We start from the raw sequence: 288,358 nt of genomic DNA, 5'->3' as shown, positions 1-288,358 counted from the left end.
TTTGTTTGCATTACACGTACAGAAAGCAAGTAGATTTACAAAAGTGAATTGTGATTTTAAGAGCAAGTGCTTTCTTAAAAAGTAATACACATGAGGTAGTTTAAATTAAGCTATAAATCCCATGTCCTAAAGCCTATTTAGACAATTTTTCTAAGACAACCATGCTGTTCCCAAATCTCAGTTAAACTGAAGCACATAGCCTCAGAGACAGAATAGGCAGTCCTGGCAGACATAATGCGAGTACTCTCCTATGTCACTCTCTTCCCAAAACAAGGTTCCTTGCATTTTGGTGACCCTTACACTTGCTGTGATAATTCTATGAGCTGACTATCTACAGCAGGACACTCTAACTTAATACATGAAAGAAGCATCCAGCACACAGCTAGCCCAGAGTCAGGCAAGTGCCAAAGGTTTCTTAAAGACACCTCTGCTCCCAGTCATCCTTTTGCTCTACACACTTAAACCATATCTGAGAATTGGGTCCTTTATAATCCAAGCCAAATGCAGGAGTCTGTATTTCTTTAACAATACAACACTATATTTGCAAAATACATATTTATGAAGGGAGATAACACAAGGTATTTTTATCCAAGCAAGTATTCTACATAAAAAATATATGCTTAGTGCTCCCATTTTTCAACTATATCATCTCAAACAGCAGCTCTTGATAATATGAGATGATTTGACACACCATAAGGGTCCATATGATTTCTATGTGATTTTAATATCCCAAAGGGATCAGCTTAAAGAGCCAAGGGAAAAAGTTTCTCCCTCAGCTGGGTAGTGATTTTTTTTCATTTTCTTCAAAACATTTTAAACCCCAATTCTAAATTCTTTACATGCAATAGTATTTATGAAATTGTACATTTTTGCAAGACCTTTCTATAAGCTAGACTGTAATATACAGAAATTTGTTTACATATACAATTTATAAAAGGGCTCCATTTTAATAATTTAATTAAAAGTAAGATTACAGTAGATCATTAAACAGTGTGGCATAGTGATGTCTGCAGAATATACTGCTTTCCTTAAATACACCATCACACTTAAATGAACATTAGGGTCAGATTAACAGAGGACATTCTCTCTATGTATTTGCCTCTGCCTTTCTTTGAAGTAATAAATATTTAAATGAAATGTTTAAAATGTAGAATAGAGTATTTCTTAAAAGCCCATATAGTTTTGCCCCCAAATAATTCCAAAGGGGATGCTCAGTTTAGAGTAGAAAATTATTTCTAAAAGGAAAATGTTATTGAATAATGCTGAGCTTTGGGTTTAAATCATCTTCCATTATAATGTTGCTGGGCCATGCTTAAGTTTTGCCAGCGACCAGATGCATTATAAAGATGTCCCAGAGACTTCTACTGAAGTGAGGCTGAGGGGTGCAGCAGGAGTTTTTATGGTGGCTCTAAACATGAGGATTTTCTACTCTAAACTTTCAAGTAGGAATAAGGGATCTTCCGGAAAAGGGCTTATTTTCTGCAAGATCCCGTTTAGACTGGCGCTTTTCTCCGGCAAAACCCCGAGCCGGAAAAAAGCGGCAGCCATGTTCATGCAAATGCCGCGGGGGATATTTAAATCCCCCACGGCATTTGCAATTCCGAAGTGTCTCATTAGCATCCATTTTCCGGAAAGGGGTGCCAATGTAGACACAGCCCATGTGTGCAACAATGGAAGCAACATTGGGGTGGCTGAAGATTTGGGCCTGCCCTATGATGAAAAGTTACAGAAGTTTGGTATGTGAAATACTGACACCCCTAACCAACAGAGCTATGCTGACAAAAGCCCTACTGTAGACTTATCTGAGAGTTCTTTTGCTAGTGGAGTGTGTTTCATAAGGGAAATTAAATAACATCAGCAAAAGAACTTGATTGTTGATATCCTTATACTGGTGAGCTCTTTTTAGTGTAAAACTGGCTTTCCAGTATAGACTATCTTCTGAGAGAAGAAATCACTGCAGAATAGTTTTAAAAAAATATGTTAAAAACATTATTTTTATAGAAATTAAATGCAGGTTTATTTTAAAAAGCTAAACCTCTTTAAAATTAAATTGAAAAAGCCTGTGCTAAGGCCTAAAACTATTATAATCTACAAATGATTTAAATAAAGTGCAAAAAATGTTTAGTACATATTTTCTCCCAAGGTCTAAACAGAATCAGACCACTGAACTGGAAGTCACTGGCTGAGAACCTGGAACTAGAGACTGTTGAAGTGCTAAGCCACTTTTTTTAAGCAGTAGACTTCTGCAGATGCCAAGAATATAGGTTTTTCACTGCAGCTTATTCAACTTGCTCAGTTCAATGACCAATTCAGAGTTTAAGAAAGCTTGTCTTCTTCTAGCCCAGTAGTCACTAACGTTTTAAACCACAAGATCACTTTTTCAATTTAAGGGCAATGTTAAGATCTACCTCAATCCCAAATATCCTTCTTTGAGGCCCCGACCCCTGCTCCACCCCCTCTCTAAAAACTCACCCTTCTCACTCCAGCCCCATTCCTCCCACATCCTCACTCACTTTCACCATGCTGGGGTAAAGGATGGGGGTGCCAGCTCTGGTGTTGGGCCAGGGGTTGGGAGTGTGTGAGGGCCTCCGGGCTTAGCCTAGGGCAGGGGACTGGAGTCCAGGGCTATGTCTACACTGGCGGGTTCTTGTGCAAGAACTCTTGCACAAGAACATGTCCACACGGCCATGTGCTTTTGAGCAAGAGCATCCATGACAGTGTGGACGCTCTCTTGTGCAAGAAAGCTCTGATGGCCATTTTAGCCATAAGGCTTTCTTGAGCAAGAAGCCTCTGATGCACGTCCACACTGCCCGCTTGTGCAAGAGCTCATGCACAAGAGGGCTTACAGTTGTTAGAAAAGAGCATAGCTCTTACGCACGAAGCCCTGTCTTCTGACACCATACTGTAAATCTTCTTGCGCAAGAGCGAGCGGGCAGTGTGGACATAGCCCAGGAGGGGGTTATGGGTGCAAGCCCTGGGAAGGAGTTTGGGTGCAGGGGGATCCATATCTGGGGCAGGAGGAGGTTCAAAGCTAGGATAAGGGTTCAGGAAGCAGGCTCTGACTGGGCACCATTTAACTGAGACAGCATCTGGGTGGTGGAGCAGTGTGCTTAAGGCAGGCTTACTCCTGCCCTGGCCTGCACCACTCCTGAAAGCACCTGGCATGTACAGCAATGGCACCATATGCTGCCTCTTAACCACAGGTACTGATCCCAGAGCTTCTACTGGCCGCAGTTCCCCATTACTGATCAATGGGAGCTGCAGGAGTGGTGTCTGCAGGTAAGGACACCATGTGGAGACAGCCTGCTCTGCCTCTCTCAGGAGCATGCCTGTTACATCCAGGAGCAGCAATTACCATAGGTATAATGACTTCAGCCACGCCAGGTTAGACATTTTAAAACTCACTACTCAAAGAATTAATTTAAATGTAAGAGAAATGAAAATTATGAAAAGCACAGACCAGTCAAACCCTCAAAACACCCCACTTTGCAGGCAGTAAAAGTAGTAACAACGACCCCTCACATGTGTGTTGGGTCAGGAGACGAGAGTACAGGACAGTGCGTGTTTGTGAAAAAGAGACACACAGTGTGAGTACCAGATTTGCATTGCCAAACTCCTTCCATCCCCTTCTCTCAGTGTGGAGATAGGGTACAGGAGTGGGGGGAGGAGGGACACTAACATCCGCACCCCCTTCTCCCTCCAGCACCCTGCACAGCAAGCAGAAGGGTCCTGGGGGGGGGGGGGGCAGCTCCAAGGCAGAGGGCAGGAGCAGCAGCAGCAGGGCAGTGGGTGGAAGAGCAACTAAAGTGCCAGCCTTGATAGCTTCCTGGCCAAAAATGTCAGGATCACCTGTCAGAGGCTCCAAGTAGATCCCAATCTACTGGATGGGGACCACTCTTCTAGACTATGAATAGAAGTTAGGTGCACAAGGATGAAATCTACTAGTTCTAAAATCTTGAAGCACATGGTGATTAAATAGTATCAGTCCAATTCACTACAGACAACTTTCGTTTTTAAAACTGATTTTTTTTCAAAAGCAAAAATTTGACAGATCTAGAATTTAAGAATTTTAAATCTGTTTAAAATGTTGTGTATTTAACTGAATTTGAATATTCTACCAAATGCAACTTGTCATATATTGCAAGTAAATAAAAGTAATCCCCAGTAAACATGTAAGCTATTTAATTACTTAAACATATACAGATACAGTGCATTTTTCTTATTAGCAAGAAACACCAACTTTAGCATAAAGGCTAAAGTAGCAGGAAATCAAATGTTTTAATTGTTGCCAACCTGTGAGAGTTGCACTCTCTCTAAGAAAATAAATGAAGGACAAGTACAAAACAATTAAAATTGATTATTCAAATCAATGTTTCCTGCCTGCTGAGTTAGATCTTTCCCAGGATGAGTTGGGCTCTACTTATTTGTGATATGTTCAACTGCATATGCAAATTTGAAAATGCCACCAATACAGTGTACATTAAGGAAGAGTGACAAAAACGAACACAGTCTCAGAGGGTAGCCAAGTTTGTCTATAACAGCATTCCTTAAACTTTTTAAGACTGAGGAACACCAAACCATTTTTTTAAGAACACCACCAAGGATTTTTTGTTGAGGGAGGAAAGAAAAAAAAAGGTTGGAGGAAAAGGGTCAGGGAGAAGTTTGAGAAAAAAAAAAAAGAGTAGAACACAGTTTAAGAAACACTGGTCTATAACATTAAAAACAAGCAGCCCTGTGGCACCTTAGAGACTAACAAACATTATCTCATGAACTTTTGTGGCTAAAAAACACTTAGAATCATAGAATACTAGGACTGGAAGGGACCTCGAGAGGTCATCAAGTCCAGTCCCCTGCCCTCATAGCAGGACCAAATACTGTCTAGACCATCCCTGATAGACATTTATCTAACCTACTCTTAAATATCTCCACAGATGGAGATTCCACAACCTCCCTGGGCAATTTATTCCAGTGTTTGACTACCCTGACAGTTAGGAACTTTTTCCTAATGTCTAATTTAAACCTCCCTTGCTGCAGTTTAAGCCCATTGCTTCTTGATCTATCCTCAGAGGCCAGGATGAACAAGTTTTCTCCCTCCTCCTTATGACACCCTTTTACATACCTGAAAACAGCTATTATGTCTCCCCTCAATCGTCTCTTTTCTAAACTAAAGAAACCCAAACAAACCTAAACTAAAATTCATCAGATTAGTCAGAGTGTAATTTACAGAATCCAGGATATATACAAAAGATTGTAGGATCAGTGTTAATGAAGTTAATTGAGTCAGGCTGGATGTGTCCAATTCATAACTTGTGATGTGTACTTGTGAATATCGACTGGGGGGGGAGAGAGAAGAGGAGGCAGTAGGGAGAAGAGAAAGATTGTCTTTGTAGTGTGTGAAGCACTTAATATCTTTATTCAATTCCAAGTTAATAGTATGGAACTTATAATAGAATTTTAGTTCAGCAATTTCCCTCTGTAATTGGGTGATAAAAATCCTTTGCAGAGATTAGTCTTCCAAAAGTGAGGGAACACAGAGATGGATTATGGTTTCTTGTTTTCAACCTAGACCTTTGAATTTACCTTAAGCTTACCAGATCCCAACCATGGGAAAAGAAAGCATTCATGAATGCCAATTCAACCTAGTGTTTATTTGATTTTTGCCTCAAATCACAGCCAAACCCTTCACTGTTAATAAAAAAAAACTGTAGACCCCCTCCAGCTGAGAAATTATGGCATCTGGGTTTGAAGAAAGCCTAGTGAATTGCTTCTTGGCCTTTTGGCTAAGACCAAATATCTTTAACTAAGGCTTCCCCTGCACTTCAAAGTAGCATCATTTTAGTAGTCAGTTAGTTGTCAGCACTGTTTATCTGATTTCAGAGACAAGGAAAACTTATGGTTGACGCTGAACAGATATTATCCACATTTACAAATAGCTTAAGGCATCAGTTTGACTAACAGGCAGTTGAGTGTTAGTTGCTGAAGCAGTGCTACTTTTCTGAATACAGACAGTGGTTAAGCCGCTCCCATCTTTGAAAGACCAGCCCCATTTTACAGGCGGGTAAACAGCGGAGCAAGGTGACGACTTGCCCAAGGTCACCAGTGCCAGGAGCAGCCGGCGGGAGCCCTGACCCGACCCCTGCCAGGCGCGGCGCACAAGCCCCTCGGGAACGACACCCCCCCCGACCCAGACTAGATGGGCTCGGACGCCACGTGAGACCCGCTCGCAGAAACGCCGCTCCGGAGCCTCTGTCCCAGGCCTGAGCCGCCAGCCGCGGCAGGGACTCCGGCCGCCCAGGAAGGCACCGCTCCTGTCAGCGGGCGCGTGGCAACCATCCCACAGGCTCGCGGAGACCTGCTCGCGGAGGCACCGAGCGGAATGTCCCGCTCCGAGCCCCGGAGGAAGCGGCCAGGGAAGGGCAGGGAAGGTCACGGACTCTGGCCGGCCACGCGCTCACCTGCGGGACGTAGGCAGCGGACGCCACCGCCCCAACCAGCTTCTGGCTAAAGCCGCTGAATTTGTAATACATGGTGCCGGGCTCTGCGCACACGCCGCGCTACCTCCCCCCCAGGCGCCCGGCTGGCCGCGCCACACTCCTGGAAAAGACCCTCCCCTTTCCGGGGCTTCCTCAGCCGCCAGGGCCCCGGGCTAGGGAAACCAGTTTTGTAGCGGGCCGCGCCGGGTGCCTGTAGAACAAACTCGGAAACCTGCCACAAGCGGTGCCTGGAAGACTTGAGTAATAAAGGCGAGTCCTTCGTGCATGGCGGGAGCGCTAACCGCCCTCGTGTTCTGTAGCGAACGCTTAGGGTGGGCGGCAGTACCCAGTCAGGCAGCAGCTGGGCAGCTTGGAGCCTCATACGCCTGCGCATTGGAACTCCGCACGCGGGCTTGAGACCCTCCTCGCTCGGCTTCTGGGGAAAGGCCCAAGAGCCAACCAATAAGCGACGGAGGGCGGTTGAAACCCCGCCTCCTGCATAACAACTGTTGCTAGCCGGGGGACGCTTTCTATGCCGGCGTCTGCAGCCTGCGGGCCAGAGAAGCAGCGGGCCGGGTCTCGAGGGAGCTGAGCTCGTGGGGGGGCTGCCGTTGGGTAGGGGCGGGGCGGCAGAGAAGATGCCCGGGGAGGGGACGTGCGGTCTGGTGCGCTGCTTCCGAACCTAGCGGGGGGGCAGGCGAAGGGAGTCTCCTCCCCCGTGAGGGCTGAGCGCCCTTCATTCCCCTGCGCGTCGGTTTTAACTGTGGCTCCAGGTGACTGACTTGTGGGTGTGTCTCTGCACGTGCCTATGCAAATGGGGACTCGGGTGGCCCTGCTCTGTCGTTACGATTGTCGGTACTTTTCATTGTTACTGCGCTGCCACCATTCTTCCCTCCCACACCGCTGCCCTGTGAAACCGGAATCCAGACTGATGTGCGCTGGTAACAAATGCTGTGGTAATGGTGAGTATTGGACATGCTAGTATTGTACTCCCTTTATAATCACACAGAATTTAAAAAAAATTATTTCCTGTCAAAAGCTTGGAAATAACTTGGAAATACAGTTTCATTTCCTGAAGTTTAACATGTGTTTGCGGATCTATTTGCCAAACAATTCCTGTCTCCCCTCCGCTATTATCTTTTTAGTGGAAATGAAATCTACACTGCAGTTTGTTTTGTGAAGATTTCCTTTCTTGCAAAGGTGATCATGATGAGGCTTCTTTCATTTGAGTGAATTTAATCCTCGAAGTTGTGGCAGCTCTGGAAAATTAAGTCCTCTCTGTATTCACAGAATGGAGACAGCTTAGTTAACAACTGTTGAAGCTTCCCCATATTAATCAACATTAGTAACGCTAATCAACAATCAACTGTCTCACCTCAGGCTGACCAATTAAAATCAATAGGAATCTTTCTTCTAGCATGGATGGGTTCCAAATCATGCACTCAGATCCAGAATCAGTAGCAATGAAACACCTAAATATCTTTGTGGGTTGGGGCCTTAGTCCTTGTCCTCTCTGAGATTATCAACAAGGATGCCAAATATGACTGCTTTTTGTTAACCTGCATGCTTGCACAGTGGGAAGTAAATTCACCTCCCCCCTTCTCCCTAAATTCTTATCATACGCTCGCAGATCACTGATAACTTTTAGTCATTACTGACCTGGATCAGATTCACTATGATTTCCTACAAGTGAAAGACTCTCTATCCAATTATCAGTCCTGGGTGCCATCCAGTCACCCATAAAAGATATGATCACAATGTGTTGCCTAGCAATCATAAAAAAAGAAGGCTGGGAAAAAATAATTCCATAGGAGATGCAATAGGAGACAAAGTGACCCATTTACCAGAAGAGACACAAATGAAAAGATTCCTCCGCCCGCCCGTCTGTTGATCACTATGTACTTGTTTGGGGTGGCTTTTTTTTTTAATTTAATTTTTTTTTGGCTCCGTAATTTTGGGTCTACTAACAGGAATGGCCTCCTGTTCACAGCACGCCTCCCACAACCTACAGGGATTTACTCTGCAAGATAACACTGATTCTGTTAGCATAAAAAGCCCCTGTGTACACTGAACTCACCTTCACCTTTGGAAAGAGGGTTTTGAGCTTGATACTAACATGACTCCATGAAACGATTGTTCTTGCTTATACATGTTGTGAGGTGGCTGGGGGCGGGGAGGGTATGGTTCCCAGAGACTAACTAGTCTTTGTCCTTCTTCTGTTCTGTTCAAAGATTTTAGCCTCAGGGAAACTGAAACAATTTGGATTGTTTACTTTGGAAAGGAGAAAATAAGAGGCAACATGAGAAGAGTATATGACATAATGAATTATACAAGTGAGATAAGAATCTTCTCTATCAGTTACAAAAAGAACAAGGGAACATTAAATAAAACTGAACAGTGGAAAGTTCAAACCTGATAAAAGGAATATTTTTTTCATTGAGCTTGTAATTCGAGTGTGGAACTCAGGGTACGTCTAGACTACAGGCAGTCCCCGGGTTACGTACAAGATAGGGACTGTAGGTTTGTTCTTAAGTTGAATCTGTATGTAAGTCGGAACTGGCGTCCAGATTCAGCCGCTGCTGAAACTGATCAGTTTCAACAGCGGCTGAATCTGGATGCCAGTTCTGACTTACATACAGATTCAACTTAAGAACCCCAGGCATCCCCAAGTCAGCTGCTGCTGAAACTGATCAGCAGCTGATTCCAGGAAGCCCGGGGCAGGGGCTTCCTGTAGTCAGCCACTGGTCAGTTTCAGCAGCGGCTGACTTGGGGATGCCTGGGGCAGAGCAGCTGGGGTGCTGCTGGGTTGGTCCAGTAGCGCCGCCGCTCCTCGGCGCTACTGGACCAACCCAGCAGCACCCAAGCTGCTCTGCCCCAGGGTCCTGATTCAGCCGCTGCTGAAACTGACCAGCAGTGGCTGAATCAGGACGCCTGGGGCAGAGCAGCTGGGGTGCTGCCGGGTTGGTCCAGTAGCGCCCAGAACGGTGCTACAGGACCAACCGGCAGCGCCCCAGCTGCTGTACCACAGGCGTCTGGAGCAAAGACGCGGAGCACGGGGGCAGCGGGACAGCCCAGACGCGCCGTGGCTATCCTGCTGCCCTCGGGCTCCGCGGCTTTGCTCTGCTTTGCTCCCCATCCTCCTGGTCTGCAGACCAGAAGGACGGGGAGCAAAGCGGCGGAACACGCGGGCAGTGGACAGCCCAGACACGCGTCTGGGCTGTCCGCTGCCCGCGTGTTCAGCCGCTTTGCTCTGCTTTGCTCCCCGTCCTTCTGGTCTGCAGACCAGGGGGACGGGGAGCAAAGCAGAGCAAGGCGGCGGAGCACGCGGACAGCCCAGACGCGTCTGGGCTGTCCGCTGCCCGCGTGCTCTGCCGCTTTGCTTCCTCTCCCTGGTCTGCTGGAGACCAGGGAGAGGGCCCTGTTCGTAACTGCAGATCCAACATGAGTCGGATCCGCGTAACTCGGGGACTGCCTGTACAGGGTTTTGTCAACAGAAGTTTAAGCTTCTGTCGACAAAGAGCATCTAGACTACATTCAGTTCTGTCGACAAAGCAAGCTGCTTTGTCGACAAAACCCTGTAGTCTAGACACAACCCTACATGCAATAACACCTTCTGTCGACAGAACTCTGTCGACAGAAGGCGTTATGCCTCGTAAAATGAGGTTTGCCAGCGTCGACAAAACTGCTGAGTTCTGTCAACGTTATGTTGACAGAACTCAGTAGTAGTGTAGACGCGGGTATAGTTTTGTCGACAAAAATCCACTTTTTTCGACAAAACTCTGTAGTCTAGACACACCCTCAGTGTCACAAGATTTCATTAAGACCACAAATGTAACAAGTTTCAATGGGTGATAAAATGTTTATGTGGACAACAAAAATATTTACAGTTAGAGTAATTAATGCAAAAAAAAATGCACAGAGGACAAAAGTCTCAGACCTTAAACCTGTCTCTGTTAGGGATTAGGACAATATATTTGTGGGGACAGATTATCCCATATTTGCCCGCTCTTTGGTTCCTGCTCCTTCCTCAGAAGCCTCTGGCACTGGCCATTGTTGGAGACAGCATGCAAGACAAGATGGACCATAAGCCTGATCTAAGATGGTCACTCCTCTGTTCCTGTGTTTGGATTCATTTGGTTTCATATAAAAAGAACATTAGGATAGTATTTTTTAAGATGGACCATCTTTTTCACTCATCTACATAAGGCTACTCCTTGAGGTTGTGTCACATGTTTGTATAGTGCTCTATCTGTTTTGATGTTTTAAAGGGAAAATAAAAACAATTTAAAAAAATCTTTTTTCTGTTGAACAAATTACTTAATGAACCAAACCTTAACATGCTGAACATTATTTCAGCACAGATGTCTGTAACTCAAACCTTATGAATCTGCCCATGCAGCTCGATTCTTGAATCGCAGAGAACAAGTGAGTGGGTGGATTTAGAACATGAAATTGCTGTGTGCACTCATGTTTTGTTTATGCAGCAATCATTTCTAAAAGGTTGAAATGGCAACTTTTTTAAATGTTTGCCTTTGTATGTATGTGTGTGAGAGAGATGAACCACACACCCACACAATATCAACCAAACTAAAAGATATTCTTTAAGAATATGCTATATAAATGTAAAACTGCCACATTAAGATATTCTACCAACACATTTATGGATTGTCAAAAACAATTTAGCCTTATGTGCAGAACAGTCAACCAATAGACTAGCTGTTTTATAAAAAGTGCCCCTGAATTTACTAATGCTTTACTGCTATTATATGCTGAACACAAGCACAGATGATGCAGTAAGAAATATGTTCTTCAGTCTGTAATTGTCAGTGAGCAGGTTTCTGTACAACAGACTTAGCACCATTAAAAATGATGAAAAAACAGATATCTTGTCTTTAATCTTGAGCTAGTTCAAGTCATACAATTGATATAATTCTCATATTACTGGATTATATAAATTTGGCCAAAATGTTTGATCCTGCCCCAAAAGTTTGGAGGTGGCATTTTGGAGGGAGCAGTACAGAGCTGGGAAGGGAAGAATAGCCATTTGTGTCCCTTTATATACATTAAATGCATTCAGAATTATTTTTCTTTTATTGTCTGTAATTTCTTTTCCTTCAAACTCCCATAGTGCTTGGGCAGAATAGACATCACAGTGTTTTTCAAGGGCTATTTCTCTGTAATATTGCTTAACAGAAGAATTAAAATCTATGGCTGTGTCTAGACTGGTCAGTTTTTCCGGAAAATCAGCTGCTTTTCTGGAAAAACTTGCCAGCTGTCTACACTGGCTGCTTGAATTACCGCAAAAGCACTGACTTCCTACTGTAAGAAATCAGTGCTTTTTGTGGAAATACTGTGCTACTCCCATTCGGGCAAAAGTCCCTTTTGCACAAAACTTTTGCGCAAAAGGGCCAGTGTAGACAGCTGAGATTTGTTTTACACAAAAAAGTCCCGATCACGAAAATGGTGATCGGGGCTTTTTCACGCAAAAGTGCGTCTAGATTGGCCACGGACGCTTTTCCGCAAAAAGTGCTTTTGCGGAAAAGCGTCCGTGCCAATCTAGATGCTCTTTTCCAAAAACACTTTTAACTGAAAACTTTTCCGTTAAAAGCATTTCCGGAAAATCATGCCAGTCTAGACGTAGCCAATAGGTAAATTACAATTAGCAGTAAAATGTCACTTACTATTATAGCTCCTGGTACCAACAGCACTACAGGAACTTTTAATACATGGCACATTTACTATTTTGGGTCTTCTGTCATTGCTCTGTGTTCTCTACATATTTCTAAACTACAAAAGCAACGTTGGATTTTCTTTTAATTTTATTTTTCCAATAAGCAAACGTTGGAGTAAAGATAATGAATTGATTGCCACATAGTTACCATTAAGAATTTCACCAGAAGACAAACATAATCCTGAAATAATTGAACACAATTTCATTTTAAAATATGCTTGTCTTTCAAATAGCCACTTTGAAAATAGGGCAGCAGACAGCTTAATCTTTCTGCCTTTGAAGTCAATAGGAGCTGTGCCCTTGCCTTTAAGGCCCAAAGGTTTTACACATTTCTGCATATCAGCTGTGTGGGGTTTTGCCCTCCACATCCATATTGGGAAGCCTGAGATGAAGATGCCATGCTCCTCATGGTCTTTTCCCTATATAATTCCAGTGGCAATGGGGAGTGAAAGACAACTATCGGAAACAAAATGTGTTTATGAAACAAACATTGCAGAGAGCATTGTTTTTTTAGTAGAGAACCATGACATTCAACTGATGGGGCTATTTTCTTGCCCAGGTTGAGTGACGCACAAATAATCCATAGCAGCACACATGATGACAAGTAAATTAATTACACAAGTTGTTTGAAATGGGGGTAAATTTGATTTTTAAATGTCAGAAGCTAAATGTAAACTAAATAGAGAGTTAACTAAGGCCACTTTTACACTAAGGCTATGTCTATAATAGGAAACTATTAAAAATCACTAAATTCAATTTAACTTCTGATTTTACAAAATCGAGCTAGCGTGTCCCCACTACAGGGAAGCCTCAAAATTAGGCTGAGGCAGGCTCCATTAATGTGGACACGCTATCTCAACTTTAGAGCCCCAGGAAGTACTGGGGAATAATTCAAATTAATCCGGAGAGTAGTTATTTCGAACAACACCAGAGTGTCCACACTAATGCGATTTCAAAATAATTATTTTTAAATTAGCGTTATTCCCCCAAGAAAAGCAAGAGTCCAGATTTTTAAACAGGCAGCCCCTTATTTCAAAATAATGGGCTAGGTAGTGTGGACGCTCTGCTTTCAAATTAGACCTAAGAGGGGTTATTTTGAAATAAAGCCCTAGTGTACACCAAGGCTAAGGAGTTACAGCACTGGACCTTTGTTGCCATAATCCCACAGGGCTGATGCAGCCAACAGCAACAGAAAGGGTTTTTCTGTCACTGAAGGAACACCACATCCCTCAGCAACAGTAGCTAGACAACAGCCACATTCTTCCACCAACCTCGATGCATCTAGGGATTAGGTTGGGATAGGTGCTAGGGTGTGGATTTTTTCCTATGTTGATCTAAATGTTAACTATAGATCAAACCTAATTTTTCCTGCATGTGGGAGGTAGTATGGCCATTTAGATTTTGAGTCTCAATCATGGATGGAGCTGTAAGTCCACACAGTTGGTTATTCGGCTCTTTTGGCCCACTTCTGCGATTGTGGCTGTGGGTGGGTTTTATGCAGTGCAACATATTCGTTAGCGATTTGGGAAAAGGAGTATAGAGTGAGGTGGCAAAGTTCGCAGACCATACATATTTACTCAGTTAAGTCCAAAGCAGACTAAAAAGAGTTATAAGGGAATCTAAAAAAACTGGGTGACAAAATGGCATATGAAATTCAGTGCTGATGAATGCAAACTAGTGCTCAATGGCACTGTTTCTTGTGAGCTGAGAGCTTGGGTAGCTGCCCAGGAGAGATTCAGATGCCACTCAGCTGATTAGCAGAGTGCTGGGCGGCATGCGTGCGTGCATGCATGCCAGCAGCATGCATTTCTATTGGTGTTGCACATCTGTACGTGTCTCAATACACATAAAATTTATTCTGAACATGGATGGAAAAAATTAGAGGGAACATTGCTCACTGGCAAATAATCCCTATGACATAGAACAGTCTGGCCCACGAAAGCTCATCACCTGTTAAACCATCTTGTTAGTCTTTAAAGTGCTATACTGTCCTGTTTTTTGTTTCAGTTGCACCAGACTAACACGGCTACATTTCTACCACTATTCTATATTAGCTGTTAACACTCAAAAAAGAGATCTCAGAGTCATTGTGGATAGTTCTCTGAATATATCTGCCCACTGTGCAGTAGCAGTCAAAGAAACTCACAGATATTAGGAGATACTAGGAAAGGGATAGATAATAAGACTGAAAATATCAAAATGCCTCTGTTTAAATTCATGGTGCACACACACTTTGAATACTGTGTGCAGTTCTGGTAGCCACACATCAACTGAGCTATATCAGCATTGGAAAAGACAGAGAGAAGGACAACAAAAATGATTAGGAGTATGGCACAGATTCCATATAAAAAGAGAATAAAAAACTGGGGCTATTCATCTTAGAAAATAGGTTTATAAAATCATGAATGATGTGGAGAAAGTGAATAAGGAAAAGTTATTTTCCTCTTCAGGGAATCATAGATTAGGATTAGAAAAGACCTCAGAAGGTCATCTACTCCAACTTTCTGCTCAAAGCAGGACCAATCCCAACTAAATCATCCCAGATATGGCTTTGTCAAAGGGTGCGTCTACACTGCACCCTGGGCTCGAAATAAGATATGCAAATTTGCGCTGTGCAAATTGCATATCTTATTTTAATTCTATTTTGAAATAGTTTATTTCAAAATTTGGCATGTCTACACAGCACCAAATTTCGAAATAACACACTATTTCAAGACATCCCGTATCCCTCATGGAACAAGGTTTGCAGGGATGCCGAAATACTGGGTCCGCTATATGTTGCAATAGTAGATGCATTCAAAAGATGTGAAGTAGCTATTTTGGGATACCTGTGGTATCTCAAAATAGCCTTGCAATATAAACTTACCCAAGCCAGGACTTAAAAGTCTCCAGAGAAGAATATTAAACCACCTCCCTAGATAGCCCATTCCATGCTTCATCACCCTAGTAATGAAATAGATTTTTTTCCAAATATTCAACCTAGACCTCCATCACTGGAACTTAAGCCCATTGCTCCTCATTTTGTCATCTGTCACTGAGAAGAACAGGTTTTTGAGGAGCTACCCGTATTTTTGGAACTAATTATGCTGATTACTTATTTAGGATAGTAAATGAGGGCATGTCTACACTGGGGGTTTATTTTTAAATAACTCCTCTTATTTTGAAATAACAAGGCAAGCGTGCACATTACTAAGCCTGTTATTTCAAAATAATGGACTGGTTATTTCAAAATAACTCCTGCTTGTGAAGAGGAATAAGCTTATTTCAAAATAGTTATTTCAAGAGTTATTATTTCTAAATAACTTATTTTGAAATAACCTGGTAGTGCAGACAGCCTGAGGGGAGAAAAAATTAGGCATTTGTGCTTTGCTGATCATACTGACTCTTCATTGCAAGAAGAGTGGCTAAAATTGCTAAAAGAGAAACAGAGTGGAAGTGGAGTAGTTAGGTCTAAGGATATCACCTGACTCTACAAAGACAATTGCTCAAAAAGGGAAAGCTATTCCTTCTCAAATCTGAACAGGAACTGGAGTGCATTGAGCACTTGAAATATCTGAGTAGAATGCCTCAACAGCACTTAGGGTACATCTAGATTACGTTCTTTTTTCGAAAGGAGATATGCAAATGTGGTGCTAATTTGCATATCTTCTTCTGATTGCTTTTTCAAAAGCCACTTGGGTTTTTTTGGAAAAGAAAGCAGTATAGACATGGTTCTTTTGAAAAAAAACAACAACAAAAAACCCTTTTTCAAAAGTACCCTTCTTCCTCAAAAAATGAGGGGTTTTTTTTCGAAAGAACCGCGTCTAAACTGCTTTCTTTTTCAGAAAAAGCGATTGGAAGAAGATATGCAAATTAATGCCAAATTTGCATGTCTTTTTTCGAAAAAAGAACACAGTCTAGATTTACCCTTAGACTCTAAACATCACTTAGACGTCTTCCATAGAATTGTACTGCTCTAGTGCCATTTTGGAGAAGCAAAGAGATTACAGTTGAAAAGTGACACTGCTGCAGTCTCACCTTCCTGGATGCTAAGGAAACAGGACATTAAGGGTAACATCTACACAGCAATATTATTTCAAAATAACTAGCGTTATTTTGAAATAATGTTGAAATACTTTCAAGTTGGCCAACTTCTTACTCCGACTCCCGTAACCCTCATTTTATGAGAAGTAAGGGAAGTCAGAGGAAAAGTGTTCTATTTTGAAATAAGTGTTGTGTAGATGCTCCCAATTTTGAAACAAGCTATTTTGAAATAAGCTACGCAATTGATGTAGCTCAGTTTGGGTAGCTTATTTCAATATAAGCCCTGCTGAATAGACACACCCTAAAAGGCTTTTTGCCTTTAAATTAAAATGTTACAAGTAATTGCAGCCCTTTGTTTGTGTGCAAGGTATAGCTAATGAAGAAGCAAGTGTCCAAATTCACAGTCTAATTGGAGTGATTCCTAATATCAACAAGACAATCGGCTGTAGAAAACCTGAGCTTGTTGGGTAGATAAATAGAGGAAGATTTTTGTGGAGACCAGTGCTAAGGGCAGAGAGTATGCAGTTCATGAGATGAGACACGGAATAGCATGCTTCTCAGCGCTGTGCGAAGACAACCAAATGTTGGAGAAAATTGTTGGCCAATGACTCTCCAGTGTTTTCTTTTCCATTATGTAAGTTTATTTTTATTTATTCTTAAAGTGCAAAGCACCATAATATACCAAGATCACAAACACTGAAGATTAATAACCAAAAAGATTGTTTAGGTAATTCTGGGACTGATTCTGAGGTTGCACTTTTTGATTTGTGAATTTTTAATGAATCTGTTTAGTATCTGACTAAGGTTCCTACAACATGAAGCATTATAAAAATACTTTCTGAGACTAAATGGACTATTTTTTTAGAGTATTAAGCACGCATAACTCCAGTTTAATGGGAGTTGCAGGTTATCAGTACCTCAAATAAGGTATTTCAATAGGGTGCTCAAAATTAATTCTCATTTCTTTTCCTCTTCTCCAGGTATCTTAGAAGCTCTCAATTGAGTCATTTACAATATACACTGATATTACTACCTAGAAGTCTTTTGGTTTTTGTTCATTGATTAATCTGTCCTTTTAAACTGACAAATACAATAACAAACGATTATTTTCTAATCTGCGTTTTTAATTTGTGTCATAATTGAATTGCTCTGTCACCAAAAAATCAAAATTGATCTGATCTGCTGTCCGAATAATTAATTTTTAAATTCTTTTTTTTTTTAAAGAAATCTGAAGAATGTTATCTATGATTATTTTTGGAACAATAGTTGAGATGGCTTCAGTTAAAGAATTGCCACAGTGTCTTGCATCCTTTTACCTTTCTCTAATAGTAATTAATACAATAATATCAATCATTTCCACAGTAAATGTTATACTAGATAATATTTCAGTTGTCTGAAACTTTGGAACAATTCAGAGCTAAGTAGTAGGTTTTTTTTTAAGTGAACACATTTCAATGAATTCAGTGGAGTTAAATCAGGCTTCCATCTGTTTTCTGGGTTATGATTTAATCAGAATTAGTCTAAAGGTTTACATATTTCAATTACATGGTGCTTTACTTACTATTCTGATTACTCTGTCCCCTGTGGTTGTGAAATATATCTAGTTCTTACTATGAAAAGTGAGTCTGTAAAAACAGTGCCGTGGGATTCATTATTTCTTGTGCCTCAGTGACTTTCAGATTAAATGTATGCAAAATAACTCATCTTAACTTTCAGAACTAAAAACACAGCCTGGACTCTGAAATTATTCTGCCTTGGCTCTAGTAATAAAAGATTCTACAGGCCAATTTCTGTTCATAATTACACCAGTCACCCATCACTACCACTACTGTCTCTACTGTCTTTACCGAGAAGGACCTGAGGATAGAATTGGGTCTTGTAAAATTATGTTGATGCTTTGCTAGATTCAAATTCAGCTCATTCTCTCACAACTTTATTGACTCTGAAGTTCTAATGGGAGTTGAAAAGTAAGGCCATGTCTACCTACTGAGTTTACAATGGACAGCTGTATTGACGCAGATGCTGTAAGATTGCTTGTGTAGTCACTTATGCCAGTGGGACTCAGCTCTCCCATAGACATAATAAAACCACCTCCAGAAGCAGCAGTAGCTTCTCCCACCAATATAGTGCTATCCATACAAGAAGTTCTCTTGGTATAACTGATGGTAAAAAAAAAAATTGCAATATCTTAAAATAAAATAGAATAATGTAAGACTTCTATTTAAAAAGTCTGATAAATTTTATTTTGTGTTGTATCTTATGCCTCACACAGGAAAATACATTGGAGAATCCAGGAGATTTATGTGGAGATGACATGTACATAATACTGTATTCAGATAGTTAAGGAAGCAAAAATTTATTAACTTGTCAAATGTTATACAGAATGGTTTTTTACACTTATGCAAACCATATAAAATCAATATTCTATAAAAATTATTCATTACTAAATTTGCAAATAACAAAGGATTCTAAAAAGCATCAGTCAACATTGTCACTTTAATAATTTGATCAAAGTTTATATTTAATCTCTGACCCTTAGAATTTAGATTGAGAGATGAACAATTTCACTGAATGTATATATCAATCTCACAACATATTCCTCTTGAGTTTTTACTCATGATGCCATTCACAAAGGTTTTTTTATTCCACATTTTATTCAATAAACCATACATACGTTAGTTAATTTTCAGTGTTTAATTATATGAATTGCAATTTATTGTCTACTACATTACCTACTGAAACAGATCTTTAGCTGGTATAAACTATGATAGGTTCAATGGAGCTAGGAATCTACCACACTCATTAATATAAACAGGAGCTATTTTTATGCAGCAGGGGGAGAAGAGAATCAGTAAAACAAAGACAAACATCAGTAAGAAAATGATCCATTTCAAAATGTGAAAATTAAAAAAACAAAGTATGTTTTGTTTCTTTGAACCAGATTCATGAAAAGTCATGAAAACAAAATCTCTTTCTCAATCAACATGATCAATCATTATACACAGCCCTGGGCTATGATCTGGCAGCTGCCTCCTTGTGAAAGGACCCCTGCACCTAGATAGACAAAACTGCAACATCTGGGCCTTTGTATACTGCAAATACAAATTAAAAATAGCCAGAGCTTGACTGATAAATTTACCATGGATAGCTTGTGAGAAGAAATTGGCATAATGTAAATGTTGGGGCTTTATGTCCTCTCCTGGGCTGAAGTTCAGATCTGTTACGGTATTTGTGATTAAGTTAGTTGAAGAGAGATAGGCCTCTGGTTTTGGAGCCACAAAGCCATCAGTAGGATTTGGCTGAAGGCTGTACTACAGCCACAGATTGTTTGCACAATGGAAATTGCATCCACCATCCCTCCCTTACATAAATGTTAGTCAGGTCATGAATCTCATAAAAGGATTTTCATATTCACTGGGCTCTCTGCAATGTTCACAAGGCTCAAAATATGCCCCTCTAACAGAGGATATTTTAAACCTCAAAATTTAAATTCATGCCCTAGACAACCTGCACCCATCTAGACAACATTTTTGAAAATAGTCAATGTGGAGTCTAGTCTCACCTGGGAATGGCCACTGTGACTGCAATCACTTGTCTCTGTGGTGTTTTGTTTGTCTTAATCTGATTTTTAGGATAAAAGGTCAAAGATTATATTCCTCTTCTTATATGTACCTTTAGAAGCATCGAGTATCCCTGCTGGAGCAACCTGATATCCAAAGACAGTAACTAATATTCCACAACTGAAGATTTAGGGGTGGTATCTTGTTGTGCAGGAGAGTAAGAAAAAAAAACAGACTCTGGGCCTAATCCTGCAAGTTGCTGGGTGCCCTCCACTCCTACTGATTTCAGCAGAAGAGCACTCTCCAATACTTAGCACCCCTTGTGGGTTTGAGCCCAAAATCTAATTGATAATTAGCCTTTGGTGTCAAGTGGTAAAATTTCCAGAGGTTGGTATTAATTTACACTGGCTGAATTTTGAAGCCTTTGTGTACTATTGTGACAACTTATTATTTCTTTAAGATTTGTTGCATTCATATTTTCTTCATATTTTTATTTAAATTGTCAGGATACACATAAAAAATTGTCTTTTATGTTCTTTGGTAACTTGTCCCTAGAGATGTTACTGAGCACTTTACATATAGGAACACAATTTTGTTCTGGTGTGGAGGTGAGGAAAGTGGTTGAGAATTAGTCAATTATCCTCTTTTAGTTTTTGAAATGCTGTATTAGGTGGAGAGAACTCTACACCAAAATGTTTATATAAAACTGAAAAGAAAGCCGAGCGGCATTTTGATGAAGTAACTTATTAACCATTTTAAATAAATGCTTATCGTTATGCACATATATAATTCAATATATATAGGATATTTATAGAAAGTTTCACTAGGAAAACTAATCTATTGAAAATAAGACAATAAGCATCACTATAAATAAAAATATCCTAACCCCTTCACTATAAGGCTCTCTGTTTTAAGGCTACCTCTGATATAAGGCTACTTCAACTTGGCTTGTAAGGCCTGGTCTACACTAAGTTGAAAGGTCAAAATAAGATACATAACTCCAGAAAAGTATATTACATCGCGTTTCCATGCCATTCACACAGAGGGAGACCGATGGGAGCAAACGCTCCTGTCAGCTTCCCTTACTCCTCATGAGAAGCAGTAGTACTGGCGCAGATGGGGCGTCCTTTGAGTTTGATCTAGTGGGTCTATACTACACCCACTACATCAAACCCATCAATCGTGGCAGCATTGACCTTCCACGTAGTGTAGATGTACCCTGTAAGAATAAGGGAGACCTCTTGTCAATATATTAATAGCCATGCTACACTAAAATAAAGAAAAGAGCAAATGTCTCTCTGTTACTAGCTTATATTTAGGGTAAGTTTATATGGACTACACTCTTACTTAATATTTATTCAGCTATTCAAAATTATTCTACTGCAATGCAAATTTAAAATACATTAGGTATTTTTGTTTACCTTCTGCAATAAAAATTGATCTACAGCAATCTAAAAGTTGTATTTAAGATGATCTTCTCTTTTCATAAACATATATTCCTTTACATAAGCATTTTAAGTAGGTGACTATATTCTTTGTAGTCTATAAGAATTTACCCATTGGAAACTCTTTATAAAATAGTACATTTTCTGCACACCTACGTCAGACATATTCTAGACATTTGTTTGTCTTTGGAATATCTAATATTCAATTGCCTGTACAGTACAAATCAGTACTTGAAAGTCATAGTGTACATGAATTTATAACTGACTTTGCTTTATTTCACATGAAGCATATTTCATATCTGTATACATTTAAAACTATGAGATAGACACAAATTGCTAAAATTGTATATTGTATTTTGCATCCCAAGCAGAGGGCATTAATCTGTTTAAATATAATCTGTAGATTGAAGGCACTGTAGTCTGGAAAAAGTTACATGGAAAACAAATTCACCCAAGAGTTTCTAATAATTGGAAAATAGAATATGAAGAATGTGTAGTGCTAGCTTTTAAACACTAGTGGAAGAACATAATAGAAATTCAGTATTATATGGATGGAAATTTTTCATTTTGTCAAAGCCAATTTTTTGTAGAGGTTTTTTTTTCTTCAAAAAAACGTTGGGCTTCTATCAAAACATTAACTTTGGCTGAAGTATCTTCAGTCTTCAATGGGTGAAAAGGCTAACTTTCATTTTTTAGGGGAATTTTTTTGTTTAATTAAGAGTATTATTTATGGTAAGGCCCAGAACCTCAGCTGGTGATACCAGGGACAGATTCTCTAGAGTCATGGGAAATGGCCAGCCTATACCAGCTGAGGCTCTTGCTCCAAAAGTGACCCCCTTTTCTGCCCTCTCCCTTCTCCTCATCTTGCAAGGATTATTCACCTCTGAGCAAAATACAGAGATGTCAAAGCTGTAGCAGCAGCTCTACACAACAATAGATTCTCTAGAACCGTGTTTCTCAAAGTGGGCCACGGAACCACTTTGGGAAAACCACTAGTGGGTCTGCGCCACTTTGAATACTTAGAAGGTCCATAGCCACATAGCCTTGTAGCTCCCATTGGCTCTGGTTCACTGGGCCACGCTGCTTCCCACGGCTCCACTTGGCTGGAAATGGCAAACCAGAGCCAATAGGAACTGCAAGGCTCTGTGGCTACAAACCCTTTAGATAAACTAAGTGATGCACACCTGCTAGTGGATTTCCCAAAGTGGGCTCATGGCCACTTTGAGGAATGCTGCTTTAGAAACTATTACAGAAAAAAGAAACTAAGCAAACTAGTATTGGGAAGTGTAAACTTATGGGTATTGCAATCAAGCATATAGTCAACTTTTCATTCAGGTTACTTTACAGCTCCTGGCAGTACAATAATTTCCATTCTCTCCATGACTGGCTTTATCAGTACATATCCCCTTCCCCTAAAAGTGACAGCTTGCCAATTAACATGATTCATAACTTTTCAGGTCTTCAGCAGCAAAAATGGCAACATATTTCTTTTTTCAGCATATGGCCTTTAAGTAATAGCTAAGCACCCTTCCTAATATTTTTTAGTTTTAGTTATAAATACTAAAGACTTCTGTAACTAGGTGCCAGTCACTCTATTTCTAAAGCTGACAAATGTACACAAAACATCCAAAGGTGATTCTACAATGCAAACACAGTAAACAGTTTACAGCGACTTTCAGGCAAGCACACCAAATTCAAATAGACTGGTGATTCTGAGTAATAAAAACATTTCAGCTACATCTAGACTACATTCCTTTTTCGGAAAAGGGATGTAAATTAGACGTATTGCAATTGCTAATGAAGCGGGGATTTAAATCTCCCGTGCTTCATTAGCATAAAAATGGCTGCCGCTTTTTTTGGCACGGAGATTTGTCGGAGAAAAGTGCCAGTCTAGACGTTGATCTTTTGAAAAATAAAGCCTTTTCCGAAAGATCCCTTATCTCTCTTGAAATAAGGGATAAGGGATCTTTCGGAAAAGGCTTTATTTTTCAAAAGATCAGCATCTAGACTGGCGCTTTTCTCCGACAACGCTCCATGCCAAAAAAAGCGGCAGCCATTTTTATGCTAATGAAGTGCGGGAGATTTAAATCCCCGCTTCATTAGCAATTGCAATACGTCTAATTTACATCCCTTTTCCGAAAAAGGGATGTAGTCTAGACGTAGCCTTCCTGTTAATGGTGGGTGGTAAATAGTATTGGTTTAGCTGTGCCTAAATTTGTTTTAATATTTAACAGCACAGTTCTACATGGTAACTTTCCAAAGTCATATTTAATAATGTTATAAAGCAGTACTACATAAGAAATGTATTATATGAAACGTGAAAACCTAACTTCATCTTAATTCCATACTTACAGGGGAAAATATATTTTTTGTTAAGCACTGCTTCTACCCAGCTAAAATGCTACTTTTTAATATCACCTGGGCTGCTTTACAGTTGTTAAAATTTAAATTAATTGCATCAATTCACAATAGGTCTTTCAATAAGAATAATCATACAATTTGAAAATGGAAACAGACACTGCAGACCTCTTTTCTAGTGCTTTGTGCAGGAAATTTTAGAACATCTCAAATGACAGACTCACATCATGTTCCTTGGAATACTATTTCTCTATAAGGTGATATTTGTGGTTAATAAAAAGGGATGGTGGAAAATCAAAGCTTATACTTAGTAGATTGTGTACGTTTCAAATTTGTGTACAACCCTAATCTCTATCCCATTGAACTACCAGTTGAAATATTGATCACATCATCAACAACTCGATTTTACTCTGATCTTTATAAAATATGACCTTAGTTGCTACTGTATATCTTACTTTCAGAGACATGGCAGTTGTGGTTAAGCATATGACACAAAATAGAAAGGGAAGTACACTCATCTTGGTTATTCCAGTAAAAATCTGGAGTAACTCCACTGACTTCACTGTCACTGTGGCTTTACGTGACATCAGAACTGGGCTGGGAGACTCTCTTTGCTTTGTGTATTCAAATTCTTTTCCTCTTCCTTCAACTGCAGAATCAGATTATTCCAACTGCTGCATGACTTGGAGGAACTAAAAGTAGCAGGAATTCTTCTCCAATGCCAACCCTTCTAAAGCAGGTTTTATGTCAACAAGGTATCTACTCCTCCAAGGAAACTCTAGATTTAAAAACGTTAGAATGATATCTGCTATAGCTTCCTTGGAAGGCTATGGGATATCAGTATGAAGAAGGGTGGGTACCTGCAATTCCCACTGAGCCGCAGGCCATCCTCTTTCTTGGTACCAAGCCCATGCTTTGTGTGTGTAGTTGTCTGGACGGGCAGAGAGAAGTTCAGACCCCATGAGGTCTTGAGAACTTTCCAGGCTCACTGTTATTTTGGAAGATACGATTTTCTTCCTTTCAGATCTCAACATCAGATTCAAATAAACTGGTGATCACACTTCTTACCATGAGACCCAAAGCAAATAGTTATCCTTCAGATGAGCATGGTGACTGATGTATTTCTGAGGCTGATGACTATGCAATTCCTTAGATCATCCAGCAAAATGGGTGTGCACAAGCAGTGTCCATCTTCTCTTCCACCAAGGCTAAGCAAAGCACTATTACAAAAAGCAGGCACACTCATTGATTTAAGAATTCAGCAGAAAGGCTTCTGCTGTACCTCGCAGATCGGAACTTGAGCTCATGATAACATTGCACAAAGCTATGATAGATGAAAGTAATAGGCAATGCTAATAAAACAATTCCACTAACCACACAAATTCCACCAAGAATCCTTCCAGGTATAGTGATGGGGCACATGTCACCATAACCAACCGTGGTCATGGAGATTATTACCCACCAACAAGCAGCAGGGATGCTGGCAAAATCCTTATTCTTTGTTCCCAAGTCCAGCCCATTTTCAAGGAGTTGTGAAAGTGCACTAAAAATTGCCATAGCAACACAGATAAAGACAAGAAGCATTACCATCTCTCTGTAACAACGCTTCAGAGTCAGACCAAGTGTTTGAAGACCAATGAAGTGACGGGCAAGTTTAATCACCCAAAAAATCCTCATCATCCTAAGGACCCTCAAGGTGACTCCAGCCCTCTGGAGCTGAGAATTTTCCCCTGTGAAAACTGTCATTAGCACAGAGATGTAGTAAGGAGTGATTGCCAGCAAATCAATGATGTTCAGGGGTCTCTTGACAAACTCACACTTGTTTTTGGAGACGATGAACCTCACAATGCACTCGGCAGTGAACCAGCCTATGCAGATAGCTTCAATGATCCTGTCAAAAGAAACAAAGTGGTGCATTGTAATTCTATATGAAATTTGCATTAATGATTCTTTGTGAATATTACTAAATTGATATTAATTCAGGCCCTCAGTGGAGGGTGTATCAAATTGCGAGCCACGTTATCTTATTTTGAGCTTGTTTGTGTAAATGCAATACAAGGCTGCAGTCATTAACAATATAGCAATGTGTACTTCTGAGTGCAACTTAAAACTGATTACTGATAAGGATTTGAATATATCTGCAATTTATTTTCTACATGCTTTGTTGGAATTACAAATTGTTAACATTACCAGCATCATTATATATGGATACTTCACTTCTGCAAAGTCAGGAACACTAAGGAACACGTATTCACAATTTAGGATAATGTCTAAAATAAAGTAGACACCTATCCATCTTACTAAATATTTTAGAAATGTACACCTGTCTGTCTGTCCGTCTGTGACTCCGTTTGTTCAAGAACCCCTTCTAAATAGTAAGAACTAGGACCATCAAATTTGGCATGCAGCATCCTGTTAACATAACTTAAAGCAAGGTAAGGCTTTGGTTGTGCCAGGACAGTGGAATATGCCTGGAATTCAATTTTTTCTTATAAAATGGAAAAGGCAGAGTCTGGCAGGATGTGCATTTATACTGCAGAATGACCACAGTGGGAAGTGGGGGGGCAAGGGCCCAGAGACAGGGACCAGAACCGCTACAACCACATTAGACCAGCAGGGGACAAGGGTGGAGGAAGGGCCAGCTATCTAGTATATACTTCAGAGAGTTTGTCTGTTCGTGGGTCTGTTTGTCTGTTAGCCCCTCCCTGGATGTGCAGCAGTCATAGACAGACACTTCTCCCCTGGCCCCTAGCTGCTGGGTTAAGAGGGCTGGGGTTATCCTCTCTCCCTAGAGCAGCCTGCATACTGAACCTCTCATCCCTAGTCCCGCCCTGAAACAATGATTTAAATGAAGAAAAACAAAATGTATTTGAGTTAAGGGCTGAGCAATGCTGGATAAATCTTCCTATATATTTGAGAGAGTTTGTCTGACTGTCTGTTTGTTCAAGAACTCCTCCTAAACTGTTAAGAGCTAGGACTACCAAATTCAGTATACAGCTTCCTCTTTTCATAATTAAAAGCAACATAAGAGTTTGGTTATGCCAGGGAAATGGGATGTGCCCGGAATAGTGTTGCATAACCATACAGAAAAGAGATAAAATCACCAAGCAAGTGAAAGGGGCTGGCTGAGGAAGTTCCCCCTCCCCTATCCAGGACTGCCCTAGTTCTGAGCCTCACATCCCCCTTCCCAGGTGCTCTTTAAGGAGGGGGGAGGGAGGGCTGAAGCTCCTCCCCCCAGAATCATATGGGGATATTGGTGGCTGTCCCTCTTCATCAGGGAGTGAGAGGTAAGTGCACAGTTTGCAGAATTCCTCATTTTGGCTGCGGAATGCAGGGGGCATATAAGATGTGCACTAGGGATGTGAACAACTAGTCGACTATCTGATAAGCAAATGCTTATCGGATAGTCAACAGGCTAGTCAACCATTTGCTTCCCCCCGTCCTTGCTGCCTCTATCAGAAAGAGGCAGCAAGCGGTGGGGAGGGGAAATGAGGGGTGCTTCAAAGTGGCAGCACCACGTGGAATCCAGGGTCAGTGGGGGAGTCTCCAGCTTACCCTGGACTCCACACGGCGTTTCAAAGCGGCAGAGCTGCATGGAGCCCAGGGTCAGCTGAAGACTCAGAGTCCCCAGCTGAGCCTACGCTCCATGTGGCGCTGCCACTCTGAAATGCCGCTGGGAGCACAAGGCCAGCTGAGGACTGCTTGAGTCCCCCTCTGGCCCCATGCTCCCCACAGTGCTTTTGCCTTTGAAGTTTAGCTATAGCCCCAGGGCTGTGGCTACTCTTCAAAGGCAGAAGCACCCTTATTGACTATATGATTAGCCAAATAATCAAAATTGTACGTTCCTATTGTGCACTTTGCTCTCGTTCCCTGACAGAGACAGGAAGGGGAAGAGCAAGCAGCCCTGGTACAAACCTGGGGGTCCCATCCTCCCCAACACACAGTTCCCTGCCCAGAGGCCATCCTGACCCCCCAACCCTGACTCCTGCACCCACTCTACTCCCCACATCCTGAGCCCCTTCTTAAGGACACAAGCAACATCAGGTAAATATGCTAGTAATATGTAAATCTAAAACTCTAGATCCCTGTGTAGCTTAAGATCTCCATAACTTTGCAAGTTCTAAATCTAATAAAGGCTACGGAGTGGCAGCACATTAGCAGAGCAACATATATACGAAGAAAGATGTGTCAGCTGACATGGGCCACAAAAATTAAACCACACAGTGAGCACTGGGAAGCTGAAAATCCACATTTAGGGAAAACAGCTCATAAAAGTTTGTTCTCGGCCTCCCACTTCTCCAGCATGTATACTGCACTGGAGTCTGTCTGTCAATGACATTCCTCTAAACCCAGTTGCTACATATTGAATTAGCCAAGGCAGTGTCACTAAGCTGTAGTTATTAATTGATTCAAATTATTACCTATGCCTTACCTGAACTTTATAGGTAAACCCAATAATGGTGACCAGTGTAATGTGCTATCTGTGTGTTGTACAAGTAGAGCCACCCACTTTCTGCTGAAATTTCTAAAGCATTTAAAAATGTAAAATGCATTGCGATAACCTGATTTCATAGTAACCAAGTCCATGACAAGAACTACATCTGAAAGAGAAGAGCACCACTTTCTCACCAAGTACATACGTCCTGGATGGAGGAAAGTATCCTGTCCTGGAAGGGTGCTTAAACAAGGACTTAGCTTTAAGGCCCAATGAAGTCTGTGAGATTTAATAACATGTTTTCCAGAATTGGGGCCAGCAAAAGGCACAAATAGCAACTACTGTTTCTGCGTATCTAATAGCTGCTGGGGGTCCAGGATAATATCCTGCAAGCAGAAACATGCCCTCTTACTTAACTCATCTTGAGCATATCTTGTAAATTAAGGGGGCTACTATAGTATATGACATTTCTCTCATTGCTTTCCCCATCTCACAAGCACCTTCACCTTTGAATGCAGAAGCTCAAAATCCAACATGACCAGTGTCATCTCAGTATCATCACAGGGCTAAAACTCAGCTGACTAGGGTCAAAAAGTTTTGAAACCTCTAGATTTCCTGGAGCTGTTTCACTACCATTGGAGATCCAGAAAGGAGCAATATTTGGAAAGATGGTCAATGCCATGAGATTACTTGTTAAGCAAGAATCCATCTATGGCTTCAAGAAAATATATGCCTCATGGAAGCACTAAAAATCAGCTCTAACAAAGAAACAACATGCCTGCATTGGTTTTCACCAGCCAGGAGGGTCAAATTGTAACTCAAAGATAACAGTCGTCTATGTGCCCAAACATTTTCAATGCTCTTATGAGCATTATAGGCTGAAATGAAACCAGAGAATATTCTGTCTGTTTTGTAATAAAAACAAGTTCTATTGAGAGACACAGCACAGAATCTAGCCCATATGCTGATGTCCTCTGAACCATGAAGATAGCGGTCTGTTAGACAGATCATATTCTTTATAGCTTCCTGAAGCTCATCACTTCCATTAGCCACTATGGGTTGGCTTTTAAGGCAGGTCCTTTTTCTTAACAAGAGAGAGAGACACCTCAGTCTCAAAAATGGAGGGAGTAGTAATGGTCAGGCAAAAGCAAAAACATAATTTCTATCCTCTAAACCAGGGGTCTCCAAACTGCGGCCCGCGAGGCCCTCTCATCCGGCCCGTGGAGACTGTGACGGGGAAGAAACTCCCCGCACGAACAGCCCCTCCCCTGGAGAAGCGCCGAGCGGCGCAGCGCCGCGGAGCTGGGGCGGGGAAGAAACTCCCCACACTGACAGCCCCTCCCCCGGAGAAGCGCCGAGCGGCGCAGCGGAGCCCAGGGGAAAGCCCACGGGGAGGGGAGCGAGGGCGCACAGCCGCAGGCGCGGCAGGCGAGGAAGGCGGCAGGACCCAGGAGGAGAAGGGGCAGGGACGCCAGGGTGAGCGGCACGCCCCGTGCGTGCCGGCTCAAAAGGGGGAGGGGCCGGAAGGACAGGGGCGGCCGGCACTCACTTTCTTTTGGGCAGGCAGCCAGGAGAGGGAAGCCGGAGGAGCCAGCGGGACGGAGGAGGGACTCTGGACCCGCGCAGCCCTTGCCCTGGGCAGCGAGACTCCCCGGCCGGGGGTGCGGGGGATCGGAGCCGCCAACGGACGGCCACACGCCCTGCGGACCGACGGCCGAGCCCGGGCTCTGCGCGTCCCTCACAGCAAGAGGGGTTGGGACTTGGCGTGGACAATTGCTCCCTATTGGCCAGTGCGTTCTTATCCTATTGGCTAGCTCTCTCATGAGGTCACTAGTGGGCTGGGCTCTATTTTGGCATCCAGGAAACAATTTCACCATTCACACTAATACAGGTGTTCATGTGTAGTGTATCAATGTGTTATTAAATAATAACTGAATAAAATAATATTAAATAAATAATTAAAAACAACATCCATGTTTTGATTGTTTTTTATTTGGACCTCAAGTGTGTAGTCGGCCCCCGAACTGCTGTTTGATAGTTAATGCGGCCCTCGGGCAGAAAAGTTTGGAGACCCCTGCTCTAAACTAACTGCAGCCATCATGAAGAGGTAAGCACCCATTCAGTCAGAAGCAGCCACTATTTGGAGATAAAGCCAGGGAGTCCCATTAAGCATCTATGAGATAGGGGCCTTTCTCTCAAATAAGGCCTCTACAAATACATTAACTTAATTTACCCTAAAAATGTTTAATGGATAGAGCCACATAAACTAAAATGTTTCCTCTAAAGAATTACAGTGAAATACAGTAAAAGGACCTGTTCTCTAAATGATCTGAAGATTTGGAAATCTTAGGGTATGTCTAGACTACATGGCTCCGTTGACGGAGCCATGTAGATAAGTTTACTAGATATAGGAAAATGAAGCAGCAATTTAAATAGTCGCCACTTCATTTACATCAAAATGGCCACCGTGCTGTGCCGATCAGATGTTTGGTGGCACAGCGGGGCAGTCTGGATGCACTGCGGTTGACAAGGGAAGCCTTTGTCGACCGCTCCGGTATGCCTCGTGAAATGAGGTTTACTGGAGCGGTCGACAAAGGCTTCCCTTGTCGACCGCAGCACATCCAGACTGCCCTGCTGTGCCGCCAAACAGCTCATCAGCACAGCGCAGCGGCCATTTTGACGTAAATGAGGCAGCGATTATTTAAATATTCCTATGTCCAGTAAATATTTCCTATTTCTAGTAAACTCAACTAAATGGCTCCGTCGACGGAGCCATGTAGTCTAGACATACCCTTAGTGTTTATTATAATAGAGACAATGAATACCTTAAACATAAGTTATAAGGATGCCCTTCAGATATACAAAATCTCCACTTTTAAAAACTTAGATTTACAGCATCTGACAGTTCAGTTCAGACCTAAATGTTATTTCAAAACACAACACCCAGAAATGTACAGATTATATGTTGCAATGAAGACATTATTGAACTTAGTAAACAGATTATTTGTTGCTCATATTTTTTTTGTTAAGATAGCTGGCAGAGGAATGTGGTTCCCTTAAGAATATTACATCATTTTATATCTCTCCCATGCTCTACAAAAAAATTAAAAACTATGTCTCTGGAATTTTCTTGACTGTTTCCTCTGTCCCTCTACTGAATAGCAAATGCAAACTAATACAAATTATCCTAATATAGACACTGATAGGGTCTGCACATTTTTATAGGTTGTGAACTGGCTGGGATCTTAATAATAATAATTAAATCCTAGATGTGGGTACAGAATTTATGTACAATATTAAGTGTGCCCCCAAAATATTCTATACTAGAAGATTTACCCGGCATTGCTTGGGTCCTTGATTCAAGTAAGTTTTGATTTTTTTCATTTAAATCATTGTTCTGGGCTGGGGATGAGGGTCTTAGTATACAGACTGCCCCACGGAGAGAGGACAACCTCACTCCTCTCTCCCCAGAGTTGCTTCTGGCTATGTGAGAAGCACCTGTCCATGGTCGCTGCAACAGGCACAGCCTGGGGAGAGGTGCATGTCTCCTGGCTGGGGGACAGACAGACACACAGACAAACTCTGTGAACTATATAGTAGATAGCTGTCCCTTTCTCCACACCTGTCCCCTGCTGGTCCAATGGGTTTATAGCTGTTCCAGTCCCCATGTCTGGCCCCTTGCTGCCCCCCTCTGGTCATTCTGCAGTATAACTGTCCTTCCTGCCAGACCCCTTTCCCAATCAAACTGCAGACACATCTCATTGTTGTGGTGTAATCAAATCCTTACCTTGCTTTAAGTTATGGTAACAGGAAGCTGCATACCAAATTTGGTGGACCTAACTCTTACCATTTAGGATAAGTTCTCGAACAAACAGATTCAAAGACAGATGGACATACAGAAGCACATTTCTAAAATATATAGTAAAGAAGATTTAAGGGGACTTCATTCCATTCCAATTCATTTTCTAGGATTTATTTTCCAGGATTTATGTTGTGACTCTGACCCTTGGCAGTGAACATTTAAGTGAAACAGAAGGGAGGGGTAGTTGCATATTCAAAAAAGTTCCACTTGATAGTTCCTCCTGAAGCCTCAAGCACACATTGATCCCTTCATGTATACAAGCTAGGCATGGGGTTCCTAGGCATCTGATTTTCAACCAGAACCTCAGGTCAAATAGGAACCCTGACAACACTACTGACAAGGCTGTTAAAAGTCTGGTTGGGTGTAAAGATATAAAAAAGCAGTCGAATAGTTGACTACCCAATAAACCTAGCCCAGTGTTTCTCAAAGTGGTCCATGGATCCACTCTGGGAAACTTGCTCACGGCTCCCATTGGTGCTAGCTCATCATTTGCAGCCGGGTTTTCCGTGGCTCCCCTTGGTTGCAAACGGTGAACCAGAGCCAATGCGAGTCATGAGGCTCTGTGGCTGCCAAACCAGTAAATAAACAAACCGGAGTGGCCAGTAAGTAAGTTTCTCAGAGTGGATCCGAGGACCAGTTTAAGAAACACTGACCTAGGCTTATTGGTAGTCGAGTCGACTACTTACATTGACACAGCCCACTTTACTGCTTCTACATCAGAGGCAGCAAGGAGAGGGGAAAGCAGGCTGGGGGGAGCAGGTTTAAACGCCAGTTCTCCTCAACACCATCTCTGCTGGGGGAGGAGAAGGGAGACTGAGGTACAGCGGTCAGGGACCTGGTGCGAGCTGGGACTGCGGAGTCCCAGCTCGTGCCAGATCGCAGGCCTAACCCCAGACGGAGCCGGGCTACATTTAAACTGCAGAGCCGCAGAGGGGCCCCTTATCGAAAAATTGTATTGAGTACATGATTAGTCAATTACCTGCTTAACATCCTTAGTTGGAAGCCCACAGCAGGACAGACCTGATGCCAGCATTTCACTCTGGCTCCTAGGCATAGGGGTAGCCACGGGGCTGTGTGTCCTGCCCGAGACCTACGCTCTGGCTCCATAGATCCTTTTGGCCGGGAACAATGGCCAATGGGATTTGTGAAGGCAGTGTCTGTGGGTGGAGGTGGCATGCAGATCCAACTGGTCACACTTCTGCCTTAGAGCAAGAGGAAGATGTCACCACTTCCAGGAGCTGCCTGAGGTAAGCTTCATCTGGAGACAGCACCTCTTACATCTTCCCATGCTCCCATATCTTACTCCAGATCTGAGCCCCCTCCCATACCCAAACTCCCTCTCTTATCTCACACCCTCTTCTGCACCCAAATCTCTTACCTCAGACCTGAGCCCCCTCCTGCACCCTTGGACTCTAGGCCCCCACCTGAAGGCCCCACATCTCACATCTCAACCCTCTGCCCCAGGCCTGAGCCCCCTTCTACCATCCAAACCCTTAGGCCCGAGACCTGAGCCCCCTCCTGCACACCAAATCCCTTATCCCTGACCACACCTCAGAGCCAGCACCCCTACCGGAAGCCTCACTCCCTGCACCCCTCATCAGCCTGCACCCTCTCACCAGAGTCCCAGCCTGGAGCTCCCTCCTACACTCTTCTTCCCTCATATCTAGCCTCACCCTAGAGCCTGCACTCCCAGCCAGAGCCCTCACCCCCTCTCACATCTCAGCCCCTTGCCCCAGCCTCATGAAAATCAATGAGTGAGCAAGGTTAGGCAAAAGACAGCACTGGACGAAGGGGGGATAGAGGGAGTGGAGATGGGACCTCAGAGAAGGGGCAGGACAGGGGTGTGTCCTCAGGGCGGGGATGGGCAAGGCTATTAGATATTCTGCAAATAGAAAGTCAGCAACCCAAATGAGGCAGGGTCTAGCTGGGTCAATACTTGGATGTGGAACATATAAGGAACAGCAGACTCTAGTCTTGGTGACTTGGGGTATGTCTACACTACCACCCTAGTTCGAACTAGGGTGGTAATGTAGGCAACCGGAGTTGCAAATGAAGCCCGGGATTTGAATTTCCCGGCCTTCATTTGCATCTCGCCGGGCGCCGCCATTTTTAAATGTCCGCTAGTGCGGACTCCGTGCTGCGCGGCTACACATGGCACGTACTAGGTAGTTTGGACTAGGCTTCCTATTCCGAACTACCATTACTCCTCGTTTCTTATCTGCTCTTCTCCCCTTCCTATTCCATATATCAAAGGTGGGGATCATAAGGCCTGGGGGTTGGATGTGGCCCCTGGCTTGCCTAAATCTGGCCCCAAAGCTTAGGGCTCCCCACCAGCATTGGGTAACCCACATTGACACTCCTGCCCACCGCGACTGATTTTTTTTGTGGTTCAGCAGCCCCCGACCCAAAAAAGTTCTCCATCCCTGTCATATATCCACACATATTTCCTGGCTATTGAAAAGAACGTTCTTCTTTTTATTCCTCTTCCCTTTCCCCATTTCCTGGTTATTGATAGGAAGGATGAGGTTCCTCTCTGTGACCATTCTCTCTTTCCCTTCATAGATAAATTCCATAAGCTTTGTTCCATCATGTCCTGTCCTGTCCCACATGTGTCACGGCGGATGGGTAGTTGGTGCTACTGAGACCAGGAAGAGCAAGAATAATGTGATGATCAGACTTATGGCCTATAAGAGGACTCATCAGAGCTACATGTTAGCTCTGCAACTTCAGACTGAGTAGCTCTTCCTGAAATGATTCATTGTTTGTTACTTGTATGCTCATTAATAGATAAATAGCATCAGTTAAGAAAACTGAGATTTAGGAGCTAGCCCTTAATATGGCCTAATTATCTTTGATATTTCATATGAAATTCAAACCAAGATGCATTCACTTGGAAATGTGAGGACACAGCATGTTCTGTATTCACTTTTCTTAAAATAAACTGAATAATTACTTACATCAATACCTGGCTTATTCTTCAATGAAGGAGGAGACAGTATGGAAAAGGATAAATAAAGCATGTACATTTGAAAACTATCTCACTATATGTTTACCTGAGAGACTATATGTTATAGTCCATTGTTAAATAATATGTAAGTTTAAAAAGTTTAAATACATATTTACAACAGACTTTATGTTGATTAGGCAAAGCAACATTTACTCCATATATCTGCAAGCAAGGTTTTTAGCAGGTTTTTCCCCTTCTTCATTTCAGTTTAAAAACAACTTGCCAGTTGTTACCTACAAATTGAGAACATATTTTTTAAACAAACATAAAATAATGCTCCCTCAGAAATTCACAAAATCTGAGATTTCAGAGAAAATGCTGGAACCGCATTTTTATTCAATGGCTAGATATTCCAGCACAGATGATACGTAAAATCTTCTATTGCGTCAGTGACCCCCTACTTGTACCTAGGCATGATGCAAATTTAGTTCTCGTAAAAAATGCTAAATCCTTAGGTATTTATCAGTTTTCAAATAAGAACCTCAGCATTTTTTAATGTGGTTCTCTTTTTGCCTGAGAAACGAAAATCAGTCCTCTGTAGCTTTTTCTAAACCAATCACTTTCTTTAATTTTCTGTTCTGACTGATAACTCCCTAACAGAATAACCTATTTTACATATAGACTGGTTTAGACTGCTTCAGAAATGATTTTTTAAAGTCACTAACAAGACTAGTGTTGTATTCAAAGTAATCATATTCTGAATTATCACAAAGCATCCTTCAGTTGTGAATTATTTTTAACTGATCATTTTCTTTTCTTTCTAATATTCGCCAAGAAATTAGCTGAAATCTCAAAAAAAGAGAATTCCCTGGAATAGCTTTATCCTCTATTAAACTTCTAAATAAAACATACATAATCAACAGGACACAAGAAGAAAACAGACAAGACAATAAGAGATTAAAGTCCATCAACCTCCATTTATGCATAAATTGTTCCTAAAACCTTATTTCCACATAAAAGCAGCATTAAACTAGAAAAATGTCAAACCACTGGTCCCAATGGTCAAGTCTTTGCTCCTGCAAACTCCCAATGACTTCCACACATACCTTCCAAATTAATGTGAGTATTACCTGAACAAATACTGCAGAATCAGAGCCAGAATATGTAAGGTGAATAGGAATTCTCAACAGATATTTTCTCAAAACTTCCCTGTCAACATCTTTACATTCTACATTTTGCCAGTGATAGTATATTTTAATGGGCTAGATTGTGTCATATATGACTGCAGCCCCAAATCAGGGCAGCCACAAGGTGCCTTTTTCCAATAGACACCGTGGGAGGTTCTGCCCTGGAGAAACGTGAGGTTACTATGCCTAAAGAAACTACAGTGTGCACTTGCTTTTCAGTTGTCTGCTGGGAGTGGGAAAATTCTAGCTGTGCCTCATAATTATCTCCTCCTATCCATTTTGCAGAAGTTTGCAGCACCTAGCCCTGAGCAATCCTTGCACATGCCCATTACAGCCAGGCCACGTGAGGAAGTAAGGGAAGATGTCAGCTCCTGACACCCTCTCTTTCTCTGATACACCCACACAGAGGGCTAGTTACAATGTGTCCCTGACTAAATGTACCTTTGTATGAATGTCTTATGAGAAAACTCAGTTATAACAGAGGCATTCACTTCACTATATTTAAAATGATGTAGTTCTATTATGTATCACAGCTCTCTATATAAAGGATTTTGATTTAGCTATAAAATGGTGTTTGGAGCTAAAACATGACAAACTGGATCTGAGAGTGGGAAGAAGGTCTTGGTTTTCATTAAATGTTGGAAATGAATGTATTTGATGTTTTGAAGTTTTGTGAAGATAGACTAAACACAAGTGGTTTCAAATGTATTTTCTGGACTCCTGAGATTTCAAACACAGATTAAGTTTTTTAATTAAAGTTTTGCAGATATCTAGTCTATAATGTGATCAAATGCCCTCTGATAATTGGTAATGAGAGGTGTTTGGAAAAGCAGGTATTTTTTATTTACTTTACTTAGGAAAGCAGCAGTTATACATGCTTGCTAACTGAGGGTTTAATTCAACACAAAGTCACCCATGCTTTCAGTATGTGGAGGCCCTGGGGGTAGGTCTCTCCCTGATGCTAATAAATTATTCTATGGAAAAATAGTTTTTAGAATGAGCATGCACCACAGTCTATTGGCACAATAGGTTGTAATGGCTTTTTTCTGTCAAATGGCTCTGTGATAAGGTGAATTTTGCACACTGGTAGAGGCAGGATTAAGGAGAGGCAGAAAGCCTGAATACTGCATTCTGTGGCACCTTAATTAAACCCAGCTACAGAACCAGATTGGGTAATTTCTCTAAAGGAGGGACTGTTGGGCAGTTGGAAGTAGGGTTGACAGATACTTTCACAAAAAATCTCAACCATGGCGGGAAAAAAATGGGTTGAGCAAAAAAAACCCGGGGGGAACAAAGTTGTTGAGCAAAAAAAGAAAAAAAAAAGGTCACTGCACCTTTAAATCCCACCGATCCCTGCTCCCCCACCAGACCTAGCAGGGGACAAATGTCCCCACCGGCCTTCCATCAGAGAAAAACAGAAAATACTGGACATTTTACATGCCCGGTATTTTCTGGGTTTTTTTTTACCGGATGGGGCCAAAAACGGACACTTGGTAACCCTAGTTGGAAGAGGAGACGTGGGTGAGAAGAATTTGTGTGTTTCTAAGGGGGAAAAGCTTATACTTTGAACTATCCCTGAATGGAGAGAGGAAGGTAGTTCCTAAAGCAAGCCTGGAGAAGAAAAGCTCCAGAGAATATACTTCCATGGGACAGAACTTTAAGAGTAAAGTGGTCCTCTAGGGTGAGAGTCCTGGGAGAAAGGAAAGTGAGAAAGAGATGTTCAGAGTTTAGGAGAGGAAGAAGAATCAGTGGAGGACTCAGTTTGGTACTTAAAACAAAAACCCCATTCCCTGCAAATCTCTGGGATTTGCAGGATTTGGAATTCTCATAATCTCTATATCTCTCCCTAAAAGGATCATTACATGACTTTTCCTGAGTTCCTAAGTATCTGTCTCTTCCCAGGAGTAATATGATAAGGTATGGCTTTAATGAAAGGGGATCTTACTCCAAGGCAGAGGTGGGCAATATTTTTGTATTGGGGGCCACTCCCCGATTTTGGCAAGTGGTCAAGGGCCACACTTCTATGGAGGGTGTGTGGGGTCTGGGATGGAAGGTGGGTGCAGAAGAAAGTTTGGGGTAGGGGACTGGAGTGCAGGAGGGTGTGTGGGGTCTGAGAGGGAGTTTGGGTGAAGGAGGGGACTGTAATGAGGGGCTTGTGGAAATGGTCCAGGACAGAGTAAGGGTGCAGGAGAAGATTCTGGCCTGGGGGAGGGCTCTAAGAGGGGATGCATGGTCTGGAAGGGAATTGTGAAGGAGGTGCAGAGGGTTTGGGTGATGAACTGGAGCAAGGGAATGGGGTGCAGGATCAGGGAGTGGGTATGGGTGCAGGAGAGGATCCTGGACTGTGGGAGGAGTGCAGGTAGGGGTGCAGCATCTGGGAGGGAGTTGTAACCTGGAAAAGGGGTACAGAGGGTTTGGGTTGTGGCCTGGGGCAGGTAGTCAGAGGGGGTGGGGTGCCAGAGGCAGGCTCTGGTTGGGAAATGCTTACTTAGGCAGCACCCAGCCAGCAGCCCTGCAGAAAGATAAGGCAGACTTGTCTGCTGCAGTCCAAGGTTGCTCCATGTAGCTCCGCTCTGGGCATGAGAGGAAGGGAGGGAGGCTTCCCACATTGTCCCTGCTGAGCAAAATTTCTCAGCTCCTATTGGCCAGAAACTGGCATTTTGGAGCTAAGAGATTTTGCTGGCGAGGGGGCAGCATGTGAAGACTCCCTCCTGCCTCTTCAGCCATCCAGGGTGGAGAGCAGCTAGCTATTTACAGCAGTGGTGTGTAACCTTTTTTCATTCATGACCCCTGAATTGCCAAAAATGATGGACCCAGTTGTTGAGAAAAAAAATAACTGTTGGGCCACCAAAATGCAGTCATGGCCCCTTTAATTACCAGGCCACTCCCTCGCCACACGTCTGTCGGGCGCAGAGTCAGGAAAGGCAGAAAATACTGGCCAGCCAGATCACAGTGCTGCGACCCCTTACGAAGACCCCCAGGTTGTGCCCCGCTGATTTACACCATGAGCTGTTCTCATGCCCGTTCTCAGCAAAGCGGCTGCAGGCTGGATCTAGAGGCTTGGAGGACTGGATCTAGCCTGCTGGCAGCCTCTTGCCCGCTCCTGTGCCAGGGGAACGATAAAAATACAGACTTTTGCTATTAGGTCACCAGTTCATATCATGACTTAAATGGTCATGACCAAAACTCATAATCTCCTGATGGCCATTTAGAAGATGTGAAAGGTTTGTTGATCTCAGTCCATTTTCTACACATGTGCAGGAAGCTGGTATCAACTGGCATTATCATACACCATTCTTGCTAGCAGTCTCCATAAAACAGAGAATTGACTAGACTGTGGGCTGAACTACTCTATCACTTAGTAGTAATGTCTAGAGAAGAGGGTCAAGGCTAATTGGTAGGGCTATTTATAGAAAGTTTGCCCTGCTTTTGTCTATACTGTTCATCAGTTATTTTGTGGAGGGTGACAAGTCTGGTGCCTTTTCCAAGACAAATTAATTTTTTTATTGAAAAATAACCTGGGAAAAAACACAACAAAACGTTGTGGTTTCCAGTCAAAACTGGTGCAACAGAGTGCATCTCTTTATGTTGTATTATAGAATTATTTTATGAAGGCTAAGTGTAACTGTCATAGCTTATTCTACACTAGTGAGTGAGAGTGGATCTCTAACTTAGAAAATATTGATTCTAAACTGATTTTTATAAAGTTTACAGATGCCTGTATCAGGCTGGCACATTTTAAAATGAGGCATGATAAATATATATAAGGAGTGCACAGGTAAAGAATTGAGAGGGGAATAGCAAGGTTCTGACAGTGGCATTAAATTTAATTTCAGTTCTTGCATGTGTCATCTTTTTTTTAAAAAAAGCAGTAAACACTCTGGTATTTTACTATTTTATTCATCTTCTCTTTGAAAGCGCCCCCAGAATATACTGAAATATCCCAGGAGATTAATCAGGGAAGGAAGTAGTCTATCTGGATAGCTAACCACTGGGAGACCTGATCCAAACCTGCTGCAAGCCAATGGGAATCTTTGCATTTACTTCATTTGGCTTTTTGGTTAGTCCTTAACAGAGTATAGGTATAGAGACTACAGGAATTAAGAGTGTGTGTATGTCAATTTATTCATATGCACCTTAGTTTACTTATTGTTGGGTTGAGACGCAGCAATCAAGCTATCTCCAAGCCCAGAGATCGTAATAACTGGGCTGGATGGAATCTACTAAATTTCTAAGGCCACTTACCAGAGGATTGATGGTCTGGTGCTTGATCTTCTGCAGTTCAATTTAGAGGGTCTAGTAAAGACATTCTAAATCTAATGCTGAGGGCTCCCCCATCAGTACTGTTACTCCTTGCTGTAGCGAGGAGTAAGGGAAATCAGATCTACTGTGGAGACAGTGCCAAGCTCAGCTTAAGGTATGTCAACTTCAGCTACATTATTTACTTTCCCCTGCAGTATAAACCTGGCCTAAGAAAAGAACAGGTGTAGGTAAGGGGAAATGTGCATATAGACCTCTACTGCTTTTCCCTTTTGCTCTTGTGCTATGTTCCTTTTGGATGGATGAATGATTTGTTAAGAAATATGTTTAATCAGCTCAGTGGTCGCAAATCCCTAGAAGAAAAGGATCTATTGACACCCCTACCCCCAAGCACAGTTGAGTCTGTTGTTAAATGTTGTAAAACAGTGGGCTGCAACCCAAAGATCCAATCTAACAGAAGTTGCTATTTCTTTGTCCTCTTGCAAAGAAACTAGTGGTAGTTTGTTCCACTGTGATTTTTTTGTTTTGTTTTTTCTTATGAGGAAGATCATTGCGTTAATAAAAGGACTATTTTTTTTATTAATGGAAATAGTAAAGACTAAAAACAGAGCAGATACTTACATTTAAAAAGATAGTGGATGTCATGGGAAAACTTTAGTGTGAAGTTCTTTTTGAAAATCTGGCCCTAAATATAATTTTTGACTATACCAGTCAAAGCAAGGGAATTTATATGTAAGCAAGCAGTGAGGCAGTAAACGCACCTGATAGTTTGCTGTGGCCTGATCTTAAAAATATGTGAGTAACTTAAATACTCATATGTTTGCAGGATTGGACTCTCAGGCTATGTCTACACTACCAGTTTGAAATAATAATTCCTGAAATAACTATTTAAAAATAAGCTTATTCCTCTTCACAAGCAGGAGTTATTATTTTGAAATCACAAGTCCATTATTTCAAAATAACAGGCTTCGTAGTGTGGACACTCGCCTCATTATTTCAAAATAAGGGGAATTATTTTGAAATAACTCCCCAGTGTAAACATGCCCACAGGCTGAGCTTTTCAACAGATGTAAACTAACTTCAGTAAGCTAATGACAATGTGCCTATGACAGTTTTTACACTGCTTACAATTCTGCTTTAGACTCATGTGCTTCCAGTTCTTGAGGATTTTCAATATGGATATGCGTAGCTATAATATCCACTCTAGGTAAGAATTATGCCACTGCTACTAATGTGTCCTGCAAATATGGTGGCAAACACAGGAAGAACACACTCCTATTTGCAATCTGTTCAGTGTCAGACTATGCACATCTGTTCAGCAATAATGCATGAATGAAGCCATATTTCAAATGAACCAAGTTACATCATTGGTCAGATAGTAAAAATTTCTGCAAGAGCTGCATAGGGATTGTTGATGCATAACAGCGATTCCCCATGTTGTAGGCCAGTCATTTGCAATTTCCCTTGCTATCACTAATAGCTCTCAACTACCCTTGTTACAGAGTTTTTTCAGATCACTGTTCAATTCCTTTCTTTCTCTTCCCACCCCAGTGAGGTACTCTCCACACTGTATGTTGGTGCCTAGGGCCAATTCATGCAACTACTGTACTTATAACATTACTCATTAAGATAACCTTATTGACATGTTTTTGTTTTTGGTGGAAGGGATACTGCGTACTAAGCTCTGTATAAAACTCAGAACATGTACTGCCCAGCTTTAAATAAAAATTCATTTGGATATGTGTAACAACTTTACTGTTGGCGTGCATGCCATGAAGAATTATTGTGAATAAAGTCAATAGTGCCTAAGTGTCACAGCACATGGTGTTCTGTTAGCTGATCTAATTGAGTTTTTGTTGTATAAAAATCATCCAACCCATCTATTCTTTGGAGATAGCTGAAATAACTATGCAGCCTGGGGACAACTTAAAGCTGAAGTTCTTAAACCACAAGAAACTTTCACATATTAAGCTTAAATACAGATTATTTTTACTTGGGGTAGTTGTATCTAAACAGGAGCCAACTCCCTCACTCCATCTCCACCTCCACTTGATCCTGCAGTGAAATCTTTGGCCCAGTTACAGTGAACTTGGAACTACTGTATACACATATATCTAAGTAAATGGAAATCATGAACATACTTCCAAGGAATGAATTTGACTACCAGTGCATAATATATATCAATTACTTCTATGTCAACAGACTGATCTCATAATGATGGGATGACTTTACCATAGGGAAAAGCAGGAGAGCTTGAACTGTGGAGGATAAAAACTTCTGCTGATAAGCATCCCCAATCAGCAAAGATGAACAGAAAAAATGGAAGGGGTGGGAGTTTTTGTGGGGAAAGGGGAGTGGTACAAATGTCAATCTTCCTCAGATGAGCAACCTTACTTAGGAGAGAGACTGTATTAAAGTCTGTGAGTTTGTTCTCCCACTGGCTTAAATTAGGACATCAGTGGTTTTACAAACTGGTGCGAGAGTAGAATCAGGTCCAATAAGGATTGCTCATAAAGCCATAACATACATTTTCACAACTTTAAAGTTTTTAAATATGTTTTGGTTAAGATGAAATATAATGTATGGAATCAATTTAAATATGTTGCAACACTACATAATATACTTGTAAGGGGACAGTCTAACAGACTGCTTAGACTCTGCTCCAGTCAAGGACTGTAAGTGTAAAATTACTCACTTACTTTGTGTACATTGTATTTTTAGAATATATACTGTGTTTAATTTTTAGAGCACAATTTAAAATGGGCAAAAGACACCTACTTAAAGTCTGGGAGTTTAGTTCTTTTTTCCCTCACTTAGCAGGGCCAATCCCACATTCTTTCCTCTCTTGTATAGTCTATGAAGAGATTCATAGACTTCAAAAGAATTATCCCTATGAGTTATAATTATTGGAGGACAGAAAGGCTGCAGGATGTCCCAGAGAGGAATATGCTTATAAAGAGCATGGGCTAGATTCTGAGCTCAGCTACTCCGATATGAAGTTGCTCCGTTTTTGCTCCATGGTAACTGAGATTAGAATCCGTCCTCCTTTTTCTAAGAATAGCTACAAGGCTCCTGTGTTACTTAGGAGGTTTCTACTATAATAAATAATTGGAGCCGTCTAATGTACAGAGGAGGGAATCGTTGAGTGTGAGCTCACGGGGAGGGGGCGAGGGGCCTGGCATTAGGGAGTTAGCACCGTGCCGGGCACAAGGAGGTTCCGATGCAGACACTGCCAGGGCAGCGTGTTCCTGGCCGGGGAGTTTCGGGTTGGCTCTGGCCGGGCTGTGAGTCCGCAGGGGAGGGTGCAGTATCCTACTCTGTGCTTCCCTAAGCGCTCAGTAAGAGTCAGTAACCGTCACGACGAGCAGCAGGACACACTGGACGGGACACACTGGACCGGACAGGGGGAAAATAAGTGACGCATCCTACCCGGAGGGCTCCCTCACTGAGTCTGCTGTGTACCTGCTCTGCTCCTCCACGCTGCGGTTCTCCGCCGCCCGCCACTCGGGCAGGGTGCTGGCGCACAGCACCACCATGGACACGATGACGAAGAGGATGGAGACCGTGGCCAGGATCTGGGCGGCCACGGACGAGGTGGGCTCCTCGAAAGTCAGCCTCATCCTCTCCAGCCACTTCCTGCCCTCGGCCGCGGGCGGCGGCTCTGCAGGGGGCCGCGAGTCCTGGCCGGCCGGCGGGGCGGCGGCCTCGGGCTCGTCGGCCGAGTAGCAGGTGTAGGTGTCGGACATGCGGTCGTCCAGGCGGCGCTGGCAGCAGTAGTCGAGGTGCGCGCACTCCAGCCCCCAGTAGACCATCTCGTTGTAGAAGGAGAGCTCGCACATGTGCGGCGCGAAGCGCAGGTGGCCGTGCCGCACGTACAGCAGGATGAAGCCGAAGGCCTCCGAGTGGCGGTCGAAGAAGAACTCGTTGCGCTCCCGGTCGTAGTCGTCGCACACCTCGAGCACGTCCTGCTCCGAGAGGCAGCCGTGCAGCCGGCTCACCCGCCGCAGCGGGAAGTCCTTCAGCACCTCGCGGGAGAAGGAGTAGCGGGTGCCCCCCACGTTCAACACCACCGAGCGGCCCCGGCCAAAGTTCATGGCTTGCGCGGGCGGCGGGGGCGCACGGGGCGGCGGCTGGCCCCGGGGCCCCCTGCTGATGCCTCCCCTGCGGGCGGCCGCGGCGTCAGGGCGGGACGCCCCCTCGCAGCTAGCGGGGCGCAGGCGAGCCGGGAGCCGCCGCCTCAGTGGGGCGCGGAGCGAGGGTCCCGCAGGAGCGTGCTGGGCGCGGCGCCCGGGGCTCCCGGTGCGCGGGTGCTGGTGCCGCCGGCCGGGGCAGGCGGAGGCGGCGCAGAGCCCATGGTGCCGCCGCGGGGCCAGGCAGGAAGGGGGAAGCTCCGCCAAGTTGGAGCGCCCCGCTCCGCTGCCTCCTCCGCTCGCCCCGCTGCCGCCGCCCGCTGTCTGCTCGGAGGCGAGCTGGAGACAGAGCGGCTCCGCGGAGCCAGGGAAGAGGCGGCGGGGAGGGGACACGCCTCCTCCTGCCTCCCCGGCACGGCGAGGGAGGGGAGCTGCCTCCCACCTTGACTCTGCCTCTATCCAGGCAGAGCCGCCAGGGGTGGTGGTGGTGGCGGCTCCGGGGGACTTCACCCAGCGGCTGCTTTCTCCTCCGCCCCCGCCCCGCCTGCTTGGCTCGCCCGGAACGCTGCCGCCCGGGGAGCGCGGGTCATTTCTTCTCCAGCGGGCCCCTGGGACTCTCCCGGGTTTGGCCTGCGAAAGGGTTGGGCTAAAAGCTCCATTTCACGAGCGCATTAATATTTCACAAGAGCAGAACTTGCAGGCGGCCCTAAAAGCTTTAATACCGAGCTCGCCTTCTTCCCTAGGCAGCCGGCAGGGCGCAAGGCAAACGCAGGGTGGATTTAGGGGGAGCAAGCCGTGACTTTTGCAAAGGTGAGGGCTTTGGCTCCAGCAGAACTGCGGAGAGAGGGAGGTTGGTTTCTGGCAGCTTTCTGCATACAAAGACTTTGGAGAAGTCAGCAAAGAACTGTCAACAAAGTGACTAAAAGTCCCTGGAGCAGAAGCAATTTGATCACGCTTGTTTAACCCAGTTGGGACCCAGCAGTGTTTGCTTTCACCGTATCTTTACATTCATATTCGAGGTGATGTGATGTGCCCGCTGTTTAAAGCTCGCTGGGTTAGGAACTGGGTGGGCAGAGCGCGCTCCCTCCCACACAGGATTGAGAAAATGGGGTGGGGAAACAACACTCGTTAGGGTTCATTTTTTCCCCTGTATTCTGATGTGTTTGTTCTTAAGATGCCCGATGCATGTCAGGGTTAGATTACATTCCTCCCGTTTGCTTCTTATCTTTTGGCTGTCCTTTTACAGACCAACATATAATTTAGAAAACAGCGCAAAAGCATCAGTTCTTTCTGGCTGTCTTATTTATAGCCACTTCAGTATCGTTTTTATAAACTGGTTTTATTTATCTTCATTTTTCTGTTATACCAGCACAGAATGTTTGTTTTACTAAGACTAGATATGCCTTTCTTAATTGCCTAGCCTTATGCAGGAGTTTGTCCTTTTGAACATAATTTTAAAATAGTGTTCCAATACAATGAGCCTGTCCCATATTTCTTGGTTTGGAATTTAGTACAAGGGAATTTTATATTTTTACTTTCCCTTGATTTTTTTCTAAGCAATGCACATATTCATAGCATTGGGAGCACCTTGGAATCATCCACGGGAGAACTCCATCCATCTTGTTCAGTTTACACCAGGAATTACTGGCTTTGGCTCCTTGTCTCCAAGGGGAAGAGCAAGTAAGTATCTCTCTTCAAAACTGATGCCAAACCTGGGCAGAATCTAGTAGTTCTAAAGAGATTAAGCACTGACAAAATAAACTTTGTTTTACTATTGTATCTTTCTGCTGCTCTTTATATATGTGTTTGTTTTTTGGGCTATTGTGTTCTGTTACTAGCCATTTACCTTGACAGCTGATGTTTATAGGACACCTATAAAGCTTTTAAAAGGAGTGAATAGTCCTGCCATTTAGTCAGAAATGATTTCAAAGACAATGAGATCATGAAATAAATGCTATTGATATTAATCAGTTTATATCATCTTCCTACAATATGTTAGGAAGATTAGATGAAATTTCCACATTGTTACTGGGAGGAATCTTGTATTTATCTATGACACTGATTAGTTTCCCAGACTGAAAAAGAACTCTGTAGGAGCTCAAAAGCTTGTCTTTAACCAAAATAAGTTGCACACCAATAAACGATATAACCGCACCCACCATGTCTCTGTATAAGAGCAGTCATTTTTATGCTTGATTGCATTATGTCCACTAGAGGTCATAGTAAGAGCCATTTTTCTCTGGTAATTTACAGAGAGGGGAAAGAAAGTAGTCAAGCCTACAAATCAATGTTCCACTAGGGATGTAACAGTGTAACCTATTACACGATTAACCGATAAGCAGGTGCTTATCCGTTTACGTTATCAACTACACGCAACACTTCCCCTCTCCCCTACAAGTAATTTTTTTAGCAGGCTGGTTGACAGGCTGTCTCAGTCCCAGCTTGTGTTGGGACCCAGCATCAACCCCTGAGCGGGCTCTTAGTGCTTATAGTGCAGAGCCACAGGAAGGGTTGATGCCAGGTCGCCATCCTGCTCACACACAGGCTGTTAGTGCCGGGATCCGGCATCAACCCTTGCTATGGCTCTGCAATATAAGTGTGCATAGTGCAGAGCTGCAGTGGGGGTAGCTGCTGGACCCAGCAGGAGCCAGGATTGAGTGGTAGCAATGCTACCCCTCATCGATTAATCATGTAGTCAGCACATTTTTGTCGATCACACAAATAACAAATTACACGCTTCTTAACATCCCTATGTCCCACAATACATTATTTTCTAGTTTTCTGTATGGATAACAAACTCTAGTTTCTATTTTCATGTAGTTGGAAAGGTTTCTATCATCAAATGCTGACTTTAATTCAAAGTTCCTTGCTTGCATTTTTATTTGATAAGTAATCACTGTACTAACCTTCACCTTTTCTTTAAATTTCATGTCTCTGTATTTCACACTTTCAGGAGCTATTGCTCAAGATCCAGTTAAAATATTTTAAAAAGCTGCAAATAATAGCAATTACCACATTGATGTTGATAATGACTCACCTAGCCATTCCTAACTTGGCAATTTCAAATGCTTTAATCCATCATTCAGCCCTTTTAGCACCTTATCAGCTAGTCCTTAGAGCAATATATAAATAATATGACTTTAAGACATGAGTACAAAGCAATGGCTAGGAACAGTACATCTAGAAACTATATCACATTCTTTATAACACGTTATATACAAGATGTATGGCAGGAGCAGAAGGATGATTAGAGAATAGGAATACAAGAATCAAACTTCACTTTTCCCAGTGGATCTCTTGATGACATGAGATGACATTTTAAAATAAATTAGTGATTTTAACATGACACCTAATACAGAGTTCTCCATAACAACAATATTGCTGAATATTAGGAAGCAAACTAATCTGAAAACGACAATTTCTTTAATCTACAAAAGAGCCCAAAATTTTGTTAATGACATTCAACATTCCTGTGGTGGGAAGAACATCTCAGCAGTCAAGCACCCGGGCATTTAATTTCAAAAAGGGGAATTACACAAAAATGAGGAGGCTAGTTAAACAGAAATTAAAAGGCACAGTGACTAGAGCCAAATCCCTGAAAGCTGCATGGAAACTTTTTAAAGACACCATAATAGAGGCCCAACTTAAATGTATACCCCAAATTAAAAAACATAGCAAGAGACCTAAAAAAGAGTCACCGTGGCTTAACCACCATGTAAAAGAAGCAGTGAGGGACAAAAAGGTATCTTTTAAGAAGTGGAAGTCCAATCCTAATGAGATAAATAGAAAAGAACATAAACACTGTCAAATCAAGTGTAAAAATGTAATAAGAAAAGCAAAAAAAGATTTTGAGGAACAGCTAGCCAAAAACTCAAAAAGAAATAAAATGTTTTTTGAGTACATTAGAAGCAGGAAGCCTGCTAAAAAACCTGTGGGTCCCCTAGATGATCGAGCTATAAAAGGAGCAATCAAGGACGATAAAGCCATTGCGGAAAAACGAAATGCTTTCTTTGCTTCAGTCTTCACGGCTGAGGACGTTGGGGAGATTACTGAATCTACACCGTCCTTTGTGGGTGATGAATCTGAGGAACTGTCCCGGATTGAAGTGTCATTAGAGGAGGTTTTGGAACAAATAGAAAAACTTAATGTTAACAAATCTCCGGGACCGGATGGCATTCATCCAAGGGTTCTAAAAGAACTCAAATGGGAAATTGCTGAACTATTATCTGTGGTTTGTAACCTATCCTTTAAATCGGCTTCCGTACCTAATGACTGGAAGGTAGCCAACGTGACACCAATATTTTAAAAGGGCTCTAGAGGCGATCCTGGCAATTACAGACCGGTAAGTCTAACTTCAGTACCGGGCCAATTAGTCGAAACAATAGTAAAGAATAAAATTGGGAAGCATGTAGAAGAACATAATTTGTTGGACAAAAGTCAACATGGTTTCTGTAAAGGGAAATCCTGTCTTACTAATCTATTAGAGTTCTTTGAAGGGGTTAACAAACATGTGGACAAGGGGGATCCAGTAGATATAGTATACTTGGATTTTCAGAAAGCCAAAGGCTCTTGTGTAAATTACCTCACCAAAGGCTCTTGTGTAAATTACATGGCCATGGGATAAGAGGGAAGGTCCTTTCTTGGATTGAGAACTGGTTAAAAGACAGGAAACAAAGGGTAGGAATAAATGGTAAATTTTCAGATTGGAGAGGGGTAACTAGTGGTGTACCCCAAGGGTCAGGCCTGGGACCAATCCTTTTCAACTTATTCATAAATGATCTGGAGAAAGGGGTAAGCAGTGAGGTAGTAAAGTTTGCAGATGATACAAAACTGTTTAGGATAGTCAAGACAGAAGCAGACTGTGAGGGATTCCAAAAAGATCTCACCAAACTGAGTGATTGGGCAACAAAATGGCAAATGAAATTTAATGTGGATAAGTGTAAAGTAATGCACATCGGGAAAAATAACCCCAACTATACGTACAGTATGATGGGGGCTAATTTGGCTACGACAAATCAGGAAAGAGATCTTGGAGTTATCGTGGACAGTTCTCTGAGAACTTCCACACAGTGTGCAGCGGCGGTCAAAAAGGCAAATAGGATGCTAGGAATCATTAGGAAAGGGATAGAAAATAAGACCCAGAATATCTTACTGCCCCTGTATAAAACTATGGTACACCCACATCTTGAATACTGTGTACAGATGTGGTCTCACCTCAAAAAAGATATTTTGGCCTTGGAAAGGGTTCAGAAAAGGGCAACTAAAATGATTAGGGGTTTGGAACGGGTCCCATATGAGGAGAGGTTAAAGCGACTGGGACTTTTCAGTTTAGAAAAGAGGAGACTGAGGGGGGATATGATAGAGGTATATAAAATCATGAGTGGTGTGGAGAGGGCCGATAAAGAAAAGTTATTTATTAGTTCCCATAATAGAAGAACTAGAGGACACCAAATGAAATTAATGGGGGGCAGGTTTAAAACTAATACAAGAAAGTTCTTCACACAGCGTGTAGTCAACCTGTGGAACTCCTTGCCAGAGGAGGCTGTGAAGGCTAGGACTATAATAGAGTTTAAAGAGAAGCTAGATAATTTCATGGAGGTTAGGTCCATAAAAGGCTATTAGCCAGGGGATAAAATGGTGTCCTTGGCCTCTGTCTGTCAGAGGCTGGAGAGGGATGGCAGGAGACAAATCGCTTGATCATTGTCTTCGGTCCACCCTCTCTGGGGCACCTGGTGCTGGCCACTGTTGGTAGACAGGATACTGGGCTAGATGGACCTTTGGTCTGACCCAGTACGGCCGTTCTTATGTTCTTATGTTCTTATGTTATGTAATTTTTCACTTTCCAGACTTGAAAGGACAGACATTATTGTAAATACTTTAGTTCTTTTTGACAGAATGTATATTTGATTCTGCAAGCTAGTGTCAAACAAATGTACAGTTGTAAATTAAGTGGCTGTCTTAACTGGAACCACAGATAATTCAATCATTCAACCATTCAGTCATTCAACTCTGTAACCAAATATATAGAAGCTGTAACTGTCGAGTAAGTGATCTGATTTTTGGAAGTTTGGAATCAGATAAATTTCCAGTAATATCATTGATTTCATTGTAGTAAATACACATACAGGTTGAACCTCTCCAATCCAGCACTTTTGGGACCTGACTGGTTCAGAACGAGAGAATTTTCCAGACCAGGTGAGGTCAATATTGTCTAGCAGCATTACTGACACTTCCACTACTTACTGGGCTCTTAGAGGACAGTCGGGATAAATTAGAGCTAAATAACAGCACAGGACACTGAGTGCCTGGACTGGTGGCTGTCAACAAACTTTATGGGACCATGGGGAACTCGGCCACACCCATGAAAAGTGGACATCTGGCCAACAAAAATTATTCCAGACAATGGATGTTTCCAGACGAGAGGCTTCTGAACTAGAGAGGTTCAACCTGTAGTGTGACTGATGTCAGCACAGTTACTCTGGATTTACCATAAATTAGAATCTGGTCCTGGAAGTTAATGGCAAAACTTCATAGACTCATAGACTTTAAGGTCAGAAGGTACCATTATGATCATCTAGTCTGACCCCCTGCACAGTGCAGACCACAGAATCTCACCCACCCCTCCCAGAATAATCCTCTCACCTATATCTCAGATATTGAAGCCTTCAAATACTTTGAAGACCCCAAGATGCAGAGAATCCTCTAGCTGTGTTCTGTACCCCATACTACAGAGGAAGGCGAAAAACCTCCAGGGCCTCTGCCAACTTCAAGTGATTTCAAGTGAGATCAGCCCCTCATGAGTGACAATCTTTGGAGATTTGAAAAGATAAAAGATCAGAATTTGGAAGATATAAGAAATTCATCAGTTTCAGGAAAGTTTGCCAAGTCAAAGAACTGTGAGGTTACAAGTGAAATATCCAGCAAAATTAGAGGAGCAAGATATAAAAAAACCCTAAGTCCTACAGAGAACTGTGCATTGTTTAGTTCCAGCATAGTTTGAAAGATGGTACTAATTCAAGTAAACAAACAAGCCACCGCATACAATGTATGGGGGTCAGCACTAAAATTGGTACAGATCCTATTCCTGGTACTGTAAATGGTACAGATCCTATTCCTCACAGATACAGGATAGATTTAAAATGAATTTATAGTACTACTGACCAAGGCTATTGGTCTAAAAGAGAACAAAAAAGATTGTTTAATCAAGCAGTTGAGTTTCTTGCTTGTTCAGCAAATCATATGAGGTTCTGGAAGTATTCAGCATGGTGTTAAATCATGGAATTACCTGAATTTCCTGAGATTATGCATTACCATCATTCCCTGACCAGGGACTTTGAATAGGCATTTTGTAAGGTGGTTTTCTTTACAACAAAGCACCTCCTTTCACAGTTCTCTTTGTACTAATACAGGGGTGGGCAAGATCTGGCCTGCAGGCTGTATCCGGCCTCCCAAGGCATTTGATCCAGCCTATGGCCTGCCCTGCTGAGACCCCAAAGCTGTTCAAAATGGCTGTTGGTTCCCTCCCTCTGCCAGGCGTGTGCGGCGTCTAGAGGGAACTGTTTTGAACCCCCGACTGGCCTGGTGCCAGGAGAGTGTACAAAGTCTCCTTCTCTCGTCCCCCGCCTTCCCCGCGCCAGGAGTGCACAGCATGTAGGGGGAGCTGACAGCTGTTCAAAATGGCTGACAGTTCCCTCTAGGAGCTGCATGACCCTGGCTAGGGACAAAAGAGTTTGCATGCTCCTCCTCCTCCAGGCTCTGCTCCCTGCTGCTATGATTGGCCTGGGGGCAGGAGATCATGTAGCCTTGAGCAAAACAGACGGTATGTCTAGACTACATGGCTCCGTTGAATCGCCGCTTCATTTAAATCAAAATGGCCGCCGCACTGTGCTGATCAGCTGTTTGTCGGCACAGCGTGGCAGTCTAGACGGGGATCTGTCGACCCCAGAACCCTTTGTCAGCAGATCCTTAATGCCTCACAAAGTGCTGATTGGCACAGCGCGGCAGCCATTTTGATTTAAATGAGGCAACTATTTAAATCGCTGCTTCATTTCCCTTTGTTGTCCTGCCTCATCTACATGGCTCCGTCAATGGAGCCATGTAGTCTAGACACACCCATAGAGAGAACCTCCTTGAGCAGCCTGGGGCTGCTACAGGATGGAGCCTGCTTCGGGGACTCTGCTGGGCTGCTGGCCAGAAGTCTCCTAAGGAAGTAAGTCCCCACTAGCCTGCCTCAGGCACCCCAGCCTCTCCCCATTTCCCAACTCCTTGCTCAGATCCCCATCCCTTTCTGCCCTTGGTCACCACCCAAATCCTCTGCACACACATCCCACCCAGGTCACAATTCCCTCCAGACCCTGCACCTCTCTGCTACAGCCTCCCCTAAGTCAGAATTCTGCACCCTTACTCCCTCCTGGACCCTACACTTCTGCCCCAGGTCACAACCCTTTACTTTACCCAAACTCCCTTTCAGACCTCACACCCTCCTGCACCCTAATTCCCTACCACACCCAACCTCCATCCCAAACCCCACACCCCCTCTATATAAAAATGCAGCCCTTGACCACTTTCCAAAATTTTGGAATGCCCCTCCATCAAACATTATTACCCATTAATACATCATAAAGATATTTAATATATTTGAAATCTTTTCTACAACTCTCAAAATCATATTTCTTTGTTTTGGTGCCACCATTCTGTATTGATTATAATTTGTTTATTTTCTAAAAGGATTTCTGATTAATTTGTGTGATCACATGGCTCTAGTTACAAAGGCTGCCACTAAAAAGCCCCCTAACATAATTTTAGATTCCATCCTCCACCTGTTGAAGTCAAGGTGAGTATCACTATTGATATAAAGGAGAGTGCAGGATTAGTTTAACGTGAGGTGCCTTCTGCCAATTCTGGTTATTTATATTACTGCAGGAGTAGGTGCCGTAGTCATGGATCGAACCCAAATGTGCTACTGCTGTATGAACCAGGAACACAAAAACAGTCCCTGTGCCAGAGAGCTTGCAATGATTAAGGTGTCGGGTTGGAAAAGAACTCAGTTCCTTACTTTCTGGTATTAAGTTATTACATATATTGCTTGGCCATGTTTATCTCAATTATGCCAAGAAGCAGTAAATAAAGAATAGATTGAATACATCACACCTCTTGTGTTCTTGAGATTCAGCTTGCCCTGGGCAGCCACTAATGAACTAAAATATACTTCTGCCACTTGGTTTTCCCCAAAACTGCTGGTGGATTTTGCAATGTGTTACCAGGGCTGCTAAGAACTGTTAAACTACACCAAATGAGCACACTAAGGGTATGTCTAGATGACATGGCTCTGTCGACAGAGCCATGTAGATTAGGTTTCTAGACATAGGGAATTGAAGTGGCGATTTAAATAATCGCTGCTTCATTTGCATCCAAATGACTGCCACGCTGTGCTGATCAGCTGTTTGGCGGCACAGCACGGTAGTCTGGACGCTCCGTGGTCGACAAGGGAAGCCTCGTGGAATGCAGTTTATCAGGACGGTTGACAAGGACTTCTCTTATCAACCACGAAGCGACCACACTACTGCGCTGTGCCACCCAACAGCTGATCGGCACAGCTCAGCATCCATTTTTATGTAAATGAAGCGGTGATTATTTAAATTGCCACTTCATTTCCCTTTTTTGAGTACACTAATCTAATGGCTCCGTTGACGGAGCCATGTAGTTTAGACGTACCCTAAATGGAGTGCTAGAATTGCCATTGTGGCCACCACAGGTGTTTCCTCATCTGTCATTGTGCATGCAGGGGAAAATGCCAATGAACAAATCAACAGCTAAGCTTCCCATAATTTCCCTTGTTCCTCATAATAAATGGTGTGGTCAAACTGCTGAGAACCGTGTGACTTAGCCAATAACCTCACCATTAGCCTGGAAACAAAACCCAGCCAGGATTCAGCAGACTGAACACCAGAATTCCACCTCTCCCTAATCTTGCTGATAAAGAAGTCCTTCCAGGAAATAGGGACTTAGGAACAGACTCTCAATGGAGAGAGATGTCAAATTACAGCAGATAAGGATATGGCTCTAAATATATATATAGTTTAAATTCCATCATTTAAATAGCTGGGTCTTTCAATTGCATCAGTCAGAACACAATAGGTGTGATGAAACATACAGACCAAGAAGGGATTAGTGAGAGCCTGTGGGCCTAATACAGACTGGGCACTTCACACAGGTGTAACGGTGAATCTGAAGGAAGAGTTAAAAGGGGAAGAGCACAGTTTACTTGTGGCTAATGGGAGAGGACTTCTTGACCTACTCCTGGGAAGGAGGGGCTGGCTGGAGTCAGAGTTCCCTGGAGCAGGTAAGCCTGGTATGGGGCCTTTTGTTCCCCATAATTAATGTTTCTATTTTGGGGGGCTACGTGTATTCTGCGCTGTTTTGCACAAGAAATATGCAAATAAGGAGAAAGGTGGAATATCGGCATGCCTCATTTGCATAATAAATGAGTGGTCACTTTTTGTGCAAAAACCGCTCTTGAGCAAGAGCCATTCTTCTGCTTTCTTTCAGGAAGAAAAGCTCTTGAGCAGAGGGGGGGTTTGCACCAAAAAAAGCCTCTTGTGCAAAAAGCAACCACTCATTAATTATTCAAAGGAGGCAAGATATTCCATGCTTTGCCCCATTTGCATATTTTTTGTGCAAAACAGCGCAGTATAGACATAGGCGGGATGTGTAGAAGAATCGGGCTTGGAAGAGATGGTGAAATAAGCCTAGCTGCAGACCATGGTAGGAAGAAGCTCAGGGATATAGCAGAGTCTGCACACACATATGTTTTCTGTGCCACACAGAGTCCCCCAGATGGAACATAGGGTAGAGGGCAAGTCAGGGTTCATCTATTGTCTTTCACGGAGTGGTGATATGAAGACCAAAGAGCCAAGAGCCAGAAAGCCCCCGATCCTGAAGTTGGGGTGAAGTTCTGGCATGATACTGTCAAGCTATGGTCTGTTGGACTTGGTTTTCACTGGAAGAGGCAGGACTAAAAGTAACCTGGCTAGAGGCTGAGTCATAGGAAGAGGTGGGCCTTTCCAAGGCCAGACTGGCTGTCAGTAGGGTGTGCTAACACAGAAGGGGCTGCTATAGTCTGTCCACTCACTGTGGTGTGTGCCTATAATGAATAGACTTACACAGAAGGTCACTAATTTCAAGATCCAAATCAAAGTTTCCTCTGACCCATATAAGTTAGATGTTGTCTCCTTGATTATCTGGGCAAATTGTTGACACCTCCAGTGTTGAAGCTGAGGTTAAAGGAAACTCTGTGTGTGTCATTTCAAGCTCTCTACCCAAATTTCAGGCTCAGCCAACTCTTAAAATTTAGTCTCAGAGGGGTAGCCGTGTTAGTCTGTAACTTTAAAAAACTAGTAGTCCTGTGGCATCTTAGGGTATGTCTACACAGCAAAGTTATTTCAAAATAACAGCCATTATTTCAAAATAACTTTCCTAGCATCTACACAAGCCAACTGCTATTTCGAAATTAATTTCATAGAAGCATAGAATCATAGAACTGGAAGAGACCTCAGAAGGTCATCAAGTCCAGCCCCCTGCTCTAGGCAGGACCAATTCCAACTAAATCAACCCTATTTGAAATAGCGGAGGGCTTATTTCAAAATTGGTAAACCTCATTCCATGAGGAATAGCGCCAATTTCAAAATTGCTATTTCAAAATAAGTTCTGTGTAGACACTTATTTCGAAATAGGGGGCCTCCAGCCCTTCCCAGGGTGCCCTGCTGGCCACCCTGACCACAAGGTAAATTCTGACCTGATGCCCTGCCGGAACCAGTTCTGGCTGGCCTTAAATGCGATTCAGCGTCCAATCAGTGTAGACACACTATTTTGAAATAGCGAAAAGCTATTTCAAAATGCATTTTGTGTGTAGATGCGTTATTTAGAAATAAGATATTTCGAAATAACTATTTTGAAATTAGATATTTTGAAATAATGCTGTAGCGTAGACATACCCTTAAAGACTAACAAAATATATAATATCATGAGCAAGGCTTGACAAACGGCGGTGAAACCTACTCGCCAGCCCTGCACTGTGCATGCACAAGACCCGCATTGCGCATGTGCACGCCACTTGTGAACAGGGCGACTGGCTGAAATCTACTTGCCACGGGTGAGTAGATTCAGTGATTTGTCGAGCCCTCATCATGAGCTATCTGGGCAGCTCATCTGATGAAGTGGGTTTTATTTATGAACGGTCATGATACTATATATTTTTGTTAGTCTCTAAGGTGCCACAGGACTGCTCTTAAAATTTAGGTTAACATGCCTATGGAGCTCAGGGGATATGAAAAATCTACATCTCTGAATGCTGTAGCTGTGCAAACCTAAAAGCAGTGCAACTGCAGGTAGGTGGTTGGAATAATGCTTCTGTTGATCTGCTACCATCACTTGGCATTTGTACAGTGCTGAAAACCCCCTTCTGCTGCTGCAGTTTTCAAACTACGGGTTGTGACCCAGCATTGGGTCACACAGTGTCAGGCACTTGCTGTAGGATGACCTAGTGACTAGTGCGGGTGCTAAGGCAGGCTTCCTGCCTGTCCTGGCACTGTGGACTATGCTACATCCTAGAAACGGTCAGCAGCAGGCCTGGCTCCTAGGTAGGGGCGCCAAAGGGCTATGTGAACTGCTCTTACCCTGAGCACTGGCTCCACACTCCCATTGGCCAATTCCTGTGCCTGCATGTAAGAGCAGTATGCAAAGCTGCTTGTGTACCTCCACCTAGGAGCCAGACCGCCTGCTGGCCGCTTCTGGGGCACAGCATGGTCTATGGTGTCAGGAGAGGTAGGAAGCCTGTCTTAGCACCACCACTGCAATGCTGACTAGGAGCTGCTGGAGGCAAGTCCATACCCAACCTTAAGCATCAACCCTCTACCCCAGCCCTGAGTCCTGCACCCCAACCGGGAATACCCTCCCGCACCCCAGACTGCTCATTCCTGGCTCTTCCCTCCCTCCCCAAGTCTGCACTGTAGTCAAAAGATATAATTATGTTGGGTCGCAGTCATCAACAATTTTCTTCAACAGGGTCAAGAGGAAAAAAGTTTGAAAACCAGTGATCTATGCTACCAGGTTACAATGGCTTAGCTAAAACACCATGGATAACATATGCCACAGTAGCACAAGCAGCCTAGATGTGGTTTCTGTTACGGTTGCTCTTGCACCTCAACACATCCAATGTTACTTTTTCTAGTGACACAAGGTTGGAACTACAGTAATAGCATAGAAGGTTTGCTTTCAAAGGAGATTTTTCCCCCCTTAGTGGAACGTGTCTGTGCTTTTCTATATTCCACTAATATGCTTGAGAAGTTAATAATCCTATTTTTTAAATGCCGTAGGTTTTTTTTAAATACCTTAGGGTATGTCTATTTTTAAAGGTCCGCTAGTGCGGACTCCGTGCCGCGTGTAGCTGCGCGGCACGGAGTCCGCACTAGCGGACATTTAAAAATGGCGGCGCCCGGCTTTATGCAAATGAAGCCCGGGAAATTCAAATCCCGGGCTTCATTTGCAACTCCGGTTGCCTACATTACCACCCTAGTTCGAACTAGGGTGGTAGTGTAGACATACCCTTACTGACCTAACTTTTTGAAGAGTAATAGTATCAGATGATCGGTGCAATTTTCCCCTCAATAGATTGTGTATATGACTTTTTAAAGCAATTTAATCTTGAGACACTGGAACTGCTGGGTAGACTTCAACAAAATGGAGAAGAGTCACCTTATCTTTTCAGTGCCCTGTCTTCTTGTTAACATCCATATCTTTAATTCATTAAAGTTCATTTAGCTAAGGCTTTCTTCGCCATTTTGTCTAACATTTTCGAATAATTAAACTGGATTCTTTTCCAGAAGAAAAAAAAATAATCTGAGATCCTAACAGTTAATAACAGTGAGGAAGCTTATTAGGTCTGTTTAACAACTGCCTGTTTGATGGATGAAACAATAGAACAATTAAAACAAATGTCAGTGTAAACTTTTAACATAAAGAAAAAAAATCTTAATCAGTTTTTCACATATAGACTCCCTGAAGAATATCTATTATGGGCAGAACAAGCTGCTGGAAAGTGGCCTGGGTAATATATTTCGATGAGTCCACAAATGAATATTATTTCCTTCTAGCCAGAATTCCTCTTAACACTTCAGTTCCAGCATTTACCCTAGCTCTTTCTTCAAGTCACACAACCAGACCTCTCCACTGTTTCTTTTTCCTCTCAGGAAGGCTTTGTAGTGAGGACTGTCTCTGTTCCAGCTCACAAAATTCTATTGCAATTCCCCCTAGTTTTCAATTGTATACAATGAGCAATATTCCTCCTATCGTGCGTGCTTTCATTGACCCTATTGATGTGGGTCTGAATGCTTCACAACGTCACTGCGAGATATGGCAGTGCTATTATTCCCATCCTACAGATACGGTTGCCAGGCATCCAGTATTGCCACCTGTATAGTAAAAAAATTCAGAAAATACCGGACACCTAAAATGTCTGTTATTTTCTTTTTTTTCCCAGCCAGGAGGCAAAAATCCTGGGTGCTTACCTGGTTCCACAGGAGAGCTGTCTGGCCCGGAGCAGGGAGACAAGATGGCAGACGGCCACCAGCAGCTTGTTAGGGCCAAAAGCCTCAAAAGCATTTTTTAAAGGGGCTACACTGTTTAACTTTTTGTTTGTTTGTTTGTTTTTGCTTAACAACTCTCGGGGGTCCCCTCCCCTTTTTTTTTGCTCAACAAATTTGGTGTCCCCCTTTCTTTTTCTCAACAGAATTTTTTCCACAGTGTTTTTTTTTGGGGGGGGTAGGGTTGGCGATGGGGGTGTTGGGTATTTTTGGTTAAACCATCTGGCAGCCCTACCTACAGAAAGAGAACTGAGACAAGAAGATACTAAGTGACATGCCTAAAGGCCCAGACTGAAACTGGGAATGGAATAGGGGAAGTGAATTAGAGAGCCCAAACATTTCATTTTGGAAATTGAAATATGGTGTTCTTGAAACAAAATACATGAAATGGACTTTCTTGTCCCTTTCATGGCTGCTATTCACTAAAGCAATTTGGTTTGTGGAGTAATCACTTTAGCTGTATGTTTCTGCCAAAGTGCTCAGCAGTGAAGTAATAGAAAGTGCTGACATTTTACTCATCAGCTTTAGGTCTCAGAGTTAACCCTACAGTAAAATGAATGAGGCTGTTCATACCTCTCAGAATCACTGCTTTGTCATCTTGTATTTGTAGACAGCACATTACTGTTTCATTAACATTATATAAAGTATACAAAATTATTTATAGATATATCCATTGTAAAGAATGGATCATCTCCCTTTTACAAAAGAAAAATCTGAGTACTGATGAGTGGTGTTCCCAAGGTCACACACAATTTACACTTTGTTCCTGTTTTCATGGTTATTGTCACAAACATAAAAGCTAAAACCATTTTTTAAAATGAAAACTTGGATTCTATAGTACAAATCTGCAGCAAAGTTAGAATTCCAGTTTGAGCACAATAATTTGGTCCTAAATAGCTAATGTGATAAAATATGAGTGTATGTAATCTAAGAGTGGAATTTAGGATACCACTTGAGACTGTCAACATAACTGCTAGTAGTTTTACATTACTGAATGACATAATTTGATGACTGTATCAGAAGGATCAAAAGAAGTGAAGAAAGAAATAGATGTAACCTCTTACCAGATTGTTACTATAATAATAATAATAATGCAAAAATAAAATTCAACTCTATTGTCAAGTAAAGAATAATGACAATGTTATAATACGCAGCTCAGAATATACAATCTCAATACATAGGATGTCTGAAATCCAATAATTTACTTTTGAGAGTGAATTTTCATCTGATAAGGGTGATTGTGTGCCTGGTGGGGTTTTTTCCCCTCTTCATATATCTCATGTAGTAAAATCTTGTGTTATAAAACAAGTGTGTATTACTATTATTCACCTGTGCAATAAATTGCCTTTAATTCCCATTTCACAAATCAAACAGTCAAATATGAATTCCATTATGCTTCCAAGTATTGGAAAAGGTTCATTCTAAGCCATCTTTTATGTGTCTGTAAGCACAGTCTTTAAATAATAGATAGTTTCTGGATTAACACCAAACAGATGACCTAAGTGGTAAAGATGCAGAGCTAGACTAATTCTGCACAAAGAGCTGCAATTTGAGCTCCTTTTTGAATCAGTGAGATTGAAAGCATTTTTTCAGGAAGAACAGCTCTTGCACAAAAACCTCTTGCGCAAAAACGGCTCCTAATTAATTATGCAAATGAAGCACAGCAATCTGTTAATCCGCACTTCATTTGCATAGGTTTTTGCGGAAGAGGGAAGCTGTGTAGACGTAACCAAAGAATGGTAACTCCAAGCATTCTCCACCCAGCACAATGTTGTCTGTGGTAATTTTGTATAAGCACATTATAAACTTATTGTTGCAAAACTTGGAGACAGTAGACTTTTTTTGAATTATGCTTCCATAAACAAAGAACAACCAAAATCCCCCCAACCCCAAAACACACCACAATTTATATATATATATATATATACACATAATTATATATATAATTTTCTGTTTGTATGAATGTAAATATATATATATATATTTATAACATACAGTATATATATATGAAAATGCTCTTAAATTCATGAAACATCCTAGGACAAACTTCGGCCCAGCATGAACTTCTACTGTCAAGTTATAAAATGTTGTAATAGAGGCTGATAATGGAAATAGCGATGAAGAAAACTTCAGGAGTAATGAACGGTGACATAATGGGACCTCTGTGCCCAGAAATTCTGCACACAATAGGCTGGCAGAATTGGCATCTATAAAATATAGCACTTTCTTCCCCCCTCTCTCCCCACATTCAAAACAGGGCCTCTGGCACAAAGGTAATACTTGGACTTACTATTCCATTTTATAAAGAACATGAATAATTGTAAAAAAGCTTCAGAGGGGTAGCCGAGTTAGTCTGTAACAGGAAAAACTTAAAAAACAATAAATAGTCTAGTAATAGCACCTTAAAGACTAACAAAACATGTAGATGGTATCATGAGCTTTCGTGCTAGACTATTTCTTGTTTTTTAAGTTTTTCATGGATAATTGTAGTTTTTCCTCTGTCTTGTTTGCTGATAAAAACAATTTTGAATGGAATATAAGGAGCCTTCTTAATTAGCCAGGCTATAGAGAGTAGCTATTTTCCAGGATCACTGATATTGCTGAACCATGCAGTACCTTCAGAAGAACCAGGAACGCATTGAAAACTCAGTAGCAAATATTTCATCCAATCATTAGTATACTTTTTATCCTCTGAAATTCAAGATTAAAGAAGAACTGGGTCAATAGGGCAATTTCTCTCAAAAAAGAAGCCAAACTCTTAGCTATAAAGATGCAACTGTGTTAGTCTGGTCTAGCTGAAACAAAAGACAGGACTATGTAGCACTTTAAAGACTAACAAGATGATTTATTAGGTGATGAGCTTTCCTGGGCCATACCCACTTCCTCAGATCAATTTGTGGAAGAAAATTGGCACGACCATGTATACCAAAGTGATACAATAAAAAAAAGTGAACACATATACAATTGACAAATCAGATTTTAGAACAGAAGGGGGCTTAGGGGGGAAGGTTAGGCTCATCACCTAATAAACCATCTTGTTAGTCTTTAAAGTGCTGCAAACTCCTAGCTAATTATTGTTAATTTCCACTTTTACCTGTAAAGTAATATGTATAGGTGGGGAGGGAATACAGGCATCAAAGATCTCTACAGATGACTGGCCACTTGTGAATCATCTGTGTTTGACATTCTATACTTTTGGAGGAGCATCCTGGAACCCCCATATTCCTCATTTTTATATAATTGTGATCTTACCTTCCAAGGAATGTTTTATACGTATCAAAGGAAAATGATTTATCTATCTATATGTATATCATTACATTAGTGCACATGGACCTATGGTAATTGCACCGTATGGTAATCTTTAAAACATACTGTAAAATGGGCAATCAAACAGATTAGTTCCCCAGAGGTAACAGCAAGGAAAATAACCAATGCCTGGGTGGGGTGTCAAACAAGCCATCAACAACCATTACCCAGCAAGGGAGCTACAATTCAATAAGTCACCAGCATGAGGCCACACCAGAAGAATTGCTTAAGTTTGTGTGGAGACTCAGCAAGGCCCTCCCATACATGCCTGGACTTGTGCTCCCCAAGCACACAGAACTGAGGGCATAAAACTGAACACAGTGGCCACATGCTAGGCCTTTCTCCTGCCCTCACCTATGCCTATATGCTGCAAACAACAAGGACACAAAGAAGAGCACTGAAGACTACAACAGAGTAGGCTCTCCCTTAAATTTGGGACAAATCTGTATATTAAGGCGTCAGAGGGGTAGCTGAGTTAGTCTGTAACTGAAAAAACGTAGAAAACAATGAACAGTCTTGCAGCACCTTAAAGACTAACAAAACATGTAGGCTATGTCTACACTGCAGCGTTTTTGTGCAAAAACGGCCATTTTTGTGCAAAAACTTATGGAGCGTCCACACTACCAGCCTGTTATTGTGCAAGAAAACGTACAATAGATCGTCAGAAGACAGGGCTTTTTGCACAAGAGTTATTCCTCTTTCTACGAGGAATAAGCCTATTTGCACAAGAGCTCGTGTGCAAAAAGGTGTGTGTGGATGGACAACAGGGGTTTCTTGCACAAAAAAACCCTATCAGAAAAAGCACAGGTGTTCTGATGGCCATTCTGTGAATGGCAATCAGAGCTTTCTTGTGCAAGAACGTCCATGGCAGTGTGGGCACTCTCTTGCACAAAAGCAGATAGCAGTGTGGATGTGCACTTGTGCAAGAACTTTTTGCGGATGATCTCTTCTGCAAAAAGTTCTTGCGCAAGAAGCCTGCAGCGTAGATGTAGCCGTAGATGGTATCAAGAGCTTTCATGGGCATAAGCCTAGGTTCTTAAGGGTTACACACAGGCTCTTACCCCACTCCTGGGAAATCAGCTGTCACCCTGTGCTGCTGGCTCTGCTACCCAATTACTCGCTTTTTAACATCCTTAGTTTAGACTGCATGTTTATATATTATTTATTTATTTATTTATTTATTTATTTATTGTAACTACTCTGACTTCTTGTCTATCACTTAAAATCTATCTTGTGTGGTCAAACCTGTTTTACTGTTTATCTTTATCTGTAAATGTGCTTGAAGTGTTTGGCAAACTTGCTCAGGGATTTTACAAAGGCTGATATATATGATCCACTTTCCATGGATGAAATGGTGAACCAATTAGTATACCATCTTGAGCAATGCAAGACGATATATTCCTGTGGAACAGAGCTGGGAGGAATATGGCTGGTGCCTGTTTCTGTGTGATTCATGAGTGGGTCTGGGAGCATTCATACAGCCTAGTTGGGTGCAGGCTTCTGGGGCTCTACATGCTGTTGTGTTGAGTTATAACAGGGCCCTGAGAGGTTTGCTGCTTGTCATTAGCAAAGCATTTTGAGAGCCAGCCCAGGCTGGAAAGTTAAAAGAGGCATAATAGTCCCACAGTCCAAGGCTGCACCCTAGCGATCCCATCACAGTGTCATCAAGTCACAATGGACAATAACTTACACCAAGATACCTGAGCTAAAGGAGACTCTTTTCCAGTAATTAGCAATATAGAGTCTATGGCACCCAGCTGAACAACCTAGCTAAGTCCATCAAATGGAGGCTAACAGTATATATAAAATTTCCAGCTCATTATAGTATGATCAGCTTAGCTCTTATTATGTTTTCTAAACAGAAAAGTTGGAGACCAACGTTGACTATTGCTATCTAAAAATATTCTGTTCTGGAAGTAAATCGATCACCACGACCACCATAAAATGTAGGGCATTACAACACTGAATGCCTCAAATATCAACTTTTGATATTTTCCAACCAGCTCTCCTACTGAGTGTTGGTTAACATTTTTATATCTCTCATAGCTTAATACTTCTGTCATGTCTTGTGGAATTGCATGGTGTTAATGTAAACAGAGAAAGATTTGATCCTTAATTTGTGCATATGGGACCCAATTCTGCCAGGTGCAAAGAATCTTCGATTTTAAACCATGTACAACTCCCTTGACTTCAGATGACTGTCAATGGCATTCAGCACCTGGCAGAATTGGACCCTAAGTGATGGTGCTGGCTGGCTAAGCACTACTGTTTGAGGGATGTCTCGGTGTGTAAAAAGAGAGCAATGGCCCCTCATTAGGAATGGTGCTGGGTTCTGGAAGAAATTCTGAGAAAAGGTCATGGGTGTCTTTGTCTTCCTTGCTCAGAGCATTTATGAGTCAGCCACACAAACAGGTGAACTATATTTCTGTTCTCACCAAGCTGCCATCTGCCAAGTTAAATGCAGTTCATCCCCTATACTGGATGCCAGTTCATTTCCAGGTGAAATTGAACATGTTAATTACAGTCTATATAGCCCCGAGTGGCTAAAAATCCAATTCTCTCAGCTTGTTTATGCTCATTTTTTGTACCACTGTAACTATACCAGTTTTTAAACACAAAAAAGCAGTAGATGCTCCTGGTGTGGATGCAGTCATACCAATGTAAACATTTATGTCAGTACAGCTCATTCCTATATACTTATAAGCAAAGATAATAAAAAACTATAAAAAAAAGCCCAAAGACAATTTCTTTCTCTAGACCTTACATCTGGTTTTTCAGGAACATTTAAGGTAAAGCAGAGCATAGGAATGAGGAACAAGGTGTTTTTAGGAGTAAACTGCTGATCCACTGGACCAGAAAATCCACCTGATCCCAAAGACAATGCTGTAGAAGGCAACTCTTGTTCATATTCTTTAGTAACAGTAAGCATGGGGATTTCCCTTACCAGTTCTCCTAACTGAAATACCTTGGGGGATGCCTGCTAGCCTAAATTATATGGGGGAACCTAATTATCACTGTGATGCTTCTCAGAGATCTCTGGGATATAAGGGTACGTCTACACTGTGGGACTATTTTGGGATACCAGAAATATCCTGAAATAGCAACCCTGCATCTTTTGAATGCACCCACTATTTCAAGATAGGTCTTGAAATTGCAGACGTGTTATTTTGGCATCCCTGTAATCCTTGTTCCGTGAGAGTTAAGGGATATCTTGAAAGAGTGCATTATTTCGAAATCTGGTGCTGCGTAGATCTGCCAAATTTTGAAATACGCTATTTTGAAATTCAATAGAAATAAGATATGCAATCTTATTTAGAGTTTAAGGTGCTGTGTAGATGCACCCTAACTTATTATCCCACCACCATCCTCTGGCACAAGAAAGTCTTGCCTGTACTAGCTGAGTGCCGGTTCCCTAACATAACAAGTCTGTCAGATTTCACCACTCTCGTCTGCAATATGTCAGCCCTATCTTGGCATTTCAGATATGTGCTTCCCAGCCTTTGAGTCTATTCAAGATGTCTTCCTGGGATAGCTAGCTCCTGATTATTGGATACCCATGGAAATCCCAGAATCTCTCATCCCAAAACCACAGGTCCTGTGTACCCCAGTTTAATCGTAGGCCATCGCTCCTGTGTTATGCATAACAGTTTAGTTCAATTCAATGACAGAATGAACCTTATTGAAGACTAGGGACTGAAACCAAAATGATATGAGAGATGGGCACAGCCTATTTTTAAAGGAACATTAAAGGTCACTTTTGGAAACCCTGGCATCCTTTGCCTAGGAGGTAAACTGACAGTGGGTTTACTTTGTGAAAATGGGATCTCAGGCATGCTTGCTAAAAATGCTGTGAAGAACTTGGGCTAAACTTCATTAGACAGAAGCCTGATTTGTTAGTTAAGTTTAGGCTTGAGAATGCATGTTATGATTTTGTTTTATATGTAACCATTTGTTTTCCTCACCCCTAGCTCTTTTCCTTCTGAAATCTCCACCAGCAATTCATTAGTATTTGTCTAAGATGCCAATAGACATACACTACACAGCAGTCCATCATGAAGATAAGTGTCTCCCACCCTTGCTGGAGGAGTTTGTCTCAAGACACACTGCTTTTAACTACAGACCTAGAAACATAGTTGTCGGTAGATATACATAGCTCCTTACATTTTCTGTATTTATATCTCACAATGACCAGACTGACATTAACTTTTGGCTGAGACTTTACGTGACCCATTTTGGTGAGCACATGGGGTCCTACACATCTGTGAGACCTCTGCCAGACGGCATCAAGAGGTCCTTGTATTACAGCCACAGTGATGGGTGCCTTTATAAATATGTTTAATACCATGGGACTAAGGCCTTTGTTTATTTTATTTGTACAATGTGTAGCACATGGGGACCTGGTCCTTTTGATCTCTAGGTACTACAGCAAATAGGACATGGCAAACAGGAGCAACTCCTATCATGTGTAACACCACAACATACTCTATGTCCTGATAGATGACAATATTTTAAGAGCAGGGATTCTTAACCTTTTTCTTCCAGAGGCCCCCCAGCAGCATGCTATAAAAACTCTATGGCCCTGCTGTGCCATAACAACTGTTTTGAGCATCAAGAGGGTAAGTTGCTCAGATTTTAGCTTGAGCTTGAGTGCTGGGACTCAGGATCCTGGACTGCAGTCCTGGAGGGACTATGGCTTCCTGCTCTGGGCCCCAGTGAGTCTACTACAAGCCGTGTTTGGCAGATCCCGAGGGGGCCCTGTGTGCCTGTTTGAAAACCACTATTCCTGAGTTGTCTAGGCTGTTCCCCACTCAGGCATGCCGAGTACAGAAGGTGGAACATGAAGGCCACTGTTTCCAATTCAAAAGCCCACATTATGTTTCCATTGGTTTCCCTGGCTTCATACCAACTCAATTCCTGCTTCCCTAGTATTCCTGGAGACTCTCGAGGACCCATTGGCTATAGCAGTGTTTCCCAAATGGTGTTCCGTAGAACCCCAGGATTCCAGAAGTAAAAATAAGGGTTCCGCAAGAAAATTCCATTATAGTAACATTTTATGATTAAATAATAATAATAATAATTAATATTTAAGCATTTATGAGTTTGATTGAAAACAATTTTAATTTGTGTTTGCCACCATAAGTGTCCCTGTGTAATGCCAGCTTAGCTAGAGAGGGGGGATGATGATGTCACTACTCAGTCAGTGGTGTGATTGCCTGTTATATACCCCCTTAAATCCCTGTACTCACTCTCAGGGGTGACTGAACACGAATATACTAGCACCATGTCGGACAAAGTCGAAGCTTCAGCTGTCAAACCAGTTGTTTGTATCGGAGTGCGCAGGAAGAGCTCTTGCGAATACTTTACTTCAGTGTAGTCGTATGATTTCTAGACTGTTGATCTCACAACCTTGTTTAGCATTTGTTTATTATTATCCTTACTTATTTGTGGTCTACTTTTTCAGCTCCATATATAAGACTGTTACTAGGGGTTCTGCAACAGTCTTTTGAGTTTAAAAAGGTTCCGTGGCCAAATAAAATTGGGCAACACCGGTCTATAGTTTTAACCCTTGCAGCAAGACAGTTAGTGTTAAGTCTCAAGAGTTAACCACTGTGAAAAGACTTTACTTAACTGAATGTCTGGAATGTTTAGAAAAGGGTATTACCACCCTTCCTGCATTCATCACAAGAGTATATTTGGGATTCATTAACCTTAACTATCAATTTCCTTGCCTTTGCGGATGATAATTATTGTTGCATCTTTGGCCCAAGAATTTAGGAAGATAAATTTGATGATCAGAATCAAATATATTTTTTGATGCAATTCTACTTCCAGAATGTACATAAAGTCCTCTTTCCCTGAACATAGTTGAAGGAAACAGTAGTCAGGACAATAAGGAGTCCTGTGGCACCTTAAGGACTAACAGATTTATTTAAGCATTAATGCATCTGATGAAGTGGGACTTTGCCCACCAAAGCTTATGCCCATATAAATGTGTTAGTCTTTCAAGCGCCATAGGACTCCTTGTTGCTTTTGTGGATACAGACTTACATAGCTGCCCTTCAGAGAGTAGTCATTTCTTTGCTCATTTTCCAAGTCTGTACTTCCATTCACTTCTGTGACGTAGGGAGTTCTGTTCCCTCACAGGGCCATGGTCAGAACTGATTCTCTGCTGGTTTTCCTCTCGGTTTTATTTGTCTCTAATTCACATACAGTTTGTGAAACAATCTTCTAGTCCAGGGGTGGCCAACTCGCAGCTCACGAGCCACAATTGGCTCTTAAAAAAATAAAATAATTGCAGCTCCTGCACCCACAGCTCATGGCTCTGAAAGGGGCAGCGTGTTTCTGACTGCATGGGATGCTGGTGCAGACTTCAAAATGGCCAACTTCACAATGGTCACCTTAACAGGGCAATGCCTGCTCTGGTTTTAAAAGGGTGGCGGCCGGGTTGTAGTTGTTGTTTTTTTTTTTTCTCTACAACTTTTTTCCCTCAGCTCTTTGCACTGTATCCACCACTATTTTGGGTCTTCATCTGTAATGGGTTGGCCACCCCTGTTCCAGACCTTGCTTTTGTAATTGTGGAACCCTCAGTCGATATGGTTTCACTTTTCCTCGGATCTTGTCATGTCCTATTGCTTTGGGGGATGGTTTCTATTGTCTCCAGCTATTTTACTTCATGAAGGAACTTACTTGCTCCTTCCATTTAATCTGAAAGAAGGGTGCCTAGCATGCTAATTGGTTTTAAACCAGCCTGTGATTGTCTATAGACAGACCTGGTTGATAGCAGACGTTGACTGCTTCCAGCATGGCATCCATATTTTCTCTTTGTGAGTTCCACCCCCTCCATCCCTTTGCACATTGGCTGTAAAAGTCAATCATCTGGCCAGAAAGATGTAGCCCTTCCGAATGGTAACTGCAAACACTAGTGGCAAAATTGGCCCTGCAGTTCACCAAACCATTTGAGAGACAAGTTCTCTTATAGCCACAGAATAACGTGCTATTGTAATGTCACCAGACTGGCATATAAAAATAACTAGCTACATAGTACATAACTTTAATTAGGGTTTTAATTTTAAAAACCTGGGTTAGGACCAAAGGGCACTCAGTGGAAACAAGAAGTGCTGCGTGTAGGCGACAAGTGAAGAGCTGTATGCTCCCATTTAAGTGATACAACAACGTACTGAGATATTGACTATATATTTGATCAACAAATTATACTTCAATGTTCCCTTCCTGCAATCATTCAATCTGCAGAAAAAATTAAATGAACAGATGCTAAATCCTTGAGTTAAATTAATTCTGTTCATTGAATGTACTGTACTTAAATATGTATCATTAAGCACCTTTAACAGCTTTTTAGCAGATGTCGAGTAGGAAAATAGATCAGCTAGGGGGGCAAGACAAAAGTAAAATCTATGTGATGTGCTTGATCTATATAAAGTATAATTATATTTAAGCAAAAATGGCTTCTTTTAACGTTGTTGTAGCTCGTCTCTGCCCCATGACTGTGATTCTCCCTGATTCTCAGCCTCACCTCAGAGATAACAAAGAGGGTATAGAAATCTAATCCTGCTCCCACTGAAGTCTATAGAAAAACTCCCATTGACTTCAGTGGAAGCAGTATCTGGCCCCACATTTTCAATTCACCAGTAAATGAAAAGGCCTGCAAGACTGCACCCTAAAACCTCAGGCTGTTACTGTTGTGAGCTGAAATTCTCATAGGACAGGGCTTGAAAATGTCTTGGCTGAGGTAATCAAAGTTTTAGAGGACCATACTGATAAAAGGAAACATACAAATACTGTAAACTTTACAGCATAAAACTTATACCTAATGAAGAGCTCTTCATTAAGATCTAAAGATCTGGCGTCCAACCAGTTCTGAAGCAGTTAGCTATAGAGAACTAGCCACACTCAGCTGGCCAAATAGCCACATTGTTCAAACCAACTAGCCACACTCAGCCAGCCGAATAGCTAGTGGCTAGTGTGTTGGACACCACGGATCTAAAGTGTATGGTCCAAGAAAAGCTATTACCTCATCCATTTTGCCTAATATCTTGGGAACAACACGTCTACAACAACACTGCATATAGCATAATCCTGACTTTCACAATGGGATTACATGTCTGAATAAGGATAATTCACATGAGAAAAAAGCAGCTGACTTGCATACTGAAAATTGAAAATTTAGATAACTAACAATTTCCCCTCCCCGCCTGCACCTAAGAAAGGTGAATGGATGCTCTTTATACTGTGGTTTTCATTAATGGTGTTAATCAGTGAAAGACAACAAGGGATATATATAGTGCAAGGGGTAGAGATGTAAAATCCCATTTAATCAGTTAATCCTGCTCCCATTACGTTTAACCAGTTAAATAGTCCCCTGCCTGCAGTGCGGCATGGTGGGTTGCCAGTTAACCGGGAACCATCACCCAGTAAGGCTGATGCTTACTGGTTAACCAGGGACATCCCTAGCAATGGGTACATAGCTCAATGCTAACAACCAGCCTGTGGGGCCAAATCCTGCTTGTTTTACACAGATACTCCCACTGACTTCAATGCAAGCACCTGTGTGAGTAAGGTGAACAAGGTTTGGCCTCCCTTCAAAGGAGTGGCCTGTATAGAACACACTTGGTATCTATTTATGTACATACACAATATCCTACATAGATAACTGTTCAGTGATAATTACCAATTTTCTATAGTTACAGAAACTGTCAATTCATAAAGATCAGCCTGTGTTGTTATCGACATAAGCACCAGTTTTCTATAAAATACAGACATATGGTACCATTTTTATAGCATTCAACTTAAATGTGAAAATCTAAATATGGGTTAGTAATTCAATCATTATCGCTGAACCATTGTTTTCATAGTTTTAATAAAATACCAATATTATATTTAGCCATGAGTTCTTTGAGATATCTGACCCACAGATATATAAAAAACATGCATCACTGGTGATTATCAAGTCAACAAAAGATGCATTTCTTCCAGGGACATTCCTTTGCCAATTTCTTAAGAGGCCAGCAATAAAGTTAATTGCTTCTCAATAGATTCAACTTGGAGAAAACAAAAGATCTGATTTATGGCTTCAGTTAAAGTGGCAAGTGGCTCATCTTAATTTTGTACTCAACCCTAAGTTCTCCCAGTTTGTCTTCACTGGAAAATTAGTACATGACTTTGAAGAGCCATATTGATTAACATGTTGAATACAACTTTAAAGCTAGTGTAGAAAGGATCGAATTGTGTTTTAATATTAAGTCATCTGGGATAATTGTCCACATAAATCTTACTTGTGGCTACATCTCATTGAACAATTTCAGATTTTTCAAAGAAAGATATAGTTCTCATTAAAACATTCACAAATATGAAATTTTCTAATTATCTAAAAATCCAGCTACCAGTTTTCAAAAATTAGATGTATTTTTGGGACAAAAATCTTAGCAAAACATGTTTGATTTTTAAATCAACTCTACTCATGACTAATTGATACACTGTTAAACACAATGGCTGTGTCTACATTGGCACCCCTTTCCGGAAAAGGGATGATAATGTAGACTTCGGAATTGCAAATTCCACGGGGGATTTAAATATCCCCCGCGGCATTTGCATTTACATGGCTGCCGCTTTTTTCCGGCTTGGGGATAAGCCGGAGAAAAGCGCCAGTCTAGACGTGATTCTCCGGAAAATAAGCCCTTTTCTGGAGGATCTCTTATTCCTACTTTCAAAGAGATCCTCCAAAAAAGGGCTTATTTTCCGGAGAATCACGTCTAGACTGGCGCTTTTCTCCGGCTTATCCCCAAGCCGGAAAAAAGCGGCAGCCATGTAAATGCAAATGCCGCGGGGGATATTTAAATCCCCCGTGGAATTTGCAATTCCGAAGTCTACATTAGCATCCCTTTTCCGGAAAGGGGTGCCAATGTAGACACAGCCAATGGTTCTTATCTATCAGGAGGACCATTACATCTTTTTTTACATCATGTTAGCTAACATGCCTTCTCAAGCTTGTGTTCCAAAAGAACCTTATGTTGCATAAAAGCCTCCACCTGAGCTATTACTTGATTTTACACATGGATTTTCTGGAAATACATTAAACTGTAAGGTCCTGCCACACATGGATTAGAGACTGACAAAAACCTTCTGCTGACTGCATTGCTGGAGGGGCGGGTATTTTCTTCTAAAACACTTCATTACTAATTACTTGTAAATATTCTCTGAAGCTTTGTAATTGTTTCAGCTGCACTGCCTTTTAAACTCTGCAACTGGTAATCTTTGTTAAACCTTGTAACTTTGTAACTCTCAGCAACTTTGCTTTATAAGTTCAGAAACTTACTGTAAGCTTGTTGATTGTTGAGCTTTGCAACAACAGATTGTTGTAACTTTTTGTAACTTTCATCCACTCTACTTGTAACTTGCTCTAAACTACATTCTCCCCTGAGATATGAATGTGTGCGTGTGAGTGAAGACTATTGTGTGTTTGGGATTAGAAACTGCAAGGCTGAGCACATGGAGCCAGGTGATGATTCATCAGACCAATCAAGGAGACACTGCTGCCCTGACACCTGGATCAAGGGAAGTCTGGGTATGCTCCCTGGTGATGAAGGTAGAAGAGTCACAGGAGTTGTACAGAGGCAATAAAAGGAGAGAGCACGCGGCAGAAACCCCTTTTCTGAGAAGCTACTCTTTCTGCAGCCAGAAGCTCTCTTTCTTTTCTGATCAGCTCCTCATCCATGATCAGGACTCTCCTTCTGCAACCCATATGCCTATGTAGGTGTGTGAGTGCCTGAGGGCAGGAATGAATGTGTGTGAATGAGCAAATGAATGAAGGTGTGTGTGTGTAAGTGAAAGAGAGAGAGGGAGAGAGAGATAGTTCTCCCTTTAGTGGCAGCTCTATCCTCTTTAGTTTAACCATAGGCTACGTCTACATTGGCAAGATTTTGCACAAATACTTTTAACGAAAGAGTTTTTGCGTTAAAGTATTTGCGCAAGAGAACGTATGTGCCTTTGCACAAGAGATGTGCTTTTGCGCAAAAGCATCCGTGCCAGTGTAGACGCTCTCTTGCACAAGAAAGCTCTGATGGCCATTTTAGCCATCGGGCTTTCTTGAGCAAGAAATTAACGTTGCCTGTCTACACTGGCCTCTTGCACAAGAACAGTTGCGCAAGAGGGCTTATCCCTGAGCGGATGCATCAGAATATTTGTGCAAGAAACACTGATTTTATACATTCGAACATCAGTGTTCTTGTGCAAGTACTCGCAGCCAGTGTAGACAGGTGGCAAGATTTTGCACAAAAGCAGCCACTTTTGTGCAAAATCTTGCCAATGTAGACACAGCCATATAGTGCATATAATGAAATGTTAATTTGTCAATGCAATAAATCCATTCTAGTGTAACCCTGGGTGGTCTCCAGTGGGAATATTTTTGGTAACACCTTATTTTCTAGGACAAGCAAGTTGCACAGAAAATCTTCACTCTTTTCTTCACCCTTTTCTTCCACTTACTAATTTACGGTTCCAATCTCACAAGAAGTAGCTCAGCATTAAGGGGCAGAAACCTCTCCTTTCTGAAACCTCATACCCCAGAACCTTATACCCCTCGTCACTGTTGTGATAGTTGGGACTACAAATTTATCCTAATTGTGGGCTCAACTGTAAAAAGTATGTGAAAGTTCATAGGTGCTGACTTTTAATTTTCTCTGGGAGAGCTCCATCCTCAGGTCCTGCCTTCATCCTACCTCCTTGCCAACACCCTACCTAGCACCACCTTCCTTCCCCACTCTACTGCCTCCCCAGGACCCCATCCTCTCTCCATCCCCTTCCTAAGACTGCTGCTCACTGTTCTTCATCCTTCCTCAGCCCCTTCTCAACTGACAAACAGATGATTGGCAGCACCCTCAATCAGCTGTGCCTGGTTGATGCTGAGCACCTATTATTTTATTCCATAAGTGCTCCAGCCACAGTGACCCAAAACTGTTGTGTTGGAAACTAGTCCTAACTGATGATGGATGAAACAACAAGAGGATAGGTTCTTCTGCCCACCATTCCCTTTATGAATCCTTAAAGAAAGGGTCTTAGATCATCATGGCTGCTATGATCTAGATGATGCTTGGACCTGCCGTGAGGGCAGGGGACAGGCCTTGATGACCTCTCAATGTCCCTTCTAGTACTAGTATTCTATGATCCCCAGTATTTCCTGGGACCCCGGACCTTTTTTGTCCTCATCCTGAAAACTGTCCTATCTAAATCAGGCCAGCAAGGGGGACCCAGATAACATTGCTACTTCTACCAGCTCCAGTTGAATCCCAAATGCCACGAGGGATGAAAGAGGATCAAACTTTAACAACTGCAGCCCATCTCAACTATTTTTTTCTTTTCCCAAAAGCAGTTATTACATTTGAACCTCTGTATTCTGGGGGTCTCTAATACAGGAACACCTGTTGTGTGGACCCTGGCAGGGACATGAGGGAGCGGCTATGCATGTTGCTGCTCCCCCTCTGCTTCAGTGGGAATGGCAGTGCAGCAAAGTGCATCACCAGAGACTTTTCTCCACCACTCCCATAGTAGCAGAAGGTGGTGCCTGGGAGCAGCAAGGAACATGGAGTCATGTGTGACCCTGGGAGCAGGGTACCAGGTATATGCCCCACCCACATACCCGCCCATAATGCACCCTCCCTCTCAGACCCCATCCCAGCATCTTCCATGGTCTGAAAAACTTCCTAAACCCAGCATACTCTGTTTCCCAGGGTTCTTATGTTAAAGAAGTTCAAGTGTACCATCTAAGGGCACATCTCCTCTTGCCATGCCAGAGATCAATCTTCTGGTGTTCTATTTAATAGATCTAGTAAAGACCCACTAAGCTGAATGCTGAGGGTACTCCATGTTGGTGCCGGTACTCCTCACAGTTGTGAGGAGTAAGGGAAGCCGACAAGAGCGTTTGCTCCAGTCAGCCTCCCACTGTGAAGACGGTATCAATCTTGGCTTATGTTATGTCAACTCCAGCTATGTACTGGAATTTCTGGAGTTGAGAACCTTAAGTCAACCATCCAGGTTCAGCTGGTACAGTATAGACCTGGCCTAAGAGACTTTCAGCAAGAGGAATTTTTGCTTCTAAAAACTATTCTTGCTAAAGGGAAAGAGAACAATGTATGTTGTTCAAATTAGGGTCTTTATACTTTAGATGTCAACTGCTTTAACTATTTTCCTTTATCATCATAAAATATTTAAATGACTTCTAATGATGATCTTCCATAGTATTATTTAAGCTAAGGTCTCTATATCAAACACTGGAATTGGTTCAACAGTATGCAGTGACTGGGTTATATTGATAGAAATGTAACCGTGTTAGTCTGGGGTAGCTGAAGCAAAATGCAGGACAATGTGTTTAAAAAAATGAACACATATGAAAAGGGCAAATCACATTTCAGAACAGGAGGGGGATAATCAAGATAGCTTCCCCAATTATCACCTCTAATACCATTAACTCACAAACATCCCACTCTCCCCACCTCTAATATCATAAATTCACAGACACTTACCTTCCTTCCTCCCCCCCCCCCCCCCCGCATCCTCCTCCTGTTCTGAAATGTGATTTGCCCTTTTCATATGTGTTCATTTTTTTAATTGTATCCTTTGGTATATATGGTTGTGACTATTTTCTTCCACTATTTGATCTGAGGAAGTGGGTCTGGCCCACGAAAGCTCCTCATCTAATAAACCATCTTGTTAGTCTTTAAAGTGCTACATTGTCCTGAGTTATATTAACACTTGTTAATGTTAACACTCTCATTCATTCCACCTAAATTAATATAGCACAACTTCTCTGTCACAATCCATCAAGTGGGCACTGTGGCATCAGCCAAAGTGGCAATATGTTTTCTACTTTCAAATGAACCATGAAGTGTCAGCCACAGAGACATCTTTGGCCTGCTTGCCTCCTTCAAGGGCACTCCACAAGAAAGTTAATCACTTCATGGAACAGGCCACTTAAATAGCCCAAGAGAAACTTCTTCAATATTAGGGGAAAGACTGCCCTGCAACCTCATACCCATACTTGAAACCTTCCTCTCCCCTCCCCACCCTGGATGCCCTGTGGTATATCACAACCCATACTCAATGGAGATTGCACCCAAAAGAGATCTTTCCTGAACCTCTTATTGTGGCATTCAAATGACCCTACAGTATATCTGAAGAAGTATGCTTCCAACAGGCCAGGACACAACAGACCTTGCCACTTTTAGTGTAATAATGTAGGCTCCTGCTGCATCTCCACTTTCACTGCATCATTGGTGAGGTCCCTGGCAGGGTATGATTCTGTGAACAACCAAGTGCCTCTTGGAATGTATCTTTGTTCCTTACCAGTGAATTCCAACTCATATAAAACTCTGTGGCTACGTCTATACTGCAGGCTTCTTGTGCAAGTAAATTTACAGTACAGCGTCGGAAAACCGGGTCTCTGCTGGAAGAGTTATTCCTCTCCCCATGAGAAATAAGCCCTCTTGCACAAGAGCTCTTCCACAAGAATGCAGTGTAGACAGGCAACATGATTTTCTTGCGCAAGAAACCCTTATGGCTAAAATGGCCATCAGAGTTTTCTTGAGCAAGAAAGCGTCCACATTGCCATGGACGCTCTTTTGCAAAAGCACAACTCTTGCACAAAAACACATGGCAGTGTGGACATGCTCTTGTGGAAGACCTTTTGCACAAGAACTCTTGCGCAAAACAGTTCTTGCGCAAGAAGTCTGCAGTGTAGACGTAGCCTGTGACAGGGGCTGTTCCCTGAAGTGCTGATTACAGAGGTGTAGCAAGGGGGGGCAGTTGCCCCCAGGCAGCACACTAGGGGGGTGCCAGGCTGGGCTGGGATGGGACTGGAGTGCACGCTGCACAGGCCCATGTGAAGCATAGAGCAGTGAGACATGAGCTGGGCCATGTGCTGCCTCCCTGTACACACTGTGAGCTGAGGCAGCTGGGCTGGGTAGCAGGAGCAGTCATGTTAAAGGCAGGATTACCTTACCTGTCCCGTACCTCTGGTGTCTGGGTCTGGGGAAGGGGGATTTGGTTGGGGAGGTGTTGGGCATGCCTGGGTCTTGGGGAGGGGTGGGAGCATTGGAGTGGGGGCACTAGGGTACCTGGCTCTGGGGGAGAGGTGGGAACATTGGGACAGGGGGCGCTGGGGGTGCCTGGCTCTGGAGGAAGGGTGATTGCATTGGGATCGGGGGGAAGATGGAGGAGTCCATTGCAGGAGGAGTAACAGTTAATATGAACTAAGGACTTAGTTCGGATTAACTTCTGACTGCCACGTGTAGCCGCGGGCAGTCAGTTCGAACTAAGGGGATTTAAAAATAGTGCCTGCCTGGTAACATGCAAATGAAGCCTGGGATATTCAAATCCCGGGCTTCATTTGCAAGTTCGAATGCCTACATTAGCCACTCTAGTTCGAACTAGGGGGCTAGTGTAGACATACCCCCACATCTCCCAGTCATAGCAGAGACATGGGATTAACATGGCTTTCTCAACTAAAAGTCTTATACATGTTCAGGTGTTGTGATTGTGAACATGTGGTGAGGCAGTCTGCTCAAGGCAAGGCTGGCCTTGAATCTTGATGTCTATGGCTTCAGTTGAATGGCTTGTGTGAAATTTGGAAGAGCAGCTCAGAGAGACCTCTCTCCTTTACTGAAGGATAGAATCTCACAGCAGTCTGAAGGAATAAGTCCTTGTGGTAGACAGAAAGCCACACTTGTAGCGTATCTTCAGCCTTAGCCAAACACTTCTCAGGAGGTAGCCAGCACCTTGCAGAGTTGTGGGCTCAAAACTTCCAATGTCTTCAATAAGAATAGTCTGAATATAAGAAGTTGCAAGGCCTTCAAGATTATAAATTCACTCACATGGAGGACTTCTTTTTTTTTCTGTAATTAAAAACTGTCCTAAACTACATGGGATATGGCAAAATGAACTACAGGCAGTCCCCGGGTTACATGGATCCAACTTACATCGGATCCCTACTTACAAACGGGGTGAGGCAACCCCGCACTAGCTGCTTCCCCCCAGCAGACCAGGGAGAAGCGAAGCTAGCGCCCCCCCGCAGCAGACCAGGGAGATGCGGAGTGGCTTTTCTCAGCAGACACCTCAGCTTGAGAATAAAGGACTGAGGGAAGTGAGGTGTGGGAGAATAAAACTGAGCTCTGGAGAAATGTTTGGCTAGAGTTTCCCCTACAATATGTACCAGTTCCGACTTACATACAAATTCAACTTAAGAACAAACCTACAGTCCCTATCTTGTACATAACCCGGGGACTGCCTGTACTTTTGAACATCCACCTGAGAATATTGATAAACAAGACATCTAAACAGTATTTGTAAGACAGCAGACTAGGAGTCTGATCCTGCAAATCCTTACTCAAGTACATAAACCAACAGGATCACTTTCAGGATCAAAACCTTATTACTGATGACAGGTGGTGGAGAGATCCCTGGGGACTGATGCTCTTCGTTTAGACCACAATGGAATACAGGAGGACAGCTGAAGTGAAAATTCCCTTCCTTTCCCATGATAAAAATTAATGCCTGATTACTTTTAAGGGTGAAAGGATAGTTCAAGCCGTTTGAAACCTTAACCTCCCTTCTGAGATGACAAAAAGGGTGATAGTGGTGGCTGATTGTAATATGAATACTTTTGGGAACGGGCCTGAATTCACCAAACTCGTTATATAGACTACTGAACAGCCAATGGCTGGGAACAATATTTGGCCATTGCTAACCTGGGTTGGGCTTTAAGGCTGACACCTAGGGATAAAAGGCTCTATAGCACCGTATCAATTCCCTGATCCATCCAATCCCCTGTGCAAAAAGAGAATTTTGAAAACTTTCTATTGAGAAATTCTAAAAGTGACACTTTTCCCCTGGTAGAATGTTATGGCTTAGTGGGCTACATATCACTACTGATATTTTTTAAAGACAGTATTATGCTGCCCTGGATAGCTTACAAGATACTTATTCCCATTATATAATTTGAAGCAGTAGTGTCAGAAGTATTACAGTGAATGAGGCAATCAGATGAGGCCTGAATGAATCAACAGTCCCTTAGTGAATTTGCTCTTCTAGCAGAAATGACCTCTTTTCTCACAATTGTCAACAATAAAATGAAAGCTCCATGTGTGCCATCCATAAAATATACAGCGCTCTTTAAATTTAACAAGTGCGAGTGAATGTTATGATATGATTATTTTCACAAAAAGTAGAATAGAAGGTGTCATGGCCCCTCATACTTTATGAAAATTGGCTTATGAATATGCATCACTCAAAGATGCTTTATGCAAAATGGCAATGTAACATTCCATTTTAAAAGTTGTAATCCTCTGGATCTGTACAACCTATTTTGGTGCACGTATCTTTTTTGTTTATGAAGTTAGAAGTATTAAGTGGAAACCTGCTTTATAGTCCATGTATTTTAGCCATTAGTGATACTTTAGGTTCTTGATGGCTTGAGTAATCAAGTCAATGACTCATGAATAGTTTTGTTTTTCCTGTAATTCCAAACTGCGGTTGGTCCTACAAAGACAAGTGACCAGGCCACTTGATGCTGGAATCCATTTTGGATCTGGTGCTTTTCCATTGAAGATGAGAAAAATTTGAATGAACACAAAGAATTCCTACCTTGGGGAAAAGGAATGTAAAAAAAAAGGGGGGGAGGGAATTAATAATGGAAGGAATGGCAAGATACCAAAAGACCCCAAATTACCACCTAAAATACCTGCTGGAAACATCTAACACTGAATAGGGGAAAGGATTGGGCCCAAGCTAGGATGCTGCTTAGCTTATGAAAGAGATCATTGGAACAACTGTTAGAGTAAGAATTTGCTTATAATGAACTTCTTAATGCAGGCCTGTATGCAGGAATTTTTGTAGGGGGTGCTTTTTTGTAAATGTGGACCGCAAGGGTGTGAATGCTCCTCCCATGGTCCCTCAAGGAGGCGGGCAAATCAGCCCCAGCTTTTTCCCTGCTGGCCAGAGTATGTGGGAGGGAGGCTTGGGTAGCGCGCCACTCCTGCCTTTCCCATGCTTCCCTGGGGGGACCATTGGAGGGGTACTCTGGCACCCTTTGAATCCCTTCTGTGTATGGCCCTGTAATGTATTAGGCTTAGCTGGCATATTTTATTTTGGCTGAGTAGCTTACTTTGATTTGTCTGTTTTCATTTGCAATCACTTAAAACCTTATTTTTATACTTAATAAAAACACTTTGTTATCAAGCACAGTGCAGATAAGTGTTACTGGGTGAGGGGAGCAACCACTGTATATATCTCTTTCATTGAGTAAGTGGGTGCATTTATGAGCTTTCTTAATGTAAAACTTTTATACAGAGTAAGATGAATTTGTTTGGGGTTTTGGTCCCTTTTGTCAATGGTCCTATAGTGGAGCCCTCCCAGAGCTGAACTGATTCAGTGTCTGTGTTGTCTTGCTAGGGGGACAGTAACCTCCAACTCTGTGCCGTGGCTGGGGGACACCAGAGCTTCAGGCCCAGCAGGATAAAGGGTGGGGAGTCCCAGAGAGCAAGAAAGTAGGCTCAGTGGCTTGATCAGCCCACTGGGTGACAGCCGCAGGGGAATGATGTGATCTAACACATCACAGAAGGTATGACATTTTAGGGTTCATCTCACACTAATTAGGGTTGTGTCACCACAAGTGTTTTGCTGTCTTGGCTCACAACCATAACACCCAACAGCCAGATTAAAAACATACTTGGTCACACCCTGACTTCCACCAACCAATCATTATATGCAGGGTGACTCCAACACATCCTCATTTCCAAATGTACCTAAAAATTTCTGCCCAGCAATGCTCAGTCCTCTCCCTGAACACTTAGGGCACAACTACACTACGAGATAAGGTCGAATCCAATATGTTTGATTTCTTACCACTTCGTTTTGAGAAGTTGAAGGTCCATGTCCTCTCTGCAGGGAAGAATTGAATGTAGTCCCAAGCAGGGCATCCCCACCAGGGACCCTACCATTGACTCAGAGAGCACTATGCTCATGGTGCCTGATGGGTCCAAAACTCTCCAGTAGATGGCTAGAAGGACTCATGTCACCAGCATCCCATAAGGCACTCCTCTAGTCCCTCCCCCCTTGCATGTGATAAAGGGGAGGCAGTGTGCTCATGCTTTGTGGTGCCCTGGTTGCCTGTGCAGATGTCATAGCAGCGCAAGCATGGAGCCTGCTTTGCAGCAACCCGTTATGATGATGACATGTGTCATGGCATGGCTAATGGTGCTCTGCTTGGAGAATTTATGCATATTGCTTCTCTAGGAAGAGGATGAAGCTCAGTGTGGAGTGGAAGCCCTGCTCATGCAAGGTCTGGTGCTGATGCTAGCCAGTCAATCCTCTGGACACAGTGGAACACTGGTTCTGGCACCTTGAGGCAAGCTCAGAGTGGTATGACTGCATTGTGATGCAGAGATCAGCAGTGGCTGCAGAACTTCCGCGTGCGTATGGCCACATTCCTGGAACTTTGCGAATGACTTGTCCCTGCCCTGAGGCATCAGGATACCCGAAAGAGACCTGCTCTGACTCTGGAGAAGCACGTGGCAATTGCCCAATGGCAGCTTACAATGCCTGACAGCTACCGATCTGTGGGGAATCAGTTTGGAGTGGAGAAATCCACAGTGAGGGCTATCATTATACAAGTAGCCACGATGATCAATAACATTCATCTATGCAGGGTTGTGACTCTGGAAAACGTGGACACCATAGTGGATGGCTTTGCCATGATGGACTTACCTAACTGATGGGGCCATAGACAGAACGCACATCCTCTTTTTGGCCCCAGACCACTTTGCCTCAGAATACATTAACATCAAGGTTAATCATCCTCTCCATTGTATTGCACACGCTGGTGGATCACAAAGGCAGTTTCACCGACATCAATGTGGGGTGGTCAGGAAAGGTGCATGACGCCCGCATCTTTAGGAATTCCTGCCTCTTCCAAAAGATGCAGAGTGGCATCCTTTTCCCTAGACAGAAAAGTCAGAGTCAGAGAGGTGGAAATGCCAATAGTGATCCTTGGCAACCAAGCCCAGCCCTTGCTCCCATGGCTCATGAAGCTACCCACAGGCAACCTGGACCCCAGCAAGGAGGAGTTCAGCAACAGGCTGAGCAGATGCAGAATGGTGGTTGAATGTGCATTTGGACATTTAAAGGGCAGGTTTAGGAGTCACCTGACTTGACTGGACCTTAGCAAAAACAGCATTCCCTTTGTAGTAGCAATGTGTTGAGAAAACTCAAAGGACAGCTTTATGCAAGGCTTGTTTTGAGACTGCTATGTGGCTCTCTGCAAGTTGTCTCTGCATTCCCTGTGTTTCGCTTTAACCCCCCACCCTATATCTGCAGTTCAACCAATAAAGAGACTGTTGTTCAAAGAACAGGAGTTTTTATTTGGGGAAGACAGCAGGGAAAGAAACCAAGTAGGAACTGGAAGAGCGAAGAGGGTGGACTCAGGAAAGGTAGTGGGACTACTTTCTGCCTCCCAAGTGCCTAGAGGGTCCATGTCCCCGTGAGTTCCCTCCTCTCTGCCCATGTTCTGGAGCCCCAGTGGTCCCTGGGGGTGGAAGCAAGGGGATTGTGGAAGAAGTGACTGGGGATGTCATTTGGACAGACAAGGTTCTGGGAGGAGGTCCTCTCCAGACATGATGCCATTGCAGCAGTCGGGGAGGTCAATGTGGTCTTGTGCTGTCTTGCCTGCTGCTCCCTGGGGGCTCTTCTTTCCTGAAGTTTCATGATTCGGTCCATGCCCTGCCTCATGTTTTTTTGCTTGCAATTCAGAGTAAGGTGGGCAGATGCTGTAGGAGGGGGAGATTGCACCAAGCTGGCTGCCGACCCAGCTAAAAAGAAAAGTTACAAGTGTAGTCTTTACAGCAGATACATTGTGTTAATCTTAATCATTATTTGTTAGCCTACACTAAAGGTCTCTGTAAGACAAAGGAGGTGTTTTCCATGCAAGGCCAAATGTTTGCTTTAAAGTGGGCACTTTACAGCAGGTGCTCAGAGTTCTCAGGGGAGCATTGGGATGAACCTAGTCTGGAGGCAGGCAGGCATGGTAAGGAGCTAGCCAGGGCAGAAACCTGCAGATGGGGGAGGACAGCTTCCTGCTGTGTCTGGTAAATGCCAGTTCCGGCACACGTGGCTTCCCAGGGACACTGCTTCTTTTCCTGTCCATGGGGTGGATGTGGGTTTTATGTCCGGCATGGACAGCTACCCAGGGTGATTGGCAGCGGATGCTGACTGAAGGTGACCAGAAACTTGGGCCTTATGCTACAGTGCTTTGTGGTTCAATGATGCAAGACCACTTTTTGGTAGCTTGGCATGGGAAGGTGTCCTACTGCACAGGACAGCATAAGGCTGGCCTCACCAAAAAACTTGTGAAAAGGATTAAAGAGTTCCTATGGGAGAGCTTCATGGAGCTGTGCAGACAAGACTCCTACGTCATCTGCAGAAATGTTAACAAGCTGTTCCAGGCCCCCTGTGATGTGTAGGCACAGGACATGCCACACATTACATCCCACTGCCTTAATTTGGTTGTAGTTCGAAAAAGTCTGTGATCTCACCACAAGTGTCTTCCCTGGGGTTGCTGCTGGACTGGGAGTTTTCCAGGGAGGAGAAGACCAGCACTAGCATTGTAACTAGCTCCTAGCTCTCAGGGATCACTGGCTGGCTACTCATCTCCTCTTCCTGTCCCTCTGTCACCATGCTGTCTTTCATTCTGATGCCAGGAATGTCTTGGACAAACTCAACCACCAGACCCCCTCCAAAATGGCATATGTTTGTAGTAGCGGCATGTGTGAGGTGCTGCACCAGATCATCCTCTCAACTCCTTCACCTTATGGTAGGACTGCCTCAGCTCCTTGATTTTCACTCTGCACTGATGTGCGTCCCTGGAATAGCCTTTAGCCCCAGGCAGCTTGTGATCTTGCTTAAGTGTTGGTGTTCCTCTTGCTGGTTTGGACATTGAAGAGGATGGCTTCATTTCACCATGCCTCAATGAGGTCCAAGACCTCATGGACACTCCACACTGGTGCTATTTTGTGCCCCTGTGAACTGGAGCCCATGGAAGCAGAAGTACTCAAAGTTGTCGCAGCATTTGTAGGATTGCTCATAGTCATGTCCACGTGAGCCGTGATGTGCTGCTCACTTAGAATATGCTCACAATGCTGGCCACATGGGAAAGGCCAAACAATGTTTCCCATACCTTTTTGTGATCACCACAGAGAGCATAAGAAGTGCACGTTCTGGCCAGAGCAGTTAGGGTAGGGAACGGTGGGAGGCCTCTGACTTTCTGGCAATGCTGCTGTCAGGGCTGTTCCCCACTCTGGCATTCCAAATGCAGAAGGCAGGGGCCTGCAAGAGACCTTAAAATATCTTTCCTCTATAGGCTTCTGCTTACAAAGATTCCCCAAGGTCACAGTTTCTCTGGTCCTGAGTGATCGGCTGCCACCATCAAGTGTAAAAACTCCTTCTGAAACTCAGGAAGAACCACTTGAACTTCTTCCAGAGGAAACAAAAAACAGGACTATGCAGCACTTTAAAGACTAACAAGATGGTTTATTAAGTGATGAGCTTTCGTGGGCCAGACCCACTTCCTCAGATCAAGTGGTCTGGCCCACGAAAGCTCATCACCTAATAAACCATCTTGTTAGTCTTTAAGGGTGTGTCTAGACTACATGCCTCCTTCGACGGAGGCATGTAGATTAGCCAGATCGGAAGAGGGAAATGAAGCCGCGATTAAAATAATCGCGGCTTCATTTAAATTTAAATGGCTGCCCCGATCTGCCGATCAGCTGTTTGTCGGCAGATCGGGGGAGTCTGGACGCGATGCCCCGACAAAGAAGCCTTTCTTCATCGACACAGGTAAGCCTGGTTTCACGAGGCTTACCTGTGTCGATGAAGAAAGGCTTCTTTGTCGGGGCATCGCGTCCAGACTCCCCCGATCTGCCGACAAACAGCTGATCGGCAGATCGGGGCAGCCATTTAAATTTAAATGAAGCCGCGATTATTTTAATCGCGGCTTCATTTCCCTCTTCCGATCTGGCTAATCTACATGCCTCCGTCGAAGGAGGCATGTAGTCTAGACACACCCTAAAGTGCTACATAGTCCTGTCTTTTGTTTCAGCTACACCAGACTAACACGGCTACATTTCTATCACTATTCTTCCAGAGGAGTACCTCAAGCTCTTTTACCACAAGAGAACTTGAGAGAGAGAGAAAGAAAGAAAGAAAGAAAGAAAGAAAGAAAGAAAGAAAGAAAGAAAGAAAGAAAGAAAGAAAGAAACAAACAAACAAACAAACAAACAAACAAACAAACAAACAAACTGCAATCTTTGATAGCTGACCTCTTAGTCTAGGCACATATACACAGACCTCCTGCTACTTTCCAGGGCCGTGTCCAGACTCAGGGGTTTTTTCGGGAAAAGTAGCCTTTTACTGAAAAAACTTCCCCTGCGTCCAGACTCAAGCCGCGTTCTTTCGAAATTATTTCGAAAGAACGCGGCTTTTCTTTCGATGGCGGTAAACCTCATTTCACGAGGAAGAACGCCTTCTTTCGAAAGCTCCTCTTTCGAAAGAAGGCGTTCTTCAATGTAAAGAGGCCGTCTTCGAAAGAGAGCATCCAGACTCGCTGGGTGCTCTCTTTCGAAAAAGTGGATTGCTCTTTCGAAAGATCCGCCTGCAGTCTAGACGCGATCATTCGAAAGAGGCTCTTTCGAAAGAAGCCTGCAGTCTAGACATAGCCCAGGAGATAACAATCAAATCACTGCCTTCAAAAAAGGTGATTTTATTAACAAAACAAAAAGATATACTAATAAAGCATATTTGGTTGCTAGAGCAACTATGAAAAACAAATTAAAACACAGAGAAACATAGTCGCTCTGGGCTGCAGCTTAGATACAATGAATGGGGAAAAGGGGTGCACATGGATTAGCACAAAGAAATTAACCAAACAACAAAATATAGAAAATAACCTGATTGTGACTAAATATACATTTTTCCCTATTACTCACAATTTACTTCAAGGTCCAGTTCATTTCCATGCCCAGTACTCCTTGGAGGCATGGTATTTCTACCTGGATTTAAAACATCCTGCTTCCCCAGCTTCTGGCTTAAATTTACACAAAGGAAATACAGCAGGCAGGTTGTCATGGGGTGTCAGACTACCGGCGGCGGAGCCCTCCAAACCCCGCATGGCCAGGACAGGAGCAGAGGTGCTCTGCGGCCGAACCATGGCTCCCTTGCGGCGCTGCGGGGGCTGATCGTGCGCCACTGCCAGTGCAAGCGCAGACGCACCCGGCACTAGCTGGCCGGAGAGCAAGGCGCCTGTTTTAAAAAGCTGACACCTGCAGCAAGCTGGGGAGAGAGATGCCTAGCAGGGCAGGAGAGGCTCGCTCACGGTCAACGAGGCGAGGGATGCCTGGCAGGGCTGGAGGAGGTCACTCATGACTGGGTAGTGAGAGATGTCTGGCACGGTGGAGAAGGTCGCCCATGACCAAGGAGTGTCGTTGTTGTCGCCTGAGTGAGATGGTCGGCGGCGGAGGTCAGCAGGTTGGACTTGCTGCAAGGAACTGACCGGAGGGTAGGAAGAGACCCAGAATGGGGTAAAGTGGAACCCGCGGGTTGGTGAGCTGCAGGCTACGTCCCTACCAACCGAGCAGACAATTGGTGTCTCTGCTCTTAGGGTCCTGGGCCGAGACCTGGAGTGAGGGAGGGCCCTGGTCTCCCTACCTTCTGCTGTTGGTGGTGATAAGCCTCAGGTGCAATTGACTGAGGGTAGTACTGTATGGATTGGGGGTGCTGGGATAGAACCAGGCATAGTATAGGTAAGGTCACGGGGTGGAGGGCCCAGCAGAAGGGCTGCCGGACTAGCATTCGCACTCTCACGATGATGAAGATCTGGGGAATCCGAGTGAGCTTGGGAGTAGAGACACAGCCCTCCCCCCATAGACTGGGACACAGGCAGGGTTTGACAAACCCTGGCGAGAGCCACTTGCCAGCCTCGCACTGCGCATGCACCAGACCAGCACTGCACATGCGCGAAGTGCCAGTGAATGGGGTGCATGGAGCGATCGGCTGAAATCTACTCGCCATAGGTGAGTAGATTCAGCGGTTTGTCAAGCCCTGGACCCAGGTATATCTTTACAATTCAAATTTCAGCATTGTATCTCATTGGTTCTTCTGGCTTCCTGCCAACAGCCCCTAGCTTCCTGAGTTTAACCCTTCAGTCATCATATGCTGGCCAATACTCCTCGTATCCATCACAGCTATGTCTATGCTATCATACATTCGACCATGCAAGGTCAGGAATAGCGTTACTCCTTGTGAAAAACAGGTGAACTTAAATTGACTTCCATGGACCTTAAGATTGACATGACAAGCTTGGTAGCGTGAATGCATCACTTAGAAAATCAACCATAGAAGGCTAAAGTTGATGTAAAGTTCTAGTGTAGACCAGGCCTTAGAGAAGTTATTCATTTTGTTTCTCCTTTAAAGAGACAGTACACTGCAGCTCATTACTTTACTATGAAGTATGACAAACTTTATTTATGACAAACACTGTTATTTCAACAACAGTACTGAATTGGTTTATAGTAAAACAAGTTTACTTAATGAAAGGGATAGGATTAAGTGGTGCCAAATATAAAAAATTAAGATAGAAAGTGTTACGAGCAAACAAAAGGAAAATATGCTTCTAGGATTAAAAATTAATTTCAGCAAGTTACAATCTTTGCCTATGCAGGTTTCTTAGATAAACTCAGTTTGTAGGGACTGCAACACTCTCATTTTAGGAGCCAATGTTTGGTGATTTCAAGCCCTCTGGGCCCTTGAAATCCTCAAGTGATGGCTACCAAAATGGCTTTCTGTTTTTTCATATATCTCACAAAGATCATTAACTCCATTATAAGAGGCAGGAAGGCTTCCTGCTGTTCTTCTCTTCTGGTTGACTTCCCATCCTTCTCCTGATTTGTATGTAAATAGGGCTCCCATTGTTTTGATTCCACAATGCTCCATTTCCATTGGAGACAGGTAGATAGCTGCCTTCCTTCCTGTCTAGAAGAAAACCTGTTTCTCCCCATGCTGGGTCACAGACTTTAATCATAACATCAGTGAGTATCTATATTGCCTCCTATAATGTTAATGTACATATTTAACAATAATGTTAATTACTAGGGTGTCAGAGGCTTTCAGAAAAGATCTTACTAGATACCTATATACTTTCATTTCATTTTCATTAACAGAGCCTCTCCCCCTCCCCGCCCTTGTTATAGCCCATCAAACCTTTGAAATGTATTCTCAGATGAAACTCCTTTTTTCCTGCTGGGGTGTAGATGCCATGCTGTCTTCTTCTTTCTTTGAATAGTAATAGAGAGGTAGCTGTGTAAGTCTGATCTTGCAAAAACAAAAGGAAAAACTATGTAACACTTTAAAGACTAACAAGGCCTGGACCAGGAAAGCTCATCACCTATTAAACCATCTTGTTAGTCTTTAAAGTGTTACATAGTTTTTCCTTTTGTTCTTCTTTCTTTGTTAGCTTTGTTTATCTCATATGTAAATGAACCTTCATCATCTCTGCATGATGACAAGGCTGGTCATACAAGCAAATACACATGTATGTGGTGTACATCAGTATTATGTAGTGAATGTATCTATTAAACTTATTTCTTTATTTAAGGCAGCATGTATTTACGCATTGCTTGCTAAACACAGTTGAAGAATGTAATTTTAGCACATATTTCTGACTTTTGTACATACTCTGTATATACGTCATGCAAAAATATTGATGGTGCGTTATTAGTTCTCTAAGGATATACTACATGCCACATTTTGGCTATATATCATGACAAAGGGGTGGTATTCAAGTGAGCTAGCCAATAGGAGTGCAAATGGTGACAATTACCCAGGGACCCAAGCTATTTAGAAGGGCCCAGGGGCCTCCAGCTGCCTCTGCTGATGGCAAGCTCCCTGCCTGTCCTCATTCTATTCCACTCCTGGAAGTGGTAGGCATTTCTCTGTGGCCCTGGGTGGGGGAGTGTCTCCATGCACTGGCTCTTCTCGTACTGACTTTGCAGCTCATATTGACACGGAACGCGACCAATGGGAGTGTCAGGGATGGTGCCTGCAGGCACGTGGAGACTCCCTGGTCTCTCCTGTCTAAGAGCTGTTGCCAGACAGTTGTACTGGTCACTTTTGGGAGCTACCCACAGGAAGCACTGACCTCCTTCTGCACTCCAACCCTGCCCCGCCCAGAGCCAGCACTCCACACCCGCTCCTGCATCCTGACCTCACACCCAAATTCAAACCTGAACCTCACATTCCCTCCTGTATCCTGATCCCTGCCCCAGCCCACGGCCAGCACACAGACTCCCTCCCAGAGCCTGCACAGAGGCTATTCTTAGTACCTTGGCCCCAGCACTGGAGCAGCTGCACCACTGCCCAGTTCCAGTCCTGGCACACAGGGGAGCTGAGGGGGAGGATGAGCCTCGGTGCACAAACTTCTGTCCAGGGGAACAAATGACTGTTCTGGAATGCCGTGACTTGCCAGCATCCTCCAGTCCCCTTCAGGGCAGGTGGATTCACAGGGCCTAGGGATACATTCCCCCCTCAGAACCAGCTCCAGGGAGCAACCTGTAGCTCCCTGGTGCGGGATGCTGGAAATGCGGCTGAAAGACCGAGGCTGCTATGACTGAGCTTCGAATTCTAGTGAGGGATTGGGGAGGGAGGGAGGCAAGGCAGAGACCAGAAGGATAGGAAGGACAGACTGGGAGAAGGGAAGAGAAGGCAGATCTGTGGGGAGAGGCAAAGAGACAGGAAGCAGGTGGGAGACAAGGGAAGATGGGGAAGAGGGTGGCCCCAGCAGAGATGGAGAGGTGGCCCCGGCGCACAGTGCAGGACTGAAACTTGAGTCTCCCAGGGAAGAAAGAAATGTGGCCCGGTCGCTAGCTGAAGGCCAAACCCAGTTATCTGCATGCCACTGCCTCTTCCCGTGGGGCTGAGGACTGAAGCAGTGGCCACCCATCTCCGCTCCTCGGGGTGCGTGGGGCAGCACGCCCCTTATGCTGGGACCTGGAACAGCTGTTTTAAAAATGCCAGCAGTCGCCCACCACGTGGCAGCTGCCAGAGCTACAGACAGCCGCTGTGCGGTGGCTGAGGAGTCTAGGGTGTACCTCACGGCTCGCCACCGGGCCCCCCTCTTCACTGTGGGTCCCACCACTGGCCTAGAACAGCTGTTTTTAAAATGTTGGCAGCTGCTGGATCTACAGACAGCCGCTGTGCAGTGGCTCAGGGGACCGCGTGTACCGAAGTCCCATTTCCAGCCCACCATGCAGTCCTGGTCTTTTTCCCCCACAAGCCCAGCAGCAGCTTACCTTTAAGGTGTAAAGAAGGTGAGAGCTGTTGAGGAGGTGGGCAGAAGTACAATTCTTTGTGCCTTGCTCCCCGGAGCACAACCAGTCAATGAGCCATAGTTAGATGGTTCAAGAGCCATAGGTTGCTGACCCTTGTAGTATTCCATGATCAGCCACTGCAGGTGCAACACTGCTTAAATGTTTACAGTGAGATCACATCTGCGCTGGTGTGGCTTGTGCCTGTGTGGGGGCCCACTGACTGTTCTGCTCTAGAGCCTGGAATTGCTGTTAGGATTTGAAGCCTCACAAAAGTTGCTGACACAGAATCATTAACTACCAATGGGCCTCTGTGTCACAGATGGGCAGGACCACGTATCTTCTGTTTCCTTTCCCCTTCATTGCTCTTTTCCATTTTAATTACAGCAACTGGTCTAACTTGTTTTTCAATGTGTCTTCATAGCATTTACAAGGAGTTACAGTCTCCATTCAACACTCAGATTTTGTACATGATTGATTTTTAATTTTTTTCAGCAAAGCCTGGTTTTTTTTCAGTCAACTGAAATAAGTTTATAATTTATAGTGGAATAAAATTCATTATAGGATTAAGGCAGAGCATTTTCATGAGGCTTAATCACAGAAAAAGGAAGAATACAGAAAGAAAATTAAGTTATATAAAGCATCTGAGCTGCACTGTTGTATTTTGGTACAGAACCCAATGGAAAGTTCCCAGAGCTCATTTAAGTTTTTCACTAGTAGGTCTCACGGAAAAAGAAAACTGTATCCATGCATTTGCAGCCACTTCACAGAGCTGAAATGTGTATGGAAACTCCTGCCTCTTAAATCACATTCAGGCTGTGAAAACAAATATGCCGCCTTCTCCTATTATGCCTCAGCTGTCTCAGAGTTACTTGAAAGCAAGATTTGCAACTGCCTTACACCTTGTTTAATTACTCTGGGTAGGTCTACACTTGCAGCCTATTTCGGAATAGGGCTGCAAATGTAGGCATTCAGAATTGAAAATCAAGCCCAGGATTTAAATATCCCGTGCTTGATTTGCATCTTTCCGGCTGGGCGCCATTTTTTGAAATTTACAAGCCTGGAATAACTACCCACATCTGCACGCTGCAGTAAAACGGGCGTTCGAAATAAAGTGCTATTTCGAACTACCTGTTATTCCTCCTGCAATGAGGTTTAACAGGTAGTTCGAAATAGGGCTTTATTTCGAACGCCTGTTTCACTGCCGCGTGTAGATGCGGGCAGTTATTCCGGGCTTGTAAATTTCAAAAAAAAAAAAAAAAAAAAAAAAAATGGCGCCCAGCCGGGAAGATGCAAATCAAGCACAGGATATTTAAATCCCAGGCTTGATTTGCAATTCCGAATGCCTACATTTGCAGCCCTATTCCAAAATAGGCTGCAAGTGTAGTCATACCCTCACATCTGTGTAAATTGATGGTATGGTTACATTTACCATTCGTTTAAGTTAGGGGTGGGGAACCGAAGGCCCGAGGGGGTCAGATGCAGCCCTTGGCTTAAGCTCCAGAGGTTCAGGATTCCCCCCAAGCATTGGGGAGTCGGTGCTGGCACTTCAGCCTCTCTGCCGTCCCACTGTGGGTCTGGAGCATATAAAATCTATGAGGTGGGCCTCCCTAGGGTCAGATGTGCGAAGAGAATGTGGGGAGAGTCTTTTCTTTCTCAGTCAGGGGCCACACCAGTGAGGCTACATATACATTGCAGGGTTTTTGCGCAAGAAGTCTTTCGCAGAAGAGTTCTGGCCCAAAAACATCTTGTACAAAAGTGTATCCATACCTCAAAGCACATCGCTTTTGCGATGCACTTTCGTCCTCACTGCATGGATGCTCTTGTGCAAGAAAGCTCTGATGGCCATTCACAGAATGGCCATCAGAGCACCTGTGCTTTTTCAGATAGGCTCTATTTGCGCAAGAAACCCTTGTGGAGTGTCCATACTTGCCTTTTTGCGCAACAGCTGTAGTGTAAAAAGGAGTTATTCCTCATAGAAGGAGACTTACCGACACCAGAAAAAGCCCTCTGTTCTGGCATTTTACTATCAATTTACTTGCGCAAAAGCACGCTTGAGGTGAGGATGCTCTGCGGGTTTTTGTGCAAAAACTGCCATTATTGTGCAAAAGCCTTGGGCCTGCATGATTTTCCGCAAATGCTTTTAACGGAAAAGTTTTCCGTTAAAAGCATTTGCGGAAAAGAGCATCTAGATTGGCACGGACACTTTTCCGCAAAAGCACTTTTTGTGGAAAAGCGTCCGTGCCAATCTAGGCGCGGTTTTGCGCAAGAAAGCCCTGATTGCCATTTTCGCGATCGGGGCTTTTTTGCGCAAAACAATTCGCGTTGTCTACACTGGCCCTCTTGCACAAAAGCATTTGTGCAAGAGGGCTTTTGCCTGAACGGGAGCAGCATAGCATTTCCGCAAGAAGCACTGATTTCAGACAGTAGAAAGTCAGTGTTCCTGTGGAAATTCAAGCGGCCAGTGTAGACAGCTGGCAAGTTTTTCCGCAAAAGCAACTGCTTTTGCGGAAAAACTTGCCAGTCTAGATGCATCCTTGTAGTATAGATGTAGCCTAAGAGTTTGTTTGGGTTTTTTTGCTTCTCACATGTGTGCAGCCCCTGACTGATTTTTCTGTGGGACAGTAGCTCCCAACCCACTTGATTTAGGACAAAAGTAAGTGACTACAGGCATGAGGTAGTCCGGGTTCTTATGCTTAATACTGAAGTACATACATTTTATTCATCAAGCTTGCTCTGCATGCTTTGACACCCAGGAATTTCTGAAGTCTATCCCAGTATCCACTAGTGATGGTAATGGCTACCCGGGTAACCAGTTAGTTGCAACCATGCCTGACTCCCCTAACCCTCCCCTGGGCTCTTCATTTAAAACTGAGACCATCAGGTTGGCTCAGTCCCAGCCTGCAGCTCTGAGTTTTAAATAAAGTGCATGTACGACAGCTGCTTGTCACCCCATGCTGCTGCCTCTCATGCAGAGGCAGCAGGGTGGCAGGCAGGAGCCAGTCTGTGGTGAAGTAGCTCCATCCATGTGGGACCCAGCAGCATAGTGCAGCAGCAGCTCCTGTCCGCAGGGGCCCTGAGTTCTCTGCAGAGAGAGGTTGCGCCCATGTCCCACAGAGATGCAGGAGCAGACTTTGTTCATGGGGAGCTTGGCCGTCTCTCTCCCCTGCCCCGCCCACGGACGGGGCTGCTACTGCCTCTGATACAAAGGCAACAAAACAAAGTGTCAGATGGACCGGTTCCCGTGTGCTGCCTCCGTATCAGAGGCAGCAGTACAGGATGGCAGGCGGCTCCTCTGCATGCTCTTCATTTAAAATTCAGATTGGCGGGCTGGGACTGAGCCAGCCTGCCAGTCTGAGTTTTAAACACGGAGCACGGGGAAGGGGAAGTTGTTGTGTTTAACTGGGACCATTATGGAGGCAACAGCTTAGGGTAGCAGGGGGTTTCTCGGGAGTGGGACTGGGAGCACACTGGCTGCTGGCCCTGCCCAGAGGGGAGGCATGAGTAACCATTATGAAATTTAGTGTTTACACAGTTATTAAAATAACCAATTTCTAACATCCCTATTATCCGCTGACTATAAAACTAGGGATGGATTTTCTATGCCCTGGTAACCATTCTTTTTTTGGTTTTCCTTGTCCTTCCCTGGGTCATTGGGACCATATATAGGTTGAACCTCTCTCTCTAATCCGGCACCCTTGGGATCTCACCAGTGCCGAACCAGAGAATTTGCTGAACAACAGAAGGTCAATATTGTGTAGCAGCATTACCTACTCTTCCACTGCTTACTGGGTTCTGAGAAGATATTTAGGGGTAGAGCTAAATAACAGCACAGAACACTGAGAGCCAGGACTGGTGGTTTTAGAAAAACTTTATAGAAGTGCAGGAAACTTGGCCACATCCACGATAAGCAGACATAACTAAAATCATGCCAGACCATGGATGTTGCCAGACTAAAGAGTGCAGGACTACAGAGGGTCAACCTGTAACTTTCAGGTGCTTGAAGGAAAAATGTATATTCTTCAATCAATACCTTCCTTTTGCCCATATAGATGTAAAATCTTCAGCTCATATTTCCTGCCCATGGAAGGAAAGTGCAGAGATTGCCTCCTGTCAGATCTGAGTACAATGAGGAAACAAGGTGGGTGAGGTAATATCTTTTATTGGACCAAGTTTCTGTTGGTGAGAAACAAGCTTTGGAGCTTTTGTGTGTGGGAAACTTATCTAGTGCTGCAGTGCAGATCTGGACTGAGCATAAAAGCCCAAAGGCATTGTTAAAGAGTGAAAATGACTGCATAGAACAGGCTAATCAACCCTGTGAATTAAGTGTGTCCTTGCTTGCAAAACTGCACTTCTTTGCCTTTTCCATTTTATTTAAGCTTTGGTATCATTCACTACTTGAGGAAGTATTAAGAAGCAGGATTCTTTTTGAAATTCCAGATGAGATGTCAGACCCTTCAGAGAAATGTGTGCTGAAGTACAGCTTCTGCTCTCTGAATACAGAGTTCCTAGGGGCATCTAGCAGATTTTCCTTCCAGTGATAGGGAATTCAGACTTTCCTTTCAAAAATGACAATTTTTTTTCAAAGTGGGGGAGAGATGAGTGCATGAAATGGAGAAACCTGAGCCACCTATCATGTAATGTGTTGCAGCAACAGTACCACTGAGTTTTTCCACTGGAACCCCTAAGTCAGGAAATAAAAAGCGTAGTGTTCAACAACATACCAGAAATCTTAACCTAATAGTCACAGGCTCATTTAATAAAAAATGATGTTGGAATACGATTTACTTAAATATGCACTGAAGACAAGGAAACTCATATTTATTATGGCTAATGATTCTTCTCCTCTAGCCCCCCAACAGCTTGATTTCTATGCTACATTTCCCTTTAGATCAGGGAAGAAATGAGATGCCAGCTTGAAAATGCTCAAGCTACACAAGCAGAAATTCTGGGACATGCAATGAATGACCCATCATCCTCTCTGTAAGAAAAAACAACAACAAAAGAGAAGCCTTTTCTTTAAAAGGGAACAGGCCAAACTAGAACCCAGCTGTTAAATGGTTGTTTTTCATGTAATAAATTTCAAATAAACAAGGGAGTATATTTGTTACATAAATATTGATGTTTTGGGAACACTGTTGAATCAGTTTTATTTGTAAACAGTTCTTCAGCATTTATTGATTCCAAGATAAGTTGCTAGAAGTCTTTGTTTTCTAGGCTATATTGTAGACTTTTCTGAGTGCTTTTCACCAATGAGCAATATTGTCAAAAACAGCATAAGAAGTTTCATATGCCACCAAATATTGATTCAAGGAGAGTATCAGAACTGAAGAATGGATAGTGTTTTATTGCTAAACAAACACACAAATGCTCCAACATCAGGGAAAAGCAAATGAAAATCTAACATATTTCAGTGAATAAAAAGGCAAGCGACTTCTTTTTAATGATAGTTACCAAATGGGAGAATCTATTTGATAAGCACAGTGGTCATTACAGTCATTCTCTCTATACTACAGGCAGGGTTGCAGATATTCACAGCTCATTTTTGTGGATACAGATGCCGATACAAATTTTGTATCCAGAATGCTGCAAGTTTGTAGATATCCACTTCATATATACGGGTATCAATGCAGATACCCATGCTCATTTTTTGTGGATGTGGATACAAATTTTATATCCATGCATAGCTCTAGAGTTGCAGCATGGAACAAAGACCACAAACTAAAGAATAAGTGCAAAAACCATACAAAACATAGCACAGAATGGCTCAGATAAAGCAATTAATTAAATCATATTAAGTAGAAACTATGATCCAATGGGACAAAGAATGGGGAAGCTCTACCTAAATCCTATCTTTGCTGCTGACTGACCGTTGCCAAATCACTTATAGAAAGCCTATGATGCAAATGATATAGCAATAATTGGCCTACAAGTTATAAAAAAGGCAGCAACAAACAAGAGGTCTGTGATGGTTGGGGAATCACCATATGAAAGTTGCACTGGACAAGAACTTTAGGATAAACAGCATTATTGACTAGATCAGTTTTGTGATTCAACATTTTGATGGAAATAAAGTAGGAACAATCAACTTACAATGATAATACTTTCCAATGAATCAGAAAGCGAAGGACAATTGAAGTGTAACAATAACTCTCTCAAAGGAAATGCCCGGTTTTACAGGGGCAGGAAACCTACTCTGTGTACACAAACGCACATATTGTACAGACAGGCACAACCTCAGACACACCCAGCTATGCAGGCTCACCTAGACCCATGCAGGAGCACACAAAAGAACGTGCGCTCAGTCACATACACCGAGATAGGTTGGTGCACCCACGCACAGACACACATTCCAGTGCTTGGGCGGACAGGTGCACACTGGCCACTACACGAGCAGACAACAAAGCCCTTCCATGTACAGCCCCTCACCTGTGCTGCTCGGGGTCACACTCACATACTGAATCCCAGCTAGCCAAGGCCGCTCCATGCTTACGCCCACGCCTCGTGCAGGGGCGCATTCACACACACACACACAGGAACCCACCCAGCGCCCTAGCCTCTTGCTCCGCTGTGCCTATGCTAAGCCACTCACACAATGCACTTCCTGCCCCCACGTACCAATGCACCACCCGCCTCCAAGCCCCAGTGCGCTCCTGCCCCCCGAGCAAACCGACCGCGTCCCCGCTGGTCCTGCTGGGGCCAGAACCACGAGGGAAACTTTTAACCCCTCCTCCCCCATTGCGCAGCGGGACACGGCGCTGGTGCAGCGTCCGCCCGGGCAGGGCCATCCGTGCGCTGGCGCCGCTCGCGTCCCCACACGGGCGAGCCAGGAGGGCTCCGGGCCCGGCAGCTCTTTAACCCTTGCCCTGCCGCGCCCCGCCCCAAGCAGCTCCGGGGAGGGCGGCGGCGGCGGCGGCGGCGGCGCCCGGGGCGGGCAGGGGGGCAGAGCGAGCCGCTCCCTCCCGGCCCAGCCCAGGCGGCAGCAGGAGCAGGGCGCGGAGCGCAGACATGGCGGCCAACATGTACCGAGTGGGAGGTATGTGGGGCCCGGGCTCTGCTCCCCGCGCCGCGCCGGGCCGGGCCCGGGGGCTCCAGGCGTGCGCTGTGTGTAGCGCGCTGGGGAGGAGGGAGCCTGGCGCCCAGCTCAGCCCCTGCGCCCAGCCCAAGGAGCCAGCGCCCCACGCCCAAGGGGGCCCCAGCCCGGCTCCCCGCGGGGCGTGGGGAGGTGAAGGAGCCGCCTCTCCGCCAGGAAAGGAGGGGGCCCAGCCCTCTGCCCGCAGGGGGGAGTGGGCTCTGCCTCCCCAGGGGGCAGCCCCCCAGTAGGGGAAGGTGGGGAGCATCCTCTGCCCCCACAGGGGGAACGGGAAAGAGGAGCAGCAGGCCTTTTCGGAGGGGGAGGAAAAGGGCAGCACAAGTGCCCCCAAAGCACTAGGGGAGGGGGCTCAGCAGCTGCCCAGGAGGCGGTCACATGCTGCCTGCGCCCAGCCACCACTAGGGGATGCGACAGGGGCAGGATGTCCCAGGAAAGCTGGGAAGAATGGGTCTCCCACGAGGAGAGGAAATGATGCCACTTCTGCCCCACAATGTGGCAGTAGCAGTCCTCCAGGTGACTAGTCTCTCCTGCCACCAGGAAGGAGGAAAGGGCCTGGCTCAAACCCACATTGCTTTGGCCTGATGGGAGTGGGCAACCTGTATCCGCCCAGCAACTTCTGCAGCACAGCAACGACTCTCGTTTATTATTCCCTAATGTCATTGGCTACCTGCAAGGCAAAATCCTCCCTCTGCACTCTCTCCCTGCCCTTAAGTAATAAGTCAGGTTGGCTAGTTGTGATTGTGATCTTTCCACCAATCAGCATAGTTCTGTGGGCAGGCACCACAGTGTTGGCTTCATTGGGCCAGGGGGAATGGAGGCCAGTTAGGGTGTGTCTGCACAGCGGGGCTTAACTCGAAATAAGCTATGCAAATCAAGCTATGTCAGTTGAGCAGCTTATTTCGAAATAGCTTTTTGGAATTGGGAGCATCTACACGGCACTTATTTCAAAATAGAGCCCTCTTTGACTTCTCTTACTCCTCGTACAACAAGGGTTACAGGCGTTGAAGTAAGACGTCCTTCAGCTTGAGAGTATATGGATCAGGGATGTTAAATTTAGATTAATTAACTAATCAAATAGTTAATAGACTATTTGATTAGTCTATAAGGGCGCCTCCTGCTGGGCTCTTGCTACATTTCAAAGATAGAAGCCTCCCAGGAAGTGCGGGGGTAGTGGGGTCTAATGGGGCTCTTGTACATTTCAAAAGGAAGCCCTGAGTGACCAGTGGGGACTCCTGCCTGGCCAGGGTCTCTGCAGCACCCGAGCCTTTGAAATGTACAAGAGCCCCAGCAGGTTCATTTCAAAAGCAGAATCACCGCAGAACCAGCACAAGCGGAGACTGCTTCAGTCCTCGCACGCACCATTTCCGCTGTGCCTTTACCTCCCCTGCCCCCCATGGAGGCAGTGCTGGAGGGAACTGACTTTTAAGCTGTCTCCCCCCAGTACTGACTCCTACTCCTCTCTCTGATAGCGGCAGCAAGGAGGTGGAAGTGACTAGTTGCATCACTAGTTGACAGTCTGATAATCTTGTTTATTGGATAGTCGACTAGTTGCCACGTCTCTTACGTCCCAAATTTCGACATTATTTCAAAATAACTGCCTCCTGTGTAGATGTGGTCTAAGTTATTTAGAAAATAATGTTGCTATGTAGATGTACCCTTATAAACTAAAGGTGGCTGTGGGTAAAGACAAGCCATAACAATTTCCCTCTCCTTCACAATAAAATGCCCAGTCAGTGGTTACAGTCATGTGATTAGTGCTGCAGGAAAAGCTGAAGTTAGCTTTTCCAACCATACCTTCTCAGTGTTTAATAGCATTCTTCAATCTTCTCCTAATCACACCCCAAACCAGCATCCTACAGTGCATATTGGGGAAAATATAAAGGACAAACTGGACAAGGCCAGTGGGTGTCCTGTTTTTGTGAAATCACTTCCTAATGAAGCCTGAATTACAGATAGTAAAAGTGATGAAGGTGAGATCAATTCCATCCTGTCTGTCCCTCCCAAGGGGTCTATTACAAAAATACAGAGTGGGAAATGACTGCTTAGGAAGGACTATGACAGAAAAGGATCTAGGTGTAACAGTGAATAACAAACTAGATCTGAGACAACAATGTGGTAGGTACAATTACAAAAAAAAAAGCAAACATTATTATAGGACGTTTTAGCAGGAGTGTTATACATCAGAGAAAAGAAGTAATTCTTCCTCTCTACTGAGCACTGATGTAGGGTGACTATATTTTCCCAAAGGGAAATGGGACATCCTACATTGGCACAAGGTACACTCCTGTCCCTTTTTTTTTTTTTTGGCAAAACTATGTATTTTTCCAGTTTGCTCTTGCTAACGGACGAACAGTTGGTAAGAGCAAATAGGATAATTGCCTAGGTTTGTCAAAAATTGGAATAGTCATGACGGTCTAAAAATGGGACTGTATCGGCCAAAATGAAACACATGATCACTTTTTCGATAAGGCCTCCGCAGGAATACTATGTCCAGTTATGGGCACCATATTATGGGAAAGATGTGGATAAATTGCAGAAATACCACAGGAGAGCAATAAAAGTGATGCGAGGTCTAGAAATTATGAGCTATCAGGAAAGATTGAAAAAATGATGGTTTTTAGTCTGGAGAAGAGAAGAAGGGCGAGGTATATGTAAGAAGTTGTCAGGAGGAGGAGGAGAAGTTTTTCTCCTTATACACTGAGAACAAGTCAAGAAGTAATGGGCTTAAAATATTTAATTTAAAGGAGATTTAGAAATTTCAGGAGCCTGTAGAATTTCAGTCATTTGAGGTTTTGAAGAACTGGGTTAGTCAAACATCTGTCAGCGATTGGTTAAATAATATTTAGTCCTACCTTAGTGCAGACGAGTGGATTGGATTACCTTTTTAGCTCTCTTCCAATTCTACATTTCTGTGATTCTGTAATGCAGTTATAGCAACAAGCCTTCTTTCTCCAAGAGGGAATTTAGGTCCTGAGCCTGTACACCCTTCCTAACATGTAATCCTTGCTAGTGAAGTCTGGGCAAGGATTCACACAGTCTGGCCTCTGCTGCTTACATTTTAGATTCTCAACCTGGAATTTCTTAAGCGATTATGAAAAGTGTCAGGCGTTAGCAAGTACCCTCTCATTATAAGTAAATGAGAAGGCATCCTGGAATGTTTTCCTGTTGTCACATGGCATCACAGTATAAGCAAGTTTGAGAACTACTAGCTTAGACCTGCTAACCTACCCCCTGACACATGATTACATACAGGGCTTGCTGAACCGCGGCGAGCCCCGCTCTTCCAGGTTGCAATCTACTCGCCATGAGGCGAGTAGATTGTATTATTTGTCGAGCCCTGATTTCATATATATTTGTGATGAATTAACTGTACATGACTTTTCAAACTCCTATCTCCCCCCTTTTTTTCTTTAATGAAAGAAATGTAAGATAAGAAATGGAGATGTAAGGTTTTCTGCTAGGTTAACCACTTGTCCATGCATTAATTCCACTATGTTTCCATAGTGGTGAAGTCAGACATTAGTAGGGATGTTAAATATTAGTTAATTAAATAGTCAAAGTAACGTCATGAATTCTTATTGGTTAGTCAACTATTCTATAGTCCCCGGGAGAGGGGCTGGCATCAGTGCGCTCCGGCCTCACTCCAGAGGAGCCCCTGCCACTCCGTTCTGCTGCCTCTATATCAGATGTAGCAGCTTGGGGTGCCAGGAGGGAGCTGGTCCATGAGGGGAGCCACTTTAAAAACCAGCTCCCCTAGCAGTCCAGCTGCCTGTCGCCCTGTGCTGCTGCCTTTGATACTCCTGGACTGAAGTCCTGGACCCAGTGCAAGCTGGAACTGAAGCAGGCTGCCTGCCCACTTTGCTCCTAATACACTTTAAATGCAGAGCTGCAGCAGGCGTAGGTCCAGGACTCGTCACACGCCAGGACTGAGCCGGATACTGGCCAGCCTCCTAAAACATTTATTGGTGCGGGGGGAGGGAAATGCGTGTAGTCTATAGTATTAACCTGTTAGTTTTTGTTTATTGATTAATCAGTTAATCAACTACACTATTACATCCCTAGACATTAGAGCAAGTTGCAAATAAGATATATTCTAATATAAATGCAAAGTATTGTTTGAGTTATGTGGAGAATGTTCTGTGACGCGCCAAGAAAAAATAATTTTTTGAGTCTGGACTCAGGGAAACATTATTTTTATTTCATCATTATGAATGATATAAAAATGTGTCTGAGAAGCTGAAGGGTCTTCCTTTCCCTTTTGAAAATATTGTTGTAGCCATGAAACAAGCCATCATATTCAAGTACAGAAGAATCTCACTAATGGACGTTATTGACTTGGTAGATTTATTGCCAAATAGTGTTTTGCAAATTATTTACTTAACAGCAAGGTTAGCAAAAATAAGTGTGATGCATCACAAAAGTTCTTCGTTTGTTTATCTAGCCTACTGTACTTAATGCTTCCAAATTTACTAGTAAATGTACAGTAACACATTTTATAAAAATAATGATGTCTCAGTATTGCAGAGCCTCTCTGTACATCACACTGTTGCTGAGAAATTAGGAGAGACTGCCAGTTTTTAAAGCGGATTTATAAAGTACAAGGATTACTGAAGTGCACTGTAGGCTTTGATCCTACAAAGATTTGTGCACATACTTAACTTTACATTCATTGGTAATATTCATAGTGTGTAAAGTTAAACACATGTATAATTGCAGAATCAGAATCTTAATGAGTTTCTGTTTAGTTAATCCCAAGAGTTATGAGACAATTGGTTCATAACTCAACAAATATTCAAAATGTTATAAAACAAATTACATTAGTCTTGAGCATAGAAATAACCGAGATACATATCTGGCATTGAATATGACTGAAACACCTGCTTTTTACAAGCCGCTAGAGCAGTGGTCACCAACCAGTAGATCGGGATCTACTGGTAGATCTTGAAGCCTTTGACAGGTGATGCTGACAGGTTTGACCAGGAGGCTATCAAGTGCCAGCAGTTCATTTGCCTCTCTCAGCACTAGTGTGCTACTCCTGCCCTTTGCCTTGGAGCTGCCTCCCACCCCCTGGGAGACTCCTGCTTGCTGTGCAAAGCATGGGAAAAAGAGGAGGGGGTGCTGATATCTGGGTGCCCTTCTCTCCCACCCCCATTCCCCATCTCCATAGAGCATAGGGGGGACAAGGATGAAGGGAGTTTGCTGACTGCTTTTGGGAGTGGTTCAGGGTTAGGGTGGGGTGAGCCTGCCTTAGCACCATCCAGAAGCCACCTGTGGTAAGCGGTGCCCAACAGGAGCCCGCATTCTAAACCCCTACCCTGGTCCTGAACCCCTCCTGCACCCCAAACTCCTGCCCTAGTCCTGAGTCCTCCCTGCACCCAAACTTCCTCCCAGAGCCTGCACCCTGAACCCCTTCGTGCATCTCAACTCCCTACCCCAAGATCAGCTCAGAGTCCCTCCCACACTCCAAATCCTTTAGCCCAGGATCAGAGCCTGCATCCTCCTCCCCCGTACTCCAGTCCACTGCTAGCTGCCTAATAAAAGTGAATGAGGATAGCGGAGGGAGGGAGGGAGCATGGCGTGAGCAGGATCGGAGTCTTGGAGAAGGGGTAGAAGAAAACAGGGCAAGAGTGTTTGAGTCTGAGGTAGATCCTGGATTGCACTTAAATTCAAAAAGTGAACTTGTGCTTAAAAAGGTTGGAGTCCCCTGCTCTAGAGTTACAGGAATTGTGCACTGACAAAAACAACATTCTATAACAATAATTAAATATCTTCTGCCTTTTGTTACAGATTATGTTTTTTTTGAAAACTCCTCAAGTAATCCATATCTGATCAGGCGAATAGAAGAACTTAACAAGGTATGTGAATGTGTAAAATTCATATACACTACTTGATAAGATCTGTAACTCCCTGACTAGAACAAAACCCACATAATATTTTCTCAGTTGTTGTATGATTTCTGTAAACATGATTTCTGAATGCTCTGATATTTTGTAGATTTGTGTGTACTTCATACACAAATATCACTTGTTGAAATGCTGCTGTGTGGTCTCTTATAAGTCTGCACTATGTGGAAAAACAACCAGTACATTGTGATCAGGAAGATTCTGCTTTTTTAAAAATCCCAAACCTATCCTTTCACAAAGATGTGAGCTTGAATGCGCAGGAGATTGGTAATGGCATGCATTATTTCACCTATCTGATGAGCTAGTTCAGGATGTTAGTGACCATAAGTTTAATATCTGCTCAGTGGCATATGAGAAATGATTTGGGATTTTCAGATGGTTCTAAATGCACAGATAATAAAATAGATAAAATAAAATAGACAATACAAACTGAAACTCTACTGAAATTATTTGCACCCTTTGTTGGCAGTCTTTGAATAGTCACCAGGAATTTGAATGGCCATAGAGACTCAACTCTCTACCTTCTTCTTAGGGAAAGTTTTCTTGTGGCAGGATTGAGGCTATTTGAGGTGGGAGTATGGGGAAGCATGAAAAAGCCTATTGTGAAGTTTTATTTAAAGATACTATATTACTTTATAAAGTATTTTGCAGTTGAACTGCTAGTATGCTATAAAGGGCTATTATCAACACTTATACATACATTTCTCACATCAAAATAAATGATGAAAGTATATTTTTCGTATAAAAATCTTAAATTTTTAAGAACATGTTTTTAAAAACTTACTTGTAATTCACAAAATTTGGCAACCTACAAGAGGCCTTCCTATTATTGCCATTCAGATAATATGTACATATCACAAATACCATAATGATTAGTGTGGACTTCAACTGGAATACAGTATGTTGTCTTTCCTGTAATTGAAGTGATTCCAATAATGTTCTAATTGGAATGTTTATTACTTTTAAACTGGAATGCCATAATGCTATCTTGCTGGTGGGGATGTAGGACACAGTCATTTATTGATTTTTAGAACAGAGTGGTTCTAGAATGTAGTCCAGATTCCTAATGGGGGAAATATAGTAATGAGGGAAATAAAGTCACAAGTATGTATGTTTCCTGCATTAAGGGCATCAAAATAGAAAGAAAAAAAATACTGACAAAACATATTTTCTATTTTATTTAACATTAAAGACATTTAATAAAACAATTAAAACATAGTAAAATTCTCAATTGTTACATTAATATATTTTTTAAAAAAGTATGTAAACAATTTGGAACATGCTGCTAATTTTTAATGAATTGCATAATGAATTGCTGGATTTTGTCTCTTACTCCTGTAGCATGAAATCATGGGGTATCAAGTATGGGCTCATGGTTTTTAATAGTGGAAGTTATTCATGGGTGATGGTAGTCACACACAAATTATTGGTGTGACTTTTACAAGATTATTACTCCATGTGAGCATTTTTGACCGTGAACGAGGCTGCTGCCTGTACGATCCCGTCTTCGTTCACTGCAGATATTGTGAATGAGACAGGAGGATTGGACAGTGAATAGTGTATAGTGAATGATCCTGAAGGAGGAGAGAGACAGTAAAAATTCTTTAAGTGTTAACAGAATGTCTCATGCCAAAGAGCTAAGCCCCAATAATGGGAATCCTGCATGATGGTAAATAATTTTTCCATCTAGTTAGCTGAAGTAAATAGATTTGCCAAATAAACTTGAGTGAGTTATGGTGGACATAATTTAAATGAAATTGACATAGTAATTTGAAATGCATATTTGCTTACAAAAACAGAATGAAAAAGAAATGTTAAATCAAGTTTTAATATTTATAGTTTCTCCAAAGGAGTCTTATGTTAAGATAAAATTGTCATTGGTCCTAGTAACAAAGTAATTTTTTTGCATTCAGTATAAATGCTCTGATCAAATGTACTGTAGTTGAAATGGGCTCATTCCTGGAAACCCTTACTTATGTGAGTAATCAAATTGATTTAATCATGGCTGCATGTGTGATTTAGGACTATTCATGTGAGTAAAGGCTGGGGGATTGGATACATATCATTCTAAGAGTTCAGCAGATTGAGGATAGATCCTGACTTGGCTTACTTGTTTTCTAGACTGCTAATGGCAACGTGGAAGCAAAAGTTGTGTGTTTTTACAGACGGCGAGACATTTCCAACAGCCTTATAATGCTTGCAGATAAACATGCTAGTAAGTGGACTGTATGTTGTTTTTTATTTTTAACATTAATTGCACATATTGATCAATTATAAAATTGCAGTTATTATATTGGCCATAGAAATATATATTTTCATTTTAGATGAGAATTAACGTGATATTTTTCAGACACCAGTGCTGCAGGAAGCTCCATCTAGGCAGACCCCTGAACCTATACAAAGTAACTTGCAGGATAAAGGACTTTGCAGAATACTTAATTTGTTAGTTGACTAGTGGTGATGTAGGAAGTCAAAATAGAAACATTGTACCTGGTCAAGCATCTGCATTATGTATTTGAATTTGCGTGGTGGTGGTATGAGTTTCACTGCACTAAGGAAAATTATCTTAAACTGATTTAAAATGTTCATTCAAACTGTGCTTTTCTTTTTGGTTCAGAAAATATATTCATATTTTTACATCAAAAATAAAGATTAGGAGTTAGATTTATCCCAGATATAACTCCACTGAAACTAAGAAACTTTCTGAAAAGATTAATTGGACCCATTGACTCTTGTGCCATATTATTATTGTGGATAAGGCACAAACATAAATGTATAGCTAGCATAACTACTTAGTGGCTTGTTGTCTGGAGTAAGTGTATTGCAGAAGACTGTAAAATTGTGCATGGACATGAAACATTTTTTCATCTATAGAATGTCATTTACACGTGCAATTGGGATAAGTGTAGGTCTCTAGCTAATAAAATATTAATAAGTGTTCATCTTGTGCTTTCAAAGAAGAACAAAATAATGGTGGAAATGAGAGCTGTTTTTTTGAATGCACACCTGCTATTCCTAGTAGCTTCTATTCTCATTTGTGTTTCAGTGTCATCTCTTGCTCTAATTTCTTACAACAAAAGTGTAATGTTCAAGAAAGAGAAAAATCTGAATGAAAGTTCCATATTGCGGAACTGTCTGAGAAATTGTTTACTTGTAAAACATTACATTGCCTGGTGTAATTACACTATTGGTGCAATTTTCAAAATTACCCAAAGGTATGTCTACACAGCAAAGTTATTTTGAAATAACAGCTGTTATTTCGAAATAACTTTACCAGTATCTACACAGTCAAACCGCTATTTCAAAATTGGTAAACCTCATTTCATGAGGAATAGCACCAATTTTGAAATTGCTATTTCGAAATAATAGTTGTGTAGACGCTTATTTCGAAATAGGGAGGCTCCAGCCCTTTCTGGGGTGCTCTCGTGGCCACTCTGGGCACAACCAAGAAAACTCCTCTCCCTCATCCTCTCCCCAGAACCCTTAAAGGGGTAGACTCTGACCACAGTGCCTGTGCCAGCTCCAAGCCTGCCAACCCAGAGCCAGCAGTCGCTGCACCTGAACCAGTGGCTCCAGCATGAGCCAGGCAGCCAGTGCCAGCCAGCCCTGCACTGCTCCCCAGGAGCAGTTTGCCAGCTCCCAGGAGCCTGCTAGGGGCCGGAAAAGGCGGGCTCCTGCCTGATCCAGTGTGGAAATCAGGGACCTAATTCAGGTTTGGAGGGGATGCCTTTAATGTCCATGATCTCCGCACTAAATGGAGGATCACAACCGTCTACAGGTGGATGGCTGCCAGCCTGGCCACCAAAGGCCACATGCGAACCCAGGAGCAGGTTCACATGAAAATCAAGGAGCTGCGGCAAGCATATGCCAGAGCCACAGGGGGCAGCCCCCAGGTGGTCATAGACCCTGGGGCAGAGCTTGCTGCCTCCTGCTGCTCCAGACCCTGCTGCCTTCCCAGCTACTGCTCCTTCTCCCTCTCCTGCTTCTTTTTTGCTGATACAATCCTGTAAACATAAGAGCTGGGTGAAATGTTTCAAATGATATTTTTTCTCTATGGATAAATTTTTCACTAAAAAGTGTGTGTGGGAGTGTAAACAACTAACATTTTTGGGGTTTTGTGACTTTTTAAAAGCTTTTTATCAACAATTTTTATGACAATTTCTAACATTTTTCTATTGAAAAATAGTTTTTGGTAAAATAGAAAACTCTAAACAAAACATTTAACATTTTGAAAAAATGTCAATTTTTAATACTATAAAATGGAAATAATTTCATTTTTTTGTGAAATTAAAAACACAATCAAATCTAAGATGCTTTGGGGAATGTAATCTTTAACTTTTTAAAAACAATAATTCTTTAAAGAAAATGTCAGGGGACATACTATTTTTAAAATGTTTTATTTGATAATGGACATGTTTGCAGTTAAAGAAAAATCAAGTTGACTCTCTCTTAAGTCTGAAAGACCTAATTGAATTTCCTGTGTTTATTTGCATTTCTGTTGGAAATGAATTAACATGGCATTTTTATGTGTCCACAGCATCATGGATGATGTCAGTTTAGTTTTGGGAATAGTTTTATTAGCTAACTACAGCCGTTGAGCTAGAGGGGAAAAATCTTAATGCTATTACATGGATTACTAAAGAAATTAGTTTTTTCCTTTAATTTCTGGTGTTTAAAGAAACCCACATAGAATCTGATATGAGATGCTCCATTCTGCCAGAATATACAGTAGCATTTTAAGGTCTTGTTTACACAAACATTTCATTTACAGTAGGGTGACCATGTTTCCCTATATTGAACACAGGACACCTAGTAAAATTACTCCTATTCAAGCAAGTTGAATGGCAATCAATCAGAAGTGTGCAGTACAAACATTCAAATTAACGTCAAGTTAACTAGTAATGCCACATACTTGGAGTCTTTTTATTTACCTTCTTACACCCATTCCCATATAGCGTTCTCCAGGGCTGGCTTTGGGGAAGATGACACCCTGAGTGAACTTGTGTTTTGATGCCCCTGTGGCCATAGCACCACTCATTTCCCCTGGCACCTATGAGCTTCCCAACCCCTGCACCCCCATCCTGTGCTCTATTTACTGCTAACTCCTGCATTGTGCCCACTTTGCCCCTAACTTCTGTACAGTGCCCCCTTCATCCTAACCCCTGCACCTCTGCCCCCAACCCCAGCCCTGCAATTCCAGCATGTCCTGCCTCTCTGCCCCTCTGTACAGTACCCTCTACCCCCTTTGCCCAGCAACACCCATGCCCAGTTGCCCCTCATCCTCTTGGTACGGTGCTCTGGGCATGGGCCTAATTTGCCCAGCCCTAAGACCAGCCCCGGTGCTTTCACATGATGGACTGATTGGCCTGACTCAGCCTACCCTACCCAGTGCTCTCCACCCTCCATGCTTGACTGGGCCCCCGGAACAGACCAGCTTCTCCTGGTATCTGGCACTGCATCTTCTCGAGGCAGGATCTTCTCCAGGCACGCAGGGTTACAAGCCGTCCTCTTGAGATTTCTGTCAGGAATCATACCAGAATGTGGCAAGCGGCAGACTCTCAGCGCTGTGTGGGAGCTGCTTCCAGACAGCATGCTAGTGGTGGGGCTGATTGCTGTGAGCCCTTTCAACTGCGCTTATTTAAAGGGCTCGCGCCGTCCCTGCGGTTCCTAAGGCCTGAGCCCTCTAAGTAGAAACAATTGAAAGGTCTTGCAGCTCCCAGCCCCATCGTGTTGCTGGGGAGCTGCACGGGAGGCGCTTATTTCTATTTAAAAGCCTCGCCCCTTCCCTCCAAGGTCCTGCCCCTTCCAGGGCAACCTGCGGCCACTTCGAAAATTTTTGAATTGGCCCTCCTTAAAAAATTATTGGCCACCCCGATGCAGAGGCTTCAGCAAACCCAGCCAGAGAGGTGGCTCAGGAGGGGAGGGTGCCTAGGGGACAGAACAGATCTGCACTCTCTGGGCTACAGGACCTTGGGTGGGATGGCAGTGTATGAAGAGGGTGCTAAGTGTCCCTGCCTGGGGACCTGCTGGGTTGGGACAGAAACAGGTTGGAAATGGCTTCTTCCCCACCACTGCAGAGCTTAGCCAAGGGAGTGGAGATGCTTGCCATGCCAGCGCAGAGTAGAGCTTTGGCACACGCAGGGCCAGCGTTCTGTTAGCGGTTAATTCTGTTGCCTATTTGGCACATGCTGGGCCTAACATTCTGTTGGCTTTTTTGACAGCTGCTGCACAGTGAGTGGATGTTTTCAGCAGGGATGTAAGCGAGTAGTCGACTACCCGATAAGCCTAGACTTTTTGGGTAGTCAAGTTGACTCCTCTCATTCCCCATCCCCCTTGCTGCCTGTGTATCCGAGGCAGCAAGGCGGAGGAAAGAGCAGGAGCTGGTGCTGGGGGGAGCTGTCTTAAAAGCCAGTTCCCCCCAGCACGTTCTCTTTAAGAGGCAGCAGCGCAGTGGGGAGGGGAGGCTGCTGCAAAACAACCTCAGTCTGCGTGGGCCCAGGCTTGCCACGGGCAGAGACTGCACTGCACCCTGTGGAGCAGCCCCTGTCCGCAGGGGGTACCAGCGGGGACCTGGGAACCCCTGTGGACAGGAGCTGCTATCAGAGCAGCCTCTGTTCACTGCCAGACTGGGCTGCTGCTTGACAGAGGCTGCTTCATGGTAGCAACCCTGTCTGCATGAGATCTCGGTTCAGTCCTGGCTTGAGCTGGGTCTGGGAGCTACCGCTGCTGCAGCTCTGCAGTTTAAATTTAGTAAGATAGCTGCAGCGGCACAGGAGCCAAGCAAACAGAGCTGTAAACAGGGGAGTTTGAGTGGGAGTTCTGTCGGAGGAGAAGATTTTGGTGAGAAAGTAGATAAAACACAGAGGCAGTAGTGGCCATGGCCCAAATAGTAGAGAACACAAGGAGGATGATTGGATGTGGTAGCTGCGGTATGTACATGATTCTGGAGGGGGTACCTGAAAGGAGTTTTGTTTGCATGAAGTGCCGCCTGATAGAGCTGATGGAAGAAAAGATCCGAGGACTGGAGATGCAGGTGGAAACTCTGGTCGAGTTTAGAAGGGGGTTTGAGCAGATGATGGGGCAAAGGCATGACATGGCTGAAGGGGAAAGCTTAGATATGCAGATAGAAGCAGGATCAAGGGCCTCAGAGGGGGGACTGCTGGGCAAAGAAAATTGACAGTGGAAGCATGTGACTCAGAGAACCAGGCAGAGGAAGAGATGGGTCAGTGAAGGAAAAATAGAGCTCAAGAACAGGTATGTGGAGCTGGAGAATGAAGAAGGGGTACAGCAGGTAGATAATGAAGATGGAAGGGTAAGGAAGAAGAGAAGAGTGGCTAGTCCCATAGATAAAGGGGAAGACTTAATGACACCAATAATGAGCATTAGGAGGATACAGGATGGGTTAAAGAGGATTACAAGGGAAAATAGGAATGGCAAGGACTTGCAGCCAGAGGAAGCTAGAGATAGACCAGAGAATTTCACTGTCACTAGGAAAAGGCAGGCCTATGTGATTGGGGACTCCTTATTGAGAAGAATAGATAGGCCTGTAACCAGAGCTGATCCAGAGAATAGAAGGGTGTGTTGTCTGCCAGGTGCTAAGATACGAGATGTGGAACTGAGGTTGAAGAGGATTATTAAGGGAGGAGGAAGGAATCTATTGATCATCCTTCATGTAGGAACAAATGATACGGCTAGATTCTCGCTGGAACGAATTAAGGGAGACTATGCTAGGCTGGGGAGGACGCTCAAGGAAATTGAGGCTCAGGTGATCTTTAGTGGCATTCTGCCTGTTCCTAGAGAAGGGCAACTAAGATGTGACAGGATTATGATGATCAATAGATGGCTTAGGCAGTGGTGCTATAAGGAGGGCTTTGGGATGTATGGTCACTGGGAGGCATTTATGGACAGAGGACTGTTCTCTAGGGATGGACTTCACCTAAGTAGGGAGGGAAATAGACTTCTAGGATGGAGGCTGGCTCAACTGATTAAGAGAGCTTTAAACTAGGAATTTGGGGGAGACGGTTGGGAGATGCCCAGGTAATCTCTACGCCAGATTTTAACACTGAAAACGAAGTAAGAAAGGATATAGCTGGGGGTAGGAGAATGAACATGAGGAAGGGTAGGAGGGATACTAGTCTAATAGGTCATATTGGAGGTATAACGTCCATGCCAAATTGGGTAAAGAATGTGAATGAGGCCAAACAGCAAAAATTAAGATGTTTGTACACCCATGCGAGGAGCCTAGGTAACAAAAAAGAGGAACTAGAGCTATTGGTCCAGGAAGTCAAACCAGATATTATAGGAATAACAGAAACATGGTGGAATACTAGGCATGACTGGAGTACAGGTATTGAAGGGTATGTGCTGTTTAGAAAAGACAGAAATAAGGGTAAAGGTGGTGGAGTCGCATTGTATATCAAAGATGAGGTAGATTGTAAAGAAATAAAAAGTGATGGAATGGAGAAGACAGAGTCTGTTTGGGCAAAAATCACATTGGGAAAGAAAACTATCAGATCCTCTCCTGGGATAGTGCTTGGGGTGTGTTATAGACCACCAGGATCCAATTTGGATATGGATAAAGACCTCTTTAATGTTTTTAATGAAGTAAATACTCATGGAAACTGCGTAATCATGGGAGATTTCAACTTTCCAGCTATAGACTGGAGAACAAGTGCTAGTAATAATAATAGGGCTCAGATTTTCCTAGATGTGATAGCTAATGAATTCCTTCATCAAGTAGTTGCTGAACCAACAAGGGGGGATGCTATTTTAGATTTGGTTTTGGTGAGTAGCGAGGACCTCATAGATGAAATGGTTATAGGGAACAACCTTGGCTCGAGTGATCATGAGCTAATTCAGTTCAAATTAAATGGAAGGATAAACAAAAATAAATCTGAGACTAGGGTTTTTGATTTCAAAAGGGCTAACTTTAATAAATTAAGGAAATTAGTTAGGGAAGTTGATTGGACTAAAGAAATTATGGATCTTAAAGTGGAGGAGGCCTGGAATTATTTTAAGTTAAAGTTGCAGAAGCTGTCAGAAGCCTGTATCTCAAGAAAAGGGAAAAAATTTATAGGCAGGTGTGTTAGACCAAGCTGGATGAGCAAGCATCTCAGAGAGGTGATTAAGAAAAAGCAGAAAGCATATAAGGAGTGGAAAATGGGAGGGATCAGTAAAGAAAGCTACCTTATTGAGGTTAGAACATGTAGGGACAAAGTGAGAAAGGCTAAAAGTCAGGTAGAGTTGGACCTTGCAAAGGGAATTAAAACCAATAGTAAAAGGTTTTATAGCCATATAAATAGGAAAAAAACAAAAAAAGAAGTAGGACCGCTAATTACTAAGGATGGAGTGGAGGTTAAGGATAATCTAGGAATGGCCCAATATTTGAACAAATACTTTGCTTCAGTCTTTAATGAGGCTAATGAAGAGCTTAGGGATAATGGTAAGTTAACAAATGGGACTAAAGATATGGAGGTAGATATTACCATATCCGAGGTAAAAGCCAAACTTGAACAGCTTAATGGGAATAAATCAGGGGGCCCAGATAATCTTCATCCAAGAATATTAAAGGAACTGGCACACGAACTTGCAAGTCCATTAGCAAATTTTTTAAATATATCTCTAAACTCAGGGGTTGTACCATTTGATTGGAGAATTGCTAATATAGTTCCTATTTTTAAGAAAGGGAAAAAAAGTGACCTGGGTAACTATAGGCCTGTTAGTTTGACATCTGTGGTATGTAAAATCCTGGAAAAAATTTTGAAGGAGAAAGTAGTTAGAGACATTGAGGCTAATGGCAATTGGGACAAATTACAACATGGTTTTACCAAAGGTAGATTGTGCCAAACCAACCTGATCTCCTTTTTTGAGAAAGTAACAGATTTTTTAGATAAAGGAAATGCAGTGGATCTAATCTACCTCGACTTTAGTAAGGCCTTTGATACAGTACCACATGGGGAATTATTGGTTAAATTGGAAAAGATAGGGATTAATATGAAAGTTGAGAGGTGGATAAGCAACTGGTTAAAGGGGAGACTACAGCGGGTCATATTGAAAGGTGAACTGTCAGGTTGGAGGAAGGTTACTAGCGGAGTTCTTCAGGGATCAGTTTTGGGGCCAATTGTATTTAATCTTTTTATCGCTGATCTTGGCACCAAAAGTGGAAGTGTCCTAATAAAATTTGCAGATGACACAAAGTTGGGAGCTATTGCCAATTCAGAAAAGGATCGGGATATCATACAGGAAGATCTGGATGATCTTGTAAATTGGAGTGATAGCAATAGGATGAAATTTAATAGTGAGAAGTGTAAGGTTATGCATGTAGGGTATGTCTACACTACCCTGCTAGTTCGAACTAGGAGGATAATGTAGGCATACCGCACTTGCAAATGAAGCCCGGGATTTGAATTTCCCGGGCTTCATTTGCATAAGCGGGGAGCCGCCATTTTTAAATCCCCGCTGCTTCGAACCCCGTGTAGCGCGGCTACACGGGGCTCGAACTAGGTAGTTCGGACTAGGGTTCCTATTCCGAACTACCGGTACACCTCATTCCACCTAGTTCGAGCCCCGTGTAGCCGTGCTACACGGGGTTCGAAGCAGCGGGGATTTAAAAATGGCGGCTCCCCGCTTATGCAAATGAAGCCCGGGAAATTCAGATCCCGGGCTTCATTTGCAAGTGCGGTATGCCTACATTACCCTCCTAGTTCGAACTAGGAGGGTAGTGTAGACATACCCTTAGGGATTAATAACAAGAATTTTAGTTATAAGCTGGGGACACATCAGTTGGAAGTAACGGAGGAGGAGAAGGACCTCGGAGTCTTGGTTGATTATAGAATGACTATGAGCCGCCAAAAAGGCTAATATGATCTTGGGATGTATTAGGCGAGGTATTTCCAGTAGGGATAAGGAGGTGTTAGTGCCATTATACAAGGCATTGGTGAGACCCCATTTGGAATACTGTGTGCAGTTCTGGTCTCCCATGTTTAAGAAGGATGAATTCAAACTGGAACAGGTACAAAGAAGGGCCACTAGGATGATCCGAGGAATGGAAAACCTGTCTTATGAAAGGAGACTCAAGGAGCTTGGCTTGTTTACCTTAACCAAAAGAAGGCTGAGGAGGGACATGATTGCACTCTTTAAATATATTAGAGGGATAAATACCAGGGAGGGAGAGGAATTATTTAAGCTTAATACCAATGTGGACGCAAGAACAAATGGATATAAGCTGGCTAGTAGGAAGTTTAGACTTGAGATTAGACAAAGGTTTCTAACCATTAAAGGAGTGAGGTTCTGGAACGGCCTTCCAAGGGAAGTAGTGGGGGCAAAAGATCTATCTGGTTTCAAGATTAAACTAGATGGGTTTATGAAGGGGATGGTTTGATGAGATAACGTGATCTTGGTAACTAATTGACCATTCATTATCAGTGGGAAATAGGTCAATGGAGGGATGATAGGAGTTACTATAGAGAACTTTCTGGGTGTCTGGCTGATGAGTCTTGCCCACATGCTCAGGGTTTAGCTGATCGCCATATTTGGGGTCGGGAAGGAATTTTCCTCCAAGGTAGATTGGCAAGAGGCCCTGGAGGTTTTTCGCCTTCCTCTGTATCATGGGGTACAGACCACAGCTAGAGGATTCTCTGCATCTTGGGGTCTTCAAAGTATTTGAAGGCTTCAATATCTGAGATGTAGGTGAGAGGATTTTCTAGGAGGGGTGGGTGAGATTCTGTGGCCTGCACTGTGCAGGGGGTCAGACTAGATGATCATAATGGTCCCTTCTGATCTTAAAGTCTATGAGTCTATGAGCCTCAGCAGGAGTAGCGCCTGGACCCAGTGCATGCCGAGACTGAGTACTTTCCCTTATCAACTAGTCGTGTATTTGATATTGTTTGTATCAACTACATGATTAGCCAATTACCTGCCTCGTAATATCCTTAGTTTTCAAAAAATATCCACAATGATTTAAAGATCTCTGAGTGCTAATTTAATCCCCTAAATTTGCATGTATAGTTGGGATTTTTTTTCAAATATGCATTACTTTGCATTTATTTACATTGAAATTCATTTGCCATTTCGTTGTCCAATCACCTAGTTTTGTGAGATCCTTGTGAAGCAGTTTAGTACCATCTGCAAATTTTGCCACCTTGTTTACTCCCTTGTCCAGATTATTTATTAATGTGTTCAATAGGATTGGTCCCAGTGCAGACCCCTGCCGGACACACCTACTCACCTCTCCCCATTCTGAAAATTGACCGTTTATTCCTACCCCTTTTTTCTATCTTTTAACCAGTTATCACTTGCAGGAGAGCTTAAATATTGGACTGTCCTTTTAAAAATGGGACATCTGGTCCCCCTAGTTTGCAGCAAATTGGGATGTAAATCTTCCACAGGAGCGTGCTATGTAGTAACTGTCTGTCTGGGCCCTGTGTTTGAAGTGGAGTAGATCAAAGCTTACTAAGGAAGTGTTAGTGCATGTCAGCAGGGTCCATGGGAGAGTTAATGTGTAGCAGGCCAGTGCTGGGTAAATTCACATTCCAGTTTGCTGCAAACGAAATGCTTGAGTAGATAGTCCCTAAGAGCGTGTCACTTTTGTCTGAACTGCTTTATAATTACCTTGTAAAGTTGTACTGTCAAAGTTAACTTAAGAATTTAATTGATGTTAAAAATACTTCATTTTTGTGTCCTAAACTATCAGCAATTTAGAACAAGGGTTGCAGCGCAGATAAAATCCAAGCTGGGCAACCTTCCAACAAAGAACCTTGTGTGCTTGTGGTTTTTTTGCAGAAGCATTCTTATCACACTATATTGTCTTTCTGTTGGACTGTTAGAGTTGTGAGGAGGCAGGGTAGAGAGAGCAAGATTCTTATTTCTAAATAACAATTGTTCAGAGAGAACGATTCACATAAATTTTGATATTTCATTATAAGAAAGGCACAAGCACTGTCCATTAGCAATGCCTGTTTGGCATTTTAATAATACAAAAGACACATGTTTCTATGTATCTTAACAAAGTGTCTAGGTCAAGACGAAAGTCTAAAAAAAATGGATGTCCAAACTTTGGTGTCCAGTATTTAGGCCATTCAGACCATATGTAGGCCCCTAAGTAAAGTGGCCTTATTTTAAAAAAATAGTAAACATCCAGTCCCTCCTAATGAGTACATGAAACAGTGAAATTATCTTGGGTTTCATAAATTTCACTGTGCTCAGTTCTGGTCTTCTCAATTTTTAGTGGAGTTAAAGCATGGTCCTGTTAAGAACATGGTGCGAGAGAGAGAAAAATAAAACAAACAAAAAGAGAAAACAGAAGTGGCTGAGCAACAAAAAGGAAGGGATGCGGCCAAAATGTGTACACAGCTCACTAGAGAGAGAGCAGCAGACAAAATGAAGGATAAATGACAAAGAGAGGGGGAAAAGCATGTCCCGCTATTCGCAGCTTGGTGCTAAGGGCTGAAATAAATTGCTATGAAACAGGTGCTTAAAAGTGAGCAGACCTGTAAGACCAAGTCAAAAATAATATGAATATTGTGGGCTGAAGCCTTAATACCAAGGAGTGGGAATACACTGGGCTTATGTCAGGGTTATGCCTTTGGAGGCAAGAGAAAGGGTTCATTTTTGTAGATGGTCTGAATAGGTTTAATGCAGTGATTCTCAAAGTGTGGACCCTGATCATCTTGCAGGTGGGCCACGGGCTCAGGGCTCATCCCTCTCCTCCTACCCCCCCCCCCCACAGTGGTGAGCCCACACTGGTTTTCCAGTCCCGTGCTCCCCCCGTGAGAGTGCCACTGCCAGCTTCACGCTTCAAGTGGAGAGGTAGCTCTGATCCTTATGGGCTGGATCTGGCTTGTGGGGGACAAAAGAGGGAGAAGGAGGAAGCAGCTCCATGCACTGCCACTACTCCTCCCCGTTGCTGGGGGAATGGCAGCACAGGAAACATCTCACCTGGAGGCTTTCCCTGCTGCTCCTGTTCGCCAGAATCCTGATCAACGAGAGCATCAGGGGGCAGTGCCTGGGTAAGGCAGGGGGTGTGGAGTCAGTGCCCCTTCATCTCCCTCATGCCCAAATCCCTACTTCCATCCCCCACACACATCCCTCCTACTGAGACCTTGCACCCCCACCCTTCTCCTGTACCCTCCCTCCCACCAAGACCTCACATCCTCACCCCTCTTCTGCACCCACCCTCCCACTCAGACTCCTTGAAATAACCCTAGCGTTATTTCAAAATAACCTAAGTCCCTGTCTACGGTGCAGGCAGTTATTTTGAAATAATGTTGAAATACTATCAAGTTGGAAACTTACTCTGACACCGGTAACCCTCATTGTATGAGGAGTAAGGGAAGTCGGAGGAAGAGTGCTCTATTTCGAAATAAGTGCTGTGTAAACTTTCCCAATTTCAAAATAAGCTATGCAATTGACGTAGTTCAATTTTTGTAGCTTATTTCGAGTTAAGCCCTACTGTGTAGACGTACCCTGAATGTCCAAAATTGCTCTGAAACATAAGTGTGTTTTTTATGCCGTGATGGGTCAAATACTACATTTACTCTTTGTTAACACTTTAGTTTTGAAGACTTCACTTTGTTTTTTCCTAGTATCTGCTTATTTAATTTTGATATTTGTTTTATTATGCCTTAAATTTGTGCTCACTTCCTTTGAAAATTAATCCAAGGAATAATAGTTTTGGTAAATGGAGAGATCATCAGTGGGACAGAAATGGGTTTATAAAAGGCAAAAGCTTTAGTCTGTCTCAGCTTTCTTTTACTGCCGTGCACGCTTTTTTGAGTTGGCCTGTTTGCCTGTTATTTATACTCTTCCAATTTTTACCTGCTTTTTACAACTTCTTTCAAATGATGCACTGCAACAGACTTCAGCTTTCAACAGCTCTTAATTATTCAAGTTTCATGTGCTGTGTTAGTGGATGATGATATAAAACATTGAGGCTATGTCTACACTGTGCACGTTTTGCGCAAGAAATATGCAAAGTAGATGAAGTGTGGAATATCGCTATAGCTCATTTGCATAATTAATGAGGCTCCATTTTTGTGCAAGAGGCTTTTGCGCAAGAGCTGTTCTTCTTCCTGAAAAAAAATGTGGAATAGCTCTTGCGCAAGAGGGGCTTTTTGTGCAAAAATGGAGCCGAATTTAATTATGCAAATGAAGCATGGTGATATTCTACGTTTAGCTTTATTTGCATATTTCTTGTACAAAATGGGCGCAGTATAGACATAGCTTGCGTGTCTTCTGCAATATTGAGAAGAGGGAAATGTGGGAACAAAAAGGAGAATTTACTGTGTAGTCTAGTGTTTAGAGTTGTTCTCTATTCATTTCTGGCAGACTGATGGTGTGACCATGGGAAAGTCATTTATTCTCTCTGGGTATGTCTACACTAGCCCCCTAGTTTGAACTAGGGAGGCTGATGTAGGCATTTGAAGTTGCAAATGAAGCTGGACTAACTGCCCATGTCTTCCTTGCAGGGGAATAAAAGGTAGTTCGAACTAGGACTTTAATCGAACAACCGGGTTCCTGCCGCGTGTAGACACGGGCAGTTAGTCCGGACTTGTAAATTTCAAAAAATGGCGACTGGCTGGGAAGATGCAAATCAAGCGCGGGATATTTAAATCCCGGGCTTCATTTGCAATTTGAATGCCAACATTAGTCTCCCTAGTTCAAACTAGGGAACTAATGTAGACATGCTTACATTTCTCTATTTGTAGAGTATTAACTATACTTACTAAACTTAATTGGGGGTTGTGGAGAATAATTATAATTTGTAAAGTGCTTTAAGACCCTTTAATGAGTGGAGTATATACTAGATGTGTGAAGATGCTAGAGTTATTAATTTGTCTGGCAATATCCAGAATGCTCTAATAGCCCTGCTTTTGGATTTTGGGAGCAAACTAATAGCTATGTGGTATACTAGAATCCATCTTATCTGCTTTATACTGCTCTTTCACCTCTTTTAGCATCTCTTACTTTTAACCATGATTGTTGTGTTGTTGTTTTTTGAGAAATACTGAGGTTACATTTAATATTATCTTTGTAGATTAGATACATAATGTTTCCCAGATGTTGTTGGTAGATCTAGCAGCTGCTAAAGGTAAACTATTTCCAAGGTATATTATATTGGATCAGCAGAAGCTGATGGTATTGAAGCTCACCAGTAAAGGGGTTAATTGGATAATTTTAAAAAAATGATTAATCGTTAATACAAATTATGCGTAGCTACTCTTTGTAGCTACACAAGGCTGAAGAAGGGTTTCTTTCATACTTTTCTCTAAACTTTTGAGTAGCTCATTAGTACTACTGAAGTTTCTTAGTACGCATATATTGAAGGAAAAAGAGAGACGATTTTCTACTATATCTCAAAACTTCAAAGTCCATGATTTGGAAAATTGAGTGTTTAATTTTCCAAGAGTATATGAAAGAAAACAGAATCAGAGACAGAGGCAGGTTTATCTCTTCAGATTGTATTTGAAAAAAATACCCATCCCCCACTACGCTCTCAACCAGAAAAACCCTCCTCCTCTTCAGTCTACGAAGGAAAAAAAAGATGCAGAACACATCACATACAGGACTTGAACCTAGCCCCTAATTAAATACCTAATTGTTTTCTTTGTTTCTGATTCAATATTTTTCTCCCCCTCTGGTATAGTTTGACTCAGCATAATTCAAAATGTGAACAGGGAAAGGAAATAGATTTTTTTATTTCGATCCACTGGTCAGATAATAGAGCCAAAGATTTGATTGACGGTCCTCTAAATTTATTTGCAAGTCTAAAATAGAGAGGCATCAAAAGGGGTCATAATTAACGTCTTTGTCTCTTTAATTAAAATCCTAATTTTGGGGATTTTCTTTTTAGAAAAAAATACTGAGTCAAAGAACTTTTTACTGCTTCATTTAAAGCACGTGATAATATCTTTGAACTAAGGATGTAAATGACTAGTCCAGAAGGAACTCGACTAGTTTCTGCCTCTTCACCCCCCCTTACTGCCTCTACAACCTGCAGCTCTTGTACATTTCAATGGAAGAGGTACAGAAGGGAACCCGTGCCAGTGGGGACTGCTTTGGTCCCCACTGGCACGGATTCCCACTGCCTTTCTCCCTTTGAAATGTACAAGAGCCATGGGTGGCTCTTGTACATTTCAAAGGGAGAGGCGCAGTGGGGTAATGAGTGCCCCCCCTTATTAAATAATTGAAATTTAACATCCCTACTTTGAACCAGCAGTTTTTTATAAAGCCTAAAAGTTGATTCTTTTGTCCAATTAGCTTTCCTGAGGGGACCCTCTATTGTCTCAATATCAAATAGTTTAGTTACTGAGGCCTTTCTGAGTAACTGAAAACATAAAAGGGAAATATCCATCCTAGCATGACCCATGATCCATTTTAGACATTTTGTTCCTCTTGGATATCAAACCAGAAGGTAGGAATGAAGAAAATAATTCAGAAGTTGAATTTTTTAAAACCTGGAGAACACTTGTATTGTTGCATCCTCAATGCAATCTGCAGGGGTTTATCAGGGATAATGTATGACAGTTAATGCCATTTTATTCACAGCAGAAGTAGAAAATGATACATTATCTTGTAAGAAATGATGACTGAAGACATTTCACACTTTCAGTTCAGCTATTCTTTCATAGGAAATAAAGCCTAGTAGGGTTGCCCGTTAAACAGACTATTCTTTGAGCAAAACATTATAATAGTTCAAAACCCAAATCCTTTAAAATCTTATTCAGATTCTAATGGACTAAAAACCTAATAACATAGAAGTAGGATAATGCAGCCAATTTACCCCTTTAATAGTGACATCAAAGTATCTTATCTTATTGGTCATCAGAGTGTCTTCCATCAATGTGCAGAGAGGTTTAGTTCTGTAATACTTGAGTAACGTCTCTTTATAGTTAGTAAGTAGGGAAAAGTATGGTAGTGCTTTTTTTTGGAGCTGAGAAATACAGCTGTATTTTGCTTTCTTCCAAGAGTGGCTTCAGCTATAATTTGTGGGAAAGGAAAGCATTAACGTCTCATTTCCCAAACCTACTGGAAAAGAAGACCTTGCTCAAAATTCTTGCTCTATATGAGGAAGTGGGAATTTTTTGTAGTAATTTTATGAATCCTGTTTGTGCTTCAGTTTGTTTCTTTGTGTGCTGCATTGTTACCCACTGGGTAGAAGGGGACTGCTTTTAGGGCAGGCCTGGACAAAGCCCTCTAGCTTGATATCAGTGGAGTATCTGAGAAGTATCCATTCATCAGGACATTGACACTTAGCATTTCAAGACATAGAGCAGGGCTACTCAACTTTGGAAGCCCTGAGGGCCACAATGATACTCACAGCACATGCTGAGGACCTCAACTTAAATGTGGTTGCATATACTGTACATGCAAATATATGCAAATAGCTCCCTTCACACCGACGGACATGAATACAAAGATTAAGGCAAGACTACACAATACATGGGCCCCATTTAAGTCAGTTCTGTTGATATTATTAAAATGCAATATTTACCCAAGGTTCGCCCATATGACCGCACTTTTAATGATCAATGATAGTCCAGGAATTTAACTACTAAAATGCATATCAACAGAAGACCATTATATTGACGACTATTTTGTTTTGGCTTCCACCCGCGGGGCGCAAACAAACAGACTGCGGGCCGCATGCTCTAGTTTTCTGACAACTCTGAGTGAGTTTCACTGCAATTGCTGGGTGTGTTAATTCTCAAAAATTAGTCTGGCTGAGTTGGACTCAGTCACTGAACAGAGCTCATGGTACGAAGCAGGAGTGCAAAAGGCCCCGAGGTTCATGCGATGCTGTATGGAATCTGGGAGACACTTGAGGATATTACCAATATCACTATTGTAAAATTTCTCTGATTTGTGCCAGATTTACCATGAAAGATATCTGCAAAATTGTTATAATCATCTTATTTAGAAGTTAAAAATTACTTAGAAAAGTTAGCTGTCTTCAAGTCACCAGGGCCTGATAAAATGCATCCTAGAATACTCAAGGATGTGACAGAGGAGGTATATGAGCCATTAGCTATCATCTTTGAAAAGTCATGAAAGTTGGAAGAGCTACCAGAAGACTTGGAAAAGGGCAAACATAGTGCCCATCTATGAAAAGGGAACTAAGAACAACCCAGGAAACTACAGACCAGTCAGTTTAACTTCTATGCCATGGAAGATAATGGAGCAAATAATTAAGGAATTCATATGCAAATATTTGGAAGAAAATAAGGTGATAGGTAACAGCCAGTAAGGATATGTAAAGAACAAATCATGTCAAACCAATCTGATAGCTTTCTTTGATAGGATATCAAACCTTGTGGATAAGGGAGAAGTGGTGAATGTGGTATACCTAGACTTTAGTAAAGCATTTGGTACGATCTTACATGACCTTCTTATCAGCACACTAGGAAAATACAACCTAGTATACTAGGCTGTAAGCTTCTATAAGGTGGGTGCATAACTGGCCATTCTCAGAGAGTAGTTATTAATGGTTTACAGTCATGCTGAAAGGGCCTAACAAGTGGGGTTCTACAGGGGTTTGTTTTGGGACCGGTTCTGTTCAATATCTTCATCAACAGTTTAGATGATGGCATAGACAGTACTCTTATTAAGTTTGCAGATGATACCAAGCTGGGAGGGGTTGCAAATGCTTTGGAGGATAGGGTCATAATTCAAAATGATCTGGACAAACTAGAGAAATGGTCTGAGGTAAATAGGATGAAGTTTAATAAGGACTAATGTCAAGTACTCCACTTAAGAAGAAACAATCAGTTTCACACATACAAAATGGGAAGCGACTGTCTAAGAAGGAGTACTGCAAAAAGGGATCTAGGGGTCATAGCGGACAACAAGCTAAACATGAGTCAATAATGTGACACTGTTGCAAAAAAAGCAAACATGATTCTGGGATTCATTAACAGGAGTGTTGTGAACAAGACACAAGAAGTCATTTTTTCACACTACTCTGCACTGATTAGACCTCAGTTGGAGTACTGTGTCCAGTTTTGGGCATCACCTTTCAAGAAGGATGTGGAGAAATTAGAAAGGGTCCAGAGAAGAACAACAAAAATGATTAAATGTCTAGAAAACATGACCTGTGAGGGAAGACTGAAAGAATTGGGCTTGTTTAGTTTAGAAAAGAGAAGGCTGATAGGGGACATGCTAGCAGTTTTGAAGTATCTAAGGGTATGTATACACTACCAACCTAGTTCGAAGTAGGGTGGTTAATGTAGATATTCGAAGTTGCAAATGAAGCCCGGGATTTAAATATCCCGGGCTTCATTTGCATCTTGCCGGGCGCCGCCATTTTAAAATCCGCGTTGGTGCGGACTCTGTGCCAGCGGTTACACGCGGCACGGAGTAAGTAGTTCGCATTAGGCTTTCTAATTACTAATTACTTTCTAATTACTCCTCGTTTAAATCCAGGGCTTCATTTGCAACTTCGAATACCTACATTAACCACCCTAGTTCGAACTAGGGTGGTAGTGTAGACATACCCTAAAAGAGTGTTACAAGGAACAGGAAAACAAATTGTTCTTCTTGTCCTGTGATGATAGGAAAAGAAGCAATGGGCTTAAATTGCAGCAAGGGAGGTTTAGGTTGGACATTAGGAAGAACTTCGTAAGCGTCAGGGTGGTTAAACAGTAGAATAAATTGCTTAGGGAGGTTGTGGAATCTCCATCACTGGAGATATTTAAGAGCAGGTTGGATACACACCTGTCAGGGATGATTTAGATAGTGCTTGGTCCTGCTGTGAGGGCAGGGGACAGGACTTGATGATCTCCTGAGGTTCCTTTCAGTTCTAAGGTTCTATGATTCTATGTTTGTATCACCTTTGTATTATGTTTTATGGATATGTATGTATGTCTGTATTTCAAACTTGTGTTATGCTTTTTGGTGACATATCCCACAGTTTGGCATCAGCACTGCCTCCATCTGTTTGATGGCCCATTAAAGACCATATGCTGTACAGTTGACCCCTTGAGAGAAGGCCAGGGATACACCTTAATGATGCAGTAGGGCATGCAATTAGTTTGAATTAGTCAAAATAGCACATCCACACTGAACTTAGAGCCCCCAGAAGCACTCTAGGGAGGGCACCAGGAGGGCAGATACTTCCTTTTACTGCTTAGTCCAGCAAGCTGCGACATGTGCTCTCAGGGGCTCCTCTCTATGGCCGCGTCTCACAACCCATTCCTCCATTGCCTCCCCCCTCTCAGGACAGAAAAGGGATGCAGATGGCACGTGCCTTCTTGTGCTCTGGTTTCCCATGTGGACACCACTGCACTGACACCATGGAGCCAAAGCTGTGCAAGGCAGTGCCAGGCTCATGGGCATCATGCTGCGCCTCATGGCTTCATGATGAGGATAAGGAGGACGGACCTCAGCGTGGTCTGCATGTCCTGTTCACCCAGGTCCTGTCCATGCCTCCAGTATTTCTGCTGGAGGGAGATGAGCTCGGACTGGTGGGACTGCATTGTCCTGCGTGGATGGGACAATCAGCAGTGGCTGTAGAACTTTCACATGCGGAAAGCCAACTTCCTGGAGCTCTGCGAGTGGCTTGCCGCTGCCCTCAGGTGACAGGACACTTGCACGAGATCCGCAATCCCTGTGTAGAAGCACGTGGCCATCATCCTGTGAAAGCTCGCCACACCAGACAAGCTACTGCTCAGTCTGGAACCAGTTTGGCATGGGGGAAATCCATAGTCGGGGCCATGCTCATACAGGTAACCAAGGCCATCAAGTAGGTATTGTACAGAGAGCCATCACTCTGGGCAATGTGGCCACCATAATTGACAGCTTTGCTGCCATGGGCTTCCCTAACTGTAGTGAGGTCATAGATGTCATGCATGCCTGCATCTTCTGGAACGCCTGCCTCTTCTGAAAGTTGCACACTGTCACTTTTTTTCTCTCACCTCACCATCACAGTCAGAGAGGTGGACATGCCCATTGTGATCCTGGGCAACGCAGCCTACCTCTTGTTCCCCTAGCTCATGAAGCCCTACATGGGCAACCTGGATCCCAGCAAGAAAGAGTTCAACACCAGGCTCAGTAGGAGCGGAATCATCGTGGAATGTGCATGTAGGTGTTTAAAGGGGGAGGTTTAGGAGTCTGCTCACCCATCTGGACCTCAGTGAGTGCAACATCCCCTTTGTGGTGGTGGCCTGTTGTATACTCCACAATTTTTGCAAAAGCAAGGGGGAGACTTTTCTGTGTTTGAAAAAACAAGAGTCTTTATTCGGGGGGAGGAGAGGGGGACATATAACTCTTTATTCGGTGAGGGAATGGGAAAAAAACCTGGACTGGGGGAGAAGGGCTCAGGGCCAGGGCTGGAAGTGGTGCTTGCCTCTGGGTGGCCTGGAGTCTCCGGCAGCCCTAGAGATTCCACTGCCCCATGTTCTGGGGCTCTGGCAGCCCCTGGAAAGCTTTGGAGAGAAGCCATGGGGCAGGTGAGAGGTGGCTGGTGGCCCGCTCCATGCTTGATGCCGTGCGCTCCATCACCATGGTGAGGCTGGAGAACATGCTGTGCCGTGCCAGGTGCAGGGTCTGCTGGCTGGGTGCTGGCAGGCTTGCACCTGGCACGGGCACCGTAGCCAGCCCGTGCCCCTTTAAGGGCTCCGGGGCCGGGAGGGAGGGGCAGAAGAGTTTCCCTGGTTGTGCCCAGAGTGGCCACCAGGGAAAGCTGGGGAGGGCTAGCCTCCCACTAGTTCGAATTAAGTGGCCACACAGCCCTTAATTCGAACTACTTAATTCAAACTAGGCGTTATTCCTCGTAGAATGAGGTTTACCTAGTTCGAATTAAGCGCTCCGCTAGTTCAAATTAAGTTCGAACTAGCGGTTTGTATTTGTAGCGCCTATGAAAGTTAATTCGAACTAACGTCTGTTAGTTCGAATTAACTTTGTAGTGTAGACATACCCTTTCTGACTATAGCTTAGAGAATCTCTATCTATGGATTCTCCTCTAAGAGAAGTCTCCCTCCGGTTTACGTGCATCTCCGCACCAATTGGCTTTCCCCCATCTCTTAGTTTAAAAACTGCTCTACGGCCTTTTTAATGTTTGGTGCCAGCAGTCTGGTTCCACCCTGGTTTAGGTGGTGCTCCAAAGCTGCATCTGTAGTCCCCAATCCTGTGGATCTGTGACATCTTCTAGCAAAGGGGAAACTTATGCCAAGGCTCCCAGTTAGCCTGTTTAAAAATGCTTTGGGGGAATTATAGAAATGGCGTGTTTCACTCAATTTGTTTTTATGCAGGAATAATGTACCACTGTATTTCCTCTGGGAGTGGAGCAGTAAAGAAACAGTAATAAGGAGCTTCTGCTCTTGACATAATATCAGAGTTTTTCCTTTTCTGAATGACATTGTATAATTACTAGTTCACTGTAGTGTGTGTCATTAACCAGATTACTGTCAGCTCTAAGTACTTTCAGGAATTATTACCTGCCATCGACATACCATACATTTATTTGGTGGAGAATTTCTTATTTATATGTTATTGCAAATGTTAATGATCTTCTTTTAAATGGAATAGGTGAGTTCTAATTTACAGGTCATATCTTCTAAGGGACATGAGCTCTGTTTCCGAATTTGCATGTATAAAATTATGTGCCTGTGCTTTGGTGGACTCACTTTAAGGTGCCTAGGATTTCGCACATGCAAAAATATTGGCTTTATTCATTGCATGTGTACAATTTTGTTTGTATATCTCTATGTGAATGTTTGTGCTTGCAGACTTCTAGATGCTCGGTATTGAACACACACAAAGTGTGTAGTTTTAAGTGCACACATTTGGCTATTGCAAATATTACAATATTAAATACAAGTACAAAATGGATATTTTTTTAAATGCCTTTTTAAAAACAAACATCTTGATTGGCTTCCTGACTTGTCAGGCTGATTGTTTCCAGCTGGATGTGTTAAACAAAGGTTGCAGAAAATGAATTTCTTTCATTCACTTTTGTGATATCTGTGGTCTGCGAAGTTAGTATAAAGTTTACTAAAGTTCAGCAGTTTCCTTTAATAACTTAAATTCCCAGTAAAGCAAGCAGGGCTCAAATGGGGAAAGGGAAACTAAAATGGGGTGGTACTCTTCTGAGATCTGCTCATGTGAGTCTTCAGACTGAGATGCCACTCATAGTAGATTGTGTAGATATATAAAATACTAACCCAAGGTAGATCTATGAGTTCCGGCTTGCTGGGATTTGAATATACCATGGGCTCAGGTAGGCTTTGTTGGTTTGACTCCTTCTGGATTAGGAAGGATAAGTGGGGGTATCTCCCCAATGCTCTCCTGTTCCCATATCCTCAGAATCAGACACCACTTGCATTAAATTGTGCACATGTTAGGGATGTAAAATCCCATTTAATTGGCTAACTGGTTAAACCATATGGTATAACCGGTTAACCGATTAAAGGGGCAGTAAGTGGGGTGGGGGGTGAATCCAGTAGCAGTGAAGACTATGCAGTGTGAGATTTGGGATGGACTTACTAGTAGTATGTGTACTTAGAGTCCAGTCTGGGATTTGGATTTGTAGACCTTGTTTTTGCATTAGTTACTCTTGGTTCTCATTTTTGAGGTCTACTGCAAACATAACATCTGGAGACAGACTTACAGTTGAATTTTTGGAGAATAAAATAACAGTTTCAGAAATGTGCTGGTAGTCCAGATCACTGCACAGCAGCTGAGTCCGAACCCTGCTGGCAAGCGATTTTGCATGGGGGATTCCTGCCCCATTCAGAGCCATTTGCCAGATTGTAGCCTAAATCATTATATCATATGCATACAGATACATGCTTTTACCACCTATAGGTGTGGGGAAGCATTTATCAAGAAACGGAAAAACTAAATTGAGGCTTCATCTATTGTGACATAGTCAATTGGTGATTTGCATTTCCTGCTGTTAGAACTTATCTGTGTGAAAGATTTTTGTGCCAGGATGGCAACACTGAAATAGTAGCTGCACCCAATGCAGCCTCCTCAGATAGTTGTGATTGTGAGGATGTTGCAGGACATCTGAGCCTTCTATACCAGCAGATTGAGGTATTCCTCTCATTCTGTAATGCTGTGTTTAGCTACAAACCTCTGGCATGTACTGCATGTACAGAGATACCCACAGACAAAACACACCCAACCAAGTTCATGAATGGCTGGGGAAAGCATTCATTTAACAAACAATAGTCTCCAGTCAGTCTCTCTCCCCCCCCCCCCCCCCCGCCGTCTTACACCCTCTGAACTGTATTATTTTGCACTGGTGAGAAGCCTAGATAGATTTAAAGTGATTATAAGTAGCAGGTGTTAAGGATGTTAAATTGCGTTTAATCGGCTAATTAAGTAGTTGACGGAATTTCCATTGACTACTTGATTAATTGATAAGGGGGGCAAACTGTAGCGCCACAGTGGGGTTAGCTTGCGCCTTGGGAGCTTACACTGCTACAGCTCTGCCTTTTAAATGTAGTAAGAGCTAGTTCAAGTCTTTGTCTTCCCAATGTTCTTGTTTCTTCTGGGGAAGGTGGGGGAGGAGAAAGGCCAAGTAATGATGCCACTTCCCCTTTTTTATAATATCTTCCATGATGCTGGAAAGATCTATGCTTGTGACATGGGGATCTACCCATATTGGTCAAGCAGCCCGACTACATGCCATCTTTGAGAAGTTTTCTGTGAGGGTCATTGGGAATGTGGGAGTTCACAACTTTCACAACATATTTCAGTAACACACAGAGAGAAGAGCTTCATATACAAGGATAGCACATAGAATCCGGGAAGATATTACTGTTCAGTGGCTCAAAACTTTTAAAAATGATATCTCAAAAACCTATTTTGTACAAAACATATTACAGTTATATGACATGGATGAATATGGGGTACTACTTTGAAGTACAGTGTCAAGGTGATACACTGATGTAAAAGATGGCTTACACTTTTGAACAGGTAAAGAAATTCCTAAAAATGACAGAAAGCCCTTTTTTTTTACAAAATACTATACTAGAATAAGAAATGTGATGTAAGAGTGGCTGTAGATTTATTTTGTGTATAATAAATTCCAGGTCAATATACCAATGAAACTATTCCTTCTCTCTTTTTAACACCTGGTATCTGTAAAATCTCTATTTAACATATACAGGCAGTCCCCAGGTTACATGGATCCAACTTACATCAGATCCCTACTTACAAACGGAGTGAGGCAACCCCGCACTAGCTGCTTTTCCCCCTAGCAGACCAGGGAGACACGAAGCTAGTGCCCCACCCAGCAGACCAGGGAGACGTGGAGCGGCTTTTCTCAGCAGACACCTCAGCTTGAGAATAAAGGACTGAGGGAAGTGAGGTGTGGGAGAATAAAACTGAGCTCTGGAGAAATGTTTGGCTGGAGTTTCCCCTACAATATGTACCAGTTCCGACTTACATACAAATTCAACTTAAGAACAAACCTACAGTCCCTATCTTGTACGTAACCCGGGGACTGCCTGTATACTGAATTTATTTCACTTCAGTGGTGTAGGTGTTTTGATGTGCTGATTATAATTGAATTTGAAACTGAATACTGCTGACTTTTTTACTTGTTTTCTTTACATTGGGGAAGAAGTCAAAGAGAATCTCTCTTGAATGAACTATTAATGGTTGTCTAATAATTGGGTGATCGCAGGCCATAACCAAAACTTTTTTGCGTCTGATCTGACATGCTCACTTCTGGTGTTGTTTATTATAAATATAATTTACCGTAAAACTTTGTTACAGTACAATTGTTGCATAAAAAGTTACATTTATCATTTTAAATTCACTATAATTTATGTCAGGATAGTGTCTGTGGACATTTTCCTGTCTGTTCCCCCATGTTGAATTCCAGGATACATCTACGATCCTCTGAATAAAAAAACATAAGTCAAAGATCAGAAAGGAAATGGTTTAACATGACTGTTTTCTTTTGTAGGAGAGTCTGCATCAGCATTCTAAACAAACAAAATCCCTATTCATTCAACTGAATAAAGGGCGAAAACTTTTTTTTACAAACAATATACTAGTAAATGGCATTTGTAGACAAGGGTCATAGAGAGTGAACTGTTGCACAATGAACTTCCAGCAAACTTACAAAAAAAAAAAAAAAAACCCAAACCAAACAGCCTGGCCAAAATGTTATACCAAATAAAAGCAAGCAGGATCTTTTGAGGGGGGATAAGGCAAAAAGCCACATTTATTGTAAAGATAATAATAAAAAAATAAAGAAAAGATAGACGCAAACAACGTTGTTTAACTACTTAACCCTTATACATATAAACATTCATTTATCCATTTATTCAGGTTCTGTGTATTGTTATAGTTACCAGCCTGGAAGTTGCTTGTGATAGAATACTGGCCAGGTATTCTGTACACAAGTGATGGTAGTGGGGAGCGAAGTCCTGATCAGATGCGCATCTGAAGCTCCTGGTGGGCTGGCAGCAGAACCTTGGACTCTGATTTCATAGTTTTTTAGTTTAGTTCTTATAGGAATTTTTTCCTATGCCAGTCTATGGAAATTGCTGTATCATGCTGATGTCTCCAGGGTGGCTGCCAGGTGCTCATCAGTGATCTCATCGGGTGGACCTCCAGTTTCTCCACTTGACACCTTTTGGTTGCACTGGCACCTGACGCCTTCTTCAGCCCTTTGTTGCTGTATTCTCAGGCTGGCACCTCTTAGAACCATTCACTCATCATCCAAGCACTCTCTCTCTCTTACATACATTCCTTAATGTTTCCCATACAATGTTTTTGTATAATAATAACTTTACATATATCAGAGTTGTAGTTACAAAAAGTTTCTGGGTGGTATTGCTTAAAACATTCTCTGAGTGCTGAGTAAAGTTACAATGTTTTAAAGAAAACAGGCGTCAATTAAGTAACAATGCCCTTAGTCAATTACAGGGCTTGGCTCCCATAGCAGAGTTAGTGGTTTGACAATGCATTGTTACAATGTATCTTTGCAATGTCAATTTCAAGCAGCCCCTTGCACAAACTTGAGCATGCCCTGCAGCGGGGGGTGGGTGGGGGGGGGGGGGGCTGTTTCTGGTTACATAGGATTATATTTTTAACAGTTCTAAGTTACATGACCTAATACATTATATTCTAAAGGGGCAATAATAATAATAAATCTAAACATTTAACAATCTTAACTAATAATAATAATAAGAAGAATTAATAATAAATCTAAATACTTTAAGTTGTGGGGAACAAATTATGGGGAGTCACTTCCATTTGGGGGAATCACCACTTCCATTTGGGGGAATCACATTTTCAATACATTATTTCAATACATTAATATGTTATCCCTACAAAAATAGGATACACTTTAGTGGACTTATTTATGCTTTTTATTTAAATAGAAACAGTCATCTTGAGTAGGGTTGAAACAGGGATGTAAAATCCTGTTTAACTGGTTAACCAGAGAAATGGGATGTTTAACAGGTTAACTAATTTAAAGGGGAGGCAGGCAGCGGGGTGGTGATGATGCTTACTGGTTAACTGGTTAACCTTTCACATCCCTAATTTTGAAAATCTTTGTTAAATAAAGGAATTCAGAAAGTTTAAGTGGTTTCAGTTACAATACATACTTTTTAATACTCCTGCCAAGATTTGTAATTCTAAAATAATATTTGTACATTTCAAAATATACTTTCCTCTCCCCATTTGCAAGTGAATTTAAAGCTATTTTTAAGAGGATCTAAATATGAAGTGTTCATTGGCATGGGGAATTTCTCCACGAAGAATGGAAAGTAGAGTACTCAGATAAATTTTACAAAGTGACATTTTTTTTAATGATAACTTCCACAGAGAATTAGACTGCATGCTCTTTGGGAGTTTGCCATTTATGAGAAAGCTTCTAAAATTTTACTGCTTTTAATTTGGTATGTTTTCGTGATAAATAGCCTGTTTTTTTAAGATTGTATTTTAAAGAAGCTCATATCAAAGAAATGTGTGTGTTACTAGAAAATATTAGGTGCAAAACAAAATCATAAGTTCATTAGACTTCTGATGTACTTACTTATTGATTGATTACTTACTGATTGATTTCTTTTCTACATTGTTTCACATTTTGATTTAAAAATAAACCTTACAATAAGCCAGGGTAGAAGTATAAAGGTCCTATTACAGTAGCTAGTACAATGAGAATGTGATGTTTTGTACTGAAAGCTGAATTAATAGTTTTAAAGGGTTTAATGATTTTTAGCAATTTACACTGATAGGACTCTATTATTTACAGAGTGCACATACGCATAGTTAACTCTCACTAATGCTAATTACATGTCTTTTAAATCCTACATGGCCACAATAATAATATGAAATAATAATATGAAAATTGTCCCTGAAAATACATGGAGACATGAAAGAAAACTATTTTGACTGGATTTTTTTTGCTGGAACTTCAGTTGTACAAATGCACTTTAATGTAGTCAGAAAATTGATTGATGGCCAACTACTAAGGTCTCCAGTTGTGAAATAAAATAACTATAGAGTCATAATAGGCACATTCAAATACTACATAATTTACTGGAGAATCCTTACAATAGTCTTCTACCTTCTTCTGGATGAAGAGACATAGTAGCTACTTTGCTTTCCTTATCAGTGGAACAGTTAAAAACTTCAGTAAAGTTTTAGGTTATGTAAAGAACCCTGATCAGTTTTCTGATATGTTTTTTCGTATCCAAGGCACCTGTGGCATGTCTTATCTCAAATTTCCTGTTTGTGCATGTTTTACATAAGAGAAGAGTTTTGTGGTGAACATTGTTTAGTTGGTTCATGATTTTCTCAAAACATATATGAAGCAATTAGTGTTGCCGACTTTCTAATTGCAGAAAACTGAACACCCTTGCCCTGTCCCTGCCCTGCCACTTCTTTGAGACCCCATTCTTCCGACCTCTGTTGCTCGCTGTCCCCCATCCTCATTCAGGGTGTCTACACTGCATCCTTAGCTCGAAATAAGCTACGCAGTTTCAGCTATGCAAATTGCATAGTTTATTTTGAGTTAACTTAGAAATAGAGCACTATTCTGAAATGTCCCTTAATCCTTGTGGAACGAGGTTTATAGGAACATCAGAATAGCGTGCCTATTATTTTGAACGCTATTTCAAAATAAGGGGCGCACTGTCAAAATGTGGAAAACGTTATTTTGGGATACCGGAAGTATCCCGAAATAGCGCTGCTGTCTAGATGCACCCTCATTCACTCACTCATTTTCATTGGGCTGGGGGTGAGGGCTCTCAGTTGAAGCCAGGGATGCGGGATTTGGAGTACTGGAGAGGGTGGGGCTGAGAAGTTTGTAGTGAAAGGGAGCTCCTTGCAGACGCCGCCCCTGCAGCTCCCATTGGCCACAATTCTCAACCAATGGGAGCTGCCAAGCCAGTGCTTGGGAAGTGCCTGCGGATGCAGGCAATGCATGGAGCCTTCATGGTCACCCTTCTGCAAAGTAGCTCAACATGATGGCTGCCTCCTGGGAATTTTGTGAAACTGGGCAGAGAGCTTGCCGGGTCTGCTGGGCTGTGAACTGGTCTTTTAATGTCCTAGTCAGTGCTGCTGACCAGAACTGGCAGGGTTTCTTTTCGACTTGGCTTTCTAGGAAAAAAAACAGACACCTGGCAACCCTCTCAAGCAATATTAATCTAAATCCATGGATTAGAGAACTCTTATATCTTGCCTTCCTTTCCTTCTGGTTTCCAGTTGATAAAAGAAAAACTTCTTTAGGAATTTGTGAACAAGTATAAAGTCATTTGAATTATGTGGTTGCCATTTTCAAAGCAGACATTGTGCTTTGCCGAGTTGTATTTGAGCTTGTTCAAGAACCAATAACCAACTCCCCAAAACCTTCATCTAAGTTTTGCATTTTGATGTGCTGAACAGACACATCTTCCCATCTCCTGACACCACCCAAGAAAATATCTATTTGAAGTGACTGGAGCTTTGTTGACACTAGAGAGGATAAATCACTCATATTCAGGAAGTCATATGCCATTCTGAGAGGAAATTTTTGTGTGTGCAATCTGTTCGTTTCTCTTTTTGCCAATGGAAAGATTTTGAAAGGCTATTTCCTTTCCATGGGAGTGGTTAGAAAAGAAGCTTAGGTTTGCTTAAGTTTCTCTGTTGTAATTGTTATCATAATGAATGGACCATGTTAGTAGACGACTGTATCATACTGAAAATTTGACTTTTAGGAGCTCTCCGTTCTTAAAAGTGCATACTTACATTTTTACATGTAAATTTGTCAAGAATTTGGAACTATGAAACCTGTCTCTAAGTTATACAGGGATTTTAAAAGTATTACATTTTCTCTGCTCTAGAATGGCCTTATATTTATATACCTGACACAATGGCTGTGTCTACACTGGGCCACTTATTCCGGAAAATCAGCCGCTTTTCCGGAATAAGCTGCGAGCTGTCTACACTGGCCCTTGAATTTCCGGAAAAGCAACGATGCTCTACTGTACAAAATCAGCCACTATTCCGGAAAAACTATTCTGCTCCCGCTCGGGCATAAGTCCTTATTCTGGAACACTGTTCCGGAAAAGGGCCAGCGTAGACAGCCCAGTAGTCTTTTCTGGAAAAAAGCCCCGATCGCGAAAATGGCGATCGGGGCTCTTTTCTGGAAAAGCGCGTCTACATTGGCCACAGACGCTTTTCCGGAAAAAGGGATTTTCTGGAAAAGCAGCCTGCCAGTGTAGACGCTCCTTTTCTGGAAAAACTGAAAACGGAATAGTATTCCGTTTTAAGCATTTCCGGAAATTCATGCCAGTGTAGACACAGCCAATAGGAAGGACTGTTCTGTAACTAGACTTTATGTCGAGGTAGAGCTGGGTAGAAAATGTTGTTTGTTGCATGCTCGTTTTTTGCTACTTTTAGTCTCTAGTGTTTTTCAGAGTGCTTTTTTGTTTTGTTTAGTTTATTTACTGTTTTTAGCAGGACAAAAACTAGTTTTTTCCTACTAGAAATAGCATTTCCTGACTACAGATAACTCTCACAGGAAATGGAAAAATATGCAAGACCTCAGTTCAAAAAGAAAGTTGGTGATACCTCTTGGAAAAGTTTCTTATGTGTGTGTATTTCCTTTGGGTAAAAATCTCTTGTAGTTAAATCTCTGATAGGATAAACTTTTTTTTTAATTTTATTTTTTTTAAAGAATTTATATTATTATCTGTGGTTTACCCAACAAATGGGTCCTGGCTCAGTTCTTCAGTAATACAAATAAGTTCTGATCTTGTAAATACTTGTCCACTTTATGCCGATGATTAGTCCCCTGGAAGTCAAGTTCATACATGTAAAGTTAAGCACATACATATATATTTGTAGGATCTAGGCCTTGTTAAGTATTAAATTATATGTAGCTGGATACTAATAGAGTAGCTGTGTTGTCTAGTGATTAGAAGGTGGAGTTGGAAGCCATCTGCATATTGCCCTGTGAGATCAAAACCAATCCTCTGATTGATGATTTAACACCTTAAGGTATGAGTTAGAGGTAAAGTTTCATTCACAATATTATTCTCATCTGTTTTCCACCTGTAGATAGGATACACAACTCCCCTAATCTCTTTTCCTAAATTGGTCACAGATATTATACTCCAGATACATGCTGTAGATCAACTTTTTCTGTATTTTTCTGGAACATACTGGTTATAGACCCACCTGCAACTATGGGAGTCTCTGGTGTAGCAAGAAGTAGGGTGCAGGTCACTCTGCAACAATATATTGTATTTCTGTACTTTGAATAATCAACAAAGCATTTAATTTGTGTGTGGCAGCAGGCGGTATTCTCTCATCTAAAAGGAGGGGATAAGTGGGCATTTTTTTTAGTGTTTTCGGGACCTTAACTATGTAATCTAAACAGTCTAACAACTAGATTTTTAAAATGATGATGCTCTAATTGCCTGATTAACAAATATCTGATTTATTGTTAAATCAGAGTTCTTAACTTTCAGGATTTAAAATAACTGTCATACACAGTTGGAGTAGGATTTTTTTTACATTAAAATATTTACTTACAACCTGACCCAAATACGCTAGGCACTTTGCGGATACATAACAGGACATCTTCCTTCCAAAATGTTTACAATTTAAATAGATAATACGCAGACAAAAGGAGAAGAAATAGATATATCTGATCAAAAGTTGCAGTACATGAATTTGTCTCCTTGTTCCCCACTTTTGACCCACTAATGTGTGCTCAACATTGTTTTCACATTTCCCTTAGTCCTTTATTTACTCAATCAACAGACTTTGTACTGCCATAAAAATAGTTTCCAATCATGAAAAATGGAAAAATCTAGAGTATGTACCATTGTATCTGTAACTAGTTTATAGGACTACTCAGAATATATTATTTTTCCTCTAGAGGAAATAAATGTATTACAGTGACATTTTTTTCAGAAGTAGTAGTCATTTTTATATGATACTTCTTCTCATCTTAGTTTTCAAAACTGAGAAACAGTCCATTATAATTGAAATTGTAATATCATTTAGTAGCCCAAAAGCACTTGCAGATAATTAAAACTGTCCAAATATTACTTGTAAATCAGTATGGTTTGTTAGTTTGTAATGGTTATTAAAGGTTCCTGAAACATAGGTCTTTTAAAAAATAGTCAGAGAAACTAAGATATGGGGGAGTAAATTCTCATTTAAACAAAAATTAACTGTAATGTAACAACAGTGATGAAAATTTGTGAAAGGCATATCAAGACTGCAACATCTAAAACAGTTTCACAGTATAAATTAACTTTACTTTAGGTTTTCAGTACTACTGGATAGTAGTATGTATGTGACCCACACAATGACTAATTGTGTTAGAACATTTTTGGTGAGTCTGAACAAACTGTATGATTCATGTGTCCTAAACTGGTATAAGCAGATAGGGCTAGGTTACGGAGCCCTTATTCATGTGGGTAAATGTTCTCCAAAGTGAGTTGTCTCATTCATCTAGTCCAGAATAATCTAGTCCAGAGTTGGGTTAAGCAGCTTAACTATACTGCAAAGGGTTAAATATAACAACTAATTCAGTTCAGTACAGAACGTGGCAATAATCCTCATATACTCTAGGCAAATTGACCAGCTGTCCACCTGAGAGAGGTTCTTATCTGTAATATGAACAAAATTACTCATATATTTATATTTAAAATTTCCTTCCTTGTATTTGTTTTGACAGTATACAAAAACTTAAAAAAGCCGCACAGTGTAGTTATTTTTAGCATCCTAGCTGTAAACACAAATTTGGTGTCACTGGTGCCGCCCTTGCTAAACTGAAACGAAATCCATGCCTAGTTGTCTTTTCTTTGATCTTTGTAGTTAAGTTATTACTTAATGACAGTATTTTTGTATTCTTTTATCTCTAGGTTCTATGTCAGGTTGGCCGCACACATGAAGCATGCTGTTTTTAAATATTAAGGCTTAGTTTAGTATAAAGGGGTACATGAGAGACGAGATGGTTCAGTAACAGTTATGGAACGTAAAGTTTATTCCTTTGATTGGAACAAAACCAATTTAGTTACACTGATGCAGCTTTGTGTGTAGATACTGTTGTATTGGTTTTAAACCTTGCTTTCTAAAACCAATTTAAGCCAGATGCAAGCTAAACTGATAAGCCAGATTTAAACCAATATGTGTTCACTTAGGAATTTTTGCCGGTTTAACAAAATTGGGTTTTAAACCATTTCAAGTTAAATGAGTGCAATGTCTGTATAGAGACAAACTGTCAGCCTGTTCTTTTATTAATGCTAAAAGTAAGCAGTTTTCTGTAGTGGCAGTATAAAGTCATAGTGCTAGTTAAGCATCAGAATTAAAAGAGAATTGCTCAAAACATAGAATAGGGAATAATATAAGTAACACAGACTATAATTACATCATATAGTGCTCTCCACCTTATTAAAAGAGGCCACCGTATTCTGCCAATATGAGTCTCATAATGGATATAGAAGAGGAAAACTATCAAAGAATCAATTAGATTTTTTTGAATTTGGTCTTTTCGTTTTCTCTTTGCAGGAGGTTTGGGTAAAAAATCCTCCCATTTACTGTAGCTTATTGTTTTGATACAGATGGCTGTTATCATGAGCCTTTTACCTCAGAGTAAAAGGGATGAGTCTTTCCCCATAACTGTTGCAGCAAAAGAACCATTAGATCTCAGTAGTGCTCAAAATTCAAGATGCAAAGTAGCTATTTGCAATTTGCTTATTAGAAAGTGCAAACATAACATATAAAGTTAGAAAATAGAATTAGAACTATAAAAGCACATTTTGCTTGCTGGTTCTGGTCTCCAGATTTTGTCCTCTTTTTTTCCATCTTAAAAGCTGAAAACTTACACGTCTGGGGCACAAAAACACTTTCATCTCTAAGGGTGTGTCTAGACTGCATCCCTTTTTCGGTAAAGGGATATAAATTAGGCACGTTGACATTGCAAATGAAGCTGGGATTTAAATATTCCATGCTTCATTTGCATAATGGCGGCTGCTGCCTTTTTTTAAAAACGGGGCTTTTTCGGGGGGAAAAAAAGACAGTGTAGAGGGGGATTTTTCAAAAATAAAACCCTTTTTCAAAAGATCCTGTACTCAAAAAATGAGGTTTACAGGATCTTTTGAAAACGGGTTTTATTTTCGAAAGATCCCTGCCTAGACTGCCTTTTTTTCTGAAAAAGCCCCGTTTCGAAGAAAGGTGGAGTCCACCATTATGCAAATGAAGCACGGGATATTTAATCCCGGCTTCATTTGCAATATCAACATGCCTAATTTACATCCCTTTACTGAAAAAGGGATGTAGTCTAGACACATCTTAAGAGTATGTCTATACTATGGGATAAGGTCGAATTAAGATATGCAACTTCAGGTACGTTAATTGTGTAGCTGAAGTCGAAGTATCTTAATTCGACTTTTGACACTGTCCATGCTGCTGGAAGTCGAAGGGAGAACTCTCACCCTTCGACTTCCCTTATTCCCCGTAGAAACAGAGCTACCATCATCGACCAGAGTGCCTCTCTCAGTTCAAGTTAGCTGTTTTCATTACGCCCACTAATTCGAACCCTGGAAGATTGACAGCGGCAGTTTCAATCTTCTCTGTAGTGTAGACACATGCAAATGTAGCTAACAATCCAAAGGGTTACTTCAAATTCCTCATCCCAGCTTGCCCTGTAATATGGTACTCTGGATTTTTTTTGTGTGCTGCACCCACATTGGTGTTCTGGTGTTAGAAAGGGAAATAGCTTTCTATTGCCTTCTTCCTGTGTCCAGCATTTGGAGTGTGTGTTTTTTTCAATTTCCTGGAGATTGCCACTCCACTCGCAAGGATAGTTTTGTTATTTCAATGATAAACTACTTCTTGTAAACCTGACAGGCAACATTCTGTGAGAGGAAGTGATGATCTCCTAAAGCAAGAGGAAGTTTGTCACTGTGCGCTTTTTTTTTTTGATAGATAAAAGATGCTGATGTTTTGTGTAGAAAGCTGACTTTCAAATACAGGTGTATTCAAACATGGCTAATTTTGTGTTGTGGCTCCCATAAGCAGATTGGACAAATATTCTACTTTTTTTTTCCCGCCAGTTGTTCATACTGGCACTTACTTCTGCCACCCATTCCGAGATCATCCAGCTCTCAATATAACTCACTCAAGTTATTGCTTGTTCTGGATATATATTACTTGCTCTTAGCGCACAGATTTTGATGTTAGAAGTCCCCAAAGTGTAAATATTTAGCATATAATAAGGAAAATCCCCAAGCTTCTGTATTGCAGAAGAAATAGTGATGCTCAGATAATGTGGTAATTCTAACCAACTGAAAGAACTTTGCCACCCAGAGACTGATATAACACCAGTGACTGGCAGTTAGGGAATCAAATATTGTATGTGCTGGGAATCTTTAGGTATGCTAATAATTCAGAGGGAAGGTGTAAGAGGTGGTATCTTTTATTGGGCCCACCTCTGTTGGTGACAGACAGACAAGCTTTTGAGCTTACATAGAGCTGAAGAGGAGCTGTGTAGGCTCGAAAGCTTTTATCTTTCACCAACAGAAGTTGGTGCAACAAAAGATTACCTCACCCATCTTCTCTCTTAGTATCTAGGGTTGCTAATTGTTTACTCTCATAAACCCACCTTGTTCCCCAAGACCTTCCTATATGCCTTCTGTAAGGCCCCACCCCACTCACTCCAACCCCCCTTTCACTCTGTCACCCTCACCCTCACTTACTTTCATTGGGTAGGGACAGGGGTTTGGAATGGGGGAAAGGCGTTTGGAGTATGGGATAAGGATGTTAAAATGGGATTAATTGACTAGTCAACTAGTTGATGGAATGCGTTGGGGCTCTTGTACATTTCAAAGGAGGAATGTGGAACTCTGCGTACAGCCTGGGGCCAGCAGGAAGTCCTGCTGACTCTGGGCTGTAAGTAGGTGCCTTCTTTGAAATACACAAGAGTCCCCAGCGGGGGCTCTTGTGCATTTCAAAGCCATGGAGCCCGGGATCAGCGGGGGACTCTGATCCTGGGTTCCATGATACTGCTGCATGCCGCTAGGAGCCCGGGGTCATGGCATTTCTCCGGAACCCAGCTGATCCCGGGTTCTGGAGGAATGCGGTGGGAGCTCAGGATCAACTGGGAAGTCCCCAGCTGACCCTGGGCTCCCCGCAGCTGCTCCTCTGAATTGCGCGGATGTGTGGTTTAAAGGAACAGTCGCCTAACAGCTGATCCGCAGATCCCGGGCTCCATGGCTGAAATGCACAATATTTACTGCCACTGGAGAGGAGAGTAAAAGGCATTTACTCCTGCTTATACAGTTTATCTGAGGAATGTTTAGGATCCATGCTCTAAAAATACAAGTGAAACAGACCTCTTAACCAGACGTTTTCCTTGTTTAAAACATTTATCTTGTGTGTGTCACCAGCTCAAAGAGTAGAAGCCTCAGAGCAAATTAACAAATGGGTTCAGGGTTTGTCGACAGATCCATGTTTCCAAAGTGCTTGCAAATAAGGTTTCATCCTACAAAACAGCTAGCATCACACCTAGTACTTGTTACTTCTGACTCACAAGAGCTAGAAATCTACCAGATAGCAAAGATCTGGCCTTAATGCAATACAACTTCTCATGTATTAATTAGTAACACAGGTGTTAAAAAAATCATTAAGACCACAGTTTGATATCTGCAGCACTCCAAAACACTTCTGTAAAAGAATCTTTTTCTTTCTTACCATAAGCCATTAACACGTATGTAAACTTTTTTTGAAATGTAATCATGCAAGTGTCCTGGCACCTCTCTCCCCATGTAGTTTGCTCCCATCTCCCTCCAGGTCTTTTGAAAGTGAACTCCAAGAAGTACCCCTCCTGTAACTCACTAAGATAACAGCTACAGAACAAATTTACCAGGGGCTCCATCCTCCATTGTTCCCAAGGCAACACATAACTTCACAATCACCCTCCTCTTTTATCCAAAGCCTTGTCCTACCATGCATTTCATCTCTCACAAGGTTTCCTCACAAGATGCTTTCCCTTCCCCCAAAAATCCTTACCGTCTTGATTCAACCAAATACCCCCCGACCATTTGCAATCTCTGCATATGTAGCCTGTGGCTGTCCTGTTTCCGGCAGCTAAGAAGGGAAGCTTTCCAAGCATGGAACTTACCAGAGAGAGAGAAAAAAAAAGAGGTGGTGGTGGGACGGAACACCTAAAGTGATTCGAGAGATGGCTGAAACTGGGAGTGTTTTCCCATTTCCAGTGTCAGCACAGGGCGAAGTTTGGCTTTGCTCTCACTGGAGGAGATACTGACCTGATTCTAAACGGGATGAGGGTAGGAAACACAGGGGAGGGGGGAAGAGAGAGGTACTGTCTTCTTATCATGGAGTGGGGAAGGTAGGGGGGATGGTGCAAATTGGAAAGAACAGGGCAAAGTAGCAGGGAGAGAAGTGAACAGGCAACTGAATGTGCAGCGGGGATCTCTGCCCAGCCAATTCCCCAATGGGAGGGCTAGGGGAGAAGCAGGGAGGGAGGGGTGATGCTGCCGCTCTGTTAGCGGTTTACAAGGTAGAGCAGGGTTTGGGAGCAAAGTAGAAAAGATGTCCCAATCTGACAGCACCTGTAACTTACCCAGCTTGTTCCACATGGTTGCTGGCAGGCAATGAAGCACCGATCTGCTCCTTGGAAGGGGGGATCCTCATCTCCCCTTCAGCAAACAGTTCCAGCTCCACCGTGATCTGGGTCACATGATCCTCCAAGTACTTCCTACCCCCCTGATTGGAGAACTTGCTCACCCCCAGGGAGTACAGACCCTCCATGGGGGTGGGGAGGGGAATGGGGAGGACTGGAATAGAGGCTGGAGCCAGCTTCTCCATTTGTAGCAGGCAATAGCAGCAGCTGCTGCTGCTTCTGCTCCTCTGTGAGAGGGCAAATGCCCCCGTTCCCCTTCCACAGCTGGTCAGCTGAGCTCCCTGGGAGAGAGCTCTGAACTTTTGAGTGGAGCTGAGCACACAGTTTACAGCAGTGTTTCTTAAACTGTGTTCCGTGGCACACCAGTGTGCTGCAAGGCAGTTGGAGGTGTGCCGCGGAGAACAACAGCGTTCAAAATGGGCACCCCTTTTTGCTCAATAACTTTCCCTCCCCCCCCCCCCCACCCTATTTTTCTTTTCTTTTTTCTTTTTTTCTCAACAAAACATCCTTGGTGTTCCTCATAAAAAAATTATTATTTGGTGTTCCTCCATCTTAAAAAGTGTAAGAAACACTGGTTTACAGGGAACCTTGGTCTCAGGGCTGGGGCAGGAGTTTGGGTTCAGAAGGGAGTGAGGGGCATGGGCTATGGCTGGGTATTGCTTACCTCAGGTGGCTCCCGATTAGTAGCACAACAGGACTATCACAGGCACCTTAGGCCCTTCCCAGAAGTGGCTGGCAGGCCCCTATTGCCCCTGAGGGTGGGGGGACCACATGGTTCTGCATGCTGCTCCTGCCTGCAAGCACTACCTCTGCAGCTCCCATTGGCCACAATTTCTGGGCAATTGAAACTGTGGAGTCAGCACTTGGGACAGGGATCATGCATGGACCCTTGCCATCCCACACCTGAGGAGCCACAGGGATGTGGCTGCCGTTTCTGTGAGCCTGCCTTAGCCATGCTGTGCCACTGACCTGCACTGCTGGTCTTTTAGAAGCCTAAAATCTCCTGGTTTGGTTTCACTAGCCTCCAGAAGGTAGAGCTCAGTTCCAGGAGACTCCTGGAAAAATGGGAGGGTTGGCAACCTCACTGTCTTTGGACTGAGATGGCTACAACACCACATCATACAGTAATTAAGAGGGCAAGAAACTGAAGTGCAGCTCTTATGCATGCCTAACTGTATCGTTCTTTAAGGCCTTAAATCAGCTGCACAGCAGGGACTTCAAAGTTCAGCATGTAATTAAAATGTTGCCTTGAACTGAGACCCAAGTTAAAAAGTTTCTCCCCCCTCATTATCAAGAGATTGATTGGGATATATTATTGCCTCTCCAAATTCTAGATCTTAGAAATGTCAGCATGGAAAGGATCGAGGTGAGTTGCCAGTGGCAGGGATGTTACATAGCGATTAAGTGAATAGCTGTGTAACCACATAAAATATTATCGGTTACATGACTATTCAATAGTCCCCAGTTATGGAGTCGGCAGGCAGTGCGCTCCTGGCCCCACTCCTGGGAACCTCCCTGCCACTCCACGTTGCCGCCTCTGATACAGAGGGAGCAGTACAGTGCAGCACCAGCCCTTGGCTTATCGATTAATCGTATTGACATCCCTAGCCTGTGGTGCTTTGGAGAAAGAATTTTTGCTGTTTTATTTTACCTTTTTCTTATAAGACAAGGTCACAGATTTTGTTTTTACAGCTAAAACAACATCAACAATAAACTCCTAAGCAGCAAAATCTCAGCTCTAGTTTTGATTCAGAACATGCGAAACCCTGTATAATGCTTAAGTATATCCTGGACAAGAACAAATCTGAGCTCCGTGACTTCAGCAAGACTGTCAAATACTCATGCATAGTGTAAATATCTATCTATATATTGTGTTTCACACTTAGGGTGCGTCTGCACTGCAAGGCTTAACTCGAAATAAGCTACCGGTATGTAAACTGAGCTACATCAGTTGTGTAACTTCTTTCGAAATAGCTTATGAGTGTGTCTTCACAGCACTTATTTCAAAATAGAGCACCCTTCCTCCGCCTTCTCTTATTCCTCGTACAATGAGGGTTACAGGAGTCTGAGTAAGAAGTCCTCCAGCTTGACAGTATATTGACACTATTTCAAAATAATTGCCTGCTGTGCAGACACAAACTAAGTTATTTTGGAATAGTGTTGCAGTGTAGATGTACCTTTAGGTTTGATTAATGCAGTTTTGTATTGATCCATGAGTTTTATTTTTATTTTACAATTGTTTATGAAGTAAAAATAAATACTTCACTGCAGATTCCAAACCTAGATTATTTTTTTATTTCTGTGTGTCTGGTCTGGTGGTTATAGCACAGGACTTTAATTTGTTTAGGTGAAAAAATCTATCTAGTGAAGGAGCGCTCCACACACAATCATCTGGTTAATCTAGAATTAAAGTAAAAGTGATATTAAGTAGGTGTTTTGAAGTTCATGTACATCTGTGGATCTTTTTCTTTCTTTCTTTTGCTATCTACTTTTTTTTAAGACATATGCAAATATATTGATGGCAGGAAGGAGCAGTTTTGAGGGTCTCTGACAGATGTGTGTTAACTAAAGAAAATGATTAAAGCTAGACTATCAGTCTGGATGTCATATGTACATAGAGAATATGCTACGTGAAGATGAAAAACAACAAGAAGCACTATACCTTGTGCAGAAATAGATCACAGCAAATATAGGTGTCTGAGTAATATGGGACAAGTTCTTCAGGCCTTGCTACCATTTAATACCTGGTCTTTTAGGTTAGTGAAACAATGAATTAACAAAATTGGTGTCTCATCATTTATGAAAGGTAAAATAATCAGGAAGCTGAGGATCCAGGAAAAAGGGAATTGTGGGATATACTTGAGAAGCCAGTTAAGGGTTTAGGAAAATCTTTTAGAACTTCTGGGTTTAACCCAAGGGAGGTTATGTTGATGATTTTTTCATACCAGACTTTTGAAATAAAAGGATAAAGTGTAGGCATTCTGGTTAGGATTCATACATCAAAGGATCCAGCCTTTCTGGTTGGTACACCAGGGAAGCCTCAGAAGCCTTCTCCTTCAGTGTAAACTGCTGAGGCAGCTGGGTACAATCTACAATGCAAAATTAAAGGGTAACTTTAAAGCTAAATTGAAAACTGAATTACTCAAATAGAAAGCCTCACGCATCTTTATGGACAAACAACTCAGTCTAGACTTGACCAGTATGCTCACACCTACAGTTGGATTTATTTTTGTGTAGTTGAGGTTTTACATTTGAATGTGATTTAGAAGAGCTGTGTAGTGTGCTTTTGTAGTTAATTATATATTTGAAGTGCAAGGAAGATACGGAAAGGAGGAGACTGGGCATGTCTACTCACACAAGTTATACTGGTTTATCTTAAATGAGTGTAGTTAAACTGGTGCAACTCATTGCATTTAAAACAAGGGTTGCCAGATGTCTGGTTTTGAACCGGACAGTCCAGTATTTGACCTTTCTGTTCAGGAAACAAATTGAGAAAATATAAATGAGAAAATATAACTGTCCGGTATTTTCTAAATACGATGTAATGTAGATTGTGATGTAATGTCAAGTGTGTCCGGTATTTTTGTTGAAACCATCTGGCAACCCTATTTAAAACTGGTTTTATCAGTTTACCTTGCGCATGCAAATTCACTAGTGCAAGTAAGTCAAACTTAAACTGATTATAAGCATGTCCATATGCAAACTGTTCCTCCAGGGCTTGGCTAGAGTAGGTTCTAGAACTGTGGTGGACAAAGAGGCTGCCAAGGGCTGGCCCACGGATGCCCTGGTGCTCCCCTACCCTCAGGCCAATCAGGGCTTGCGGGCGGGAGGAGCACTCAAAGTGTCTTGCTTCCTGCTCCTGCCATGCAAGGGATGTAATCAGCACTTTCCTCGCACCCCTTGCAGGCCAGAGAGTGAAAGACTTTGTACGTTCCTCTTGCCCCCAGGCCCTGATTGGCGTGGGAGTAGGGAGAGTGTGTGAAGTCTCCTTCTACCCTACATGGGATGTACAGCACTTTCATTCTGCATGCCCCTTGCAGGGTGGGGAGCAGGCAGTGAAAGTTCCCTTTTTCCTCCTGCCCCCAGGCCTTGATTGACCTGGGGTGAGGGGCGTGTGCAAAGTCTCCTCCTACCGCAAGGGGGGTAGGTGTCTAGAGGAAGCCACCAGCTGTTCTGAACAGCTGGCGGTTCTCTGTGGGTGGGGAGAGAGCGGGGCAAAGACTTGACATGCTCTCCTACCCCCAGGCCAATCAGGGTCTGTGGGCAGGGGAGCATGGAAGTGTTCTGGCCTTGCCCCCTCCGCCCGAGGCCCCGCCCCTTCCAGGATGGCCTGGGGCCACTTCAAAAATTAGTAAAGTGCCCCCCCATTTAAAATTATTGTCCACCCCTGTTCTAAAAGGTGGAGGTGGCCAATATACCCAAAGAATGCCAAGAGCTTGGATTTGTAAACACTCTAAATAAATAAAAAATATGTAAATAAATAAAACTGCTGACATTTTTGTATTTGAAGAGGAAAAGACTGATGTTTTGAACTTCATTATATATTTTGCTGCTAGGATTTGGTACTGTAGCTGAAACAGATATAGCTTCTAACTGTGATTCACCTTCACTGTAGTTGTCAAACCCATTATGTTAACCTTTCACATTTTCCCCATTGTTGCTTTTCATCTTTAATTACTAACTTCATAAAGAAGAGGCATAATAGTTTTTTTATCTGAAGTGGCCAAAGTTTCCCCAGAGAAGATGTAGTATTATGATGAGCACAAGATTGCCATGTAAGAAATTTAATAGTGTGTAACACAAATTAACACTGTTATAACCATTTAAAAATAGCATTTGAATAGAGAGTTGTGTGCAGTGTTTCCTGTATAAAAGGTAAACTTTTGCTTTTTTTCCCTCTTGATCGACATATTTTTCTTTTAACAACCTTCTTTCCCTTTCCTATTGATTTGTGTTTCAGTAGTGTACAGATCTCTACAAATGTAAACTGTTAAGCTGACTTTGTCTCTGGTACATGGTCTGAACAGTAAGATATTACACAGACTAAATGAAGGAAGTAATTACCGTAGTAATACTGTGGCAACAGTTCTACCTACTGTTGTCAAGGCACCCCAGGTGTGTTCAGTTGCAGCTTGGCTCTGTTATGTTAATTAGACCTCTGGAAAGGGTTGTAGTCTCAACAGTGTGTGGCATTGTGTGTGTTGGAGTACCAGTGTTAGAACTGAGACACCTGTGGGTTCAGATTCTGTGGGAGACATTTATTTTTAATTACTTTTTTTTATATGTAAGTAAGGGTGGGTGATTTACCTCTGATACCTCACCAGAAAGGGTACATGTGGGGCTGGTGGCAGTAGGGAGTAAACTGTTCCTCTCCTCTCCCTTGCATATGCAGCCTACCTAGTAGGGCAGACAGTTGGATAGGTGGGAGAACTGGGCTTCCACATAGCTAGAGTTGCTTCAGGGAGTATTCTCCCCTGCTGCTATGAAAAGATCCACTAGGGAGCCAGAGGGCAATGAGGAACAGATGGATTAGGATAACAATCTTGAATTTGGAGAGAATCCTCATTCTATCATGACAGAACACACAGGCGTAAGTGTTTAGCAGCATCAGCGCTACATTGGGTTGTTGTAAAATATCCATGTTGCGTAGAAGAATAGTTAAGGGGACTGTCACTGTAGTATTTCCTTTAACTCTAGGACACACATAGGAAACACTACCAATACAGAAGCAATGTTGTTGAGGTGTCTCAGTCAGCTTTCATAGCAGTGCCTCAGGATTATTTGAAGCTATTTTAATCCCACTACAATCCTGCCCAGCAGTATCTACTCCTGTTGGCCCCAGTGGGATTTATCACGTGCCAACCTGGTTCCAACGTATCTTAGATTTGTATAGGTTCAAATATGGAGCAAAGTGACAAAATATTCCATACATGGCTCTGCTTTTAAAAGATTAAAATATTGCAAACTTTAATACGATGTGTGCCATTCTAGTTACTGTGTTATATCAAGTACTTATTGTTTTGATAAAAATTATTCTGATACTTAAAATTTTCCTTCTGTGCTGCTAGTGAGAGACTGTAAAGCTTTAATGGCAATGTCTGGTAGAGTTGTTCATTTCAAAGACTCCTAAGCACAAACAGAGGAAGAGAAAATATCATTTTTAAAGGAATTTAATAACACATATGGTGTTTAAATGATTTTACAAGACTGCATAAAATAGCAACCTGTTTGACAACAATTGATATACAGGTTGGACCTCCCTGAATGAGGGAGTTTGTTGGGCCAAGGGAGGTCAATTCCACCCTTCTGCTGACCGACTCAGGGCTCTCCTTGGGTTCATCAGCAGAGAGCTCTCCCAGGCTCTGCTGCCCTCACGGCGTCTGGGGTTCCATTTTTGCTGGGGCCATTGGTGCTGTCACTACCCCTTCAGCTCTGGGGCTGTCGGGGCTCCGCAGCACCAGGGCCACTGGGTCGGTGGGGCTCTGCAGCCCTGGAGGCTTCCCAGGCCTTTGTGCTCCTGGCACCATTCTGGCTGCTGGGATCCTAGGGCTCTCTGGTCCAGGATACAACTGTATTACATAGCAGAGCTAATTTCATACTGTCTTCCACCCTTGTGCAGAAGAAGTTGAAGAAGAGTCCGAAACTACAAATGAGGTTGATTTGACTGATAAACAGAAGCATCAGTTGAAGCACAGAGAGCTCTTTCTTTCTCGCCAGTATGAGTCCCTTCCTGCAACACATATCAGGTAAAAAAAGTTTTAAGAGTATCTAATTTTTGGCGGTTGCAATGAGTTGTCCACTCTGCCCACGAGCATGGCCCGACAGTTTGGGGATTGAGCTGGAGACTTGTATAGCTGGGATTGCAATCCTGAGCTGTTTGTGACAGGATACAAAGATTTAAAAGGAAATTTGATCCAACCCATTTGTTGATAACCCTAAAAGATATAATGCCTGAATTTGGCTAAATGTTACAAGAGCATTTCTGCTATCATATCCTTAGAGATCTTTTATATTTAAACAACATTAAAATTTATAGTTTGGGGGTATAGATTTGACATCCTTCTACCCATATCTTCCTTCATTTTTCAATAATCTGACAATTCGAAATAACTAATTCGAAATAACGCATCTATACACAAAAACTATTTTGAAATAGCGTTTTGTTATTCTGAAATAGTGCGGCCACACTGAGTGGACCCAGAACTGAAGTTAAGGCTGGCCAGAACCAGTGCCATCAGGGCATCAAGTTGGGACTTAATGTGTGGGGCTGCTGCCTGAGGCTAACTGAGCTCCATACTTAAAGGGACCCTACCCTCACCCTGGACAGACAGTTCTCAGGGTTCCCCGCTTGCTTGTTTACCTCGATGAGGGACAGCAAAGCAGTCCTGTCTTGGAGTGCCCTGAGTGCCCGCACTCGGGACACCACAGCACTAAGCCACATGGAGCCAGAGCTACCCCTGGGCATGACGGTGCATCTCGTGGGGTCATTGCCATCAGACCGGCTGCACTTGCTGCAGGCTGCCATCCGGGGGTCCACTGGGGGGCTGTCAGGATCCAGGAGGCCCCGAGGGAGAGAGCGTCCACCCCGAGGAGCCCTCAGAGCCTCCCTGGTCCTCCCCACTGGGGGCTCGTGCCTCATTCCTCCCTCACATCCTTCCACTGACCCGTCCCTAGCCCCCCTTCCTGATGTCAGAAATAGAAACTGGATTTATTGAACCAAACTGGGGGGGATGGACCTCTGGGGAGACTGGGAAAAGGAGGTGGGCAAGGGTGTCAGCCGACAGTCAGGGCTCCCTATATCTGTCCCTTAAGACCGGCTGAAGTTCTTTTAAATTGTGCTTGGTTCTGTTACAGCAACTGACGGAGTCAGGTTAAAACTTAAACAGTTACAGGTTTATTAAAGAAGCTTATAAATCATATGGTTACAATGGCTATTGCTCTATTTCTTAACTACTAGCAAAATATAGATACTGCTAGCAAAATATAGATCTTAAAAATGGTTACAAAGAAGATAAAGATAGAAAAATAGAAATAATGGTACCAAGTAACAGCTTACTCTTTCTATGTGTACACTTAAGACAGAGGACCACATCCAGGTACAGTTTTTACCCCCTTCTGTGCCTCTCGACTCCAGCATGTCAGGCCAGGGCCAGTCCCTCAATTCCTAGGAAAGACGAAAATACGAGGTGGGCGTCCCCATATAACCTCGGGAGGTCAAACACCTAACCCGACCAGCAGGTAGAGGGTAGAATGACACTCAAAGTGAGTGTGTGTTGGGCCCATCTTTTATACTCATGGGGTCACGTATTTCTCTTTCTTATCTGTAATGCCAATTGGTGCTGGTCTGTCTGCTGTGAGACCAGTTCTTACAAGGGAGTTGTGAACTTAATTTACACTTGTAAGAGAGATAACTAAATTGGAATTACTGGGGATTCTTTTCTCAGTGGGAAATTCCTCTTCCAGGGACTGTGTGTGTGTTCGAATCAACATAGGTGCCAGCCGGTGGCAGTTCTCGCAGCCTCAAGGCCAGCTTATTGCCTTAATCACTCTCTTCTCATATCTATGTTTCAGCTTCTCAGGATCAGATGAGCCAGCATAGACTATGCTGATTTTATTGCTCCTTCTCTGTCCTGTATGCTTCAAGGAGGCAAATAAGATGGATGTGATGGAGGCGGGCTGTCTGGCCACATTGGGGAAGAGAGAGAGTGGGAGAGGGGAGGGGGAAACCAGGGAGGAGGGAACTGGAAGGGAGAAGCAAGGGGAAGAAGGGGGAAGGGAAGCTCATGGCTCAGGGTTGGGGGTCTCACCAGACCAACATGACTTTCATGCAAACCTGCTCCTGGGTTCGCATGTGGCCTTTGGTGGCCAGGCTGGCAGCTATCCTACTATAGACGGCCATGTTCCTCCAACTAGGGCTGAGATCATGGAAGTTGGGGGCATCCCCCCCCAACCTTAATAAGGTCCATGATCTCCACCCTGGACCAGGAAGGCACCCGCCTTCTCCAGTCCCTGTCAGGCTCCTGTGAGCTGGCAGACTGCCCTTGGGGAGTGGTGGAGGGCTGGCTGCCAGTGGCTTGCTGGCTCATGTTTTGGGGCCACTGGGTCGGGGGCTCCGGTGTCCACTGCTGGCTCTGGGCTGGCAGGCTTGGAGCTGGCCCCTTTAATGTCTCCGGGGCTGAGGGAGAGGAGAATAAGCTTTCCTGGTTGTGCCCAGAGTGGCCACCAGGGCTCTCTGGGAAGGGCTGTAGGCCCCCTATTTCTAATTAAGTGTCTACACAGCACTTAATTCGAAATAGCTGTTTCGAATTTGGCATTACTCCTTGTAGAATGAGGTTTACCAAATTCGAAATAAGGGCTCCACTATTTCGAATTTATTTCAAAATAGTGGTTTGCCTGTGTAAATGCTATTAAAGTTAATTCAAAATAACTACTGTTATTTTGAATTAACTTTGTAGTGTAGACACATCCTAATGAGACTAAAAGGGATGCTGCGATAAAAGAAACAAGGAACAAAGGTAAATGGAAGAGAAGGGTACAATTATAGGCTGGTAATGCAAGGCAATTTTGGGTCTCCCAGTACATCCAGTCTAGTCTGTTACTTGAGAAGTCATCAGTATTTCGAAGCTTGTCCACTTTGGCCAAAGGAAGTACAGTAAAACTCAAATAGTCCAGCATCCAGTTGTCCGGCACTCCTGATAGTCCGGCATCAACTGGAACTGATCAGGTCAGCCTCTCTCACGGCTGGGCCACTATGAGCCGCATGCGCGTTCACGGCCCGCACTGTTCCGCTCACGGTCCCCAGCGCACACAGCGTTCAGCCTGCCCGTGCTAACAGCAGGCCGCTGAGCACAGGCAGCTGCTTTGGGACCCGGACATAAGGTTGGGGGAGAAGGGAGATTGAGTGACAGCAGGGAGGGGAGGTGTTTGGCCCTGGGGAAGAGAAGAAGAGGGGAGGGGGATTGGATTGCGCACAGCATCCTGGTCAGCTCATTGAAAAGCTGGCCTCTCAGCGCACATTCCCCAGCGCCTGGAGGGAGACGTATGGCTGTACCAGCGGCTCTGGGACCCAAGCATAAGGTGGGAGGTGGGGGGAGGAGAGGGGTTGGGTTTGGAGTATGCCCCCTTATAGTACCTCCTGGTACTCCGCCATATACGATAATCCGGCACCACCTAGGTCCCAAAGATGCTGGATTATCGGAAGTCCACTGTACTTTGCATTGCACAGGAGAGGGCATTTGTGGTCTTAGAGGATACAACCGAGGACTAGCAGTTGAATAGAACAAAAATATTTCCCAGCTCTGTCACAGTCTCACTGTATGACTCAGTTTTTGTATCTTTGGGGGGTTTTTTTCACAGGCAATTGCAGGACAGTAATCTACCTTTGTGCATTTTAACTTGATTTTGTCCTAAGATAAACCACCAAGGGTACTTTTAGTGCATGATAAGAGTGTCCACACAAGGAGTTCCTGCAGAATAGGTAGTGTGCTATAAATTGACGCATAACTCGTTGCAGTTATTTCCCTGTAGACAAGCCCTACGAAATGGAGATAATACTGCTCACTCAACATTTCATCTAACTGAAATCTGTACATGAAAATCACTCTTATGTATTATTATTTATTACAAGAGAACTCCTGCTCTAATAGAACAAATTGCCTTTGTTCACCTTCCAGTGCAAAGATAGCTATAATATTAGGAGCAAGTAGAGTAGAACATCACTAGCTCACACTTCGCTACTCTTCCCTTAAAATGCTACTGTATATTGTAGATATGTGGAGGTGTAACCATGTATAGAGGCAACAGCAGGGTGGGCCAGGGAGAAGGGGGCAGCTGGTACGCAGAGGAATGTGAAAGTATAACCATGTACAGAGGCAGCAACAAAGGAGGGCTGTCGGTATGCAGATGGATGTGAAAGTGTAACTCTGTACAGAGGCAGCATTTCAGGATAGGCTAGGGAGGCAGGCAAGAGCCAGTATGCACAGGGCTTAAAAGTTTCAGTGGTTACATGGTTACTTAATTACACACATTTTAACATCCCTAGTATGCTGTAGTAATTACACAGTGTAGCGCACACATAAAAAATGGTGTTTTCTTCTACTTCTGAGCAAAAAATAGTAATTTTGTAGTGTGAGTTACCAAGACCTGAATTACTTTTTACCTTCCTGAACAAGTGCATGTACTGTAATGAATTTCTAAAATGAAACTACGTTTATCAAAATACATGGACACAATATTGCATTTTCCTTGCTTTGAATGATGTTTATTAATTTACACAGTTCAAATTCCCAGTACTTCTCTCAGTTTTTAATATGAATTAGTGAAAAAAGAGGAAAAAATTGGTGGGGAAATAGAAGGGCCCTCTTCTTTTTTCCCCCTCTCTCACCTCAGTAGTACTCACTCAAAGAACCAGAGTGTCAGGGAATAAAAATTGTCCTAGCTCCAAAATGGAGCTATGTGGATTTAAATCACCAGAGGTTTTAGCCCTTCAAATGGAAAAGACATGTAGTACAGATGGCAGAGGAGAAGGTCATTCAAATAAAGGTGATGAACACAGAAGTTGACAGGGGTACCAAAATGAATTAAGTTAGAGGTGAGTAACTTAATTTTGTTGCAAAAGCAGCGAGGAGTCCTGTGGCACCTTATAGACTAACTGAAGTGTTGGAGCATAAGCTTTTGTGGGCAAAGACCCACTTCGTCAGATGCATGTAGTGGAAATTTCTTTTGAATATTCAGACTAACACGGCTACCTCTCTGATACTTAATTTTATTGGTGGACTTGCCTTTCTCATTTGCTTTAGGCTCCCAGTTCTAATGCAGAGCTTAAAAATTGTCCAACATCTTCTCCCATGATGGAAACTACCTGTGTTGCTGTTCTTGTAATTTAAAGGAATAAAAAAATGTTTTACTCAGCTGAGCACATAATATATTTAATTGATTTACATCAACAAACAACTTTCTAGTTAAAAAGTTTTTAATAATGTAACTGAGTACACTTCCCTTAGTTTTGCAACTCCTTTTTGCCCATGCTTTGTTCTGTTCCTTCATGGTCTAACTTGTTTATTCTTAAATTACTGAAATGTGCTTTCTGAATTAGCTCTACTTTAACATTTTTTCTCTTGGAATATAAATTATGTTTAATTTTCCTTTTTGGGAATGTACTTTGAAAGATTAGAGACTTGAAGCTTCTTTCTCCTATACACTGAGGACCCTTTACACCATGGTGTAACCTTCAAGTGGGTGTATCTTGAAGCCTTTTGTCAGTTTGAAGTTAATGAGTCACAGCAGTATAAAGCCATTGTAAGTGAAAGGAGAATCAGGCCTTCAGAGTTCAAAACTTGGATTTTTTAAATTATTTCTAAATTTGTCTGATTATAAATTAATTCAGATAACTTTTTTCTGAAGCAAAATCAAATAAATGATAGCTGACCCCCCATTTTTTAAATATTGTGAATAGTTAAGCTAGATAAATTTGCTAGACCCAAAGAGCCATGTTTTACAAAAGCCTAGATGTTTGGTAGGGTATGCCTGCACTACAATTAGATTTCCATGGCTGGCCCATGCCAGCTGGCTCAGGCTAAAGAGCTGTTTAATTGTGGTTAGGTGTTCGGGCTTGGGTGGCAGCCTAACTCTGGGACACTCCCACCTCACAGTTCTAGAGCCCAGGTTTCAGCGTGAGCACAAATGTCTGTACTCCAGGTAAACAGCATCTCAGCCTGAGCCTGCATGGACCAGCCACAGGTGTCTAATTGCAGTGTAGAAATGTCTTTAATTCCATTAAATAAGACATGCCTTGGACTAATTTGGCTCTCCCTTTCTCACTGTAATTCTAAAATCTATTTGGTTTTGGTACTTAAATGAATGCAAGTTGTTGAAGGGGAGTGGTAAATTATGCCTAACTACATGTTGGTTAATTTGACCAGCTAACAATAACCAGTAATTTGTCAACGAGTAAGTATAAACTGTAAAAATAAGGTCTAAATATCTAACACTTTTGTAACAGGTTTGTTTTTAAGATGCCAACTTTTGGCTGTATGATTAATATGTCCTTTTCCTATGTGAAATGTTTTAGCTCCAATTAAGTTAACAGGAAACTGAAAAGAGAATGTATTCTATTTAGAACTAGTATGTATCTGAAAGTTTAATACAGTAAACTATAGTTATTATATGACATTAGGGTTTTTTTATTAACTTATAGGAAGCTTAATAACACAGCATCCAGGGTTTATTTGTTTTGCATCATAATTTGGCCTGTTCAACCATGGCATTTAAATTGGTCTTTCTGTTGTAATTGCTACCTAAGCACACATGCTAGAAAATAATGAGTGTGTGCAGTGATTTGAGTAGAATATGATGGATACAATGTTTACTGAATAAACAGTTTTGTTTTGTTCCTTCATGTTGTGCTTCTAACTTTGATTGCTTTATTTTTTGTGATGTTTCTGCATTTCAACATAACTTGTAAGGTTCAAACAGTTGAATATGTGTAGAGAATATGTATAGATTTATTAACTGTTCTGTATCATTGATGCACAGAATTTGTATTTTTTCCTTTTTATGGTCCCAAGAGTTAGGTGGGAATTGGGGAAGCTAGTTTTATGCTTAAGCTGTCTGAGATTTGAATTAATCTCTGAAGCCATTTGTAATTGCTCTCCGAACCCAACATACTTAAAAATAAAATATTCCTTCACAACCATATGAAGGAACATTGTTACTACTATTAACTTACTCAACACTATGTGTAGTACCTTTTTCATGGTCTTTGATTTGTACCTATTAATAAATGTTCTGGTTCAGTTGTAATTTCTTGCTGTAATGTTTATTTGGCTTTCTCCTCAGAAATCTGGGTTAAAATAACATTAGCATCTCTCAGACTGTTTTGTTGAACAGTTAAAAAACTTATAAAGTGTAATGCAGTAGGAGTTGTGTGGGGCTAAACAGTCTGCGTTGGTTTGGGAATAGAAAAGTGTTTTAAAACCAATGAGTGTTTGTGAAAACAAGATTTCAAACAAGCAGGCTTGCTGATCTAAATGTAATTAATGTTAAATATCTTTATTGGAAGATGTCAGTTAATTGGTTGATAAATACAGTTGTGTGTTTTTTGTGTTGGAGAAATCAGTTTGGACAGATGGGTAATAATGGTAATTCTCTTAATCACAGCTAGGTGAGAAACAATTACCATGACAGTATCAGAAAGAAATCAGGCAAGTTATTTACTGGTCAGTATTCTTCTAGGTTAGGGTGGGGAAACATTTTGACCCAAGAGCCACATCAGAGTATAGAAATTGTATGTAGGGCTGCACCTACGTGTAGGAGCCAGCCAGAAAGGGGATCTGTCACTGCTTCAGTAGGGCAAGTTCCAGAGCTTGCCTCCCAATGGGACCTTGAGGACTGGATTAAAATGGTTGGCGGGCTGGATGAGGCCTGCAGGCCATAGTCTGCCCCCCTCAACTTTAGGTCAATTCAGAGCAATTCAGAGCAGCTCCTATCCAGGAGCAAACACTTAGCTGCTGTTTCTTGCTGTGAGCCACATGGTAGAATTTCATAGATCTTTAAGGCTGCAAGGGGCCATTTTGATTATGTAGTCCACCCTCCTGCCTACCACAGGCCACAGAATTTCATGAATTAGTTCTTGGATCAATCTCAGCAACTTGTGGTTGCGACACAGCCAATCTTGATTTGAAGATTCTGAGGAATGGAGAACCACATCCTTTGGTAACCTGTTCCAGCACAGTCTCTTATCGTAGCAAGAAGCTATTTTTTCCCCTGGATTTTGGGGATTTTAGTAAGAGAATGCTTGGGTATACCTGTCCTCAGATCACATTATATTCTGGCCTGGGGAGAGAAACTGTTTCAAGATGCTACACAATTTGCTGAACACTGGGTTGGAGCTCTGAAATCAACAGAGCTGCCAAATATTATGCATCTCCAGGTGCAATCTTTTATGTAATTTTTTATAAAGAACAAGTGTGCATAGTTGCAAATAATTAATACATAACCATAAAATTAATCTTAACAACTTTTCTTGGCATTAGTACTGGTGAAAGGCATTAACTCAGCCTGTGGCAGGTTAAACTATGTTCTATGTTTATCTACAGTCAGCTGCAGCAAGACAAGTTTCCCACATGCCCACGCCTCGTTCCTTACGTGGGGTTGTTGGGCAGAGCTTCCCTAGAGCAACAGACGAAGCTCAGTCTTTAGTATCTGATAACTTAAAAAGGTTTTTATCTCTTTCTCTCCCCATTAAGATCCTTAAGGCCTCAGAGCAAGCACACAAAAGTTACAAAATCAGTTACTAATGTAATTGCAATTCTGTCTCACTTTGTATGTGCATTATGATAAAGTCTTTAATTATGTGACTATGTACAATGCTTTTCACTTATGTGATCCATAGGATTTGAACCTACGATCTTTAGACTCAGCTCAGACCTCGTGGACTTGAGCTGGAGAATCAGTTGACAGTGGAAGACAATATTCAGTATCAGGGGCTCTCATATTTCATTCCACTGTGACTCCCCTCTAACAACAGTAATTACTGTACGACCCAAGGAGCAGGAACCAAAGTCTGAGCTTACCTGAGACCTGCCACTCCATATACAGAGGCCAAAGTCTGAGCTCCACTGCTCTGGGTATGGGGGGCTTCAGCTCCAGGGAGGGAGCCTGTAACCTGAGCCCTGCCACCCATAGCTGAAGCTTTTGGGCTTTGGCCCCAAATGGTGGGACTTATGCTTCCACCCAGGGGCGGATATAGGGCAGGGTGAACGGGGAGGCCGCCCCGGGTCCCGCACTTAAAAAAAGCCCCGCGCATGTGCCGTGGCAAAGGGGGAGCCCCACGGAGTTATGCTGCCCGGGGCCCCGCAAAACAGTCATCTGCCCCTGCTTCTACCCTGGGCCCCTCCAAATCTCAGCCCGTCCTGGTTACATGGTTGCTTAATGACACTCATTTTAACATCCCTAGTTTAAAGGGAGACTATGCAACCTTTCAGGTATCTTATTTATACCTGGGTAGGAGTCTGATCCCTGGATCAATAGAGCTTTGAGTGTGAGAGAAAGATTCAGGTAGACATGACAGTGTTGCCAAATGTGTGAATGCCACATCAGGTCTGTGAGACTTGACAAGGCTGTGTCAGACATCTGCCTCCACAGCAATTGGGAGTGGAACATGATGTAAGAGGATCTCCTCCACATCTACCCACAAAACCCAACCCACTGTATCCCTGCTTCTGCATCCCTAACCCTTGCCCCAGGTCACAACCCAAACTCCTGCACCCCTCTGCCACCCCAGTCCTTTGTACTGGGTCACACCCAACCCAAGTTGCTCCCCAAGTTTCCTTCAGCACCCAACCTCCATCCCAGACCCCACACCTCTTCTATTAATATCATGGAAGAGTGCATCCCTTGACAATTTACCAAATTCTTGGAATGGCACCCCATAAAAAATTCTTGCCCTAATCTAATGCAACCCGGGGAAAAATTCAAAGAATCTAGCTACTGAGATAGTTGTTAACCTTTGTTCTGAGTTTTTTTTGTCACGTTACTGGATTTTAACAGGAGCAGCCAGATCACCGCTTCACCCATGGGGGGTGGTATTTGCCCCAAAGTGTATACAAAGGGGGCATGTGAGGTGTCAAACAAAAGCTTACCTTCTACTGATTCTGTAGATGCTGTTCATGTAATTGTATAGTGTCTGTATTTGGGGTATAAACATGTACTCTGTATGGATGCTGGAAACTTCTCTGTCTGTGGCTGAGCAAAGCAGAGGAATGCTCAGCCAATGGATATGCTAACGAGCGAGGCTCCAGGGACAGTGGATCTCTAAATGCAAAAGACACACTTGGCCACTGACCATGTGACTCTCTCCAGCTTGGAAGAGACCAGGGATGGATTTAAAACGCCATGTTGCAGACTCCACTTTTTGCCTTCAGTTTTGCTCCAAATCCCCAGATGCAGCCTTGCTGGGAACCACGAACCGGAAAGAACTGTGGACCCATCTTGACTTAGGATATACACCAAAGACTTTTAAGCAAGCAGTTATAACATCTCTGCTATGAGCCTGCATTGAGAACTGGGTGATTTGATGCATATAGTGTTTGGGGCTGCCCCTCCCCAGGAATCTCCTGCTTGCGGTACAGAGCGGGGCAGGGGCGAGGATGGGGTGTTGATGTCAGGGTTCCTGCTCTCTCACCCTCTATCTTCATAGAATGGGGGAAGCACAAGAGGACTAGGGATGGAGGGCGTTTGCTGGCTGTTTTTGGGAGTTATGCAAGGCCAGGGCAGGGGTGAGCCTGCCTTAGCTCCACTGCACCACCACCCAGGAGCCCCCTGAAGTAATCAGCGTCCAGCTGGAGCCAGCTCGGAACCTCTGCCCCAGTTATGAACACCCCCCCCCCCACACACACACACTCAAGCTGCTGCCCCAGCCCCGAGCTCCCTGGACCTAAACTCCCTTACAGAGCCTGTACTCCCTCCTCCACCCCAAGCCCTTGACCCCGGCTTAGCTCAGAGCCCCTCTCATACTCCAAATCCCTTAGACCAAGACCAGAGCCTGCGCCTTAATCCCCTGCCCCTGCCTGGTGAAAGGGAGGGAGAATGAAGGAGGGAGGACGGAGGGAGCGGGGGCAGGGCCTCAGAGATGGGGCACGAAGGAGACGGGGCAAGGGTATTTGGTTTTGAGGTAGATCCTGGATTGCGCTTAAATTCAAAAAGTGATCTTGTGCTTAAAAAGGTTGGAGACCACTGATCTAGATGGTAGTTGGTCCTGCCGTGAAGGCAGGAGCCTGGACTTGACGCGTCAAGTTTCCCTTCCAGTTCTAGTGTTCTGTGATCCATTTGAAAATAAATAAATTTGATTCCTTGTGCATTCTATTTTTATTTATTTTTGGATCAAGAATTATTGAATTATTTTTGGATCACTAATTAGATATTTCTCAGTTGACTCATTTTATTTTGGCCCCAGACATAGCTCACACTTACACAGTTTTCCACTTTGGCTCTGATATTCATGTTTAGACGGTGACTGTTGAGTTTCTGTGGCTATACAGACCCCAGTAGTATTCAGCCATCAAGTCTGAGAGCAGAATCCATGATATTTCAGGCAGCAAAATAGGGAGGTCTGGCACCCTTGGTCGGACTGGTCCCAAACGAGGAAGTTTATAGGACCAGAGTTTGCCTGTGCTCATTGGTTAACCTTCATGATTACACACAAGCTGTCCTCCCCCAGGCCCTTGTGAGCACTGGCTTCCATGGAGTCTCCTTTGCCTCCCCCATCCCGTACTGCTGCCTCTGATACAGAGGCAGCAGCATGGGTCAGGTGAAAACTTTCTCCCCACGTGCATCAGCTCCCATGAAGTCACCTCCTCCGCGGTTAATGTATAACTGCTAAAATCTGCAGCATTTACACCTTTACAAAAAAAAAATACTTTTTTTTTCTAACATCCCTACCACCAGTCCGACTCTACTCCTGGGCTGGCTACTGGCCTCCCAGCCGGCTACCCCCATGCCACTGGTCCAGTTGGGCTCATGAACACGGCAGAGCTGCTGATCCCCTGTTGCACGGACTCTGCTAGAGCCTGTTGTCCTTACCAGCTGCCCTCGCCAGGCTCCTGGATGTCAGCCTTGTTGCCATGTCGGCCCACTGGGCTCTCAGCCCCACTGGAACCCATTGCTGTGCCAGAGCTCCTGACTGCCAGCTCCACTGCCAGCACTGTCAGAGCCTGCTGCTGATTTGGGCCAGCCAGACTCCCGCAGTAGGGCTCCCAGCCACTGCCTCCACTGCTCTTGCAGCACTCCCGGAGCCCGCTGATAAGTCGGCTCCTATGCCACCAGCCTTCCCAGCCATCAGTCCTTCTCTGGGACTCTTTTGTGCGGGTTCAACCTGTACTATTGTTTTAATGATTATCCAGTCTAATATAAACCAATCACAGGGTTAATCATCCCATCATTGCTTCCGAGTGTCAGTTGAAATTTTAAAAGTTAGTGTTCATTAATGATTTTCTTACATTAGGCCTCCTCTCCCCTTCCCCTGCATCATATTATTGGCAACTCTGTGTCAGTGGGGAACAGGTGGCAATTTTGTTGGACATTTGTGTGTTTTTTCTCTTTGCTTTTTCTTTTTAATTGTACAGTGTTTATGCTCTACATACACACATCTTCAATTTGTAGCTCTTTATTATTTGTAGTATGGCCTCTGGCATGTGTCTGACAATAAGAGATTGACCCAAGCCCCTTAAATTGGGTTTGAAATAGTGATGCATATGCATCTTTGCAATTATCAGTATATGCCGATAGAAGCATGTGTTCTGCAGGTATAGGAAGACTTCCTCCCTGAATGACATTAGCTATGTGTCAACTTGTCCTGGCATAGCTTGCACCTTCACTGTGGGTTTTGTTGGCATAGCTATACTGCTGGGACAGAGGGGTAATGTTTTTTTGTTCATACTCCTGACTGACACAGGTATACCAGTATAAATTTTAAATGTACAGTACAGGACAGGCATTTAAATTTGTAAAGTACAGTCAAGGACAGGCATTTATCCTTGACTGTACTTTAGCATAGAATGCAGACATGCTGGACTAGCGCCCCAACTCCTCAACCCGTATCCTTTTGTTGGCAATTTAAATACCAATATCAACAGAAATCTTACCTTCTAGTTTTAGAACCTGGTTCCTTCAAGCCTAGAGACATACTGCCATCTCCCTTATGTCCAGAGTGAGGTGGTGGTGGTAAGTCACGGACAATAAAACATTATGCCCATGCAGAGTTCCAGTACCTACTGATAAAGGTGGGTCAATGGGAAATGCTGCCACCTTGTTACAACTGGATTTAGCTAAATCATTTCTCATAACAATATGAAGGATCTTGAATTCAGTGAGCAAAACAGCATTTGAGTTCCTATCAATGATTCATCCAGATAGGGCATTTTAGTAGTTTTTGAACTCTGTGTTCTCATGCATGTACGGGGTTCTTAATGTGTATCCAACTGGCAGAAGGCATTCATTACAAATTTGATTTGGTGGGAATGCAATTTTTAGTGGACCATATGGGGCACTGAACTCCAAAAAAGTTTAGATTCACATTTTTCTCATCCAGGAAACATCTAAATTGTGTTAGGTAGCTCATGTGGAAAGGTATAGCTCCGGGGACCACCTCTTCCATTTGTTTTGGGAGTTATTTTATAATTTCTTGCTATAATTTTTGTTTATGTACCTGCTGTTACAAGAGATCCTCATTAAAATAAGTTTCACTTCCCGTAGTCTTTTACTTATCAATATCTTGGAATTTGTTAATTCATCATAAAATGAAGTTCAAACAGGCATACTTGAAACATTTCTAAGCAAATCATGTGAAAACATGGGACATTCAGAGTTTGTCACAAAATAGATGGAGTTATACTATGAATTTTGACTTCTCTTTTGTTAATTTTCCACAGCTGTTAACCCACTTTTCCATTTTTGCATATAAAGTAACTAATTTGTCATGTGTTTGCATTTCTTTTGAATTTTATGTCTATTTCAGTTGATGTATTGTTTGCTTTGGTGTGTGTTGTTTTTTCATTGCTCTTCTATCATTTTACTAAAGCTTTTATCCCACATCCTGTAGACTGTTGCTTATATACACTTCTGAGTGCCCAGATCAGCAAAAACTATTTACTATACTCATTTAGTATATTCTGCACACTCTTCTCTCTCTCTCTCTCTCTCTCTCTCATTTCTGTTTTACAATGTAACAATATACATTTTTACTTATTTTTAAACGAAAACCAGAAACCCTAAGTGTCGAATGTATGTTTTCTTGAAAAGTATGTACTTTTTATATATACAGCTTTAAAAAATACTAGCTTTTAGAAAAAATGTCCATTTCTTTTTTGTTTGTATAGGGGAAAATGCAGTGTTGCACTTCTGAATGAGACAGAATCTGTGTTGTCTTATCTTGAAAAAGAGGTAACACACATCACGAAATCCTTTCTTCATTTAGATTGTATAGATCTCATTGATATTTGTCTTCTCCCATTTATAGTAGGATTTTAGGAAATGCAGTACAATTTAAAAAAATCATTATTGAATCTTGTAAGAGATTGGTGAAGATACCTCCTGGCATTATAAGGACTGTGGATTAAAGTAATTTAATACGTTGTATTTTATCTTTATTGTTATAGTCAGCCGAATAATATTGTCACCTGGATATGAAAACTAAAATATGCAATTCCTTCAGATAAGTTAGAGACTTTTTAAAAAGTAAGTTTTAAAAATAGATGATTATAAAACCTTGTATATAAAATGCCCTTTTCAGTGGTTTTAGTTTTTTAATATTGGGCAGACACTTTTTTGGTTTGAAAACAGTATTGAGTTCATTTTCATAGTTGTGGTCCAGCATTGTTAAAGTATTGTAAGCCTGGTTCTCAAAATAATGCTTAGCTGCTACTCCAGTCAGCAGAGATAAAGGGCACACATGTACTGTTTTTGTGTAGATCTTACTCAGAAATCGATAGTGTTATCTGCTTAGTTGTAATTTGTAAAATTCTCTATGAAAGGGTAATTAATTAAGGGGGAAAAAGTAAAATTCAGAAGATAGTTTCCATCAGACATACCAAATTTTGGGGATAAATAACTGGTCATTGTACCTGTAATGTTACATTCTTATGAAATGTCTTCCAAACTTTTTTATTCACTGTAAGATACTCTGTATCAGCCATTTAATGAGGGCTACACTATTCAATATACTTAAATCTGTATTCATTAAAATATATTTTGTAGGCTTCTTTTTTGGCCTGCTTTTCCACCCTCAAAGGGAGCTTGAAAGGTCAGTAACTGTGATATTGAAGGGGTACAGTTTCCTTCTTGTGTTTGTAATTTTTAAATGAAAGAAGTTTGTAAGTTTAAAGTTAAATGAAGCAATCAAATGAATTAATATTATTGCAATATCTTTTCATTTTTAGGATGCTTTTTTTTATTCACTGGTATACGATCCATCACTGAAAACACTTTTAGCAGATAAAGGAGAGATCAGAGTGGGACCTAGATACCAAGCAGATGTACCAGACATGCTTGCTGAAGGTAAATATTTTTTTTGGCCTTTGAATGTTCAAACAAAATCAGCATATCACATTATTATTTCTATTGACTTGCAATGGTGAGAAATTCACCTTCCAAACAGAAAGACCATGGTTTGTTATTGTGAAGAACAGAAAAAACTAAATTAGAATACATTAATGGGGCACCAAGGGAGGTAAGATTGATTAACCAATGAAAAGATGTTATGAGTAAGTGAGCGTTTGAGCGTTATCTATGATATATACATGAGAGTTTGTGAGCAAACGAGTGTCTCTGTTCGTCCATCTGTTAAGAACTCCTCCTAAACGGTAACAGCTAGGAACCCCACCCAATTCATACAGAGACCCATAAAAAGAACTCATCCTAAACGATAAGAGGTAGGAGCACCAAATTTGGTATACAGCTTCCTCGCATCATAACTTAAAGCAGGGTTTGGTTGGCAAGGTGGGATGCTATGGGGATGCTTATGGGGAAGTTTCCACAGCCCCTGATTCATATAGGAACACACAGAACCATACAGAAAGGAGTCAGTATCACCGGTCAGGTGAAAGGGATGGCTGGGGGCATCCTTCTTCTTCCCCCCTCCCGTCCAGGACTGCCCCATCCCTAAGACTGCTTCCCCCTTTAGGGAGGGCGGGGAGGGGAAGTTGTATATGATGAGAGCTATATGATGAGAGGAAGCTGTACCAAATCAAGTTCTCTTGATTCATATGGGAACATTGCTGGCTGTTCCCCTTCATCAGAAAGTGAGGGGAAAGTGCACAGTTTGCTACATTTCTCTCTGACTGGGGCGTGCATGGGCCAAACAAACCTGGACCTGCCCCAGCTGGGGGACATGTACCTCTTCCCCAGCTGTGCCCACTGGATCTGCAGCAATCATGGAAGGGCATTTCTCACCTGGCCCCAGGGTCGTCTTTCTCAGAGGAAGCCTTCATACTCATCCCCAGTCCCACCCCAAAGCAATGATTTAAATGAAGAAAAACAAATACTAATTAAGAATTCAAGCAACACCAGGTTAATCTTCTTGTGGTATAATAAAGAGGATTTTTTTAACTGAACTTTTCTTTAGTTCAGTTGACTTATTTCAGGTAAGCCTCACAGGAAAAAAGTATTTTAGTATGAATATTATAGATCCTCTGGAGCAACAATAATGCAAAAGAAAATTGTATGGTCTCTTAAAAAGGCTTTGCATGCTGAACACATGGCCTTCACTTGTTAATTATCAGCTTACGTAACAAGGCTAAAGTGGTATTGTGATATCTTTTTTGTTCTGTAGCAGGGTTGAAATAAACATTTCTTCTCTGAAAACATCTTGAAAATCATTGGTCTTCTTACCTTGCTCATGTAGTTAGAAATTTTAAGAGTTCCATTAATCTTTTATATTTTATATGAATATTACATATGACATATATTAAAAGCTGATTTGTAATGTGAAGGATATGAACTTTGTTCATCATCTATTTGTAGTGCACATATATTGGCTTTGGAAATTTTATGAGCAGTATTTGTTACTTAGTTTTATGTGCTGATTAGAGTGGTACTAAAGGAAGCAGTTTTCTTGAGGGATGTCTAGCATATAAATATTATTTCCCAACAATCTTAGCTGTTGTTTATTTCTTAATAAGGAAACCTGTTTATAGCATTAATACAGTTGCACAAAGTCAGTGGGAGTTCTGAGTGCACATGTTTGAGGGGGCGTACAAACCCCACACTAGACAACAAGGGGCTTAGGGATTATTTTGGGCTCAACCAGTCGCACCCCACCGCACCTGCAGTAAATGCTCCATCTGCTGGAGGAAATAAAAGTCTTAAAAGTCGGTTCCCCCCAGCACCAGCTCCATGGTGCGGGGTACGGGGAGGGAGGCAGAGGCTCCACATTCTGGGACTTAGCATCTGCTGGAGCTCAGACCGCTGTGCCTATGCCTTTTAAATGTAGTAAGAACTAGGCGGCTCCTCGTACTATATTAATATTTGGGGGTAGGTCCAGGACCTGTGTGCCCAGTTCCTACTACATTTAAACTGCAGAGCTGCAGCGGGGGGTAGCTCCTGGACCCTGTCTTCCCTTATTGACTAATTGTGTAGTCAATACAAATTGTATTGACTACATAATTAGCTCATTACCTGCTTCTTAACATCTTTATATTCAACCGTATCACGGTGCCTGGGTAGAGATCACCATAGGGGAGAACACAGAGCTGCTTGTAGTAGGTCGAGCCTGTCCCATTATCTCGGGTTGGGATTGGGAACACTTCTCTGACATGTTGAGCAGGTATAGATCTGATCCTGGGAACTCAGAGGAAGCACTTGAGGGAACCAGGGTAGCTAGGGAACCCTAGCCCATGACACTGGCTGGAGTAGGCAAGAAGCAGGACCCCATCAAAGAGGACATGGTCCTGGAAGATCTCCCTAGGGAGGAGATGGTGCAGACCATGATCCAGGAAGAGGACTTCATGACCTGAGACACAGAGTTGTGAAGATGAGACCTTGAGCCACTTATAGGAACAACCTCCACTGGCTAATGGTGAGGTCCAGGAGGAACAACTATGTTGGAAGAAGGCCATCAGAAGTTTGGTCACAACTGATCTGGCCCATGACATCCCCCCCTGCAGCCACCTTAGACAGGAAAAGACCCTATCTAGCCCATATCTTAGACTGCTTCTTCTGGCCTGGTGAACATCAAGAAGTAAATTTTTGCAACTCCTGCCCTGAATGCTAGTTATTCAGGCCAAAAGTTGTGATGAAAGACCCCCTCATCCCTCTCCTGATTATCAGTGTCCCCTTTAATCACATTGGTATACGCCTGATCGGACCCCTGGAAAAAAGTGCCACTGGATACAAAGACCTGTTGATGATGGTTGAGTATGCTACTCGCTATTGTAAGGTAATCCCACTACATAGCATCAGTGCAAGGACTATTGCCACTGGACTATTGAAAGTCTTTGCTCAAGAAGGAGTTCCCAAGGAGATTCTCATCAAAGAAGGCAAAAAGTTCACGTCTCGTACAATGAAACAGGTCTATGATCTTCTGAAAGTAAAGACCCTCCACACCTCAGGTTATCACCTGAAAAACGGATGGCCTGGTCGAACACTTCAACTGAAGCAGATGCTAAAAAACTTATGCCAGAAGACCTGTGGCATTGGGATTAACTTAGTCCCTTCCCCCCCCCTTTCTATTTTCCATCCAGGAATTCTCACAATCCTCTGGGCTTCTCTCCAATTGATTTCTTGTATGGGAGACTGTCCTGGGGAGTTCTTGACCTAATTTGGGAAAAGTGGGAAAGACAAACTCCAAGAACTCAGAATGTCCTACAATATGTGTTGAGTCTCAGGGGGAGACTTTGAAATGGTACTTTGTCTGCAGAAAATCTCAATGTCCAGCAGACCTAGGAACACTCCTATAAGAAGGGAGTGTGGGGATGCACTTTCAGGCCAGGTGATGGGTAGTACTGTGCCTAAACTACTGAGCAAGTGGCAGGAGTTCTGTGAAATTGTGTGTCAAGCTGAATGGGCCAGACAGTTATGAAGTTAGACAACCTGACAAACAAAAGTGCACACAGTGCACACGCATCAATTTGCTGAATGAGTAGAAAGCCTATTCATAGCTCTGTGCCCACCTAAACTAGAACTGGGACTTCAAGTGCCTTATTCCCTGTTCCTACAGGCTGTACAGGTGGGGGAACAACTTAGCCCTGAACTAAGAGCCCAGGTGCAGAGCACAGTGAAAGCATTCCTAATGGTGTTTTCCTCCCAAGCAGCAAGGACCACCTCATGCATCACCACATCCACACTAAACCTGGACAGATCTTCTGGGAGAATCTCCAGTCGCTTCCCCAAAAGTGTGTGAATCAGGAAGTCCAAACCATATTGGAACTGGAGGTTGTTGAGGAATCCTGCAGTGAGTGGTGAAGCCATGTTGTGTTAGCCCCAAAGCCAGATGGCACTTTCCTGAAGTTGATGCAGAATCAGAAGGTCAATGCAATTTTGAAATTTGGCACCAACACCATGCCCTATGTGAATGAACTACTAGACTGAGTGAGCAAAGCTCATTATATCAACACTTTGCACTTAACAAAGGGGTATTGGTAAACCCACTCACCAGAATTGCAAGGAAAAAAAATGTCTTTGTCACTCTATTCTGCCTCTGCCAATTTTGAGCTATGATCTTTGGACTCCCTGGAGCACCTGCAACATGCCAGTACATTATGGACAAGCATTTGCAGTCCTATTACTCATATTCTGCAGCCTAGTTGGATGATATAATCATCTATAGCTGAACCTGGGAAGAACATCTGACCCAAGTGGAAGCCGTGCTCTGCTCCATGCGACGGGCTGAATCAGCAGTAAGCACCGAAAAATGTAGAGTAGGGAAAGAAAGAAGAAACTGCTTATCTGGGATACATTTTGGGAAAAGGTCAGATTTTGCCCTTTATAAATAAAATCCAGGCCCTCAAGGACACACCTTGCCCCACCAACAGGAAACATGTCAGAAGTTTTTTAGGACATGTTGGCTGACTACCCTGATTTGTACCAAGGTTCTCAATGGTGACCGCTCTTCTCACAGATCTGGTTACGAACAACAGCCCCAAGAATGTACATTGATCCTGTAGAAAGGTCTTTCAAGAATTGAAACAGCAAATCTGTACAGAAACTGTCCTATCCAATATAGACTTCACCTAAGGGTTCATTTTATGGACAGATGCTTCTGATGTGGGATCGGGGGCTGTTTTATCTCAGGAAATAAAAAGGGAGGAGCACTGTGTGCTCTGTTTGAGCTGCAATCTATTCCCACCAGAATGAGTCGGACATAGAGAAGGTCTTGATAACAAAATGGGTCATAGACTCACTCTAATACTATCTTCTAGGAAACCCATTCTAGCTCGTCACCGAACATGGCCTGTTAAGACAAATAAACATCATGAAGGACGCACCCCCCTGATGCTCTGATTCCTGTCTCTCCGGCCCTGTGTGTTCCAAATTCCGCACTGAACTGGGAAAGCCTTCCAGAATGCCGACCTCTTTTCCAGGGAACTGGGGGAATAATCAAATGGCCCCAACTTACCTGGCTCCATCTTGAGGGGATAGGGTGTATAAGCCCCACACTGAGGAATAAGGGGTCAGGGATAATTTTGGGCTCAACCAGCTCTGTTCCGCCAAACTTGCAGTAAATGCTAAATTTTCAGGAGCAACTAAAAGGCAGGGAATTAGTTCATTTGGGTGGCAGAAGCAGAGTTGAGCTGACCTGCAGCCTCCAGCTCCAGGAGAGCAGAAGGAAGCCTAGATTCCAATATAGCAGTCCAAAAGGCCTTTCTCTAGGGAAGAGGGAAACCCACATGGAGACAACCATAGGACCCTGTGGACTTAGGCATTGGTACCCCCTCTTACCTATTGTGTGTGCTTTCTCTATGAGGGGAAGACATGGACTAAGCTGATCCCATTGGGGTGGACATGAGGAAGAGCTGCCTAGGGAGGATAACTTTGCTTGGTTGCTAGACTACTGGTAGCCCAAAGGGTCCTGATGTGGAGCCTTCTGAAGTGGGAGGGCTTGGACTCGCCTCCCACAGCTCCCTTGGCAGTCAGGAGTTGCAGCCATAGCCACTATGCCACGCTCCCCAAGTGGGAGCCATTACAACATGGGATGTTAAAGTGCTTTTTTATTTCTCTTAAGTGTGCTGCTTGTTTTATTGGTTTTAAAAATTAGTCTTGTTCAAATTTTGTCTAATGAGCTGTGTAATTGAAAAATGATTTTTTTTTTCAGGAAGAAAGGCAGACTAATTTATTAAGGTGCACAGTGGCAGATCACTACATTATTATTGTGATTATATTATTTATTAGCTACTTGACAAGGTCTTTTTAGAGTTGCTTGTGAAAAATATAGGCTTACTACAAACCTGACAGGAATGTGATGCAATTTACTTGGTTCTAGGGAACCAAATAATTTGTTTGTTGTATAAAGATTCATACGACGGAAGAGAATGTTAACTAAGGATGTAAAGAGAGAGTGATGGTGACACTTTTGGGTATAGGATAGATCACTACCACTTCTCACAGCAATGAGGCGACCTTGTCTGTGCTCACAGGAGGGCAGGTGCGGTGAAGGGGGAACTTACCTCAAACTATTGGCTGCTGGCAATGTAAGTGCCTCATTCCAGGTTTCGCGAGGCAAGTTCTTCCCCTCTGCAGGCTAGCAGTTTGCACAGTCCAGCCATTAGGCTCCTTAAATGAGTTTTTGTTGCAGAGCAGAGTTTACCTGTGACTAAATCAGTACAGATAGTTAGCCTGAGAGTTCTGTTCTGCTCATGGAGCACAGACCCTTCCTGATTTGTACACTCCACTTTGTTATGCTTGAGTCCCTTGACTCCTGGACATCCACAGTGCACACAGATTTGCTGCCTGTGTGGAGCCAGTGCCCTCAGTTCACTAGCTTCCCCTCAATTGAACACTCTTCAAAGTACACAACATGTGCAGCACTGCAGTGGTGCAGTTGCAGCACTTAGTTTAGATCAGGGGGTGGGCAAGACAGCTTCTGGCCCGCTAAACCGTTTGATCCAGCCCACAGCCACCCTGCCTCTCCCACGCCCCCAGGCCAGTTGAGTCTTAGAATGGGAGAGTGTGCGAAGTCTCCTCCTGCTGCCAGGGGCACACAGTGTCTAAAGGGTACAGCCAGCTCTTAAAAAACAGCTGACGGGTCTTTCTAGGCACCACACATCCCTGGTAGGGCTAGGGCAGGAGGCAAAGACTTCACATGCTCCCCCACTCCCAGGCCAATCAGGGTCTGTGAGCAGGCGAACACGTGAAGTCTCCTGGCACCATCTCTTCTGCCTGAGGCACTGCCACTTCCAGGGGTGGCCCGTGACCACTTCTGAAATTCATGAAGTGGCCCCCCTTCAAAAATTATTGCCCACCTCTGGTTTAGAAGTTACCTCAACGGGCGAACTGGTTCAGAAAAGGGCAACAAAAATTACTAGGGGTTTGGAATGGATGTCATATGAAGAGAGATTAAGAAGACTGGGACTTTTCATCTTAGAAAAGAGGAGACTAAGTGGGGATAGGATAGAGGTCTATAAAATCATGACAGGTATGGAGAAAGTGAATAAGGAAAAGTTGCTTACTTGTTCCCATAACATAAGAACTAGGAGTCACCAAATAAAATTAATTGGTAGCAAGTTTAAAACAAAGAAAGGGAAGTTTTTCTTCACACAGTGCACAGTCAACCTGTGGAACTCCTTGCCAGAGGATGTTGTGAAGAACCAGATTTTAACAGCATTCAAAAAAGAACTAGATAAATTCATATAGGTTAGGTCCATAAATACATATTAGCTAGAATGGGTAGGAATGGTGTCCCTAGCCTCTGTTTGTCAGGGGTGGAAATGGATGACAGGAGAGGGATCACTTGATGATTACCTGTTTCTGTTCACACTCTGTGGGGCATCTGACATTTGCCACTGTCAGAAGACAGATACTGAGCTAGATGGACCTTTGTTCTGACTCAGTATAACCGTTCTTATGTTCCTGTTAGTGTAGGTAATCCACCTCATTCAGAGGAGGTAGCTATTTGACCTCCTGTCAGCATAGTACTGTCTACAGGAGTTTGATCGGTATAACTGCATCGCTCAGAAGTGTGGATTTAAGTGATGTAATTATGCCAACATAAATCTGTAGTGTAGACCAAGCCTTAGTATTGTCTGTGGTGAAACAAAATAGAAGATTATTTTGGAATTTTTATTGACATTATTGTCTGCTAGGCATGAGGCCTGTTCCAGCTGAAGTCTGCTGGAATTATGCCATTGAGATTAGCAGGAGCTGGAGTGGATCCTAAAATAGCGTAATATAGTAGGTAATATCTACATAGTATATTAAAGCCTATGTAATAACTTTTCTTCCAATAGAAGCTCTCTTTAGATCTGAAGATATTTCTAAAATTAAATTCCTTCATATTAAAAAAGTTTCCGTGAGGCTTCATAAGATTTATGGATCAAATTCTGACTGAAATCAATGGCAAAATTCTCATTGAGTTCCTTGTAGCCAGATTTTACTGTGTGTTACATGCATTGATTTTGCGGAGTGTGTTAATCCCAGAAGTACTTGGACGATGAAATCTTCAGGTTGTCGCGTGGGCAAGACTTAGTCCATCAGTATCCTTGGAGGACAGGGGCGCCAAATATATCCCCAGAGCCTTTGTGACAACCTCCCACTGGCATATGACCACAGCTCAGCTGTCAGACTGCCTCAGTGTGTGACCTGGCACCTTTTCCTGAAATGTAGCTAAACTGTTCTAGTCTCTGTGGTCTAGGAAATAGGGCACTGGATTTGGATTCAGGAGACCTGGGTTTTATAACTAATTCTGTCAGTGGCCTGCTGGATGACACTGGGCAAGTCATTTCACCTCCCTATGTCTCAGTTTTCCTCATCAGTAAATGGGGATAATACTGTTGACTTCCTACTCTAAGGCTCTTTGAACTCTGCTGATGAGAAAAAGCTATGGAATCTGAAAAAAGCTTGTTTTGTAGCATTTATGCAAGTCTTGTGAGGAAGGGATATTATGAAAATCTGTGTCTTGAAATAGAGCTTTAGGCCTACATTTTCATAAGTGTCTAATGATTTTGAGTGTCCAACTTATGACACTTTAAAAGGGCCTTATTTTTCAGGAAGTCCTGATCACACACCTTTAAAAGTCAGATCTCTTTAGAGCAGTGGTGGGGAACCTTTCTGGGTTGGGGGCCGCTGACTCTCAGAAAAATAATCAGGGGCCGCACACAAGTGACAAGAAAGAAAGACCAAATCCTTACTGACATGGCCCCTGACTGAGAAGGAGAAAGGAACTCTCCATATTCCCCCCACACACCAGAGCCTAGGAGGACCAGGGCTAGAAGATTTGATGTGCTCCCATCCCACGGTGGGATGGCAGGAAGGATGGGGGCTGGAACACCAGCATTAGCTCCTCAATGCTGGGCGGGGGAGAGGTGGGATGTAGGGGCGGATCCAGGTAAGCTGGGAGCTGCATCTGGCCCCTGGGCCTTAGGTTCCCTACCCCTGTGTTAGAGGGTAAAGCTGGGAGCCCAAAAATTGAGGCACTAAAAATCAGTGGTCACTTTTCAATACAATGCAATACAATTCAAAATGTTAGTAACTTCATACAGATCCAGTACACAGGTGGCAGTTCAGACTAAAAGTAGAGAGGAAATATCTTCTTCATAAGTCACCAGTAGACAGAAGTTTTAATAATTCTCCCACACGTTATATTAAGAAAAGGGAAAACATTAGTAACATGCACCATCAATTTGTTTTGAATGGTTACTGTAATACATATCTGAACAAAAGCACTAAAGGCATGCTAATTCAGATGAGCTTTCAGAAGGATAGTCATAAAGTGGCTGTTAAATGAAAAAGTTCTTTGGTTTATGAACATGCCTAAGTGTTTCTTATATGTACCAAATTATTTTGCTATAAATATGCTGATGCCTTTTATTAGATTTTAAACTGAAAATTCGAAATTTTATTATATGAGATGAAAATTTATATTGTATCTGCACTCAGTGTTTTATATTTTCAGTGGTTTGTTCAGGCACAAAAAATGAGTTGGTAGTTCTCTCTATTCTTTGGACATTAATTCTTGTTTCCTTTGAAATAACTTTTTTTCTTCTGCAAAACCCAGAAACACAATAAATAGCACACACAAACCAAAGCTTTGATAGTACTTCCTAGACCAGGGCTACTCAGCTTTGGAAGCCCCAGGGGCCACACTGATACTCACAGCACATGTCAAGAGCCACGACTTAAGTATGGTTGCATTTACATGCAAATACATAAGCAAATATATGGAATCACTTATTTCACACTGACGGGCATGAATGCAAAGCACTTCCCACAATGCCCTGGTGCTCCTGGCACTTCATCCCTGTAAGCTAGAAATGCCGACACCTTGTACCCGTTTGTTCCAGCCAGCCCGTCCACTTGAGTCTTTCAGTGCTCACCCCACCAGGTTGAATGTGTGCTGTGTGAAGAAAAACATCCTTTTTAAAACTGCTACCTATTCATTTCATTTGGTGACCCTTAGTTCATATATTATGGGAACAAGTAAAGAACTTTTCCTTATTCACTTTTTCCACACCAGTCATGATTTTATACATCTCTGTCATATTTCCCTTTAGTCTCCTCTGAAAAGTCCCAGTCTTTTTAATCTCTTTTTAATTTCTTTTCATATGGATATTGTAGAGTTCGCTGTTCTTTATCTTCTAAACCAGTACAGTAAATTATTTTTTAGATAGTTGTCCCTGTGCTGTTAATGTATTTAAAATATTATGGTACATTTAGCTATTCGGTAGGTGAACAAGTTGTGTTGTCTTATCACAGCTTCCAGAAAGATTGAGCTTACTGCTTATGTAGAGCTACAGGCCCTTGTCAGGTTGGGTGTCAGCCCCAGCTAACGAGACATAGCCATCCTCAGCTGTGTTTCTCACACAAGTCCCTCTTCAGAACATATATAGGGCAGCAATGATTATCCATCTACACTGTCACGTTGCATTATGCTATACTACAACATACAACGGATGATACAGCCTTTAGCAGGGCAGTACTGTGATTAGCAATTTGGTGAACTCAGACCTCTCCTCCATAGAAACTACTTGGGAGTTACCTATTGGAATGGACATGAGCAAGCACTTGAAGAAAAAATGGTTGCCTACCTCTCTTAATTTGTTCTTTCAGATGTGTTGCTCTTTAAATGCTAACAAATTTATTAGGGTATTAGAGCATAAGCGATCGTGAGCTACAGCTCACTTCCTCAGATGTTGAAGTTTGAAAGCTTATGCTTGAATACATTTGTTATCATGTAAAGTGCCAGCGGACTACTTTGTTGTTTTTGCTGAAACAGACTAACACCGCTACCTGTCTGAAACCTGTTATCAACATAGGTCAAAGTAATAATAATGCATTCTCGATTTTGCCCATCCTCTTTATGGATATTAGTAACAGACTTATTGTGGTAACTTAAATATGCTTGCAAGTTTGTGAAAAGTGAATGGTTCCACTGACCTTAATGGTACTATTCACATGCCTAAATTTACAAACCTGCTGAACTACATCTTGGAATTGGGGCCCTTAATTCTTAGACCTTCCTGTCTATCATCCAGATGCCTAAATATAAGAGGTATGCAGGTATCCTTGATACTAAAACTTTTAAAGAATTAAATGACAGTATTTGAGAGCGTATGGCAATAGTATTGTCTGGCAACTACATGTTATAAGACCTTCATTTCTGTTTTCAGAGTTGTGCCAATGACCCAAATTAGTTTTTAACAACAAATCTTCCATCAAGTATTTTTTATACACTTTAGGTGAGACCAGTGGGAGTTTTACACTTGACATGAAGAGAGCCAAGATTTCACACTTTATTTAGCTTGTAAAGGACATTTTTGCCATGTGCTCCCCTCTTCCTAAGGATGATGTTCATAGTTCCCAACTACTTAAACAAAGGAAATGGTTAAAATATATTGCTTCTCTTTTTGCCAGCTGGCTGCAATGTAAGATCAAAGCCTTCATTGATTCATTGTCAGAGAAGCCTGTAGATTATTATGGTTGGAAAGATTTCTTCATTAATAATGGCTAGAGAGTCCTGAGATTAATTTATAAGCATACACACACTCAAGGCTTAGTCTTCTGGGCTTGATAATGCTTGTATGGTCAAGTTGTTACATATTTATTCTACAAAGTAATGTACTGCAGTGAACATTCACTAACTGGCTTTCAAACCACATCTCAGGGCTTAATTAACTTCTGTATATTTTTCTGCTTGAATAACTTTTCATAGATGGGCTTATTGTAAGTTCAGTTTTCTATTTGCTTGTTTGTTACTTTGACAGTTTTTTTATGTTTAATTTTCTTTTTAAGTTACTGAATAGCTGTGGAAAAATAGATTACCGGATGTGAACAAGTTGCATTTTTACACCTGAATAATTCAAAATCTGCTTCACATTACAGAAAAAAATTGTCATGTTGACTTATGTATTTAATTAACTTTATTTAAGGAAGCAGTCCAATTGGCTTCATAGATCTATAATCAGTGAGATTATTTGCATCTGAAAAGTTAAGCATGTGTTTAAACCTTTGCATGTTTAGGGCCTTAGGGTGTTTTTTTTAATAGAAAACATTTCCATTGCTTGTGGTATTAAATTTTCATAATTGACTACTTAATATATTGAGTATCTGCTTTCTGTAGGGAATTTTGTTATGCATTTTTTATGTACATATTCCTTTTCATGACATTTTCCGCGAAATAACCTACCACCTCATACTTTTTCATTTCAAGTATTATGTTAAACTCATTACAGTTGTAGTATATTCAAATTAGAATTTGTAAAAACTTTAAAAAGCCCAATCAAGGGAAAAAAAATTAATACAAAGTTGAACTTGGATTTAGGCAACTCTCTCTATTAAAAATGTATATACTGTGATTTGCCTTGGCAGTGACTTGTGTAGGTAAGTATCTAAATACAGAAGCACCAGAAAAAACATTTTTAATAATAACAGTATAGACAGGAGAAGATTTTTACTTTGAGTACTCTTTCTTTTAAACCACTCTAAAGCATAAAACACAAATATTAAAACATAAAAATACAAACTAAAGGGGGGAGAGTGGTGGGAACCACAGTGCAAGTCAAATTGCTCAGGTTCTTTTACAGTGTTAAAAGAGAAAAACAAGGACATTTGGGCTACATCTACACTGCAGCACTGTTTCAGAATACCAGAGGCAACCTGAAACAGCTATTCCGTGTATTTGAGTTTACCTGTTATTTTGAAATATAACGAGCTCAATATTCTGGCGTCTTTGTAAACCTCATTCCACAAGAAATAAGGAACATTTAGGAATAGTGATTTATTTCAGAATAAGTGCTGTGTAGACAACACCAAATTTTTAAATAAGCTATTTCAAAATTGATTCGTAATAAGCTATATAATTTGCATAGCTCAAATTGTGTAGCTTATTTCGAGCTATGGGTACCATGTAGAGGCATCCTTAGGGTTAAGGGTAAAATATTATACTCTGTGTTGCACCTGAATACTTGTCAGTATTTGCAATAGCTGCATCTAATAGAAGGCTCTGTCTCAAACTCTGGAAATGACTTTAAAGGTAATATAAAAATACGGTGCCTTGATCATTCTTTAGGAAACTTAGGTTATTTTTTGAGAGATGCCCTGGTGGGTGGTCTACTCCAGGTGATGCTGCATTCCTGTGTCTTCACTCAGATTGTTTTGCAGCAGTGTCTATATGGGTCATACATACATGGTGCCCATCTCGCATGATTTTGCCACTTGAAATATCGTGCACCTGACCTGGATCTCTGAGTTCCTTCTCAACTTTCTCTGGACTGAGACAGAGCTCAACGGTACTGCTGAAAACTTTAGTTTTTCCATCTTAGAAGAGAATATTTAACTCTCTACCTTGTGTAGTTTAGGTTCTGTTCTTAGCTTACACTCTTGTTAATAAAATCCCTTAGCGTTCCCTGATGCAAAGTTATTTTCCTGTTATGAAAACACTTGGTGCACTAGGTTTTAAAAGATGCAAGACCCGTAGAGAGGCAATGCCAATCTCTGATGGACTCTTTCAATGTGTCCAGTCTCTGAGGAATCTCACATTCCCCAGAAATGAGCACATTGCTCTGGCTGAAGACCCACTGAAGGCTAGTGCTTGAAGAGATAGGCTAAAATTTATTTTAATGGAAAAATCATTTAGACCAGTCTGTGACCTGGGCCAAGAAGGATCTCTCCAGCAAAGGTCTCCAGGTTCTTCACCACAAAGATCCTGGAAATCAAAGAAGCCAACACCCTCCCACATCCAAAAAAAAGTCCAGCTTCACCACCTCAGAGACTAGACCACAAAATAAATAAATAAATAAATAAATCAGTCACCCACTAGATTGCTCTCAGCAATGTTGACTGCACCAAGACAGAACAACTATGATGCTCTGGGCACCTCCAACATTATCTGTGCAGTGACCAGCGCTGGTTCCCACCACTCCGGTGTCAATGCTAATGCGTCTAAGCTGCCCATCTCCACAACAGCACCAACAGCATTTATAAAGATTTGGCACTGACAACTGCTTCAACCCATGGGCTGCTGCCTGGTGCCACTAGCACAGCCACGCTCACATGATGTATATCGGTTTTGATTCATATCGCACCCACCCCTTGTCTGGTACCATCTCTGCTGCCCCTAATTCTTTCGGCACAAAAACACTTGTTTTACCACCAAGACCTGTTGGCCTCTCCTACCCCGGATTCTCCTCTTCTGGGAATGGGCCTCTTACCTACTACAGCAGTGCTGCACCAAGCAGTTCTCTCAGCCTCACAATTTCTTGTGATGATAATGATGATGAGGTTGGAGGAGTCTTTTTTACTCTCTGCTTTAAACCAGTAAGGTCACCCATATCTGAAAGATCATCATGGTCAAGATACATCTATGACTACCACATCCACCATGGTATGGACAACCCTGGATGGGACCACCCATTCCTTTTTCGGTCCTCGGCTATACTGGAGTCCCCAGGGATCTTATCAAAGCCACCACAGCAGATGCCATAATCTACATAGGACAATATCAGATCACAGACTCCACTTTCCAAGACAGCCGTCACTGGAGCACAGGAGTTATGAATGGCAGAGACAAAAGAGGACATTGCTCCTGATACCTCACAACCCATCCATACTTCCTCATCACCAGGGGAGACTATTGTGTCCCCATTACCTCCCACTGCAAATGACTTTACTCATTCCCAGGACTTATTCAGAAGTGGCTTCCTAACTCAAAATTGCCCTGCAAAAGGTGCCAAAAATGTCAACACGAGTTAATTTTTTTGCAAACATACTTTTCCTCTGAGATAGCAGTGCCAATCCCACCAACATGCAAAAGGGCAGATTGAAAATAATATGTCTCCTCAAAAGGTTCAGAAATTCTATTTACATACCTAGTATCCAACTCACTGGTGGTTGATGCAGCCAACCAAAGAAGTAAAGAAGGAACTGAAGGGTCCCATTTGCACATGCAATACTTCAAGCAGCAACGGCATGTGAACAACTATATGGACACTGCTGCAAAACTCTGTGAGTGAAGGCACAGGGACACAGCATCACCTGGAGTGCAGCACCCAGTAGGGCCCATAACTAGGTAGAGATCTTGTGATAATATAAGATGGGAGAATGCTATCTCCAAAGCATTGTGCTCCTATTTTCCTGGTATTGTGGCAGCTCCTTCATGAATGTTCAACAGTGAACACACTCTGCAGGGTATTGAGAGTCAGAGGGATTTATGCTATGTCCTCATCTGGCATTGGCTCTTCTACATATAGATTAATAATGCTTGAAGCAGCATTATGGAGGCATTAGTCAAGACCACATGGTTATAGTTCAGATGATTTTAAGCCGAGTTGTTAACTCAACTCTATCTCTTAGGTAGAGAAACTTTTTCAACTTGAGCATGAAAATATTTTTTTCTAAAAATTTGGAAAGTGGTGATTAATGCTGAATATTTGCTAAATATAAAACAAATACCAATTTAAAATTATCTCCCATTGCTTTACTCTTTTTTTATTTTTTAATAAATATAGTCAGCAGCTGGAGCATTTTCAGAACACCAAGATTCATATACTAATACAGCTAACTGGGCTATTGGGCATGGGGTGGTTTTAATCCCAAGGTAATTTTTTTTTGAGGGAAGTTTATTGTGATCCTTTATGGAGTAGAGCTGTAGGGTGTAGACAGTGATCAGACTAGACAGATTTCAGCAGCAATATAAAGGTGTCTGACTCACTGTAAGCAAGTGCTGTATTTGTGTGAATTGATAGCTTTTATTGACTGGTTGGCTTAATTTATATGCATTGCATCCATATATGCACTTAGCATTTATGTAAATGAAAAACTCATCTATATACCAACTTAACACCTGAAAGACACAGCCTTATGAGTCTTTATTCACCATTTAAGGATAGAGATTATTCTGCAATTAAAGATAAACATATCCTATTCCCCTTCTTCTGCCCTTCTCCCATCTTAAGAGTTATTTGCACATAACACCATTTTTTTTATAGAGTCAGGAGTCTGTTTTTGGACCGTCTCTGTTCAATATCTTCATCAACGATTTAGATATTGGCATAGAAAGTACGCTTATTAAGTTTGCAGATGATACCAAGCTGGGAGGGGTTGCGACTGCTCTGGAGGATAGAGTCATAATTCAAAATGATCTGGACAAATTGGAGAAATGGTCTGAGGTAAACAGGGTGAAGTTTAATAAAGACAAATGCAAAGTGCTCCACTTAGGAAGGAACAATCAGTTTCACACATACAGAATGGGAAGCAACTGTCTAGGAAGGAGTACGGCAGAAAAGGATCTAGGGGTTATAGTGGACCACAAGCTGAATATGAGTCAGCAGTGTGATGCTGTTGCAAAAAAAGCAAACGTGATTCTGGGATTCTGGGTGTGTTGTGAGCAAGACATGAGAAGTCATTCCTCCGCTCTACTCTGCGCTGGTTAGGCCTCAGTTGGAGTATTATGTCCCGTTCTGGGCACCGCATTTCAAGAAAGACATGGAGAAATTGGAGAGGGTCCAGAGAAGATCAACAAGAATGATTAAAGGTCTAGAGAACATGACCTATGAGGGAAGGCTGAAGGAATTCGGTTTGTTTAGTTTAGAAAAGGAAAGATTGAGGGGGGACATAATAGCAGTTTTCAGATATCTAAAAGGGTGTCATAAGGAGGAGGGAGAAAACTTGTTCATCTTGGCCCCTGAGGATAGAACAAGAAGCAATGGGCTTAAACTGCAGCAAGGAAGGTTTAGGTTGGACATTAGGAAAAAGTTCCTAACTGTCAGGGCAGTCAAACACTGGAATAAATTGCCCAGGGAGGTTGTGGACTCTCCATCTGTGGAGATATTTAAGAGTAGGTTAGATAAATGTCTATCAGGGATGGTCTAGACAGTATTTGGTCCTGCCATGAGGGCAGGGGACTGGACACTATGACCTCTTGAGGTCCCTTCCAGTCCTAGTATTCTATGATTCTATTCTATGATTCAAATGCAAAACCTTTGACTTCTGGGCAATTTCTGGTTTATACTTTCAGTAGTTTAATCATAAAAGCAAATAAAGTGGGAAGATAGATGCTGCTTCCAGACTTCATAATGAAAAAAGTTTAAGCTTCAGCTATGAAGACCAAAAAAAATAATCAAATTAGTGTAGTTCATACAGAACATTGTTTGAGTACCTTAAGTACCAATAGAATGTCATGCAAATTTAATCAGAAAAAGTGCATTTGCCTTAACGCTAATATGGGACCTGTCCTTATCTACTGGTTTAAAAGAGACATTCCACACTTTCAGAATTGTGTAGTGGACGGACAGACGGACACACACACTCTCTCTCTCTCTCTCTCTCTCTCTCTTAGGGTATGTCTACACTACCCCGCTAGTTCGAACTAGCAGGGTAATGTAGGCATACCGCAATTGCAAATGAAGCCCGGGATTTGAATTTCCCGGGGTTCATTTGCATAAGCGGGGCGCCGCCATTTTTAAATCCCCGCTCGTTCGAACCTCGTGCCGCGTGTAGCCGCGCGGCACGAGGTTCGAACGAGCGGGGATTTAAAAATGGCGGCGCCCCGCTTATGCAAATGAACCCCGGGAAATTCAAATCCCGGGCTTCATTTGCAATTGCGGTATGCCTACATTACCCCGCTAGTTCGAACTAGCGGGGTAGTGTAGACATACCCTTAGTTATTTTAGATAAATAGTTGTCTGTAATATTTTAATTACCACTGACTTGTATAGTTAATTTTATAAAGTGAGAGAAAATAGGCAAGTCACTTGTTTTAAAGTAAGACTGGAAGTTGTATTATTAAATGAATTATTCATCAGACCATAGCAGAAAGGTAAGACTTTATTTTAGACAGTGCAGTTTAGTACCTGAGATCTTTTTAAAATCTTCATTTCTTGCCAGGTGACTCAGTGAAATGGGCAAGTGATGCTGCTTTATATTTTGGGGAAAATAAATATCTAAAAACAAGCCTGCAGACAACCAGTCCAACTATATATATGAGAATAAAGGTCATGAACTGGCTACAGATATACAGTAGTTAACTTAGTGATATGTAGAGTATTGTGTGTTAGATTAAAACTGCTTTTAAGGAGGAAATTTAGAATTAATTGAAAGCAGTATGCTATCTGACTCCTTCGATATCTTTGATCAGAGGGAAGTATTTGTTAACAGATTAATGAAATCAGATTTCCCTTTGACTTTTTTTTGCACTTATAGTTATAGTATCAGAGCACTTTATCCTTCAGTTCCCCTGTGAGACAGGGAAGAATGAGAAGCTGATGCACAGAGAAACTAAGAGCCCAGTTCAGTGGAATATTTAGCTATGTGCTGAACTTTAAACATGTGAGTAGATTTCAGTTCTTAAAGGCAGGAATATGCTTAAGTATCTTGCTAAATTCATGGCTTAGGTCTCCCATTCCCTCAAGGGCTTCAGATCAGGCCCTGAATTAATTTTCCCATGGTCATGCAGGAAGCCTGTGGCATAGACAGGTTTCCAGATGCTATGTCAAAAACTGTTATCCTAAAATGCTCCTTCCTTAATACAGCTGACTACAGGGGTCAAGATTTTCAAAGTGACCAGTGATTTTGATTGCTTTGGTTTAGGAGTACCCAACCTGAGATACCTTGAAGTTATCCTGGTTTTCAAAGGATTAGTGCTTCTCATATTATGAAAGTCCGCCTCCCTTAAAGGTGTCTCTTTGGGTACCATCTCTTTGGGTCTTTTTGTGAAGACCAGGTCTTTAACAGTGTTCAAAAAAGAATTAGATACTTTTGTGGAGGTTAAGTCCGTCAATGGGTATTAGCCAGGATGGCTAGAGATGGTGACCTTGGCCTCTGTTTCATGTCAGGGTTGTTCCCCACTCTGGCGCTCCAAGTGCAGAAGGAGGGGGCCTGCAAAGACTTTAAATACCTTGCCTCTACAGGCTCTGTTTACAAAAACTCCCCAGAGACACAGATTTAGTGACTTTAAGGGGGTAGCTGCCACCATCAAGTGATTTACCCTAAAAAATAGGGGGGATCCCCAGGTGTACCCCAAGCTTTTACCACAAGAGAGCTTGAAAAACTAAAGAAGAGAAAAACAAAACTGCAGTCTCTGGTAGCTGACCTCTTAGTCTTAAGCATGCATATACACACACAGGCAGATCTCCTGTGCTTTCCCGGACACACAAATCAAATAGTCACCTTAAAAAAGCGATTTTTATTACAAAACAAGATATATTTGATAAAGCATACTTGATTGATGAGTGTTACAGGGAAACTAAGTAAAACAAATTAAAACACAGAGAAAATCTCTGGGAACAACTCTTAGGCTAGGTCTACACTATAGGGTGTTTTTGGGAGCACAATTTGTGTAGCTCTTCTGGAAGAGGCTTTTTCGCCATTTGGCCCAGTCTAGACATGGCCAAATGGTGGAAAAGCCTCCTCTTTCAGCAGAGCTCTTATCCTTCGTAGAACGAGGGATATGTACAGAGCTCCCCAAAAGAGCGTGTTTGCTCTTTCGCAAAAAAAAGTAGAAGAACAAACACATTCCTTGGATGTGGCAGAGTGTAGACATACCATTAGATGGTAAATGGGGAAGGGGAGCCATGGATTCACATAGAGCAGTTCAAACCAAAACACAAAAATAATGAAAAATACCCTGATAGCAACTAGATATACTTTTCCCTTTATTGACTCACAATCCCTTCTGGGTTCAGTCCAATTCCATGCCCTGAAGTCCTTGGAGGCATGGTAATCCTGCCTGGGTTTAAATCAGCCTGTCTCTCTCAGCTCCTGGCTTAACTCTCCCACACAAAGAAAACAGGCAAAGTATCTTATACAATTCACATTTCAGCACTGTATCCCCATTGGTTCTTCTGGCTCCCTGACAGCAACCTTGCTAGTTACCTGCGTTTAACCCCTTAGTCATCAGGTGCTGGCCAGCACTCTTCCTATTCATCACAAATGGCTATTAGCCAGGATGAGTAGATGTAGTGTCCTTGGCCTCTGTTTGTCAGAGGCTGGAAATGGATGACAGGAGAAGGATCACTTGATGACTATCTGTTTCTGTTCTCTCCCTCTGGGGTATCTGGCATTGACTTTCAAAAATATTTGAAAGTGCTGGCATTGTTTCAGCCTTATGCATAGCTGTACATTGCAATCCAGACAGGTGAGGTATTGTCATCACCTGCTTTGTAACCGTGGGAGTCTCAGATACTCTGCTGCTGTGGATGCCACCAGACAGCAGATTAACATGGAGTATCCTGTGTGTATGCATGTCTTGGTTTTGCACTCTTGTCCCAGCAGCTTGCCCACAACACAGTAGCCCCACTGGAGTCACTATCAGCCAGTTATCACGTGCAGAGGTGACCCCAATGTACTCTTAGTTCTGAATTTCCCCAGCTTTGCCAGCCCTGAAGTATCCAGCCCTCTTGTAGAATGGTCAGAGAAATAACAAAGATTGTTTGCTCCTCTAACTAAACAAAATGCACAGCTCATCACTTTAACCCAAATGCAGCATTAGCATGACTTAGATTTAAAGTAAAACAAATGTATCAAGAAAAGAAGGATTTTAAGTGAGTTCAAGTGAATAAGATAGAGTTAGAAACAATTAGAAGCAAATAAAATTGAAAAATGCTATGTAGAAGAGACTAAAACTTAACAAAACTACAGTCTTGATTGAAGAGAAGATTCTTACTGTAGAAACCGTACTAAAATAGTGCTTGTAGTTATGCTTGATTCAAATTAGTTTAACTGGGTAATTAATATAACTTTTTTGTGCTATCAACTTATTTATTAAATTGCAAGAATTATAGCTGGTTAACAGAACAAGAGTCATTGTTTTACGAGTGTAGACAAAGTAGTGGCTCTGAGTAAAAAGTGGGACTAGAAATAATAAAGGTTTGATAAAATAAGAGTAGTTAGCTTTGATCTATAGTATTTTCTATTTTCAGGCATATTCAAAATAGAAAAATAATAACATTTAACTGCTGAAGTTGTTTGAGTTTAACATTAATTTGTGCTGTGATTGGGAAACAATTTAAAAAATACAATGGAACCATGGTTCCAACTCTGGCCAAGCTTTATTAAGTACAGGCAGTCCCCGAGTTACGCAGATCCGACTTATGTCGGATCCTCAGTTACGAACGGGGCTTTTCTCGCCCCGGAGGACGGGAGCGGCGGGACGCCCAGATGCGCCGCGGTCCGCCGCCCCCGTCCTCCGGGGCGAGAAAAGCTGCTCCCCGTCTCCCTGGTCTGCAGGGAGACGGGGAGCAAAGCCTTGGAGCACGCCCTCAGTGGAACAGCCCAGGCGCGCTTGAGCTGTCCCCCTGCGGGCGTGCTCTGCGGCTTTGCTCCCCGTCTTCCGACCAGCAGACCAGGGAGATGGGGAGCAAAGCCTCGGAGCACACTCGCAGTAGGACAGCCACGGCGCACCTGGGCTGTCCCGCTGTGGGCGTGTGCCAAGGTTTTGCTCCCCGTCTCCCTGCAGACCAGGGAGACGGGGAGCAAAGCCGCGGAGCACGCCCACAGCGGGACAGCCCAAGCGCGCCTGGGCTGTCCTGCTGCAGGCGTGCTCCGCGGCTTTGCTTCCCGTCTCCCTGAAGACCAGGGAGACGGGGAGCAAAGCTGCGGAGCACGCCCGCAGGGGGACAGCTCAAGCGCGCCGTGGCTGTCCCGCTGCGGGCGTGCTCCGCGGCTTTGCTCCCCGTCTCCCTGGTCTGACCAGCAGACCAGGGAGATGGGGAGCAAAGCCCCGGAGCACACCAGCAGTGGGACAGCCGCGGTGCGCCTGGACTGTCCCGCTGCCCGCGTGCTCTGCGGCTTTGCTCCGCGTCTCCCAGGTCAGTAGACCAGGGAGATGGAGCAAAGCCGTGGAGGACTTGGGCAGTCCCGCCATCCATGTCTCCCTGGTCTGCTGGGGGTGGGGTGCAGCTAGTGCCCCCCCCAGCAGACCAGGATTTTCTTGCCTACCCCTGGGGTAGAGCAGCTGGGGGCTGCCGGGTTGGTCCCGCAGCGCTGCTCCGGACCAACCCGGCAGCTCCCCAGCTGCTCTGCCCCAGGCATCCTGATTCAGCCGCTGCTGGTCAGTTTCAGCAGCGGCTGAATCAGGACGCCTGGGGCAGAGCAGCTGGGGTGCTGCTGGGTTGCTCCAGTAGCGCCGAGGAGCTGCGCTACTGGAGCAACCCAGCAGCACCCCAGCTGCTCTGCCCCAGGCATCCCCAAGTCAGCCGCTGCTGAAACTGACCAGCGGCTGACTACAGGAAGCCCGAGGCAGAGTTGCTCTGCCCCAGGCTTCCTGGAATCAGCCGCTGATCAGTTTCAGCAGCAGCTGACTTGGGGACGCCTGGGTTTCTTAAGTTGAATCTGTATGTAAGTCAGAACTGGCGTCCAGATTCAGCCGCGGTTGAAACTGATCAGTTTCAGCAGCGGCTGAATCTGGACGCCAGTTCCGACTTACATACAGATTCAACTTAAGAACAAACCTACAGTCCCTATCTTGTACGTAACCCGGGGATTGCCTGTATAGAATAAAAAAATTAATGTTGATACTTTCTCTAAGTAAGGTTAATGCTTATTTTATGCTGGACATTTGTTTACTTGATATTGCAATATGAAATTTTAAATTGTTAACTGCTGATTTAATTATATCTTGTTATATATAAATAGAGAATGTTATTTAAGCTTGGTGTAAAATGTTCACGAAGAGCAACATTGTAAATATGTGTTTTATCCCATTTACCTTTTTGACAGGAGAATTAGATGACAGAGAGCAGGCAAAGCTGGAAGTAAAAGTATGGAATCCAGATAGTCTCCTTACTGATCGTCAGATTGACCAGTTTTTGGTTGTAGCACGGTAAGCTTGAAATACTCTGATCCCAGAAAAATACCTTTTCCTCCTTCTAGAAACCCTGTAGACCACTTATTCATGTATTTGACACTTGTTTAACATTCTATGTTTATCTTGAAGTTAGATAAAAGAAAACAAGTAGCATATAACATGATGCGTACCTATTTTAGAATAAATTGTATAGGAAAGGAATATATTTCTAAATTTCTTCCAGACTTCAGACTTTTGCAGTTCCAGTGGCTTCAGGTACATGGGAACAGGAAGAGCCGCTCTGAGTTGCCTGGTGTTATACAGATTGAACCTCTCTAGTCTGGCACCTTCAGGACCTGACCGGTGCTGAACCAGAGAATTCTGGACCATGGGAGGTCATTGTTGTTTATCAGCATTTCCAATACTTTCACTTCTTACTGGTCTCTTAAAAAAGACATTTAGGAGTAAATTAAAGCTAAATAATTGCACAGAACACTATGAACCAAGACTGGTGCTGTAAACAAACTTTATGGGATCATGGAAACTTAGCCACACCCATGATAAGTGGACATCAGGATAACTAAAATCATGCCAGGCCATGGATGTTGCTGGGCCATAGAGTGCTGGACTAGAAAGGTTCAGTCTGTACTTTGATAGACTGGTTGAGCTGAAAGCTCTTCTTCTGAATCTTCCTCCTAAACCAAACTGCAGTCATTGGGAATCTGCTATCTCCATTAGTCTCCTAGTGAGAAATGGAGCCCCCCTGACTTTCACATTTGGATATTTGATTTTTTGCCTGATCTGAAGAGATTTTCTTCTGATTTACTTTAAAATAGATTAGGCCAATTAATAGCAGCGAGTCAGCTTGAGTGTTTCCCATGAGAGAAGATTATACTGCTTTCTCACTGACAGTTCCTCTGTTTCCTCATCTCTGGGGAACACATTAGTTCCTTAGAGATATATCTTTGTCCTGTGTTGCATACAGTAGTAGGCACAAGATTTCCCTTTGCTTTACCATAAGCTGGAATCAGTTTCAATTATATTACATTTTCAGATGCTGCAGGTTTTAGTCTCCCCTGTCTCTAACATGATAGCCTAGAGCTGTGGTGTCCAATATGCTGGCCACTAGCCACATATGGATATTTGGCCAGTTGAGTGTGGCTAGTTCATTATCACTGGTTGGACACCGCAGGCCCAGAGGTTCTTAACTTGGGGGCAATGCATACATTGCACTTTCTATGCTAATGAATGGACAGAGATCCTGACTAGGTCCTAGCAAGATGAGAATGAGGATTCCAGTGTGGACGAAGGTTGAGAACCACAGGACTGACTTATATGGTCAGATCTACTCACTGTCACTTTGTAGAAGTTCAGGGTTAGATTTCATTCTTCTCATATTAAAAATTCTAGATTTTGTTTGTATACATTTGCCTTTTTGGCACATCCTAATTTTGTAAATATATTTTAGTGTGCAATAAAACTGTAAGTCAGCAAGGACCCCCAGGACTTAGGACTCTGTCTCCCTATCCAGCAAGAACTGGTCAGTCTTTCAAGAGGGCCATTCTCCCAGCTGTGTGACCAGCCCAGCCATTTATAATTTCCTTTTTCTCATCTACAGCTAAGAGAGGGGCTTTGAGCTTAGTTGAACCCTGCACAGATACAAAATTTGTATCCACATTCGTATCTGCAAAAGTGAGCTGCAGATATCCACATTGACATCTGTGGTTATGGATATCTGTGGATATAAAGCGGATATCCACAAATTTGTAGGGTTCTAGATACAAAATTTGTATCCAGACCCACATCCATATCTTCACAAATGAGCTGTGGCTACCCACAGATATTAAGCGGATATCTGTGGATTTACAGGGATGTAGAGGTACTGTACTCTTTATGCAGTATAGTTATAGTTATTTTCAGGGCTTGATGAACGGCGGCGAAAGCCGCTTGCCAGCTCTGCACTGCACATGCGCAAGACCCGCATTGCGCATGCGCGAGCCGCAAATGAACAGGGCGCCCGGCTGAAATCTACTCGCCACGGGCGAGTAAATTCAATACTTTGTTGAGCCCTGGTTATTTGATTGGATCTCTGCCTGTACTATGTTCTCCATTTCCTGACATTACTTATCATTGCTTAGTTCAGTTTCCCATAAGGCAGGTTCACCTCATCTGTGTGTGATTTCTTATTGTTTATTGCGTCCATTTAAAGTTAGAATGTGTCAAGATTGGAAAATGATATACCAGTATTCTGTTTACTTTAGTACTCTTCTTTCCTTCTGCATCCTTTCAACCTACCTTCTGCATTTGTTCTGAGACATTTCTACCTGCAATAAAAAACAATACTAAGCAAGAGAAAATGGATTATTTTTTACCTCCTCAGTGGAGATACAGTGCTGATTATATGGATTTGTCTTACGATGAGAGATTGTATTGCTTCATCAACTAAAATATTTAAATATTAAAATAAGTAAAATATTTAAAAAGTGTGGTTAAGTAGTAGTGGTAATTGCTACTGTTGAACATAGCCGGAACTCTGTTCTTGCAGGGTAATTCAAATATACTACCTTCTGTAGTGTATGTGGGTTTTCTGTTGAATGTGTGCCTCTCAGTGTGCCTCTCAGTATTTATTTATGTAGTTCCCTTACTAAAGGGGCCTCTGTTTTATTCTAAAAGACCCCGTGTGCTACAATCCAGACTACAATTCCCATGAGCCCTTGGAAAGAAACAGGAAGGGAGGACTCTGGGGGGAGAGAGGACTGCTCTCTCCATGTGCTTGAAGAAAGAGGCCTAGCAGTCTGGGACTCTGCCTTGCAGTTTGGAAGCAAAGGGGGAGCCAGGTTGCTGCCAAGGACATTGACCCAGTGCAGGGGCTGTTGGAGTGCAGCTACTACATGCCTGTTGGAACTGGGAGTTAGCAGGCTGCTTCCTATAGGCACAGCATGAGGCAGTAAATTTGGGCCTTGCTGGAAGAGTGCTGCCTGGGACAGAGTTGCTGTTTAGCCTGGACCAAATCCTCACTACAGCTGCAACATCAGTGCCCCAACGCAAGCAAGTGTCTGGGACTGAGTCTAAGGGTGTGCACACTCTGGGGTGGAGTAACTGTTGTCTAGCTATATAAGTTTCTGTTATTGTTATGTGTTTTGTTAATGCTATTTCTTGCTAATCTGTTAATCCCTGTGTAGTTAAGTAAAGATGGTTTATTTTAAAGTATTCTATTAGATGTATATGATTTGTGGTTGTTCTGGAATTAGATCCAGCTTTATGTTGGAATGAGTATATTCCTGGAGGCTCTCAAGGCACCAGTGTGTGTACAAGGCCAGCGAGGTGGAGGCACCGCCACTTTACATTCATTACCAGCAAGGGACTGCAGCAAGGGGGTGGATAGGGCTTTCCCCCAGCTAAACACCATCACCACTGGGGTACTCAGGATCTCTTTTTGGGTTAAAACACCAGGCACCCAGGCACACCTGTGAGTGTGACCTGCTCCCCAGTAACCCGGGGAGGAAAAAGGGGGTTACATTTAGAAAATTGCCAGTTCAGTACATTTAATATTGGAATACTTTGGGATTCTATTCAGAAAGGGAACATTGGAAAAATTGAAGAGGAAATAGCAGAGATGCAAAATAAAATTGTTTAACTGTGGTTGGATCTCTAGGAGTGAGGACCAATTGAGTGCCCCTCCCCCAGACAAGAAGGTGTTTGGGCTAAAGATGAGTAAGAGTACCTAGTGAAAGCCATGTGGTTTAAGAAATGAGATAAATAGATGTACTGAAAGTTATATAGTCTGTCAGTAATACTGGGTTTTTTTCTGCCCACCCACTGTGCCTGGCATTTATTCTGGTCTGTTTTTGTATATTTTAAACCAGTATATGTGATCTTGTCTAAAAACGGACTTATTTGCATATGTAGGCTGAATTTACATCATCTTTGTGCACTTCCACTATAGAATTTGACCCACTGTCTAAATTTAATTCCTTCCTCCTTGATTGTAAAGCCTGTTGAAGAGTCCCTTCTCCTTTTGATTGAAATTACAAAAGAGGATGGGGCCATAATAATATCTTAAGTGACGTCTTATGAATTTAAGCCATTTCCATTTTGCAGATTTTTCTCCTTCTTTGAATGAAAGTGATTCAGACTTACCATATGTCCCCTATTCATTTTCCCAGCAACACTGTGAGGCTACCAAGTGACATGTATCCGGTATTCTGTACACAATTTGCTTTTCTTTGTTCCAAAGCCTCAAGTCCATTCTCCCTCCTGGTGAAGAATAACAGTGGACAACTTTCTGTCTCTTCAGCAGTCACTTCCTTAGCACTCTAAACTTTTGTAGGTTGAAAAAAGTGTCAGAAAGTGAGAGTAATGAAGCAGAGCTCTGTACCAACAGTTAGTTGCTTTAGAAATGACAAGAAAAATTAATCTTCTGGAACAGCAACATTTTATTATTGGAATACATTGCATGTCACATTTTGCTCTATCCAGTAGTTGAAAATCTCTAGGGTCTTTTTCCAACTTTAATTATCATTGTGCTGGTGGCATATGTCTGCGGCTTAAAAAAAGAATTCTAAAACTTCAGTAGATTGAGACTCTCTGGAATTAAGGAAAGGAGAATGGATCTTAAACAGCTACTTTTAAACTGGTTGCATAGGCAACATTAAGTTGCCCTTTTATAGGTTCATTTCTGACCCTTGAGAAATGGGGCATTGACATAACAAGACAAAAAAAAAAAAAAGATCAAACCCTTTCTTAATGATTGGGCACTGTCTGGGAGGCTAAGATGGGTTCATTTCTGCACCATGCTAAGATCCTTTGGTCCCAAGGCTGGTCCTGGATCTGCTTCGTACAAATGTTAAGATATTTGGAGAGCTACTGTGAGCTCTCACACTACACCGTATAGGTCTGAAAGATGACACGTTTTAACTAGGCTTGGCAAAATTTGATTTTTCTTTTTGTATAGTTACAACAGACAAATCAGTGTGTATTTTTAAATTTTTAAAAATCCACCTAAAGGTTCACAGTTAATACACGCTTTAAGTATTTTTTTCCTAATTTTTATCAATTTAAATTTTCACAGTTACCGGAAGTTATGGGGTCAGTCAATAAATAATGACAGTAGATGCTGAAATTAAAAGAACTAAAGCTTTATAATCATTAAAACACGAATTGTCAATATCATATGTGAAAATATATAAAATAAATAAATGAAGCATTTTCCTTTTGCCTATCAGTAAATTGATAAATATTTGATATTTGAAAAATATTGATAAATATTTTTTCATTTGTTTGTGTCTGTACAGTGAAACAGAGGTGTAAATGAGTGGGCACACCCTGGTGCGCAGCTTTGTCAAGAGCTGGCTGAACTGCGGCTAAAGCCAGCAGGGAACTATTTAAAGAGCTGGCAGGGATCTGGGTTGCAATAGAACAGTATCTGTAAGAAATTTTAAGTTACTTTCACTGCTGCAGTGAAATCAGCATTTACCAATAAAAATATATAATCCTCCTGAGCCTAGTTTAACTAAACCTATCCAGATGGTTGTAGAATAGTTAATCTTTGAAAGGGAGGCAGGAAAAGGATTGACCATTCTGATAAATATAAACTCAGAGCAGAGCATGTCATGAACTCCATCTCACCTGGACTGACCAGACTAAAATTCCTAAAGCAGAAGAGAGATCAACAGTTATGCTGGTCTGAGATCCAGAACTTGCTGTATACTAATTTGGACTCATGCCAAAACACAAGTACTGCCTGAGGGGCTAATGAACTTTAGGCTTTAATACTTTGCAAACCACCTAGCCCTTACTTTTTTGTAACCTTATTCTCCTCAAATCTGACCTAATTTTTATTGAGCTTTTGAGAACAGGTAAATTAAGGACTAGTGTTAGCCACTGCTGCATGCAAACTGATAACTCTCTTGTGGGAATGTTAGCTTCAAAATATTGTGCTATAGTAGAAGTGGATGGAAGGAGGGAAATAAAACTGTATTTGGAGGAACTACAGTTGCTCAGGGGTCCAGTTTAAATGGTTGATTTTTTTCTCCACTTTTTTTCCTATCAATTTATTTTCTTGGCTTAATTATATAGTGGTGTCTCTTGAACATGAAGACAAGTGCTATTCATGACATCGTCAGTCCCATGAGACCCATGTGGCCGCACAGCTTTTGTACTGTAAGGAACAAAACCATGATAATTTTTGTTAAAGCAAGGCTGTTAACTTGGAAATCATGCTACTTCCTGAAATGTTTTCACCTACAATTGTTTTTCCAACTAGCAGATACAATTAGTATAGCAAAAATTTGAGAAAATGATTTTGCATTTGACATCAGTTTCAGTGGTTCCACTTAATAGTGAGCCTCTCCTTTACTTTGTTGGCCATTCACACAGCAACAGGGAAGGAGAAGCCACTTAAAAAATAGAAAAATCTGATTGCAAAATCCCAATTGGTAGGGAAACTCTGGGAGAGAAAATTGAGAAAATATGACTTCAACTTCCCTTCCTACAGCTCCTGTCACAGATATAGAAAACCTCCCTCACCTCTGCCCTCAGATTCCTTCAGCTACTACACCATCACCTTTCCCCCTTCACATCTAAGCTCACTGAACCTTTTAGTTGTCAATATCTGCCTGAAGTTCCTCTCTTGCATTTCCATCCTCAAGCCTCACCAATCTGGCTTCTGCCGTTCACACTCAACTGAAACCTCTCTCACCTAGGGATCTGAGCTATGTGTATTTATATAAATGTGTAACTGCTGGAATTTTTAACAGTTACATATTGGGGGGAGGAGGGAAGTGTGGGGAGGAGTGGGAGCCCGTGCTGGCAGGGAGCCAGTTCCCACTTGACCTCTGCCCCCGCCTCTGATAGAGAGACAGTAGCGTGGGGGGACAGGTGGCTCCATGGGAGCCAATACGTGCAGGGAGCTGACTTGAAAGCTTCTTCCCAGGTATATAGGATCTTGCCTGTCACCTTATTCCCCACACTGCTACCCCCCTATCAGAAGTAGCAGAGCGAGGTGGGGGCGCAGGTCACTCTGCAGGAGCCAATACGCATGGGGAACCAGTTCCCTATTCCCCCCGAGGTAGCCAAGCTGGTACACGCAGGAAGCTGGCTTGAAAGCTGAAACAGCCTCCCCGACCCTCCAGGGTTAACTGGTTAAACAATTACAATTATATTGTTTAACCAGTTAACTTTATTAAGGGCTGTTTGCATCCCTAACAGAATCCAATCTGGGAACTGCCTCTGACTCTTGGGAGTGGCCATGTATCTCCCCCACAGATAGTAATAAAGGCCTTAAAATGTTGATGTCGTGATATTTAAGGGATGAGGCTGCAGAGTTTTATATTAGAACCTCTTGCTCAAACAACTTCAGTTTTTTACTACTATCCCTACTCCAGGTACAAATACAAATGAGCCACAACCTATTTCAACAGAATCCATGTAAGCATATGGATGTTATAGTACTTAGAAAAATCATGTGTTGATCAGCAATTCTCAACCTAGTCTATAGCTGTGCTATGAGCTCCCTATAATTAAGCTACGTAGACAAAGCCCAAATGCACAGTAATACTTTTGAAAATGGTGTGACTTTCCTTAAAGATCATCAGCAAACACGTGCTGCATGAATAGTTTACGTTTCGACCTGAAATGTATGATTTTTGGAATGTTTGGGTGAGTATTAGATGCCCCGTTATTGCACCAATTTCTTCCATAGGCTTTCTAGCATCAGGCATCTAGCCTGATTCTTTGAGTTTAGAATATTGGCAAGAAAACAAGGTGGAGTAAGTGCTTGATCCCATCTGTTCTTTGCTATTTGCAGTTTAACTTTGTTGTGGGGTATTTCTTTCTCCAGTGCCTCCTGAAATTCTCCCTGCAGTTTGTCCAAGGTTATGGAAGTAGGTTGCAGTATGTTCAGCATATTTCTACATTTCTCTTTAGTCTGATGTTGACTACTTTGGCTGAAATAGATTAATCTATTTTGCATGATTTTCTTCTCAAATTCTCATCAGAGTAGGGCAGTTCTTAATAAATAGTTTAGAACAGCCAACCACTGAGTTTTATCACGAATTTTGGGGGAGAATTAGTTTGAATCCTGCTCTCTTCAGTGAATCTAAAGCAAAGTGGGTATAATGGAAGTATTTTGCAATTTCAACTTTTTCCTTTATTCTTGGGGCAGTACTTAAGTCTTTGCCTAAAAGATGCATCAAAGGAGCATTACAACTATATGTTAAATTTCAGGTTCCCTTCATTATTATCTCCCAAGATTGCTTCTCATTTTTGTTACATTTGTGGTATTGTCTGCAACAAAGCAACACATTTGATGCTTGAGTTTTTGTCCATAATTTGTCATAGCTTTTACTTCTTATTTTAAAAATTCTGTTATACGAGCATTTCCTGATGTATCAGTTGTTTCTGTGAATAGACAACCCCCATCTTCTACTGTCACACCAGAACATATTATTGAATCATTGTGAACATCGCTCCAGGCATCAGGACACAGAGCAGTTTTCCCTTCAGTTTTTTTGCTTGTTGTTTGGTTTGCTTCTCAGACACTGTATCCAGCAGCCTTCCAGTAATGTCTGCTCTGCTGAGTGGAATGTGTAGCCTGGTTGTAATGATTGAACTAAGTCAGTGAATATTTGTTCAGGACAAGACAAAAGGAGAATTTGTTCCATAAATAAACTGAGCAGTCATTTCATCTATTGAATCTTGCTGGATTTTTCTGGTCTCAATTATGAACTACACTGGTGGAGAGAATTGGTGCAAGATATGCAACTCCAGCTTACGTAATTGTGTTGCTAGGGTCGACGTACCTTGCATCAATTTACTGGGGTTGACCCACAGTGGGAGGACAATGGGAGAAAGCTCCTATTTACTTCCCTTACTCCCCGTGACAGTGAGGAATATTGGCACCAGTGAGGGTATCCTCAGCATTTGATTTAGTGGTCTTTACTCAATCCGCTAAATTGAACCACGGAAGATCGATCACCAGAGCATTTGTTGTTCATTAAGTGGAGACATGGCCTTATTGCCTGATATGTAGAGACACAAGGTGTGAGAGGTAATATCTTTTATTAGACTAACTTCTGTTGATGAAAGAGACACATTTTCAAACTACATTCATCTCTTTCTCAGGTCTATAAAAGGTACTTGGAGTGTCACAACTAAATACAAGATGGAACAGATAGTTTAGCTTGAGTAGCTAGCAAATATTGTAAGGGACCATTCAGGGTAAAGTGATACTTTCTCTCTGTATATATATGACCTATTGGTTCTTATCCTCACAGGAAACCTGCTGAATACTTTCTGAAGATGAGCCTATGAATTTATATTAATAACTTTGATAGATACGAAAAATCATGATCATAATAAAGACATTGTATGGCTTATTACAACAATCTCCCCCTCCCCTTCATGTCTACAAGCTACTTTCACCTTCAGAATTAGCTGAATCTTTTTAAACCATTATTTCTAGCGACATACCAAACAGCTTGAAAAAAAAGCCACAGTTTTTAAAATGTTAAAAAATTCATAGTGCCTAATAAAAGTTTAATTAAACAGAAAATAGTCACTTAGGATATTAGATTACACCAATCAATAAAAAACATTTCAGAGGTTCAACAGTAACAGTAAACAATGTAATTGATAAATACTCCCACAACAAACTAACATACCAATTATATTTTGAACACAAACATTTTTCAATTCATAAGTAATTTACCCAGAATCCAAATATCTAACAGTAATCTAAGATATCTTTTACTAGCATAACAAGATGTGGGAGGCAATCCATAAGAATGGTGCTAAAATAAGTTTACTGGCCAGTTGAACTAAATTGTTCAGACATGATCACATCATCATCTTAAAGGTATTGCTTTATGAAGAGCATTTTTCCTAATGTTTCATTCTGACAACCTGGTCTTGTATGTCTTTGCTATACTATTTACACTTCGGCATGTGTTCCTTTTTCATCAAAAGGCACAGGAGTTTCTTAAAAATCATTGCATGGGGTCTTATTTATAGCCAGCAGCCATGAGAGGGTTTTTTTGGTTCATTTTCCAATGTTGAAGTAAACAAGTGAGGCTGCACTCTGAGGAATGTTGTTCCTTCTTCCCTCAGGCTACATCTAGACTACAGGCTTTTGTCAACAGAAGTTTTGTCGACAGATACTGTCGACAAAGCTCTATCGACAAAGAGTGTCTAGACTACATCCAGTTCTGTCGACAAAGCAAGCCGCTTTGTCGACATGACAGTGTAGATGCAAAGGACAGTGTAGATGCAATAACGCCTTCTGTCGACAGAACTCTGTCAACTAACAGCATTATTCCTTGTAGAATGAGGTTTACAGCCATCGACAAAACTTCTGAGTTCTGTCTACGTTATGTCAACAGAACTCAGCAGCAGTGTAGACGCAATTATAGTTTTGTTGACAAAAGTCCACTTTTGTCGACAAAACCCTATAGTCTAAACACATCCTCAGTTTCCTGCTTTCACAGCAGTGTTGCTTGTTTCTGATGGCACACTCTGCTCAGGCTCCCTTGCTATTTAATTCCCCACTCCTACCCCCAGAAAACACTCCATGACTTCTGCTAGTGGAATCCACATGCCTTGTGAATGGCAGTTTTTAAGTGTTTAGACACAGACAAGGAGACAGTTAAGAAGTATCTCTGTTGGAGTAAACCTACAAGCAGAAGAGCAAGGCCATTTCCTTGAAGTGCCTAGACCCATCCAGAACCCCAAGGGTTGGTATTTACTGGACAAATCAGTATTTTTCCATGAGCTGGAGAGTATGTTTCCATGATGAGTGGAGTCATAAATGTTCATAATTTGAGATCTAAGCCAATCAGAATCCAGGTAGGGAGAAACAATGAATTTAGGAATATGAGATGACCGATATGCACAGAGGTGCACTCCTGATAAGATACTGATGGTGTCTCTGGAATCAGAGATTGGGTGCCAGCACCTGTCATGGCCTAGCCAATTTCTTGTGCTGAGTTAAACAGCCCGTGCCACGCATTATCAAGCCATTACTACACTGTATGACCTATTGTCACATTTGTAACACTTGATCTAAAAAGTTAGATGTTTTCCCCTGATGCTTTCTTTATATGGAGAAGTAGCCTTTAATTCCAAGTTTTTGATAGAAGCTTGTTAATTCGGCATATTTATTTTTATTTAAATGTTTTAAGTGATTATGCTAATTGTGAGCCGTACCATATTTTTTTCATTAAATTCAGATTTCATATTAAACAGGTTTATTTTTACAAAGAGAAACTTATTATAATTTAAATATCAACATAGACATTTCTAATGTAAATGATTGATTTTTATTCACCTTTCCCAAAAGACTTATGTAGAACTTTCTAACACTTACTGAAATGGAAGATCCTGGTATAAAGTGGCAGATGTAATTGTTACAGCCCATTCATTACCATCTTCTTTCCTTCCCATGGCCCCTCCAACTCTACTGAGGGCATGGTGGGCTGAGGATGAGGGCAGAACTGTTAGCTGAGTGGCAGTGAGGTGTTAAAGCAGACCTACTCTTTGCCCTCTCAGGTGATCCTTGTCATACCCCCCTTGCCACAACATCTTCCTCAACAAACAAACAAACAAACAAACAGGGAAGCATTGTTAATGCAGAGTTAAGAGCCTAAGACCCTATCACAGCATCAAACACGTTATACTTAAATCTGTTTTAAAACCCCCAGAAAACAGTGAGTTAAGGTACCCCCTAGTCTTGTCTTCAGTCTGAATTCTACCCTCTTTCATTAATGCCCCAGTCCCTGTTGTATTGTGGGGTTACCAGTCCTTAAACCTTGGGCTCAGGATTTCTTCTGAAATATCACATGCATTTACCTTTATCCTGTTATGCATTGTCATAAATGCTTAAATTCTGTCCATGTTGAACAATGCTGAAAGCTTCCATTAACCAGGCTGAAAGAGACATTGAGTTTATTACCTAAAATCTTTAGGGAAGAATACAGATTTTAGATGGTTGCAAGCTGATGGCCCCTTTTTGCCTATCTATTGGAAGCATTAAGTACCTGTTACTAAAGTGGATGAAATGCTAATAATTTCCTTTTGCATCTTACCTGTGAAATTACTGTAAAACAGTCTGAGCTGCACTGTGACATTTCTTCTTGTGATATTTGCTTACCAGTCAAGTGCTATTTAGAGTTTAATATAAAAAAATCCAAGCTAACTAGGGCACTTGAGTTGACAGTGATAAGGCAATCAACACACTGGAACAGTTGTAGATTTTGTCTGGTTGCCCTTAAACAAAATTGTCTTTAGTTCTCATGCTCTAAAGATGGTGAATTGTTTTTGTACTTAGCACACTGTTGTTTGAAACTGAAATCATGACTTTTTAAACAGTTGCTGACTTTATTATTAAAGGTCTGATAAATGTTTAAAATTGTAATCTCAGAGCTACAGTATGTTTTTATTTTGCAAGCTATGTTGAATTTATTTGCTGAAAAATCATCTTTTAATAAGAGAACACATAAATGTGTGAATGTACTTAACCCATCTTTTTGCTTTTTTTCCCCAGTGCGGTTGGCACATTTGCTCGAGCTTTGGACTGTAGTAGTTCAGTCAGGCAACCTAGTTTACACATGAGCGCAGCTGCTGCTTCCCGAGACATCACACTGGTGAGAGTTTGCTAAAAATGCTTTAACTGTACCATTTTTCAGATGGTAGGAACTCAGCAAAAAATATTGTTAAAGGTCTGCTTTTCAGCAGATAGGTGGTCAGAAGATATTTGTAATCATAAGTAATTATGCACAGTATCTGCATGAATTTAATAGTTTTCTGTTCTTGCTCACATTGATGTTAGTAGTATAGTACAGTGCCAATTGACTCTAGTGAGTGCAGGTTCAGACCCCAGAAGTGCATTCTCACCTCAATTTGTAGGTTTTGGACTATCTAGTTACTTTTAAAAATTGAATCAATGTTTGTGTCCGATAAATGTGAATGAGAATCAGTAAAAATCAAGATGTGTTTTTATCACCTTGTCCAAACCAAAATCAGTGTGGGCGTGTCTACACAGCAAAGTTATTTTGGAATAACGACCGTTATTCCGAAATAACTATCAGAGCATCTACATAGCAATTCCGCTATTTCAAAATAATTTTGAAATAACAGACGGTGTATTCTGACTTCTAAACCTCATTCTTTGAAGAATAACGCCTATTCTGAAATAGCTATTTCAAAATAAGGCATGTGTAGACACTCCACTTCTGCTGTTTCGAAATAGCCCCTCACCAGAGCCATTCTAAGTTATTCCTTCTGGGGCTCTAAATGAAGATAGCACATCTACATTAGTGAAGCCTGCCGTGGACTAATTTTGAGGCTTCACTACAGTGTAGACGTGCTATTTCGAAATAAGCTATATAGCTTATTCCAAAATAACTGTGCAGTGTAGACGTACCCTGAGATAAAAAAACAGCTTTTAATTAACTAGCTCACCAAAACCATTATAACATAAAGATACATTTCTTTTTTAAAACATATTGTTTCTTGCTTTTAGCAAAATAATTGATGAGTGTGTCACTAGATACTACAGTAAAACTCCAGTGGTCTGGCACCCAATGGTCTGGCACTCCTGATGGTCCGGCACCATCTGGATCCTGGAAGTGCTGGACAATTGGAGCTGCTCTGCCCCCAGCTTCCCTGATTCAGCCGCTGCTGAAACTGACCAGCGGCTGACTCCAGGAACCCAGGGGCAGAGCAGCTGGGGTGCTCTGCCCCGGGCTTCCCTGAGTCAGCTGCTGGCCAGTTTCAGCAGCGGCTGAATCGGGGAAGCCTGGGGCAGAGCAGCTGGGGTGCTGCCAGGCTGGTCCCGCAGCGCTGAGGGGCGCATCCTCCCCCCACTCCACCCCAGGCCACTCATAGCCCCCCTGTGACGGGGTGGCCCCGCCCCGCACTCAAGCCCAGGGAAACCACCTGGAGTCGGGGGTGGAGAGGGCCCCACCCACACAGCCCTACTGGGCATGCTCCGAGGGGAGCCAAGATATAAAAGGCTGCTGGCCTGCTCAGAAGGGGCAGACCACGGCCCGAGTGGGAGCTAGCACCCAGCTGCCAGAGAGGGAGTCGCCAGGACTGCTGAATGTGCTGCTGCCAGGCCCCAGCCGGGCTCGCCCCCAGCGACGGAGCCGCCGGCCGGCCCCCTGTGACCCAGGCGCCAGGCCAGACACTGCCGACCCCGACGCTGACCGGGGAAGTGTCGCAACAGCCACCCGACCAACGCCAACAGGCGGGACCGGTACGGGCCGGGGGCAGGGGGTAGGAAGTGACCCAGGGCAGGGAGCTGGAAAAGCCCCTGAGGGCTCGGTGCGTTGCGGGGAGGACCCCCCGCCAAGCCAATGGTGGGAGCCACCCGCCACTCATAGGGCCCTGGGTCGGGCCCGGTGGAGAGGGAGGGCCTGGGCCCCTCTACCCCCCGCTGCCCAGAACCCTAGAAAGTGGGGAGCTCGGCCCGAGGACTAGGCTGCAGAGCCAGCATACTTTGGGACTAAGCCATTGGGCCATATTTCCCCTGATACAGGGGCAGCATACTTTGGGACTAGGCCAGTGGGCCGTATTTCCACTGATACAGGGGCAGCATACTTTGGGACTAGGCCAGTGGGCCGTATTTCCACTGATACAGGGGCAGCATACTTTGGGACTAGGCCAGTGGGCCGTATTTCCCCTGATACGGGGCAGCATACTTTGGGGACTAGGCCAGTGGGCTGTATTACCCCTAAAAGAGGGGCATTGCACTTTGGGGCTAGGCCCAGGTGAGCCGAACAATGCCCTGGATGGGGGCGGCAACCCCAAACCAGGGGGGAGCCCCCTGACACCCGCCTTCCAATAGTCCGTCATATTTGATAATCCAGCACCCCCTGGGTACTAAAGGTGCTGGATTATCGGAAGTTTACTGTATATTAATTTTTTGATTAAAAAGGTTAAGGTTGATTGTGTGTTTCAGTAGAGTCTGTATAGTATCCCTAAAACATTACATTTTGAAAAAAAAGTTACTCATTTAAACATTTAACAAGTATAGCTATAGACAGCTAAGTCAACTTTTATCATCCCGTCTCATTCAGAGCTCTACCCATCATGTTCTTTGCTAGTTCTTTTGTTTATGACCCCGCATGCCTTTTGTCCCCAGTTTCCACAATCCACCATTCTCTTGCACCATGCCAGTATGCACCTCTTTCCTGCTGTGTTCAGAGCCTCACATATTTGGTGAGAGAGGAACACAACTCAGAGCTATCCCTCCAGGTATCCTCATTTCCCCAAATACTGGCATGGAAGTGATTGATCAATTTAAATACTCTTAACTGGGAGAATTTTGGAAAAGGAAATGTACCTATACTGATGCTTGTGTGTGTGTGTACACTCATTACATATATAAATACACATTTTATGTATGTTTAAATTATTCCTGTTGATAAAAAGAGAGACTTTCAGAGATGATACATTGTGGAGGTGGAGCCATCTGCCGTAAGTCTTTGGTGAACATCTTGCTATTCTTTACCATTGTCCTTTTGCTAGCAAAGTAAGACTTTCTAATCTACCCAGCACAGAAGTGTGTCTTAAGGCGTAATGCATTAATTCTTCTATAATGCAGTGCAAATGAAAAGCAGTGTATATGCACAAGGTCATAATAAAAGTATGTATGACTATTTTGGCAACTATCTGAAAATCCTGTGCTTTTCTATATTCTTGCCTAGATAAGACAAAAGAGCTGCTTTTTAAAGTGAGTTTAATAAATTGGCTTTCATTAATACAACATGGCTGAATTCTACATGTGTTTCAAAAGTACTGAATTCAGCCATGTCGTATTAATGGAAATATTTTAAGACCACAAAGTTTTTTATCTTTGTTTCTTAGTTCTGCTCATTTCTAACGTTCCTGATGAGTAATTCCATCAGCATGGATTTGCTCAGCTGGATTGTTCTTATAGAAAATTCCCTTGCATTTCCTTCCAAATTTGGTCATCAGTTCATGGTTTCTCCATCTCTGTTTGTGATCTGACTGGTTTTTTCATATGTTTTCCTATTTCATGCTAACTGTGACTTTTCAACTGCTCCCCATTTCTCTCCATCACACTTCATGGAGTTCCCTGAAATATAGTCCTCCCATCTCTTGGGTAGTAGATTACTTTGGACCAGTGCAGTCATGAAGGTCAAGGGGCTGGCTTTGCCCCATTGTGTATCATTGTAAAATCCAACATTATGTTTTTAAATATAAATTCTGATACACATGAGAATTTGTGCTGGATACTGGATAATGTACACACAACGTGACAGGAGGACTCAGTTATGAAATTTGTTACAACAGAATAAGTAACATGTATACTGTACTAGAAGTAGGGATGTGAGCAACTAGTCAAATATCTGATAAGCATTAGTTTATTGGATAGTCGACTGGTGATGCAACTAGTCGCTTCCTCCCCTGCCTTGCTGCCTCTTTCAGAGAGATTCAGCAAGGAGGGAGGAGGGGCAGGAGCTGATGCTGGGGGAAGCTGGCTTAAAAACCAGTTCCCCACAGCACCATCTCCGCCAGGGGCAGAGGAGGTAGAGGCACAGTGGAAAACGGAGGAAGCAAAAACCGAAGCAATCTCACTTGTGACACTTCTGCTATGAGTCTGCTTTTGAAATGTACAAGAGCCCCAGTGGGGCTTTTGTATGTTTCAGAAACAGAAGCTCCACAGGGAACATGAGGCCAGTGGGGGACTCCGCTGCTGGCCCTGCGCTCCCTGCAGGGCTTCCTTTTGAAATGTGCAAGAGCTCCACTGGGGCTTTTGTACATTTCAAAGGCTGAGATGTTGCAGGGAGTGTGTGGCAAGCAGGGAGTTCCTGGCTGCTCCCTGCCGGGCTTCTCCCTTTGAAATGTACAAGAGCCCTGGCAGGACTCGTGTACATTTCAAAGGCTCAGGCATGCAAGGAGAGCGGGGCCAGCAAGGAGTCCCCCACTGGCCCTGCTCTCCCTGCCAGGCTTCTGCTGGGGCTGTTGTACATTTCAAAGGCTCAGGCTCAAAGTGCGGGGCCCTGCGCTCCCTTAGGGGCTTCCACTTTTCAACTGTAGCAAGGTGGAGGTGCCCTTATAGGCTCAGGGTATGTCTACACTTGCACCCTCTTTCAAGAGAGGGATGCACATGAACACATTCGAAATTGCAAATGAAGCCAGGATTTAAATATCCTGTGCTTCATTTCTATATTTGCATTATGGCGCTATTTCGAAATAACAGACACTGTTAAGACGTGGTTATTTCGAGAGAAAACCCTTCTCTCAAAATAACTGGTAAACCTCATTGTATGAGGAATAAGGGTTATTTCGAGAGAAGAGTTTTCTCTCGAAATAACTGTATCTTAACAGCATCTGTTATTTTGAAATAGCGCTATTTCAAAATAGCTCCATAACACAAATATGCAAATGAAGCACGGGATATTTAAATCCCGGCTTCATTTGCAATTTCAAATGTCTTCATTTGGATCCCTCTCTCAAAAGAGGGTGCAAGTGTAGACATCCCCTAATTGAATAGTTGCTGGAAATCCCATTGGCTATTTGATTAGTTAATTAATCTAAATTTAATATCCCTAACTAGAAGTTAATTGAACTTTATAAAACTATACACTGTATTGTCCTTTCTTGTATGTTATTCTCATGGGTTTTCTAATGGATATCAAAACCAAACATAAATTAACTTTGGAAGCATTTTATTCCACAGGAAAACATTTTACTCAGAAAATCCCACATACTTACAATCCTATATGATACCATATCTTAAATATAGTGTTCAAAAAAGATATGGTATATAGACACAGCTACTACTACAGTGTTACATGCCCTTGTACGTGCTTGCTGTTTGAGGGGATCAGATACGGTAATATGCATAACAATATAATGAAAGTACACTGAGATACTTTAGCCAAATAACTAGATTAAGGTAATATAATATCCCAAAGTCATTAAAGGTTCAGCTTCTATAGTCTGGGTTTCCATAGCTCAGCAACATCTGTGGCCCAGCATCTCCGTGAGTGTTTCCAGGGAAAAGCCCACCCTGCACTCAGCAACTCTTCTCCGCCTTTCTAGAGCTTCTGGAGTGCCGCAAGTAGCTCAGTTGCAGCACTCAAGTTCAGGAGACACTCGGGAAGAGGCAGGGTGGTGGTGGAGTGCCACAGCTGGGAACGGGAATGCCTACCTCCCCTGGTCTGGCAGATTCCCTGGTTCAGAATTGGTCAGTTTCCAAGGATGCTAGACCTGGGAGGTACAACCTGTAGTGAGGGGTTGATTTTTGCAAATACTTGATTTAGATCAAATGCATTTGTTATCATCGGAAAAATGCTTCGGCATCCCCAGTTCTCAGACAGTATGAGCAATTATGTGAGTCTACACTACTGTGACACAGTAAAGACAATTTGTACTTATTTTATTATTTTTTTTATCTTTAACATTTTATTGGATTGAGAATTTTCTGTAAGTCCCAGAGAATGTATATTTCTTTCTGTACAGTTCAATGGTTAATAAAATAAATTGTTCCCTACAATATTTCTGTTTATAGTTTAAAAGTACATATGGCAATCATGCCACTAAATGATAGTATTCAAGTGATGGTATGAAAGCTTATGCTTTGGATATGATTCATTAACTTCCATTGCACACTATAGAAGACATGTCTTATAATAAAACACCAGAGGAACTTCCAGAGGTTTTTTGCCATATTATTTGTTAATTTCACTTGTCTTTTTTAGCATTTTTAAATCTTTCTCCTTTTCTCCTTGTCAGAGCACATGCTAAGTTAAGAAAAGACACATTCCTCCTCATAGTATCATTTCTGTCACATTCCATTGTTAATTGGTGAACATGTTGTGAGCAGCACTTAAAGCTGATACATTCATTAGCAAAGCTTGTGGTGTATTTCATTATCACTTGGAAGTGATGTGTTGTGGGTATATAATCCTTAGTACATTGCACTGAATGTGTTCTTAGTAGCAGTTAGTCATTGCACCTCAAGTTTAATTAACGGGGATATAGCAATGCCCTAAGCTCCCATATGTCTGCTGAATTCTTAATAGGTTGTGTCACTAGGCAATGATTCAAAGAAGGTTTCTGTAAACAAGAGCATGGGATGTAACTTTGGGTGGACTGTGAATGATGGGAAAAGGTGCAGTGGCCATACCGGGTCATGGGCAAGCCAGGGTTATCCTCATGCTTTTCAAATGCACAGGATGGTCAAGAGGCACAGTTGGAAACTGCAGATCAATTAGTTTCTTCTAGAAGACAGTGGGAAACAATAAGGTTGCCTGCTGGGATGCTGGATGGGGAGGATGCGTTAGGGCCAAGGGGATTATACACCTTGTCACTGCAGGCTTCAGAGACATGGCTGTGAAATGTTTCTTCACTTGTAAATATTGCAATCTGAGGAGTAAAAAGCCTTGAAGAAGAAAATGGGAAACCCCTAAAGTTTTTTGGCTGTTTTTTTCCCTCGGCCTGCAAACTCGTGTATAGTGCCTAGATAGATGGTGATAGGCATGTTAATGAAATCTAAGCTAGGTAGACAGAATTGATCTGCTTGTGTCTTATAGTGGAATTAGCTCCGACACCTGTCACTTTAATAAATCAGGAGATGAAAGACATTCTAAGAGATTTCCTGGAAGTAACAAACATAAAGAGTTACCTGTGAGTTTGGAAACTGGAGCACTTGACCTCAATAGTATCGGGTCGTGAGTTACCTGTGAGTTTGGAAACTGGAGCACTTGACCTCAATAGTATTGGGTCATAAGACTTTTATGGTATTAGTAAATTACAGTAGGAAGATAATATCACCACCTTTCTTGGAGAGGGATGTTTTCCCCAAGACCTCAAGTGCCTATTTTGAGATTACAATACTTTTTAATGTTTCTCATCTGACTGGCTTCATCTATGATTCCAGCTTGGGTGTTTTTCCCTCTGGTTGCCAGACTGCTCCAGATCCTTGTAAAAAGCAGATAAAAACAGATGTAATTTTTTTTTGATGGTCCTAGGCCTTCTGCAGCCTCTTCAGGCTTTCTGCTGTTGCCAGCCCCACCATGATGTAGGTGTCTGCCTGAGCAGGGTGTGCGGTGATAGAAAGAAAGATAAAGCATTACCCATGGAGCTGGCCTCCATATTCATTGATTGCTTTGGGGCAGCTAAGTGAAGAATTCGGTTATTTCTTCTGTTGTTTCAAGGTACCATTGTTGCCAATATATGCATAAAATAAACAAATCAGTGTTTAGGCAGCCAGACATGACCACACCTTTTCCTAGAAGTTAACATTAAAAAAACAAAATCAGGACTGCTATTTGCTCACTCGGTTGTCTGTCATCGTTGAGAGGGATTTTGCTTTAGCAGCTGCTTGGCAGAAGTGTAGTCTGTGCTTTCTACAAGTGCTGATTTAAATCTGAACTGGTAGATCAGTCTTCCACCATGTTTGCTGTTGGTTTCAATATTTCAGGTTGCTTGTTTTACTCTGTGTCAAGATGAATAAGGAATAAATCAGTAGTTTAACTACACATTTCTTTGCTTTGACCGATCAGATTAGTGTGTGTCTTAAGAAGCATGATACTAATTTTATCCATTACAGTGATTTCTCAAGGCAATCTGTAGTAAGGGGAAATGTATGTTCAGTGCTAAATAAAGTACACAGCAGGAGAAAGTGAATCTAAGGAAGGAATTGCTTTTTGCAGGTTAAATTAAGCAGATTCTGCTAGTAGTAGTACTTGAAGAGGCAACTTTTCAAGGCACAGTGACAAGCAGGAAACTATCTCTACTGTTCATAAGAGGTAGTGAAGTATTAGTGTTCTTGTATTGCAGTAGCTCTTGGAAATCTTAGCCAGAATTGGGGTCCCATTGTAGTTGGTGCTGTACAAACACATAGGAAGGGAAACTAAGGCACAGAGGGGTCAAATTACTTGCTCAGAGTCAGATAGCAGGCCAGTGGCACAGCTGGAAATAGACTCTAGGACTTGTGTGTCCCAATTCAGTGCCCTGCTGTGATGTTATCTAATTAGAATGTGACCATATAGATCATTGTTACTATCACTGTTATATAATTGCAACAGATCTTATACAAAGTATGACACATGGCAAGAAAGGGGTAAGCAGTTTGAAGTCTAATTGACCTAGAATTGACCTGCAGAGCTGTTAGACAAGTATGTAAAAGGTGATTAGGGCCATTTCATGGTAGATAAGCTAGAATTTTGAAGTGAAACCTATATTGTTAAGGAATTGGAAATGATACTAATCATATGTGTGTAATTATATCTTGTTAGATGTTAGCCATGTAAACAGACATGTCCTGTCTGTCCCTATAGCTATTGATTCAGAGATTAAAAAATAAATATTAACATTTAAATGAACTGTAAATATAGTAATATCTCTGTATTCATCTCTCTTTGAAATGTATAACCAATCACTTGAGAATAGTGGAAAATGGGCAACTGCCTTATGTTAATCCACATAGCTAATTGCAGGTGATGCTTAGGAACTATATCTGTTTCAGAATCTCCATAATCACCTATTCTTCACCTAAGGACTCTGAGCTGTCAAAGAAGACCCAGACTTTTATAAGAATGTCTAGGGTCCTGATCCTTTTTATCTCAGATCTGCTTGATGCTTCACACAGGGGAAGTTTAAGGCTGAGCTCTCCAGTTCTGAACTGGGTCACTCTGAGAACGGTCTTTGGAGTATAACTTCTGGACCAATTATGGAAGAACTCTTTGAAACTACAAAGGTCACCATCTCTACTATGAATTTGATCTCAGAAAATGTACCCCTGTGTATATATACTGATCTTTTAGGTTGCTTGTTTTATTCTTCAGTACTCTCTCTTTTTTTTCTTTCTTTTTTTCTTCTTTAGTATAGTTAATAAGGATTGGCTGTATGTGTGAATTTGAGTGAGAGCTGAAAGATTCATTAACCTGGGAGGTAATGTGTTTGATCCTTTGGAATAGGTAGAACTTTCTTATATGATGAATAAGATTTTCAGTAATCTCTCATCATATTTGTCTTCGGTGTCTGGGTGGAGGCCCGAGGCTGGGTTGCTTTAAGAGAACAGTGTTGTTGGCTTCTAGGTAACCAGTATAGTATAGAAGCTGTTCTGTGCTGGCTTGGTGAATCTAAGGGTATGTCTAGACTACATGCCTCTGTCGCCAGAGGCATGTAGATTAGGCTACCAGGCATAGGAAAATGAAGCGGCAATTTAAATAATCGCCGCTTCATTTAAATGTACATGGCTGCTGCGCTGAGCCGATCAGCTGTTTGTTGGCTCAGCGCGGTAGTCCGGATGCGTGGGTGTCGACATCAAAGGCATTTGTCGACCACCCAGGTATGCCTCCTGGGATGAGGTATACCTGGGTGGTCGACAAATGCCTTTGATGTCGACACCCGCGCGTCCAGACTACCGCGCTGAGCCGACAAACAGCTGTTTGTCGGCTCAGCGCGGCAGCCATGTAAATTTAAATGAAGCGGCGATTATTTAAATCGCTGTTTCATTTTCCTATGCCTGGTAGCCTAATCTATATGCCTCTGGCGATAGAGGCATGTAGTCTAGATGTACCCTATGTATTGGAATATCCACCAGCTTTGGGGATTGTTTGCCCCATTCTTTGCTGTTCATCCTAATTGAGTAACTTCAGTGTGGGTCTCTGGGACTCCACTCCCATGTAGCCACTATATCACATTGCTGCGTAAAGATGTCATCCTTCATTTGTAATCTAAGAATTATACCTGTTGTTATAATATAGAATTGTCTAGAATTAAATATTTGTGAGCGGAAGATGGGTAGGCCAATGCTTAAGCATATATCTCATTGTCAGTGAAGAACCATTACAAAAATCATTAAGCACATTTTAAAAAATGCAAACAACTAATTCTGGTCGATATGGATGCGTAACTGAACATAGCTTAAATAGTCAATGATTTTTATTGTTTTTAGAATTATTGCCAGTTTAAAATCCAAGAATGTCATGCCAATCTGTGTTAGAAATTTCCATGGAAATGCGCTTTGAGGTTACATAGAAGAAGATAAAAAAGACACTCATTTAAACCTCCTTCCTTAATAACAATGAGGTTCAAACAACGACTCTTGCATTAACACCATTGGATTTTACAAATTCACATCAACATATAAGCACATCATTCCATTCTGCTTCAAACACTAAAGCTCTCACTGGTCATTGAGATGCCCACCAGTTAAAGTGCTGAGGAGCTACAGAACTACTGCAGCTCTGTTTGTACAAACTTAGTAATGTCTTCTCTTGGAAAGAGAAAATAGTCTTCTAAACATTTACACGCGCGTGCGCGCGCGCACACACACACACACATGCGCTCACTCTCTCTCTCTCTCTCTCTCTCTCTCTTCCCCCCCACCTTCTTTAGGTTCTGCCCGATAAGTTTGTCCTAAGAAATATAATCTGAGGATTTCAGAATTAGTGTTTTCCCTTTCAGTACATATACAGCTGCCTTAGCAGCAATTATTTGAGGTCCTGGAGATTTTGGGAGCTACGGGACTCTTAAGTCAGAGAGACTATTTATTACACATCTTCTTTGAAGAAGATCTGTGTCATTTGTTTATTTCTATACTCATCTTCTCATCTCTTATTAGTGATGTCAGCATATAGTAATTTCTTGAGACCATCTGAGTGAAGATTGCAGGCAGTTGCCTCTGTATTCCTCTTTTATTAATAAAAGCCCTTGCAATGTTTAGTACAGCCTGGCATACTTTTTGATTAACAATGTTGGATACTAAGGACAAAATCTTATCCTACACTGTCCACTGTGATGGTGATAATGAACAAAACTAATATTGATTTATTTCCTTGCCTGTTTAAAAAAAAAAAAAAAAAAAAAAAAAGAAGGAAGGAAGGGACTGACTGACTGACTGACTGACTGCAAGGAGAAGTTTGCATCTCCAGTTTAGCATTATTTATCATCTATGGTCACTGAAAATAGAATTGACAGATCCTCAGTGGAACTGTTGAAGAATGGACATTCATCTATAGGCAATTCATTAATACTATAGCTTTGAACAGGTACATTTCTGACATTGTTCTAGCAGATAAACACTTAATAGGATAAACTCTAAATGTATTATAAGTTAAGGTATGTTTCCCAAAATATAGAATATAGTACTTTGTTAGTTGTGGTCCTGGTTGATGATTATTTAATTTACTAATTGTCTTTTTCTTTTAGTTCCATGCAATGGATACATTACATAAGCACAACTATGATTTGAGCAGTGCCATTAGTGTTCTGGTACCACTTGGAGGACCTGTTTTATGCAGAGATGAAATGGAAGAATGGTCCGCATCAGAAGCTAGTTTATTTGAGGAGGCTTTGGAAAAATATGGCAAAGACTTCAATGATATACGGCAAGACTTTGTAAGCACAGAACTAATGCACACTTTTCTTCTTATGTTGAAATGTATTTTGGCCATGACTGCCGTAATTGTTTTCCATTGATTTGGAAGATTAGCTTAAGGAAGGCCAAACTGTTTGTGAAAACAGGTTGCATTTTACAAGTATTTGTGACTGGAAATAAAAGGGATGGGGGATTCCAAAAAATCTGAAACATTTTTGACTTTGTGTTTTGAAAAGACATTTCACTTAGAAATAGCTTTCACTGAAAAAGGAGGTAGAAAGAGAAGGAAGGGTTTAAAAAAAACCCTAAATTAAATGTTTGATTTTGTGTCAGATAAAATGTATTTACTCCTGAAGGTGTTCTGTACCCTGAGGGGTACAGAATTCATACCTTCCACAGATACCTTGGCTCCCAAACAGAAGAGAAATCTGTGGAGAATACATGCCCTTTCTGCAGTAGTTCAGATGTGTCTGCTGGAAGCAGCCAGCAGTAGAGGCAGAATACAGTTGGGGGAAGAAGGGAGGCAATGCACATGCACCCAAAGATGTTAATGGGGTAGGACTGGGAGCCTACCTGCATGTGAATGAGGGAGAGACTAAGGATGTTTAAAGGTGGGTAATTGTGTAACCACTGAAAAACTCATCTTCAGTGGCAGCTGGCTCCCTGGGAACCAGTGCATGCCAAAAGCTGGCTTTTAAGCTGGCTACCTGTGCTACCGGTCTCGCTCATAGGGAGCTGGCTGTCATCCCACGCTGCTGCCTCTGATACAGTGGGGACGGGATCCTGCGTGTAACCGTGAACATTAACCAATAAGACCGGTCTTATCGGTTAACTGTCCACATGGTTATACATTCACATTCCTAGGAGAGACTCACTTTGCCCCTCTTATCCTGTTGAACATTGGACTTGGAGGTGTAGGGCTGTGTGAAAAGGGCTGTCTCTGAGGCAGGACAGAGATCATAGAATACTAGGACTGGAAGGGACCTCGAGAGGTCATCGAGTCCAGTGCCCTGCCCTCATGGCAGGACCCAGAACCATCTAGACCATCCCTGATAGACATTTATCTAAGCTACTCTTAAATATCTCCAGAGATGGAGATTCCACAACCTCCCTAGGCAATTTATTCCAGTGTTTAACCACCCTGACAATTAGGAACTTTTTCCTAATGTCAACCTAAACCTCCCTTGCTGCAGTTTAAGCCCATTGCTTCTTGTTCTATCCTCAGAGGCCAGGAAGAAAAATTTTTCTCCCTCCTCCTTGTGACACCCTTTTAGATATCTGAAAACCGCTATCATGTCCCCTCTCAATCTTCTCTTTTCCAAACTAAACAAGCCCAATTCTTTCAGTCTTTCATAGGTCATGTTCTCTAGACCTTTAATCATTCTTGTTGCTCTTCTCTAGACCTTCTTCAATTTCTCCACATCTTTCTTGAAATGTGGTGCCCATAACTGGACACAATACTCCAACTGAGGCCTAATCAGCGCAGAGTAGAACGGAAGAATGACTTCTCGTGTCTTGCTCACAACACACCTGTTAATGCATACTAGAATCATGTTTGCTTTTTTTGCAACAGTGTCACATCGTTGACTCATATTTAGCTTGTGGTCCACTATAACCCCTAAATCCCTTACTCCTTCCTAGACAGTCGCTTCCCATTCTGTATATGTAAAACTGATTGTTCCTTCCTTCATGGAGCACTTTGCATTTTTCCTTATTATATTTCATCCTATTTACCTCAGATCATTTCTCCAATTTGTCCAGATCATTTTGAATGATGACTCTGTCCTCCAAAGCCGTTGCAACCCCTCTCAGCTCGGTATCATCTGCGAACTTAATAAGCATACTCTCTATGCCGATTTTTAAATTGTTGATGAAGATATTGAACAGAACCAGTCCCAAAACAGACCTCTGTGGAACCCCACTTGTTATACCTTTCCAGCAGGATTGTGAACCTTTAGTAACTACTCTCTGAGAACGTAGATGGAATACACATGTAGATGGAATACAGGCTGTCAGGAACAGTATCTCTGACAATGCCACGGCACAACTGGTGGCCGAGCTCTGGGACTTTATCCTCACACTCAACTATTTCAGATTTGGGGACAATTTATACCTCCAAACTAGTGGCACTGCTATGGGCACCCGCATGGCCCCACAATATGCCAACATTTTTATGGCCGACCTGGAACAGCGCTTCCTCTGCTCTTGTCCACTAGCACCCCTCCTCTACTTACACTACATTGATGACATCTTCATCATCTGGATCCACAGGAAGGAGGCTCTGGAAGAATTTCACTTTGATTTCAACAATTTCCACCCCACCATCAACCTCAGCCTGGACTAGTCTAGATCCACAAGAGATCCACTTCCTGGATACTACAGTGTAAGTAAGTGATGGTCACCTAAACACCACTCTATACTGAAAACCTATGGATCGCCATGCCTACCTACATGCCTCCAGCTTCCATCCTGGACACACCACATGATTCATCATTTACAGCCAAGCACTAAGGTATAACCGCATTTGTTATATCTTTCAGACAGAGAGAAACAACTATAAGATCTACACCAAGCATTCTTGAAACTACAATACCCACCTGAGGAAGTGAGGAAACAGATCAACAGAGCCAGACGTAAACCCAGAAGCCTCCTGCTACAGGACAGGCCCAACAAAGAAAATAACAGAACACCACTGGCCATCACCTACAGTCCCCAACTAAACCTCTCCAATGCATCATCAGTCATCTACATCCCCTCCTGGACAATGATCCTCCATTCTCACAGACCTTGGGAGGTAGGCCAGTCCTTGCCCACAGACAACCCGCCAACCTGAAGCAAATTCTCACCAGCAACTATACACCACACCATAGTAACTCCACTCTGGAACCAATCCCTGCAATAAACCTTGGTGCCAACTCTGCCCACATAGCTACACCAACAACACCATCACAGGACCTAACCACATCAGCCACACCATTACAGGCTCATTCACCTGCACATTTACCAATGTAATATATGCAGTCATGTGTCAGCAATGCCCCTCTGCCATAAACATCAGCCAAACTGGACAGTCTCTATGTAAAAGAATAAATGGACAAAAATCAGATATCAGGAATGGCAATATACAAAAACCTGTAGGAGAACAGTTCAATCTCCCTGGACACACAGTAGCAGATTTAAAAATAGCCATCCTGCAACAAAAGAACTTCAAAAACAGACTTCAAAGAGAAACTGCAGAGCTACAATTCATCTGCAAATTTGATATTATCAGTTTAGGATTAAACAAAGATTGTGAATGGCTAGCCAACTACAAAAGCAGTTTCTCCTCTTTTGGTGTTCACACCTCCACATCAGCTGCTAGAAGTGGGCCTCATCCTCCCTGACTGAATTGACATCGTTCTCTCTAGCCTTACTCTTGATTGGAACTCTTTTCTTATGCCTGTATATTTATACCTGCCTCTGGAATTTCCACTACATGCATCTGACAAAGTGGGTCTTTGCCCACGAAAGCTTATGCTCCAATAAATCTGTTAGTCTATAAAGTGCACAGGACTTCTCATTGTTCTTTCAGATTCAGACTAACATGGCTACCCTCTGGTATTTCTCTGAGAATGGTTATCCAGCCAGTTATTCACCCACCTTATAGTAGCCCCATCTAAGTTTTGTATTTGCCTAGTTTATTGATAAGAATATCATGTGAGACTGTATCAAATGCCTTACTAAAGTCTTGGTATATGACATCCACCACTTCTCCCTTATCTACAAGACTCGTTATCCTATCAAAGAAAGCTATCAAATTGGTTTGACATGATTTGTTCTTTACAAATCCATGCTGGCTGTTCCCTATCATCTTCTTATCTTCCAAGTGTTTGCAGATGATTTCCTTAATTACTTACTCCATTATCTTTCCTGGCACAGAAGTTAAACTGACTGGTCTGTAGTTTCCTGGGTTGTTCTTATTTCCCTTTTTATAGATGGGCACTATATTTGCCTTTTTCCAGTCTTCTGGACTCTCTCCTGTCTTCTATGATTTTCCAAAGATGATAGCTAAAGGCTCAGATACCTCCTCTATAAGCTCCTTGATGTGTTAATGCATAGTTCCTCAGTTGTTATAGTGTTCACCTCATTAGGTTGCACCTGCTGATTTGCTTAACAGCTCTTTGTAACACTGTTACTCATGTCTAAAACATCTATTAAGGTTTATTAATCCTTTATAAACAGAACCTTAAAGTAAACTGTGGCCAAATAAATGTTAGCTTTACTGTTGGGATTTCCTACATGATTATTTTATTCTCTATGTACTTTATTAGACTTGGGAGAATTTGATTTTTAATTTTTATAATTTTGACATTCTGTATATCACTGTTTAATTGTAAGCATCTTTTTACTGTAGATTTTTACAGTTGCGGGAGATTATGGGAAGACTCAGATAGTAATTATTCCATAGCAGTAGATATTGAGATTCCAAAAATGTAAACATCAGGTGTCAAAATATAGAAAGTAAATATCTTAATTCAAACTCTAAAAAGTTCTGAAAAAGCATTTTTTATACTTTATCTCTATTTTGACTATCATTGATAAAAATAATTTTTAATCAGTTTCTGTGTACAGTAAAATCAGCTTTTACCATTAAAATCTAATGCTTCCAAGTCTAATTATATGTGCTAACTTAGTTAAATTCTGTTTATATGCATAAAATCGATCACTTCTATTAATGCATTAGAACATTTGCAGAAATCACTTCTGATCCATAATGCACAAAATTGTGGAAATCTAAAAGAACCTACTGAAAACCATTTAAAAATCTTATGACAAAGAATTAAAAAAGGCAAAAGAGACATTGTTCTTGTTGAAATGAGGGTATAGAGAGAATGCATATCATTGTTGGACTCAGTGGAAGGCATATTGACCTTGAGTCAGAGAGTAAAAACTGACAGGAATGAAGATCAGTTATGTTCTCTGAAGTCAGTGTGAGATTGCCTCCTACCTTCAGTCATATTCTTTATGTTTAGACAATCTGCATGTCACGGTTAAGTATCAGAGGGGTAGCCGTGTTAGTCTGAATCTGCAAAAGCGACGAGGAGTCCTGTGGCACCTTATAGACTAACTGAAGTGTAGGAGCATAAGCTTTCGTGGGCAAAGACCCACTTCGTCAGATGCATGTCATGCATCTGACGAAGTGGGTCTTTGCCCACGAAAGCTTATGCTCCTACACTTCAGTTAGTCTATAAGGTGCCACAGGACTCCTCGTCGCGATGTCACGGTTAGTGTCCTTAGGAGAGCACATCTTTCACATATTTATTCCTGTAGCACTAGTCATCTAGATTTATAGTGAGAATTATGTATAACACCTAGTATTTCCAGACTTCTACTCATTTAAAGAGTTCTGACACTCAGTGGGTTCTACTGCATTTATCTGAAGATATGGGAATTGTTGCATTTGTTTTTCCAAAGTTATTCCTGAACTATCTTCAGAAGTTAAAAATAAGAAAAATATATAAAAATGGCATAAATTGTATTTATTTTCTAGATGGCTTTTGTGGTGTAAATCAAGTTATTCCTTGATTTAAGTTATTCCTTAAATAACTATTAACCACAGGTGAGCTAGAAGTAAGCAATGAAAATCATAGACAAAAAAATTTACAATAGTACATTTTAAAAGTGCTAAATATTTCCATCAAACCTGGAACTTACTCTGTCTCACGCTTGATGTGTTCATGAACATCGGTCCCTGATTTCAAAATTGATGGACTCTGGCTAAGGTTTTTCTCATAGCTGCATTTTGCCAACCCCTGCCAGTCACTCTCTGAAATAGTTTTATGCAGTCAGAGTTGCTTGGTTTTTTTAACAGTATAATCTTTAAAAAGGGAGGGAGATCTTTTATTTAAAAAAAAAAAATCAAAACTCAGAGTTAGAAATGTAGAGATAGTCTTTTAAAATAATTTGTTGCAAGACACTCCTTAAAGTTAAATAAAGCAATACTTATCTGATGAATTGTGGCTTAAAATCCATGGCTACGTCTATACTGGCATGATTTTGTGCAAATGCTTTTAATGGAAGAGTTTTTCCGTTAAGAGTATTTGCACAAGAGAGCGTCTATACTTGCATGTGCCTTTGCACAAAAGCATCCGTGCCAGTGTAGACGCTCTCTTGCGCAAGAAAGCTCCAATGGCCATTTTAGCCATCGGGCTTTCTTGCGCAAGAAATTGATGTTACCTGTCTACACTGGCCTCTTGCGCAAGAACCTGTCACTTGGGGAGCCAGTTGGAATATAGGGTTTTCACACCTTGCATGCCAGGCAGGCAGGCTTCTTCAGTTAAGAACAAGAGCTGTAGATAAGGTTTGCCTTCCTATGTTATCCTGTTAGCCCAGTCACCCACTAGGAAGCTCTGAATGGCTGTTCCTACTTGTATTGCAACATTCTGGTAAGGTATTAGTAAGATTGCACGGATGGGGAACCTAAGGCCTGGGGTCAGATGCAGCCCATGGCTTGCCTGGATCCAGCTCCCAAGACTCAGGTCGTTCCCCCCTCCCCCCAGCATTGGGGAGCCCGCAGTGGCGCTCCGCCCCTTCCTCCCTCTCTCATCCCCCTGTGGGGCTGGAGCACACAAAATCTACTAGCTTGGGCCCCCATAGGCTGTGGTATGTGGGGAATGTCTTGCTCCTTCTTAGTTGGGGGTCACATCAGTGAGTGTTCAGTTATTTTTTTGGCTTCTCACTTGTGTGTGCCCCCTGACTAATTTTTCTGTGGGTCAGCAGCCCCGACCCAAAAAAGGTTCCCCACCCCTGAGTTAGAAAAATTTACTTTTTGTTGATGTAGATGCCACCAGTATCAAAAAATCGATCCAACTAGCAGTGACCTAACAGTGAAATAACAATGGAGAAGCTAAGGTAGGCTAGGCTAAAGTACTAGGAAGGTAGAACTGATCAGCATTTACTGGCTTAAATGCATCTTCCCTCTCTCTTTGGGGCTACTATGGTAGGATGCCTCTGAAAACGCACGACCTATGGCTATATCAGCTGATGTGCGTAAATCCTGTCAGTAATATCTCAAGTAGGTGTGGACCCGCGGCTCCCCTCAGCTGGAAACGGTGAATTGGAGCCAGTGGGAGCTGCGAGGCTTCATGGCAGTGGGTCCTACAGGTATACAAAGTGGCACAAGCCTGCTAGTGGCTTTCCCGAGGCAGGCCTGCAGCCCATTTTAAGAAATACTGGTGTAGGGTAAAAGTACAGAGGAGATTTCACAGTGGAGACCAGATTTCACAGCTGACATATTTTTCACAGTTGTGAATTTGGTGAGGCCCTAAGGCAGAAACTGGAGAAGGTAGTGGCATGACAGAACATCCTTAACGTTAGCACTGGCATTACTAGCAATGGTGGGACAGCCAACCCCTGTGATCTTGATATTGAGCTAATATTCTGGTGGGTATATTTTTGCATGTGGCATTCCCATGAGAGTCCTGTGAACGTGACTTGTTCTCATTGTGATTTTATTCTCCCCCTGTCATTTAAAAAAGGGGAGGGGGAATAAAAAAGTAAGAGAAATGTATTGCCAATTGTGCACTGGATTCTGCATTGACCATATAGAACAGTGATTTAGGAATGTAGCTTTAAAAGATCCGTCCCCATATATGTTTTACTTTGTTTTATTTGGATTAATTCTTAATTTTTCTAACATAAAAAAAATTTTGCTCCATTAAAAAAAAATAAAATGTGGATATGTAAACTTTCTGAAACACTTTGATTTTATTTAATTCAGACCAAATATTTTTCAGCTGCCTTGGAAGTCACTGACTAGCATCGTTGAATATTATTACATGTGGAAAACTACTGACAGATATGTACAACAGGTAATTTTATATCTATTTCAGTATGAACGGACCTGGAATATTTTAGAATAGTCTTAAAACATTGAACTTCTACAAAAATTATCTACAAATAGTATTTTCTAGGAACTTATGTATTCCTTTATTTTTTAAAAAAAGATCTGTTCTAAAACTATTTTTGAGATTTGGAGTTTTAAAATATTTAATTTGCTTTGCATTGCTTTTGATGCAGTTTCATTTCCCCAGATTTAGGTTTCAATCTAAAAGATGCTTTAACAGGGTTAAATAGTTGCACATTAATATGAAGTGCTTTTTCCTCCAAAGGACAGTTATTGTACATTTTGAAAAAAGAGAAAATTTTAAAATTATTGAATTTTTGATTATATGAATTATCCTTTACATTTTAAATTGCTGAATGAGCCATTTTACAAAGTGAGGTCACATAAAGCAACACTGCAGAGGAGGGACAAGGTTATCCACAGTGCTCTGCTTTGGTTCATATGGCTAGTCTCATAAAGCACAATTATTTGATTTTCCATAGTAGTTGTTATAAATGCTGTTTGTTAGTTTTTATTTTTATAGGTGGATGAGAAAGAAAGTATTAGTATCACAACAGAAGCCATGTTTTTCATTATGGTTTGGCTTTACAGCACAGGAATAAGAGCAAAAGATATACACGAGACCAAATTCTGAACAAGAGTCAGAGCTTGCATTAAAGAGCTTTGTTTTCCTTAGACAGGTTTCATGTCTGAAGGATGGAATTCTCAGCATTTTTAGTTTTCTGAGCTGTGGCTTCTGTTCCAGAGCGTGGGGTTAGAGGGAGTGGAGTGTGGCTCTATTTGGTTCTTTGGTTTTGGCCCAATAATTCTCTGCTGTTTACCAGATGTGCTAGCCTCTGGAAACTCCACAGTCCTTCACACTCCATGAAGTACGTTATGGCATAAAATGGATGTAATGATCTCCCACCTGAATTCTTTTGCTGCCTGTGTAGCGGAAATATATTAATGCTTTTGTATCCTGCCTTGTTTTTCTGTGTTTGGATGTTGCGGGTAATGGTTACTCTAGATTTGCCTCATTGTGTATTTACATACTGTATTCTTTGATTCAACTGCTCCAAAATATTTTAAAATACCATCTTTTAATTTGTGATTTTACAGTTCAGTTATTTAAATCTGTAACTAAATCCTTTATAATCAGTAATGATGCTGCATATAGAATGCTGAAAATAAAACTGTTGGTTATTAGATAGGTCTGTGCAGCACTTCCAGATCCCATTGCAGTGAATTAGAGAGATCATTTCTCCAATCTAAGTTCTATTTTCTTGATGGTATGGATGCATCTTCCAGTTGGCAATGCATGTAAGTGAGAGGAGGGAGGTGTGTCATCATTTGAGGTGCTACTACAGCATGTATGTTTAGATTTTTTGAAATTCATCATCTTTTCATCTGCTTCTTTGCACCACAAGTTTTTATCTTGGAAAGGTTTTTCTAGTTGGGAAGTTGAGGCTATAAATATACCTAAAACTAAAAGTCATCCCCAGACATCCATCATTAAAGGTTGAGATATATGGATCCTTTCAGCTGTAGATGGTTGGTTCTAATTTGAAAACTTTGCTATTCAATGACTGTTTATTCACCTCAAAAAACAAGTAGTCTTTGGCAGCTTAGAGACTAACAAAAATATAGAGAATTATGAGCTCTTGTGGGTAAAACTCACTTCATCAGATGAGTTGAATTGGAAATAACATAAACCAAAATAAATATATATCAGCAAAAACAGTTACCTGTCATACGTAGGACCTATGTTAATGAAGCTAATTAAGGGGGCTGGATATGTCCCAGTTATAGCTTTTGATGTGAAAATGCAAAGGTCAAAGACCAGGGAAATTGGCTTTGTAGTGTATTAACCAGTAAAAATCTTTATTCGAGCCCGGGTTGACTGTCAGATTTGTAAATGAATTCTAGTTCAGCAGTCTCTCTTTGTAATTCGGTAGTAAAATTCCTTTATAAAAGAATGGCCATTTTGTGTGTGAATTGGCTACCACTGCAGTAGAACCTCAGAGTTACCAACACCGTAGGAATTTAGGATGTTCATAACTCTGAAATGTTTGTTAATTCTGAACAAAATATTGTGGTTGTTCTTTCAAAAGTTTACCACTGAATATTAACTTAATGAAGCTTTGAATCTTTACAGTGCAAAAGAAAAAAAACGCTGCTTTCCCTTGATTTTTTTTGTTTGTTTATGATTAACACGGTACTGGATTGTCTGTATTTGTGTTTTTGGTGGTGGTGGTTGTTTATTTGTATTTTTGTTTGTTTGTTTGTTTTGCCTGCTGCTGCCTGATTTCACAGTTCTGGTTCCAAGTGAGAAATGAGATGTGTGGTTGACTGATCAGTTCATAACTCTGGCATCTGTAAATCTGAGGTTCTGCTATAATTGATAATCTAGCTTGGCAGCTATAAGCAATGATTTTATGTGTACGGAGACTCATCCGCCACCTCACCTCCAAAACTTGGTCCTGTCAAGTCAAGAAGAAGGAAAATAGGTTTGGCAAACTTTGCTGCCTGTACTGACTCTGTTAAGTAGATAAATCTAGAACTTCAATTATCGTTGCTGTCAGTCTGGCATTTTTCATGAATGCTGATAGACGAGCATTTTGGAACTAAATGAGCCCAGGTGACTCACTCACTGAAGATTCAGTCTCTTATTTTCCCATTTGTGTTTTCCTCTTAAAATTTTAGTTCACATGTAAGGAGGTATAATGACTAACCTTAAGCAGAAAAGGTGCTGCATGAATGAATGCATGTCTCTGCTGTCCCACAGTTCAGATTATTGGAGTGCGAGTTAGGGATGTAAGGGAGTAGTTGACTTGTTGACTGGTCTAGGCTCATCAGAAGGAAAGTCGGAGCTGGTGCTGGGGGGAGCCAGTTTAAATGCCGTTTCCTTTCCCCTCCCCCCGCCATTTCTGTGGTGCTGCCTATCCGTTCCTTCCCCACTGCTGTCTCTATCAGCAGGGTGGTCCAACTGCAAGGGAGGTGTGATTCCCCCGCGGACAGGGGATGCTTCACAGCAACCCGCTCGGCTTTGCATTTAAAATGTAGTAGGAACCAGGCAGGCAGGCACCTCAACTCAGTCCCAGCTCACTCCGGGTGTGGGACCAAACTCAGCTGCGGCTCTCAATTTAAAATGCAGTAGGAGCCAGGGGGCAGGCCGCCCAGTTCCTGCTGCCTTTTAAATTGCAGAGCCACAGTGGGATTTGGTCACACACCCAGTGTGAACCAGGCTGCCTGGTAGTGGATCAAGTAGTGGATAGAATTTTTATCGACTACTCGATTAATTAAATATTCGTCTCTTAACATCCCTAATGTGAGTAGCAGAGTGCACTGAAGTGTAGCACTGTAACTCCTCTGGGTGAATGGTATATATGTGAACTAAAACTTTCCTAGTTCACATTAATATCCTCTTTGAAGGAGACTGCATTACTCAGGCCTACTCAGGGGCGTAAAGGGGGCAATTGCCCCCAGGCCTGGCAAATCAAAAGGTCCTGGGGGCTCCCGGCCACCATAGCCACAGGATGGGTGTCAGCCCACACCCTGGCTCTTTAAATTGCCTCTGGAGCAACACGGTGTGCGCCATGTACTCTGGGTGGCTCTTAGGGCTGTGGGGAAGTGGAGGGGTGGAAGGAGAGAGCAGTGTGGCTATATAAAATATAGATGAGAGATAGTTATAGAGTCTTGATTGTGTCACTCTAGATCATCTTAGCTATGATGTGGTCTTAAGCCTCAGAACAGTTTTTGGAAAGAAATTGTGTATAAAATTGGTATCTATTACTTTTATCAAAGAACAATGTGTTCTTCCAGTATTCTGCAGTTAGTATATTGCTTGAAAAGCGAGAGTTTCCCAATAGAGATGAAAAATTAGACCTATCTTAGCCTGTTGTCCAGGACTTCCTTCTGCTCAGAGGATTTTAAAATCTAATTTTATTTTACCATAGCATCATAGGGTTTCCACTGTGACATCTGACCCTGATTATGCCTTAGGTTCTCAATGCATAATGCCATGCGGATCTATTTATGCAAGGAGATGGCACTAATACAATAATCTTACTTTTAGGTGGTGATTTTCTGAACTAAATTGTAATAGTCTACTAAGCTGGATGTCTAAGCCAGATATGAGTTCTGGCGAAAGTTGTCTCTCTCCTTTCTGCTAATTCTCTCACACTGAAATATGCTTCCTTTTCATTCCCCCAACACGAACACAAAGCTAAAACTCATAGTTGAAAATGCATGTTAATGTAGAATTTGTGATTATTTTTTATTTCCAAGGATTTGTTATTAATTATTATTATTTCGGTGTTCTCCAGTCAGCTTGGGTGCATGCCACAGGCATCAGGAACCACAAATGTGTCTAGCTCTAATCTTTCTTACCCTCACATGTCATGGAGATGGGGGAAACTTGTAGCAGGCATCAGAAGCTTATGTCCCATGGCTTTTTGAGCCTCAGCCTTGGCACTGTTCTCCTATCTGCCCAGTGTTTTGGTCCCCACTGCTCTCTGGTTGCAAGGTGGACCTCAGCCATGCTTCACCAAACTCCTGCTGCCTGTCTCCATGAACAGTGCAGAGAACAGACTTTGCAACTCAATTAACTTGCTTTTGTAGGGAAAACTGGAAAGCAAAAGGCAGCTGACAGACGGTCCCGGTAGGACAGGGGGATATCAAACAAAATGTTATATGTTTGATTGCAGGAAAACGGCAAATGTGCTGGATTCTTTGGTGTCTTACAAAAATGCCAAATACCACAGCTGTGGAATCCAGATGGCCCTGACTAAGATGAATGGGGCAGCTCACACTTTCAGAGCTGTATTTCCAGGCTGTGCCAACCCAGACAGTTACACTGTGCTTATGCTATCCAGATTATTTCAGGCACCATAAGAAATGAGCATTTATTTAATGAAAGCCATGATTTGGGGGGCATAATTCTGCAGCAAGGGACGAATGCTGCAAAACTATGGAATACATTAGCCCTGTTTATAGGCTCCCTCTGAACAGCAGTTTGCAGTGATAATAAAGACACTCTGTTTATTGAAAGAGTTCCCAATTACCTCTCAAGGCCACTCATTTATCTGTAGATGATTGCTGCTGGAGGCCCTTTCCATGGCTCGCATATCACGGGTCCCCATTTTATCACAGCACATTACCTTACTGTCACTCAGCTGGAAAGTTAGACTATAAGTATTGTTGGATAAGGACCCATTTTTGCCAAAGGCTCCCCACCTGCTGCTCTTCAGCTTTGGCACAGGTGTATCAGATCTAGCTTTTGCACCTTGCTCTTGACAAGCCTCCTCTTCTCTGCAGCCCACACTTTTCCTGCAAGTTCCATATTTGCCACAGTACCTAGTGGGCTCCTTACAGAAGTGCAATACCTCAGTAATTGAAGCAGAATCATACCAAGTACTGCAGCATCTGTAGAATAAGCTGACGCCATCTGTGCCAGGGCATTTGTTTCCAGCCTGCCTCTTGAAATCTCTCTGCTGAGAAGTGATTCCAAAAGAGGAGCCTCCTTTCCCGCAAACGTATCTAGGTGGACATTGGCCAGTCTAACAAGGGCATCAGAGCCAAAGTAAAGATCTGTAGAAGAACACAGAAGTGTATGTGTCACTGGGAGTACCCACTTCCAGGCCAGCTTCATGGTGTTCTTCCTTGGCCATGACATGGGCAGGCAATAGCATCTTTTCTGTCCTTCAGACCTACAGAGCTTCATGGTGGAGCAACAGAGCTTATACTTTCTCTCAGCACAATACATCTTTCAGGCAGATATGGTCCAGTTCCTGCTACTCCTGTGCTTTGGGCTTACTGAGATAATCTTCTTGGGCACTGTGTTGGATGTCTTAGTGCCCTTCCAGAGTCCTTGAGAGCTAGGAGTGCTTTCTGGAGGAGGGGATGTCCCTCCCACCTTGCAAGAGCAAGTCACTGTTTGCAAATGAGATCCGCTTGAAGCCTATAAAGATAAAGGCTTGAGGCAGTTCTGGTCCTCCTCCTAGTTTGTTTCCCATGCCCCGAGGACACTGCAGAATTGATGCAGAAGTGAGCAGGGGGGTGCATTTGATGCCAGCCAGTAAGGTTGGATTAACAAGCAAGTGACCCAGGGAACCACCTGTGGTGCTGGGTTAGGGGATGCAAGATTTCTGTTCAGTTTGTAAGGGCAGAGGTGAGAAAACAGTGTTTTGATCTAAAGGACTCAGGGTAACATTTTAAGGCTGTCACCTGCTGTAATACTATTTGATACTGGCCCACCCAGTGTTGGGGCACAGTTCAGTGTTCAAAGATCCCATCTGCCCCCTAACACCATGCTTCTTGTGTGCCTGCATGCTTGCCAATTCCATCCTAGCACTTCTGGAGCAACACAAACAGCTGATTCATGGCATTCAAGCTCCAGGAGGGAGGGATGGGAGGCAGAATAGGATTTGGGAGAAGATATGCAATTGGGGTGGGGCCTGGAGAAGGGACAGATTGAGCCCCCATCTCTCCCATCTGCCAAGAGGAGAAGTCAGTTCCTTTGGCGGGAGAAGGCTCGAGGCATGGGATCGGGACATGGGAGTGGTTTCAGGGTGCTGGATCCGGAGGGCACTCACTTTGGACAGCTCCCCATAAGCAATGACCTGTCTCTGCTGCTTCTACGTGGAAGTGTAGCCAGGCGGCTTTGCACAATGCTTCCTCCTGCAGGCACCACTCTTGCAACCCCCATTGACTGCATTCCCCAGCCAATAGGAGCTGTGCAGCCGGTGCTCAGGGTAGGATGGAGGTAGGCAGCACATAGAGCCCCCATTTTCCATTTTATTATCTGTTCCTTTCTTAATGATTGCCAATATTCTGTTTGCTTTTTTTTTACTCATGCACATTGAGTGAATGTTTTCAAAGAATGATCCAGATTGACTCCAAGATATCATTATTTGAGTGATAACATGATTTAGACCTCATCATTTTATATGTCTGTTTGGGATTGTGTTCTCCAATCTGCATTACTTTGCATTTCTCAGCATTGAATTTCATCTGTCATTTTTTGTTATCCACTCGCCCAGTTTTGTGAGATCCTTTTGTAGCTCTTTGCACTCTGCTTTGGTCTTAACTATCTTGAGTAGTTTTGTATCATCTGCAAATTTTGCTACCATCTTTTTTACCCCTTTTCCATTTATGAAAATGTTGAGGATTGGTCTCAATACAGGCAGTCCCTGACTTACGCGGATCCGACATATGTCGGATCCGCACTTACGAACGGGGCTTTCTCGCCCCGGAGCTCGCAGGCAGCGGGACCGCCCAGAGCGCAGCGGTCCCACCACCTCGACCTCTGGGGGGAGAAAAGCTGCTCTGGGTGCCTCTGGTCTGCTGGGGACCGTCTACAGCAGACCAGGGACACCTGGAGCAAAGCTGCAGCGGCGGCGGGGTCCCGCACCTCTGAGGCTTTGCCAGAGCAAACGCGGCACCCCGCCGCCGCTGCCGCTTTGCTCCCGGTGCCTCTGGTCTGCTGGGGACCATCTCCTGCAGACCAGGGACACCTGGAACAAAGCCGGGGAGGCAGAGGGGTCCCGCGCCTCTGAGGCTTTGCTCTGGCAAAGCCTCAGAGGCGCGGCACCCTGCCGCTGCCGCCACTGCGGCTTTGCTCCCCTTGTCCCTAGTCTGCTGGGGGGGAGGGGCGCAGCTAGTGCGCCCCTCCCCCCCCAGCAGACCAGGCTTTTGTTGTGGACCCTGGGGTAGAGCAGCTGGGGTGCTGCCGGGTTGGTCCTGCAGAGACCTACCTGGCAGCCCAGCTGTTCTGTCCCAGGCTCGAGATTCAGCCGCTGTTGAAACTGATCAGTGGCTGATTCCAGGAGGCTGGGGGCAAAGCAATTCTGCCTCCAGCTTCCTGTAGTCAGCCCCTGGTCAGTTTCAGCAGCAGCGGCTGAATCTGGAGCCAGTTCCGACTTACATACAAATTCAACTTAAGAACAAACCTATAGTCCCTATCTTGTACGTAACCCGGGGACTGCCTGTACAGACTCCTGGAGACACCACTATATACCGATTTCCATTCTGAAAACTTTTACTCTTCTTTCTTATCTCATGACAGCTTATTTTTCTTAAGAGCTTTTGATGAGGGTCCTTGTCAAAGACATTCTGAAAATCTAATTGTACTACGGTATATCCGCTAAATCCCCCTTGTCCACATGTTTGTTGACACCCTCAAAGAATTTGAGAAGATTGTTGAGGTATGGTTTGCCTTTTAAAAAAAAAAATCTTTGACTCTTCTACCAACAAATTATGTTCATCTGTGTGTTCTCTACCAGTTTGCTTAGTATAGAAGCCAGGCTTATAGGTCTGTAATAGATGGGATCTCCTCTGGAGGCATTTTTAAAAACTGGTCACATCAGCTGTCCCCACATCATCTGGTACAGAAGCTGATTTCAATGATAGGTTTCAAACTGTTAGCAGTGCTGCAATTTCATATTTCAGTTACTTCAGAACTCTTGGTGACTACCATCTATTCCTGATGTCTCATTTATCAGTTTGTTTACCTCCACTTATGACACCTTAATCTGAGACAGTTCTTCAGATTCATCACCTAAAAAGAATAGCGTAGGTTTTGGAATTTTCCTCCCATCCTCAGCCATGAAGACAGATGCAAAAAGTACATTTAGGGAACATCTAGATTGTGTTGCTCTTTCGGGATATTGGAAGTATCCAGAAATAGCAACATCGTGTCTTTAAAAGTGCCTACTGTTTCCCAAAATAGTGGGCGTGTTATTCCGGCATCCCTGTAACCCTTGTTCCACGAAGGTTAAGGGATTTGTCCGACTAGTGCCTTATTTTGAAATTTGGTGCTGTAAATTTCTAAATAATCTCTTTTGATTTAGACTGAGAATAAGCTATTCAATTTGCATAGCGCAAATTGTATAGTTTATTCCGAGAGAAGTATGACGTCTAGATGCACCTTTAATTTCTCCACAATGGCCTTATTGTCCTTAGCTATGTTTACACTATGGAGCTTTAATGGGAAAAGGAATGCAAATTGCACTCCACAATTTCCGTACCTTTTTCCAATATTTTTTTCGGAAGAGGCTTTTCCGAAATTTGTCCCGTCTACACTGGGCCAAATTTGGAAAAAAAACCTCTTTTGGAAGAGCCCTTCTTCCTCGTGGGAGGAGGAAGACAGCTTCTGAAAGAGCACATCTGCTCTTCTTAAAAAAAAAAAAAAAAAAAAAAAGCAGAAGAGCAGACATGTTTCCTGGACACAGCAGAGTTTAAACCCCGTAGTCTAGACATAGCCCTAGAGTGCTCCTTTAGCATCATCATCATCTAGTTGCCCCACTGGTTGTTTAGCAGCTTGCTGCTTCTGAGTCTTTGTGCCCTTCCTTATTACATTTATACATTTTGTTTGCCAGAGTTTATGCTCCTTTTTATTTTCCTCTCTAGGATTGAACTTCCCCTTTATCTCTCACTGCTTTTTTGTTTGTTTGTTTTTTGTTTAGCCACATTTGTACTTTTTTGGTTCTCTGTTTTTTTAATTTGGGGTATGCATTTAAGTTAATCCTCTATTATGGTGTCTTCAGAAAGTTAAACAGAAATTAAAATGTACAGTGCCAAAAGTAAAACCCCTACAAGCTGCATGGAAACTAAGTGCCTTATTTTTGCATAATCTCTCTTTCTGACATTGAATGCTATGGTGTTGGGCTGCTGTGGTATTTTCCTCATCATAGAGATATTGAATTTAATTATATTATTGGTCACAATTGCCAAGAAGTCAAGCTATATTAACCTCTTGAATCATATCCTGTGCTCCACTTGGGACTAAATCAAGGATTGCCTCTTCTCTTGTGAGTTCCAGGGCTAGCTGGTCCAAGAAGCACTGATTTAAGGTGTCAATAACTTTATTTCTGCATCCTGACTTGAAGTGACATGCACTCAGTTAATATGGGGTAGTTGAATTTTTTATTATATAGCCTCTCTAATTGTTAAGCCAATCATGGTGTAAACCAAGCCAGGCCTGTGCACCTGAAGATGTGACAGTATTGTGGCTGGGGGCAGTGCCGGTTAACAGAGTGCCAGATAACAAAGGTTTCACTGTATTAAGAGCTGGAAGCTCTTAATACATTTAAAAGGCAGAGCCGCCGTGGGGTTAGCTCCTGGGCATTTAATATATCTAGACAAAGGATTTCATTTAATCTTTTCAGTGACCTAGTGTGACTCAATGGATACATCAGCTGTAGATTAGAGAGTACTGCCGTAACTACTCTTTCATCTTAACATTTCATAATGCTTTGGATGATTCCCTTGTTAGCTTTATTGACTCTAAAAACACTAGTTGGCTACTGTTGTGGTTGATGGACTGTGTGGGGTTTTTGTTTTTTGTTTTGTTTTGCATGGTTGTATGCATGTATATTGTATTTATATCTTGAATGATCAACTACTAGAGAACCTTATGGCATGAAAGTGTTTAGTACTTATCACTCTCATGATTTTATATCAGATGTTGCATTATGATGTGTAATAATCATGTGCAATGTTTTATTTGCATGTATTATGAGGAACAAAGCCAAAGTCTTAAACCTCCCTTTTTATGGTAATATCAGACAGCAAAAATATAGCAGTGGAAAAACTCTCATTGCTTTGAGCCCAGGATTTCACCCAGTAGTTGACTGCTGATTTCTAAAACATGCTCTTTCAGCAGAGGGGAACGACGAAGTATTTTTTGTTAATTTCCAAGATTTCATGCCTTGGTTGTACTAATTTGTATCATGATTTTGTAATAAATCATTTTATTTTCTGCTTTTTTACAATATAAATCTCATAGCATCAGAGATTATTTATGTTACAACATGCCCCATGAAGAACTTTTATATGTCTGTGAAGATAAGCCAAATATTTCTATCCAAAATAAACTATGAATGCTAGTTTGGGTAGACAGCATATTTCTTAGTTTGAGAGTTACGCTGGTAGCAAAATAAACAAAATCATAACCAAATACATTCAGTCGAATATTTTATCAGTCGCAAAATAGCCATGTTTTTGGTATGTTCTTGGGCTAAGATATTCTACAGTTATTTAGAATTGCAGCCTCTGCCTTAATTGAACAAACACATGCTCAGTCAAAAGTACGGTAGAGGTATATTTTCATTGTGCACTCATCTTTCTTTTCCATTCCCTGTACTGTTCTATAGTTCTCTTAGGGTTGATTGCACTTGAAAGTTAGGATGATTTATTATGTTAACGAGGGCATGAAAAAAACACACTCCAGACCAACATATCTATACTGACCTAAATCCCCAGAGTCGGTACGGCTTTATCAACAGAAAAATGCTTGCATTGACATAGCTACTGTTGCTCATGGAGGTAGTCTTCTTAAACCAATAGAAAAGCCCCTTCTGTCAATGTTGACTGCATCTATACTATGGGTTCAGAGGGGTAGCCGAATTAGTCTGTAACTGGAAAAACTTAAAAAAAGAACAAACAGTCTTGCCGCACCTTAGAGACTAACAAAACCTATAGATGGTATCATTAGCTTTCATGGGTGAAATCACAAAGAACTTGAAATTAATTGTATACCCTAATAACCCAAAACAAACATCACTGAAATTCTTTACTAGTTTTAAAGCATAAAAACTCATAAAAAATTCACGAATGCAAATATATCTATATCTATATAAAACACATCTAATTTTAAAATCCTGAAATGATGGTGGGGTTATAAAATAAGTTCCCGTTATAAAATAAGTCATTCTCGGTCACCTCAGTAGGAACATACAGGTAGGACTACACTACAGAGACTATATCACCATAGCGATGTTAGTATAACATACAGGTAGGACTACACTACAGAGACTATATCACCATAGCTATGTTAGTATAACCCTAATCATCTGAAGAAGCGGGTACCGCTTCTTCAGATGATTAGGGTTATACTAACATAGCTATGGTGATATAGTCTCTGTAGTGTAGTCCTACCTGTATGTTCCTACTGAGGTGACCGAGAATGACTTATTTTATAACGGGAACTTATTTTATAACCCCACCATCATTTCAGGATTTTAAAATTAGATGTGTTTTATATAGATATAGGTATATTTGCATTCGTGAATTTTTTATGAGTTTTTATGCTTTAAAACTAGTAAAGAATTTCAGTGATGTTTGTTTTGGGTTATTAGGGTATACAATTAATTTCAAGTTCTTTGTGATTTCACAAAAGCCAGGCAGAAATTATCTTTAAATATTTGGTAAACTAAAAAATTGAATAGTTTATTAAAATAGCATTTAATGTATTTGTCTTTTGTATTAGAAACGTCTGAAAGCAGCTGAAGCAGAAAGTAAATTGAAACAAGTGTACATCCCAACCTAGTAAGTATGCAAATGTTTGTACTTTAAGACACTTTGTTGGGACATAATGGATAGATGAAAATGCACTTGCCATTCTCAGAAGATCAGTAAAAATGAAAGTAAATGAATCCTATCCAATAATGCTCCGGATATATGTAAGATGTGCTGGATATATTACAGTAAGTTGATAGATACTACGGTTTTGATCCTCCTGTTGCATATTTACATATGATTTTGATTATGGACTGATGATTATGCTCTCTTTGTGGGGTTTTTTGTATTTAATTCATCCCTTTGTTCTTGTCCATTTTCCTCCAGTAAGAAAACTAGATGTAAAACCAAATATAACTGGACTAGTTAAAATGTTGTGTTGCTTGGTAATATACAGAGTGTGCCCTTGTTGCCATTTATAGATCAGAGTTTAAGTAATCTCTTTAGAATCTCTCTGGAGTGTTATATATGAGAATAAATTCAACATTTCAAAGTATAAGTAATTGTTTGTTAGACCGGATGCTTTTACCTTACAATTGTAGTTTTATCTTGTTGATAAAATATATTCTTAAACCAGTTAGGAGATAAGAAAAGAAAGCTATGATAAGGCTTAAATGATAAGGCTTTGGACAGCTCTAAATCCCTTCTCTGTGAACTAAACCCTGTTAACAAAATCTTTTTATTTTAGTGTTTTGTCATCCTAATGTTTTTAGTTATCCAGCTTTTGGACTTAAACAGATTTTTAGCATTAAATTTTTGTGAACATGTGGTTTATGGGAATGAATCCAAGTTTTTAACTTCAATTATTTCCTCAGGGCTATGGGAGTAGCAAGGATTAGGGGCAAAATTCTCCTTCAAGCTTTGTGCCACTATGTTGTACTTTCCATATATGCATGACTTTCCTATTTATGAATTCCGCACATGTGCAGGGAACAGAATACCTGAAAAAATGTGATCTCTGTAAACTACATACAGTACTGTTTCGTTTTATATGGTGTCTTTCCTGCAGCTTCTCTCCCCAAACAGGTTTAATAGCACGAGGCAGTGGATAGACTGAAATAGATTTTAGCTTTTAATCAGTCCAACCTTCTGAAAATGTCTCAGTGAGAGTTATTTAAAGCCCAAACCAGCACTAATAAAATAATTTTTTTGAAGTGATGATAATAATTGTGGGTGATGGATAATTTGTGACATCCTAATACCAGAGCAGTATTCTGGGAATAATCATATGAGTATGCAATTACCAGCAGTTTTCCTAGCACAATTATGTTACCTATGTTGGTGGTTGTGGCACGTGAATAGTAAAAATAATAATTAGCACTTACATAATGCTTTTTACATTCAACATCCTTGCACCATGTTTAGTATGGTCAATAAAGAGAAGTGTGTGTGTTGTGCTTTGGGGGTGTGACCTTGCGCCCTTTTGCACTGTGGGTGAGTATTGACCCTAAGGGAAGTAGTCAGTGTTCCCACATGCAAATTGTTATACTGGATAAGACATGGGCATTGGTTCAGTCCAGTATCTTGTTTCTGCTAGTTGCCACTAACCAGTGCATCAGAGGAAGCTTCAGGAGCCCTTAATTGTATAAATATGAGATTGCTGGGTTTGTGGGATATGCTGGTGCTATATAGCTCCCCTAGTACTTGGGAGATTGTTGCCAGATCCCACCACTCTAAGCTGTTTCCAGGGACTTCAGTAGTAGTTCTGTGCGGAGAAGGTATATGAGATCCAGTACCCTAGCACTAGTTTATGGCCTAATCCAGGGTGGGCAGATACTAGCCCCAGGCAAGCCCTCATCACTATATTTACCCGCACATGCACAGGTACCAGGGCTCTTGCTGGGCATGGATTGCTGTTCATGGCCAATAGGAGCTGCAGAAAGTGATGTCCTGGTCTGCACTGTTGCCTGCCACTCCCATTGCCGGGAATAGCAATCCATGGCCAACAGAAGCTGTGATCACCGGTATCTGCAGGGGTATAGGTAAATATAGTGGTGGCCCACCAGTGGCTAACCTTGGCGAACCGCCACCAATTTATTGCCCATGTCTGGACTTATTCTTCAGTCCTTACTTAGAAAAAATATTACATGACCTAAGAACTATTAAACCAGGCCTTAGATCTCTGATTCATTCCATTTATCTCAGTGAATTTACTTTAAATTGTTAATAAAAGGTTGGATTTTTTTGTTCCTCCCAACAAATATCGTTAAGGGCAGAATCTTCCTCTTTACTTAGATGGTATTAACTAGGGATGTAAAAGAGTATTTGAATAGTCGACTACTCTCATTCCCCCTTTCCTTGCTGCCTCTGATACAGATGTGGGGAAGCAGAAGCTGGTGCTGGGGGGAGCTGGTTTAAAAGGGGAAGGGTAGGGAAGGCACAGGAACAGTGGTACTGCAGCTCTGCCTTTTAACTGTAGATAGAGCTGTTAGGGTCTTACTACATGTAAAACGAAGAAGCGCAGCAGTCGGGGACCTGGCACGAGCAGAGACTGCTTCTGTCCCCACTCACACCGAGTCCTGCACTGCTCATCTGCCTTTTAAATGTAGTAAGAGCCTGGAAGCTAACTCTGACTGAATTGCGCCCCCCCCCCCCCCCCGCCCTTCTCCCATTAGATTATTAAGGAATTAACAAATGTTGCAGTCATAGGACAAAGGAAGGTTTGTGAGATTGTTTTGAGACATAAAACCAGTTAAAGAAGTGTGGATTGGATAAATAGACTGTAAGATGGATAGAAAGATGGCTAGGTCATTGGGCTTAGCAGGTAATGATCAACAGCTCAGTGTCTGGTAGGGATGTCAACATGTAGATGCCTACACAATTAATTTATAAGCCTGGGTTTATCAGTTAATCCTGTCAACTACAGGCATTCTCCCCCATCCCCACCTTCCACTCAGGGAACTATCGAATAGTCATGTAACCACTAAAATGTAGTGCAGTTACACAACTGTTGGATCTTCATAGATATTGAGAGCCAAAGTTTCGTTTATTGCTGGCAAAAACAGACTTTTTGTTGATAATTGTGGAATACATTTCCACCATTTCCACCATTCAGTGGGCTTTGCGGTTTGGTGATGGTGAAACCATTTGTAATGTATCGCTGCTACAAATTATAAGTCTTCATACATTTGACCTAGTGAAGACTTCATCATTTTTTCAGCACACCCCTATCTTGATGTGTGAGGTTTGATTTTTTTGTTTTCTGGAAAAATACATTGTTTTCTGTGCAGTGGGATATCTCCAAAGCATTATGTGATGGGAGGAGACTGAACGTATTATGTAGAATTTTGTGATGACCTGAGTTCCAGGCTTTTACATTAATTTAGACCATGGTCTTACAAAGCTGTTCATCAGCTGTTTATATAATCAACTTGTCTGTAATCTAAACAATTTATTAGAGAAACATGGAAAAAAATTTGTAACTCAGAAGAATTTCTTACATATGGTAGAGTTCATAAACCAGAAACACAGAATGAAATCTTGCTTATGTTAATTAAATGCTTATTAAAATGTTTTCTGATTACTTTTTATTTTATTTAAAGCAACAAACCAAACCCCAATCAAATATCCAGCAACAATGGGAAACCAGGTGCAGTAAATGGCGCCGTGGGAGCATCTTATCAGACACAGACCTCACTAATAGGTCGGGCTTGTGAGAGTTGCTATGGTAAGAAAAGCGGGGGGGGGGGCATAAGTATGTGTTGAATACAGATATCATTTGAACATTTGTGGGGTGGTTTTTTTGCCAATGCTAATTTTTACCCTTTGATAAAACAGATGTATTGATTGAATCTGTTACCACATTCCAGGCAAAGTGTAGGTTGATTTCTTTTTGATAGTTAGAACTGAGAAATGCTGCATACTTAACTCTTCAATCAGAACTGTGCCACTGTAATAAATTAACTTCAATAGTCAATATATTCCAAGTTTAAAGACCTATTTATAAACTGTAATAGTTGGATGGATTGCGAGCTAGAATCAAGGTAGTGTGCTGGACTCGGTACTGTGGTCTTTTATCTTTGGAAGTCTGTATTCAAATCCTGACTTTGGTCACAAATGCAAATACATCTTGTGACTTTAGGGTGGTCTCTAGTGAACTTTTCTGCGTAGCAAAACTCACCACAGAACTTGGCACAGATGAGTGAGAATATGGAAAGAAATTGGTAGTCTCATCTCAAAAGACATCCAGGACTTATAAAGAGACGAGCTATATCATCAGACTTGCGATTAAGCTTATACAGAGCATGTCCTTGCTGTTCACCCTTCTGTCATGAATACCAATGCAATCTTAACAATATTTCATATAGAAAGCAAAACTGCGTATATGGTTAACACTCTTGCAGTAGGGAGAGCACTCTGTTGTAAAGCTCTTCATTTAGGCTAGTTTTAGATCTATTCAAAAGTAGACTTAATGGGGGCCTGGATCAGATTGATAAACACTAGTTTTGTGTAATTCCTAAAAAACAAAAGTTTTGACCTCTATTGCAATCTTTGCAGTTGCAATAGGTAACTTACAAGCACTCTCACAGAAACTATGCTTATATCTTCATGCATAAGAAAAAAAGTAAACAGGGTTTTTGAGGTATTGTTTTCTTTTACTTCATTGAAAACAGGAAATAAATCAGTCTTTTCCTAATGTTTAGGTATCACAAGTTCAAAATGAATGGAAAAATAAATCAATTTCCCCATTACATTTTTTAAAATTGTTTTAGAATACCTCTAAAATCACCGTAAAATAAGTTCTGTTTTTCATTCTGCCTGATTTGTAGTACTTCTTTTCATAATTGTCTTGAAAATAGTAATAGCATAAAGCGTTCATGAATTTATTATATGTAATGCAACATGCATCAATTCAGCTGTGTTTTTTTTCTAATCCATAGCCACACAGTCTCATCAGTGGTATTCTTGGGGTCCCCCTAATATGCAGTGTAGATTGTGTGCATCTTGCTGGATTTATTGGAAGAAATATGGTGGACTGAAAATGCCCACACAGACAGAAGAAGAGAAACTATCTCCCTGCCAAACTACAGAGGTAGGATTATGTAGGCAAATGTTTCAGATATAAATGTGACACATTTCTCAGAAGTGACTGTGATTATGAATGTATTATGTAATGTTTCTTGTGCGTGTGTGGAAAAACAACATTTTATACTTGATGTGGCATTGAGTTAATATTTCTTCAGGTTTGACTGTGCTCAGTGCTTTACAAAGCATAAAGTGAGACATATAGTGTTACTGGCCCATATGTATGATTAGAGTCTAAAGCAGCAGGACAGCAGACATTTACTCCTTTGTATAAAGTCACTCCCTTGCAAAGTCCATCCCACTATACTCAGTAGAACCCAAGTGAAGTCACATCTGAGCAGAGTTCCAACACAAGATTTATGCATTCCTGAAGTCTCATTTTGAAATCTTATTTGTGGTGCATAGGCATTGAGTTGTCTTTCTGCAGAGGTGAATTTTGTCCTCCAGTTTTTCTTGTGAGTAGGATCCTGTATAAACAAATGTCCTACTTCATGCATCTTTGGTGCATGACCAGTGTTACCGTATCAAACAAATGTTGTAGGTCTCTATAGAAAGCCAAAACCCCAGTGTGTTTATCTGACATTACATATTTCTATGATTAGAGTTCTCCAAATTTTGTGTGAATTTTGTGTGGTTATTTCTGATGCTTAAATACAAGAGAAATGACCTACTATGTTTACTCTTCAGTTATGTGGGAAATATGCTAATTTCTTCATTTCTCTTTCAATATTTGTCGTTTTTGTAAAGAATTTTAGATTTTTTGTTATATTTCACTATTGGTAATGGGATTTTTGGTAGCTGTATGAAACTGTTGTAGTTGTTTTGTTTCATTTTAGTTGTGTGTATTTTATGATTTTTTTTTGCAGGATTCCCGTATTAGAACTCATATGTCACGCCAGGCTACACAGGGTACACCAGTCCGTAACACTGGTAGTCCAAAGTCTGCAGTGAAAACGCGACAAGCTTTCTTCCTTCACACAACATGTTTGACAAAACTTGCCCGTCAAGTCTGCAAAAATACCCTCCGGTTGCGGCAGGCAGCAAGACGTCCATTTGTCCCTATTAACTGTGCTGCCATTAGGGCAGAATGTAAGATGTTTTTAAATTCCTAGTTTAATGTGCTATGCTTCCAACCATTTTCTGTCTTTCATTTTATTTTCTTTTTCAATAAACATTTCTTGTCTACCACACTTTTGTTTTATTGTTTTCCCCAAAAGCTAAGTTTACATTTGTCCAGTGTATCACCAAAAAATTAGACAAAGTATGTCTGTTGAGGAGAGTTATCAAGCAAGTGTTATGTATGAAATGAAAATTGAAAAAGGAATATTGCAAATGAATTAAGAGTGTTATCTTCTCATTCATTTATATCACATACTGTCATAAAAGTTTTTGCTATTATCAGCAAATACTATATGAAACTGGTGTGCATATTTTGTAATACAGACACCATATTTCCTACCACATATGGTGAAATAAGAGTTTGCTTTTAAGGAATTTATATTTTGTTTTTCACAACTAAAGGTACAGGGTTAGATTCTGCTACCCTGACAAAATTTGATTTCAGTGGGACTATTACAGGAGTCAGATACTGCTCATAGCATAAATAAGGATGGCAGAATTTATGCCTTTCTATGTCCACTTAATATTTTTAAGGTCTAAAGGTCATGATGGCCACACTTACTGTTTCACTGAAGTTTTGCTTCTTTCATCCATTCTTAAATTTTAGTTTTATGCATATTTCCATACTGTTTTGTGATTTTTGCTCTGTTCTTTTAAAACAAAAACATATAGATCCTTCCTACATTAGTAACTTAATGAAACATATGTAGCCTGGGTGAACTTAAATACCCTTTTGGGGTAAAATGTGAGAAATCATTGAGAAATATTACAATGAAAAGGTAGTAACTTAATAGCTTCTGTATTCTCCTGTGTGTTTAGAGTCCAATGCAACATCCATTGTAGTTATTGGATATTTCATTGGGCTTTTGATTGGATTTTAAATGTATAATTTAATGAAGATACCACCTTACTTTCTCAGCTTCCATGGGTTAGTATCTTCAAAGCTCCCATTTGGTGCACCAATATGGAATACACTACCACATCCACTCCCTTAACATCAGATCTAGCAAAAAAAGAGTTAATAAGATTAGGTCAGCCATGCTGACACATTGTTACTTACATTATGTTTGAAGATACATTTTTCTGAGAATTAGAATTGATTTTGTAAGGATAATTACTGGATTAAGGCAAAAGTAAGGTGTGATGGGGTGGATCACAGAATTCCCCTTGAGATTGTCACCTGGGGTGCAGATAAAGCGACTGAACCCACTTACCTGTGCTCTGGTGCACCCCGGTACCCTGTCCTGCTGAGCCAGAAGTGATGGTTTCCTCTAGCCAAGAAACAGAGTTGGGGTAACACAACACAGACAGTGAGCCAGCTCAGTTCTGGGAGAGCTCAGCTATAAAGCCATTGGCAACACCCAGAAATGTAACCCTCAAAGGGGACCAAACCCCCAAATAAATCCGTGTTACTCTGTATACAAATTTTACACACAAAAAAATCATGAGGGCAGAAAACTCATAAGAGTACCAAAATGGGTTCCAGCATCAGGTGGACTGGACACATGTCTTGGTAGGATCAACCACAGTTTGGGCTTACAGGAAAAACAAAACCATTCATAGGTTTTTTACTTGATCACCAAGCCATCAAGTTATTATATTACATTTCCTTGTTCTATTTTCCACACTTCTCATGATTTTCCAGATCCCTAATATATCCTCTCACCCTTTAGTCATTTATTTCCCAAGCTGAAAAGTCCTAATCTTTTTAATCTCTCTGCATATGGAAGCTGTTCCTTATCACTAATTATTTCTGTTGCTCTTTCTGTACCTTTTCCAAATCCAGTATATCTTTTTTTAGATGGGGTGACCAGATCTGCATGCAGTATCCAAGATGTGAACATACCATGACTTCAGACAGAAAATATCATGTTGCTTCTATATAAAATCTATTCCTTTCCTAAGGATGCACATTATTCTGTTAGCTTTTTAGATTATCACTGCACATTGAGCAAATGCTTTCAGAGAACTATCCACAATGATTCTAAGATCTCTTTCTTGAGTGGTAACAGCTATTTTAGACCCTGTCTTTTTTGTATGTATAGTTGGGATTATATTTTCCCATGTGCATTACTTTGCATTTATCAACATGAAATTCCATCTTCCTTGTGTTGTCCAGTCACTCAGTTTTGTGAGATCCCGTTGTGATTCTTAGCAGTCAGGTTTGGACTTAACTATTTTCAGTAATTTTGTAGCATCTGCAAATTTTGCCACCTCAGTGTTTACCCCTTTTTCATGATCATTTATGAATAAATAGAACAGCAGTGGTACAAATGCAGACCCCTGGAGTACACCACAATTTATTCCTTCTCTTGTTTTCCTATCTTTTAAGTGGAGTATCTGGCAATGTTTTCATGATCATCTAAGGATCCTTCAGTAACTTGAATGACAAACCTTTTGTTATTTTAGCACCCTACCTTCCTCTGTTTATAAACAAACTCCCTTCCTCAGTGGCAAAGCTGGAAGCAGCATAAACTTTGTTGCAGTTAGCAGCTGTCTCTGGAGCTAGGATGTGTGCTTTAAGCAAATCTCAAGTATGAAATCCAGGAGTTCAAACTTTTGGGGGGCTACAGACTCCTCCTCCCCATCCTCCACCCACCTTAAATAGTACCTTGAAAGAAAGCCTGGTGAGGGAGAAATTAGCCGTAAAATTGGATTCACTTTTAATAGAGCATCTTGATTCTTTATCCTTCCTTGTTCTGATTTTATCTCCCAATTTGTGGCTTTAACAGGAGCTGTAGAATTTCTTGTTGTTTGAGGAAACAAAACAGTTCATCTGACTGTTAATCATCATCCTACAAGGGACATTACTTTATACACAATTCTGATTTTTAAAACAAAGCAAATGAAAAGCAGAGCTTCTATCACACTAGTAGTGCTTTGAGTGCCTCATCTTTAGTTTTTTGACTGAAAAAGTCATTAGAAATTAAAATCGTGACCAGGAAGATCTTTTTTTGTAAACACTGACATTAGTTTTTGTTTCTATTTGAAGGAAAAATCACATCTACATTGTGCCTATTGTATTCTGCTACCCCAGTTGGCCCTGGAATAGATTAAATTCCTCCACAGTAACTGTTGATTTTTTTAAAAAGCCTAAAAAGCCATCAAACCATTTGATAAAGTGTGACTCAAAGAGTATGTGTGTATATTTCTCCAACAATATCTTCTGTGCATAACAATGCATTGTATTCCTCATCCACAAATTGCTTGTCCATGGAACTGTCTTGCACAGCATTAAATCTTATCAATAATAAATAGCCCATATAATTTTCAGTTGCTACAAAATCTGAGTTTCTTGAGTTGTATGTTCTTCCTTCGAGTGATATAGGTGTGTTTCTCTGTTATAGTGCAGTTAATTGATTCTTCTTCAAGAGATATCCCTCTGGGTGCTCCATATCAGGGTGTTGGTCACCACACCAAGGATTGGAGTCTTCAGAGCAGTGTCTCTTGGGACGTGCATGCACAGATCCTAAGCCGTGCACTCCAAGTGTGCTGACGCTGTGCATGCGTGAATCCTCCTCCTCCCCTCCCTCCCCCCCAGTTCCTTCTCTACTGGACAGACAGAGCTCTGCAGTATTCCTGACCTTGTTCCGTATGGTTAGATAAGTAACCCTGTTTTTCATCTTTCTCTTAGTCAGTTATTTAATAGTTCTTCCCTATTAAAAAAACAAACAATCAAACTTCTCCATTCCCTCCCCTCCACCCCCACCAGTTAGCTAGTAGTTAGTTTTAGCATTGCACCTCGTTCACCAGGATTTAAAAGCTGCTCTTCATGAATGACCCCATTCCAGTGTCAGACCAAACTCACAATGTGTCCACTGCCTCAGGGAGGCACACGTCTCTCAAAAGTGCTGCCATTCCTCAAAATTGAAATCAAGAGCCCACTGTGACAAAGACCTTTGACTCAAACTTATATTTCTAGAAAAATTGCTATTCCTTGTTTCTAACCCAGGGCAAGACTCCGAAACATTTCAGGCACGTAGAGATAAAAAAGTGAAAAAGTGAGCCTCCTCTCTTCCACAGAACTCAATAGCAGCGAAAAAGGGCTCACCAACTTCAGTGCTGAGAACAGCTGCAGCTCTGCACCTCAGTACTTATGAAACACCTGACATCTCCAGCACCACTAGGACCATGACGAGACCAGGTGTACAGAAAAGCTGTGCCGAGGCTGCAGGCTTTAAGTTGCCTGCTTCACATAGATCATCACCACCAGGCACCGAGGATGCCTTATCGGCACCACAGGTACTTCTAGGGCCGAGCACAACGCCAGAAGTGGTCACCAGTGCCGTAATGGCACCGACAACATCACTGGCTCGCTTGGTGCCAAGATTACATCCGGCACCACAAGTTGCTTCAGTACAGTCGACGACAGCACCAGCAATACCCGTACCACAGTATATGCAGCACAGAGACTTGCTCGTTTCTGCTACATTCAACTCGCCTTTCCTTGCTACTGACTGCTTCACGGGCATCCTGGCGCCGCAACAAACACTTTCTCCAGAACAATTCTCAAATGACAACGAGGATGATAATATGGATATGGATTTTTCTCTGCAGAACTTTCCCCCTATGGATCACTCCATGTGTTCCACCAGAACCCATACACCAGACATAGAAACATGCCGCCATGGGGCACATCTAGACTACCTTTGGCTTCTGAAAGAAGATATGCTAATTTGGCATGAATTTGCATATCTTCTTGGGATCCCTTTTTCGGAAGAGGTTGTTCAAAAAAAAAAAGTTGTTTAGACAGGAGAGGGGGGGTTGCGCAACCTCCCCTCCCCTTTTTCAAAAGAATCCTTATTCCTCGAAAAATGAGATTTACAGGGTTCTTTTGAAAAAGGGGAAAGTTTGCTTGAAAAACCCCATCTAGACTGCTTTTTTTTTTTTTCCAAAAAAGCCTCTTCCGAAAAAGGGATCTGAAGAAGATATGCAAATTCATGCCACATTTGCATATGTTCTTTCAGAGGTCGAGGATAGTCTAGACGTGCCCCTGGTATGGAAACCCATGGATGCCCTACCCACAGTGGCAGTATTGGAATTTATGGCACTCGCCTCACAGATACAGGCATACTAAGAAGCATGCCATGATACTGCAACACTTTTCTCCAGCACAATCACCATTACCTCAACACCAATGGGTCATAGAGGATACCCACAAAAATGACCCATCTCCAGATACATCCCCAGATACAAAAACATGTTCCTTGCCCAATGAAACTGTCATGCCTCCTCTGCCTACTACCGCCAACGACTTCTCATATTTTCAAGACCTCTTCAAGCGGGTCTCTGTGGAACTCCACATCCCATTTCAAGAGAACACAGAGAACCATCATGAACTTACAGACACCTTACAATCTGTAACATCTTCCAAAATAGGCTTACCTATCAACACTATCCCAGACAAGATCAGGAGCAAAAACACCACAATAGAAATAGATCACAGTGACATCGCCAACCCTCCAATATCATACAACAATTACAACAGCCTTATAAGCAAATTTGAGATGTATGTCAAGGGCTTGGAAAATCACTTGCCTACTTCAATGCCACCGTGCTATCACAAACTCAACACCACATCCTCCCATTCTATCAACGCTGGTTGATAACATCAGATAGATGGGTGCTTCAGATAATCAAACCTGGATACGCTATTCCCTTTACGTCCGTACCCTCTTCACACCCCTTTACCCATCCCTCTTCAAGAACCACTCTTATGGGACTCTTCTCCAACAAGAGGTACAACATCTCCTACATCTGGAAGCAATAGAGACAGTTCCCCCACAGTTCATGGGGAAAAGTTTTTGTTCTCATTATTTCCTCACTGAGAAGAAATCGGGAGGATGACTGCCTATATTAGACTTGAGAGCATTGAATAAATACGTGTGGAAACAAAGATTCAAAATGGTGACAATTGCTACCATTATCCCAGCGTTGGAACAGGGTGACTCATCCCTCAACTTTCAGGATGCTTATTTTCACATTTCTATTCCTCCAGCTCATAGACGTTTTCTTCAATTTGTTCTAGGTTCAAAACACTACCAATACAAGGTTCTATCCTTCAGCCTACCTACTGCTCTGAGGGTATTTTTCAAAGTATTAACTGTTGTCACTGCTTTCTTAAAAAAGCAAAATATTATTTGCCTCTTCAGAATGTGCTCCAAACTCGACTCTCATCACAGTACATCTGCCACGATGCACATTTTCAAAAGTCTCGGCCTGGAAATAAACAAAACAAAGTCTACTTTATTCCCAACACAGAAAATACAATTCATAGGGACTCATCTGGATTTCACATTAGCTATCGCATCTCTTCTCACAGAAAGATTCCACAAAATAGGGAAACAAATACACAGATTACAGTCCAGCACCGAAGTTATGGCTCATGATTGTCTCCAGTTACTGGGACACGTGACTTCATGCAATTTTGAAGTAACACACACATGCCTATACAAGCGATGCCTGCATGTTTGGCTCAGATGGGTGTACAAACCCAACATATATCCGCTATCCAAATCCCTATCTGTCCCCACAACAGTGAAGCAATCCCTCCTCTGAGAATCTCTGTTCTGGGGTCCCATTCCTTGCACCAGAGCAATCTATTACCATAACTATAGATGCCTCCCTCGTGGTGTGGTGAGCACACTTGCAACACCATATGGCTCAAGGAATGTGATCCAACGCAGAGAACAACCTCATATAAACTTTCCAGAACTTAAAGACACATGGTGTTTATGTGAATAATTCCTTCCCTTTATTGCCAACAATCATGTCAGAATATACACAGACGATGTGGCAGCTATGTTTTATATAAATTGGCAGGGCGGAGCCCGAATACATGCACTATGTACGGAATCCATGACCCTCGGAAACTGGTGCATAAAACACAGACTAAAAATCACAGCCTTTTATATTCCAGGCAATCTCTGCATTTCAGTGAACACTCAGCAGAGCACTTGCCACCGAACACGAATGGCAAATCAACCAGGACATCTTATCATGGATCTTCCTCCTGTGAGGACACTCCCGCTCCTCCCCCCAGAGATCTCTTTGCCACTCAAGCCAACGGGAAGCATCATCTCTTCTGCTCCAGAGCAGGGATGGGGAAAGAATCCATGGGTGATGCCTTCCTAATCAGATGGTCCACTCGCTTCCTGTACATGTTTCCTCCCATACCTCTCCTACACAAAGTCGTACACAAAGCGAGAACAGACAACACCAGAGTGATGCTCGACAGCTCCATTATGGCCATGACAACCCTGGTTTCCCTTCCTAACCAGAATGTCACACACTCTACCAAACCCCCTACCTCAAACTTCAGATCTCCTCTTCCAACTGGGAATCTAAAGAAGCTACCCCAACCTTCATATGGTGCATCTCAGGGCATGGTACCTCAATGATTTTCTGTACGAGAATTAGAATGTTCAGAACTTGTACAACGGGTATTATTCCATAGTAGGGCCAAGAATACCTGCAAAACATCCATTTTTGAGTGCAAGTCCCAGTCTTTTTAATCTCTCTTCATATGGACTCGTTCCAAACCCCTAATCATTTTTGTTGCCCTTTTCTGAATCTTTTCCCATGCCAATATATCTTTTTGAGATGAGGCGACCACAGCTGTACACAGTATTCAAGATGTGGATGTACCATGGCTTTATATAGAGGCAATAAGATATTTTCTGTCTTATTTGCTACCCTTTTTTAAATGATTCCTAACATTCTATTTTCTTTTTTGACTGCCGCTGCACATTGAGTGGATGTTTTCAGGGAACTATCCACAATGACTCCAAGATCTCTCTCTTGAATAGGTGTATCCAAGTTAGTCCCCATCATATTGTGTATATATAGTTGGGATTATTTTTTCCAATGTGCATTACTTTACATTTATCAACATTAAATTTCATTTGCCATTTTGTTGCCCAATCACTTAGTTTGGTGAGATCTTTTGAAGCTCTTCATAGTCTGATTTGGTCTTAACTATCTTGAGCAGTTTGATATCATCTGTAAATTTTGCCACCTCACTGTCTACCCCTTTTTTTAGATTAGTATTTCTGAAAGTGCTCTGTAAAACCACTTTGAGAAACACGTCAACTGGCCTCTCAGGTTTGTTTATTTGCTGGCGCTGTGACCATGGAGTCTCGCGGCTCCAATTGGTTCCATTTCACTCTTTGCAGCCAAGCGGAACAGCGGGAAGTGGTGACCATGGTGCCAGTGAACAAACAAACTGGAGCGGCCAGTTAACATGTTTCTCAAAGTGGTTTTGTGGAGCACTTTCAGAAACACTGCTCTACATCATTTAGAAATCAGTTGAATAGGATTGGTCCCAGGATCCCCAATAGTTACCTCTCTCCATTCTGAAAACTTACCATTTATTCCTATCCCTTATTTCCTGTCTTTTAACCAGTTATCAATCCATGAAAGGACCTTCCCTCTTATCCCATGACAACTTACTTTACTTAAGAGCTTTTAGTGAGGGACCTTGTCAAAAGCTTTCAGGAAATCTAAGTATACGATATCCACTGAATCCCCCTTGTTCACATATTTGTTGACCCCCCCTCAAAGAACTCTAGCAGATTAATAAGGCATGATTTCCCTTTACAGAAATCATAGAACACTGGAACTGGAAGGGACCTTGAGAGGTCATCAAGTCCAGTCCCCTGCCCTTAAGGCAGAACCAAGTACTGTCTTAGACCATCCCTGATAGATGTTTATCTAACCTGCTCTTAAATATCTCTAGAAATGGAGATTCCACAACTTCTCTAGGCAATTTATTCTAGTGTTTAACCACCCTGATAGTTAGGAAGTTTTTCCTAATGTTCAACCTAAACCTTCCTTGCTGAAGTCAAGGAGAACAATTTTTATCCTTCCACCTTGTGACACTCTTTTGGATACTTGAAAACTGCTAGCATGTCCCTTCTCAATCTTCTCTTTTCTAAACAAACCCAATTATTTCAGTCTTCTCTCATAGCTCATGTTCTCTAGACCTTTAATCATTCTTCTTGCTCTTCTCTGGATCTTTTCCAATTTCTCCACATCTTTCTTGAAATATGGTGCCCAGAACTGGACACAATACTCCAACTGAAGCCTAATCAGTACAGAGTAGAGCGGAAGAATGACTTCTCGTGTCTTGCTCACAACACTCTGTTAATGCATCCCAGAATCATGTTTGATTTTTTTTTTGCAACAGCATCAGACTGTTGATTCATATTTAGCTTGTGTACCACTATGACCCCGAGATCTCTTTCTGTAGTACTTCTTCCTAGACAGTCACTTCCCATTCTGTATGTGTGAAACTGATTGTTCCTTCCGAAGTGGAGTACTTTGCATTTTTCCTTCTTAAACTTCATCCTATTTACCCGAGAGCCTTTCTCCACAATATGGCAGCACCGGGGCGCCTCCGTTGGCCCCAGATTCCCCCCCCCCCCTCCGGGAGGGTAGGGCTTGGTGAGGAGAGTCACTCACATTGGGACCGGAGTGTGGACAGAAGGGAGCCACCTTTCACCCATTGTGCACCACATGTTCATGGGGAATCCGGTGCTAAATCATTTATAGATGACCTGAGATTGAAAGGGAGTCGGATTCAGGTCCCCGAATCCACAGTAGCAGAGAAGGGTGCTGTGAGGCATCCAGTGCGGTAACACAACCAATTCCAGAGGAGCCAGTGGGAGCCCCAGGGAGAGTTCTTTTTTCTTTGTGAAGGGCAGGGCACCCTGGAATGAGTTCATCCCGAGAGTGGTGCCCGAGTCTTGGAAAGCATCACGGTTCCAGCGGTGTCGGATGAGCTCTTGCTGGTCCTTGAAAATCCGGGGGAGATGGTGTAAATCTCGCGCCGGGCTTTACCCATATCTGCGACATGTCTCCAAAGTGAAGAGGCTCTGGCATGTTGGAATAATGTAGGTAAGGGAAATTGTCAAGCCAGATCTGTAACTTTGGGATAAAGATTAGCTCTAAGGGCTGAGTTGGTCAGGCTGAGGTTCAAAGTGGGGCTGGGTGCAAGCTGTGGCTAGACAAGGTGCCGCCCTCTCCTGGGGGTGGGGGGCAGTGGCAAATCTGGACACTTGCTGGGCCCTTCCTGTGGATTGCCTCAGCTGTGGTGGGTGTTGCTGGCCCCTCCCACTCTGTGGGGCCAGCAGGGCACTGGTGTTCCACCTTGGCCAGCACCTAGCAGCTGACTTAGAACTGGTGCAGACCAGGGGAATTCAACTGTTTTAATTAATTAAACTCTTTTGTTGAGTTTAATCTTTGGAATTGTTTGGAATGGCCACAGAATTTAGATGTGCATATATGTAAGAAATTACAATAGAAAAAAATATGCATTGCACAAAAGTGATCCTTAAAGGCTTCTGTCTATGATGTGCGGAGGTCAACCAGCACCTGTTAGGATCAAGGTCTAAATCAGCAACTTACTATTGTGTCCCAGGGCTGCATTTGTCTTTGAAGAGATTGCCCCCTCTGTTCTGCTTTTACCTCCTCACCTCTGCTTTCAGTTCTAAGGCACTGCAGGAGTTCATGGCCCTGTAGACTTCAGGGACTGATGTAGGCCAAGAGAAGCCAGAAGTCAAAGAAAACGCCTTTATCTCCTCTTTTTCCTACCATCAATCTTCTTATTGAGGAGCTTGGCCAGCTCTGTGAGCAAAGTGAGTTTCACCCTCATCCCAGACAGGACTAGTTACCTCCTTCCTCTCTCAGAGTAGGAAAGAAACCAGGCAGGATTATAAAGATTGAATCCACTAGGTTCTTGCCACCAGCTATGTGCCACCATACCCTGATGTCCAGGTTATTGTTCCCAGCTTCCACTGCAGGTTGCCTAGCCCACCTCACCACCTCCATCTCCTGTCCCCAGGAGCTGGTGAGTGAGACAGCATCCAGGTTCTGAAGAACAAGAAGGCAATAAGAGGCCTCTTCCCTCCTGGCCTCAGTTCTGTGAAGGCATATGAGTAAGCATCAGTCCAAATTCATCCTGGTGTCACTGCTACATGTAAATGTGGTTATTTCCTTTTGTGGCAATATTACTACCTCAGAGAGACTTTTACTTCAAAAGTGGCCTCTTCACTATACAGGCTAGTCACCTGAAGTCAAACGAGACAGGCATCTCCTCAGTTCATCCCTCCTTTAGATGTCAAAGCTCTCAGTTGGCCAACAAAAGTAAATAAACAAGTGTCAGACTGACACCCAAAGTGCGTCTGCATGCATTCTCAAACAGTGCTACTGTGGGTAAATGCTATTGAAGTATTTTAAAAATGTCATAGTGTAAAGGCATCTCATTGAAAAAGACTGTGAGATACGAATCTGTGTCATGTAAAAATGTGGGGGTTTGAGCCTTGAGATGCTCAGGAAAATCAATTCTCTTAGTCCTACCTGGGAAATGTTATGGAAAGTGTAACCTATTCAGAGTCATTAGAAAAGCTGATTTACAATCCTGACTCCTACAGAAAAAAAATAGGTCATATGACATAGATTTTGATACCAGATAGAACTGTGAGATATGGTCAGTTGAAGCAGTACAACAGATGAAAATATCTCTGCAAGTGGTAACTAGAACAAGGGGAAGGTGTGGTGGTGAATTTTGTAGGTGAGGAAAGGTCTCATCTGCCCTTATTTTCCTTAGAGCTGTCTGCATAACTCTCAACCAGCCCTACCTAGAGCTCCACTCCTGATTGCTGGTAGTTTTTTTCAGTTTGGTAGCAAATAGCTGTTTATACCTTTGGTCACTGGACATTATCAAGAGGAAGTACCCTACGTAGGTGTGCATGGAACAGCTTTGGCCCATTTCCAATTTCAAGCAGCCCATGGAAATGCCAGGTTATGAATGAAATCATCCATCGCCTGCTTCAGAAGGGAGCATTAAAACCTATTTCCCATCCTATTTCTAGCAACAGAATATCAGGAACAAACAGCGGGACTATGCCTAAAACAACTGAATAAGCTCCTAAAGGAGGCTTATTGCCACGTTTCCATTTGACCATCTCACAGACATCTAAGTTCTGCATATGAATAGCAGCTTCCTTGCGCCCCAACGTCAGTCATTACTGTTTGATCTGAAAATGCCACTAGGATCTTCTCCAGGGTCATGGTAATACTAATATTAGCTTTATGAAAGAAGGAAATTCACTTTTGTCTTTTCCTTAACAATTTTTCTGATCAGCAGTCTGGATAAGAGAGCAAACTACAAGCAACATACAGAGTTGTACGGTTTTTGTAATATCTTGGATTCATGATGCATATTGTGCCCGGGAAATCAGACATAGGCCTGGTCTGGGGACGAATGCTATTAAATTTAAGTTCTCCTTCTCAGAAGATTGTTAACATAAAGAGAACTCCCCAAAAAGAAAGTAAGTGGTGTCTAGGTATTACTGGATTAATTATTGCATTAATAAACAGAATAATCCTTATGTCAGATGCTAGCTGGAGATAACTGATTGAGTTCATTCAGGTCACTATTCAACCCAGGAAATGGGTTCCCAAAAGTGAGAATGCAGCATCCATCACCTAGAACGTGATTCTTGCAGCATTGTTCCTACAAGGCATAACAAAATGGTCATGACAATGAACTCTGATGGGCTTTTCATAAGTAAACTAAGGACAACATAATCAGTTGCACCCCAGTGTAAGATGGAGGAGATATATAGCATATATAGCATGTCTACTCCATGCTAGGTGTGTGCACAAGCTGCATGTATTGTTACTGGAGATTTTTCCCTACATTGTATAAGTTGGGCCGGCTCTAGCATCCTCTGGAGCTGCATGCTTATGCGCAAGAGTAAGAGGCACCACCAGCTGCACACCCTCTCAGTTCCTTCTTACCACCTGTAACAGTTTCTGGAATGAAGCTTCTTGCTTCAGCAACGCTTCTTCCAAGTGGTTTTCAGGTTTTCCATGTTCATAGTTATCATAGTGTAGTGTATATAGATTCCAGTAGTTTCTGGGCTCATCTAGACTACGCTAGAGTGTCAAAAGAGGATATGCAATGGGAATTTGCATATCTTCTTCCGATCTCACTTTCCAAAGCAGAGCTTTCTAAAGTGAAAGTAGTTGAGACGAGTCTTTTTTTGATGAACCCCTCCCCCCCTTGTCGAAAAGCCACGTAAACCTCATTTTTTGAGGAAGTCCATGTCTGGTGCTAAGGAAGAAGAACAAGCAGCAGTGCAACAAGCGAGGGCACTCATCAGCACAGAAGAGAGGCAAGTGGGGAGAAGGCAATTTAGTGAGACCCATGCTGAGCCACTCTTATTCACCCGGATGTGTGTCAGCACTGTTGACTCTACTAAGGGTATTGATTCTGGTGTGAGATCCTCCAATGACACTAGAAAACCACTGTGGTGCCAATGGACTGACACTACCATCAACTCTGGGCACTTTTCAGGCTTCTATGAATGTTCTCTCTCTTCTAGTCCTGCTATTTCTACTGGTGCACCCGCTAACTCCATCATCCAGAAGCAGGAGGGAACAGGGTGCATCAGGTGCTTTCCCAGCCCCAGGGCCACCAGCAAGTGCCACCTGATTTCCAGCATGCCACTGGTCCCTGGAACTCCAGCACCATATGGAGGTGGAAGCAAGTATAGCTCCACTGTGGCTTCCAAGAAAAGAATCCTAAGTCAGAAGGGCAACTTTACGTACTGCCAAAAACCTGCCATCGGTGCAGCCTACCTGCCACTAAGTATCAGGCTGGTTCTTTGGTGGGCACCTGGCCCATGCAGTGGCCCTACTGGAACCCCTGGAAGTTTACCTAACTAGTAAGTCCATTTACATTTATTTCTTCTAACTAATAATGTCCCGACAAATTATCTAGAATGGAGACAGAAACTGACATCCACGATTTGGGTTGCTTTCATTAACTTCTCAGGCATTGTTGTATGAGAAATGTCTGTGCTTTTTCCTCCAAGTTGTTTAACATGAGCTGTGATTTAGGACAATATCCTGGCTTTGGAAACTCTTGACTGGAGGACATTTAAGGAGGTGCAGTATTTCCCTGCTAATCAATGACTGACAAGTCTGGTTCTGCCACAAGCATGCCAAAGTACTGGATCTGGGGAGCTTATTACTAGGAGAAAAGAGATGTTCCTATCCTGTGCACATGTACAGCAATGTGGTTATGCTGCATTTAGACAGCTGAGAGCAGAATGTATGCAATTTAGCAATACATGTGAATAATAACTATAAATGTTACCAACATTTGAATAGCCAAATATACAGCTTTAAATAACAAAAGGTCTGTATCTGGTTCTTTGTGTTGTGGATTGCTTCAATAATATGTACAATCTGCTTCATTTTTGTTTCTAAAAGATCAGTACTCGATATTGATTTGTCTGCCTTTCTGAGAGGATAAAGCATATGCTGTACACTTTACAAAAGTATTGCTAATTAATTCAGATGAGGCTTCCCATCAGATAGAATAATGCATTTCATAGAATCATAGAATAATAGGACTGGAAGGGACCTCAAGAGGTCATCGAGTCCAGCCCCCCGCCCTCAAGGCAGGACCAAACTCCGTCTACACCATCCCTGACAGATGTCTATCTAACCTGTTCTTAAATATCTCCAGAGAGGGAGATTCCACCACGTCCCTTGGCAATTTATTCCAATATTTGACCACCCTGACAGTTAGGAATTTTTTCCTAATGTCCAATCTAAACCTCCCCTGCTGCACTTTAAGCCCATTACTCCTTGTCCTGTCCTCAGAAACCAAGAGGAACAAATTTTCTCCTTCCTCCTTGTGACACCCTTTTAGATATTTGAAAACCACTATCATGTTCCCCCTTAATCTTCTTTTTTCCAAATTAAACGAGCCCAGTTCATGAAGCCTGGCTTCATAGGTCATGTTCTCTAAACCTTTAATCATTCTTGTTGCTCTTCTCTGTACCCTTTCCAGTTTCTCCACATCTTTCTTGAAATGTGGCGCCCAGAACTTGACACAGTACTCCAGCTGAGGCCTAACTAGTGCAGAGTAGAGCGGCAGAATGACTTCACGAGTTTTGCTTACAACACACCTGTTGATACAACCTAAAATCATATTTGCTTTTTTTGCAACAGCATCACACTGTTGACTCATATTCAACTTGTGGTCCACTATGACCCCTAGATCCCTTTCCGCCATGCTCCTTCCGAGACAGTCGCTTCCCATCTTGTATGTATGGAACTGATTGTTCCTTCCTAAGTGGAGCACTTTGTATTTCTCTTTATTAAACCTCATCCTGTTTACCTCTGACCATTTCTCTAACTTGCTAAGGTCATTTTGAATTATGTCCCTATCCTCCAAAGAAGTTGCAACCCCACCCAGTTTGGTATCATCTGCAAACTTAATAAGTGTACTCTCTATCCCAATATCTACATCATTGATGAAGATATTGAACAGTCAGAGATCACTGATCTGGGCAAACTCCAGCTGTCCAGTCAAGAGGCAGAATCAGTTTATACCCAGGCATAGCTTTCCCTTTGTCCTTTCATGGTCAAACAGTGCTATTATTCCTGAGTGCCATGTTCCCAAGCAAGCTAACTGCCTCTACTCCTCGTGAACAATAGTCTGGTCTGGCCAACCAAGATTCCAAGATTTACCCCTTGATTCCTGGAGTTCCATTTGAGTCAGAAAAGGAGTAATAACCCCTTAAAAATAGTAGCTAGATTTTGTACATAAGCATGTAAGGGAAAGAGTATGATGAATGTAAGGTACTGAGAGGGTGCAAGAAGCAGCAAATTTGCTACTGAAGAGAAAAAGTGAAGGGCTGCTTGCAAGAAGAATAGGAATAGGGATGAGCAGCTGGCTTAAGAATCTAACCAGTTGTAGTGGTGGAATGTCATTAATATGTGAATGATTGGCTGAGACAAAGCACAAAAATAATCCAAAGGGTTATAATTATCCAAATCCAACTAATCCAAAGTCTTTGACATTTAATATGCAGTGTCTAAAACCTTCAGTGATCAATCCATAACTGGGTTCTAAAGATGTGTGGGAGACATCAGAGTAAGGAGGCAAAATTGCAACCAAAGAAGGCAAAGAAAGAGGACAGATTGGATTGCTTGCTTTAGTGAAAAAAGTTTAAAAGAATTGGAAAGGGCAGTATTTGACCTGTAAGGATCTGAACCATTTACTTAAACTCGGTGATTCTCCAGCTGAAGAGCTTACAATACACTACATGATCAGGAGGCTTTTCCCATTTGATCAAAAGGCTTAGGAGTTGAGGCCACTGTGTGATATAGTGACTGTTACTGCCCTTTTTGCTGTTTTCTTGGTATTGGGTGAAAATTCAAGGGAATTTAAGTGGACACTGATTAGAGAGCTCTGGGTTTGTTTTTTGGGGCAAGAAAGAAGACACATTCAGAGAGAGGAGATGTATGTCTGGGTTCATTGGTCCTGAGAATGTCAGTCTCCATTTTTAATATAAATTTCAGCTCAAGAAGGTCCTTCTTAAATTCCTACCTCAACTGTTGTATGCGGTTAGTAGGTTCTATAAAACAGTTGCTGGTTTCCACCCTAAAGGTGGCTGTTTGTCAGTGAGTGGAAGTGTAGTTTGCCTGTTACTTAAATGTATAAAGCACATTGGAATCCTTGTATCAGCTGATTTTGATAACATTCTTCACTCATTGGAGATTTGTAATATGTGGAGGAGTCTGTTACTGGAGATGAATGGTTTTCACATCCCAAAAGAATTTTCCAGATTTTGAACATTTTCCTGCCCCAGATTGGGAGGAAAAGGTGACATCTTGAAAAATTTTATAAACGCATAATCCAAAAATAAGTGTGTGGCTCTGGTACCTCCAATGTTTTGCTTCAGTTTTCAACTGTTTACTATTTTTATTCTCTTTTAAAAGTATAAATAAACTGACATTTTGAAATGTACATTTATTTTAAAAAAAATTTAAAAGAATTTTTTGTTTGTTTTCTCTAAACAGGACACTTCAACAATTTTGAATCTGTTTTTTTCAAACATTTTTAAATTGTGAAATTTGCCAAAAATGACTTTCTCATAGAAATAGTTTTGGTTTTGAAGCACGGGCAATTTCTCATGACAAAAATATTGCTTTGGAAAATTCCTCACCTCCTCTACTTGTTAGCTATTATCAAATCAGATATCACCCCTTTTGTCAGCAGAGGCCTTTCTGAAGATGCTATTAAACATTAAGTAACCCAGTAGGATCCTGATCTCAGGATATCAAGATGCTACTGTAATAAATAATAATCTGTATATTTTCGAGTGCATCTATCTGTCTATCTGGGAGTCTGTTTGTTCAAGAACTCCTCAGAGCTAGGGCCACCAAATGTGGTATTCAGCTTCCTATTTTGCTAACTTTAAGCAAGATAAGGGATTGGTTGTGTCAGGAGAACTGGAATATCCAGGAAAAGGGACCCTGGTGGCCAAGGCAGGGGTGGGAAGAGAAAAGGACCCTGGTGGTCAGGGGGAGCTAAGAAGGGGGGGAGAGAAAAGGCCCATGCTGGATGGGACACCCCGCCCCCCACTCCCTCCCCGAGTGCTAAGCAAAGAGCATAAAGGAAAGACTGAGGATCAAAGTCTTTCTTCATGGGCAGAAAAAATATATCAAATCACAGGTCTTCCATGGGTAAAGATTCAAGATGAATCCGAATAGAAGAAAATCACAAGAGCTAATCTGTTCTTACTCTGGCTAGAAATAAAAATCCCGCTCTCTATATTATTTTTGTTGAAACTAAAATTTAGAGTTTTAACTGTTGATGTTGTGGAGATTCATAACAATAGGTGTTTTTGACAGTAGACGTGATCAGTCATTATACAATCTTAACATATAGGCATTAGCTATGTCTCTCCAACATGTGAGCTTGTCAGATTTCATAAACTAGCAGACTGAACTTGGTCAGTGCTTGGATGGGAGGCCTCTAGGAAAAACAAAGAAATCATGTTTGTAATTTAGTTGATGGCACTCTTCTTTGAATCAGAATTGAACCAGTGGTCCAGCGTGATTCACGAGGGCAGTGTTGGGAGCAGACTGTGCTGCTGGAAATGCTGCTTTTCAGATGACATATAAAACCAAAATCTTGACCAGTTCTTGTTAAGCGTCCTGTAGTACGTTTCACAAGAGTAGGGACAGCTGCTCTGATATTACTCTATTTCCAATGTAAATAACAGTTGCATTCTATCTATTTAAGGTTTTGTCACTTTCATTGGATAAAGTAATTTCTTATCCTTGATTTATTGTCTTGGTAGAGTGAAATGGCTCCTATATGTGATTTGTAATTCTGTGATAAGATCAGGTGCTTCTGTGCAATGTAACATAAATAATTTGGTGAATAATGATGAGTGATTATGTATAATCACACCCCCAACCCATTTCAGCACCATTGTTGACTTTATATTACCAGTGCCATTGGAATAGTTGGTTTTCAGATGTTATGTGTGTTTTTCCAGTGCAAGGATTAAAATTTATATTACAGCCAAAATGTTCAAATCCTGGTATCCTAAATCGATAGTGTGTCACCTAAAAAAAAAAAAAAAAGTCCTAATGTTTACATATGAGAAATCCAAATACTGTACCCTCCTTTAGACATTTTTGAAAATTTTCATTTTTACTTCTAAAGAGAAGAGGGCCTTATTCTCTTCACATGATTGACTCTTTACCATGTTCTGCAGTACAAAAGGAGCGTTAGTGTAAATGTGTTAGTTTTGTTTATGTATCTCAATTTGCAATACTGTACTATTTTTTTTCAAAAGTTACAAACACAACAATATCTACACACACAATAATAAGTTATACTTCTTTTACATGGGAGTTAAGGGCCACTGCTTTTTAAGTGCTTTTGAATGAAAGAAGAAATCTCCTTACTTAACATGCCAACTTCTTGAATGTTTCGTTCTTTGAAATGGCAACAAGGAGGCTTTTCATACACTGTGTTTTCCAATTCTGTTTAAATGAGTAGATCTGTTTAATGAACAATTTCACCTACCTTATTTTTCTTACATTTGTTTGTGAAGTCCATATATTTCTCACAGTAAGGTTTGAATGTCCAAAAAGTCCAGAAACCCTAAATGATCTTTTTCCTTAAAGAATGACCCCTTGACAATGGCACCAACTCTAACTGAGCAGTGAGTGTTTGCATAAGATAAATATATAAAGAGATGTAAAGATAAGAGGTTTCAGCTGAGTATTTCAGCTGTTATTTGTAACAGTGAATAGAATGAATTGAAAACTACATTTTGAGGAAATTTACAATAAGAATTAAAGGTAAACTTTGCCACTGCACATTGAGAAACCAATTTCTTGGTAGCATTGCTGTATCCTTTTAGAAAATTGGATAGGTTGCAGCATCAGCACCAGAAAGTGGATTCCATTGTATCACAAACATATTTCTTGTAGACTACCCTATAGTTCAGTTGGTTAGTTTAAAATGCTTTTCTTAAGACTATTGTTAGGAGACTGAATGTGAATGAGACACAGATGAAAACCTTTTATATTACTGTGACAACTTTCCTCGTGCAGAGTGAGGTTAGAAATATAACTGCAAAGGTGGTGTAGATACAAGTTTCTGTAACTACTAATGAGGGGGTTTTATTCTGAACTTGACAGAATTTTTTCATAACAGTTATCATGAAATATTTATTACCAGGATTTGTGGCTTAGTTTTATTTTTAATATTATAATTTAATGGGGTTTTATCAAACATCTGACTTCAGGGGAACTTTAATGTTAATCCTATTGAACCATAAATCTCTCTCTCTTCCAGTGGGAAAGACAAGACTATTACCATAAATAGTAATAAAAACTCCTATAAGCATAAGTCCCAAACCTGCAAAGACTTATGCACATGCTTATCAGAGAAGGGGTGAAACCCTGGTTCCATCCACTATGGGTTTCCCATTGGTTTTAATGGAGCCATGATTGTATGCTGGCAATAATCCCAATTATTTTTCTGAGACTACTGCTAAGGCTTGGTCAAATACTACTACTGAGACTTGACCAGTGATATCAAATGGGAGTTTTGCAATTAAGTGTATGAAGTTAAGTACATGTTGTAGGTTCGACTTCCCTTGCAAACTTCAAAAGGCCAAATATGCCATTAAATATTGACTGATTTCTCTGAGCGCCCCAACAGCCCTATTCCTGGCTCCTTCCCTACTTCCTGACAAGGAACAGGTAAGCATTTTTTTTTTAAAGAAGGGCATTAAACATCGTCAGTAATAACTGCTTTTTATAAATTTTGGGGGGGTTGAGTTCAGTATTTTCCATAGCTTAACCAGAAATCAGTGACTCAGAAACAGAGGAGCAGGGAGTCAGCCGCATATGACTATCTTGTGAGAGGCAATAATATTTTGACCGTTTTAGGAAAAGGCTGTTCGGCTGCAGCCACTGACTCTCTGTGGTGGTCAAATAGTATGACAGCAGTACTGGAGTTAGGCTGTGTTTCAGACCTATGTCTGCAGTCTGGCACAGGACTTAACCTTCACATTGTCTGTAAAACCTATCTCATGGATTATTTTGCAATGGCTGCTTCCCCTCCCCAGAGTAAAAATATCTACTGTATGGAGAAAAATTTCTTCTCTCATTTAAAATACCTCAAATGTAACAGAGTTTTAAGTTACTTAATAATGTTCACTGAGTTAGTCTTAATGCATTTTTTTTCATTGAAAAGAACACTTGTAGTTTAATAGAAAGTGTTCTGTGTACTTGGCTTTTAGAGTATTTGTGCTCTTGAGCCTTTGAGATTCCCAGGTATCAATTGTCTAATGAAACTTGCAGTAGGAGTCAAAGAATTTCATTTCTCCGTGTATGCTGCTTAATATATTTTTACCATGATGCAGATTTTAGTAGCCTGTTTGTTCAAAAATGATTGTGAACTTACCTTTATGAAAAATCAAAGTTTGAAAATAAAGGCTGTGGCTATTGTTGTTCTTCTCCTGGCAAAATGCCATGCACATTTTTCATCATATTGCAGGGATCTTGCATATGAAATTACAATTTTCTGGAAAGTGAAATTTCACCTTTCTTTTTCTTAAAGATAAATTGATCCACATTGCACTCCTGAACATGAGGGTGTTTGTGTGTGTTCATCATTTTGTGCTGGGATAAAATGCATAAGAAGGAATTCTTTATTTGAAAAAACTAGAGACAAGGCAGAGGCAAACTAGAGACTGGCTAAATATTTCAATGTTGGCATTCAATGCTCAAAGACTTATTTTTAGCCAATTGGATCACACATGTAGGTGTGTAGATATATAGCGTGTGTGTTAGTATGTGTACCGGCTAAGTATTTTTTTAAATGATGTAGTTGACTTCCATTTGTTCAAGTCAATGGCAAAACTCCCAGATTATCTGTTCATCTATGCTCTTGTTGAATTTAAATTACAATAATATTCAAGAAAGTGTTAAAGAAATAAAAAAAGAATCTTAATATTGGCCCCATGGCTGATTCTTTTGACAAAAGACTGATGAGTTTTGAATCTCATTCTTCATCCTGGTGCCAGCTAATTATTCAACATTTGGGATATTTGTGCTCAGTACTTCATTTTTTTTCTCTGCCTGAAAGTTCTAACAGTACGTTATGAACAGTCTGTTGAGTACTTTTATGAGCTAATAAACCTCCTGCCTGATTCTGTTCTGACTGATGGTGAAGTCCTCTGTCTGGAACAAGGTAAATTCAAACATCCCATCTAATGACCTTGACTTAGGATATGCAAAAATGCAGAATATAATAAATAAAACTGAAGGAGCTTCATAAAAGTGCAAACTGAGGTCAGAATGTGTGATATACAGTAATAATGATGGAATTCTGGCCCCATTAAATTAAATGATAAAATTCCCATTGACTTCTTTGGAGTTAGGATTTAACCCATGGTTTATATTTATAAAAAATACATGTTCTGTTGATAAATATCATTATTGGGAACCTATTGTAGCACATTTCATTAAGAATATCCTTGAAATAATCACCTGCAGTGTTACATTTCATTTGCTAATAATGATACAGAAAGACCGTAGGGTATTTATTCAGTTCCAAATCATAAATAATAATTCTTTCTGACAGCAAAGTTACTTTACAATTTCAGAGCTAGGCATGCTTGTAAAAAAACCAATGCAATGAAGGCTTTCTGTTTAATTAGTACATTACAGGTATCTGTTAATGCCCTGAACTGCTTTTGGCATTGTTTTTATTTTTTTTAATCATGTTTTCATCTTCATGGTGTTTTCATTTGCACAGAGTTGGCCATTTTCCAAGACATTTTATAGCCACTTGCTCTAGTATAAATAATTATCTTTTCATGTTTAAATACATGAACATATTTCCTGACTTTGAATCCTAGTCTTGAGTACGTGTACATCAGAGGAATCCAAGGTAAAAAGAAAGTATTTTTCTTTTAGTTTGTACTACTTCGTACTTAGAATACATAGAGACACTTAGATGTACCAAAACTATTTATATAATTAAAGTACACTAGACTATTAAAATTGTTTTTAAACTCCTTATATTTTATCCTCAGATGCAGACCGACATTGTGAAATAGTTGGAAGTCCTCTGAAGATCAAAAGTACTAGAAAACCACTGTCCTGTATCATTGGGTATTTAGGTGGGTATTTTCTGTTTGAGGGAAGTGAGTAAAAGTGAGATGTCAATATTTTAACAATATTTTAAAATCCCACTCACAAACAAAGGGAGCTCATAATAGCATGGCAGTAGAATGAATAAGAAAATACATTATTAAAAACTCAGATTTGCAATTGTAATCTGTTATTCAGTTGCATGGTAGAATTGATTGCATTTGCCAGATTACTTTTCACCTACTAACCAGTGCTATTTGTACACTGCTGTATAAAGGCATTCTGACTAAATATTGCAATCTAATTTTTTTTAAATAATTTTTGCCTTGGTCATGAAATTTTCCAAAGTATTCAATGTTGGTGTAAAAAAGGATCATAGGCCAATTCTGAGCCACTTTTTGAAATTCCATTTTAAGATGTTATCAATTTTTTCTAACTACCCGCTTGCTTAGAAAGATGTGATGTGTTCTAGAATGAAAACAGGAAAGAGACTATATCAGCATGCTATGATATATTTAGATCAGAGCTCCTTGGGGGGAAAAAAGTAGAAGAAAAGGGTACACAAGAGAAGGGGATAAAGGAGATTCCAGTATTTTTAGCTCAGTATTAATAAATCAAAACTAATCTTCAAAAGGGGCCACCGATGGTAATTAAATATTTATGCATTCACTTCAGAGATAGGGAAAGCCCTGTGAGCTATACTGTTCCATAAATGAATAAAGACACTGATCCAATTCTTAGAGGAGCTAAGAAGCAAAGGTAAGCATGAAGAATAATAACTCAGAGCAACAGAGAGTGATTCAATTATTACCCCAGTGTAAATCTGGATGAATGCTATGAAGCCAGTGGTGTTTCTCTCAATTTACACGGGTGTAACTGACAGCAGAAACCAACCCACAGTATTCACTGAAATTCCCATTGAAATCAATATATAGAAAGGCAGAATAAATAATAAAAGTCTCAGGATTTTCCCCAATTTTAATAAATTGATGTCTAAAACTGACAAATAGGAATTGTTATAACAATCCATTTGTTGAAAAGGCCTCTGCTGGGTCTTGGTCACATGTTATTTATTAACTTGGACATCTTTTCATCTCAAAAGTCCCAAAACATATATTCTTGCCCTTTAGTAGTGACCTTGTGCTTATGAAGGAAAAACACAGCTGCTAGTACCCCTAAAAAGCTGCAAATTCAACAATAAAAAGTCTAGTTTCTTACACAGCATTTAATTATCTGAGCCAATGTGGGGAAGCAGAGGATGGCATAGTCCCATGAAATGTTATCTTGCCTGAAAGTGGGCCTGCAGGGTGAACATACTGAAGTTTTTATGAAAAGATTAATGATAACAATATTTTCTTTGTTTCATTTTTGCTAATTTGTTTGTTTAGATTACAAATCTGAACAGTACAATAAATGAAATACCTCCATAAAAAGTGGCTAGTAGGTTGCTTTTAGTGTTGCTTACTGTGCATAATTAAATAAAATAAAGTTTGACGTTATATTAGGGTGGGTAAATACAGGCCCGTGGGCTGGATATGATCTACCAGGAGTAGCCTCTGGCAGGTCCCACATCTGTATTTGCTTTCAACTCCACAAGTGCGGGTGATCACAGCTCTCATTGGCTGCAGATCACTGTTACCAGCCAATGGAAGCTGCGGGAAATGGTGTCCCGGTCCACGCTGCTTCCAGCTGCTACCATTGGCCAGGAACAGAGATCCATGGCCAACAGAACCTGCGATCACACTTACCTGCAGATGTGCAGGTAAATATGATAGTGGCAGCCCACCAGAAGCATAACCACCACCATTTTATTACCCATCCCTGCCTTATACAATCTGTAGGTTATTGTGTTTTGCTTCTAAAATTCATCATCCCATATCATGTGTTAGAGATCTGCTTGAGAAAAAGGCTTGCTTTTTAATTTTTCATACCATTCCGTCAAATATTTGTTAGAATACATTTAGTTATACCTCATAGGAGATCATTTTTTCTCTTCATTCTTTGAGAGAATGTCAAAAGGGCTGTTGTCTATCCGCTCATTCTGAATCATGTCATTGAGTTTATAAGCACAGCAGGACTAAGCATTAAAAACAGGCCCCCTCCTTGGAGAAATTAGGATTATTTCCTGTGCAATCAATTTAGACTCCCCTGTGTGTAGGAAACAAAAACCCTGAAGTGAATGATGCTTACCTGAGGAACTTTAATTGCTATTTAATCCATTGCTGCTCTTCAACTTAGCAGACCTAGGTCAACATTTTCTTCTATGATGGCTGAGAAGAAATGAGTTAGAGGGGCAGGTACTCACTACCTCTGAAAATTAGGCCACCTATTTAGATTCCTAATTTGAGTCAATTTAAAACTTGCTGTCCTTCATTTATTTTCAGTTTTGGTATTTTGATTGCTTTAGTGGTGTTACTTGAGCTAGTAAGTAGGATTGTAATTCACTATAGCCCAGATCCTTATTGTTATTAGGCATTTAACTGTCACTGAAGTAAATGGCAAGTAGGCATCCTAAATACTTTTGAGGATTTGAACCTATATGTTTGTAAGTGGCTTGCATAATATCCAAACAGGCTGGCTTCAAGGCATTAGCACAGTATAAATGTTGATAATAGTATGTGCCTGAAGTATTAGTTTGCCTTACTGTTTTCATTTTGGGTGTGTCTAGACTACAGGGTTTTGTCGACAAAACTATACCTGCATCTACACTACCGCCAAGTTCTGTTGACAGTAAGTCGACAGAATGCAGCAGTTTTGTCGACGGTGGTAAACCTCATTCTACGAGGAATAACGCCTTTGTTGACAGAGTTCTGTTGACAAAAGGTAAGTGTGGACACAGGGAAGAATTTATGTCGACATTAAAGGCCTCCAAGAAGAAGCCCTGGTGGACGCTCCTGCCACAGCTTTCAACTCTTATCATCCCTGCCTGCAACCATCTTTAAAAGGGACAGGCACCCAGAATCAGCATTCTGGCAGCAAGCCACTTCCAGCCAGGACCCTGATTGTGCAGCTCTTCCCGGTAGGGACAGTCGGGACACATGTCCCAGAGACAAGCCCCTCAAGAACCCCCTGACTCCCTCCAGGGACACAGCCCCGCAGGAAGCCAGGGACACCAAATACTGGGCACCCTCCTGGTCTGGACCTGAGATCAAAGCCCTCATGGGGCTCTGGGCTAAGGAGGAGTCCCTCCAGGCCATGCAGTCCAGCAGGAGGAAGAATGTGGACATTTATGCCTGAATGGCAGAAGGCCTGGCTAAAAAAGGTCACCACCATCGCACACTGGAGCAGGTCAGGGCAAAGGTGAAGGAACTGAGGCAGGGATACATCAGGACCTGTGAGCGGCAGCTCCCACTCCGGGGAAACAGAACACTATTGTGCCTACCATGAGGAACTGGACCAGATCCTGGGGGCAGGGGAACCCTTGAGCAGCTTGTGGAGTCTGGGTTGGAGACTTCTGTTCAGCAGCGGCCGCAACTCCAGGCAGATGACCAAGAGCTCCAAGAGGAGGAGGAGAAGGAGGAGGAAGACAGCACTAGGAGCACCCAAGAGCCAGACACCCAAACTCAGGAGGCCTTCCAGACAACTTCGGACACTAGAGAGGGAACATCAGGTGAGTGCTGTGAGGGTCCAACACTCACAGGGCACAGCAGGCGGGAGGAAAGTGGATGGTGCAGTGTTGTGACATGTCATGCTGATCACATCCTGGGAGGGGGGTCACACCCATGGCCGCTCTCAGGAAGGGTTTTCCTACCTCTGCACCTGAATGGCTTTGAGGCACCACCTACTCTTGCGGGCAGTTTTGCCAGGTGCAGGCATGGGTTGGGGACACTGGAATTGCCTCACAGCTGCAGGCTTCTCAGCACTCTGCGGGAACCCCAACCGTGGCCTGACACTTGTCTGTGCTGCTTGACTATGGGGGAGGTGTGGGGCGGGAGGGCAGGATGGTGGCCTAAACACCTTCTGGGCTCCAGGGAGGCTGTGGCTGCTGGCCAGGCCACACCATGACTTACTGAGACCCACATGAGCATCCTCTGACCCTAGGACAGGCACTGCCTGCTGAGAAGAAGGGCATGCCCTCTCAGGGAAAGTGTGAGCATGCATGACTGACGACTTTTCCCTCTTGTCCTCCACAGCTGGACCAGCTGACCAGGAGGGGGGAGTCACACCTGCCCCACCACCCAGACGGCTGCAGGGAACCCGTCGGCACTGGCGCATGTATTTGGAGCCAGTGCGCCAGCACATCTCGATCCTGCAAAGGATGCAGAACGCAATGAACCGCAGGATAGAGGCAGAATGGTGCAGGCGCTTGCTGGAGGAATTTGCCCAGCAGCGCACTGACATTTGCGCTGCAATCCAGGAGGTCATGTCCTTCCCCAGTCCTCTGCCTGGTCCTGCTCCTCCTGCTCAGCCTGCCCCCCCTTCAGCCCCTGCCCCCCCTTCAACCCCTGCCCCCCCTCAGCCCCTGCCATCCCAGACTCAGCTACAGCCCCACCTCCTGCCCAGCCCCCTACCGTCCCAGCCCGCAGGAGTGCCCATCTCCGATCTGGCCTCCGCAGCCGAGGTGGCAGAGGCTCCTCATCCTAGGCGGCACCTTCAGCTGTGGGCCTCCCTCCCCCCTTCCAGGTTGACATCCCCTTTCCCCCCTGTGAAAGTCATTTAGGGGAGCACTTTATTTTGTTAACAAAAACCATTTATTTTTCAGAATACAAGCGTTTTATAGTTTTGTAACAAATCCACAGTGAAGTAAACTGTACACATTTTTTTTCAACAACAACACCTGTCTCTTTTTTCAATGTGATTGTGTGCAATGTGAATGTGGAGCCGGGAGGGGTTTTGGGGAGGAAGGCATTGGGGGCATGAGGCAATCCTACAGTTGGAAGGCCCTGGGGACAATCATCGGCCTCCTTGTGAGAACTGCTCCCGCAGGGCTTCTCGGATTTGCAATCCTGACTAGTGGGCTTGCCGGATGGCAGATGTCTGGGGCTGCTCAAAGTGCCTCCCCTCCACATCAGCCCGTGTCCCCCATGCAGGGAGGGAAACCTCCCCTTTCCTTTCTATGAGGTTGTGCAGCACGCAGCATGCAGCAACCACATTGGGGATGTTGCGTTCCCCCATGTCCAGCTGAGTGAGCAGGCATCTAACTCTGCCCTTCAGATGGCCAAAGGTGCACTCCACCTGGTAGCGAGCCCGATTCAGGCGGGAGTTAAAGAGTTCCTTGCTCGCATCCAAGTGTCCTGTGAATGGCTTCATGAGCCAGGGTATAAGGGGCTATGCCGCATCTGCCACGATGCATATAGGCATCTGCACATCCCCTACTGCCAAGTTTCTGTCCGGTTTCAGCCTGCGGTGCAAGTACAAGTTCTGGAATATGTGGGCATCGTGTGCCTGGCCTGACCATCCGACACAAATGTCTGTGAATTGTCCCTGGTGGTTGACCAGGGCCTGCAGCACCATCGAAAAGTAGCCCTTTCTATTAATATACTAGGCTGCCCAGTGGGGTGGGGCACGGATGGGGATGTGCATCCCGTCGAGTACTCCACCGCAGTTGGGAAATCCTAGTGCTGTAAATCCAGCCACGATGGCATTCAGGTTTCTGCAGCAGACGGTCCTGTGAGGCAGCTTTGAATTGATGGCCATCACCACCTGCAGAAAGAGACAAATAGAAACACACAGAACAGGACATTAGAGGGGTTGGCTCAGCTGATGAAAGGTGCTCTCCCCCGGACCCTGAGAGCCCCCCTCAGGCAACCCCTCTCCTGCCCCCGCCCCACTCACCATGGCAGGGTGAGGCCGAGAGGGCTTCTACCTCTGCCACCCCATCCCCAATTCCCTGTACCTGGTCCTGACTGCCCCCCTTAGCTGCCTGCCCCCACCCCCCTGGACTGTCCCCCGCGAGTGACTTACATCCATCAAGACGGCCCCAACAGTAGACCTCCCCACGCCAAACTGACATCCAACGGAGTGGTGGCTGGCTTCCACAGAGCAATAGCGATGCGCTTCTCTAGGGGGTTGGCAGGCTGGTGTTGCAGGGCAGGGGCAAGCCAGGCACAACGCTTCTGGAAAGTGGACTTCTGCATCCGAAAGTTTCGGAGCCACTGGTCATCGTCCCACTCGTCATCATCCCACTGCTCCATAACAAGTTGGTCCCAGCAGTCTGAACTGGTGTCCAGCCCCAAAACTGACCTCTCCAGGAATAAGTTCACGGGCAAGGGCAGTAGTAGGGCTGCAGCCTGAGTGAAGGGCTCAAGGCTGGGCTCTGAATCCAGCTCTGCCACAAACATCATGATGCTTTCATGAAGCTGCAGCAGAGCTTCCAGCATCACAGTGTGGGGCCATCACCTGCCCAAGGGCAACTCAGGCTCCATGGCCAAAAACACAGTGCAAACCACAAAAACAAACCTGAAAATAAACTGCTGTGGTGTCCAAGGAAGCAGGGCAACCAAAGCAAAAACTGCAGCAGCTTTGCTTTCCCTCTAGGAGGTAGGCAAGCCAGAAGCAGGAGTAGAAAAATGGCTGTCCGGGAGGATCCCTTTAAGCACGCGTCTCTGCAAAGAGCAAGGAGAAGCTCCAGGAACTTAAGGCTGCTCCTGTGACCTTCCAGAAGCACTTCCAGGTGCCTTCTTTTGTCGACAGTCAATTTTTCGATCCGCGTTATGTAGTCTAGATGCTCTTTGTCGACAGAGGCTTTGTCGACAGTATCTGTTGACAAAGCCTCTGTCGACAAAAGCCTGTAGCCTAGACATACCCTTAGATCTCTGAAATGGAAATTTACAACGAGTCATGCTTACTGGTTTTGTGTTGTACTGCTGTGCAGGTGACCTTAATGAGATCCTTAGGATGTGATCCAATATTGACTTCTCAGGCACTCTTAATTCTGGCATTTCCTAACTTTTGCATGCTTGCCTTTAGAACCTGAATAATGTTCTTTTCACATAGGCTTTGTTGTGTGTAATTCCCCGGGTTTTTAAAAAGGAAACTGGAAAAAACAGAAATTTATCATGTTGCATCATATTGGCACCCTCTCCTTCCTGTCTGGGTGCTTCAGAGGGAGTCATTGTGAGTATGGGAGAGAAAGCATCTGCCTGCTCTAAGTTCAGGTGCCATGCCTTAGTGCTCAGCTGTATTCGCAGGGAAAGTTCAGCAAAGCCCCAAGTAGGAGCCTGCTCATTGTGGACAGAAAAGGTTGAACTCTGAAAAGTCTTTGCTGAGCATGTGTGAACTGTAGTTTTTCAAAGGCTTATAACTTGGCCAAATGTGTGCAGACTTTCATAGGATAACAAAAGGAGCATTCCTGATACATAGCCATGCCTCCTCTCCCTTATGTTGACAAGTGTTAAGACTCTGGGGGAAATAGAGCTTTTCAAAGAAAAGTTTAGCAGAATTAACATGGAGAAATTTAATTTTCTGTAGCTTTTCTCTCAGAACAACCGTTTTGGCTGAAATCTCGCTGATCCATCCCTCTTTGCGCCCCCCCCCCCAAAAAAAAAACCTACACCAGCCTGCGGCAGACACATAGCAGGATTAGTCCAAATGGATTACAGTTTGGCAATTATAGTCAACTAAAAGTAAAATCTTATAGGAAATGTTGGGCAGCTTTAGTAATATGCGTTATTACTAGATCCAATTGTAATATAATATACACACCCAAACATACTATAAGGGTTTTAACTAAATAAATATTTTGTTTGTTTGCCCTAATGTGAGGGTCAAATGTGAGGTTTCTGTCCCACGTAACCCACGTTTAAAGGAATTTTCAGATTGTCTTTTCCCCTGCCTATTAAACACACAAAATTAAGCAGTCATGAAACTTACCTCAGGCAACCCTGAATGAACCAGATTTTTCATATTAGGGAGAGCCATTGAGACCGAATCATTATGTAAAGGTTTGGAAACATACTAGGCCTGAAGAAAGTGACTTTGAGTTCATTGGAAAATTAAATGTGCTTTTAATTGATAAAATGAGTGGATAAAGTATTTTAAAATGAATATTTACAATCTCTTTCCCCCTCAACCCAATAGAGATTCATCCTGCAATGAAACCTAATGTAGTCAGGTCAATGCCAAGCCTTCAAAGTCCAGCTGTAAAACGAATGCTTGCAACTCCTAATCATTCATCCCGAAGTATATTGGGGAAAAGAAACTACAGTCATCACAATGGACTTGATGGTATGTAAAATTAAGATTTAGGAAAAAAAAGTATCTTTATGTGAACTATAAAATGTATTGGCTTATGTACTGAAAACTGAATATCCAAAATTTCAGTTAAGTATAAGATACAGTCTATGTTTCCTCCGGGCACCTGCCCAGCAGGTTATCAAGGGCCATGCACTTTAGATGTCCCTTGCCCCATGGCGGTGCTGCACCTGCCGTCTGCTTTGGAGCCCTTGGCTAGCTGCTCCTGGGAGCCTACTGCTTGCTGTGTAGAGCAGGGTGTGAGATAGGGAGGTGTTGATGCCAGAGTGTCCCCCTGCACTATTTCTCCCTGTACCCCATCTACACAAAGTGACAGGACTCAGGAGTGCGACAGAGGGAGTTTGCTGGCAGCTACTTCTGTGTCTGAACAAGCAGACTTCAGAACTGAGTACTAATTTATTTAAAAGGGGCAATGTGTGTCTGTCACACACACACGTGTGCACACATACAATATCTTTCACACTCACCTCCCTGCACATATTTGTATTATAGTTGTTGTTACTTTTTGCTACTCCTTTCAAAGTGTATTATTTAAGTTTTTTGACTGCTCTATGCATTTTATAACTTTGATTTCTTTTGCTTAATTTTAATCAATGCCTATCCTGTGCTGCCTGGAGTAATTATGACAACTTTTAAAATACATATATTATATCTAGATTGTTTTGTTTGTAATGGTGGTGCACATCCACACATTACCTCAATATGGTGCATGTAACAAAATTCATTCTGCACGTAGATGGAAAAAATTAGAGGGAACACTGGAAAGTAAGTAGTATATTACATTAAGGAATGGATCATAAATCTCTAAATAAAGCAACAGACTACAAGCATAATAATTGTCATAAAGATGCAACATTATGAATGTTGCTACCCCGAGTAGTTAGCACATTTCAACAGCAATAGAGAATAAAACTCACTGGGTTTTATAGAATCTATTCATTCACAGGTTTGCTTTGAATGTGGCTCAGAGATGTACATTGGTACCAAAACTTGTGCAAGATATGTACTGTACTGCTACAAGAGCTGTTATTCTTCCTGCTAGTTTACCAACATGATTGTAATTATTGGATGAATACAATATATATAGTTTGGTTGAAATATTTGGCTCAAATTCTCTGAGTTGCATTTGCCAAGGAGGAAGGAAAAATAATGTCTAGCCATCTTGTGGCCCAATATTCTGGGACTCAGGACCAGTCCAGTCCCTGCTGTAAATTAGAACAGTTTATGCCTTATGGTACTATAAGCCTGGTTTCTAGTTGCTTTGCTTCATGATATCATGCAAAGCTGCCAGAGTGGCCTTGAAAACTGGGCAAACATGTTGTAAAGATTTGTGAGTAATTGTTAATGTGACTCAAAACCATATTAAAGTGTGCTTATACTCTGTAAAGTGACTTTGTTATGGTATCTCTCTGGTGCTTGCACTATCACCATTAGCCTACAAATTCTGCAATTGAAACATAATGAACAGTTCGATCTGATGTGCAAGTCAGACTGGAATCCAGATCATGCTTCTTTACCTGTGTTGGCTCTGTTTAGCTAGCAAGAGTGAAAAGTAATAGAACATATTTTATTGAGTAAAATAAGAAGATCTGACTGGATACAAATGAAGAACAGATCAGTGGAATAAAAAATCCATTTACTCAATTTTCCGTGTAATACCGCACCATATACTCTTGACCTAATAAACGTAAATCTTCAAATACCATAGATTACTGGCTGCTTGATATAAAAGATCATTCTGCAATTATATTCAGAAGCATGAAATTCTGCCCTCTCCAATACAGTGAATCCTCATTTGGTTTATCTGATCAAGGTAGTGAGGACAGGAATATGGAATTGGATTTATGGAATCACAAATAGAAAACATATGAAGACACTTATTCTTTGTGATTATTTTTTGCCTGAAACATGGCATATTGGAGGTGCAGGGGATTTTTTTTCCTAGAAAATGTAAATATTAGAAATTGAAGGAGTTGTTAGACTATTAAGTCTCCCTTCACCACTACACCCCTCCCTTCTGCCCTTCTCCCTGCCATCACAGAAGTAATTGGAGATGTATTTTATGGTCTATTGATAGGTTGTATTCTAACTTGGAGACCCATTCCAACTCCTATTAATCTGGGCAAATCCTGTTCTCCCATCTGTGATTACATATATTGTTTTGTCCATGCCATCTGATAGCTAGTAACATCCTGAAAATAAGTTCTAGTGGGAGCTATGTATAAACATGGGATTTCCCCCTGAATGTGCACTATAGATTTATCAAAGCTTCTCTTTGCCAAACATTAATGATATACATTATTATATGTTCACTCTTAAGTGAATATGGTGCTGCATAGGAGATTGATGGCACCAATATGGTCCCTGGCACAGACCATGACAAGACAGAATTTACGTAGAGAGGGATATGGCCAGTAGAGTTGTATATGTTTCATAGAATAGATGTTTCCTTAGATTTTATTTGGCAGTTTGCCAGGGAGGCTCCTCTGGAAATACGGGTTGCTGTAATGAACATCATCATGAGTTTTTATTAGTACAGTGACATTTGCTAAGTGACAACATTGAATGAAAAATTCATCCTATTTTTTTTACCCATTTACAAAGCACTGTCTTTAAAGAGTGGCTCTAGAGCAGTTATATGTAAGAGAAGAATTTGGACCTTAAGTCAGTGTGCAAACAGTCAAATCGTGCCACTACACAGTAAGCAGGTAACCTGATTGTTAAAACATGCCACCCAATGGGACAGGGCCACAACTCTGGGACTCTTATTATTATAAGGAGCATTTTGCATTCAAGAGAAGTGTATTGCACAGGCTATACTGAGGAAGGAAGTGATGATCTTGTATAAATCACTAGGTTGTCTCAGGATACCTGGAATTTATATTCCTGAGTCAGTCATAGATTCCCTGTGTGACAGTGAGCAAGACATTTATCTTGCTTGCCTCAGTTCCCATCTGTAAAATGAGGATATTGATACTTCCCTAAAACACAGAAATGCAATACATTTATTAATGTTGGTGAGCCAAGCTTTTCTGGCTCTTCTAACAGTTTGCAGTAGCTTTGTTTAAATATTACTCATTTACTTAGGGGAGGAAGCGATGATGTGAAGAAAACTGATTTTCTTAAGTGGATTGTATCAGATGAATGGTTTGCAATAGAAAGATTGTTTAATAGTTTATTAATGATTAATGGAGATTAATGGCGTTGCTACCAAGTTAAGCAACTGGACAGATTCTAGATAATGTTACCAGCACACTAGAAGGGGCAAGATATATAGATCTGAATCAAGAGTACTTCTGTGTGTTTTGGACAGTTATGGGGTCATAGCGTGGCTACTTTGGGTTGGATTTTCCTAGCATATTATCACTATTATTATGCAACCTAGGGATGTGCTTACAGACATAGGCTTTGTCTACATTACTGTGGCAAATCAATTTTACTTATGTAACTTCAGTTCTATGAATAACATAACTGAAGTTGACATTGTTAGATCCACTTACCATGGGGACTACGCTGCACTGTGTTGATGGAAGAAGATCTCCCATAGACTTTCCTTATGCTTCTTGAGGAGGTGGAGTACACAAATTGATGGGAGAGTGCTCACCCACCAATTTAGCTTGTTTTTCACCCACTAAATTGACATTCGCTTCATTATTGCAGCAATGGTGATCTATCAGCAAGTGAAGACGCACTCTTACACAGAGATAAAAACCTATACAAAACAGTTTACAATCTAAAATCGATAGATAAACTTCTTGCAGTGTTCCAGATATTTCACTAATCTTTTATTGACATATTTTCCATTCAGATGTCTTTTACTGGATCCTGACTGGTAGGTTTTAATGATGGAAGGGACTTTTATTATCATTTAGTCTGATTTTTTCCGTGACATAGAACATAGAATTTCACCCAGCAATGTCTTCATCAAGCTCATAACTTCTGTTAGAACTGTAGGTTATCTTCATTGATGATTAAGATAATGGCCTGGAGAGTAAATGTAATGAAATTTGCAGATGATACCAAGCTGGGAGAAGTTGCAAGTATTTTGGAGGACAGGATTAACATTCAAAATAATCTGCACAAACTGGAGAAATGATCTGAGGTAAATAGGATGAAATTGAATAAGGACAAATGCAACTAACTCTGTTTAGGAAAGAACAATCAGTTGTACACATACCAAATGGGAAATGATTGCCTAGGAAGGAGTGGTGCGAAAAGGAATCTGGGGGTCAGCATAAATCACAAGCTAAATATGAGTCAAGAGCAGAGTTCCCTCTCAGCTGCATGACCATGCAGCTGTCTAGTAAACCCCATGTAGGGGCTCAGGGCTGCCAATGACAGAACTGCTGCAGCCTTCCTCCCCCAGCCATGGCGGCTCTCTGCTGGGGCTGGAGGAGTGCACCACTCCTCTCCAGCTGCAGCAGCTCCCTACAGGGGCTGGAGGAGAGGCATGCTCCTCTGGCCCCAGAAGGAAGCTGCCACTTCTGGGAAAACATGTTCTCCTCTGGTCCCAGCAATAGGACTGGATTAAGAAAGGAGTTTTGGGGCTCCTTTGCCCAGGGCCCTGAGTAGCAGCCTGTAAGGCCCCTTTATTCTGGGACAGCCCTCCCTGGCCAGGGGCAAGAAAGGAAGGCTGCTTCATGTACTACACACCCTTCTCTCCACTCTCTCCTACCCTCCCCCTCCGCCACATCACTGCAAATGCTGGGAAGATCTATCCCCATACTATCCTTGTTTGGAGACTCCACACCCACAGCTCTCATTGGCTAGGAATTGCAGACTTTAGGGGCTGCTGGGGGCAGTGCCTGCAGGTGAGCACAGACCATGCAGAGCCATTCCTCTCACCAGGTGTTGCCCCAGCTAAGCACCCCAGTTCCCCTGGGTATTGATGGAAGAGAAAGTATTTCTTAATCACATAAGACAGTGATAGGCCACCTGTGGCCCACTGGACACATGCAGTCATAGGGGCTTCACCTGTGGCCCATGGACCTCCTGGCTGTCCCACTCCCCCACACGCCTCTTGCACTGGGGCACCAAAGCCCCATCACTTCCTACACTTCCCCCCTCCTTCCCAGCACTTTCAAAGGATCCGCAAGTTGCCAGATTTGCACTCCATCCGTGCTCCTCCCGCTCCCTACCAGAGCTGGAAAGCCGCACATCAGCTGTTTGCAGGGTTCCAGCTCTGGGAAGGAGGGGGAGAATTGGGTGTGGAGTATGAATCAGGTGATTTACAGTGCTCTGAGGGTGCTTCTACACTGCACCCTTACTTCAAAATAAACTACACAATTGCACTCTGCAAATTGCATAGCTAATTTTGAAATAAAGTACTATTCTGAAAAGTCCCTTAACCCTTGTGGAATTAGGGTTACAGGGACACCGGAATAGCGCACCTGTTATTTTGAAATATATTTCGAAATAATGGGTGGATTTAAAGACACGGATTAACTATTTCGGGATACTACATGAATGTATCCCAAAATAGCACCGCTGTCTAGACATAGCCTGAAAGTGCTGCGAGGATGGGGGAGGTTCACATAACTGTGGGGTTTCATTGCCCCAATGCGCAAGAGGTGCATGTGGAGGGGGTCAGATGACGGGGCCGTGGAGCCGCAGATGGAACCCCAGTGGGCCGCATCCTAACTTAGGTGAAGGAGGGCCGCCCACGCTATACGATATGAGTACATCATCCTGCTTCTTTTTAAATACAGATCAGTAACAAGGTGCATAATTAGAGAAGCTTGGGATGTGTGTCTGTTTTCCGTGTCATTGCAGCTGCAATATTATGCTATTTTTAAATAATAATATTATTTTTAATATTACAGCATATACCATACTAAATAATATCTTTGATTACAAAAGAGGATTTTGTTTTGTTAGTGTTATTGTAGGACATCAATTCACAATAGCCAGGAAATATACATTTGAAGTGGTTGATGTGTGTTCTGTTTTTTAACTTACACTTTAATGAAACAAATAAAACTGGGCACAGTTGCATATACTGTCTTACCTTTTAATATCTTGTCTCTTGGCATTTTCTTAACCTTAATATTACTGAAGCAAAGAAAAATCTCTGAATGTCCAGGTTTGCTTTCGTCATTTCTATTAGAAAAAATGTTTAAAGGAAGCCAGAAAAACAAGTTTACCCATCATATGAACAATTTATGGCTCTTAAGTAAACACTATGTATGCTTGTGTAAATACGTATTTACATGTGACATGTTTTAAGGCATTGCTTTTTTACATGGGTAGGTCCGCATGCTATTTTGGGGGTGTGCTTATTATTTAGCTAATAATGGATGTAGTAGCTCAAAGGTATAGGTGAAAACATAAAATTAGACTCATTTTTGAAAGCTGAGTTGGAGTTATAAGACCATCATCCCTCCCATTACTTAACATCTAAAGCCTTTATTGCTTTGGGTTTGGGGAGGAGAGTGAAAAGCTAGTGAAGGAAAAGTTGTTGGAACTTAATATCATTTTTTAAGATGTAAGATGCTGGCTTGACGTAGCTCAACACTGAGATCCATTATTCAGTTGAATCTGAAATACTGGCAGATTCGTGAAAAGCTTCTCTACACTGCCACACATTGTTCATCTACGTTTTCTAGAGGGACTCGCTGGAGAGGTGTAACTACTCGTTGGTAGTTCAATCCTTGGGCAATGTTTGGTCTCTCTGCTGAGACTGCTAAGAAGGGAAGCAGTTAGCATCTTTTGGGATGATGATGTTTGTGATGAGGACATGTTCAATAGGAACTGGACTGTAATGTATGCGATCCAGATTTGAGCCATTAATCTACGCTCCATATCCTGTATAGAATGTAACTACATTGGAAGAAACAGCAGTGCTATTATGTCAAAAAAGTCAGGATGAAAACAAGTTATTTCAAGTACTGCACTAGGATGAGAGTAATTAAAGCAGAAAAATACCATTGACTCTGTCTCCTTGCAAGTGATAGCCAGATAGAGGATAGATGGGTATTTTATAGACAATATATTACTTCTGTGTCTTTCTACATGGACTGTAAAAGGGGTTTTTTTGTATATGTGGGGGGTTTTCATGGATGATAGTGGCTCTTTCCACAAGTCAAAGAACAAGTAACTGAGTTGGTGTGGGCACAGTTCTCCTAAAGGTTTTTATGTCTTCTCAGCCATCCTAATAATCTGGCAGCTCATCTCTCATACAGAAACCAGCAGATTATCTAAGAAAAAGACAAGTCAGAGTAGTCAAGTCCAGCATGTCCTTGTAGAAATGACCAATGGAATGGAGAATTCAGAAGATTGGATAGTCTGAAAAATGCTCTGTTTTCCATGGAAGACTAACTCCTGAAGGCAACTGTCCCAATTTAAGGTCCCCAACTATAGTTGGTACTTTCATTTGGAAAAAGAATGGGAGCAAGTGGTTTGGAAGAACTTTAAGAAAACACCATGCACAAGAATTCTTATTTTAGGTTGAGCACTTGGAACTTTGAGAAAGAATGTTCCAAAAACAGAACTATATTCTTCGGTAGATTTCTGTGTTTTAAAGCCAATTCTCAGCCTTGTGAACAATACTACCACAATGATTTCAAAGGAGTCTATGTGTCTTTAATTTATTTTAAATAAAATTGTATACATTTGATTTTAAACACTTAAGGCTTTAAGCTTGCTTTATATTGTTGCTTGCACTTATCATTTTTAATTCTTCTGGATGAGTGCATTGTTTTCCCATATCCCGAACAAAATATTTCTGACTTATGTAATGTATTCTGCAGGATTACTTTTATTGCAAACTTCACTGTATATAATTACCAGGAAATTTAAGTTTTTCAGCTTTTTAGAGGAAACACTCAACATCATATACATAATCTTCATTCCTTCAATTCTTCATTCCGTATATACTCACTGGATGGCAGAAAAACCTGTCATCGATTATACACCTTTTGAAAACTTCCTCTAGATGCATGCTGCTGTTTTTATCTACTCTAGGAGATGCAATTGCTTTCACATCTTCTGATGCTATTGCTGCAAAACCCAAGACAACTTAGATTATTTAAAATATGTCTTGGTGGCTAAGAAGAGCAGTCTCACCCAAAGTAGAATTCTCTCTGCAGACATTTTGCAATATGCTTTTGCTGATCCTGATCAACAGAAATTGGAAAGATGCCAAGAAGATTCAGGTGTGTAACAAGACTCTGATGACTATTTTCTCCTGTGGTTACTATAAAAAAGACTCTCTGCATATTTTGAATCTAACAATATTTTTTTTCATGCTATAGGATTCCAAGTCAATTTAGCAATCCCTTCACCCACCGGTTTAACTGTGAGCAAAAACATTTCAGGTTAATTGTAAGCTATGAAAATCCCTCATGATAGTGATGGTTTAATGATTACCGCTAATTATTTATATGATATTTTTAACTAAGATCTTTTGCAGTTTTCCCCCATCTACTGGCAGGAACTTCTCCACTTTGACATGGAACAGAGCCAGAGTGTCCCTCGGACATCTGGGATGTTATTGACAACTAACAAGCCAAGCAACCACTCGGTACCTGATGGACTTTGCATCACTATCTTGGCTTATGGGTAGAGAGAGAAAGTAGCAATGCCCGTTTTCCAAATCACAACAGAATGTAACCACCAATCCTGACCCTAATTCTTTCTCCCTTTTCCAGAACGCTCATGCTGTATTTCAGACTGAGATGTCTTCTTTCCTTTCTCCCCATCAAGAGTTGCCTCAGCTCCTGGAGGAACAAATATTGGGGTGTACTGCTGAGAATAAGGACTATACTAAGCTGATTCCTGCTGCATTTGTCTGGGACACCCAGTGTACAGCCAGGTGGGAAGGTGACATGAGCAGTTGACAAAGCAAGGAAAAGGACAAACCACCAAACAATCTAACTCCAGTTTTTGATGACAGTCTAATCTCTCTCTCTCTTTTCTCCTCCATATCATTGACTATTTAGGCATAGAACTCATATAGGTATGAGTGGGGGAAGAAACAGACCTTTTATTGCTCCCTCTTTTTCTGCTGGAAGCTTGAAATACAATATGCCAAGTGCAGGAAAATGTAAACAGTGTCTCTCACTGGCAAAGTATTGAGAGACTAGAGACTTTCTTGTTCAAGTCTTTTTTGCTTCATGGAGAAACAATAAAAGTTGCATGTATCTGCTTCATCTTGACTCTTTGGATATATAATCATATGTGAAAATATGTATACCAGAAAGGTTTTTTTCATGGTACAGTTGAATTTCTTGTTTAGATATGTACTAGTGTATTTTATCTGTGGTGCAATCTCTCTCTGTCTTTTTTGTTTGCAGAAATCTCTCTGATATCCGACTCTCAGTTTTGTTTCTTAATAGGGATTTCACACATACTCCTGAGAGAGCATTATCTCATATGGAATGTATATCAGGAGCAGTCGTATAAAATTATTAATTTGAAGCTGAATTTGCTAGTATGTGCATTACTGTTGAAATGAGTATTTTATTAGCTTATGAACTTAGTGTTGTTCATTATTTACTACCAACATCTTTTTTTAACCTGTCAACTGGTCACTTTTGATATGTAATTAATTAAAACTAAATAAACAAGGAACTCCACAACATCCATTTTTTGTCATCCATTTCACAGTGAATTCAGTATGTAAACCTGCCTGTGATTAACTTTACCTTCAGCATCAATCTTCCTCAAAAAGTGTGAAACAGAACTTATATGTCATGTTCTTGTTGGCTGTTTTCTCCCCTTTAAAACAAGTTTTTGGACATGATCATTCCGTCTTCCTTGCTTCTGCCACATGCCTAGCTATGTGCCAGAATGTTTGGAGATATGTTTCTTTTTGTTATAAGTGCACATCTGCCATTTATGTGAATAGAGTTATGTGCGCATGGAGAGCAGAAAACCCATCTATTGGAATGAGGATATCATTTTGTAGCTTAAGTAATGAAGCTTTGTTCCATTGTTTAAACTTTCTGAGCTATATATGTCCTTGCTTTAGGCAAAATGGAGCCTTTAAATCAGTAGATCTCAATCAGAGGGATGTGTATCCTTGAAGGTATGCAGCAGTCCCTCAGGGGGTACATCAGTTCATATAGTTATTTGCCTAGATTTAAAAAAATCAACATAAAAACCCTAGTGAAGTCAGTGCAAACTGAAATGTCATACAATCAATGATATGTTTATATTGTTCTATATACGCTGTGGAGCCAATAGCCTCCACATGCCCCTCAGTAAGCTGAGTGTAAGGGTGGTTCTGTGCTTCCAGAAGGGCAGGGTTTCAGAAGAAAGGGTCAGGGCCAGGGGAAGCCAATCCTCCACAGCATGTGGAGCACAGTGCCCCGCCCTCTCAGTCCTTAGAGCTGCATGAAGTGTGCGGCACTGTAGCAGCGATCTAAAGGGCCCGGGATTCCTAACAGCGGTGGCAACCAGGAGTCCTTGACCCCTTTGAATCACTGGACCTCAGGCAACTGTCCCCTTCATTCCCCCCCTGTGATGGGTCTGTATATACTATACACTGAAATATAAGTGCAATGTTTACATTCCAATTGATTTATTTTGTAATTATATGTTAAAAATGAGAAAGTAAGCACTTTTGTGTTTTCACATCAGATTTTAAGTGAGGTATAACTTGAGGATATGCAAAACAAATCAGACTCCTGCAATGAGTCCACCCATGTGTAAAGGTTTAAAGCAGCGGTTCCCAACCTTTTCTAGGTGGGGACCCATTTTGACAATTCAGGAAGACTTGGTGACCCAAAGAATTCAAAAATGGGGGGAGGAGAGGAGGCAGAGCCACCTGGGGAGACACTTGGCGACCCTTTTGAAATGTAATAGCGACTCATATTTGGGTCCCGACCCATAGGTTGGGAAACCTTGGTTTAGAGCCACTGCCTTAATTTATACTGGTTTTCCATATAGGTTTTTTTCACTTCCTGTTGCTTTAGTGAGGGACATATGTCATAGATTATTCCAAGTCTTCATGTGCAACATCTTTATTTACAAGCAGATTCCATGGTGATCAAGTTCAACAAAATAAATACTCACTTGTCAGTGTGCTAAGTACATTATCTTCCGTATCCACTTTGCTTCAAGTTCCAGCAACTGACAAAGAAATTTTGCTTTCACATTTTGGTCAGCACATTCCGGAAAAAACTATCAGGAATATAGGTGTAAAACTTCCAGTACTTTTCCAATCAAACATCTGAGTTAAAGTTGTTTAAAATGCAAACTTCTCGGATTTCTTCACATCATCATCTGTACAAAGATGCACAACTGTCCCTGTCCCAAATATCTTGTATTCTTAAAAAGTTTGAAAATTTCTTACTACATGAGCTGACAAGTGGCATAGTAACTGTATATTTTAGTATTTTTCCAGGGTCTCATTTGAAAGGGATAGCTTAAATATTAATAGAAAAAAGGAAAATACTCTGAAGCTTGGTGCACAGCATTTACCCTATACTCATTGTCATTGCCATAAGGGAGGACCTCTGACATCACAGTTCAGTGGCCAAATTATCTACTTCAAAGACAAAATTCAACTATCCTAATTTTAGTCATCCCAATGTGCCATCTCTGATCTCTTTTCTAGAACCAAGCTGCCTTGTGGAAGACCTGGGCAGCATTCTACATAAGGAAAGTTGTTTTATATTATATCTCCTATTTTTCTATCTTTGTCTTGAAACATTTTTCTCACTACATCAGTGTTGCATGAAAACATGATCTTTTCCCCACAGTGTTAATTAACTCTGCTTATTCCCACTCTCCATCCCTGTTCCTCCAGCCCTGATGTTACAAATAGCATTACTACTTCAAGTAAAAACAATCAGCAAGAACCAAGATCCTGTTTTCATATTTCATCCATAGTAATAAAGACAAAAAAGAACCAAATTTCCCCATTAAGCATTAGCTTCTTTTAATTATAGAATTTTAGTTGAAAAACCAGGATTTTTGTAAACACTTTAATGTTCATAAATTTAGACTAGCTAATGAAATGATGTAAGTTGCTTGCATTGAAATGAGCAGCCAGCTTTTCCCATTGTTGATAGGTATCAGTTATTTACATACACGCAGACTTTACAGTATTTTGATTATGAGAAGAATCTTGTCTTCTCTGACTTATCTGTCTTATGAATGCTACTAATACAGAGTATGTTCTTAGGAAATTAAATTAAGGAGTTAATTTGTTTCCTGGGATGACTAGGCATTAGAAGCGTGAGATTAGGGGTCTAGATCTTGCAACCCCTTAGCCATGTGAGCTGCCCTTAAGTAAGAGTACAAGCTGTGGTGTGAGTGTGTGTGTGTGCCTGACTGTTTGAATTTTACAGTTTGAAGTGTGAATTGAGTCTGATTCCAGGGAGTGCTAGCAGTTTCAGTTTCAGCTTCTGTGGCAGTTGGGACTGAGAGCCTGCCATTGTTCCCTTGATTGCCTCTGATTAGCCTCAGGCTCAGCCTTCCCCTGTGTGACTCAGAAGGGGGCAGGCCTGACCTAGGCAAGCAGGCTTTAAAAAGCCAGAGCAGTGCGACCAGGGGAGCGAAGCGGACAGGGGACTGCAGACAGGGGAGTTGAAGAGGGAGTTGGGCAGAGGGAGTGACTGATGGTGATGAAGACCCGTAGCGCTTGTGCCAGTACTTCTCCTGTCTCCTCCACCTGTGCCTGTATCCAGACAGAGAACCTGAGCATGGATGCCTCTACCCAGGTCCTGGTGTGGTCTTGCTGTATTTGTGGCTTGCAATTCCCACTGAGTGATCTCCAGGCTGGGGGAGACAACCGTTGTGAAAGGTGCCTGCTGGTAGAATCTCTCAGGCAGCAGGTGGGAGAGCTACAGGAGGAGGTGGCCAGGCTGAGGAGCATTCGAAGCCATGAGGAATTCCTGGACAGTATTCCTGTGGAGTCCACGGAGGTCACTGTCCTAGGATGTGGGACTGTTGACCAGCCACTTATGGAGGAGGCAGTGGTGCAGGGTGAGCACTGGCAGCTGGTTACTTCCGGCAGCAGGCAGTGTTCCACCCCTGCTCCTAACCCTCCCACTGTGTTGTTACATAACCGTTACTCTTTACTTTCAGCAGGAGACAAGCAGTCACCCCCCACAGTGGAGGAGACCAGGCCTTGCACCACCAAGGTTGAGCAGTCTCCTGCCACCACTGCGAGGAGGAAACGTAGAGTAGTGGTGGTTGGAGACTCTCTTCTGAGGGGAACGGAGGCACCCATCTGTCGCCCTGACAGCTCATCTCGAGAGGTATGCTGTCTGCCAGGGGCCCGTATCCGAGATGTTACGGAGGCATTGTCGAGGATTATCCGGCCCTCTGACTACTACCCCATGCTACTCATCCACGTGGGCACAAATGATACTGCCAGGTGTGACACTGAGCGGATCAAGTGTGACTACAGGGCTTTGGGAGTACGGGTGAGGGAGTTTGGAGCGCAGGTGGTATTCTCTTCTATCCTTCCTGTCAAAGGTAGGGGCCCGGGCAGAGAGAGGTGCATCCTGGAGGTGAATGCCTGGCTGCGACGATGGTGTCGCCAGGAGGGATTCGGCTTCCTTGATCACGGGGTGCTCTTCCAGGAAGGACTGCTTGGCGGAGATGGAGTTCACCTTTCCAGGAGTGGGAAGGCCTTGTTTGGACACAGACTGGCTAACCTTGTGAGGAGGGCTTTAAACTAGGTTTGTCGGGGGCAGGTGAGCAAAGCCCACAGGTAAGTGCTGAATGTGCGGGACTGGGAGATGGATTGGAAATGGGGGGGACTACGGCCTATAATGGCAAGGAGAAAGGAGGGTCAGGGCACAACAGGGAGGCAAGATCAAATCAGTATCTTAGATGCCTATATACAAATGCAAGAAGTATGGGTAATAAGCAGGAAGAACTGGAATTGCTAACCAATAAATACAACTATGATATCATTGGTATTACAGAAACCTGGTGGGATGGGACGCATGATTGGAATATTGGTATGGAAGGGTACGGCTTGCTCAGGAAGGACAGACAGGGAAAAAAGGGAGGAGGGGTTGCCTTGTATATTAAAAATGTACACACTTGGACTGAAGTGGAGATGAACGTAGGAGATAGCTGTGTAGAGAGTCTCTGGGTTAAGCTAAAAGGGGTAAAAAACGAGGGTGATATCATGCTAGGAGTCTACTACAGGCCACCTAGCCAGGTGGAAGAGGTGGATGAGGCCTTTTTTAAACAATTAACAAAACTATCCAAAGCCCAAGATTTGGTGGTGATGGGGGACTTCAACTATCCAGACATATGTTGGGAAACTAACACAGCGAGGCACAGGCTATCCAATAAGTTTCTGGACTGCATTGGAGACAACTTTCTGTTTCAGAAGGTTGAAAAAGCTACCAGAGGAGAAGCTGTTCTGGATTTGGTTTTAACAAATAGGGAGGAACTAGTTGAGAACTTGAAAGTGGAAGACAGTATAGGGGACAGTGATCACGAAATAATAGAGTTCATGATCTTAAGGAAAGGTAGAAGGGAGACCACCACAATTGAGGTTATGGATTTCAGGAAGGCAGATTTTGATAAGCTCAGAGAACTTGTAGGTAAGGTCCCATGGGAAGCAAGACTGAAGGGAAAAACAACTGAGGAGAGTTGGAAGTATTTCAAAGGGACGTTGTTAAGGGCCCAAAAGCAAACAATTCCGCTGTGTAGGAAAGATAGAAAATATGGCAAAAGACCAGCTTGGCTTAACAAGGAGATCTTGCATGATCTCAAAATAAAAAAGGAGTCGTATAAAAAATGGAAACTAGGACAACTAACAAAGGAGGAATATAGGCAAGCAACACGGGAATGCAGGGGCAAGATTAGAAAGGCAAAGGCACAAAATGAGATCAAACTAGCTACAGGCATAAAGGGAAACAAGAAGACCTTTTATAAATACATTAAAAGCAAGAGGAAGACCAAGGACAGGGTAGGCCCACTGCTTAGCGAGGAGGGAGAAGCAGTAACAGGGAACTTGGAAATGGCGGAGATGCTCAATGACTTCTTTGTTTCGGTCTTCACCGAGAAGTCTGGAGGTTTGCCTAACGTAGTGAATACAAGCAGAGAGAGGGTAAGTTTAGAAGATAGGATACACAAAGAACAAGTTAAAAATCACTTAGGAAAGTTAGATGTCAGCAAGTCACCAGGTCCTGATGAAATGCATCCCAGGATACTCAAGGAGCTGATAGAGGAGGTATCTGAGCCTTTAGCTATGATCTTTGAAAAATCATGGCAGACAGGGGAGATTCCAGAAGACTGGAAAAGGGCAAATATTGTGCCCATCTATAAAAAGGGGAATAAGAACAACCCAGGAAATTATAGACCGGTCAGTTTAACGTCTGTCCCAGGGAAGATAATGGAGCAGGTAATTAAGGAAATCATATGCAAACACTTGGAAGTTAATAAAGTGATAGGGAATAGCCAGCATGGGTTTGTGAAGAACAAGTCATGCCAAACTAATCTGATAGCTTTCTTTGAAAAGATAACGAGCCTTGTGGATAAGGGAGAAGCGGTGGATGTCATATACCTAGACTTTAGTAAGGCATTTGATACGGTCTCGCATGATATTCTTATTGATAAACTAGGCAAATATAACTTAGATAGGGCCACGATAAGGTGGGTGCATAATTGGCTGGATAACCATAGTCAGAGAGTTGTTGTTAACGGTTCTAAATCCTGCTGGAAAGGGATAACAAGTGGAGTTCCTCAAGGGTCTGTTTTGGGACCCGTACTATTCAATATCTTCATCAATGATGTAGATATTGGGATAGAGAGTACTCTTAATAAGTTTGCAGATGATACCAAACTGGGTGGGGTTGCAACTTCTTTGGAGGATAGGGACATAATTCAAAATGACCTTAGCAAGTTAGAGAAATGGTCAGAGGTAAACAGGATGAGGTTTAATAAGGAGAAATGCAGAGTGCTCCACTTAGGAAGGAACAATCAGTTCCATACATACAAGATGGGAAGCGACTGTCTAGGAAGGAGCATGGCGGAAAGGGATCTAGGGGTCATAGTGGACCACAAGTTGAATATGAGTCAACAGTGTGATGCTGTTGCAAAAAAAGCAAATATGATTCTAGGTTGTATCAACAGGTGTGTTGTAAGCAAAACTCGTGAAGTCATTCTGCCGCTCTATTCTGCACTAGTTAGGCCTCAGCTGGAGTACTGTGTCCAGTTCTGGGCGCCACATTTCAAGAAAGATGTGGAGAAATTGGAAAGGGTACAGAGAAGAGCGACAAGAATGATTAAAGGTTTAGAGAACATGACCTATGAAGCCAGGCTTCATGAACTGGGCTTGTTTAGTTTGGAAAAAAGAAGATTAAGGGGGGACATGATAGCGGTTTTCAAATATCTAAAAGGGTGTCACAAGGAGGAAGGCGAAAATTTGTTCCTCTTGGTTTCTGAGGACAGGACAAGGAGTAATGGGCTTAAAGTGCAGCAGGGGAGGTTTAGATTGGACATTAGGAAAAAATTCCTAACTGTCAGGGTGGTCAAATATTGGAATAAATTGCCAAGGGAGGTGGTGGAATCTCCCTCTCTGGAGATATTTAAGAACAGGTTAGATAGACATCTGTCAGGGATGGTGTAGACGGAGTTTGGTCCTGCCTTGAGGGCGGGGGGCTGGACTCGATGACCTCTCGAGGTCCCTTCCAGTCCTATTATTCTATGATTCTATGATTCTATGAAATAAGGATAATTCCCTAGCATAGATCCTGGAACTAAAGGTGCTGGGGTGTGCTGCCACACCCCCTGCCTTGAAGTGTTTTCCATCATATACTGGATTTCCGGTTTGGTTTAATGACTCTCAGAAAACCCACTATATATATTGTTCCAGCACCCCTGTTCTCTGGGATTGTTCTAGCATATTACAGTACTTTAATTTTAGAGTATAATGCTGGTTGCTATCTTTTTGTTTTAGCCAATCTGTTTTTTGGGTATTTAATTCATCTTTTGGAGAAAGAGCTATTCCCATACATTCTGACATTCTGTATTACAATGTTAATACACCTGCCAAGTGAGAAAGATAGTTAACTATGTTCTTTCCTGTGCTTTCACCAGCAATGATAGGACTTGAATTTTAGTACTGAAATAGTAGTATGTACTCTAGTAACTAGTGTACTAGTGCTGTGGTTTGTCGAGACATCCATTTAAAGGCAACAATACTGCTACTGCAGAACAGAATTAGGAAACTGGCAGATTGACATGTCTCATTCTTAATTAGAAACTGGAAATTGTATTTTTAAATGCACATGTGTGACACAAAATGCAAATATGTGAAGTATCTTTTTATGCTGCAAATGTGACTCTGGCAAATTAATCACCAGAAATCAAAGAGAATCATCACATGGATGATGAGGTTTCTAAATATAACATGATGATTAGTTACAGCAAAAACATGGTTTATACTTTAATATTATTATTACTTCTACTACTGAGAGAATGAATCTTAATAAAAATAAATTGTATTATATTATAATCCTCTACTCTGCTTTATATCTGGTGAAATAAATACATTCTCAGACCACTATACAGTAATAAACACTAGTCTACAACCAATTTATTTTCCATAACAAATTGCTTGATAACCAGAAACTCATTCCTGAAATAGCTGCTTTTAATTGGCATTGCTTTCAGGAAATAAAATTCTAGTGCATGTAATTTCAGTTGTTAGTTACCTTAGTAGCATATGACTTGTGGATTATCATGTTTCCTGGGTTCTAGTTCTGGAGTTCCTGTTTGCAGTGCTTTCCTGTGTGCTAATGTCAAGTGGGTTGGATTATGTCTTCTAAACTACCCTTCCTGTTAATTAGCTCTCAACTTGCTAAAAATCACACTACCTTCAAAAACAAAATCAGACTGTGTAACTGGGGAGTACCTTCTGATGTTGAATTAATTGAATCAGATATTCCATGGGAAATGCTGAGCGATCATATTCTCTTTGTGTATGTGCTTATGCTTTTTGCTAGTCCAGTTTGTTACAGATGTCATACTATTTATGGGATTTAGAGTGTGCTCCTTGCAAAATCAAATTTATTCCTGTTAATATGGTTGTCAGATTGGTGTAATATTTTACAAGTAACACTGAAGAGCACTCGCTCTACTGACTCACAAGGTGTATTCATAGGTGTCTGGTAGTCTAGGCAGGGGAAGGCTATGTCTTCCCAAACCGCCAGGCATGGCCACGCCCACACTCTGCCTCCAGAATGCCTATGTAGGCATTGTGAGGGCGGAATGTTGCTGCCCCCAGTGCTTGCCCTCCCAGAGCTCCTGGCCTGGAAGGCTGGAACCGTGCTGCCTCCTCCATCTCTGGTGCTCCGGGGGCTGGGTAGGTGGGAGCCACGTTGCACAGCCTCCTCCCCTCCTTGTGGTTGGTGGGACTGTAGGTAGGGCTGAAGGCCTGATTCCCCCATCCCCAGCTGCACCAACTGCCCATGGGTGTACTTATTTCCTTTGCCAGGAATTGAAATATTCATACAGTTCCCATTGTGAAAGAGTATGGGCTGTCTACATTTACAGTGCAGCAGTGGCACAGCTGCACTGGTACAGCTATTCGCTGTAGAAGTTAGTGAAGTTGCTGCCTACACTGACAGAAGAGCTTCTCCCATTGGGAAAGGTACTCCACTTCCTCAAGAGGTGGTAGCTGTGTTGATGGTGGTAGCTTCCCATTGACACAGTGCAGTCTACGATGGAGTTTAAATATAACTTCACAGCTCAGGGATGTGGAAAATCCTCATCCCTAACCATCATATTAATACCAACTTAAATTTCTAATGTAGACCAGGACAAAGAAAGAAATAATAAATTAAATAATATAAGATTCTCTTTGGCTTGATTTCTTAGGAAGTTTTTTATATAATCAGTGGATAATCCTATGTAGCATCTCACTCTGTGGCTGTGCTATGTGAATATTTATTAAGATTGAACGTATTTGTTCCAGGAAATGTCAGTCTTGCTTTTTGCATTCTGAGATTAGTGGACTATTTGTTTCTCTCGTATCTTATGTAATTGTTAATAATGTCACCAGTTTTGTGGTGGGTCTAAAGTATCTTTTTAAAAAAAATAATCTCACAGAATAAATTGTTTTGAAGAAAATGATATGTATGTAGGTTTTTTTCTTTCTTGAATCCATGTTCCAGTGATCAGAATGATGTATATTTAAGAAAGGACCAGGAAGTTACTAAGGAGATACACATTTTGCCCCAGTTGCTTTCAGAATTGTGAAGAAATTGTAGATAATTTGTTTGGAGACAATGCATT

At 42.1% G+C, this 288,358-nt stretch overlaps 3 protein-coding genes across 5 annotated transcripts in view; 1 reads left to right on the top strand and 2 right to left on the bottom strand.

Moving 5' to 3' along the window:
* COX7A2L (cytochrome c oxidase subunit 7A2 like) overlaps nt 1-6,882 on the bottom strand; it is an 18,827-nt gene extending 11,945 nt beyond the window's left edge. Inside the window, exon 1 of one of the 2 annotated variants that reach the window (XM_025190087.2) lies at nt 6,820-6,882. In XM_025190087.2, the coding sequence (XP_025045872.1) occupies nt 6,820-6,867 (48 nt within the window). In that variant the 5' untranslated portion in view covers nt 6,868-6,882. Of the gene's footprint in view, nt 1-6,455; nt 6,633-6,819 lie in introns of those variants that run through there. The other variant, XM_006133982.4, reaches the window with a different exon arrangement.
* Nucleotides 6,883-23,314: 16,432 nt separating this feature from the next.
* On the bottom strand, nt 23,315-46,516 carry KCNG3 (potassium voltage-gated channel modifier subfamily G member 3). Of its 2 annotated transcripts, none has more exons than XM_075925433.1 (2): nt 43,711-46,516; nt 23,315-25,481 (listed from the first exon to the last, which is right to left on the bottom strand). In XM_075925433.1, exons 1-2 carry the CDS (start codon nt 44,373-44,375, stop codon nt 24,833-24,835), a joined length of 1,314 nt encoding a protein of 437 aa, XP_075781548.1. In that variant the 5' UTR covers nt 44,376-46,516; the 3' UTR covers nt 23,315-24,832. The 2 variants fall into 2 exon arrangements, with proteins under 2 accessions (XP_075781548.1, XP_014434457.2); XM_014578971.3 differs by having other exon boundaries at nt 43,744-45,065.
* A 50,921-nt stretch (nt 46,517-97,437) lies between these two features.
* On the top strand, nt 97,438-278,685 carry MTA3 (metastasis associated 1 family member 3). The gene is made up of 17 exons (XM_006133984.2): nt 97,438-97,801; nt 103,646-103,713; nt 105,883-105,976; nt 149,490-149,616; nt 163,744-163,807; nt 164,803-164,920; nt 187,724-187,826; nt 200,329-200,428; nt 211,980-212,168; nt 219,924-219,998; nt 232,281-232,339; nt 235,852-235,976; nt 237,190-237,341; nt 238,201-238,423; nt 260,893-260,979; nt 268,970-269,116; nt 277,792-278,685. The coding sequence occupies exons 1-17, from the start codon at nt 97,774-97,776 to the stop codon at nt 277,815-277,817; spliced, it is 1,785 nt and encodes a 594-aa protein (XP_006134046.2). The 5' UTR covers nt 97,438-97,773; the 3' UTR covers nt 277,818-278,685.
* The last annotated feature ends 9,673 nt before the right edge of the window (nt 278,686-288,358 follow it).

Source organism: Pelodiscus sinensis, chromosome 3 (genome assembly GCF_049634645.1).
Source record: "Pelodiscus sinensis isolate JC-2024 chromosome 3, ASM4963464v1, whole genome shotgun sequence".
Classification (NCBI taxonomy): domain Eukaryota; kingdom Metazoa; phylum Chordata; order Testudines; family Trionychidae; genus Pelodiscus; species Pelodiscus sinensis.
Note: the sequence above shows the minus strand (reverse complement) of the source record. Positions and strands in the feature narration are given on the sequence as shown.

Bases quoted from the DNA above. Each gene is read 5' to 3' on its own strand.
- KCNG3 (XM_075925433.1), bottom strand. From the start codon at position 44,375: ATGAACTTTGGCCGGGGCCGCTCGGTGGTGTTGAACGTGGGGGGCACC. The intron at 25,482-43,710 runs GTAGGATGCGTC...TTCTTTTGACAG, and splicing joins TCAGTGAGGGAGCCCTCCGG to GATCATTGAAGCTATCTGCA.
- MTA3 (XM_006133984.2), top strand. From the start codon at position 97,774: ATGGCGGCCAACATGTACCGAGTGGGAG. The intron at 187,827-200,328 runs GTAAGCTTGAAA...TTTTTTCCCCAG, and splicing joins CAGTTTTTGGTTGTAGCACG to TGCGGTTGGCACATTTGCTC. The intron at 269,117-277,791 runs GTATGTAAAATT...TCCCTTTTCCAG, and splicing joins TCATCACAATGGACTTGATG to AACGCTCATGCTGTATTTCA.